Here is a 286,888-nt window from a genome sequence, read left to right on the forward strand (position 1 = left end):
CACTGCACTCCAGCCTGGGCAACAGAGTGAGACACTGTCTCAAAAAAAAAAAAAAAGAATGATAGAGGTCAGTTCTCTAAGAAGACAGAGCAATCCTAAATGTATATGCACCTCAAACAACTGAGGCAAAAATAATCTATCGGAAAAGAAAAGAAAATACATTACTCTGCAATTATATTTGAGGATGTCAACATTCCTCTGTCAGTAATTAATAAAGCAAGCAGGCAGAAAATTGGTAAGGCACAGATGACCTGAGCAACATCACTATCAACTAAAGTGACCTAACTGACATTCAGAATACTCCACCCAATAATGGCAGATTGTACTTTTTTTTCCTTTTTTTTTTTTCCTTTTTTGAGACAGAGTCTTGCTCTGTCACCCAGGCTGCAGTGCAAGTGCAGTGGTATGATCTCAGCTCACTGCAGCCTCCACCTGCTAGGTTCAAGTGATTCTCCTGCTTCAGCATCCCAAGTAGCTGGACTACAGGCACACACCACCATCCCTGTCTAATTTTTATATTTTTAGTAGAGATGAGGTTTCACCATGTTGGCCAGGCTGGTCTTGAACTCCTGACCTCAGGTGATTCACCAGCCTTGGCTTCTCAAAGGTCCAGGATTATAGGCATGAGCCACCACACCTAGCCTTTGTTTTTTTATTTTATTTTATTTTTTGTATTTTTGTAGAGACAGGGTTTCACCATGTTGGCCAGGCTGGTCTCAAGTAATCCACCTGCCTCAGCCTCCCAAAATGCTGGGATTACAGGCATGAGCCACCATGCCCGGCTTCTACAAAAAATTTTTTAAATTAGCAAGATGTGGTGGCATGTACCTGTAGTCCTAGCTACTCAGGAAGCTGAGGCAAGAGGATTGCTTGAGACAAGAAGTTTGAGGCTGTAATGAACCATGACGGCACCACTGCAATCCTGCCTAGGTGACAGCGCAAGACCCTGTCTCAAACAAAACCCAAACACAGGGCTGGGCGTGGTGGCTCACGCCTGTAATCCTAATTCCTTGAGAGCCCAAGGCAGGTAGATTGCCTGAGCTCAAGAGTTGAAGACCAACCTGGGCAACACGGTGAAACCTGTCTACTAAAATACGAAAAATTAGCTGTGCATGGCAGCATGCATCTGTAATCTTAGCTACTCGGGAGGCTGAGGCAGGAGGATTACTTGAATCCGGGGGGCAGAGGTTGTACTGAGTGAAAATCACGCCACTGCCCTCCAGCCTGGGCAACAGAACGAGACTCCGTCTCCAAAAAATAAAAATAAAAAACCAAACAGAGCCAGTCAACATAGTGAGTGAAGAACTGTCTCTACCAAAAAATACAAAAAAAAAAAAAAAAAAAATTAGCTGGATGTGGTGTTGTGTCCCAAGTAGTCCCAGCTACTTGGGAGGCTGACGCCGGAGAAATCACTGGAACCCTGGAGGCAGAGGCTGCAGTGAGCCACTGCTCCTGGCCTTTTTACAAATATTTTTGAGACGGAGTTTCGCTCTGTTGTCCAAGCTGGAGAGCAGTGAGGTGATCTTGGCTCAAACCTATAATCCTGCACTTTGAGAGGCTGAGGCAGGAGGATCACGAGATCCAGAGATCAAGATCATTCTGGCCAAAATGATGAAACCCCGTCTCCACTAATAATACAAAAATTAGCTGGATGTAGTGGCATGTGCCTGTAGTCCCAGCTATTTAGGAGGCTGAGGCAGGAGAATCGCTTGAACCCGGGAGGCGGAGGTTGCAGTGAGCCGAAATCACGACACTGCACTCCAGACTGTAGCGAGACTCCATCTCAAAAAAAAAGAAAAAGGAAAGAAAAGAAAACCATAATTAGTCTCCTAGGCATTGGTAAAGTGGTAACATTTTCATAGGTCTTATCCATATGGATAAGACTATACCCACTATCCCTACATGGAACGTTGCGGGTCTTCCTTAAATCTTGTCAGGACAGAAATAAAGTTGGAGAATAAATTTACAGGGGTTTTTTTGTTTTTGTTTTTGTTTTTTTGAGACGGAGTTTTGTTCTTGTTACCCAGATTGGAGTGCAATGGCGCAATCTCTGCTCACCGCAACCTCCGCCTCCTGGGTTCAGGCAATTCTCCTGCCTCAGCCTCCTGAGCAGCTGGGATTACCGGCGCGTGCCACCATGCCCAGCTAATTTTTTGTATTTTTAGTAGAGACGGGGTTTCACCATGTTGACCAGGATGGTCTCGATCTCTTGACCTCGTGATCCACCCGCCTCGGCCTCTCAAAGTGCTGGGATTACAGGCGTGAGCCACCGCACCCGGCGAGTTTTTTTTTTCTTCAGTGATTATTTTAAAATTTTCTGGCCGGGCGGAGTGGCTCACGCCTATAATCCCAGCACTTTGGGAGGCCGAGGCGGGTGGATCACGAGGCCAAGAGATCGAGACCTTCCTGGTCAACAAGGTGAAACCCCGTTTCTACTAAAAAATACAAAAATTAGCTGTGCATGGTGGCGCGCGCCTGTAGTCCCAGCTACTCGGGAGTTTGAGGCAGGAGAATTGCTTGAACCCAGAAGGCGGAGATTTCGGTGAGCTGAGATCATGCCATTGTACTTCAGTCTGGGTAACAACGGCGAAACTCCATCTCAAAAAAAAAAAAAAAAAAAAAAAAAAGAAAGAGGCCGGGCGCGGTGGCTCAAGCCTGTAATCCCAGCACTTAGGGAGGCCAAGGCGGGTGGATCACGAGGTCAAGAGTTCGAGACCATCCTGGTCAACATGGTGAAACCCGTCTCTACTAAAAATACAAAAAATTAGCTGGGCATGGTGGCGTGTGCCTGTAATCCCAGCTACTCAGGAGGCTGAGGCAGGAGAATTGCCTGAACCCAGGAGGCGGAGGTTGCGGTGAGCCGAGATCGCGCCATTGCACTCCAGCCTGGGTAACAAAAGCGAAACTCCGTCTCAAAAAAAAAAAAAAAAAAAAAAATTTCTAACAGCTCTTATTTTCTTAAAGTTTTTTTTTATAGCATTCTGTTTTTGCATGGGTGCAATAACTTCTTCGATGTCAATAACTAGATTTTTAAAAAAATTATTCTGCTCCCTAGATTGTTTCATCCAGGTTATTTTTCATCTTGGTTTTAAAAATCAAATATTGTTAAAAGATTATTTTAAAAACCAAAAACATGACTGCTAAGGGGTGTTGGGTTTCTTTTTCCTAGCAATGAAAATTTCTAAAGTGGATAGTGGTGATAGACACCAACTTTGCGAATATACTAAAAGTCATTGAATTAAACACTTTTTTCCTCCACCTTCATTGAAGTATATAATTGGCAAAAAATGATGTATATAGTGTATAATATGTCCCGATGTACTGTACACTGTATTGTAAAAATTTTAATTTTGTAGAGTCTCACTTTGTTGCCCAGTCTGGTCTCAGACTTCTGGCCTCAAGAGATCCTTAAGCCTTGGCCTCCCATAGTGCTGAGATTACAGGCATGAGCCCCCATGCCTGGCCTGTATTGTACTTTATATTTTGAGACTGGCTCTCCCAGGCTGAAGTGCAGTGGTGTGATCAGAACGCATTGCAGCCTGGTCCACTCAGGCTCAGGTGGTCCTTCCACATCAGCCTCCTGAGTAACAGGGATTACAGGTGCGCACTACCACACCCCGCTAATTTTTGTATTTTTTGTAGAGATTAGGTTTCGCCATGTGCCCAGGCTGGCCTTGAACTCCTGGGCTCAAGCGATCCTCCTGCCTCAGCCTCCCAAAGTGCTGGGATTACAGGCATAAGCCACTGCCCCATGCCCTACTTTTATTCACTGGATTTAAAACATACTTCTTGAAGGAAGTTGAGTACTTACTCAACTACCACCCCTACTTCCTTCATCTTACATTATGACTAATTGTTGGTTGCTTAATGAACATACTAAAAATTGTTTTTTACATCTTTTTCTATTTGATTAGCTTTCTGTTTCTATTAAGTCTTCCTATTTGTGCTAATTTCTTCTTTGCACTTTGATTCATCACGATGTAATTACACACATTAGATGTGTATGTAATAACCTGTTACTTTCTTTTGTTGATCTCCATTCTGAAACAGCTCACACTTCTGGTCCCATGGATGGGAATGGCTGCATGTAAGGCTGCTGCACGGCTGGCATTCTGGACTTCACTCATCCCAGGAATAACCAGCTCTTGTGTTATATCTCATTTCATTTGCATGATTTACTCTTTTCCATTTTGGTGGAACATAGCATTCAGGTGCTTGCTGGGAAAATGCAAATGGAAGGCAAAATTTGATATTTTGAGTATCTGACAATATCTAACTTTTCAGTCAGAAGTTAAAATTTGTATATATATATATATATACACACACACACACACACAATATACATATTATATATATATATATATATATATATTTTTTTTTTTTTTTTTTTTTTAAGAGAATGTCTCACTCTGTTATCCAGGCTGGGGTTCAGTAGTGTGATCATGGCTCACTGCAGCCTTGCCCTCCTGGTCTCAAGAGATCCTCTTGTCCTCTTGCCTGAGCAACACCACAAGTGGTTTTTTTTTTTTTGGCAGGGATGGGGTCTCACTATGTTGCCCAAGCTGATCTTGAACTCCTGGCCTCTAATACTCCTCCTGCCTCAGCCTCCTAAAGTGCTGGAATTACAGGTGTGAGCCACCAGCTTGGCTTTACTCAGCAGAGCTTAGAGGTCATTGCTTCCTTGTCTTGTAGCTTCCCATGTTGTTGAGAATGTTGATGCCGTTCTTATTCCCAATTTATCTTTTATCTTTTTTTTTTTTTTTTTGAGATGGAGTCTTGCTCAGTCACCCAGGCTGGAGTGCAGTGGCGCAATCCACCTCCTGGGTTCAAGCAATTCTCCTGCCTCAGGCTCCTGAGTAGCTGGGATTACAGGTATGTGCCACTATGCCCAGCTAATTTTTTTCGTATGTTTAGTAGTATTTAGTATTTTTGTATTTTCACCATGTTGGCCAGGCTGGCCTTGAACTCCTGACCTCAAGTGATCCACCCGCCTGAGCCTACTAAAATGTTGGCATTACAGGTGTGAGCCATTGCACTTGGCCCATTTTAGCTCTTTATACTCTCAATTCCCAAAAGTTTTTGGATTCTTCTCATTTTTTCTAATGTTGTGAAGCAAAAATGTCTTACTATGAAACTTCCTATATTCAGTGTGTTGGGTGCTTGATGTGCTCTTGATGAGTGGAGTGCCCGTCAGTTCTCATGTTTGTTTTTTTTCTATTATTTCTTTGATACTTTCCTTCATTCCATTTCCTTTAAGAAATTTCTATTAGGCAAATGTTGGATCTTCTGGAATAGTACTCTAATATCCTTTATTAAATTTTCCACCGTTTTACACTTAAAAAAATCTCGGGCCGGGAGCAGTGGCTCACACCTATAATCCCAGCACTTTGGGAGGCCGAGGCGGGTGGATCACGAGGTCAAGAGATCGAGACCATCCTGGTCAACATGGTGAAACCCCGTCTCTACTAAAAATACAAAAAATTAGCTGGGCATGGTGGCGCGTGCCTGTAATCCCAGCTACTCAGGAGGCTGAGGCAGGAGAATTGCCTGAACCCAGGAGGTGGAGGTTGTGGTGAGCCGAGATCGTGCCATTGCACTCCAGCCTGGGTAACAAGAGAGAAACTCTGTCTCAAAAAACAAAAAAATCTCATAGTCCTTAAAATTCAAACCTTTAATCTTTAATATGAGCTATAGTTTTCAGTATACAAACTATTTTCTAAAGTATTCTGTACTTTTTTCATATATGTAGTATTTTACCTTTGAAGACGGTTGTATTTTCAGGTTTTCTTCTGCCTGTAGTTGATACTATTTAGATCTTGGTCATTAGTGTTGGGGAGCAATCTTTTTTTTTTTTTTTTTTTTTGAGACAGAGTTTCACTCTTGTTATCCAGGCTGGAGTGCAATGGCATGATCTCGGCTCACTGCAACCTCCACCTCCTGGGTTCAGGCAATTCTGCCTCAGCCTCCTGAGTAGCTGGGATTACAGGCACGCGCCACCATGCCCAGCTAATTTTTTGTATTTTTAGTAGAGACGGGGTTTCACCATGTTGACCAGGATTGATCTCGATCTCTTGACCTCATGATCCACCTGCCTCAGCCTCCCAAAGTTCTGGGATTACAGGCGTGAGCCACCGCACCTGGCCCCGGGGAACAATCTTTACAAATCTAGTGACACTTAAACTTGCTCATGTTTTGGAATTCACTGGTCGAAAACTCAGCTTTCTCATTGGAAAATCTTCACGTCTAAAGTCTGAATTCCTTTGAAGTTATTTTCTCTGGGAACATCGAATTCCTGCAGAAAAGTTCCTTTCCTCCTCCTCTCTGAGACTTAACTGCAAGCACTGTAGAAACTAAGAATCTACCATCCTGTATAATTCGTTAATCTTCATTTTCAGTTTATGCCTGTCATTTCTGTCTGAAGATTTCTGTTTCAAATTCCCAAAAGGGCAAATTTCCTTGCATGTTAAGAGCACAGTAGTAACCTAATTACCTACCTCACTGGGTAGAAAGAAGACAAGCTTTTGATCTGACTCCATTCCCAGTCATTCTGTAGGGGCTGTTTTCTCCAGTGTGTTGTTCTGAGCTGTAAGGAGTAAACTGGCTTGCTTCTAATCAGTACTCCTACAGATGACAAGGTTTGAACTTCCTCTGCTGTACTACTTCAGTACCTATTTTCCATCTATTTCCATCTTCCAAAAGTATTTTGACCTTTTATCTACCATTCTTTGTCCCTAGAGCTTTGTACCTCTAAATGTCGTTTTGGTGAAGTCTCAAGACACAGCTATAGTATTAAAACATTTGTGCTATACACCATGTTTAATTAGAAGTCCATGCACCAAAACGGTAATACAGAAAAATCAGAAACAATCTAGATAATAGGTTAACTGCCATAAAATATGGCAGCCCTACTCAATGGTCTCCTTATAGCCATTCAAATGTATATGTAAAGAAACTTTAAAGAACGATAATTTCCATGTATTTAAAATATGAATATTAACAAGTATACAGTATTAGCTCACTTGTACTGAGCTAAAAATAGTACCCTGAAAGAATACTTGAAAATACAAAGTAAATTCAAGGAGGTATGGGTAAAGCTTATGATTTCTGAAATGAGTACTTTTTTTTTTTTTTTTTGAGATAGAGTTTCGCTGTTGTTACCCAGACTGGAGTGCAATGGCATGATCTCGGCTCACTGCAACCTCTGCCTTCTGAGTTCAAGCAATTCTCCTGCCTCAGCCTCCCGAGTAGCTGGGACTACAGGTGCGCACCACCATGCCCAGCTAATTTTTGTATTTTTAGTAGAGACGGGGTTTCACCTCGTTGACCAGGATGGTCTCGATCTCTTGACCTCGTGATCCACCCAACTTGGCCTCCCAAAGTGCTGGGATTACAGGCATGAGCCACCGCGCCCGGCCTATGAGTACATTTTTATTACTAAAATTGCTTTGAAAAATAAAAGCAAAGGAAGCAGTATAATAGAGAGAAAACCTGAGTGGTGTTATGATGACAACACCAGTCATCATAATCTGGAAGGGCAGCACGGTTTTCAGACCAATTTTAGTATCATGTGCAGGCCAGGCCCAAATTGTAAGACATAAAGAATAAGAAAAGGGGGCTGGGTGAGGTGGCTCACACCTGTAATCTTAGCACGTTGGGAGGCCAAGGTGGGCGGATCCCCTGAGGTCGGGAGTTCAAGACCAGTCTGACCAACATGGAGAAACCCCATCTCTAATAAAAGTACAAAATTAGCTGGGTGTGATGGCACATGCCTCGGGAGGCTGAGGCAGGAGAATTGGTTGTGGTGAGTGGAGATTGCGCCATTGCACTCCAAACTGGGCAACAAGAGAAAAACTCTTTCTCAAAAACAAAACAAAGCAAAAAAAAAAAGAAGAAGAAGAAGAAAAGAGTAAGGAAGCAATCTATTCAGGATGCAGTATTTTTCAAATGTAATGAGAAACAGAGTAGGGAAAAAAAGAGGAAATACACAAAGATATTTAAACAGTTTAGGGGATGAGGTACTGGAGGGAACATCTAGATGAAGAAAAGAAAAAATAAGACAATGGAAGGTAGTAAAGAGTACAATAAGTGACCCTTGGGAAAAGCGGAAGCTTCCCAAAGAGAAAAGGCCCAATTTTGCTTTGTACTTCGTCCAGGCTGGAGTGAGTGATGCAATCACGGCTCATTGCAGTCACGACCTCCTGGGCTCAGGTGATCCTCCCATCTCAGTCTCCTGAGTACCTGGGACTACAGTCGCCCATTACCCTGCCCAGTTAATTTCTGGCTAATTTTTGTAGAGACAGAATCTCACCATGTTACCCAGGCTGGTCTTAACTCCTGGGTGCAAGCAATCCACCTGCCTCAGCCTACCAAAGTGCTAGGATTACAGGCATGAGCCCGAAGAGAGTTTTACTTCATTGAATAAAGATAAATTGGGGATAGAAAGCAGGACTGGCAACATTTTAATCAACTGGACTTGAACAATTTTTAACAAAAGGATTAACAAAGCATTTGGGGTCAAGATTTTTAGTTATACTCCCTACACAGAATCTTCCCACATAGGCACTTTTATCCTTCCTACGCTGCCCTTCGATAGGTTCATAACCTTGATTTTCTTTTCTTTTTTTTTTTTTTTTGAGACAGAGTCTTGCTCTGTCGCCAGGTGCCAGGCTGGAGTGTAGTGGCACAATCTCGGGTCACTGCAATCTCCACCTCCTGCGTTCAAGCAATTCTCCTGCCTCAGCCTCCCAAGTAGCTGGAACTACAGGTGCACGCCATCACGCCCAGCTAATTTTTGTATGTTTTAGTAGAGACCATGTTGGCCAGGATGGTCTCGATCTCTTGACCTCATGATCCACCTGACTCAGCCTCCCAAAGTGCTGGGATTACAGGTGTGAGCCACAGTGCCCGACCAACTTTGATTTTCTTTTACCACACCGTGCCTTTTTGTTCCTTTTATAATCTCTCGCCTATCTCTTAATCTTTTTTTTTTTTTTTTTTTTTGAGACAGAGTCTCGCTCTGTTGCCCCAGCTGGAGTGCAGTGGCACGAACTCAGTGCACTGCAACCTCCACCTCCCAGGTTCGATTCTCCTGCCTCAGCTTTCCAAGTAGCTGGGACTACAGATGCGCACCACCATGCCTAGCTAATTTTGTATTTTTTGCAGAGACAGGGTTTCACCATGTTGGCTAGGCTGGTCTCAAATTCTTTTTTTTTTTAATTTTAATTTAATTTTATTATATATATTTTTTAAAGACGGGGTTTCACCATGTTGGTCAGGCTGGTGTTGAATTCCCGACCTCAGGTGATCTGCCCACCTTGGCCTCCAAAGTGTTTGGATTACAGGCGTGAGCCACCACACCTGGCCTTGGTCTCAAATTCTTGATCTTAAGTGATCTACATGTCTTGGTCTCCCAAAGTGTGGGCATTACTGGCGTGAGGCACAGCATCCAGTCCATCTCTTCATCTTTTAATTACTACCTTTATCCAGGGGCCACAGTGCCCTTGGTGCAGATCACTCATTTTCTTTCCCAAAGCAATTTTACTTCAGTGAGTAGGGGCCCCTTACCTACATATACTTGCCACCAGAGCCCTCAAGGTTTTCCTGTATATGACAGCCCTCCTTTAACCCAAACTCCATTGTTGAGTGAAGATAACGTTGGGGATGAAAACATGGAGTTGAGATAACTAGGTATTAACTATCAGAACAGAAATGAGTTACTTAAACAGGAATAAGTATATTATTTAGTGACCTGGAGGTATGTCTGTTATTTAAAAACTGTTCTCTCTATGGACCAGTACTAGAGTTTGGAAGAAAATTATAGTTTTTTCACTATGAACTCTTACTACTGACTTTTAAAAAGTAATTAGTTTATTTGGAATAATAATAATTTATTTTGAGATGGAGTTTTGCTCTTGTTGCCCAGGCTGGAATGCAATGGCATGATCTCTGCTCACCACAACCTCCGTCTCCCAGGTTCAAGCGACTCTCCTGCTCAGCCTCCTGAGTAACTGGGATTACAGGCGTGTGCCACCACGCCCAGTTAATTTTGTATTTTTAGTAGAGATGGGGTTTCACCATGTTGGTCAGGGTGGTCACGAACTCCCCATCTCAGGTGATCCGCCTGCCGTGGCCTCCCAAAGTACTGGAATTACAGGTGTGGGCACTGAACCTAGCCTGAAATAATTATTTTTAAATTTTTTCTTTTTCTTTTAAGATGGAGTTTCACTCGTTGCCCAGGCTGGAGTGCAATGGTGTGATCTTAGCTCACCACAACCTCTGCCTCCTGAGTTTAAGCAATTCTTCTGTGTCAGCCTCCTAATTTTGTATTTTTAGTAAAGATGGGAGTTTCTCCATGTTGGTCAGGCTGGTCTCGAACTCCCAATCTCAGATGATCCACCTGCTTCGGCCTCCCAAAGTGCTGGGATTACAGGCATGAGCCACCACGGCTGGCCTAAATTTTCCATGATTTATTTATTTATTTGGAGGCAGAGTCTTGTTCTGTTGCCCATGCTGAAGTGCAGAGGCTTAGATCATGGCTCACTGCAGCCTTCAATTTGGGCTTAAGTGATCCTCACACCTCAGCCTCCTAATGTGCTAGGATTACAGGCGTGAGCCACACCAGCAAAGAAAAGCATGCAAATGTTAATAATCACTTCAGCAGACAATTATTCTGAATTTGTGTCATTATGCAAATTTTGCCATTTGATTTTGATACTTTAAGTTATCCTTAATAACTTTTATTTTCTTGAGATGGAGTTTTGCTCTCGTGGCCCAAGCTGGAGCGCAATGGCATGATCTCGGCTCACCGCAACCTCTGCCTCCCAGGTTCAAGTGATTCTCCTGCCTCTACAGACATGTGCCACCATGCCCTGCTAATTTTGTATTTTTAGTAGACAGGGTTTCTCCATGTTGGTCAGGCTGGTCTCGAACTCCCTTGGGTAATCCACCCACCTTGGCCTACCAAAGTGCTGGGATTACAGGTGTGAATCACCATGGATGGTCTCCTTAATAACTTTCATATTATTCACTGAAAAACGAATTCACTGTTGATCAAAACAGTGAATTTAAGAGTAAGAAATGTTGGATGCTCTTTAGTTTTGACTATCCGTTGCCAGGGCATGAAAGCTCCTTAAATTCCTTTTTTTTTTTTTTTTTGAGACAGAAACTCACTCTGTCACCCAGGCTGGAGTGCAGTGGCTTGATCTTGCCCCACTGCAACCTCTTCCTCCCGGGTTCACCCAATTCTCCTGCCTCAGCCTCCCGAGTAGCTGGGATTACAGACATGAGCCACTATGCCTGGCTAAATCTTGTATATTTAGTAGAAATGGAATTTCACCATGTTGGCCAGAGTGGTCTTGAACTCCTGACCTCATGATCTGTCTGCCTCGGCCTCCCAAAGTACTGAGCTTATAGGTGTGAGTCACCTCACCCAGCCCTTTTTTTTTTTTTTTTTTTTGAGATGGAATTTCGCTCGTTACCCAGGCTGGAGTGCAATGGCACAATCTCAGCTCACTGCAACCTCCGCCTCCTAGGTTCAGGCAATTCTCTTGCCTCAGCCTCCCGAGTAGCTGGGATTACAGGCACGCGCCACCATACCCAGCTAATTTTTTGTGTTTTTAGTAGAGACAGGATTTCACCATGTTGACCAGGATGGTCTCCATCTCTTGATCTCGTGATCCATCCGCCTCAGCCTCCCAAAGTGTTGGGATTACAGGTGTGAGACACCGCGCCCGGCCTTTTTTTTTTTTTAAGACAGAGTCTTGCTGTGTCACCCAGGCTGGAGCGCAGTAGCACAATCTGGGCTCACTGCAACCTCTGCCTCCTGGGTTAAAGCAATTCTCTTGCCTCAGCCTTCTGAGTAGCTGGGACTACAGACATCACCACCATGGCCTGCTAATTTTTGTATTTTTAGTAAAGATGGGGTTTCACTATATTGGTCAGGCTGGTCTCAAATTCAAATTCCTGACCTTGTGATCCACCTGTCTTGGCCTCCCAAAGTGCTGGATTACAGGCATGAGCCACTGTGCCTGTTTTTTTTTTTTTTTTTTTTAAAAGACGTAGTCTCACTCTGTTGCCCAGGCTGGAGTGCAGTGGTGCAATTTCAGCTCACTGCAACCTCTGCTTCCCAGGTTTAAGCAATTCTCCGGCTTCAGCTTCCAGAGTAGTTGGGAATACAAGCACGTGCCACCACGTCCAGCTATTTTTATGCATTTAATAGAAACAGGATTTAACCATGTTGGCCAGGCTGGTCTCCAACTCCCGACCTAAGATGACCCACAGGACTCTGCCTCCCAAAGTGCTCGGTGTGTGAGCCACCACACCTGGCCTTGAATTCTATTTTATCCTAGATTTTTAGTACCTAAAGACTCAGTCTTGCTTCAAAAAAGAACACTTCATGTTGCTATTCCAGGTTAAGGGGAATTCCATTTCTTAGCAAAGAAACTTAAAGTTTGCTGTGAGTTGGTTACAAATACAATAAAGTTTTGCCATGTAAAATAATTTGTACAAATCCTGGCAAAGTCTCTTCCAATTATCAGCATTTATGGAGGAAGGGCAATCTACAGATAATGAATGGACCTCTGAAATAGACTTAACAAAAAACAGATACTTTGCCAAACCAGAACAATTTTTTTTTTTTTTTTTGAGACAGAGCGTCACTCTGTTGCCAGGCTAGAGTGTAATGGCATGATCTTGGCTCACTGCAACCTCTGACTCCCGAGTTCAAGTGATTCTTGTGTCTCAGCCTCCCGAGCCGCCCAGCTAATTTTTATATTTTAAGTAGATACGGGGTTTCACCATGTTGGCCAGGATGGTCTTGATCACTTGACCTTGTGATCTGCCCGCTTTGGCCTCCCAAAGTGCAGGGATTATAGGTGTGAGCCACCGCGCCCAGCCTTTTTACTTATTTATTGACAGAAATTTACTCTGTCGCCAGGCTGGAGTGCAGTGGCATCACCTTGGCTTACTGCAACCTCCAACTCCCGGACTCAAGTGATTCTCCAGCGTCAGCCTCCCGAGTAGCTGGGATTGTAGGTGCATGCCACAATGCCCAGCTAATTTTTGTATTTTTAATACTGAGAGGGTTTCACCATGTTAGCCAGGATGGTCTCCATCTCCTGATCTCGTGATCTGCCCACATTGGCCTCCCAAAATGCTGGGATTACAGGTGTGAGCCACCGTACCCGGCCAGCCTGAACCATTTTCAAACAAGGTATTTTGTTGGTGGTTTCAGATTATGAACAGAGCAATCCTTCCATAGTTCAGCCAAAATTTAGTTAGAATTATAGTAACATCTATACAAATATATTAAGTACTTTTACAGCTACATCAATTACTTAATTTTATTTTCACAAACATGCTACAAAGTACTGGGCAAATATCTTACCTAGATGAAGAAACTGAGGCTCAGAAAGTCCAGCTCTCTGCTCTGGAGTAAAAAGCTGGGATTAAACCCTGGACTTTCGGAAACAATTCAGTCTTTCTGACATTACCATGCAACATTTCCAGAAAGCATATATGGAAACAGAATACGAAGTATTACTTTTTTTGACATGGAGTCTTGCTTTGTAGCCCAGGCTGGGGTGGGGTGCAGTGGGGCAATCTTGGCTCACTGCAACCTCTGTCCCCAGTTCAAGAAATTCTCCTGCCTCTGACTCCTGAGTAGCTGGGATTACAGGAACATGCCACCATACCCAGCTAATTTTTGTATTTTTAATAGAGATGGGGTTTCACCTGCTGGTCAGGTTGGTCTTGAACTCCTGACCTCATGATCTGCCTGCCTTGGCTTCCGAAAGTGCTGAGATTACAGGGGTGAGCCAACCGCACCTGGCCAACTGACTCTTAATTACTCTAAATTTTGCATTAGAACATAAGCAAATAATGTTCTAGTTTTAATAAGTTTAATTAGAACTAAATTTCAATGTTTTTAAATTTAAAAATCTGATACAATTTACTGCATTCATCATGTCAATCACTATGAAATTTGTCAAGGGGAAATACCTGCCTAGTTCTTATTTAGATTAAGACTTAATTGCTTGTTCACAGATGAGTACCCAGAAATAAGATATAAACCATTTTCAGGGGAAAACATGCATGCATTTATTTTTAAGAATTCCCAATAAGGGGGGAAAAATTCAACATCTTTAAAAATGTGTTTATTTTTAAAAAAATCAGTTGTGTACAAAAGTGTTTCGTAGTTTTTTAATTCTCAAGACAAATACCCAACCCTCCACCCACAGCCCACCCTATTTCAATGGTATTTCTGGTAACCCACCCATTTTCCCCTTACAGGAAGTTAACGGCTCAGAATAGACCCTCCTACAGAATTTATCATCACTAACAGATTGTTTAGAATAGAGATCTAGAGAAGCTAACAAGCAAGGTTCCCTATAATGGCAGTAGACTTCCAGCAGACACCACAACAAAGCACCATCAATTGCTGAAAGCTAAAAAATAGATATTATTTTCAATAATATTTCATTTTCTATTGGAAAAGTTTTTAAATTACATTAAATAAGTCTCTTTCCCCCCAAAGAAATAGTCTAGCTTTTATTATGATGCCTGTAAAAAGTAGGTAACAGCAAGCAGACAAGGATCGTTAACAGCACAGTGTAATGATTTCTATCCACTCACACCTAGAATCAAACTGAGAAACTGTGCCACACCTGATTATATATAGCAGCATGGTTGAAATAACCAAGCAAAAGGTGACACATTCAAACCTTCCATTTAGGTAATTGCAAGTTCATGAGGGTAGATCAGTCCAATAAAGCAGTAACGTAACAAATGGGACAAGGGAGATACTAACACTCCCCTACCCCCATGCCACAAGATTTTTGATCTATATTGCAGCAGTGCAAATAGAATGTGTGACATAATATGTAGACACTGAAGAAAAGTCACACTTGGGAATAAAGGCCATTTATCAGCAAATACTTCAAGTTGCCTTCTTCCCAGCGACAGCAACTGGCTGATGGTGCATTTATTTAAAAATGGTACTGAAATAATGGAAATGCAATTTTTAAAATCAATGGTTTGTACCCTGGAATTGAAATTCCTCAAACTAGAAAAAGTGATTAATACAACATCATTTTGTAGAAGTCCATGAAATAAAGTTAACTGTAAACAGACGGCTTCCTTTTTCATGTCTAAACATTGTTTCCCTCTACATACTAGAAGGTGTATAGCTGGCTCCAGCTGTTCCCTACCCCAATCCATCTTAAATCTTTAAAACAACAGCAACAAAAATTCTTAATTTCCTACATAGGATTGTAAAACATTATCATACACCTACTGCAGAGTTTTAAAAGCTCAAAACAGGCATACACTTATACCCAAGATCTGCTTTTCACACTGGTAAACTTACTAAGCAGCCTCAACAGTCATACAGTATGCTGCATTCTGTAGTGCATAAATAAGCAAAATCCACTTAAACTGCCAATTCTTTCCTACAGATACTTAAAAAGAATTATTTTGCATAGTTTTATGTGCCACCAACAATCATAAATGTGTATTACTTCTAAAAAAAATCAGTCTTTCATTTTATAGATTACTCTCTTCAAAAGCAAAATACTTAGACTCCAAACATTTATATATCCTTGAAGGTGTTATGTGTTTAAGTGAACCACAGTTTTAATTCCAAACATTTCGGGGTGCCAATTCAGAGCATCTAATTCAGTATCTAGTTCCTTAAATATTTATATACCACGAATACTTACTTGGGTCCACTAAATGCCACTCACTCACTCACTCATTCAGTCATTCATTCATTCATTCAGTAATCAGTACTGAAAAATTATACAGCTAATTATTTCTTCCTTTAAAGAGGCACATACTCCGGAACAGGCCTGATTATAACAAAAGCCTACTGGAGTATCAGTGACTTCTAGCAAATCTGCCTGCCCTAAATGGGATTTCACTGGATTTTTTTTTTAAATATGATTTTTGAGGCTTTTAAAACTGACAAACAGAGCCAACTCAAAAACATTAAGAATTACAAAAATAATTTCCACCAGGGTACTTTTCCCTTAGGCCTGATCTTTTAGTGTCGTTTTTCCACACATATTCAAGACCAGAGGAAAAAAGCAATTGCTTTAGTTTCTATGTTTGGATAACTAAATCTACCTGCAGACAAGAGAAAGACAAAAACCAAATAGTACAGTGGGAAATATAACAGAAAGGACAAAAAAAAGATCATCACATTAAATGTAAATGAGGTAAATTTTTATAATAAAGAATCTATTATGAAGAACGTCTCAAACCAAATATTGTACTCTCCAATTTTGTGGGCACTGGGGATACTGAAGTATAGTTAGATGAGTATATACCCTATAGGGCTCATGTCCATAAAAATCAAAGCAGGATATAGCTGCCTCCAAGAGTATGTATGCATGTATGTATGTATGTATGTATGTACGGATGTAATGCTTGACCTTTAGTAACCTCTGAGCTCTCACCTTTGTCTAACCACAGGACAATTAAATATACCCTGATAATACAGGCAAAAAATAAACCGGGTAGATGTGTCTGATATTTTTAAACCCAAATTCTATTAATACTACCAAGTTGCTCTCCTCTTAAAAAAACTAATTCTAACCAATAATGGAGAAAAACCATCCACATTTTCACACAATCCCACCTTACTTCAAAATATAAAGTACAAGGTTTCAGATATTTAAAATAAATAAAGAAAAATCCTGTTTCCTTTGGCATCTTTAGAAAATAAACTACAGCAATAAAAGGAGGTGATTGTAAAAAGACATGCTTAAGCAAACATACGGGAAAAACAGCAACTTGTGTTTAGAATGCAATAATATCAACTACAAGAGTTTACTGTTAATTAGGAAAGCCTTACAAGTTTTTGGAAGAACCTTCACATCTTTAACATTACAATATATTTAATAATGGTTCTTTTATTGCTTCTAGTATCAAGATTATTGAGAAGTCAAATGAAGTTATGCTGACTTTATGATTCCAAAATTATCTTCCAAACACTTAAGGATTATAATTTAAGATAAATAACACTTAAAGAAAGCAAACCTTTTATAATATGACTTTCAATATACAGCCTTACTTTAATTCAGTCTGATTCCATTACATTTTTGTTATTTTGTATTGGTCCTAAAAATTTAGAAAGAATTGCATTTCTATATATAGAACTGCCTGCATAAATCTACTTCAACCTTCATAAAATGGTCACATTAGTGTTTGATCTTGCAAAACTAATAATTTTCTAACTTTTGAACTTAGAATGAAATGTAAATTTAATACAAACAGTCTGACTATGTACAAGAGAAGGTAAAGTTTTAAATTCTCATATTATCAGAAACATCATAAAGAAAGCTAGATTTATAACACACTTCTATTCCTATGTGCATCTGAAGTATGTACAATAAAACACCAACACAGCTTTCATGTGTCAATACGGGAAGTACAAGCAAGAATGACTTGAAGTTATCCAATAAAGCAATCTCTATAGACCCCAAAATCAGGCTAAAAACTACTGGAAACAGTCGACTGCATCCTTGCCAGTTCTCAAAGAAAAGTGTCATCATTTTAAAAATAAGTGTCAAATTCATTGAAAAACTAAGTTGGGTTCTTTCATTAAACCTGGGAATAATGTAACATCAAGTATTTACTATTTTTACAAGAGAAATAAAATTGGCAGTTCCATTTTTACATTACTTAGGAAAAATTTAAGAGTGTTTGAGGAATTGGGACAAAACATTCCAAACCTATGACCTAAAAATTAAGCAAGGGATATACACTGTCCCTCAGCACATTTCCTCACCAAATACACAGAAATTTACCATTAGAATATTAGCTGTGTGTGTTAAGGGGGGAGGGGAAAGACATTAGGTCCCAGTCTGTTGACAAGGACAAAAAGGCTCTGAATAGGTCACCATCTTCAATTCTGAGTAAATCTCCTATTTAAGAATTCTCAAATGCTTAAAATGGTGGTCTTTTCAGCTACCCATCCTAAGAAGTCAAGTACAAGCATGCAAGTAAATTCACAGGCACAGAGGATCCGTGTTAAAACAGTTAAGGTAGCTGTGATGCAACACCAACAATTTGAATGGCCCTGACACACTCAAAATATTATCTTAATTATTCAACAAAATCTTGAAGCAAACTCTTGCTAGTCTTGGTACACTGCTAAACACTAAAGTAGCATGTTTCTTCCATGGTTTTAGCTTAGCTCAAGGAATTTTTACACTATTAAGAAAAAAAATTAAAGTATTTCCCCTTTTTAAATTTACACAGACGTTTAATTAGCTTTATTTACAGAGCAGGGATTTTTTTTCAGTCTCCAATGGTGCCTAGATAACATCATTAGGCAAGAATGCCAGTTTAAAAGAAATCTATGCAGAATCCTAAAAATAACAGGTGTTGGTGCTCCTCAAGAAGAGGCAAGCTTGACTATATATCAGCAGCTCTTTATGCCTCAGTTACTCAGAAGCAATTCTGTTGCAGTCTCTACATCCCATGATTTTGAAGACAAGGCCACTATTACTGCATTCTGTAGAGAAGAAAAGGGGACAAGAAATTAAATTTCAAGGAAACATTTAAACAGTACTGAATCACTCACTCTCTTTATATTGAGAATTAACACCTTGTTTCTTTGCTGTAAGTTGCTTTACACTTGCAGTGCATGAAAAGCTTCTAAAATCAATGACTGTAATCAGTAAAAAGAAAAAAAAAGCACTGATTTCGAAAACAGAAAATTTGTTAATCAACAAGAGCTTGTTATGTTGCGCAGGTTGGCCTTGAACTCATAGCCTCGCCTCCTCAAGTGCCAGGACAACTGGCCGGAGCCACTGCGGCTTCCGAAAACAGAAAATTTGTTTACTAAAACTAGATTTTCTCTTATTTTCCTCTTTTTTTGAGACAGGGTGTTCCTCTATCACCCAGGCTAGAGTGCAGTGGCATGATCATTGCTTACTGCAGCCTCGACCTCCTGGGCCCAAGGGATTCTCTCACCTCAGCCTTCATAGTAGCTGGGATTGCAGGCACTCACTACCACGTCCAGCTTATTTTTGTAGAGATGGGTTTGACCATGTTGCCCAGGCTAATAATTTCTCTTACTTTCTAAACCATTTTTGTCAGCCAAGAATTTGCAATAATTTAAAATCAATCAATAGATCAAAGTCAACATGCCCTTATGTACTTACCCTATCAAAGCCCATAGCACATAGGTTTTCTATTTTTTTGGTGTATTCTGGACTAGAAACTGGTGCTCCAGCATACACATTTGCCCAAAGTCGAGCTGTCTGTTTGAACATTTCGGGATTTTGTTTGTACTATATGGGGGGAAAAAATTGATTGAGATGGCATTACAGTTATAATATTTAATATGGTATTTCAGCTCTTAATTGCCTACAACCCTACTTTTGCAAATAAAACAAATCTACATTTAAAATGTGATTCACTCTGCATTATAGACAAACTATGGCACTTGAGAAAAGACCGCTTAATCTGAAGCTTTGACTCACAATTTGTGTTGACAACAATAAAAACAAATAAAATTAATCTACTTTGCTCTCCAAATTCAACAAATATAACTAGCAAAAAAACTAATATTAGGTGAAGTGAGGTATTACAGATGTTCAGTACAGCAGCAAATCTTATACAACTAAACACAGAATTACTAGCTTATAAAAATATGTAAATATGTGGACATTAGAATAATTTTTTACAATGTGACTAGCTTTTGTATTAAAAACAGCTCAGGCTAGAATATAACTAGATTCTCCTGTTTTCTTACAGTCGCATTAACATACAGAGATTTATGGAAACCCCACATGGAAAGTCCTAACTTATTAAGTATCTTGAGCTGATTATAAACTCACAATAGAGTACTTTTATTAAAAGACTTCCCATATGCTTTGGAAGAGGTAAATGTATCAAATACTTTGGAAACACCGTTACTTAGTAAAGCAAAGTATAAATTACTATTCAATTCACTTTACTATTTCTTTTAAAAGCACTTTATATATTTAAATATAGTACATATTAAAATGATAAATCTTGTTTATATCACTGCTTCATAAGGAAATAAGTTAAATTACTGAACTACTTTAGGGGCTAAGAAACTCTCAGTCCAACCTCAACCTCTAAGGCTTAGAGCACAACAGGAAAGCAAAGCTGGAACTCAAGCCATGATTTTAACAACCAAATATGAATAAATAGCACATAAATAAAACATGGAAAACCCTAAGTGGAAGGACTCTGAGGCAAATAACAGAACATGTTTACAAGGATATATACATAAAGCAAGGAGTAAACAGATCTTGAAGGGAAAAGAAGGTAATATATAAATTAAAACCTTACAGGTTAAAGAAGTATGCCAAGAGGAAGTTTCCTCAGGCAGAGGAAATATGGAAGAGATTGGATACAGTATGTAAAAATAAATGCAATGCTTGAAAAAGCCTGAGTTTGAAGAAAACAATTCAGGAAATAAAGCTAGGTCTGCAGAGAGTTCAGATCTGCAAGCTAAAGAATTTGGACTTGAGTAGGTGATAGAGCTACAAACAAGTTTTTGTTAACGAAGTAAAGTAGGATTTGCACTTTATAAAGCTACCTGATAGCAATGTAGAAGACAGAGAAAGGAAGAAAGAGGTTGAGAAAGAGAGATCTATCAGAGCAGTCGAAATGAAACAATTTTTTAAAAGTGACCTATGGGCCAGGCGCGGTGGCTCAAGCCTGTAATCCCAGCACTTTGGGAGGCCGAGGCGGGTGGATCATGAGGTCAAGAGATCGAGACCATCCTGGTCAACATGGTGAAACCCTGTCTCTACTAAAAATTAGCTGGGTGTGGTGGCGCGTGCCTGTAATCCCAGCTACTCATGAGGCTGTGGAAGGAGAATTGCCTGAACCCAGGAGGTGGAAGTTGCCGTGAGCCGAGATCATGCCATTGCATTCCAGCCCGGGTAACAAGAGCGAAACTCCGTCTCATATTAAAAAAAAAAAAAAAAAAAAAAAAAAGTGACCTACGGCAATCAGAGTAATTACGTAAATAGAGTAACAGAGCGATATAGGGAATGGTTATCAGGATAAAAGGAGACACAGAGAAAAACTCCAAAGGCTGTGACTTGGTGGTTAACTATATGAATGTTCCTTGGATGTCTCAGTGTAACACCATCGTTTTATGAACCTATCATTCTATGATACCATCACCAATTTAGTTAAACACCAGGCTTTCATGCTTAGCAGAAAGGGCAAGCCTAAACATTTTATCAATGTACAGGTGGTAACATCAGTATGGATATGATCATCCAAGTGTTAGTGTGTACAGAAAATAAAGGTAACAAGGTCAGAACTGAGGAACTACATTTAAAAAAGAAGAAGAAAAATAATTGTGGGAACGAACAAAGAACAGCTATAAAGTTAGGAAGAAAAGAGGGTAATATCTTAGAAGTAAAGAGAAGAAAAACTTTCTAAGTTAAATAAATTAAAAAAAAAAAAAGAATGCTCATTATATTCCAATGGCTTAGAATAGGTATCAACAAACTTTTTTTTTTTTTTTGAGACAGGGTTTCATTCTGTCATACTGGCTGGAGTGCAATGGCACGATCTCAGCTTGCTGCAACCTCTGCCTCCCAGGTTCAAGTGATTCTCCCACCTCAGCCTCCCAGGTAGCTGGAACTACAGGTGTGTGTCACCACACTGGGCTAATTTTTGCGTTTTCAGTAGAGACAGGGTTTCACCACACTGGCCAGGCTGGTCTACAACTCCTGACCTCAAGTGATCTGCCTACCTCAGCTTCCCAGAGTGCTGGGATTACAGGTATGAGCCACCGCACCTGGCTGGCAAACTGTTTCTTAAAGGGTCAGATACTAATAACTTCAGTCCAGTCTCTGTTGTAACTATTAAACTCAGCCACTGTAGCTGGAAAGCGAAATGAAAAATATTTATTCCATTCAACAATTACAAGGTCATCGGCAACTCTGCCATGCCACATCAGTGCCATGATAGGTGATTAAAATTATTAGCAGTGAGGGATCATCAATGAATGGAAGGATAAATAGAAGGATACATACATGAGCATTAATCATAGAATCTAGATGGTAGGAATATGAGTGTTCACTGTGTAATTATTTTGACTTTATGCGTTTAAAAATATTCATGTCAGGAAAACAGCATCTATATATTCAATTAAACTAGGATATTAACATTCTATTAATTCAGTTTTCACTATTACATCTGACAAAATAATCCTACCACAAGGAAGAAAACCATTTCAAAATTTAGTTTCAAGAGAGTATGCTCATGTGTTAACGTTGCAAAACCACTAAAATGGTTAGGGACTCATACGTAACAAAGTCTTTCAAAAGCAGCCATCTTACCTGATTTGCTACTACGGCATCCTGTGGATCATCTGGTTCTGCAGCTGCCAATAGTGCTTGCAATGACAATAGTACCGTGCGGAGAGTCATTGCAGCTGCCCTAAAACCCAAAATATAAAAATATCCCAATTAAGAAAGCTCTGCAGGCAAAAGCATTTTCTTAATAAAAAAATCAGTAGAGCTAAAAGTTACTTAGATCTTTATCGTAATTATATAGTCAAATCACAGAAATCTGTAATTATGTATCTGCCAATCATATATTTTCTTCCTTAACAATCTGCTATTTCCTTTTTTTTTTAAAAGACAGGGTCTTTGTTGCTTAGGCTGGAGTGGAGTGACACCATCTTGTCTCACTGCAACCTCCACCTCCAGAGCTCATGCAATTCTCCTGCCTTAGCCTCCTGAGTAGCTGGACTGGAAGCACACACTGCCACACCCAGCTAATTTTTTTTTTTTTTTTGGGGTAAAGACAGGATTTTGCTATGTTGCCTAGGCTGGTGTCAAACTTCTCAGGTGATCCGCCCACCTTGGCCTCCCAAAGTTCAGGAATTACAGGTGTGAGCCACTATACTCAGCCGGCTTTTCTAAGACAACTCAAATAATCTCATCCTGAACTGTCTTATTTTTGTTTTCTCTTATTGTTGCCAATATCCTTCTTGTTAATTTTATCCACTAATTTTCTATCCATTTCTCTAAACATAAAGTGATAAAAAATTAGTGCTAATAGCCTGTGAGATTTTCTTTCAATGGCACTCTAAAAACAAATACTATGAAGCAAATATATTTTCAAGAAAACAAGAAATTATTTCACAACATTCTGAAATAGGCAGTTTTTTCTGCTTAAACTACATCACTTAATTTATGCTTCTAAATGTATTTATAAAGAAAATATCTTTATAAAGCTAATATTTATCTAAAAAATATTATCTACCTATCTAGCAAGAATTCTTGGCATTTCTGTTAAAAAGCTGTTTCACTGGCTGGGTGCAGTGCCTCATGTCTATGTAATCCCAGCACTTTGGGAGGCCGAGGCGAGCACATCATCTGAGGTCAGGAGTTCAAGAGCAGTCTGGCCAACATGGTGAAACCCCATCTCTACTAAAAATACAAAAATTAGCTGGTTGTGGTGGCATCCGCCTGTAATCCCAGCTACTTAGGAGGTTGAAGCAGGAGAATCGCTTGACCCTAGGAGGAAGAGGTTGCAGTGAGCTGAGATTGCACCACTGCACTCTAGCCTAGGCAACAGAGCGAGACTCTTGTCTCGGAAAAAAAAGTTTCACTAGTTAACAGAGATATGTATAAATATAATGTGGACATATGAAAAATATTGCAAAACGTGAAGATAATGCCCATTTTTACCACGCAAATTAGAGCATTCTTTTTTGTTTTTTGTTTTTTTTTTAGACACAGGGTCTCACACTGACTAGGCTAAAGCGCAGTGGCACAATCACAGCCCACCACAGCCTTGACCTCTTTGGCTCAGGTGATTGTCATACCTCAGCCTTCTGAGTAGCTGGAACTACAGGTGCATGCCACCATGCTCAGCTAATTAAATTTTGTTTTGTTTTGTTTTTTTTGGTAGAAACAGGGTTTCACCATGTTGCTCAGGCTGGTCTCCAACTCCTGAGCTCCATCAATACTCCCACTTCAGCCCCCGAAAGTGCTGGGATCATAGGTGTGAGCCACCACAACTGGTCAATTACTCTAAATCATCCTTTTTCAACTTGATTCCTGATTTGAACCACAGAATAGAGAAAATTTGTGATTGTTTTCTCACTTTTCCCAAGTTTGGTGCATAAATAGTACTTCCCTAGATGCCTATAATAAAAGTTAATTTAGACTGGGTGCAGTGGTTCATGCCTGAAATCCCAGCACTTTGGAAGGTTGAGGAGGGCAGATCACTTGAGGCCAGAAGTTTGAGACCAGCCTGGGCAACATGGTGAAACCCTGTCTCTGCTAAAAATATAAAAATTAGCCAGATGTGGTGGCACATGCCTGTAATCCCAGTTACTTGAGGGGCCTGAGGCAGGAATCGCTTGAACCTGGGAGGTGAACACCAGATGGCGCCACTGCACTTTACCTGGGGGACGGAGCCAGACTCTTGTCTTCCACACCTCCAACCCTAGCCAAAAAGTTATTACCAACAACCAACAATGGAGGTCTTAAGGCAATGAGCTCACAGTGTTGTTCATGGAACCAGCAGCAGCAGCATCCCTTGGGAACTTCTTTTTTTTGTTTGTTTGAGATAGAGTTGTGCTCTGTCCCCCGGCTGGAGTGCAGGGGTGAAATCTCGGCTCACTGCAACCTCTGCCTCCCAGGTTCAAGCAATTCTCCTGCCTCAGCCTCCCAGATGACTGGGATTACAGGTGCACGCCACCGGGCCTAGCTGATTTTTGTATTTTTTTTTTTTTAGTAGAGACAGCGTTTCACCGTGTTGGTCAGGCTGGTCTCGAACTCCTGACCTCAGGTGATCCTCCCGCCTCCGCCTCCACCTCCGCCTCCCAAAGTGCTAGGATTACAGGTGTGAGCCACCCTGCTGGCCTGTCTTACTGTTCTCACAATAACAAAGGAAAATGCTTTCTCTAATTTCATTTGATAATTGGGGTAATTTCAAAGAGAACATTTAAAGGCACATACACATCAACAGCCACCTAGATGTACTCAGCATAAAGCTGACCTAAACCACCAAAAATAACATAAAGATCAAAAAGGCGACATATAAACAATGAAATATACAACACTTAAGTGTGCTACTTCATTTTCCAATGGACTTTCTAAACAACCTAATTTTAAAATTCATGGTGTCACTTGAAACAAGATCTTATATAATTTGTAATAAAATTATTTATTTTAAAGGAAATTCACCTGAATAGCAAAGACAAGTTTCCACTCAAAGAAAGTATTTAATACTAAGGCAATTATTAAACTCACAATACTTATTTTAATTTGAAATAAAAACATAAAGGCATGTAAAATAAAAGCATCTTAATCTTATAAATCCTCCAAGTCCCTCGTACTATCACATAATTACATGCCTATCCCATAGGTAGTTTTACATATATCTCAACAAGGCAATAAACACTTTTCTTAAAAACTGATAATCTCGTTTTTTTTCTTTTTCCTCGAGTATGGAAGTATAATCTCTCAAATTAATGAAGTTGGACCCTTACCTTATTATATCCTATATAACAGTTAACTCAAGACTGGGCTTGGTGGCTTACGCCTGTAATCCCAGCACTTTGGGAGGCTGAGGCAGGTGGATCATCTCAGGTCAGGAGTTCGAGACTAGCCTGACCAACATGGAGAACCCAATCTCTACTAAAAATACAAAAAATTAGCTGGGCATGGTGGTGCTTGCCTGTAATCCCAGCTACTCGGGAGGCTGAGGCAGGAGAATCACTTGAACCTGGGAAGCAGAGGCTGTGGTGAGCTGAGATTGCACCATTGTACTCCAGCCTGGGCAATAAGAGCAAAACTCCATCTCAAAAAGACAAAACCCCAAAACGGATCAAAGACCTAAACGTTACGAGCCAGAAAGCAAAAATGGGGAAAACTTGAGAACACTGAATTTGGCAATTATTCCTTGGATATGACATTGAGAGCACAGGAAACCAAATGGAAAATAAGGGAAAATGTATGACAACTTTATCAAAGTTAAAAACTCCTAGCCAGGTGCGGTGGGGCTCACGCCTGTAATCCCTGCACTTTGGGAGGCTGAAGTGGATCACGTGAGGTCAGAAGTTCAAGACCAGCCTGGCCAACATGCTGAAACACCACTTCTTCTAAAAACACAAAATTAGCCAGGTGTGTTGGTGCATGTCTGTAATCCCAGCTACCTGGGAGACTAAGGCAGGAGAATTGCTTGAATCCAGGAGGCAGAGGCTGCAGTAAGCCAAGATCACGCCACTGCACTATCCAGCCTGGGCAAGAGAGCAAAACACAATCAATCAATCAATCCTCCTGTGAAGCTGGTGTGGTGGCATACACCTGCAGTCCCAGCTACTTGGGAGGCTGAGGTGGGACGATCACTTGAGCCCAAGAGTTAGAGGATAGCTTGGGCAACAAAGCAAGACCCCCACTACTTGAAACAAAAAACCTGTGTTGCAAAGGACACAATCAATACAATGAAAATGCAACTCACAGAAGAGGAGAAAATATCTGCAAATCATTTATCTGGTTATGGCTTAATATTCATAGAATATAAAGAACTCCTATAACTCAATAACAACAACAAAACACCCGGGTAAAAAATCAACAAGGAACATGAACAGACATTTCTCCAAAGAAGATATATAAAGTGTCAATAAACACATGAAAAGATGCTCAGCACCACTATCATTAGGAAAATGCAAATCGAAATCACAGTGAGCTATCACTTCATATCCATTAGGATGGCTACTATAAAAAAATAGTAATTGTTAACTAGGTTGTGGAGAAATGGAACTCTTGTGCACTGTTTGTAGGAATGTAAAATGGTGAAAACTCTTATCGAAAACCATATGACGGTCCCTCAAAAAAACAAAACAAAACAAAACAAAAACGAACACAGAGTTACTAGATAATCCAGTGATTCCACTTATGGGTATACACCCAAAAGAAATGAAAGTAGGAATTGGAGTAGGTATTCATATATGCATGTTTATAACAATATTATTCACAGTAGCCAAAAGGCAGAAGTAACTTAAGTTTCCATGGATGGATAAACAGATCAACAAAATGCTTGGCTTGTGTGTGTGTGTGTGCGCGTGCGCACGCAGTGAATTATTTTTGCCTTAAAAGGAAGGAAATTTTGACATATGCTACCACATGCCATACATGTTTCAGAATAATATAGACATTATTCCAAGTGAAATAAGCCAGAAACAAAAGGACAAATATTGTATGCTGCCATTAATGTACCTAGAGTAGTCAAATTCAGAGAAAGAAAGTAGAATGGTGACTGCTAAGGGCTGGGGCAGGGGGAGGCTAAAGGTAGGGGATGGGATTGTGAAGTTGTTTAATCTGTATAGTTTCAGTTCTGCCAGAGAAAGACTTCTGGAGACAGGATGCACAATAACCATTCTTTTTTTTTAATTTTCTTTTGTTGCTCTGTTTGCTTAAATTTAACCATTGTTAACACTACTCAACTGTGTACTTAAAAACAATTAACATGGTAGTTGTTTTTTTTTCTTTTTTTAAAGACAGAGTCTCACCCTGTTGCCCAGGCCAGAGTGCACTGGTGTAATCAGGATTCACTGCAGCCTCAACTCCTGATCCTAAGCAGGAGCACCAATTCATTAATGTATTTATTTATTTATTTTTGAGAGAAAGTCTCCCTCTGTCACCCAGGGTGGAATGCAGTGGTGTGATCTCAGCTCCTAGAGCCTCCTCCTCCTAGGTTCAAGGGATTCTCCTGCCTCAGCCTCCCAAGTAGCTAGGATTACAGGCATGAGCCACCCAGCCTGCAAATTTTTATATTTTTAGTAAGAGACAGGGTTTCACCATGTTAGCCAGGCTGGTCTTGAACTCCTGACCTCAGGTGGTCTGCCCCCCTTGCCTCCCAAAGTGCTGGGATTACTGGTGTGAGCCATCACGCCCAGTTTACTTACTTATTTGAGACAGTCCCCCTCTGTCGCCCAGGCTGGAGTGCAGTGGCATGTCGAAATCCCGGCTCACTGCAACGTCTGCCTCCCTGGTTCAAGCAATTCTCCTGTCTCAACTTCCTTAGTCGCTGGGACTACAGTCGCATGCTACTATGCCTGGTTAATGTTTTTTGTATTTTTAGTAGAGATGGGATTTCACCATGTTAGTCAGGCTGGTCTGGAACTCCTGACTTCAGGTGATCCACCTGCCTCCGACTCCCAAAGTGCTGGGATTACAGGTGTGAGCCACCATGCCTGGATCTACTTATTTATTTTTGAGACAGCATCTCACTGTCACTTAGACTGGAGGTACAGTGGTGTGATCACAGGTCACTGCAGCCTCGCCCTCAACCTCCTGAGCTTAAGCGATCCTCCAACCTCAGCCTCCTGAGTAGCTGAGACTACAGACTCATGCCACCACACCTGGCTAATTTTTCTATTTTTTTTGCAGAGACGGAGTTTCACCATGTTGCCCAGGCTGGTCTTGAACTTCTGGGCTCAAACGATCCACTTCCTTGACCTCCCAAAGTGTTGGGATTATAGGTGTGAGCCACCATGCCTGGCCAGTAAATTTTATGCTCTTGTTGCCCAGGCTGGAGTGCAATGGCACTATCTCGGCTCACTGCAACCTCTGTCTTCTGGGTTCAAGCGATTCTCCTGACTCAGCCTCCAATGTAGGTGGGATTACAGGTGTCTGCCACCATGTCTGGCTAATTTTTGTAGTTTTAGTAGAGATGGGCCTTCACCATGTTGCCCAGGGTGGTCTTGAACTCTTGACCTGGTGATCCACCTGTTCTGGCCTCCCAAAGAGCTGGGATTACAGGTGTGAGCCATGGCGTCTGGTCCAAATTTTTAAAAATTTAAGTAGTAAGCTCTTATCTTAAAGATTGAAAAAATCCTTTTTATAAATTCTATTTCCTCTATTTGCTCTGTCTTCCTATTGTAAAGACACAATTTACTATAGACCTAAAGATTACCATTTCAAGAATCAGAAACCTGAATGAAGGGGACATTAAAGAAAAAGAATCAGACCAGTGCGGTGGCTCACGCCTGTAATCCCAGCACTTTGGGAGGCCAAGGCAGGTAGATTACCTGAGGTCAGGAGTTTGAGATCAGCCTGACCAACATGGTGAAACCTTGTCTCTACCAAAAATACAAAAGTTGGGCCAGGTGCAGTGGCTCACGCCTGTAATCCCACCATTTTGGGAGGCCAAGGCAGGTGAATCACGAGGTCAAGAGATCGAGACCATCCTGGCCAACATGGTGAAACACCGTCTCTACTAAAAATATAAAAATTAGCTGGGTATGGTGGTGTGCGCCTGTAGTCCCAGCTATTCAGGAGGCTGAAGCAGGAGAATTGCTTGAACCCAGGAGGCAGAGGTTGCAGTGAGCTGAGATCTCGCCACTGTACTCTAGCCTGGCACCTGGCGAAAGAACAAGACTCTGCCTCAAAAAAAAAAAAAATTAGCCAGGCCTAGTGGTTGGTACCTGTAATCACAGCTACTAAGGAGGCTGAGGGAGAATCACTTGAACCCAACAGGCAGAGGTTGCAGTGAGCTGAGATCACGCCACTGCATTCTAGCCTGGGCGACAGAGCAAGACTCTCAACAACGACAACAACAAAAACAAAAAAGCTGAGTGCAGTGGCTCATGCCTGTAATCCTAATACTTTGGGAAACCAACACAGGAGAACTGCTTGAGCACAGGAGCTCAACACCAGCATGGGCAACATGGTGATATCCATGTGCATAAAAATAATTTTAAAAAATTAGCCAGGCATGGTGGTGTGCACCTGGGACAGGCTAAGGTGGGAAGAATGCTTGGCCCTGGAAGGTCAAGGCTGCAGTGAGCCATGATCACGTCACTGCACTCCAGCCTGGGCGACAGAGTAAAACTGTGTCTGGCAGGGGCAAAAAAAAAGGGGAGGGGGTGGGTGGCAGTTTACCCTCAAAATTGAAAAAAAAAAAAAATCTAGAGCTATAAATTTAGATTCAATTCTAAACAATGTAAGAGAAAAAGTTGTCATTTTTCTGCATGATTGAAATTTTCATACAATGTGTGAACAAGGCTCACTGCAGCCCTGACTTTCAAAGCTTAAGTGATTTTCTCATGTTAGACTACAGGCACGCACCACCACACCCAGCTAATCAAACATTTTTTTGTAAAGACAGGGTCTTGTCATATTGCCAGTGCTTGTCTCAAACACTTGGGCTCAAGCAATCCTCCCGCCTTGGCCTCCCCCAAAATGCTAGGATTACAGGTTTGAGTCATTGTGCATAGCTAGTTTTAATAATTAATTGCAAGAAAATTAGTTCAACAGGTCAGGCATGATGGCTCACGAACTTTGGGAGGCCAAAGTGGGTGGACTGCTTGAGTCCAGGAGTTCAAGACCAGCCAGGCAATGAGGTGAAACTGTCTCTACAAAAAAATTAGCCAGGTGTGGTAGCATGTGCCTGTAGCTACAGTTACTTGGGAGGCGGAGGTGGGAAATCACTTGAGCCTCAAAGGTTGAGGCTGTGGTGAGCCACAGCACTCTAGCTGGGCGGCAGAGTGAGATTCCATCTCAAAAACAAATAAATAATAAACATACACACACAAAAAAGAAAATTAATATCAAAACAAAAACTATTGATATAGTTTGGATATTTGTCCACTCCAAATCTCATGCTGAAATGCAATCCTCAGTGCTAGAGGTATGGCCCGGGGAGAGGTGTTGGCATCATTGGTACAGATCCCTCATGAATGGCTTAGTGCCATCCCATTGAGGATAAATGAGTTTCTGTGAGAGCTAATTGTTTAAAAGGGTTTTAAGGCTGAGTGTGATGGCTCACTCCTGTAACCCCAGCACATTTGAGAGGCCAAGGCGAGTGGATCACTTGAGCTCAGGAATTCCAGACCAGCCTGGCCAACATGGCAAGAGCCCATTTCTGCTAAAAATACAAATATTAGCTGGGCATGGTGGCAAACGCCTATAATCCCAGCTACTCAGGAGGCTGAGGCATAGGGACACAAGAAGTGCATATAGTCAGAAGGTGGAGGTTACAGCGAGCTGAGATTGCGCTACCACACTTCAGCTTGGGCGACAGAGGAGGACTCAGTTAAAAAAAAAGTGTTTTTGAAGTGTGTGGCAACTTTCCCCTGTTGCTTCCACTCTGCTCTCACCATGTGAAACAGGCTTCCCTTTCACCTTCCACTGTGATCATAAGCTCCCTGAGGTCTCACCAGAAATTGAGCAGATGTTGACACCATGCTTCCCATACAGGCTGCAGAACCATAAGCCAAATGAACCTCTTTATAAACTATTCAGTTTCAGGTATTCCTTTATGGCAATGCAAAAACAGCCCACCATACTTATTTTTCTAACCCTGAATACTACAGGCCAGGCGTGGGGGCCCATGCCTGTAATATTAGCACTTCAGGAGGCCAAGGTGGAAGGATCATTTGAGGCCAGGCATTTGAGACCAGCTTGGTTAACAGAGCAAGATCCTATCTCTACAAAATAAATTAATAAATAAATATTCATTTTTTACTGAGATGGAGTCTCGCTCTGTCACCCATGCTGGAGTGCAGTGGCACAATCTCGGCTCACTGCAACCTCTGCCACCCAGGTTCAAGTGATTCTCATGCCTAAACCTCCCAAGTAGCTGGGACTACAGGTGCACACCACCACACCCAGCTAATTCTTTTGTATTTTTAGTAGATTGAGGGTTTCACCATGTTGACCAGGCTGTTCTCGAACTCCTGACCTCAGGTGATCCACCCGCCTCAGTCTCCCAAAGTGCTGGGATTACAGGTATGAGCCATTGCGCCCAGCTTAAAACTTTAAAAAAATAAATGAATACTACATAAACTGTATCTTTGGCTGGGCACTCACACCTGTAATCCCAGCACTTTGGGAGGCCGATGTGCGTGGATCACGAGGTCAAGGGATAGAAACCATTCTGGTCAATATAATGAAATGCTGTCTCTACTAAAAATACAAAAATCCGCTGGGCGTGGTAGCACGTGCCTGTTACCCCAGCTACTTGGGAGGCTGATGCAGAATTGCTTGAACCCAGAAGGCAGAAGTTGCAGTGAGCTGAGATTGCGCCACCACACTCCAGCCTGGCAAGAGTGAGATTTCAAAAGAAAAAAACAAAGAAACTGTATCTTCAATGATATAAAGAAATGTGTGCAATTTTGGACTGCTTTACATTAATTTTAAAATCTAAATTTAGTAATATGAAAAAGTATACAACTGACAACATTCTTTTATTCCATTTCTTCTTCTATTTACAAGGTAGTAAGCAAATCCATATTGTATTAAGACCTTTAGGATCACTATCTATACACATGAGCTTAAATTTATTATAACAAATCCTAACAGGCAAGCAGAATTACGAAATTTCAAAATGTGTTCATCTTTATAATTCAGTAGATAATGTGAATAAACTAGCACCTTACAAATTTATCTCCACTAAATTAATTTTGCTCAAGTTTCAAATTGTTCATGTGGTTATGTAACTTTTCATATACTCATATATTCATTCATAAGGACTCGGTAGGGGTTTTACTATGTAGAATAATCCCATGAATTATTGATACTGTTAACTGACTTTTCCACTATGGATCTTCCAACAGATCATCAATAATTAAATCATGCTCATTCAAAACACTAAATGCTACTTAAAGAGAATGGCAGCATTTTTACTACAGAATTTCTTTTTTAAAGAGATTGGGTTTTACTATGTTGTCCAGGCTGGAGTGCAGTGGCTATTCACAGGTGTTGTCTCACTATTAATGAGCAAAAGAGTTTTTTTTGTTTGTCTTTTTGTTTTTCTGAGATAGAGTCTTGCTCTGTCGACAGCACCAGGTTGGAGTTCAGTGGCACGATCTCAGCTCACTGCAATCTCCGCCTCCTGGGTTCAAGCACCTCTCCTGCCTACGCCTCCCTAGTAGCTAGGACTATGGGCACACGCCCAGCTAATTTTTGTATTTTTCAGTAGAGATGGGGTTTCACCATGTTGGCTAGGATGATCTTGATCTCTTGACCTTGTGATCTGCCTGCCTCGGCCTCCCAAAGTGCTGGGATTACAGATGTCAGCCACTACGCCCGGCCGAGCAAAGGAGTTTTGGCTTGCTCTGTTTCCAACCTTTTCTGGTCCACCCCTCCTTAGGCAATCTGGTGGTCCTCTGTTCCTAAGAGGCCACCAATACTCATGCCCAACATAGTGTGGACACCTGACTGGCAAAGCACACTACAGCCCAAACTTGCTGGGCTTAAGCACTCCTCTTGCCTCAGCTTCCTAAGTGGCTGGGACTCCAGGTGCACACCACTGCAGCCAGCTACTATAATTTTGTTGTTAAAGCATAACCAAAGTTAAGATACTATGCAGCTGGATAAATTTTTACATATGTATATAACCATGTAACCACCAACTGGATCAAAATAAAGTTGCTTATTTTTTTGTTTTTTTTTTTTTTTGAGACGGAGTTTCGCTCTTGTTACCCAGACTGGAGTACAATGGTGCGATCTCGGCTGACCGCAACCTCCGCCTCCTGGGTTCAGGCAATTCTCCCGCCTCAGCCTCCCAAGTAGCTGGGACTACAGGTGCGCGCCACCATGCCCAGCTAATTTTTTGTATTTTTAGTAGAGATGGGGTTTCACCATGTTGACCAGGATGGTCTCGATCTCTTGACCTCGTGATCCACCCGTCTCAGCCTCCCAAAGTGCTGGGATTATAGGCGTGAGCCACTGCGCCAGGCCAAAATAAAGTATTTTTTAGCATTATAATGCCTCACTTCTGTTCCTCCCACCTACAACTCTTGCCCAACCTCACCACTATCATATTTTTTTATCACCATAAATTCTGGTTCATCTTGAATTTCACAAAAATTGAATCACACAGTATGTATTCTTTTGTGTCTGGCTTTTGTCACTCAACATGTCTGAGTCTCATCCATGTTGAACATGTCACTGACATTGAGCATAACAATGATATGCTCTTTTTTTACTGTTATGTAGTGCTCCAATGTGTGATCACAATATATCAATTCTCTTGTTGATAAGACACCTAAATTATTTCCCATTTTGGGCTATTAATAAATCTGCCATAAATATTCTTTTATAATGTCTTTTAAAAAGTGGGCATAGGGCCAGGCGCAGTGGCTCACGCCTGTAATCCCAAAACTTTGGGAGGCCAAGGCCGGTGGATCACAAGGTCAAGAGATCAAGACCATCCTAGCCAACATAGTGAAATACCGTCTCTACCAAAAATATAAAAATTAGCTGGGCATGGTGGCGTGCCCCTGTAGTCCCAGCTACTCAGGAGGCTGAGGCAGGGGCATTACTTGAACCTAGGAGGCAGAGGCTGCAGTGAGCCGAGATTACACCACTGCACTCCAGCTTGGCAACAAAGCGAGTTCGCCTCAAAAAAAAAAAAAAAAGGTTGGCATAGGTACTAATTTCTTTCTTTCTTTTTTTTTTTTTTGAGACGGAGTTTCACTCTTGTTACGCAGGCTGGAGTGCAATGGCGTGATCTCGGCTCACCGCAACCTCCACCTCCTGGGTTCAGGCAATTCTCCTGCCTCAGCCTCCTGAGTAGCTGGGATTACAGGCACACACCACCACGCCCAGCTAATTTTTTGTGTTTTTAGTAGAGACGGGGTTTCACCATGTTAACCAGGATGGTCTCGATCTCTTGACCTCGTGATCCACCCCCCTCGGCCTGCCAAAGTGCTGGGATTACAGGCGTGAGCCACCGCACCCAGCTGGTACTAATTTTTCTTTCTTTTCCTTTTTTTTTTTTTTTTGAGACGGAGTTTTGCTGTTGTTATCCAGACTGGAGTGCAATGGCACGATCTTGGCTCACTGCAACCTCCGCCTCCTGGGTTCAAGCAATTCTCCTGCCTCAGCCTCCCAAGTATCTGGGACTACAGGCGCCAACCACCATGCCCAGCTAATTTTTGTATTTTTAGTAGAGACGGGGTTTCACCTTGTTGACGAGGATGGTCTCGATCTCTTGACCTCATGATCCACCCGCCTAAGCCTCCCAAAGTGCTGGGATTATAGGCGTGAGGCCCTGCGCCCGGCCATTTCTTTTAGAAATTTTAGAAATTAATACCTTCCTAGGTATTAATGAAGCTGATAGGCCACAATGAAGGTGTACGTTTAGCTTTGGAAGATATTACCGGCTTTAAGTGGTTAAACCACATTCTTATCAGCAATGCATGAGGTATTTATATTTACAGGCATGCAGTGGTATCTAATTGTGATTTTAATTTGCATTTCCCTGATAAATAATGATGCTAAGCATACCTTACTGACCAAGTAGATATTCTGTGCCTGTTTGTGTCTTTTAGAAGGGCAGCATCACTGAGTAAAATTTTTATGTGTTGTCATTTTCTTCCCCAGGTAAGTAGATACCCTTAGTCATAGTGTTAGTGAAAAAACATTAGAAAATAGTTTCCACGTAGCATAGGTGAATAAATAAACCATACTAAAATCCTTGTTAAAAAAAATATATATATATATAACAAGAGTGAGACAGAGTTTCACTCTTGTTACCCAGGCTGGAGTGCAATGGCGCGATCTCGGCTCACCGCAACCTCCATCTCCTGGGTTCAAGCAATTCTCCTGCCTCAGCCTCCCGAGTAGCTGGGACTACAGGGATGCACCACCATGCCCGGCTAATTTTTGTGTTTTTAGTAGAGACGGGGTTTCACCATGTTGACCAGGATGGTCTCGATCTCTTGACCTCGTGATCCACCTGCCTCAGCCTCCCAAAGTGCTGGGATTACAGGCGTGAGCCACCTCGCCCTGCTAGTTGTTAAATATTAATTAAAGTAAATCACCACCCCTACATGCATTAATAAAAGACCAAGATTAACCAATTATTTTCTAGTATGCCTGCCAAAAATTATTTAATGTTTATGTAATTTTTCCTATGATTAAGATCCTTTATTTTCCTCTATCAGATTCCAGTTCTGAAACCTAAACATTCACATTTAAATATGGATATGCACTAAATGTCAATTATACCTCAGTAAAGCTCAGAGAAGAGAGTAATGACTTCATGAATATCTAGTCTCACCTATTTTACCTACTGTGTCTTTGGTATCTTTTAATATTTCAATTGTACAGATACAAAACCAATTATTCACCTGCCTTAGGAAAAGGGAATAGTTGATGTAAAAAATGTTTTATTCCTGCACAGCATATTAGGAGAAAATGTTTTGGTATAAAAATTCAACTTCTCTCCCTATATACACACAACATAATCTTTCAACTAGCTATATAGGGAGATAATTGCAAGTAATAGTACTGTTGGCTTAATTTAGGCAAAAAGAGAAGTCAGTGGGAAGTTTTCAACTGCAAGCTTTGTTTTTAAGGTTGTCATTCTGGGTGCTGAGAATAGCCTGAGTAGGGAAAAGCCAGAAGCAGGGAGGCAGACTAATGCAATTATCCAGGCTAGAGGTAACATGTTTGAAAAGGCGTACTAGTAAAGCTCCAGTTAAAATTTTGGAAGTTTTGCCAATAGATCCACAGACAGGGCATAGGGTACCAGAGAAAGAAACACCAAGGATCATGATGTGATTTTGGCCTGAGCAAATGCAAGGATGTATTTGCCAATAACTTAGTTGGGGAAGACTACAGAAACAGGTTTCAGGTTAGGAGACTATCACTTCAGTTTTTCACATGTTCAATATGTTCATTATATATTCAAGTAAAGACAATAAGCAGGCAGCAGGATAGGAGTCTCAAGTTCAGGGAAGATAATTTGCGAGTTTGTAGTATGTAAAGATGAAGTTATGATAATCAGATGAGCTTAGCAAGAAAGTGAGTACAGCTAGAAAGGAGCAGAAATCCAAGACTTATCCCTAAGGCATTCTAATACACAAAGATCCAGGAGATATGAGAGGAACTGGTTAAGGAGTCTGGGAGTGAGCACTGGAAAGGGAGAATAGGAAAACTAATGTACCTGAAGCCAAATGAAAAAAGTACAGTGTCTCTAATACTGCAAATATATACTCCTATCACTGAATCTTAGCGCTTTCAGGAGCCTTGGGGATAAAGTAATGGATTATTTTATTTTCTATTTCTCTTTCTCTCTCTTTTTTTTTTTTTTTTTGCTACTTCTCGAGAGCGTCTACTTACAGGAACCTAATGGATTAAAAACACTGACGCTTAAGTTCAATAAATTGGCAAAAGTCACAAATCAAAAAAGAGTAACAGAGAAGATAAAAAGTATGTTTATTCCACACTGTTTTTTTTTAAAGGCAAGAATCTCACTCTGTCACCCAGGCTGGAGTGCAGTGGTGCAATCTCAGCTCACTGCAACCTCCGCCTCCTGGGTCTAAGCAATTCTGCCTCAGCCTCCCGAGTAGCTGGGACTACAGGCGCATGCCACCATGCCTGGCTAATTTTTTATATTTTTAGTAGAGACGGGGTTTCACTGTGTTAGCCAGGATGATCATAATCTCCTGACCTTGTGATCCACTGCGCCCAGCCTATTTCACATTGTTTTATGTTTGAAAGTCTTGATCGATGTGGAATATAGAATATATGGGAATATAGATAAAGAAACTAGATCCCAGGTGAGGTGCAGTGGCTCAAGCCTGTAATCCCAGCACTTTAAGAGGCTGAGGCGGGTGGATCACAAGGTCAAGAGATCGAGACCATCCTGGTCAACACGGTGAAACCCTGTCTCTACTAAAAATACAAAAAATTAGCTGGGCATGGTGGCGTGTGCCTGTAATCCCAGCTACTCAGGAGGCTGAGGCAGGAGAATTGCCTGAACCCAGGAGGCGGAGGTTGCGGTGAGCTGAGATCACGCCATTGCACTCCAGCCTGGGTAACAAGAGCGAAACTCCATCTCAAAAAAAAAAGGAACTAGATCCCAAGAGATGATCTACTGAGGGACGTGTTTACTCTGATGTGCTACTGGAATAGAAAAAGAAAACAAAACCTGCAACTCTAGTCTGTTCATCCAGTTACTAAGTAAACCAAATTGGCCATACACTAAATGATGTCATTCCTATTTCATTTTCTTTCAGGTACCATTTTTTCCCCCTTTCTTATCAGGAGGCTAAGGCAGGAGAACCACTTGAACCCCGGATGGCAGAGGTTACAGTGAGCTAAGATTGTGCCACTGCACTCCAGCCTAGGCAACAAGAGTGAAACTCTGTCTCCAAAAAAAAACCAACCATAGCTTAAAAATTCTAGTACCAGCAATAATACAGAATCTTTAGAAGATTAGGTAGCCAGGTAGGGCCCATTAAACACAGTTTTGGCTCCAAGTCTTTCTACCAATTGCTGTTTATTTTGTTCTGTTATACATTCTCTTGCAAAAGAGTAAAATCAGAAGAAAAGGTCATAATAACACAATTGATCTTTTCTAATTTTATGGTTTTCTCCCACTCCAATTACTTTTTATACCTTTGGTCTTAGTTTTTCCATCTATAAAGTCATGTGCTAAATAATTCACTATCATCTTTATCATTGTTAGATTATGCAAGTTTCCAGTCTGGGCAACCAGAACCCTATCTCTACAAAACATACAGAAATTAGCCAGGCATGGTGGTTTGCACCTGTATTCCCAGCTACTTCTGAAGCTGAGGTGGTAGGACTACATGGGCTTAAGAGAAGGCTGCAGTGAACTATGACTGCACTATTGCACTACAGCCTGGGCAACAGGGCAAGACCCTGTCTCAACAAAAACAACAAAAAGCAAAGCTCTATTCTAAGAGAATTATATAAAACAACTTATTAAATCCTCTCAGCTCTAGAAGTGGGTGTCAACCCATTTTGCAGACGAGGACACTAAGCCACACAGACTTTAGGCAATTTGCTCATGACCATGCAGCCTGGTAAACTGGAGAGCAAAGATGTGAACCTCATGGCTCCAGAGTAGGAACTCTTAAAATGCTTAAATGCTATACAGAGCAAATGAGACAAACCAAGTGAAAGCACAATACTGCTGTCCAAATGAAGACATCACCTACAAAGGTGGTCCTTGTTAGAATTCATGAACCAAAAACCGTAACTGTGCTCAATTAACACAACTTACAGCAATTCTGTAGCTTACATTCCATCTGAGGGGGAGATGGCTACTTTAATACTTACTTTTTACTTTTTTAGTCTTTCACAAATATCTTCTTAAGATAGCGAAGAATCAAATTTACCAAAACAACAAATAAAAGCCAAGACTTTTCAAAATGTAAAGCTAGCATCTAACATTATCTAACAAGTCTCTATTTAAATATGGATTGTGATCTCAATTATACTGCATTTACAATTACGTACTTAAGAGACTTCATAAAGTTACTGCCCAAACAGAATAAAGTATAATATATGCTTTGAGGCAATTACACATTTAACACTCTTATAGTCTTGGTATTCATATGAGAAAGAGAGAAGGTGAATTCAAAATCTCTTACCATTGATCTTTCAGGATATCCAAACAAATAGCCCCTGTGACGGAACTAATATTAGGATGCCATATTTTAGTGATAAACCGGACCTAGAATATAAAGCACACTTGAGTTTTTAAGTAACAGAAATAAAACAGTTTAAGTAGAACTACAAGAAAATGAAATCTTCAATCTAAAAAAAGAAAGGTCCCTATATCTATTAAGTCATTTTGCCTAGGTGTAAGAAGGGGTACAGATGTCAAAGGATTCAGTAAGCTGAATGTTGTCACTAACATATATTGTTTTTAAACTTTAATAAATGTCCCACCTTTAAACAAACTCAACAATTACTATGAGCTTACATTTTACCTAGCATAATGGCAGATGATAGGAGAATACAACAGAGACTAAAATCCATTTTGGTAAACAAAGTAGTACACAAAATAAAAACATAAATAGTAAATGGCACTTTTCTTCATGTGAGGCAGGGTGCAGAATAGGTTTGAGGAAAAAAGCAAGTAAAATCAGTGAATGGAACCACAAATAGTAAGTGGCTGTGCTTTTCTTAATCTTTCTGTAGAATTTTTTCTCAAATTCTTTTTATTGGAGGGCCTATATGATGTAGCAGGCATTGAAAAGACTCTAAGGCTTAGAGTTTAAGAAATCTACCCAAAATCAAATAGGTAGTTAAACAGAGACTAATGTAAACTCCTACAATCTGTTTCCAGATTCGAGTCTAATCATCTCATTATTTGTCTCAGTATGTAAGAATAATAAACCAACAAGTGAAAATGCTAAAACATGAGGATCGCTTGAATCTGAAAGGTTGAGGCTGCAGCAAGCTGTGATTGTGCCATGGTACTACAGCCTGAGCAAGAGAGCGTGACCAAATGAAAAACAATTAACTCTTTAATATATGCTCCTAAGCTATTCATGGAAAGAAGCTAAGATTTTCCACTTCTCTCAACTCTTTGTCACTTCTTGAGTTTTCTACACTACCTGTTTCTTCCTCATATCTTGCTTGCTAACTCATATTCAATCTAAAAAAAAAAAGCACTTTAATTCGCCAACAACTTTAAAATACAGAAAACCAATAGACACTTTCCATTCCTTCATTCTTGCTATGCCTGATTCTTTTTAGTCTTAATAATTTTACTACTTTCAATGATACCTAATTCTCTCCAACCACCTTCCCATTAAAGGAGACAATGATTTGTCACCTAGGTTACTACAGTTTCCTGCCTTTATTGCATACCTGTCTGTTCCCTCCAATTATTTTCCACACCAAAATTAAAGAGAGCCGTTTAAAACAAATCTGATTTGCATCACTGTGCTGCTTAAGGACCATTAATGACCTCTCATTCCCTTCAGGTAAGCCCACTCTCTCTCTCTCTCTTTTTTTTTTTTTTGAGAAGGAGTCTTGCTCTGTCACCCAGGCTAGAGTCTAGAGTACAATAGTGCAATCTCGGCTCACTGCAACATCCACCTCCCGGGTTCAAGCAATTCTCCCTGACTCAGCCTCCCAAGTAGTTTAGATTTTAGGTGCCCACCATCACACCTGGCTAATCTTTGTATTTTTAGCTGAGATGGGGTTTTGCCATGTTGACCAGGCTGGTCTCGAACTCCTGACCTCAGGTGATCCTCCCACCTTGGCCTTCCAAAGTGCTGGGATAACAAGCATGAGCCACCGCAGTAGGCCAAACACTCTTTAACTGGCCCTAGATTACCCCTGAAATCTCAAGTTTTACTGCAATCCCATACTCCACTCTCCTGCTCAAAAAGTCATATTCAACTTTTCCCCTGCTCTGGGCCTTCATACATATTTGTTTTCTCAATAACATGCCTCTATCCCCTCTTCTCTCAAAGAATTCCTAGTTATTCTTCAAGTCTGTTTCTGTATCACTTCTTCCTGATCTGTTCCACACAGCTGTAGTTTCCTTTGCTATAGTATTAATTACACTTCTATGATTTCTGCCTTATTTGTCTGGTTTTCCCTAAAAGACACTGTATCCATCCTACTTAAAGTATCCATAGTATGTAAGTGACTCACACTGAAGGAATGTACACTTAACATTATGGCAAACATGTTATTATAGGGTTAAATAAAATAAAATACAATGCAAATTAAGTAAGACAGTAATGTAGGGCTTATGAATAATACATTTCTCTCCCTCTCTCTAAGACAGGGTCTCACTCCTGTAGCCCAAGCTTGAGTGCAATGGTACAATCTTGGCTCACTGCAACCTCAGCCTCCCAAGTAGCTGTGACTACAGGCACACACCATCACATCCAGCTAATTTTTTAATTTCCAGCAGTGATGGGGTTTTACCATATTACCCAGGCTGGTCTTGAACTCCTCGGATCACAAGATCTGCCCGTCTTAGGCTCCCAAAATACTAGGATTACATGCGTGAGCCACTGAGCCTGAATCAAACACTGTTTTGTAACAAGTATAACCACAAATTACACGAGGAAGAGGAGGAGAAAAAGAATAATTTTGAATTTGCAGATGAGAATTTAATCTTCAAGGGCCGGATGTGGTGGCTCACACCTGTAATCCCAGCACTTCAGGAGGTCGAGGTGGGTGAAATCACTTAGGCCCAGGAGTTCAAGAGAAGCCTGGGCAATCCCCATCTCTACAAAATATAAAAAACTGAGCCAGGCATGGTGGTGTATGCCTGTAGTCCCAGCTACTTGAAGGCTGAGGTGAGAGGATCACTTGAGCCCAGGGGGCAGAGGCTGCAGTGAGCTATGATCGTGCCACTGCACTCCAGCCTGGGCAACTGAGCAAGACCTTGTCTCAGAAACTAAACTGAAATAAAAATTTTGTAAAAAAGAATTTAATCTTCAAGATTATCTCCATGGCCGAGTACAGTGAATAAAGTCTGTAATCCCAACAATTTGGGATGCCAAGGTGGGAAGACTGTTTAAGGCTATGAGTTTGAGACCAGCCTGGGCAACATAATAAGACCCTGTCTCTGTTAAAAAATAATAATCATAGCCTGTAATCCCAGCACTTTGGAAGGCGGAGGTGGGCGGATCACCTGAGGTTGGGAGTTTGAGACCAGCCTGACCAACATGGAGAAACCCTGTCTCTACTAAAAATACAAAACTAGCCAGGTGTGGTAGCACGTGCCTGTAATCCCAGCTATTTGGGAGGCTGAGGCAGGAGAATCACTTGAACCCAGAAGGTGGAGGCTGCATTGAGCCAAGATGTACCATTGCATTCCAGGCTGGGCAACAAGAGAGAAACTCCGTCTAAATAATAATAACAACAACAACAATAATAAAGTCTTTTTATTTTCATATACAAAACTAATACTAGCATTGTCTGGGAACTTCAGAACACTCACTAGCTTTGGGAAGCACTCAATGACTAAAAACAGAAATCCGAACACTGTAACAATGGATACTAAATGATCCCAGATAGAAACTAAGGAAACTATTCTTAATTGTCAATATTGGCATAGCATCAATGGTTCTTATCTCCTCCTAACAAGATGCACTGTACATTTGATTCACTTTTTAGTTTAACAAACACTTCAGCTCCTACTTTATGGTAGATGTGAGTTCATATTTCCATCTTTAACTTTCAGTTTTAAGATCTGAAAATATTTGAAGTGTATCTTTTTTTTTTTTTTTTTTTTTTTTTGAGATGGAGTCTCACTCTGTTGACCAGGCTAGAGTACAGTAGTACAATCTTGGCTCACCGCAACCTTCACCTCCTGGGTTCAAGCAATTCTCCTGCCTCAGCCTCCTGAGTAGCTGGGATTACAGGTGTGTGCCACCACACCCAGCTACTTTTTATATTTTTAGTAGAGATGGGGTTTTGCCACATTGGCCAGGCTCGACTTGAACTCCTAATCTGAGGTGATCCACTGACCTCGGCCTCCCAAAGTGCTGGGATTACAGATGTGAGCCATTGTGCCTGGCCATATCTTGCTTTTTATTTATTTATTTTTGACAGAGGGTCTCAAAGCATATTACATTATTAAACCAGCTTAAACTCCCTTATCATACAAAAGAAATGCTTTTACTTGAATATGCATGTACAGATAAGTATATGCTCATTAAAGATTATCAGCATTGGTATGTATATGTAATACATCAACATGTAAAAAGTATGTTGACGACACCAAGGAAAAAGAGCAAAATTCACAACTTAAACTTTTTTTTGAGAGAGTCTTGCTCTGTTGTGCCAGGCTGCAGTGCGGTGGCACGATCTCAGCTCACCGCAACCTCTGCCTCCCAGGTTCATGCAATTCTTCTGCCTTAGCCTCCTGAGTAGCTGGGACTACAGGCCCATGCCACCACACCCAACTAATTTTTTGGCATTGTTAGCAGAGACCGGTTTTAGCCATTTTGGCCAAGCTGGTCTTGAACTCCTGAGCTTAAGCCATTCACCCGCCCCTGCCTCCCTAAATGCTGGGATTACAAGTATGCAAACTACCACACCCAGCCTACAACTTAATCTCTGTTAGAGCAGGACATACCGTTGGGCTAGAATTTTACTAATCTAATGATTTTTTTCACTAACACAATATACACTGCAATTTAATGCTAGAAATCATATTGGTTGTATGCATTTAATCAAATTCCTTCTAAACTGTTTTTCACCTGATTCAAAGATTTTTTTTCTCTGTTTAGAAGTAAACCTATGCCTCTGGTCAATAATTTATTCCATAATAATAGAAAATATTCTGTGACCATGGTAAGACAAATGTGAATTTTTAATCTTTTTTTCAAATTCTAGCCACACAGTAGTAACAAGAATATAACCAGCTACTTTGATACTTTTACCTCATTAAGACTTAAAATTAAGCCTGAGTCCCAACACATGTGAACACATAATTCAGCAAGGAATTTACATAAATAATTCCCATTCTTCCCATTTATTTACCAACCAGTAAAAATTCAAATCAATGTAGTATACATCTAGAACATATTCATCATGTTTATTAACATTTACTGTAAGAGTGTAACATCATAAGTGAGGTATATACCATTATTTATTTTGTTAGTTCTTTTTTATTTTTTAAAAATTTTATTACATATATGCCATATTTAAAGAACACTAAACTGCAACTATGACTAATTGGTTGAAGCCACAGTAAGATAAATTGGGGTTGAACTGAAGAAGATGTTTCTAAATGTCAAAGCTACCTTCAAAAGGAACAGCTGGAATTAGAAATGTAGAGGCCTTTTTCTCTCTCTTTTTTTATTTAATATGAATAATGCAAGCACTGTGGTTTGTATCTTTTTCTTTTTTATTGTGACTAGACACTTAATATGATGTCCAGGCTGAACTCAAACTCCTGAGTTCAAATGCTTCTCCTGCCTTGACTTCCCAAAGTGCTGGGATTATATAGGTGTGAGCCACCATGCCTGGTCAGATAATAGTGGCTAAACAGCAATATAAGCTAGTAGCAAAAACATCAGATATACTTCAGTTCTTATGTTTTGAGTCTATTTTTCTCATTTCAATGAAACAGGTGGGTGGGTGTGGCAGCTCATACCTGTAATCCCAGCACTTTGGGAGGCCAAGGTGGAGGGATCACTTGAGCCCAGGAGTTAAAGGCTGCATTAAGCTTTGATTGTGCATGCCACTACACTCCAGACTGAGCAACAGAGCCAGATACCGTCTCTAAAAAAAACTGGGAATGAGGTGGAAGAGATTTAATAAAACAGTTACTATTTATTTCAAGAATTAAAGTAACAGGTCAAAGTGCCTAAAATAAAGCCATAACTATGCAATTACTTTGAAGCTATTACATACTCTAAAGACTACACCTTTACTGAGACATAATTCACCCACTTACAGTGTACAACTTTCTTTTCTTTTTTTTTGAGATGGAGTGTCGCTCTGCCACCCAGGCTAGAGTGCAATGGCACGGGGTCTCAGCTTACTGCAACCTCCGCCTCCCAGGTTCAAGCAGTTCTCCTGCCTCAGCCTCCCAAGTAACTGGAATTACAGGTGCGTGCGACCTCACCCAGCTAATTTTTAAATTTTTAGCAGAGACAAGGTTTCACCATGTTGGCCAGGCTGGTCTTGAACTCCTGACCTCGGGTGATCCACCCACCCCAGCCTTCCAAAGTGGTGGGTTACAGGCATGAGCCACTTCGCCTGGCAAGTGTACAACTTTCTAACTTTTAGTATATTCACAGACTTGTGCAATTATCACCACGATCTAATTTTTTACTATTTTATCACCTTAAAAAGAAACCCTGCAACCATCAGCAGTTACTTTCCCATTCTTCTATCTCTAAACCACCACCAATCTCCTTTCTGTCTCTAGGATTTGCCTTTTCCAATGTTTCATATAAATAAAACAATACAACGTAAAGTTTTGTGTCTGGTTTCTTTCATTTAGCATACTGTTTTCAAGGTTCATGTACGTTGTAGCATTTATCAGTACTTCATTCTTCTTTATAACCAAATAGTATTCCACAGTATGGATATACGACGTTTTATTTATCCACTCACCAGTCGATGGGCATTTTTGGTTGCTTCCATTTTTTGGCTATAATGAACAGTGCTGGTATAAACATCTGTGTACAAGTTACTGTGTGAATAAATGTTATACCTAGAAGTAGAAATGCTTAGAACTCTAAGTTTGCCATTTTGATCAAACTGTTTCCCAATGAGGCTGCGATAACATCTTACATTTCCTCAAGCAATGTATGAAAATTTCAATTTATAGAGAAAATTTAAGTGTCAATGCGACTGTATTTTAAAATGTTATAGAGGAAAGCCAACAAGCTATTTTGGAAAGGGCCTCCCTCTCTTGGGGTGGCAGTCACTGGTTAATGCCATATAACATTTACCAAGTGCTTACTACTATTCCAGGTAACTATTACATTTCATCAAATCTCAGGCACCATCAACTATTTAAGACACCACTGTTTTATGTACCCTTGTGTAATATGGTTTGAATTTGTGTCCCCGCTCAAATCCCATGTCAAATGATAATCCCCGATGTTGGAAGGTGGGGCCTGGTGGGAGGTGACTGGCTCATGGGGCTGGTTTCTCATGGTTTGACACCATTCCCCTTGGTGCTATGGTGGTGTGAGTTCTCATGAGAACTAGTAAGATCCTGCCATGTAAGATGTGTCTGCTTACCCTTGGTCTTCTGCCGTGATTCTAAGTTTCCTGAGGCCTCCCCAGAAGCAGAAGCCACTGTGCTTCCTGCACAGTCTACATAACCATGAGCCAATTAAATCGCTTTTTTTTTTTTGAGATGGGGTCTCGGTTTATCAGAGCCACATGTAATCTGGGCTCCATTTAACATCTAAGCCTCAGCTCACTCATTTATTAGGTCGGTTATAAAAACTTTTGGGAAAGGTATATAAAATTCCTAGCACAGGCTAGGTGCTGTGGCACACGCCTGTAATCCCAGCACTTTGGGAAGCCAAGGCAGGTGGATTATCTGAGGTCAGGAGCTCAAGAGCAACCTGGCTAACATGGTAAAACCCCGTCTCTACTAAAAATACAAAAAATTAGCCAGGAGTGGTGGTGGGTGCCTATAATCCCAGCTACTCGGGAGGCTAGGGCAGGAGAATCGCTTGAACCCAGGAGGAGGAGGTTGTGGTGAACCGAGATTGCGCCATTGCACTCCAGCCTGGGCAAGAAGAGTAGGACTCTGTCTCAAAAAAAAAAATTCCTAGCACAAAACAAGTGACAGCTGCTACCCTCATTATTAAATAGTAAAAATACAGCGGTTGAGAACAGTCCTTCTAAGAGCTCTTTTCTTTCTTCCTTTCTCATTTCCATGAAAAAAAAAACTAAGTAAAACAAAACCCAAATGCCCATCAACAGCAGAATGAAAAAACAAAATTTGGTCTACACTTATAATGGAAAATTATTCAGCCTTAAAAACAAAGAAATTCTGACACATGCTATAACATGAATGAAACTTGATTACATTATGCTAGATGATATAAGCCAGACACAAAACAGCGTTATAGAATTCCACTTACATGAGGTTCCTGAAGTAGTCAAATTCAGAGAAACAGAAACAGTGGTTACCAGAAGCTGGGAGTAGGGAATAATGGGTATAAAGTTTCAGTTTGGTAAGGTGAGAAAGTTCTACAGACAGATGATGGTAAAGGTTAAACAACAAGGTAAATATACTGCCACTGAACTGTTCACATAAAAATGATTACAATGGGCGGTGGCTCACGGCCAAGGTAGCTCACATCCCAGTAGTTTGGGAGGCCGAGGCGGGTGGAACACAGAGTCAGGAGTTAAAGATAAACCTGGCCAACTTTGGGAGGCTGAGGCGGGTGGATCTCAAGGTCAAGAGATCGAGACTATCCTGGTCAACATGGTGAAACCTCGTCTCTACTAAAAATATAAAAAATTAGCTGGGCATGGTGGCGCATGCCTGTAATCCCAGCTACTCAGGAGGCTGAGGCAGGGGAATTGCCTGAACCCAGGAGGCGGAGGTTGCGGTGAGCCGAGATCACGTCATTGCACTCCAGCCTGGGTTAACAAGAGCGAAACTCCGTCTCAAAAAAAAAAAAAAAAAAAAAACCTGGCCAAGAGGTAAAACCCCATCTGTAGTAAAAATACAAAAATTAGCCAGGCATGGTGGCAGAAGTCTGCAATCCCAGCTACTCGGGAGGCTGAGGCAGAAAACTACTTGAACCCGAGAGGCAGAGGTTTGCAGTGAGCCAAGATCACGCTACTGCACTCCTGCACTTCAGCCTAGGCGACAGAGTAAGACTTTGCCTCAAAAAAAAAAAAAAAAGAAAAGAAAATGATTACACTGGTAAATTTTATGTTATGTATATTTTATCATAATAAAAAAAATCCACCTGGCTTAGCAGAAAATCGATGTACGTAAACAACAGACTAATAGGCAGCCCATACTGCTAGGTGAGCCAAAATTACCCTAGAACTTCTATTATCTTATCTATTCTTAAATTGGAACAACCAATAGGTTGAATGAACAAATTCTAGAACATTCTGAGTGACTGCTATTATTTGCTCAAGGGACACTATACTATTGGGAACTACTGATAATATATAGGTATATAAGAAATGGTCCTTGACTCAGGAGCATAAAAGCTAGTAAAAGATAAATACCAAAACAATACATGAGTTGGAGCTGTATCTGTGTTGCCACTACATAAATTGTATAAAACGCTATTGAGAGGGTAGAGGGAGAAACATTTGATTAAGTCAGCTTAATGGAGAAAGTGATACTTGGGCCTCAGAGAAAACTAGAATTTTAAATAATAGGGAAAAGATTTAAGTGAAAATGATAGAAAGCTGTGGAAGAATAAGCATCAGCTACAAATAAACAATCTAAGATAGAAAATGAGACCCGCATTGCAGGTGGAAGTGGTAAAAGATCAGAGTAAAAAAGAAGATTGGGGTCAGTTTCTAGGAGGTTTTAAGTGCCAATCTATGAAGTTTAGACTTTATTCAGGGAAAGAAAAGAGGCATGATCAAAACTGCACTCTAGGAAGATTTCTAGACCAACAGCGCAGAGAATGAGTAGAAATGGCAAAGATGAAAGGATGATTCAACAATAGACAAAATAGGGAATAAAGTTGAATGCCTAAATTCAAGTGCTGATGACAGTAAAAGCAGAGACATAAAGGAAGTGGTTCAATCAAAAAATAAGTTTAGGTTGGGTCCCCCTGTTATACATGATCATAGAGTATTGCATTTCCCCTTTCAATATTTATCACAGTTGCAATTCAATTTCAATATTGCTCACAGTTGCAATCTCCATTTCTGAGCTCTATGAAGGTAGTAACAGTGTCTTAGTTACTGCTATATTCCTTGGCACACAGTACTCAAATAATGGCTGAATGAAGGTAGAATGTACTCTCCTAAAACACGTACTTCTTTGAGTCAAGTAAGAAGCTCTGTTTATATGTAAAAGGGCTCTCTAAATTTGGGAACACTGCAAGTATTTCTAGATCTAGTATATAAGCCATTGTCAGATGTACATCCTATTCCAGTTTGAGCCATTACTGGCTGCCTTTGGGTAAGTTTGCTTTTCAATCTAATTTCAGAGGCAAGCCATCTGCCATTACCTAAAATCCTGCCCACATCAAGTTTACACAGTAAACAACTCAAAAAGCTGTGACTTAATAAGCCCTAAAATATATATTAATAAAATGAGGTCAGAAATATAAAATATTTTATAAGTTCATGCACAAAAATAGGCTTACAATACCTTAGGGGGATTAAATGGGTATGTTTCTGGTATTTTTATCTCTAGTTGATATCTTCCTCCTAAAAAAACGGGGAAAACAAAGTTAAGAATGCTGCTCACTTCAAGTATGTAAAGACAAATATATTGATGACCTTTTCAAAGCAGCTATTATTTTATATTCAATTATAAACATTCATTTTAAAGTTGAAACCCAGAAAGTAATCAAAAGCACTAGTTTTTAATTTAAAGACTATTTAAAGCATACAGATCCTGAAGCCATCTAGGGACAATTAAAAAAAAAAGAGAAAAAAAATAAAGCATACAGAATATCCATTTCATATAACTGTATTTGTTTATCAGTGAGTAACAGAGCTAGAGATAAATACATTAAATCCAAACAATCCAACACCAACATTTCATTAGGGCAATTAACTATTATAGTTTTTTTTTAAGATGGGGGTGTCACCATGTTGGTCAGGCTGGTCTTGAACTCCTGACCTCAGGTGATCCGCCCGCCCGCCTTGGCCTCCAAAGTGCTTGGATTACAGGTGTGAGCCACCACGCCCGGCCTAACTATTATAGCTTTAATCGCCTACTGTTTTCTCTAATCCACCTTGTTTACAGTTGCTAAATAACAAAAAATAAAAAATAAAAACCAAAAAAAAAGAAAAGAAAGAAGGCAAGGAGGTATAAAAATATAGATGATACAAAGGATAGAGATTATGCCATAAACAAAATTCTACTTTTAACTGGTTCTCACAAACGAAATAAGGTCCCAATCTTTTCATTTGTGCCCTAAACGTTCATACTCATTTGTTAATTTTATTTTAATTAACTAAATTAAATGTTCATACTTATTTGTTAATTTTAATTGCACCATTTTATTGGTGCAATTAAACTGCAATTATTTTTGCACCAACATAATAAAAACAAGCTGGTTCCACGGCTAATGCGTGTAATCTCAACACTTTGGGAGGCCAAGGTGGGAGGTCTGCTTAAAGCTAGGCCAGGAGTTTGAGTACAGCCTGGTCAATATAGCAAGACCTTGTCTCTATTTTAATATAAAAAACCTTATATCCTTAAAGTTTTAAACAAAATTCAACGAGAGAGAGACAAAAAGACAAAAAGCCATTTCTTTAAATGGGTATATAAAATGTAAAATTTTACCAAGGAGCTTTTCTAATGAGTAATATACAAATAGAAGGCACCTTTTTGTTTTGACATTATCTTGAGCAACTAGCAGATAAACAAGCATTTTTTAAAAGCTGATCTAGCTTCTCACAGCTGGGGTACTCAAGGAGAGGATAACTGCCTCTTAAGAAACTCTAAGCAGGGCACAATGGCTCACACCTGTAATCCCAGCACTTTGGGAAGCTGAGGTGGGCCCATCACTTGAGGTCAGGAGTTCAAGACGAGCCTGGCAAACATGGCAAAACCCATCTCTACTAAAAATACAAAAATTATCCGGGTGTTGTGGCTCGTGCCTGTAATCCCAGCTACTTGGGGGCTGAGGCACAAGAATTGCTTGAACCCAGGAGGAGGATAATGCACTGAGCCAATACTGTGCCACTGCACTCCAGTCTGGGTGACAGAGCAAGAATCTGTCTCAACAAAAAATGAAAGAAAGAAAGAAAGAAAAGAAAAGAAGGAAGGAAGGAAGGAGAGAGAGAAAGAAAGAAAAGAAACTCTGAAGGGAGAAGTCCTGCACTGGATGAGAGGCTGGATTCAACTCCTAACTCTAATGCACCTTCTAAGATTTTATGACAAATTATTAATAACATGGAATATTATAAAATATAGTCAATAAAACTGTGCTATTGCAATACTTATATATAAGGCTATGAGATTTTGTTTCAAGATAATCAAAGAATAGATTAGATCAAAGATGGCTAGGCCAGGCGTGGTGGCTCGAGCCTGTAATCCCAGCACTTTGGGAGGCCAATGCGGGTGGATCACGAGGTCAAGAGATCGAGACCATCTTGGTCAATATGGTGAAACCCCGTCTCTACTAAAAATACAAAAAATTAGCTGGGCATGGTGGCGTGTCTGTAATCCCAGCTACTCAGGAGGCTGAGGCAGGAGAATTGCCTGAACCCAGGAGGCGGAGGTTGCAGTGAGCCAAGATCTCACCATTGCACTCCAGCCTGGGTAACAAGAGCGAAACTCGGTCTCAAAAAAAAAAAAAAAAAAAGATGGCCATGAGCTGATAAGTTATTAAAGCTGACTGGACAGGCTTCATTATATTCTTCTTTTTTATGTATCTGAAACTTCTGGTAATAAAAAGTAAATAAAAAAATGTGTGTTCATGGGGAGAAATGCCAGATATAGGTGATAAGGGAGGAAGGCAGCATATCACACTGCCATGTGTGTACCTATCCAACAATCCTGCATGTTCTTCACATGTACCCCAAAACCTAAAATGCAAAAAAAAAAAAAAAAAAGGGGAAAAAACTGTCTTAGGAGCATTATTATCTTCAAAATTTTATACACTCAGTTCTCTAAAAAGTCAAACAGGAGCCTTTCTTTAGTATATTCTAGACTGTAAAATATACCTCCTCACTCCCCCATTGTTATGAATGGATCGATAACTGTGAATTTGAGGGGGAAAAAAGCGGCACTATTTTCTTCAAGTCGTTTTTGGTTCTAATCCTTCTCTCTCTCTCTTTTTTTTTTGTGACAGGATCTTGCTGTTGTCTAGGATGGAGTGCAGTGGCTAGACCCTGGTTTGGTTCCAGCGATTTTTGTACCTCAGTCTCCTGAGTAGCTAAGATTATAGGTGTCTGCCACCCCCAAATCTAGCTTTTGTTTTTTGAGACTGAATCTTGCTTGTCACCCATGCTGGAATGCAATGGCACTATCTTGGCTCACTGCAACCTCTACCTCCTGGGTTCAAGCAGTTCTCCTGCCCCAGCCTCCCAAATAGCTGGGATTATAGGCACCTGCCACCATCTCCAGCTAATTTTTGTATTTTTAGTAGAGATAAGGTTTCACCCTGTTGGCCAGACTGGTCTCAAACTCCTGACCTCAGGTAATTCCCTCACTTTGGCCTCCCAAAGTGCTAGGATTACAGGCATGAGCCACTGAGCCCAGCCAATTTTTGTATTTTTAGTAGAGATGGGGTTTACCATGTTGGTCAGGCTAGTCTTGAACTCCTGCCTCAGGCTCCCAAAGTGCTGAGATTATACACATGAGCCATCACACTTGACCTCTTCCTGCTATTTTTTTTTTTTTTTGATATGGAGAGTCAGTTGCCCAGGCTAGAGTGCAGTGGGGCAATCTTGGCTCACTGCAACCTCCACCTCCTGGTTCAAGTGATTCTCCTACCTCAGCCTCCTGAGTAGCTGGGACTAAAGGCACATACCACCAGCCCAGCTAATTTTTGTACTTTTTAAGTAGAGATGGGGTCTCACTATTTTGGCTAAGCTGTTCTTGAACTCCTGACCTCAAATGATCCACCCAGCTTGGCCTCCCTAAATGCTGGGATTACAGGCATAAGCCACCTCGCTCGGCCACTAGGTCTTTTTAATAGAATCCCATAGTGACTAATGCATGAGTTGAACTAAATGCCTCAATCCCAGAATGTATAATAATAATGAAATTAAAAGAAAAGTAGCGGAAAGAAAAAAAGGACAGGTAAAAGAAAGGTACCTGAAGAAACTGTCTATACCCAGAATTATAAATGCTAGCTTCAAATATAGTTATAATAAATTTGGCTTCAGCACTACATAGGCTTTTCTTTTTTCTTCCTAAGAATACTTTTTTTCTTCTTGTTAAACTCCAAATTACCATCTCTATAACCCATCAAAGTTCTTCTTGAATGGCCAAAATAATCTCTTAGGAGCAATGTGAGAGCTGGGAGATATTATATAAATAATGCTGGACTCCAGAGTCTCCAAAATCTTATAACTATCCCATATGTTACATGCTCTAACAACTTTCAATATATAACCACTTAGCATTAATCACAGTATTATTTGATCAGGGTAATACAACTAATAATACTAATACTAATTTATGATAACTACATTATTCATACTATAAGAGCTTTTACTATAAAAGATTAACTTTTGAAGAATAGCTTTTAATATTAAAAATTAATGAGCTTGGCCAGGCGTGGTGGCTCACGCCTGTAATCCCAGCACTTTGGGATGCCGAGGCAGGTGGATCATGAGGTCAAGAGATCAAAACCATCCTGGCCAACATGATAAAACCCCGTCTCTATTAAAAATACAAAAATTAGTTGAGTGTGGTGGTGCATGCCTGTAGTCCCAGCTACTCGGGAGGCTGAGGCAGGAGAATTGCTTGAACCTGGGAGGCGGAAGCTGCAGTGAGCCGAGATGGCGCCACTGCACTCCAGCATGGCACCTGGCAACGGAGTGAGACTCTGTCTCAAAAAGAAAAAAAAAAGATTAATGATCTTTAATTTAACTTAACCCAAAGAGGATGAGATGGAAAAGAAATGAGAATTTTTAAATTGTCAACAATGACTAGAAGAACTTTTAGGAAGAAAAGCTCAAGAACTAAACTGTCCCTTTGTCATTGAATTATTAAGGTAAAAGAAGATAAGAAAATTGAGTTAAATAACATGCACAATATGGCATTTTCCTATAAGTATTCTACTTCACAATCTGATTCTTTTAATACTAAAAACACAGCTGCCTCATTACTTAATAACGGTTATAAATATCTTAACATTCCACATGTAAACTTTTGACTTAGCATTTTAGATTTCTAAAAACTCAAAAATTGCAACATCCTTGCAATAAATATTTAATATTTTACCTATCATATTTCAAAGAAAAAGCATTAAAGTGTATGCCCTTAGTGCTTTTCCTTAATAAAATGAATAACTTCTCTTAACAGTTTTACAAAAAAATAATAGAATTCAAGTCACTCTATCTCAGATATATGCCAAAAAGTATATTAAATCTAATCTTATCAAAATATTGTCTCACTTAGCAGCAGCAGCTGAAATAAGCACTTTTTTTTTTTTTTTTTTTGAGAGGGAATCTCCCTTTGTTGCCCAGGTTGGAGTACAGTGGAGCGATCTTGGCTCACTGTAACCTCCACCTCCAGGGTTCAAGCAATTCTCCTGCCTCAGCCTCCTGAGTAGCTGGGATTACAGGCATATGCCACTACACCCAGTGTATTTTTTGTATTTTTAGTAGAGACAGGGTTTCACCGTGTTGGTCAGGCTGTTCTTGAACTCCTGACCTTGTGAACCACCTGCCTTGGCCTCCCAAAGTGCTGGGATTACAGGCATGAGCCACCACACCCAGCCAGAAATAAGTACTTTTCAATGACCAAACTTTTGGCCTGATTCTCAGTATCGAGGAAAAAGAAAAAAAAAAAAAAAAGATCAAACTTGTTTCAAACAAATAAAGAATATATCTTAATTGTTCTGTAAGTATACATTATGCGATTTTTAAAAAGCATGCATTAAATATTGCTTCTAGGCCGGGCGCGGTGGCTCAAGCCTTTAATCCCAGCACTTTGGGAGGCTGAGGCGGGTGGATCACAAGGTCAAGAGATCGAGACCATCCTAGTCAACATGGTGAAACCCCGTCTCTACTAAAAATACAAAAAATTAGCTGGGCATGGTGGCGTGTGCCTTTAATCCCAGCTACTCAGGAGGCTGAGGCAGGAGAATTGCCTGAAGGAGGCGGAGGTTGCGGTGAGCTGAGATCACACCACTGCACTCCAGCCTGGGTAACAAGAGCGAAACTTCGTCTCAAAAAAAAAATATTGCTTCTACCTACCTAATTTAGCTCAGAAAGTGCTGTTTATAAAAATCAATTAAAAAATTTAGAACTTTGCTGGCTGACCTCTAGAGTAATGTCATTGTCCTACTATCTTCCAAAAATACTTCAAAACAATCTAAAAAAAATTTCAAGAATAACTATAAAGCCCGACTTCAAAAAGAAGCCAGTATATTATTATATAAAAACATCTGCCAAAAAACAAAAAATGGCTGGGCACGGTGGCTCATGCCTGTAGTCCCAGCACTTTGGGAGGCCGAGGCGGGCGGATTGCCTGAGGTCAGGAGTTCAAGACCACCCTGGCCAACTTGGTGAAACCCCGTCTATACAAAAAAAAATAATAATAATAATAATCTGTGGCTGGGCTCAGTGGCTCACGCCTGTAATCTCAGCACTTTCAGAGGCCTACAAGGGCGGATCACCTGACATCAGGAGTTTGTCACCAGCCTGGCCAACATGGTCAAATGCTGTCTCTACTAAAAATACAAAATTTAGCCAGGCGTGATTGTAGACACCTGTAATTCCAACTACTCGGGAGGCTGAGGAAGGAGAATTGCTTGAACCCGGAATGTGGAGGTTGCAATGAGCCAAGATCGCGCCACTGCACTCCAGCTTGGGTGACAAGAGCGAGACACCACCTCAGAAAAAAAAAAGAAAAAAAATCTGCTATTAGGACAAGCACCTGGTTTTTCTAAGTTTAAGTAAAGGTCTCCTCTACATGTAATGACTGTGAAAAGGACTAAATGAAATAGCATCCATGAAAACAGCCAGACCAAGCTAGGCAGATAGGAAGCACTCAATAAACAGTATAAAAAATTAAATGATATCTAGAAATGGTTCATATAAACTATAAAACAAAAAGTAAAATTTTATGACTTAAGAATTGCTACAAGGTTAGGCCCAGTGGCTCACGCCTAGAATCCCAACACTTTGGATTGGGATTGCTTGAGTCCAGGATTGCTTGAGTCCAGGAGTTTGAGACCAGCCTGGATAAAATAGCAAGATGCCATCTCTCCAATAAAAAAATAAAAAATGGGTCAGGCATGGTGGCTCACACCTGTAATCCCAACATTTTGGGAAGCCTAGGTGGGCAGATCACAAGGTCAGGAGTTCCAGACCAGACTGGCCAATATGGTAAAACCCTGTCTCTATTCAAATACAAAAATTAGCTGATCGTGTTGTTAGGTGCCGGTAATCTCAGCTACTCGGGAGGCTGAGGCAGAAGAATCACTTGAATGGGAGGCGAAAACTGCAGTGAGCCAAGATAGTGCCATTGCACTCCAGCCTGGGCAACAGAACAAGACTTCGTCTCAAAAAAAGGGGAACAAATAAAATTGGTATAATATGCTAAAGACATTGTAGGGTCTTTAAAAATCTGGATTAAAAACAGAAAAATATTCAAGAATATTAGATTTTTAGCACTTTGGGAGGCACAGGCAGGGGGAATCACCTGAGGTCAGGAGTTCAAGACTAGCCTGGACAACATGGTGAAACCCCATCTCTACTAAATATACAAAAATTAGCTGGCGTGGTGATATGCGCTTGTAATCCTAGTGACTCGGGAGGCTGAAGCAGTAGAGTCACTTGATCCTGGAAGGCAGAGGTTGCAGTGAGCCAAGACCGTGCACTGTACTCCAGCCTGGGCGAGAAAGAGACTCTGTTTCAAAAAACAAAAAATGAACAACAAAAAAACACACGCAAAATATTTAACTGGATGTGGTGGCATGCACCTGTAGTACTAGCTACTGAGGAAGCTGGAGGATTACTTGAGCCCAGGAATTCAAGTTTATAATGAGCTATGACCATGCCACTGCTCTGCAGCCTGGGTAACAGTAAAACTTTGCATCTAAAAGAACAGATAACAAAAGAAAACAAAATAGACATTGCCACCACTTCCATATTAAGTCAGTTCTGATTTACATAAAGTGATTAAAAGCATAGGCTTTGGCTCACACCTGTATTCCCAGTACTTTGGGAGGCTGAGGCAGGGGGATTACCTGAGGTCAGGGTCCAGAATGGCCTGACCAACATGGAGAACCCTGTTTCTACTAAAAATACAAAATTAGCCAGGCCTGGTGGCACATGCCTGTAATTTCAGCTACTTGGAAGGCTGAGGCAGGAGAATCACTTGAACCCAGGAGGAGGAGATTGCGGTGAACTGAGATCTCACCACTACGCTCCAGCCTGGGCAACAAGGGCAAAACTGCATCTCAAAAAAAAAGCACAGGCTCTGAAGGCAAAGGCTATTAGCTGTGCTACTTAGATGTTTGACCTTAGATGAGTTACTTCGTTGAGCTTGCTTCATCTATGAAACAGCGATCTCTGTATCTACCTCATAAGATTTGCTGAAAGGATTAAATGAGAAAATACATGTAAAGATTATACAATTAGGAATTACCATACTTTTATATGTTTTCTAGTAAACAAACACTTGAATACCTATTAACGCAAGAGCCTTGGTTATTTGCTATATAATCTAAATTTACAATATTAATTAATGAGGATTCATCTCATGAGAAAGTAAAATGCTCTAAGGCTTATTTCTCTATCTTACCACCCAATGGTCTAAAGTAGCTACAGACTTAATTTGTGAACACCAAATTCAGCAAAGCCACGTCTTTTCTATATGTCTTGAAATGATCACTAAAAGCTTTCCTGAATAAAGAAAATAAACATTTGGACTACAGCCTGTATGAAGACATATGAGTGAATGAAATGCTAAATACAAAAAGAAGAACTTTAAAAACAACAGCAACATTTACCAGTGAGATATTTAAGGCAAGGTCTGTTTTAGTTACCATATAAAGGGTAACTGAGGGTCTATAGTCCATATAATTTAGAAGTTTAACATGCCAGATGTTTTATTCTATTACATTCTAACCTATAACTGTAACAAAGCTCTGCTAAAACTGTTTTGTGGAAAGAAAAAAATTGGCTAAAATTCAGTAAGAAACACCGGTTTATATTAAGTATCTAAATTTAGTATTTTTTAAATTGCTATATATCTAAGCCAAATGAAGTTACTCTCCATATAATTTATAGGTGTTTAAGATTATTTTGATTTAATGTTTCAGACAAGTTCTAATATGCACAATATTTTGATACAGAAAAAAGTACTTGCCTTCATATGGTGTGTCTGGAGGTCCTGCTATTTCTCCTCTTAATTCTGTAAAATTCTCATCTACAAGATCTACTTTAATTTGATTTTTGCTCGTCTTAAAAATAAACAGAAAATAAATGTTAGTTATGTCAGCAAGAAAAACGCCTAATGTATTACCTATAAAAAATTTCACCCCCTCTTTCATAAGCTTGATTATTTGCTCTAGTAAAATAAGTCTGGGTTTTTCTAGGACTTAATTAGCCAGTTTTAAGAATATTTAAAACTAAGAAATTTTAACTTCGATGCTCTAAATGAAGTAACACCACTTTGAACAATACAATTGCTTCTTGACTTTCTAGGAATATTATTAGAGAAAAATAGTATAAAACCTATTTTATGTTTGCCAATTCCATGTTTGTTAGGTCCAAAGTGATAAATCTAATCATCCACAGATGAATGCTAAGATACTATATTCTGCACTATCCCCCACAGGATACATGGGTTCTGCTCATACAAACAGAAAATTCAGGGTCATTAAAACGCATTTAGGCCATAAACTCTCACTTGAACTAACAATAACAACTCTAGATGTTTAGTTTAACTGACTGAAATAGTATACCATCCACCAGAATGGTGAAAGCTCTAGCCATCTAATTGATTTTCCTTTCCATGAAAATTCCAGAGGCCTAAATGCCTCCAAAGAATCTAAGACCTTCTTTGTTTTTCTGCTTAGTTTACTAAAATGGCAACTACCTACTTCCAAAACCAGACTCCTACTTTAAATTTATCTACACTGACTTATTTTGCACTTTATACTACTCCAAGTACTTTCCTATCTATACAGCATTACTGAGTCTCTTAATCTTATGGACAGTCCATTCTCAGAGCCAGGATAACATCAAATGATTGAGAAAACCATCCAGTGGGATTCACATTAACATTCATAAGTGCCTGCCTGTAAATGAGCTCCGCACTTATGTTCTCAAACCTATCTTAAAAATTCAGTAAATCTTCTCCTTTTAATTTTTTAAACCAAAATCCCTAAAGTACAAGTTCTATCTTCTTCTTCTTTTTTTTTTTTTTGAGACGGAGTCTTGCTCTTGTCATCCGGGCTGGAGTGCAATGGTGCTACCTTGGCTCACTGCAACCTCTGCCTCCCAGGTTCAAGTGATTCTTCTGCCTCAGTCTCCCAAGTAGCTGGGATTACAGGACTGTGCCACCATGACTGGCTAATTTTTGTATTTTTAATAGAGGCAGGGTTTCACCATGTTGGCCAGGCTGGTTTGGAACTCCTGACCTTATGATCCACCCACCTCGCCCTCCCAAAGTGCTGGAATTACAGGCACGAGCCACCACGCTCAGCCTATATCTTCATTTTTTTGGTTAGGATTCCATATTGTTACCTAGTTGACACAACATATCTACTCTTATGAAAGAAAGCCTCACTCAAGATTTCAAAAGTGAAGTTTTTTGCTTTTAGACGCATTTTCTTAAACGTATTAGATAAAACAGTGTAAGAATTACTGTTTTAGAGGTCTTTGGCTTCCTCCTACAACCCCAAAAGAGACACAATTTTTACTTTCTTCTCTATATTAAATATTTTTAGTATAGAACGTTTAGTTCAGAAAAAATATATAACTTAAAACCTAAATTTTTTAAAGTTCACATCACTCCTAATTAATCCTTTTAATAAAAACACAGGATTTAAAAATGTACTTTCTAATTAGTACTGGTTTTTTTACATTTTTCTGAAAATACTGTTTATCCAAAAACTAAATTTAACTATAAATATGTACAGTAAGAAGGTACTACTTATGCCCTAAAAAATTATTAACAACCTTGGTATTTGTGGCAGAGGTGAAAATGTACATTTTAGCAACAGAAAATAATATATATATTTTTTGAGCTGGAGTCTCGCTCTGTCTCCCAGGCTGGAATGCAGTTGCCTGCCTTGGCCTCCCAAAGTGCTGGGATTACTGTCTACTGAAAATACAAGGCTCTCTGCTCCTCCTGTTCAACAGACAGCCGCATCTTGTCTCCCATTGCCAGCCATATCCCTGAGACACCGTGGGGAAGGTGAAGGTCAGAGTCAATGGATTTGGTCATATTGGGAGCCTGGTCACCAGGGCTGCTTTTAACTCTGGTAAAGTAGATATCATCGCCATCAATGATCCCTTCATTAACCTCAACTACATGGTCTACATGTTCCAGTATGATTCCACCCATGGCAAATTCCATGGCACTGTCAAGGCTGAGAATGGGAAGCTTGTAATCAATGGAAATCCCATCACCATCTTCCAGGAGCGAGATCCCTCCAAAATCAAGTGGGGCGATGCTGGCGCTGAGTATGTGGTGGAGTCCACTGACATCTTCACCACCATGGAGAAGGCTGGGGCTCACTTGCAGTGGGGAGCCAAAAGGGTCATCATATCTGCTCCCTCTGCTGATGCCCCCATGTTCGTGATGGGCGTGAACCATGAGAAGTATGACAACAGCCTCAAGATTATCAGCAATGCCTCCTGCACCACCAACTGCTTAGCGCCCCTGGCCAAGGTCATCCATGACAACTTTCGTATTGTGGAAGGACTCATGACCACCGTCCACGCCATCACTGCCACCCAGAAGACCATGGATGGCCCCTCCGGGAAACTGTGGCGTGATGGCCATGGGGCTCTCCAGAACATCATCCCTGCCTCTACTGGTGCTGCCAAGGCCGTGGGCAAGGTCATCCCTGAGCTGAACGGGAAGCTCACTGGCATGGCCTTCCGTGTCCCCACTGCCAAATATGATGACATCAAGAAGGTGGTGAAGCAGGCGTCGGAGGGCCCCCTCAAGGGCATCCTGGGCTACACTGAGCACCAGGTGGTGTCCTCTGACTTCAACAGCGACACCCATTCTTCCACCTTCGATGCTGGGGCTGGCATTACCCACAACAACCACTTCGTCAAGCTCATTTCCTAATGTGATGATAAATTTGGCTACAGCAACAGGGTGGTGGACCTCATGTCACATGGCCTCCAAGGAGTAAGACCCCTGGACCACCAGCCCCAGCGAGAGCACGAGAGGAAGAGAGGCCCTCACTGCTGGGGAGTCCCTGCCACACTGAGTCCCTCACCACACCGAACTGCCCTCCTCACAGTTTCCATGCAGACCCCTTGAAGAGGGAGGAACCTAGGGAGCCCCACCTTGTCATGTACCATCAATAAAGTCCCCTGTGCTCAGCCAAAAAAAAAAAAAGAAAGAAAATACAAACAAAAATAATAATCTAGCTAATCATGCTTTCAAAGACCTCGACAGCTTTCCACAATCCCACTTCCAAAAAGTAGTATGTAAATAACCCTAAGATGTCAGGATACTAAAGAACCTGATTAAAGTTTTTGGGAGAGGAGGAGAGAGAAATTGAAAAGCTGCTTTTGGAAACTGCCCAACTCTCTGGTTAATAAATGCTAATAATTATTCATTTTCATACCTCTGTCCTTATTTGTCTATATCATCCCCAAATTATTATTTAAGACAGGGTCTCACTCCCATCAGCCAGGCTGGAATACAGTGGCGCAATCACAGCTCACTGTACCTCAACTTACCAGGCTCAGGTGATTCTCCACCTCAGCCTTCCCAGTCGATGGGACTACAGGTGCGCAACACCATGCCTGGCTAAATTTTTTTATTTTTAGTAGAGATGGGGTTTTGGCATGTTGTTCAGGCTGGTCTTAAACTCCTGGGCCCAATCGATCTACCAGCTTCAGTTTCCTGCCTCGGCCTCAAAAAGAGCCATGGTGTCCAGCCCCCAAATTATAAATCAGAGAAAATTTGCCTTTTTTTTTTATTCACTTTAGAGAAAGAACACTATTACTTTATTAAAAATGTACCACATCAGCTCAAGAAAATACCATTACCATGATGAATTCCATTACAAAAAGCATTCTGATCAGGTGCAGTGGCTTACGCCTATAACCCCAACACTTTGGGAGGCTGAGGCAGATCACTGAGTCAGGAGTTCAAGACCAACATGGTGAAATCCCATCTTTCCTAAAAATACAAAAAATTAGCTGGGCATCATGGTATGTGACTGTAGTCCCAGCTCCTTGGGAGGCTGAGGCACAAAAATCATTTGAACCCAGGGAGTTGAGGTTGGAGTGAGCCAAGATTTTGCCACTGCTCTTCAGCCTGGGCAACAGAGCAAGATTATTTCAAAAGGACAAAAAAAAAAAAAGCATTTTATAGGGTTTAGAGTAGGAAACGGAAAGTTTAGCCAAAAATTTTTCACAGCTCAATTTTCCATCAAGCAACTACTATTCTTTATACCACCACAGTTTAATTCAAACATCCAGTTATTTCACAATGTAAAACTCCAATCCCACTGCTCCCACAAACAAACTTAAAGTCTCACTTTAAGAGTCAGGAACTGTAAGTAAGACACGGAGAATGATGAAAGATGACAGTATTACAAAAGGTATGCCCTTTGGAGTAAGACGTACATGTGCTGAATCCTAGTTCTGTCACTTACTCGTGGTATTCATTCAGGTATGTCACTTAACACCTAATTCTCAATTTTATTCCTGTAAAATGAGAATACTTTCAGAATTAAGTTCTTGGGTAGAAGTAAGCAGCATAGTTCCCCTTTCCCAAACAATATTAACTATAAAACCTTTAATTTGGCTGGGTGCAGTGGCTAACGACAGTAATCCCAGCACTTTGGAAGGCTGAGGCTGGCCAATCACTTGAGGTCAGGAGTTCAAGACCAGCCCAATCAACATGATGAAACCCCATCTCTACTAAAAATACAAAAATTAGCTGGGTGTGGTGATAGGCACCTGTAGTTCCAGTTACTCAGAAGGTTGAGGCAGGAGAATCACTTGAACTTGGGAGGCAGAAGTTGCAGTGAGCCGAGACTGCGCCACCACACTCCAGCCTTGGTAATAAGAGTGAGATTCCGTCTCAAAAAAAAAACTTTAATTTTAAAGCTCTGTTTTATAAAATTAATTCACAATTGTGTTTCTATAGTCTAAGAATAAAATATAGTATCTAAAAATAAATATCAAAATAATGTGTTATTCACTTTAATGACTACAACAACCAAGACAGCTGAAGCTTTTGGGTGAAATTCTGAAGAACTGTGTTGTTATCACTGTAAATCTTTCAAGAGGATGGCTGAAAGATTGCTTTTATAAACTTTCTTCTCCCAACTCAGCTAAACACACAGTGGGACCTCTAGTAGCCTTGTTTTTTTCTGATGTTCCCTTGGGGCTTCAAGGCAATCCTAAGGTATGAAAGGAATAGAGATACATAGAACCTATGTCTCACCCCTGTAACTCCAGAGCTTGGGAGGCCAAGGCAGGTGAATCATTTGAGGCAAGAAATTTGAGACGAGCCTGGCCAACATGGTGAAACCCTGTCTCTTCTAAAAATACAAAAATTAGCTGGGCATGGTAGCACACGTCTGTAATCCCAGCTACTCAGGAGGCTGAGGCGTAAGAATTACTTGAACTCAGGAGGCAGAGGCTGCTGCATTTCAGCCTACACTACAAAGCAAGACTGTCACAAAAATTTTAAAAAATAAAAATAAAAAAAGAAAGAAGCTATAGAAGTTAGCAATTTTAAGACACACGGAAAGCATGCATAACTGCACATAATATTGAAGCTAATCTGAATAAGGTTAAGAAAGAGAACATTATTGTCAACAACCAATAGCAAAGAACTCAAAGCAGTTCTAATATATTTCCAAGGCCACATCTCTCAGTAAAACGATATTGTCATTGTTACCATCATCACTATAAAAGTTCATTCAAATAATGACTAGGGTCTTTATATGCTATCTCAAACGTTAGTGAACAAAACCTAAGTCCCACTTGGAGCTGACATTCTAGTGGAAAAACTAAACACTGGAAGATTTTATCACATAAGGACTAAATACAAAGTATATTGTTGTTAAACCTGTTTAAAACTTACTAGCTATGAACAAGTTAATTAACCACTTTGTACTCCAGTTTCATCCTCTGGGATCTAAGGATAAGATAGTTCCTCATAGGGTTCACTGGTGAATTTAACAAATACAGTATATAGAACAATGCCTGCCACACAGTAAATGCTGAATTTATCACTGTTAACACGCTGACTCTTGATAATGATGTTGGAGCAGAAAATTAACCCAAAGCAAATACTGCATGTTTTTAAAAGAATAACTAACCACCTTAGCCTCACTTCTATTTATTATAAAAAAAAGTGCTTGAAAATAAAATTTAACTCCAAATTTCAAATAAGACAAATTCTAAATGCCCCCTAAAGTTATAAGTAATTCTCATTAATATAAAAAAATTATTAATTTGTTTCCTAGTCAAGCCACAACTATTTTAGAAACCCTGCTCATCATTATCATGCATACAAAAGTGAAATTTAGGCAGGGCACAGTGGTTCAAACCTGTAATCTCAACACTTTGGGAGGCCAAGGCAGGTGGATCACCTGAGGTCAGAAGTTCCTTCACCTCGGATTGGGTAAAACTCCATCTCTACTAAAAAATACAAAAATTAGCCAGGCGTGGTGGCAAGTGCCTGTAATCCCAGCTACTCAGGAGACTGAGGCAGGAGAACCACTTGAACCTGAGAGGTGGAAGTTGCAGTGAACCCAGACAGCGTCATCACACTCCAGCCTGGGGACAGAGCAAGACTCCATCTGAAATTCAGTTCTTCCTAAGTTGTTGGAAATGACACCTTAAAAGCTTAACAGTTGCCGTTATTTTTTCATAATTTAATATCCCCTATTATTCAAAGGCCCAAGAAATAAACACAATTTCTGCCTTCTGGGCAGTTAAATTTATTTTATTTTATTTCTTATTTTTTTGAGATGGAGTCTTGCTGTGTCACCCAGGCTGGAGCACAGTGGCATAATCTCAGCTCACTGCAAATTTTGCCTCTTGAGTTCAAACAATTCTCCTGCCTCAGCCTCCCGAGTAACTGGGATTAAAGGCGCCCACCACCACACCTGGCTAATTTTTTTGTAGTAGAGACAAGGTTTGCTATGTTGACCAGAGTGGTCTTGAACTCCTGACCTCCAGTGATCTGTACACTTTGGCCTCCCAAAACGCTGGGATTACACACACGAGCAACCGTGCCTGGCATAGGCAGTTAAATTTTTAAAAATTCTGAAGCTTATGGCACATAACATTCCCAAAGCAGAAGTGATATGAAAACAAAGGGATTGGGAGAATGAAAAACTGAGGCCATGGAGACGCACATATGATCCTTACTAAAAACAAGCTCTAGACCAGCAGTATTCCATGTAACATAAGCCACATATGTAATGTAAAATTTTCTGGTATCCACGTTAAAAAGAGTACAAAATGGCCAAGCGCAGTGGCTCATGCCTGTAATCCCAGCGCTTTGGGAGGCCGAGGTGGGCAGATCACCTGAGGTCAGAAGTTCAAGACAAGCTTAGGCAGGAGAATGACTTGAACCCATGAGGCAGAGGTTGCAGTTAGGTGGAGACTGCACCAATGCACTCCAGCCTGGGCAACGAAGTGAGACTCCGTCTCAAAAAAAAAAAAATTAGAAGAAACAAAAAATGATAAAGAAGCTATAGCAACTAGCTTTTTTTTTTTTTGAGATGGAGTCTGGCTCTGTCGCACAGGCTGGAATGCAGTGGTGCAACTGGAACCTCCCCCTCAGGGGTTCAAGTGATTCTTGTGCCTCAGCCTCCAAAGCAGCTGCGATTACAGCCGCCTGCCACTATGTCTGGCTAATTTTTGTATTTTTAGTAGAAATGGAGTTTTGCCACATTGGCCAGGATGGTCTTGAACTCCTGACCTCAAGTGATCCACCCAACTCAATCTCCCAAAGTGCTGCAATTACAGGCGTGAGACACCATGCTCAGCCACAGCAAGCAATTTTTAAATCACACCTGTAATCCCAACACTTTGGGAGGCCAAGGAAGAAGGATCACCTGAGCCCAGGAGTTTGAAACCAGCCTGGGCCACATAGTGAAACTCCCATCTGTATAGGGGGAAAAAAAAAAAAAAAGCATGTGCCTGTAATCCCAGCTAGTCAGGAGGCTGAGGTGGGAGAATCACTTGAGCCCAAGAGGTCAAGGGTTCAGTGAGCTCTGATTGTGCCATTGCACACCAGCCTGTGTGACAGTGAGCCCCTATCTCTTAAAAAAAAAAAAAAGTTAAGTTCTGGACTTCTGTCAAACTTTACACAATCTACAATGAAGAGTAATTCAAGCTCCAGATTTATCAATCCACGAATATTTACTGAGTACTTGCTATTTGCAAGGCATTATAACAGATACTGGTTGTATAATGATCAACTAGAAATTTTTTCTACCCTAAATCGATGGTTTTTCATACTAAGGTACTGAACAACTAATTATATAATTTTTTAATGAAGTACAGGATACTATGAAGAACATTTAGCAAAGAGAAAATCTAGAAAGAGGAAGCTTCCTTGAGGAAACTACTTTTAAAAGACTTAATGTTAGGTAAAGCCAACACTTAAGAGTACATACTGTGCAAAATAGAAGCCAACGAGGACTTGGCAAGTTTAGGAATTGAAAAGCCACCAATGTGACTACAATACAAAGAATAAAAAAAGTAGAAATGAGGCCAGAGAAGTAGTCAAGAGCCAGATTATTCAGGGTCATGAAGAATAATAAAAATCTGAAGTGTTAATAACAATCAGATCTGGGTTTTTTAGAGATCACCTAGCTGTATTACGGGGAAATGCCTGGAGTAGGATTAGAAAGAATACTTAAGAATCCTGTGAGAGATGCCAATAAGGTCCAGTGCAATGTAAAGAAGTAGATGAATTAAGACAGACAGGAAGTAAAACCTGAAGGACTTAGTTACTGCTAACTAAAAGTGTATGATCTTAAAGGAGGGGATTTTTTGATGGGTAGATGACAGTAAAACTAAGATAAGGAAACAAATAATTGAGGAGTCAGGATTTGAGGAGGAGGTGAAAAATCCGTTTGAGACATGCTGGATACAAGGTAGCTGTGAAAATCCAAAGAACCAAGTAGACAAATGAAAATTCAGGTCTCTGGTTCAGGAGTGATCTGGTCTGAAGATATTTTAGGAAGATAGGAAAGGCTAGGCACTGTGGCTCATGTCTGCAATCCCAGCACTTTGGGAGGCCAAGGTGGGCAAATCATGTAAGGTCAGGAGTTCAAGATCAGCCTGGCCAACATGGTGAAACCCCATCTCTACTAAAAATACAAAGATTAGCTGGGGACATGGTGGTGCCAGCCGGTAACCCCAGCTACTCTGCAGGCTAAGGCAGGAGAATCACTTGATCCTGGAAGGCTGGGACCACAGGCACATGCCATCACACTGACTGATTTTTTTCCATTTTTTGTAGAGATGGGCTTTCACCATGTTGTCCAGACTGGTCTCAAACTCCTGGGCTCAACTTATCCTCCTGCCTCAGCCTCCTAAAGACCTAGGATTGCAAGAGTAAGCCACCATGCCCAACCAAAAGAATATTATTTTTAAGAAATGCATGCTCAAGATTTTGGTAGTAAATTATATTCATGAGAGCAACATGATCTTAGCTAGTGAGGATACAAAGTATACTGTTCTCCCGACTTTTTCACTTGAAAATAATCCCAGCACTTTGGGAGGCCGAGGCGGGTGGATCACGAGGTCAAGAGATCGAGATCCTGGTCAACATGGTGAAACCCCATCTCTACTAAAAATACAAAAAATTAGCTGGGCATGATGGCGCGTGCCTGTAATCCCAGCTACTCAGGAGGCTGAGGCAGGAGAATTGCCTGAACCCAGGAGGCGGAGGTTGCGTTGAGCCGAGATCATGCCATTGCCTGGGTAACAAGAGCGAAACTCTGTCTCAAAAAAAAAAAAGAAAACTTTCTTAGTAAAAAGTGGTAGCTGGGTGTGGTAGCATGTGCCTGGAGTCCCATCCCAGCTACTCAGGAGGCTGAGGCAGGAAGATCACTGAAGACCAAGAGTTTGAGCCTGCACTTAAGCTATGACTGAGCCACTGTACTCCAGCGTGGGTGACAGAAGGTCTTCCAAATACTTCTAACTTCTCTTCAGTTCCCTATTCAACTCTAGCCCCACACTACAATAATCTCTTGCCTAGGGTACCTAAAAAGGTTTCCTAAATTATCTTGAGTTCATTCTTGCCCCTTTATCCTCTACATGGCTATTGTGTATCAATTTTCTTTTTTCCTTCTTCCCTACGAAAGAAACTCTTGGCCAGGCACAGTGGCTCACTCTTGTAATCCCAGCACTTTGGGAGGCCGAGGTGGGTGGATCACCTGAGGTCAGGAGTTTGAGACCAGCCTGGCCAACATGGTGAAACCTCATCTCTACTAAAAATACACAATTTAGCTGGGTGTGGTGGCACGTGCCTGTAATCCCAGCTACTTGGGAGACTGAAGCAGGAGATTTGCTTGAACCAGAGAGTTGGAGGTTGCAGTGAGCCAAGATCCCGCCACTACACTCCAGCCTGGCAACAGAATAAGACTCTGTCTCAAACAAAACAAAAACAACCAAAAAAAGAGAAACTCTCATTTTAATTGAGGAGCACTGTACTTATCTAAAGATTTTCTAGCTTCCCTTAAACCAAGAAGAGGTTATGATGTAGTTTGGTTAAAAAAATAAAAACAGGGCTGGGCGTGGTGACTCATGCCTGTAATCCCAGCACTTTGGGAAGCCGAGGTGAGAGGATCACCTGAGGTCAGGAGTTCAAGACTAGCTTGGCCAACATGATTAAACCATGTCTGAACAAAAAATAAAAAAATTAGCTGAGTGTGGTGGCAGGAACCTATATTCTAAGCTAATTGGGAGGCTGAGGCAGGAGAATTGCTTGAACACAGGAGGCAGAAGTTGAAGTGAGCTGAGATCGCGCCACTGCACTCCACCCTGGGTGACGAGAGCAAAACTCCATCTCAAAAATAAATGTATAATAATAAATAAAAACAGTTGTGCAGCCGGGCACGGTGGCTCATGCCTATAATCCCAACTCTTTGGGAGGCCGAGGCGGGTGGATCACGAGGTCAAGAGATCAAGACCATCCTGGTCAACAAGGTGAAACCCCGTCTCTACTAAAAATGCAAAAATTAGCTGGGCATGATGGCACGCACCTGTAGTCCCAGCTACTTGGGAGGCTGCTTGAATTTGAGGAGAACTGCTTGAACCCAGGAGGTGGAGGTTGCGGTGAGCCGAGATCATGCCATTGCACTCCAGCCTGGGTAACAAGAGCAAAAACTCCGTCTCAAAAAAAAAAAAAAAAAAAACAGTTGTAAGACAATCCGTCAGGAAAACAAAAACAAAAACAGAAGTTGGCCAGGCGGGGGCTCATGCCTATAATCTTGGCACTTTGGGAAGCCAAGGCAGGAGAATCATTTGAGGCCAGGAGTTCAAGACCAGCCTGAGCAACATGGCAAAATCCAGTCTCTACAAATAATTTAAAAATAATTGGCCGGGTGTGGTGGCTCATGCCTGTAATCCCAGCACTTTGAGAGGTGGAGGTGGGCGGATCACCTGAGGTTGGGAGTTCGAGACCAACATGACCAACATGAAGAAACCCCATCTCTTCTAAAAATACAAAATTAGCTGGGCATGGTGGTGCGGCAGGCACCTGTAATCCCAGCTACCCGGAGGCTGAGGCAGGTAATCACTTGAAGCCGGGAGGCAGAGGTTGTGGTGAGCCAAGATTGTGCCATTGCACTTCCGCCTGGGCAACAAGAGCAAAACTCCATCTCCAAAATAAATAAATAAATAACTGGGCACAGTGGTGGCTACTTGGAAGTCTGAGGCAGGACAATCACTTGAGCCCTGGGTTACAGTGAGCTATGATCATATCACTGCACTCCAGGCTGGGCAACAAAGTGAGACCTAGTCTCTAATAAATACAAACAATACATACATAGGAAAAAACAATAAAATGGTCTTCCATTATTCATTGTACAATGATTATCAGCTACCTATACCTATATAGAGTTGGTCATCCTATCGTATGACTAATTTAACTCTAATTTATCCTCTACATATCAGTCAGTGGTTCCCAAGGAACTCTTTCCCTGAGGCTAGAACACCCAATTTCCATAGGTCCCCTCACTTAAAGTCAACAAACATACTTATTAGCTATTCAGTTTCTCACTGCCCTACTGAGCCATAATTTACTCCATAATAGCAAGGATCGTGTTCATTTTATTAGCATAGATGGCATTCAGTAAATATGTTCTGAATAAATGAAAAAAATATAGTTACACTAAAGAACTGAACCACAGATGATATCATATATACTAAACAGATGCCCCGTGGTATCTTCAAAGGGGAAAACTACAAAATAAAGGAAAAAAGATTCCCTTCCCACTATGTTGTTTCCCAGTTTTGGGCTCGGACATTCCCTCATCCTAATTCAAGACCTGACTACATTAACAACACTTCCATGGAACTGAAATCCATCTTTACCTGGAGGCTCCGTTACTGACACATTCAACTCTTTCTAGTCCCAGAAGCAGGATGAAACATTCACAGTGGTTGGGGATGAGCTCCACAGAGTTTAGGAATATCCTTAAACTCATTCAGGAAAACAAGTACCTCCTGCTTAGCAGGCAATGTGCTAAGCAATGTGGAATAGAAGATCACTAAGAAAGAACTCTGTGGCCAGGCGTGGTGGCTCACACCTGTAATCCCAGTCATGCTGGGAGGCTGAGGTGGACGGATCATGAGGTCAGGAGTTCGAGACCAGCCTGACCAACATGGTGACACACCATCTCTACTAAAAACACAAAAAATTAGCCAGGTGTGGTGGCACACACCTATAATCCCAGCTACTCGGGAGGCTGAGGCAGGAGAATTGTTTGAATCTGGGAGGCAGAGGTTGCAGTGAGCTGAGATCGTGCCACTGAACTCCAGCCCGGTGACAGAGCGAGACTCTATCTCAAAAACAAACAAACAAAAAACAAGAAAGTACTCTGCTCTCAATGACTCACATTCACAGTTCCTATGGACAGACAGAAAGAAAGCACTTAACAAAATAGACACCTAAAATTTCATCCAAGACTCAATGACCACTCAGTATGTATCACTTTCAGATATACACACCCCAAATTCTTGCACGTGTACCATCAAAAAATTGAAAATAACTGAATGTCTAATAGACAAGATGCAAAAACTGTGCTATAGTCTATGAAATCTAAGTCACTACAGTGATTTAAGAAAAAGCAGGAAGTCCAGGCTCAGGATCACCTGAGGTCAGGAGTTCCAGACCAGCCTGGCCAACATGTCTCTACTAAAAATAAAAATATTAGCTGCATGTGGTGGCACATGCCTTGTAGTCCCAGCTACTCGGGAGGCTGAGGCAGGAGAACTGCCTGAACCCAGGAGGCAGACGTTACAGGGAGCCAAGATCGTACCACTGCACTCCAGTCTGGGCAACAGAGTAAATTTATCTCAAAAAAAAAAAGAAAAAGCAGAAAGTGTTTTATTATCAGCTCACTGAAAAGAAATAGCATCAATCAACCCATCATTGAGTATGACAAGACCAAATAAGATGGTTCATTTGAAACAAAGAAGCCTAAAAGAAAAGCACCCATAGTTAATTGAGAGAAAACAGTACATAGGCCTACATTTCTAATCACTAGAAAAATCCATAATCACACATTTGGTAAAAGTAACAGAGGCCTGCCCTAAACCTATGCTAAGAGTACTTTCAGCAGCAGCTCCTCAAAATTAGATACCTATCAAAGACCTTTTTGATGTACTTAAATTACTAAGCCTTCTACATTCTAGGTACCCTACAAAATGCTAAAGAGAAAACAATGAATATGAGTCCTCAAGGAGGTTAATCAGGAGTAGAAGGACCTATGTACAAATATCAGTAATAAGGTAACTGCTCTCATGAAGTCTGACAACGAAAAACAGAAGGAAATTTTGGCTTTAAGAAAGGCTTATTGGGGTGGTATTTTAGGGTAAGTAGGTTTTGGAAGGCAAAAAAAAAAAGGTAAGGGCTTATTCCAGACAAATGAAATGACAAAGCAAGCAATTTTGTATTGCTGAAGGTTTGACAGAGAGTGAAAGTCTGAGGTATCTGTAGGAATGCAAGTGTGTGTCTGTGACTTGAAACAGGTCAGCAAAGGCAGGTCAGAACAATAGCATAAAGGTTTTGACTTTATTCAACAGGCAGTAGAGAACGTCACAGAGAATGACATAAGATCATATTTTTGCCGGGTGCGGTGGCTCACGCCTGTAATCCCAGCACTTTGGGAGGCCAAGGTGGGTGGATCACGAGGTCAAGAGATCGAGACCATCCTGGTCAACAAGACGAAACCCCGTCTCTACTAAAAATACAAAAATTAGCTAGGCATGGTGGCGCGCGCCTGTAGTCCCAGCTACTCGGGAGGCTGAGGCAGGAGAACTGCTTGAACCCAGGAGGCAGAGGTTGCAGTGAGCCAAGATCGTGCCATTGCACTCCAGCCTGGGTAACAAGAGCGAAACTTTATCTCAAAAAAAAAAAAAAAAGGATCATATTTTTAAAATTAAATCCAGTGGTATGGCACCATTAGGGTTGAATAGAGAGGCTGGGAGAGCCTGAAGGCAGAAAGATAAGTGTAAATAAGCAAACTTTTATTCTATTTTATTTAAAGACAGGGTCTTACTCTGAAGTGCAGTGGCAAAGCCAAGGTTCACTGCAACCTCAATCTCCCAAGCTTAAGGGATCCTCCCACCTCACCATCCAGAGTAGTCAGGACTACCGCACCACCACCCCAGGCTAATTTTTTTTTTTTTTGGAGACTGAGTTTTGCTCTGTTGCCTAGGCTGGAGTGCAGTAGCATGATCTCAGCTCACTGTAACCTCCACCTCCCGGGTTCAAGTGATTCTCCTGCCTCAGCTCAAGTAGCTGGATTGTAGGTACACACCTCCACACCCAGCTAATTTTTTGTATTTTAGTAGAGACGAAGTTTCACCGTGTTGCTGACGCTGATCTCAAACTCCTGAGATCAGGCAACCCACCCACCTCGGCCTTCCAAAATGCTAAGAGTACAGGAATGAGCCAATGCACCCTGCCTAATTTTGTGAGTTTTCCGTAGAAACAAGATCTCACTATGTTGCCCAGACTGGTCTCTAACTCCTGGGCTCAAGCAACCCTCCTGCCTCGGCCGCCCAAAATGCTGGGATTACGGGCTTAAACCACTGAGAGCAACCAGGAAACATTTAACACACAGTCCATCTGGGCTGGGCGAAGTGGTTCGCACCTGTAATCCCAGCACTCTGGGTGGCTAAGGAGCATGGATCACTTGAGCCTAGGAGTTCGAGACCAGCCTGGGCAACATGGCAACTTTTACAAAAAGTAAAAAAAAAAAAAAAAAAAATCAGCAAGGCATGGTAGTACATGCCTATAATGCCAGCTACTTGGGAGGCTGCGGTGAGGATCGCTTAAGCTCAACAGGTTGAGGCTGTGGTGAGCTGTGATCACACCACTGCACTCCAGCCTGGGTGACAGAATAATACTCTGTTTCAAATATATAAATAGTCCATCTGAGATATAAAAACCTGACCTACGGGATTAACAAAAGGAATAAAAAAGAGAAAAACAAACATTACAGAGACAAGTGGAGGATGAATGGTAAATCAGTGACAATATTTTATAAAGGATAGTAACAGAGGTTGAAGAAAAATCAGAAAGGAGCAGTACAAGAGCAACCAAAGGAGGAAAGTTCTAAGATAGAAATGGAAATGTTGAAGGAACATGTACAAAACAGATGATCACAAGAACTTACTCTGTATTCGCTAACTGGGAAGGTACTGCCTGAGAAGCAGTTTTAATAGCATATGGTAAAGAGAGAAACTAAAGTACAGAAGTTAAGAAAATGAATTAACTTTTAAGAACCAAATATAGAAGAATATCTTTTCTTTTTTTTTAAATGGGTCCTCCAGCACAGTGCCTCCAGAGCAGGAGGGCAGGCCGACCAGTGACCTGGGTCTGAGAATGTCTTTATTAATATCAAAGTAGGAAAAGACTAGCCTGGGCAACAAAGCAAAACTCTGGCTCAAGAAAAAAAAAAAGTAGTCTTTTTTTTTGTAAGACTAAGTAGTCTATCTTTTGTAAGACTATCTCAGGAAACAAAAGAAGAAAAAAAGAGAGATAGTTACTAGAACCCCCTTTCTTTTGAGACGGAGTCTCACTCTGTCACCCAGGTTGGAGTGCAGTGGCGTGATCCTGGCTTACTGCAATCTCTGCTTTCTGAGTTCAAGTGATTCTCCTGCCTCAGCCTTCTGAGCAGCTGGGAGTATAGACACCCACCACCACACACAGCTGGAGTTTTGTATTTTTAGTAGAGATGGGGTTTCACTATGTTGGTCAGGCTGGTTTCAAATTTTCACCTCAGGTGATCCATCTGCCTCAGCCTCCAAAGTGCTGGGATTACAGGCGTGAGTCACCTGCACTGGCCTAGCTAACTTTTGTAGTTTTAGTAGAGATGGGGTTTCACCATGTTGGCCAGGCAGTTCTCAAACTCCTGACCTCATGATCCGCCTGCCTCGACCTCCCAAAGTGCTGGGACTACAAGCATGAGTGTTCATGCCCAGCCTAGAACTCTTATAAACTGATAGTAGGAATGTAAATTGATACAATCATCTGGAGAACAATGAAGCAATATCCAGCCAGGCAGAAGCTGAAAATATGCTCAGATCTTCCAATTCTACTTTCTAGAAAAACTCTTATATGTCCCCCCAAAATTATAAAAATGTTCAGTACATCCTTTTATCTAAAAGTTGGAATTAAATGCTATCAATAGAAAAATAAATTTTAAAAACTAACATGGAATACAATATAGTTTATATTAAAGAACTAGCACAAAATACAGTATCACAGATACATCTCTAAAAAATGCTAAGAGAAGGCCGGGCAAGGTGGCTCACGCCTATAATCCCAGCACTTTGGGAGGCCGAGGCGGGTAGATCACAAGGTCAAGAGATCGAGACCATCCTGGTCAACAAGGTGAAACCCCGTCTCTTCTAAAAATACAAAAATTAGCTGGGCACGGTGGCACGCGCCTGTAGTCCCAGCTACTCGGGAGGCTGAGGCAGGAGAATTGCTCGAACCCAGGAGGCGGAGGTTGCAGTGAGCTGAGATTGCGCAACTGCACTCCAGCCTAGGCAACAAGAGCAAAATTCCGTCTCGAAAAAAGCTAAGAGAAAAAGTTTCCAAAAGAGATGTACATTACAATCGCCTATGAAAACTGTTTTTAAAAAAACTTTTAAAAAAGCAAAAAGTATTTTATTTTTAAATTCAAGAGATACTATGTTTAACAGTAAAAACAAAATATGAAGGGGAAAGATATACACTAACTTCACATAGCAGATACTCCTAGAAAGAAAAAAAAAAATGGAATAAGAAAAAAGTTATCTAGTGAGCTTTACCTCCATGTTTTACTTTATTTGGGTGGAAGCAGTTTAGCCCAAATACAGTATGAGAAGACTATAATTTGTTAAATATGGACCACAAGATGTTCATGTATTACTTTTAAAACTTCTAAGTATAAAGTATTTCAAAGTTTTAAAAAAATCTTCAAAAATGTAGGGAGCAAGCAGCAGATATGAGTGTAACTCTTTCCACCATAACCACCAATATTTGAGATGCAGAGACCTGATTTCGAACCTCTGTTCCACCACAAATTTATTGATACTGTTAAAGTTACTTAATTTCTTCACAGCTGCAACTTTTGGATCTGTGAAACAAGAATAATATCAATCTCATAAAGCCGCCATATATTAAAAAATGTCGGATAGGGAGGGTGCAGCAGCTCATGCCTGTAATCCCAGGACTCTGGGAGGCTGAGGCAGGAGGACTGCTTGAGTCTAGGAGTCTGACACCAGCTTGGGCAACACAGTGAAACCTCCAACTCCACAAAAAATTTAAAAAAGAAAATTTAGCCAGGTGTGGTGGCCACCAGGAAGGCTAAGGCAGGAGATCACTTGAGCCCAGGAGTTCAACGTTACAGTGAGATGTAAGGTCTTGTTCTGTTGCCACTGCACTCCAGCCTGGGCAACAGAGCAAGACCTTGTGTGTGTCTGTCTGTCCGTCTGTCTGTAAATAAATAAATAAATAAATAGACATTCAACAGTCACTCTAAATTTGCAGTAAAAGCAAATAACTAAAGGGAGAAGAAAGGAAAAAAGGGTTTTGCAGTGGTGTTTACAATTAATTGATTATAACCAATTACAGAATTTTTCCCTCTCCATTTCCACTGCTTCACTTGACCAGCCTTAAAAAAATTTAAAAAGCACTTTCAATGAAATATAGTTCTCCCAACTTTCAGATTTATGTAAGAGAATAACGTGGATGACAGATGAATAAGACTAGCTATTTTATGGCTTCCAAAGCCCACTGAAGAAGGGGTTTGCAAAGGGATCCAAGATTACATACTATAGGACTAGAATCTGGATTCTTTGGTCTAGTTTCAGCAAACCAGAGCCATGTCAGGAAATCCAAAATAATCCCATTATCTCTATATTATTTGAGAGTTTCCCAAATGAACTTTTTCATTCAGGAAGGTAACATTTTAACACAAACTTTTCTCTAATTTATAACTGTCTCCTAAAGAAAGATTAAATAACATCTGGCAAATAGAGCCCACATATATTCCTTTGTATTAATATATCCCCTCTCATCCAAAAAGGATACATTCCAAGATCCCTAGAGGATGCTTGAAACCACAGATAGTACCAAACCCTATGTTTTTTCCCATATTTACGTACCTATGTTAAAGTTTAATTTATAAATTAAACACAGTAAGGGATTAACAATAATTGTAACAATACAGTATAATAAAAGTTATATGAATGTGATCTCTAAAAATACCTTATTGTACTATACTCACTTATCTTTGGACGATTGTTGACAGAGAGTAATTGAAACTGCAGAAAATGAAACTGCAGATAAGGGTGGACTTGGCCACCAGCCCCATGGATAATTGGCAAACAGACGACAAAGAAACACTATCAGAAGTACCATAGCCCTCATCTTGAGCTTTTCTTGAGGCATATTTACATCCAGCAATCACTAAACCATTGAACAATACCTTTATAATCCAAGAACAATAAGCAGAACAGAATATGAAAACATAGCTAATTCTGACATCTAACAGCTATCAGGTTACTGAATGCTTCATTATGTCCCAAGCATTGTTCTAAGCCCTGTGAAGATTCTCCTAATCTTCCCAAATTTTTACAGATTAAAAAAAATTAGAGATACAGAGCTAGTACTTCAGGTTTTAAGAAGAAAAGCCAGGACTCAAAGCAAAGCTAATTCTAAAGCCCACGCTCTTAATTACTAAGCTAACTTCAGTAAAATATGCTTCAAGAGTTAAATCTCTCTACCTCCTGGAAAGTTTAAGTTCTCATACTAAGAGGAAAAAAAAGATATACACTGAAATAATATTGCATTGTTACCCCTTCTGTAAAGTTGTATTAATAGTCAGCTTTTATATTATAATTTACGAAACGGATATTCCCACAAACCAACTACTTATTATGGCTAAATTGGTATGCAAAAACCCTGGTTCACCATTAACCAGCTCTGTTTCTCTGAGCAACTTAATCAACCTCCTTGGGCCTCAGTTTCTTGGTTTTATAGATGAGGAGTTTGGCCAAGGTCTCTTTCAGCTCTGAAATTCAATATGTTTTAGCACTTTTTCTAAGATGTTTTATTTATATATGTATATACACACACACACACACACACACACACACACATATATTTAAGAGACGGGGTCTCTCTATGTTGCCCAGGTTGGAGTGCAGTGGCTATTCACAGGCACAATCCCACTACTGATCAGCACTGGAGTTTTGACCTGCTCCGTTTCTGACCTAGGCCGGTTCACCCCTCTTTAGGCAACCTGGTGGTCCCCTGCTCCAGGGAGGTCACCATATTGATGCTGAACTTAGTGCGGACACCTGATTGGCATAGTGCACTACAGCCCAGAACTCCTGGATTCAAGAGATCCTCCAGCCTCAGCTTCCCAAATAGCTGGGACTACAGGCACACGCCACCACGCCCAGCAGATGTTATATTTTTCTTAACAAAGGTTTAGAAAATTACCTTTTGAAAAACCTTCAAACTTAAAATATCCACATAATATATACTCTTACATCTATTCTTTTACTCAAACATACTCAAAACTAATCTGTGTTATTAGAAGTCAGAAAAGTAACTAAAAAGGAAGGGGGATTCCTATGGTGCTGGGAAGGGTCTGTTTCTTGATTTGGGTGCCAGTCACACTTTATTATGTAAATGTTTTACTTTGATATGAAAAAGGGTATTTTCCCCCAAAAAAGTAACCATGAAGAAAGTAAAAAACATGATCGAACTCTACAACTAGGTTTGAGTATATGAGATGTGCAACCTTTCTGTTCTAAATATGTAAATGTGTTTCTTGAATAATTTTATCAATAATCTCTTTGTTCTACAGTTCTAATTCACGTGCCTACAGAAAAGCTCATTTACTTAAGAATCTCTGCCAGGCACGGTGGCCCACACCTGTAATCTCAGCACTTTGGGAGGCTGAGGTGGGCGAATTACCTGAGGTCAGGAGTTCAAGACCAGCCTGACTAACATGGAGAAACTCCACCTCTACTAAAAATACAAAATTAGGCAGCGGGCGTGGTGACCTGCGCCTGTAATCCCAGCTACTCAGGAGGCTGAAGCAGGAGAATTGGAGATAGAGGTTTCGGTGAGCCAAGATCTCACCATTGTACTCCAGCCTGGGCAACAAGAGCAAAACTCCATCTCAAAAAAAAAAAAAAAAAAAAAAAAAAAAAAAAAAAAAAAAAAAGAAAAAAACTCTATAGGCCAGGCATGGTGGCTCATGCTTGTAATCCCAGCACTTTGGGAGGCCAAGGAATGCATATCACGAGGTCAGGAATTCCAGATCAGATCAGCCCGACCAACACTGTGAAACCCCATCTCTACTAAAAACACAAAAACACAGGCATGGTGGCACGTGCCTGTAATCCCAGCTACTCAGGAGGGTGAGGCAGAAGAATCACTTCAACCCGGGAGGTGAAGGCTGCAGTGAACCAAGATTGTGCCACTGCCCTCCAGTTTGGGCAACACAGTGAGACTCTGTCTCAAAAAAAAAAAAAAAAAATATCGCAATATTACCAAATTCCTCTGGAACTATCTCCTGAAATTTGAAGTGTCTTAACTTTCCTCTAGAACTCAGCTCAAGAAGGCTGGGTGAGGTGGCTAACACCTGTAATCCTAGCACTTTAGGAGGCTGAGGCAGGAGGATTGCATGAGGCCAGGAGTTCAAGACTAGCCCGGGCAACATAGTGAGACCCCCCCCCCCATCTCTACAAAAAATAAAAGTTAGCTGGGTGTGGTGGCACACACCTGTAGTCCCAGCTACTCCAGAGGCTGAGGTGGAAGGCTTGCTAGATCCCAGGAGTTCAAGGCTGCAGTGAGCTACGACTGTGCCCCTGGGTGGCAGAGTAAGACCCCGTCTCAAAAACGAAAAACAAAAACCACAAAAAAACTACCCAGCTCAAGAACCTAACTCATACAGTCACACAGGACAGTCACAACGGCTCACTCACGCCTGTAATTCCAACACTCTGGGAGGCCAAGGTGGGCAGATCACCTGAAGTCAGGAGTTCGAGACCAGCCTGGCTAGAAACCCCATCTCTACCAAAAATAGGAAAATTAACTGGGTGTGGTGGCACATGCCTATAATCCCAGCTACTTAGGACGCTGAGGCAGCAGAACTGCTTGACCTGGGAGAAGGAGACTGCAGTGAGCCGAGATCACGCCACTGCATTCCAGCCTGGGAGAGAGAACAAGATTTCATCTCAAAATAAATAAATAAATAAGTAAAGTTCAGGCGGGTGGCTCACACCTGTAGGCCCAGCACTTTGAGAGGCCAAGACAGGCAGATCACCTGAGGTCAGGAGTTTGAGACCAGCTGGCCAACATGGTGAAATCCTGTCTCTACTAAAAACACAAAAATTAGCCAGGTATGGTGGCACATGCCTGTAATTCTGGCCATTCAGGAGCCTAAGGCATGAGAATCGCTTGAACCTGGGAGGCAGAGGTTGTAGTGAGCCTAGAGTGAGCCACTGCACTCCAGGCTGCGCGACAGAGACTCTGACTAAAAACAAAACAGCCAGGCGCAGTGGCTCACGCCTGTAATCCCAGCACTTTGGGAGGTTGAGGCAGGTGGATCACAAGGTCAGGAGTTCGAGACCAACCTGACCAACATGGTGAAACGCTATTTCTGCTAAAAATACAAAAATTAGCTGGGCGTGGTGGCACACACCTGTAATCCCAGCTACTTAGAGGAGGCTGAGGCAGGAGAATCACTTGAACCCAGGAGGTGGAGGCTGCAGTGAGCCAAGATCGTCCCACTGCACTCCAGCCTGGGCAACAGAGCAAGACTCCATCTCAAAAAAACAAAACAAAACAAAAACAAAAAAGAACTTCCCTCATACAAATACCCTCAGAATCCCATGGCATTTACTCTTCACCTCTATCATTTTTATCCATCCTTTGCCCGCCCTATCTCTCCAACCAATTAAGCCTTTTGGGGCTGTAGTCAGCATGTTCAATAACCGTCACTAATATATTCACTGGGAAATAAGAGTATATAGTCTTGGCCGGGCACGGTGGTTTACAGTTGTAATCCCAGCACTTCAGGAGGCCAAGGCGGGCGGATTACTTGAAGTCAGGAGTTCAAGACCATCCTGGTCAACGTGGTAAAATCCTGTCTCTACTAACAATACAAAAAATTAGCTAGGTATGGTGGGGTGTACCTGTAATCCCAGCTACTAGGGAGGCTGAGACAGGAGAACCACCCGACCTGGGAGGCAGAGGCTACAGTGAGCTGAGATCACACCACTGCAATCCAGTCTGGTCAATAGAGCAAGATTCCATCCATCTCAAAAAAATTAAAAAGTCCAGGCATGGTGGCTCATGCCTATAAACCCAGCACTTTGGGAAGCCAAAGCAGGCAGATCATCTGAGGTCAGGAGTTTGAGACCAGCCTGGCCAACATGGTGAAACCCTGTCTCTACAAAAATAACAAAAATTAGCCAGGCATGGTGGCACGTGCCTGTCATCTTGGCATCCAGGCCATTTTAGAGGCTCAGCCAGGAGAATTACTTGAACCTGGGAGGCAGAGGTTGCAGTGAGCCAATATCAAGCCACTGCCCTCCAGGCTGGGCAACAAAGCAGAGACTCAGTTTCAAAAACAAAACAAAACAACAAAAAAGAATCTCCCTCATACAAATACCCTCAGAATTCCATAGCATTTACTCTTTGCACCTACTATTTTTATCTATCCTCTGTCTGCCCTATCTTTCCAACCAGTTAAGCCTTTTTGGGGCTGTAGTCAATATTTCCAGTAACTGTCAATAATGTATTCACTGGGAAAAAACAAGAGTATATAGTCTTAGCTGGGCATGGTGGCTCACATCTGTAATCCCAGCACTTTGGGAGGCCAAGGTGGGTGAATCACTTGAGGTCAGGAGTTTGAGACCAGCCTGGCCAACATGGTAAAACCCTGTCTCTACTAACAGTACAAAAAATTAGCTGGGCATGGTGGGGTAGCCTGGAATCCCAGCTACCCAGGAGGCTGAGGCATGAGAGTTGCTTGAACCTGGGAGGCAGAAGCTGTGGTGAGCTGAGATCATGCCACTGCACTCCAGTCTGGGTGACAGAGTGAGACTCTGTCTCAAAAAAAAAAAAGAATGTATAGTCTTTAAGAAGGGGTGATAGAAGGCCAAGTGCAGTGGCTCACTCCTGTAATCCCAGCACTTTGGGAGGCCGAAGGAGGTGGATTACCTGAGGTCAGGAGTTCAAGACTAGCCTAACCAACATGGTGAAACCCTGTCTCTACTTAAAAAAAATATACAAAAAATTAGACGGGCGTGGTGTTGGGTGCCCAGCTACTCAGGAGGCTGAGGCAAGATAATCACTTGAACCCAGGAGGTGGAGGCTGCAGTGAGCCGAGATCGCACCACTGCATTCCAGTCTGGGGGACAAGAACAATACTCGGTCTCAAAAGAAAAAAAAAATGAAGTGGTGACAGGCCAAGCATGGTGGCTCACACATCTGTAATCCCCGCACTTTAGGAGGCCAAGGTGGGAGAATCACTTGCACCCAAGAGTTCATACCAGCCTGGGCAACATAGTGAGACCCCGCTGCACAAAAAATACAAAAATTAGTTGGGCATGATGGCAGACACCTTTAGTCACTGCTATTTGGGAGAATCACCTAAGCCTGGGGAATTCAAGGCTGCAGTGAGCTGTGATCATGCCACAGCATTCTAGCTTTGGTAACAGTGAGACTCTGTCTCAAAAATAAATAAAAAGGAAAGAAGATAGGGGAGCCCAGATGTTTCTAAACCTATGCCCAATGGACAGAGCTCAAAGTCTTTGTAATAGTATATACAAGGAATTCACGCCAAACAGTATTACCTGCAGAGACTTTGTTTTTTTTTTTTTTTTTGAGACGGAGTTTCGCTCGTTACCCAGGCTGGAGTGCAATGGCACAATCTCTGATCACTGCAACCTCCGCCTCCTGGGTTCAGGCAATTCTCCTCTCTCAGCCTCCTGAGTAGCTGGGACTACAGGCACGCGCCACCATGCCCAGCTAATTTTTTGTATTTTTAGTAGAGACGGGGTTTCACCATGTTGACCAGGATGGTCTCGATCTCTTGACCTCGTGATCCACCCACCTCAGCCTCCCAAAGTGCTGGGATTACAGGCGTGAGCCACCATGCCCAGCCCAACTTTGATTTTTTTTTAACCCAATCTATAGGTTTTCCTTGCTCAACCTATTCCAGAACCCATAAGAAACATTAAATATTACATAAAACTGTAACTTACATAACTTTTGAAAAATAAAATAAAAATAAATAAAAACTTTAAAAGCCATTTTTCTACTGTTTATTTGGAGAGAGTGTGTTGCTCTGTCACCCAGGTTGGAGTGCAGTGGCAGAGTCACCGCTCACTGCAGCCTCAACCTCCCAGACTCAAATGATTCTCTCCTGCCTCAGCCTCCCAAAGTGCTGGGATTACAGATGTGAGCCACCATACCTGCCTCTAGTCTTAAACAACTGTTCAAATTCTGGTTACATTCATTTTTGGTAGATAATTCTACCTTTTTATTTAAATCAAAAGGGAGATATTTGAAAAGAAAAACATTAAAAAGGGGAAACAAAGTCTTAAAACATTCAAAGCCAGTATGTATTTTTTGTGCCTTTACTGTTCATGCCCATTTATTCTTTAAATTATCTTACACATCTGATACAGTTAAGTCTCAAAGTGTTCTTTTTTTTTTCTTTTGAGATGAAGTTTCACTCTGTCACTGGGCTGGAGTGCAGTGGCACAATCTCAGCTCACTGCAACCTCCACCAGGAATCATCTTCTTTTTTCATTTTTGAGACAGGATCTTGCTGTCGCCCAGGCTGGAGTGTGGTCACATAATCACAATTCACTGCAGCCTTGACCTCCCGAGTAGCTGGAACTACAGGCACACACTACCATGCCTGGTTGATTTTTTTTAAATTTTAGTAGTAACAAAGTCTCCCTATGTTGCCCAGGCTGGTCTTGAACTCCTGGCTTCAATCTAGCCTCAGCCTCCTAAAATGCTGGAACACAGGCATAAGCCACCACACCTGGCCCATAAATACTCTTTTTAAAGAGTTTTGTCAGACCAGCCTGGCCAACATGATGAAACCCCATCTCTACTAAAGACACAAAAATTACCCAGGAACGGTGGTGGGCGCCTGTAATCCCAGCTACTCGGAGGCTGAGGTAGGAGAATGGCTTGAGCTCAGGAGGTGGAGGATGCAGTGGGCTGACATCATGCCACTGCACTCTAGCCTGGGTGACTGAGCAAGAGACTGTCTCAAAAAAAAGAGTTTTGTCTACTTGGTTCTCAGCACATAGCAGTCTGAAGATATTTTTAGTTGATGCATCCACCAAGAAGAGATACTGGGGAGGTGGGATAGGGAATATATGGTGCTAACGGCATATACTAGTAGAGGTCAGGGATGTTGTTAAACATCTCACAATGCAGGCTGGGCGCGGTGGCTCAAGCCTGTAATCCCAGCACTTTGGGAGGCCGAGGCAGGTGGATCACGAGGTCAAGAGATCGAGACCATCCTGGTCAACATGGTGAAACCCCATCTCTTCTAAAAATACAAAAAATTAGCTGGGCATGGTGGTGTGTGCCTGTAATCCCAGCTACTCAGGAGGCTGAGGCAGGAGAATTGCCTGAACCCAGGAGGCAGAGGTTGCGGTGAGCCGAGATCATGCCATTGCACTCCAGCCTGGGTAACAAGAGCGAAACTCCGTCTCAAAAAAAAAAAACCTCACAATGCACAGGAGAGTCACTCAACAAAGAACTATCTGCCCAAAATGTCAATACTGCCAAGTTTAAGAAACCCATGGTCTACAGAAATCAAAGACTTACTTTTAGAGATTTGCAACTACTTCTGGTATAGAATAATCTAGATCAAGCGACATCAAATATATTACAATTTTAAAGGAAGGCCAGGCGCGGTGGCTCACGCCTGTAATCCCAGCACTTTGGGATGCCAAGGTGAGCAGATCATGAGGTCAAGAAATCGAGACCATCCTGGCCAACATGGTAAAACCTCGTCTCTACTAAAAATACAAAAATTAGCTGGGCATAGTGGCGTGTGCCTGTAGTCCCAGCTACTCAGGAGGCTGAAGCAGGAGAACTGCTTGAACCCAGGAGGCGGAAGTTATAGTGAGCCAAGATCATGCCACTGCACTTCAGCCTAGAACCTGGTGACAGAGCAACCCTGTCTCAAAAAAACAATTTTTTTAAAGGAAAATATTATATAAATCTATTTAAATGATGACAGAAAACTTAATGTTCTACAGTAATTTTCATGAAACCAATTTGTTTATGCAACAGATTTAAACATGCTCTATGAGAATACTAGAAAATAATACCAAAGTGCAATTACAACCTGAAAAACCAACAAGTGCCCTACAGCATAAGACCAAGCAAGAGTAAATGCACTGATTTAAGGGTGTTTTATTTCATTAGTTTCAAATTTTAAAATATTTTACATGTTGAAATTCAAGTAAATCTGGCTGGATGTGGTAGCTCATGCCTATAATCCTAGCACTTTGGGAGGCTGAGGCGGGCAGATCACTTAAGGTTAGAATTTGAGACCAGCCTGCCCAACATGGTGTAACCCCATCTCTACCCAAAATGCAAAAATTAGCTGGGCATGGTGGTGGGCACCTGTAATCCCAGCTCCTGGGGAGGCTGAGGCAGAAAAATCACTGGAACCTGAGAGGCAGAGGTTGCAGTCAGCTGAGATCCCGCCATTGCACTCCAGCCTGAGCGAGAGAGTGAGATTCCTTCTCAAAAAAAAGAAAGAAAAAAAAAAAAGAAAGAAAGAAATTCAATTAAATCTTGGGTTTTTTTCTCATATATATATATTTTAAAGATGAGGTTTCACCATGTTGGTCAGGCTGATCTTAAACTCCCAACCTCAGTTGATCTGCCCACCTTGGCCTCCAAAGTGCTTAGATTACAGGCATGAGCCACTGCGCCCGGCCTCAGAAATTCAACTAAATCTTAAATTATAGGGAACACTATTTCAATGAGATTGAACTGTGTTTAAATCCTTTAACCAGTAATACAAACCAAGCTCGATTTTTTTTAAATAAATAAAAGCATGCCTATCCTTGGAAAGTCATGACAGCATGGTATAATATGAACACAAGCAGACCTAGATCCAAATCCCAAGTTCCATGTTTGCAGACAAATAATTTAGCTTGCCTGAATCTCTATATTCTCACCTAGGAAATAGGAAATCTAAAGAACTGTTCTTGAGAATTAGCAATAATGTATAAACAAATGATACTAAGAACAACCAGCCATTCTACAAATGGCAGCTAGTTACTAATAGCAGCATTAATAGTAAAAAATACAACCTATGAATAATTATCCTTTTTTTTAGATGTGCCTCTTCAGAGGGTTTTATATCCTCATAATCAACAATTTACTTATGTAATCCAACTCATAAAATAATTATAAAATGTACTTTATATCAATATTCCATGCCTAACAACTTTGGAATATTATTTAAAACGACTTAAAATTCATACTCATATTTAAAAATAAACATCTAAAACAAAGAAAATAAATATTAATAAATTAAAAAGAAACATCTGACAAATTTCCAAACACTGTCTTAAGGGAAAGAGGCCAAATGGTGCCTTTTTTGAGTAAATCACGTTCATATGACACATAATTCAAAAAATATCTACTCCCCATGCCCCAGAGACCCAATTCCCCTACACAGAAAGCAGTCAATTTTTCCAATTTCTCATGAAACCTTTTACCTGCACAGGCAAATACACATATTCCCCTCCATTTGAAACAAATGGTGGCCTCTCCCACACTATTCTGTATCTTGCTTTTCACATTTATCTTGTTGGCTGTATTTTAATTAACACACTCTAAGAATGGCCACCACAATCCAACAAGCGTCAGCTATCTCTACAAAGACACTTAAAAGGCCACCCCAAAAAGTCCTTAAATCAACCAGTGTTCTTACTAAACACAAGCACACAAGCATATGAAATAAACTTTGGTAAAGTGCAGATTTACCAAAAAAGTGACATGATGAAATAGTTATTTGATCAGCCATTCAAAAGACTGGATTTACACCCTTAAAAAGGAAACACATGGACTGTACTACAAGTCCTTCAATGAGTTGAAAATAACAATCTACTTATAGATCTGGGACACTAAAATGTCAAAAAATAATGGTGAAAATAAGCTATTTATTGGTTATATTTATTCCAAGATTAAGTGATGTGAACTTTTCCTAAATGTTCTTTGCAACTTATTTTCCTAGAAGAAGTTTCTTTCCATATTTCTATAGGTACTGTTCTCAAAAAAAAAAAAAGTTTGTCGTCCCTATTTTCTTCTTCTGAAACGCTTATGATACTTATTTGAAGTAAACCATCATCCCTTATGTATAATGAGCAGTGTTATTTTAACAATATGCATTACTAGAGAGCAATACAAGTATTTCTGGTAATCTTCAAGTTAAGTACTAAGAATACCACGGTGAAGTCAGCTCATAAAAAGCAGAGACCATATAAATTACTAGAGTAGTAACTTACCACTTTTCAGTAATAGAAAATAAAGCATTAAAAGTCTATTAAGTTTCAAGCTTCTACAACCTTATTAAACAAGAAATGTTTTAGGTTGTTGGCAACAATATTAGCTGCTATCTTCCATTAGAAGTATATATGTCAAATATCCTGGAATACATTTTCATATTAAGTTAAAATTGCTGTTTCACTGTTATCAATACAAACACTTATGACTCTGTTTCTGCACTGTACCACAAAATACAAAGTCATCCTTCCATTCAGAGTTTTGGCATATGAACAGAGGTCAGAGTTCATACACATGCTCTGTAAAACTGATCATGACTTACATACTACTACTTTCAAGAAGCCTATTTGTCATTTTTGAATTTTAAACAATTTTTTCTTCATGTCTACTCATCACATACTTAGAATGCTGAATTTCACTAATCACTATCGACATTATCGAAGTACTAACCGTAAAAGAAAAAACACAAAAGCAACGATATATTCAATAATGGTACGTGAATCTTGAAAATAACCATTTTCTGTATTACTTTTTGTTTAATCCTTGTGGGGAAGGCAATCTGGTATTCTTGTTGATTTTTGGTATGAAAAACTGTACTAATACTTATGTAATTCTGAGTCAAATTACTAGAGCATTGTGAATATCTTACTTAAACGTACTAATATATCTAAATTCTGCAGGATTTAAGAGCAACGGGAGGCAATTTTTTTGAAAATCTGCTATATCGTGATAAATCTACTCAATAAAGAGATAAAACAGTGTATTAATCTGGTAAAAGCACACGTTTTTAATAGGTCTACTTTTCAAAAGTAAGAATCAAGTTAACTATGAGGGACATCATAATGAAGTTTCGTGGCACAACACTAGTCACAGAGGTACTGTATTAGGACAGTCTCTCTGATCTGTAACTTGTAAACAATATTTTGAAATAAGCTACTCTTACATTCCATTTTTTTTCTAACTAAAAATATTTAAATGTCTTTAATACACCAAACACCTTGCCTTTGCCCACTCAAAGACTGAGATGTCGATAAAGACGAGGCCTAGGAATTTGGGGGTAAAGTGGAAAAGACATAACGATCTCATTTGGAATTAACTTGCTAACAGAGGTGAAAATTCCCTTATCCCTGCCACCGAATAAGACAGTATTCTATTATTCTCCCCTTGACTCCTAACACCCAACTAAGAAGGACTAACTCTGAATGTCCTTCCTTTTTAATCGATACCTAAGGACTCACCGCTCCTTCCCTAAGAAAAGGACGGTGACGGCCTGACAGGCAATAACCCAGAATATCCTCAAAAGTGTGGGCCTTAGAGCAGCACCGGCTCCTCCGGATACAGTTACCACCTTTCCCCTTCCCCCAACCCACTTCCCGGGTTTTCTCGGGCTCGGCCTGCTCCCTCCCCACCCCAGAGCCACACTTCCAGCTGTGGCCACCGCCTCGGGTTCTCTCGTGAGCTTCCATCCCGCCGAGGAGTTCCCCCCTGTCCATCAGTTCCCCAAACTGTGTTCCACCCCAGACCCCCCGCCCGCCGAGACCGTCCATCCTAGCGCTGTGGGAGGGGAGGGGAAGGCGGCGGAAGGAGGAGGGGAGCACTACTGCTTCCCCACAGGCAGAAGGGCGGCCGCAAGGAGGGCCACCCAGGGACTACCGGGGATATCGGGGTCACGCTGGGAGGACCCTCCCGCCCGGGCAGAGGTGGGGGATGTCCGGGAGTTCATTTCTGACCTCCTCGCTCTTCAGCACCTCCTTGAACTCCCGCTTGATTCGCTGCACCGCGATGTTGGCCATGTCTCCGCCCGCAGCTGATTCGTACCCGCCTCCTCCGCCACCGCTACGACCACCGCCACCGCCGCCACCTCTTCCTCCACCGCCTCCTCCCTCAGCGATTCAGACCCGAGCACACGAACACTGCCACTACCACCCCGGCCACCGCGCTCTCCTCAGTGTGGAATCACCTCCGCGCCCGGCCACCAAAATGGCGCCGGGTCCGCGCATGCGCATGATGCTGACCCGGCCGGGCGGCGCAGCCGCTCCCGTTGTAGCCCCCATTCGCCCGAGCCACGAGCGCGCGTCTCGACTGGGGCTGCGGCCGCTTGACTCCGCCCTGCCGGCGTCTGGAGCCGGGAGGGTGCGCCTTCCAAACTGGCCGGGACCGCCGGTCCTCCCCGGCGCCTCCACTTCTGTTTAAACCCGGGTGCTGTGGTCCGGGCTGCCAACCCCTGGACTCTGACCGAAGGTTCGGGTGCAACCGAACGGTTCCCGAGGCCGCAATCGGCTGGAGCGCCTTCCTGACTCAGCTAGACCCGGAACCCGGTGGCTGAACGCCGGGTGCGGGAAAACGTCTAGTGCAGGAAAACGCTCTCCCGGAACTCGATCCGGCCCATTTTCAGTTGGTGTAGCCCCAGAAAATCCGCTGCAGTCGTTTTTGTTCTGCAACATTTATAGTACCAAGATTATTCCCACCATCTCAGGTAGCACAGATTATTGAATTAAGGCTGGTTATTGTTGAATCAGATCCGGTTTGAGACAGGTATTACGTGGAGAGGCCTGATGATGGATCTAGAAGCCAGATGTTGATCTTTGACCTATTTAGATAATACAGAGCTTGATACACACACACACACACACACACACTCGCGCGCGCGAGCACATACTCCCACTCCTATACACACTCACTCCTGTGCCCATCCCTAGAGTGTAGGATGGCCCCAAGACACACTCTCTCTCTCACTCATTCTTGTGCCCATGTCTGAACTAAAGCATGTGAAAATTCATATAAAAGTGAAAATTGGAGAAATAGAAACAATTATAGTGCTTTTCAGGGCACTGGGGGTGGGGGAGGGGAGCTTTACTTCTGTAAACCTAGGCCTACAAAGGTGCCTGGTGCTAGTAGGCACTCAATAAATATTGAATGAATAAATGAGTACACGTAAGAGTAAAATGTTTTGGCTGCCACGGCGGATCGCTTGAGGTCAGGAGTTCGAGACCAAGACTGGCCAACATGGTAAAACCCCGTCTCTACTAAAAATACAAAAATCAGCCAGACATGGTGGCGGGCGCCTGCAATCCCAGCTACTCTGGAGGCTGAGGCAGGAGAATCGCTTGAACCCCGGGGACAGAGGTTGCAGTGAGCGATATCGGGCCACTGCACTCCAGCCTGGGCGACAGATCTGTCTCAAACAAAACAGAACAAAAAGTGCAAAATACTTTAAGTGGAAAGTCAGTTTGAAAGTGGTTTCTGGTCGGGCACGGTGGCTCAGTGCTGTAATCCCAGCACTTTGGGCGGCCGATGGTGGCAGATCGCTTGAGCCCAGGAGTTGGACACCAGCCTGGGCCCCATGGTGAAGTTCCATCTCTAAAGATAATAATAATTTTTTTTTTTTAGAGTGGTTTCTAAGGCTCATAGTAATAATGATATGGTACTGAGAAACACTTTGAATAGAACATTTTAGAATGAGTAATAAAGATGTTATTTTAGAAGTTTATACTTCATGTACTGCCTTCACCTAGCCAACCAATAAAATATCTTATTTTAAAAATATCACAAACACATGGTCTTAGCAAAAGTAATTATAATTGTGGCACCAAATACGGAAATAGCCAATGGAGGTGAATCAGTGGCGGCATAAGGCAAAAGAGAATTTCTTAAACTCCTGCCCCAGGTACCAAGAGGAGAATTTTAAATTCCAGTTTACTCCCATGCCAGCTCTCTTGCCAGCTTTGATTTCCTCATCTGCGAAATGAGAAAACTGGATTGGATTATCTCTTCCAAGTTTTAAGAGTTCAGAACTCTATAAAATATCTCAAAACATTCCCCCTAAGTGGACTGACATAAATTATATAAACCCTTCTAACAGAGCCCCCTAGTGGTCCTAAGAGGACTCAACCATATACATAGGTCATGGTACAAGTAATTATTGGCTTAATGTAAATCACCCAATGCTATATGTATTTGTGCCAGTAGACTTAAAAAAAAAACTATTTTGAAGAGTGCAAAAACTTTTTGAGCACTTTACATTATCACTATTCAATCCTAATCTTGGAATGTAAAGAAACTTGGAATACTCAAAGGGGGACCAGGTAGAAGTTTCCAGGCCAGGGCTGTGGCTCACGCCTGTAATCCCAGCACTTTGGGAGGCCAAGGTAGGTGGATGATGAAGTCAGGAGTTTGAGACCAGCCTAGCCAGCATGGTGAAATCCCGTGTCTACTAAAAATCCAAATAATTAACTGGACATGATGGTGCATGCCTGGAATCCCAGCTACTGGGGAGGCTGAGGGAGGAGAATCATTTGAACCCAGGAGGCAGAGGTTGCAATGAGCCGAGATCATGCCACTGCACTCCAGCCTGGGTGATAGAGTGAGACTCTGTCTCAAAAAAAAAAAAAAAAGAAAAGAAAAAGAAAGAAAAACAAATAGCTCTACAAAGAAATATTAAAAAACTAGCCAGGGGTGGTGGCACATTCCTGTAGTCCTAGCTGCTTGGGAGGCTGAAGTGAGGCTGGCTTGAGCACAGGAGTTTCAGGCTGTGTGAGCTATGATTGTATCACTGCATTCTAACCTGGTGTCAGAGTGAGACCCTGCCTCTAAAATGATAAATAAAATAAAATAATTCCAAAAGAAAAAGTTTATTTATTAAAGGGTATGACACAGCATATATTTGTGAGGAGAGAAAGGAATATGCTTGTATATATGATGCTTGTGAACCATAAAATATCACTGGAAAAATGTAGAAGAAACTGATAACAGTGGTTACCTCTCAGTATGGAATTTAACAACCAGGCACGGTCGTTCATGCCTGTAATCCCAACACTTTGAGTGGTCAAGGCGGGGCGGATCACCTGAAGTCAGGAGTTCAAGACCAGCCTGACCAATATGGAGAAACCACATCTCTACTAAAAATACAAAATCAGCGCCAGGCGTGGTGGCTCACACCTGTAATCCCAGCACTTAGGGAGGCCAAAGCAGGCATATCATCTGAAGTCAGGAGTTCAAGACCAACCTGGCCAGCATGGTGAAACCCTGTCTCTATTAAAAATACAAAAATTAGCCAGTCGTGGTGGCAGGCACCTGTAATCCCAGCTACTCAGGAGGCTGAGGCAAGAGAATTGCTTGAACCTGGGAGGCGGAGGTTGCAGTGAGCCAAGATCGCACCATTGCACTCCAGCGTAGGTGACAAGAGCCAGACTTTGTCTCAAAAAAACAAAAAAATTAGCTGGGAGTGGTGGTGCATGCCTGTAATCCTAGCTCCTCAGGAGTCTGCGGCAGGAGAATCGCTTGGACCCAGGAAGCGGAGGTTGCGGTGAGCTGAGATCATGCCATTGCACTCCAGCCTGAGCAACAGGAGCAAAGCTTCATCAAAAAAAAAAAAGAAGAAGAAGAAAAGAAAGAAACTTAAGTAATTTGGGGGAAGCAAAGTAGGAGAATTTTCATCATATCTCCTGTTGTATATTTCACCCACCTAAAAATAAATTTTAAAAAATGTGTTTCTAGTAATGCAGAACATAAGCTCTTCACTATTATGATCTAATTCTGATTAACTTCATTAACTAAATAATTAAATAAATATTTATTGAATGCCTACTATGTGCTAGGCCCTGGAGGCATATCAATGAACAAGAGGTTAAAATATCTGCAATTGAAGAATTTACATTTTAGCAGGGATGGAGAGAATTAACCTCAAACTATAGTATACAGACATCTGAGGGATCACTGAGACAGTTACAGGCATTCAATCTACCGTGCTTAAACTGTGGTTGGTTTGCTTGCTTTTTAATTTATTTTATTTTATTTATTTATTTTATTTTTGAGACGGAGTTTCGCTCTTGTTACCCAGGCTGGAGTGCAATGGCGCAATCTCGGCTCACTGCAACCTCCGCCTCCTGGGTTCAGGCAATTCTCCTGCCTCAGCCACCAGAGTAGCCGGGATTACAGTCACACGCCACCATGCCCAGCTAATTTCTTTGTATTTTTAGTAGAGACGGGGTTTCACCATGTTGATCAGGATGGTCTCGATCTCTTGACCTCGTGATCCACCCTCCTCGGCCTCCCAAAGTGCTGGGATTATAGGCTTGAGCCACCGCACCCGGCCCTATTTTATTTTTTGAGACAGAGTCTCGTTCTGTCACTCACTGCAACCTCCGCCTCCTGGGTTCAAGCAATTCTCCTGCCTCAGCCTCTGAAGTAGCTGGGATTACAGGCTCATGTCACCACACCTGGCTAATTTTTTGTATTTTTAGTAGAGATGGGGTTTCACCGTGTTAGCCAGAATGGTCTCGATCTCCTTACCTCATGATCCACATGCCTCAGCCTCCCAAAGTGCTGGGATTACAGGCGTGAACCACCTCGCCCAGCCCCATCCCAAGTTTTTAACACAGAAAGTTATTGTAATCTTTTCTTCCCGAAGCTTTATATTGAAGAAAGCAGCTGTAATTATCAACGTTTAGGCCGGGCACGGTGGCTCAAGCCTGTAATCCCAGCACTTTGGGAGGCCGAGGCGGGTGGATCACGAGGTCAAGAAATTGAGACCACCCTGGTAAACATGGTGAAACCCTGTCTCTACTAAAAATACAAAAAATTAGCTGGGCATGGTGGCGCGTGCCTGTAATCCCAGCCACTCAGGAGGCTGAGGCAGGAGAATTGCCTGAACCCAGGAGGCGGAAGTTGTGGTGAGCCGAGATCGCGCCATTGCACTCCAGCCTGGGTAACAAGAGCAAAACTCCGTCTCAAAAAAAAAAAAAAATTATCAACGTTTATGGAAGTTTAAATCACTTTGTTAGATGCCAGGAATGCACAGAGAAATAAGATACATACTTCGCTCATGAAATTAAGAATGTATTGGGGCCGGGCACAGTGGCTCAACCCTGTAATCCCAGCATTTTGAGAGGCCAAGGTGGGAGGATCACTTGAGGCTAGGAGTTTGAGACCAGCCAGGGCAATACACTGAACCTTATCTCTACAGAAAATTTAAAAATTAGCCAGGTGTGGTGGTGTACACATGTAGTACTAGCTACTCTGGAGGCTGAAGTAGGAGAATCACTTGAGCCCAGAAGTTTAAAGCTGCAGTAAGCCATGATTACATTACTGCACTCCAGCCTGGGCTATTGCTCTGTCTCAAAAAAAAAAAGCAACAAAAATGAATTCATTGGCTAGGCACACTGGCTCACACCTGTAATCCCAGCACTTTGGGAGGCCAAGGTGGGTGGATCACGAGGTCTGGAGTTGAAGACCAGCCAAGCCAAGATGGTGGAACCCTGCCTCTACTAAAAATACAAAAAGTAGCTGGGCATGGTGGCAGGCATCTTTAATCCCAGATACTCAGGAGGCTGAGGCAGGAGAAAAGCTTGAACCCAGGGGGCAGAGGTTGTAGTGAGCTGAGATGGCACCACTGCACTCGAGCCTGGGCAACAGAGTGAGACTCCATCTCAAAAAAGAATTTGTTATAGAAGGCTGGGCCCGGTGACTCATGCTGTAATCTCAGCACTTTGGGAGGCCAAAGCAGGAGGATTGCTTGAGCCTAGGAGCTCAAGAGCAGCCTGGGCAACATAAGCAAGCCCCCATGCCAGGCATGATGGTGTGTGCCTGTAGTCTCTGCTACTGGGGAGTCTCAGGCAAGAGAATAACTTGAGCCCAAGGAGCTTGAAGCTGCAGTGAGCTATGATCATACCACTGCACTCCAGCCTGAGCAACAGAGTGAGATCCTATCCCCCACCCCCTCAAAAAAATAAGAAGGTAAAACACCTAGTTTAGAAAATTTCATTGTAAGACAAATACGGGAGAGCATATGACAATTTTTAAATAAGTGGCAGAGAAATTGTGTGTCTTGGGAGTTCAGAGGTTGTGATTTTAATAATGGATTTTGTGTATATGTATATAGTTTTTTGTTTTGTTTTGTTTTGTTTTGAGACAGACTCTTGCTCTGTCGCCCAGGCTGGAGTGCAGTGGCACAGTCTTGGCTCACTACAGCTTCTGCCTCCCAGGTTCCAGTGATTCTCCTGGCTCAGCCTCCTAGGTAGCTGGGATTACAGGCTCACACCACCATATCTGGCTAATATTTGAATTTTTAGTAGAGACAGGGTTTCACCACATTGGTCAGGCTGGTCTTGAACTCCTAACCTCAAGTGATCCACCCACCTTGGCCTCCCAAAGTGCTGGGATTACAAGCATGAGTCACCGTGCCCGGCTGATTTTATGTATTAAGATACCAATCAGCTGAGCACAGTGGCTCATGCCTGTAATCCCAGCAGTTTGGGAGGCTAAGCAGAGGATCACTTGAGGCCAGGAGTTGAAGACCAGGCTCGGCAATATAGCAAGACTCTGTCTCTACCAAAAAAAAAAAAAGAGAGAGAGAGAGTTAGCCAGGTGTGGTGGTGTGCACCTATAGTCTCAGTTACTTGGGAGCTGAGGTGGGAGGATTGCTTGAGCCCAGGAGGTCAAGGCCACAGTGAGCCAGGATAGTGCCTATCTCAAAAAAAAAAAAAAAATCAGTATGTACATAAATATTCATAGCAACATTACCCATATGATGGAACATTATTCAGCAATTAAAGGAAATGAAATAATTTCTATAATATGAATGAACCTTGAAAATATTATCTTAAGTGAAAGAAGCCATCACAAAGGGCCACATATTATATTATTCCATTTATATGAAATATCCAGAATAGGAAAATCCATACAAACAGAACATAGGTTACTGGTTGCCTAGGCTGTGGGTAGGAATGAAAAAAGATATGACTGCTAATGGGTACAGGGTTTCTTTTTGGAGTATTAAAAAGGTTTTGAAATTGATTTTGGGGATTGTTGCACAACTCTGCAAATATAATGCAAACCATAGAACTGTACACTTTTTTTTTTTTTATATGGAGTCTTGCTCTATCGCCCAGGCTGGAGTGTAGTAGCACAATTTTGGCTGACCGCAACCTCTGCCTCTCAGGTTCAAGTGATTCTCCTGCCTCAGCCACCGAAGTAGGCTGGATTACAGGCATGCACCAGCTAATTTTTGTATTTTTGGTAGAGATGGGGTTTTGCTGCTTTGGCCAGGCTGATCTCGAACCCTAGTCCTCAGGCGATCTGCCCACCTCGCCTCCCAAAGTGCTGGGATTACAAGCGTAAGCCACCATGCCTGGCAGAAATTGAACACTTTAAATAGGTGGCTTGTATAAAATGTAAATTGTATCTCAATGAAGGTGTTATTAAAAATAAAAATAAAAAGCTTCACCCAGCCCCATCACTCCTTTAAAAAAAATGTGAATTTTATTGCATGTGAACTACATCTCAATAAAGTAGTTGAGAGAGAGAGAGAGAAAAGAAAATATAATACCAACCAGTAATCCATAAACAACTATTGTCTCGGCCAAATGAGCTATTTCCCTCAGCTTTACAGAATCCCCAAGTTTTTGATCAATGTAATTATGTTTTTGTTTTTTTGTTTTTTGCAACGGAGTTTCGCTGTTGTTACTCAGACCGTAGGGCAATGGCACGATCTCGGCTCACTGCAACCTCCGCCTCCTGGGTTCAGGCAATTCTCCTGCCTCAGCCTCCCGAGTAGCTGGGACTACAGGTGCACACCACCATGCCCAGCTAATTTTTGTATTTTTAGTAGAGACAGGGTTTCACCATGTTGACCAGGATGGTCTCGATCTCTTGACCTCGTGATCCACCCGTCTCGGCCTCCCGAAGTGCTGGGATTATAGGCGTGAGCCCCGCACCCGGCGTAATTAGGTATTGAAACTCTGCTTTAGGAAGATTCATACTGACAGCTCTCAGTAGGCTAGACTGAAATGGAGAAGAGCTAGAGGAAGAAAGCCTGCCTAGGTATCTGTTAAAACATTCTAGAACAGCACCAGCGTCAACTAGGAAATTGTTAGAAATGCAAATTATTGGTTCTCACTCCAGTAATTTCTGGGATCCAGCAATCTGCATTTTTATTCTCCAGGTGATTCTGATGCAAAGAAACATTTAGAAAGGACTGCTCCAGGAGACAAGTTATGAGTACCTGAAAGAGGGTGGTAATAAAGTGAATAGAGGAAAGCTTATGATGTGTAGGCAGATTATTTCCAGTATGTCTTGCCAACTATTTGGATTTAAAGGGCAAGGGTAAGGAAGGAAGCAAAGAAAATGCACAGGTTTCCTTTGGTATCATTAACAGAAATAGGAAAAATAAGAGGTGCAGGTGTAAGAGGAAAGACAAAGAATTCAAATTTGTATACATTCAGAACTGATACATGAAGCAGATCTTGATAATTGCCTACCCAAATCCACTTCCACCGCCTGCCCATCCTCCTTCTTTGCAGAGTCCCAGTTTGTTCAGGTGTTCATTCTCCATGTGACCCCCTCCCAAGATCCAAAGGTGAATGTTGATTGACCAAAGAATCATGGGTGTCTTAAGTATTTTTGTGGGTAATTAAATTAGGCATGAGCATATGCCATAATTCTGGCCAGGGAGCCATGAAAAGAAATCTGATGGGGGACCCAAATAAGAGAAGAAGGCTTCCAGGACACAAAATAGTCATTGCCTTTTCCCTGCCTCTGGATATCAAGTTGAAAATGCAACGGCCATCTCATGACCATGAGAACACTATTTAACAATGTTGAAGTTCTAGACAGTTCACAATTCCAAGAAAAAAAGTAACATTTGTTGAGTGTTCACTTGATGTCAAATATGCTTCCAAGTGCTGTGTATATGTAATTAAGTTACAAAATGTAAATTAACTCATTTAATCTCACAATAGGGCCGGGTGCGGTGGCTCACGCCTGTAATCCCAGCACTTTGGGAGGCCGAGGCGGGTGGATCACGAGGTCAAGAGATCGAGACCATCCTGGTCAACATGGTGAAACCCCGTCTCTACTAAAAATACAAAAAAAAATTAGCTGGGCATGGTGGCGTGTGCCTATAATCCCAGCTACTCAGGAGGCTGAGGCAGGAGAATTGCCTGAACACAGGAGGCGGAGGTTGCGGTGAGCCGAGATAGTGCCATTGCACTCCAGCCTGGGTAACAAGAGCGAAACTCCATCTCAAAAAAAAAAAACAAAAAACAAACAAATCTCACAATAACCTCATTTTGCCATTAGGAAACTGAAACAAGGCAAGTTAAGTAACTTATCCAACCCCAAGTTAAACACTAGGAACTGAAAGAATTCTCACAGATCTTTTGACTACAGAGCCTACACCCTTAACTGCAGTGCTCCAAATTACAATGATCAGGAAACGGGACAAAATTACAGTTTTTTTCTTTTCTCTCTCTCTCTCTTTTTTTTTTTGGACAGGGTCTTGTTCTTTTATCCAGGCTGGAGTTCAGGGTGCCATCACAGCTCACTCCAGCCTCGACCTCCCAGGCTCAAATTATCCTCCTGCCTCAGCCTCCTAAGTACCTGTGACTACAGGTGTGAGTCACCACACCTGGCTAATTTGGGGTTGTTTTCTTATTGCTCAGTTCTAAAAGTTGTTTGTGTATTTTAGATACAAGATACCAGATATATACAATATATCAATATATCTATTATATCAGATATATGTTTTGTGAATTTTTCTTCCAGTTTATGACTTTTCATTCGCTTAATGGTGTCTTGTACAGGGCAAAACATTTTAATTTTTTTTTTTTTGAGACGGAATCATGCTCTATCACCCAGGCTAGAGTGCAGTGGTGGGATCTCAGCTCACTGCAACCTCTACCTACCAGGTTCAAGCAATTCTCCTACCTCCGCCTCCCAAGAAGTAGATGGCTAAGTCTGCTCTCTCTAACCAAGGGCCAAATGATCAGGAAAGGAGTAGCCTAGCAAGAGAAAACCTTTAAATCAAGTTTGTCCAACCCACAGCCCACAGGCCACATGCAGGCCAGGATGGCTTTGAGTGCAGCCCAACACAAATTTGCAGACTTTCTTAAAATATTATATTTTTGGCTGGGCATGGTGGCTCATGCCTGTAATCCCAGCACTCTGGGAGGCTGAGGTGGATGGATCACCTGAGGTTAGCAGTTCAAGACCAGCTTGGCCAACATGGCGAAATCCTGTCTCTACTAAAAATACAAAAATTAGCTGGGCATGGTGGTGGCCAACTATAATCCAGCTACTTGGGAGGCTGAGGCAGGAGAATCACTTGACCTTGGGAGGCTGAGGCTGCAGTGAGCCGAAATCACGCCGCCATTGCACTCCAGCCTGGGCAACAAGACTGAAACTCCATCTCAAAAAAAAATTATATTTTTGTGCAATTCTTTTTTTTAAGCTCATCAGCTATCATTAGTACTATTGTATTTTATGTGTGGCCCAAAACAATTATTATTCTTCCAGTATGGCCCAGGAAAGCCAAAAGTTGGATACTAGTGCTTTAGATAATAGTTGTTCTACTCTAGTCAAGCATAACAGAAAGAAACAAAACAAAAAAACCCAAACTGTGGCCACCTACATGATTAGCAGGAAACGCCCACTGGAAAGCCTAGACTTCCATTCTTTGCAAGCTATGGTGTGTCAGCCCAACTCTCCTGTAGGGTAGTGTTAGCCAAATGGAAAGCCTAGACTTTCATCTCTGCCTGGTGGTAAAGAATACTGAATGCCCCATGGTGTCAATGGAGACCACATGGGGAGCCTGGACTTCCCCACTTCCTAGGCACCTTTCTTCCTTGTAAGTGATATCAGAGGAAGCCTAGTGCAAAGTCAGGACCACTAGGTCTTTTCCCAACCTCTCAGTGGTAACAAGTCTACACATATCCTCCTGTCTCAGTGGAGATCAATGTAGAGAGCCAGCACTCCCACCACCACTCAGTAGTAATGAAATGTCCCTTCCACCCACAGTATCAACAGAGGAGAATCTAGACTTTTACCTGGTTCTCCTCTGTTGATACTGTGGATGGAAGAAGGGAAATTCTTCCACCCACCTCTTCCACCCACCTTTACCCACCAGAACAGTGTCAGAGTTAGGCTGATGAAACACAACATTTAAATAATTAAATAAATAAGATCTACCCCAAAGGTCCAGGTCTCAATTAAAAAGTCACTCAGCATACCAAAACCCAAGAGGATTTCAGACTGAATGAGAAAAAGACAATTAATAGATGCCAACACCAGCATGTCATAGATGTTGAATTATTTGACAAGAATTTTAAAGTAGCCATCATAAAAATACTCCAACAAGCAATTATGAGCATGCTTAAAGCAAATGAAAAAAATGGAAAGTCTTAGCAAAGAAATAGGAAATGGTAGAAAAGAAACAGAGTATATAAAAGAAAACCAAATGGGAATTTAGCACTAAAAATATGAGGCCAGATGCAGTGGCTCATGCCTGTAATCCCAGCACTTTGGGAGGCCGAGGTGGGTGGATCATTTGAGGCCAGGACTTCAAGACCAGCCTGGCCAACATGGTGAAACCCCATCTCTATCAAACATACAAAAAATTAACCAGGTGTGGTGGCAGGTGCCTGTAATCCCAGCTACGCAGGAGGCTGAGGCAGGAGAATGGCTTGAACCTGGGAGGCAGAGGTTGCCGCCAACCAAGATTGTGTCACTGCACTGTAATCCCAGCACTTTGGGAGGCCAAGGTGGGCGGATCACAAGGTCAGGAGTTCGAGACCAGCCTGACCACATGGTGAAACCCTTTCTCTACTAAAAATACAAAATATTAGCTGGGTGTGGTGGTGTGCGCCTGGAATCCCAGCTAGTCAGGAAGCTGACGGAGGAGAACCTGGGAGTGGGAGGTAGCAGTGAGCCCAGATTGCGCCACTGCACTCCAGCCTGGGCAAAAGAGCGAGACTCTATCTCAAAAAAAAAAAGAACTCCCCTAAACAAAAAGGAAATAATAAAAGAAAAAATTTTGAAACATCAGGAAGGAGGATAAAACATGAAAAGAGGAGGCTGGGCGCAGTGGCTCAAGCCTGTAATCCCAGCACTTTGGGAGGCCAAGGCGGGTGGATCACGAGGTCAAGAGATCGAGACCATCCTAGTCAACATGGTGAAACCCCGTCTCTACTAAAAATACAAAAAATTAGCTGGGCATGGTGGTGTGTGCCTGTAATCCCAGCTACTCAGGAGGTTGAGGCAGGAGAATTGCCTGAACCCAGGAGGTGGAGGTTGCGGTGAGCCGAGATTGCGCCATTGCACTCCAGCCTGGGTAACAAGAGCGAAACTCCGTCTCAAAAAAAAAAAAGGAAGAAAACATGGAAAGAGGAAAACTGTAGATACATACAGTAGTCTTTCCTTCTCTTGCATTTTCTAAGTTATGTTTGGCAGTTAAAGCAAAAATGATAACCCTGTCTAATGTGGTTCTCAATGTACTTAAAGGAAATACTTAAGACAATTAAATGATAAATGAGAGAGGGTAAAGGGATGTAAAGGGAGGTAAGGTAAAATTTCAGAACCAGTGACTTGATTGTAGTGGTGGTTGCACAAATCTACATATGTGATAAAATGGCATAGAACTATGTACACACATTGCAACAATGTCAAATTCCTGGTTTTGATATTGTACTGTATTTATGTAAGAGGTACCCACTGGGGGAAACTGGGTGAAGGGCACACATGGAACCTCGAAACTTCCTGTGAACCTATAATTATAAAATCAAAAATTGTAATCCCAGCACTTTGGGAGGCCAATGTGGGCAGATCATTGAGCTCAGGAGTTCAACACTAGCCTGAGCAACATGGTGAAATCCTGTATCTACTAAAAATACAAAGATTAGCTGGGCGTGGTGGTTTGTAATTCCAGCTATTCAGGAGGCTGAGGAGGGAAGTGCTTGAACCCAGGGAGTGGAGGTGGCAGTGAGCCAAGATCATGCCATTGCACTCCAGCCTGGGCAACAGAGTAAGACTCTGTATATTAAAAAAAAAAATAGCCAGGTGTGGTGGTGCATACTTATAGTCCTAGCTACTCAGAAGGCTGAGGTGGGAGGATTACTTAAGCCCAGGAGTTCAAGGCTGCAGTGCAGTGAGTTATGATTGCACCACTGCATTCCAGTGTGGATAATGGAGTGAGACCCTCCGTCATTATCTCTTTCTCCCTTTCTTTCTCTCTCTCTCTCTCTCTCTCTCTCTCTCTCTCACACACACACACACACACACACACACACAAACACACACAGAGTAATAAATTAGTCCAAGGTTAGGACCCAGAAAGATTCACTAACATGCCCTAAGTTATGCAGCTATTAAATGCGGGAGCCAAGAACCTGGGATCTTCAGGCTATGACACCACTACTTGATCCTGTAGGGAAATAAGAACATAGGTGGCTCACATGTGTAGTTCATGCACTGTGGGGAGGCCGAGGCAGAAGGATTGCTTAAGCACAGGAGTTCCAGACCAGCCTCAGCAACATAAGGACACCCCATCTGTATTTTTTTATTAATTATTTTAGAAAAGAAAGGAAATATTCTGTGTGTAGGGCCATCATTGTTGCAATTACTATTCAGCTTTTATACAACAATGACTGATGGTTCATTTCTGAGCTTGTAGTCAACAAGATGTTCCAGTATTTTTTCACTTGAAATACTAGTAAATTCAAGTCTCATCATTCTGTTTTTACATAGCAGTTATGTTTTTCAAGTCAGTTTTACATTATATTATTTCCTGGCTCAGCCTTTTTGGATCTCCTGAAATATGCATTCTGTCATTCAGCCTTTCACCCATCGATCACTCCCTATTTTGTATTATCTGCAGATTTGACAAGCATGCTTCCGCCATGCTTGTCCATGCAAAGTCATTTATAAAAGCTTTAACAAGGCTGATTACGGTGGCTCATGCCTGTAATCCCAGCACTTTAGGAGGCTGAGGCAGGCGAATCACCTGAAGTTGGGAATTTGAGACCAGCCTGACCAACATGGAGAAACCCTGTCTCTACTAAAGATACAAAATTAGCCAGGCATGGTGGTGCATGACTGTAATTCCAGCTACTCAGGAGGCTAAGGCAGGAGATCGCTTGAACCTGGGAGGCAGAGGTTGCAGTGAGCTAAGATCGTGCCACTGGACTCTAGCCTGGCTGACAAAGCAAGACCCCATATCAAAAAAAAATTTTTTTGTTGTTGAAATGTTGCTCAGGCTGCTCTTGAACACCTGGCCTCAATCCATTCTACAGCCTTGGCCTCCCAAAGTGGTGGGATCACAGGTGTGAGCCACCACACCTATCCTTGATAGATTATTTTTAACTTAGTCCTCTCAAAAACTTTCTGAGGTAGAATTGTGTGTGTGTGTGTGTGTGTGTCGGAGTCTCGCTCTGTCACCCAGGCTGGAGTGCAGTGGCGCAATCTTGGCTCACTGCAACCTCTGCCTCCTGGGTTCAAGCAATTCTCCTGCCTCAGCCTCCTGAGTAGCTGGGACTACAGGTGCGTGCCACCATGCCCAGCTAATTTTTTGTATTTTTAGTAGATATGTGTTAGCCAGGATGGTCTCAATCTCCTGACCTCGTGATTTGCCCACCTCGGCCTCCCAAACTGCTGGGATTATAGGTGTAAGCCACCGTGCCTGGCCTATTGTTTTAATTTTTATTATGGGAGTATAATTAAGGCCTTGTAATGTATACATGAGCATGGTCTGGTTTCTGGTTTTAGCTAACCACATGTTCATTTTCCCAAATATTGTTGGCTGCCTTTCTTATCCTTTATTTTTTTGAGACAAAGTCTTGTTCTGTCACCCAGGCTGCAGTGCAGTGGCGCCCTCTTGCTTACTGCAATCTCTCCCTCCCGGGTTCAAGAGATTCTCCTGCCTCAACCCCCTGAGTAGCTGGGATTACAGGCTCTGGCCACCATGCCCAGCTAATTTTGTATTTTTAGTAGAGATGGGTTTTCACCATGTTGTCCAGGTTGCAGCCTTCAACTCCTGACCTCAGGTGATGCACCCAGCTAGGCCTCCCAAAGTGCTGGGATTACAGGCGTGAGCTACTGTGCCTGGCTTAATTTCTGTGTTTTTTTTTTTTTGTAGAGACAGGGCCTCCCTATGTTACCATGCTGGTCTTAAACTCCTGGGCTCAAGTGATCCTCCTGCCTCAGCCTCCCTAGTGTGGGAACAAGTGCCCACCACCATGCCGGCTAATTTTTGTATTTCTTGTAGAGATGGGGTTTTCCTATGTTGCCCAGGCTGGTCTCAAACTTCTGGGCTTGAGATCTGTCCACTTCGGCCTCCCAAAGTGCTGGGATTACAGGAGTGAGCAACTGCACCCGGCCAGACTCAGGTTATAGAAGGTGATTTTTATGAAGATTTTGCTTTGTTATGTGTAATATAATCCCCATTATTTACCAATGCCTTCAAAGTTGGGATTTTTGTTATAAGACCATGTGTGAAATTGGTCTCAATGAAGGCCCTGGGGGAGGGCAAGCTAACCCAAAGTAGCTCCACTACATTTGCATTACAGTGGGGGATCAGAGAATTTGGTGTCCAAGTGACACTTTTGGAGTGGTGGAGCTGGAATTGGAATTCAGCCTTAGCTGACTCCAAGGCCCATACTTCACCCTGCAGGTGTCAGATCAAGGAAAGCAGGATTCCTATCAGGAAGAAAGAAAGCTTAGTTTAAGTCCACTTATTTCTTAGTGAATTCATGCTGTGCCTTGTTTTTGCCACTTTTCTAAAGATTCACAAACCATTTGTCTAATTATACATTCCAGAATTTTGCCAAGGAAAAATGTGCTCAGAGACTTATAGGTTCTTCTTTGAGAAAATGAAGACATTAGCCCATTTTCTTTCTTTCTTTTTTTTTTTTTTTGAGATGGAGTTTCACTATTGTTATCGAGATTGGAGTGCAGTGGCACGATCTCGGCTCACAGCAACCTCCGCCTCCTGGGTTCAAGCAATTCTCCTGCCTCAGCCTCCCAAGTAGCTGGGACTACAGGCGCGCACCACCATGCCCAGCTAATTTTTGTATTTTTAGTAGAGACGGGGTTTCACCTTGTTGACCAGGATGGTCTCGATCTCTTGACCTTGTGATCCACCCGCCTCGGCCTCCCAAAGTGCTGGGATTATAGGCGTGAGCCACCGCACCTGGCCACATTAGCCCATTTTCAAACTTCTAGCACCTTCCTGTCCCCAGTAAAGTAACCACTACATTTCAAGTTCTTTCAGTAAGATAGAGAATGAAGTTGTGTGAAGTAGCTGGATGCTCTCTTATTTCCTCATCTGCCTTGCACATAAATTTCTTCTTTACCAGGTAGGTCGTACTCCTTCTAATTTGAGGATAATTCTCTGTAATGGAAAAATGATGGCAAAGTAGGAATTGATTGAGTCTGCTTTTTCCTCTGTCATCTGTTACCATTATACCTTCTGTTCCCTGTTCTTCTTGCTCAGAACATTGACTTTCCTGAAATTGCCATCACATATTAGTGCTACTGAACACTTTTATCACAAGTTAATATTTTTATGTCAGGTTCTTTGAGCTAAAAAAAAAAAAAAGAGAGAGAGAAAAGAAAGAAAAAGAAAAAGAAAACTAAGCTAATATTTTTGGACTAACCTATTACAATGCATCACAAAATCTTGCTTTTCAAAATGTCTTACCTATTTCATTGTGTTTTATATCTGTTCTTTTATGTAACAATAACTGCAATTCACAATATCCTATTTATAATATTTCATCTAAAATGTAGAGTTTCAGGCAGTAATTCAACAAATTTACTGCTAAAATAGAGGCCTTTTAAAATGATAGGAACAGAAAGTGAGTTCCATCTCTTAGAAAATACAAAACGATCAGCCAGGCATGGTGGCTCACACCTATAATCCCAGCATTTTGGGAGGCCAAGGCAGGTGGATCACGAGGTCAAGAGATCGAGACCATCCTGGTCAACAAGGTGAAACCCCGTCTCTACTAAAAATACAAACATTAGCTGGGCATGGTGGCACGCGCCTGTAGTCCCAGCTACTTGGGAGGCTGAGGCAGGAGAATTGCTTCAACCCAGGAAGCGGAGGTTGTGGTGAGCCGAGATTGCGCCATTGCACTCCAGCCTGGGTAACAAGAGCGAAACTCAGTCTCAAAACAAAAAACAAACAACAACAAAAAAAAGAAAATACAAAATGATAATGCAAGAAAAATAAGAAATACTATACTAATAGAAATTTTTAGAACTTTTTTCCTCTTCAAAGTATTCATTCTCTCTGAAGAGGTAAACTTGCCTGACATTTTAATACTTGATTTGAATTTCTATGTATTTTTTATTTAAAAATATAATTGCATCATTTTGTATTTTCCTGAATGGCTAGCAAGAAACCATCTTCAAATCAAGTGGTTAAATTTGATGTTCAGTTGCTTCATTTATCTGATTTTGAACCTCAATAGAGGTAACTCAGACCTGACTCTTTGGGTGAACTTCTTATAATTCAGCCACTGCAAAGTTTATGCTTGGCATTTTCAGCACGCTGTCTCCTCTCTGCTCTCCATAAGCTCTCTTCACGTGGCAGCATTTTCAGTTCAGTTCAATAAACATTTCCAGAACACCACTGTCCTTTGCATTAGACTGTGACTGTGAGTCAGTCCCTGCCTTTAAGGTGCTCAGACCTTGGTTGCACAGACAGCCATGTCGATACATAAAATAACAGTGTGTGATGCATGAAACAACTGAACTATGTGAAAGGTCGTGAAATAGCGCAGAGGAGGATATTCTCACTGTGAGGTACAGCAAAGTGTCATAGAACACCAGTAAGTGCTGCAGGCACCAGATTTGAAAGGATGAATAGGTATGCAGCAAGAAGTCAAGGTGGAAAGGACATTCCAGGCAGCAGAAACACCATGTACAAGAGCATGATATGTGCAGGAAACAAAGAGATGCATAGTGTTCTAGTACAATGCATAAGGTGGAGAATGAGATTCAGATGTAAAGGAATTTGAACTTTGTCCTGTACTGCAGAGGGTTTTAAATGGGGAAATGAAATAGTTACAGAAAGATCTTAAAAAGAACACCCTGGCAACAACACAGAGGATGGATTTGTTAAGAGCTGTCTCTAGAAGGAATGACCAATTAAGATATTAGTTTTTTTAGTCTAGAAACTGATCTAACAATTGGTACTGAAAACAAGAGAATGCCAAAACTTAAGCTGACTTAGAAGTTACATTAACTGGCTGGGAGCAATGGCTCACGCCTGTAATCCCAGGATTTTGGAAGGCTAAGGCGAGCGAATCACTTGAGGTCAGGAGTTCAAGACCAGTCTGACTAACATGGAGAAACCCTGTCTGTACTAAAAATACAAAATTGGCCAGGCACGGTGGCTCATGCCTATAATCCCAGCACTTTGGGAGGCCAAGGTGGGTGGATCACAAGGTCAAGAGATTGAGACCATCCTGGTCAACATGGTGAAACCCCGTCTCTACTAAAAGAACAAAAATTAGCTGGGCATGGTGGCGCATGCCTGTAGTCCCAGCTATTCGGTAGCTGAGGCAGGAGAATTGCTTGAACCCAGGAGGCAGAGGTTGCAGTGAGCCGAGATTGAGCCACTTCACTCCAGCCTGGGTAACAAGAGCGAAACTCTGTCTCAAAAAAAAGAAATTTTAAAAAATAATAATAATACAAATACAAAATTAACCAGTCGTAGTGATGCATGCCTGTAATCCCAGCTACTTGGGAGGCTGAGACAGGAGAATCACTTAAACCTGGGAGGCGGAGGTTTTGGTGAGCCAAGATTGTGCCATTGCACTCTAGCCTAGGCAACAAGAGTGAAACTCCATCTCAAAAAAAAAAAGAAGTTAGAAGTTACACCCCTCTGTATTCCAGCCTGGCAGCAGAGTGAGACTCTGTCTCAAAAAAAAAAAAAATTTGTCGAATGTTGGGCTGGGTATGCTGGCTCACACCTGTAGTCCCAACACTTTGGGAGGCTGAGGTGGGAGGATTGCTTGAGCCCAGGAGTTCCAGACCAACCTGGAGTAATTAGAGAGACCCCCACCTCTCTCTCTAAAAAAAAAAAAAGCCAGGTGCATTGGCTCACCCCTGTAATCCCAATACTTTGAAAAGCTGAGGCAGGTGGATCACTTGAAGTCAGGAGTTTGAGACCAGACTCACCAACGTGGTGAAACCTGGCTCTACTAAAAGTACAAAAAATTAGCCAGGCATGGTGATGGGCGGCTGTAATCCCAGCTACTCAGGAGGCTTAGGCAGGAGAATCGCTTGAACCTGGGAGGTAGAGGTTGCAGTGAGCCAAGATTATGTCACTACACTCTAGCCTGGGCAACATAGCGAGTGACTCTCAAAAAAAAAAAAAAAAAAAAAAAAAAAAAGCCTCTGTGTAGTGTGGGGGAAAAAATGAAAAAAAGAAATTTTGTCAAATGCTTTTTCTGTGTTGATAGATAAGGACCTTCCTGCATAGCTTGGTTGCTCTCTAATGCTTTGCCTCAGAGATTTTAGTTAGCTCAGAGGTCCCAGACTCTCATATCTGCCACCTCAGTCAGCAGGACCGCTATATTCTGCTCAAAATCAAGCCCTCTGCACTATAGTTAGTGAGTTGTCCCCAGGCAAACAGCTGATCAGTCATGGGGCTCACCTCATGAGTTTCCTTTCTCTCAGAAATCGCAGTCTTCTGCTGTTTACTTTATACTGCCTGAATATAGTGGCTGCATATGTTTTGTCCAGTGTTACAGTTAATTCCAGTGGGAGAGCTAATCCAATATCAATAGTTCCACCATGGTCAGAAGTATAAGGCAAACACAGCAAAATTTCTTTTTGAGACAGGGTCTCACTCTTTCACCTAGACTGGAGTGCAATGGCATGATCATAACTCACTGCAGCCTTGACCTTCTGGGCACCGCCAGGCCCAGCTAATTTAAAAAAAAAAATGGTTGGGCACGGTGGCTCATGCCTGTAATCCTAGCACTTTGGGAGGCCGAAGCAGGCAGATCACCTGAGCTCAGGAGTTCAAGACCAGCCTGGCCAACATGATGAAACCCTGTTTCTATGAAAATACAAAAAAAAAAAAAAATTAGCTGGTCATGATGGAGGGTACCTATAATCCCAGCTACTCAGGAAGCTAGATAGGAGAATCGCTTGAACCTGGGAGACAGTCGTTGCAGTGAGCCAAGATCATGCCACTGCACTCCAGCCTAGGTGGCTGAGCAGGACTCTTATCTCAAAAAAAAAAAAAAAAATTGTAGAGATGAGGTCTTGCTATAATGCCCAGGTTGGTCTCAAACTCTTGGGCTCAAGCAATCCTTCCAGGTTGGTCTCCCAAAATGCAGAGATAACAGGCATGAACCACCATGCCCATCCCAAGCAGAGCAAAATTTCAAATATATGGTTTTCTCCTTCTTCAATTATGGAATGACAACTTCTTTTTTTTTCTTTTTTTAGACGGAGTCTTACCCTGTTGGCCAGGCTAAAGTGCAATCGTGCGATCTCAGCTCATTGCAATCTCCACCTCCTGGGTTCAAGCAATTCTCCTGCCTCAGCCTCCTGAGCAGCTGGGATTACAGGCACACACCATCATAACTGGCTAATTTTTTTTCTTTTTTGAGATGGAGTCTAACTCTGTCACCAGGCTGGAGTGCAGTGGTGTGATCTCGGCTCACTCTAACCTCCGCCTCCAGGGTTCAAGTGATTCTCTAGCCTTAGCCTCCCAAATAGCTGGGACTACAGGCATGTGCCACCATGTCCAGCTAATTTTTGTACTTTTTAGTAGAGATGGCGTTTTACCATGTTGGCCAGGATGGTCTTGATCTCTTGACCTCATGATCCACCAATGTCAGCCTCCCAAAGTGCTAGGATTACAGGTGTGCACCACCGTACCTGGCCACATTTTTTTAAACCTTTTCATATGTTTGGTGTAAGTGCTATCATCAACTCACTATTAAATAAATTTGTTTTTTGATTGAAACTGGGTCAAAGGCCGGGCACGGTGGCTCAAGCCTGTAATCCCAGCACTTTGGGAGGCCGAGGCAGGTGGATCATGAGGTCAAGAGATTGAGACCATCCTGGTCAACATGGTGAAACCCCATCTCTACTAAAGATACAAAAAATTAGCTGGGCATGGTGGCGCATGCCTGTAATCCTAGCTACTCAGGAGGCTGAGCCTGGAGAATTGCCTGAACCCAGGAGGCGGAGGTTGTGGTGAGCCGAGATTGCGCCATTGCACTCCAGCCTGCGTAACAAGAGTGAAACTCCGTCTCAAAAAAAAAAAAAGAAAGAAAGAAACCGGGTCTTTCTCTGTTGCCCGGCTGGAGTGTAGTGGCACGATCGTGGCCCATTTCAACCTCAAACTCCTGGGTTCAAGCAATCTTCCACCTCAGCCTCCTGTAGCTGAAACTACAGGTGTGTGCCACCACACTAAGCTGATGTTTTAATGTTTTTGTAAAGACGGTATCTCCCTATGTTGCCAAGGCTGGTGTCGAAATCCTGAGCTCAAGCAATCCTCCTGCCTTGGCCTTCCAAAATGCTGCGATTACAGTAGTGAGCCATTGTGCCCAGCCCCTAAATAAATGTTTTATGATTCTAGAGTTTTATCTCTAGGTGGATATAATAATGGTATGCATATATTTAATAAATATGGCAAGAGAACTTCAAAAAGTATAAATTTTTTTTCTAAAAAATATTATTTTACTTTTCAGATAAATTGAAATGGTACAAATACAAATGTTATTGCAATAGTTGGGTGCAGTGGCTCACACCTGTAATCCCAGCACTTAGGGAGGCTGAGGAGGGCGGATCATATAAGGTCAGGACTTCAAGACCAGCCTGGCCAACATGGTTTAACCCTGTCTCTACTACTAAAAATATAAAAATTACCCAGGCATGGTGGCAGGCACCTGTAATCCCAGCTTCTAGAGAGGCTGAGGCAGAAGAATCGCTTGAACCCAGGAGTCAGGGGTTGTGGTGAGCTGAGATCGTGCCATTGCACTCCAGCCTGGGCGACAAGAGCAAAACTCGGTCTCAAAAAAGAACAAAGAAAAAAAATCCCTAAATATTATTGCAAACACTAGAAGGCACTATTTCTCTACAGAGGCAGAAAATGAATCGAACACACATTTCTTTTTTTTTTTGAGATGGAGTCTCGCTGTTGTTACCCAGGCTGGAGTGAATGGCACGATCTCGGCTCACCGCAACCTCCGCCTCCTGGGTTCAAGCAATTCTCCTGCCTCAGCCTCCCAAGTAGCTGGGACTGCAGGTGCGCACCACAATGCCCAGCTAATTTTTGTATTTTTAGTAGAGATGGGGTTTCACCTTGTTGACCAGGATGATCTCGATCTCTTGACCTTGTGATCCACCCGCCTCGGCCTCCCAAAGTGCTGGGATTATAGGCGTGAGCCACTGCGCCCGGCCTCTTTTTTTTTTTTTTTTTAAGACAGGGTTTCACCACGTTGGTCAGGCTGGTCTTGAACTCCTGACCTCAGGTGATCTGCCTGCCTTTGCCTCCAAAATGCTTGGATTACAGGCGTGAGCCACCACGCCTGGCCCTAACACACATTTCTTATATCTTAAACTTCTCCTTCTGCCCAATTTCTATTCAAGACACAGAACAAAAAGTGCAATGTGGCAAATTTTAAAATATAAATTTCTACAACGTAATAAGCAGTGGAAAGAAAAATGAAAAGGAGGACCAGTGAGATAAAGGACATATTAAAAAATGTAAATCCAATAAAAAGACTTTTGCAACTTTTTTTTGTTTCTAAAAAAAAAAGTTGCAAAAGACGATAAAGGAAAAAAAGGATAATGAGAAGAAATCGAAGTAGAAGCAAATTTCTTCTATACAATATAATCTGTGGAAACTGTTTTCCAAGTCCTAGCACTATGTCATATATTGAAAATGTTAATTTATGATTAATTAGTGGTTTTCTAGGTCTGCATTGCCTCCCCTTTCCAATCTTGTCACCCATCCTATTTCTCTCAATCAGACCTTTCAAGAAGGTTACTGGAAGTACATCAGGACCCATAATGAAGTAAGACAAGGATGAGGGATTTGGTGTTACCATGGAAATGCAAAAGTTGTTTTGAAAGTACTGTCTAGCAGAAAGCAGAAAAATGTCCTGCTTATTCTTCCCTACATGGTCATGTCTGAAGACTTACTTGGGTGAGACTTACAAAGCAATTAAAGAGATGCTGAGTGATGGAAAACTAGACTATTTGGTTAGAGACTTTTTTTTTAATTTATGGAACTTTAGGTTTCACAGTAGCTTGACATTCGTTTCCTTTCTCCCTCTCTCCCTCTCCCCTTCTCTCACTGAAGAAATGCCTTCTACACCTTTTAATTCTTGACAATTAAAGAAAACCAGGAGGAGGCAGCAAAGAACTGGCTGTTTAGGATTTGATCTGGGTTTAAAGAGGGATCCTGAGATTGACCTCTATTATTCTCTTTGTTAATCAATTTAGGAAAAACAAAAACGAAAACAGAACTTGAAAATCACAGATATACCCAAATCGAATATTTGGCTTGTAGCTTTACCTAAGAATAGTGAGAATTCCAAGAGCCCAGGCAATCATGGTTTAAGATTCCAATAAAATTTTGCTGGTTGAGTGCGGTGGCTCACACCAATAATCTCAGCACTTTGGGAGGCCAAGACAGGCGGATCCCTTGAGGTCAGGAATTTGAGACCAGCCTGGCCAATGTGGTGAAACCCCGTCTCCAGTGAGCATTACTGCCTGAGTTTCACCTCCCGTCAGATCAGTGGCAGCATTAGATTTTCATAGGAACACCAACCCTTTTGTGAACTGTGCATGTGAGGGATCTAGGTTTCGTGCTCTTATGAGAATCTAATGCCTGATGATCTAAGGTTGAATAGTTTCATCCTGAAACCATCCCCACCCCTCAACCCTTCCCCTCAGTCAGTGGAAAAACTGTCTCACATGAAACCAGTTCCCGGTGCCAAAAAGGTTGGAGACTGCTGATCTATAGCATTATTGGGAGAATTATATACTATGCCCAATACATAGCACAAGACCTGACACATCAAAATTGCTCAACATGGCTGGGCACAGTGGCTCACATCCTAGCACTTTGGGAGGCCAAGGTGGGCAGATGGGCAACATGGTGAAACCCCATCTTTACTAAAATTACAAAAAATTAGCCAGGTATGGTGGTGCATGCCTGTAATCCCAGCTACTCAAGAGGCTGAGGCTCGAGAATCACTTGAACTCAGGAGGCGGAGGTTGGAGTGAGCTGAGACTATGCCACTGCACTCCAGTCTAGGTGACAGAGTGAGATTGCCTCAAAAAAAAAAAAAGACCAGGCATGGTGGCTCACACCTGTAATCTCAGCACCTTGGAAGGCCGAGGTAGGTGGATCACTTGAGGTCAGGAGTTCGAGACCAGCCTGGACAACATGGTGAAACCCCATCTCTACTAAAAATACAAAAAAAAATTTAGGTGGGTGTGGTGGCAGATGCCTGTAATCCTAGCTACTTGGGAGGCAAAGGCAGGAGTACCGCTTGAACTCAGGAGGTGGAGGTTGCAGTGAGCCAAGACCACACCACTGCACTCCATCCTGGACAACAGGATGAGACTCCATCTCAAAAAAAAAAAAAAATTGCTCAACTATTGCTGCCTAATGACTGTTAAGTTTCACTTTACCCTGTCCCTGATGACCTATCTACTCTGCTTGCAAATAATTGGCAGGCATGATCATCCATAATTTAATGACAGTCATTGTGTATGATTTCCAGCATTTGGGTGGAGAACTATTTGTCAAAGCCAAGTACTGTGTGTTCTGTTTCTATGTCATGTTTATTCAATCACTAAATAATCACAGTGTCTGTCCTTGGCCTTCTATTACTCAGTAGTTCTATGATTTAATCATCAAAATGGTATCTAATCTTAAATTATGTTTGTAAGTAAAGTCAGTCTTCCAATAGGCAAGCAGGCCTCCCCACTGATTACAGATCATTTGCCTAGAAATATTTGTTATAGATTTTGTCCCCAGTCAAAATACAAATATTAAAATCATTTTCTATAATTTGAAAGACTGCTTATGTTTTCAAAATATTGCCAAATATCATCTTTTTCATTTTCTGCTGGATTCAACTGATCTTATGCTCTCTCAAAACTTTTGCCCTGGCCCTAGTTAATTTATATTCAAGAAATAAAGATTATTTCTTGGGAGGTTTCTGTTTCTAAATTCTTCCCATTTCAATTTTCATGTTGGATGCTACAAAATATTTCACAAAACAGCTGGGTGTGGTGTCTCACGCCTCCCAATCCCAGCACTTTGGGAGGCCAAGTTGGGTGGGTCATGAGGTCAAGAGATTGAGACCATCCTGGCCAACATGGTAAAACCCGCAACTCTATTAAAAATACAAAAATTTGCTGGGTGTAGTGGTGTGTGCCTGTAGTCCAAGCTATTCAGGAGGCTGAGGCAGGAGAATTGCTTGAACTTGGGAGGTAGAATTTGCAGTGACCCGAGATTGCACTGCTGCACTCCAGCCTGGAGACAGAGTAAGACTCTGTCTCAAAAAAAAAAATTTTTTTCACAAAATATACCAATTTATCCATGAACACCTTTTCTTTCTTTTTTTTTTTTTTTTTTGAGACGGAGTTTTGCTGTTGTTACCCAGGCTGGAGTGCAATGGTATGATCTCAGCTCACTGCAACCTCCGCCTTCTGGGTTCAAGCAATTCTCCTGCCTCAGCCTCCCGAGTAGCTGGGATTATAGGCGCGCACCACCATGCCCAGCTAATTTTTGTATTTTTAGTAGAGACAGGGTTTCACCTTGTTGACCAGGATGGTCTCGATCTCTTGACCTCGTGATCCACCCGCCTCGGCCTCCCAAAGTGCTGGGATTATAGGCGTGAGCCACCGCACCCAGCCCCATGAACACCTTTTCTTACACTTTCTCATACTCTCAGTTTAGATATGAACCATGATGCCCTTAGCCTGGAGTTAGAGAAGACTCTAGATTACATTTAAACTAGATTATATGTTTGACATTCATAACATCATTTTTTGGAATCTGACCATACTCTTGGCCAACCACACCCTGATATCATAGCAACTGAAAGGGTAGCCAAGTATTTTAATGTCAAATAAACTGCTATTTGTTGAGGATGGTTGGAATTGGAATTGGACCAACCAGTTTTGACTTCCCTGTTAAGTAGTGAAGTTCTGAAGTCAAAATATTCTGCTTATTAGTTTTTCTCCAATTTTCCCCTAAATTAGGTAATATTATATCCTTAATATCTTTTATTTATCTTTTTTTAAAAAAATAATAATAATACTAGAGACAATGTTGCCCAGGCTCATCTCAGACTCCTGGGCTCAAGTGATCCTCCTGTCTATGCCTCCCAAAGCGCTGGGATTATAGGCATGAGCCTAGCCTATTTTTAATCTTTTAAACAGGGCACTGATGATAATCTAACTGCATGCCCTAATTGTCTTATAATATTTTTAGTTAGTATTAATATCTGGTTTGGCATAGTGGCTCACACCTGTAACCCCAGTACTTTGAGAGGCTGAGGCATGCGGATCACCTGAGGTCAGAAGTTCAAGATCAGCATGGCCAACATTGCAAAACCCCGTCTCTACTAAAAATACAAAAATTATCCAGATGTGATGGCGGGTACCTGTAATTCCAGCTACTCAGGAGGCTGAGGCAGGAGAATCACTTGAACCCAGGAGGGGGAGGTTGCAGTGAGCCCAGACTGCAACATTACACTCCAGCAGACTGGGTGGCAACAACAAGACTCTATCCCCCTGCCCCCACCAAAAAAAGAAGGGGGAAGGTGTGGTGGTTCATGCCTGTAATCCCAACACTTTGGGAGGCTAAGGTGGTCAGATCATGAGGTCAGGAGATCGAGACCATCGTGACCAACATGGTGAAACCCACTCTCTACTAAAAATACAAAAATTAGCTGGGTGTGCTTGGTATACGCCTGTAATCGCAGCTACTGGGGAGGCTAAGGCAGGAGAATCGCTTGAACCCAGGAGGTGTAGGTTGCAGTGAGCTGAGATCCTACCACTGCACTATAGCCTGGCAACAGAGCGAGATTCTGTCTCAAAAACAAACAAACAAAAAAAAAGAATAATAATCAACCTACTATTAACCAAGTCTATATATTCCTTAGGCAAATTCTCCTCACAGCGATAACGTCCTGTGAAACAAAAACCAAAAGACATAACCCACATTAGCATTTTCTATAGTGATAGTTGGAGCTCCCCTTTTTTCATTCATCTTGAAAATATAGACCACTCCTGGTAAGTTTTGCTGTTGTTGTTTTCATTCAGCTTACTTCTTGGCTCTTCAAAAAAGTTGTTTTGCTAGAGTTCTCCCCAACAAACATCCGAGTCCAAGCTAAGACTATTCTCTTGTTCTAAGCCTCTCTTTACGCCTCAACAAAACTGTTAGGTTTTCCCTTTTATACAACTCATTTATTGATTTTCCCTTCAGCAACAATTTCACCTTTCTTTCCTTAATCATTAATTTTAATCTGAACATTTTCCCCTAAGTAGGACCCTCTGGTTCAGCCAGTGGACTAGTCCATACGTCTGGTAGTAAGATGAGACATACACTGACTTGCCTGCAAGTCCATTCTTAATTACAGAGGGCAAATTGGGTGAATAGAGAAAATGCAGCTATCCTCTCCACTAGGCAACAAAACATTTGCACAGTTAGCTCCAACTGTGCAAGACTGGAGAAGGAATAATCTGTCTCACCAATCCCTTTAGGATTTTTGCAGTTAGGTTCAAACAAATAGACATGGTATATTGTCTTAGAATACTATCAAACCTCTAGGACCCTTAATTATTGACCCAGTCCAGAGACTGCTGAATTGGTATTGAAAAATAAACTTGTAGTAAACTAGGAAAGACTTGTATTCAAGTTCCTATATCATCCTAGTCAAAGGACAAAATTACAACAAATGCAAAGATCTCAACTGACTTTATCATGGTTCTAGAATTGGGCAGGCCGGGTGTGGCTCATATCTGTAATCCCAACACTTTGAGAGACTGACCCAGGAAGATCTCTTGAGCTCACGAGTTCCAGACCAGCATGGGCAACATGGCAAACTCTGTCTCTACAAAAAAAATAAAAATAAAAATTAACCGGGTGTGTTGGTGAGCACCTGTGGTCCTAGCTACTCAGGGGGCTGAGGTGAGAGAATTGCTTGGGCCTGGGAGGTGGAGATTGCAATGAGTCAAGATGGTACCACTGCACTCCAGTCTGGGTGACAGAGCCAGAATCTGTCTCAAAAAAATAAAAAAAACATCTAGGCACGTTGGTTCACATCTGTAATCCCAGCACTTTGGAAGACCCAGGTGGGTAGATGGTTTGAGACCAGGAGTTTGAGACCAAACTGAGGGAATCTGTACTCTTTCTGGGTCCACAAGAGGGCATAGTTTTAAGGGCAAGAACTTCCCAGCGCCATGACCTGCTCCCATCTATCTCCATCTGGGAGATTTAACGGTTTCTGTTTTAATTTTTGTGGGCACGGAAAAGGGTCAAAAGTCAAATCACTCCAGCGGAAGTTCTAAGGAACTCCTTTCATTGGCCAGGGATCTTGGAGAAGGTGAGGGTTCCTCCCAGGTTACAAGTCCCCTTCTTCTTCTTCTTTTTTTTTTTTTTTTTTTTGAGGCGGAGTTTCGCTATTGTTACCCAGGCTGGAGCGCAATGGGCAATCGCGGCTCACCGCAACCTCCGCCTCCTGGGTTCAGGCAATTCTCCTGCCTCAGTCTCCTGGGTAGCTGGGATTACAGGCATGCGCCACCATGCCCAGCTAATTTTTTGTATCTTTAGTAGAGACAGGGTTTCACCATGTTGACCAGGATGGTCTCGATCTCTTGACCTCGTAATCCACCCGCCTCGGCCTCCCAAAGTGCTGGGATTACAGGCTTGAGCCACCGTGCCCGGCCCAAAAGTCCCCTGCTTCCACACTCCTTTGGACTTCGTGTTTGGATCCCCTTCCAGGAACACTCGTGGAAGCCGTCTTTCTCTCTCCTGGATTTCCCCTCTGGAGTCCCTTTCCACACTCTTTGTGGAAGTTTTCTCCCTTCTCCTTTTTTCTTCTTTCTCTACCTAAATTAATTCAGTTTTTGCAAAAACTCTGTTTGGGATCCGGTATTTACTCGGTGAGCACACCTGTTCCCCTCTCTCATTCTTGAGAGAGCAGGAGACCAAGAACCTTGAAAAAACATCCTCCTAGGGGAGCTAAGGGCTCTCCTGAATCCCAACAAAACTAGCCTAGGCAACATGGCAAAACCCCATCTCTACAAAAAAAAAAAAATACAAAAATTAGCTGGATGTGGTGGCACACACCTGTGGCCCCAGCTACTCAGAAGGCTGAGGTGGGAAGATCACTTCAGCCTGGGAGGTGGAGGTTGCAGTGACCCAAGATCGTGCCACTTCACTCCAGCCTGAGCAACAGTGCAAGACCCTGTCTCAAAAAAACAAAAACAAAAACAAAAAACAAAAAACAGAATTGGGCAACACTTCATTCCACAAAACAGAATAAGTGGGCCAGGTGTGGTGGCCTGGGCATGGTGGCACGGGCACACTTATTCTATCCCAGCACTTTGGCAGGCCAAGGCAGAAGGATCCCTTGAGGCCAGGAGTTTGAGACCAGCCTGGGCAATATAGCAAGACCCTGTCTCTACAAAAAATAATTTAAAAATCAGCTAGGTGTGGTGGTGCATGCCTGTGGTCCTGGCTGCTGGGGAAGTTGAGGCGGGAAGATTGCTTGAGCTGAGAAGGTTGAAGCTGCAGGGGGCCATGATTGCATTACTACTCTCCACTCTCCAGCCTGGGTGACAGAGTGAGACACTGTTTCAAAAATAAATAAATAAATAAATAAATAAAAATAAGTGTTCCAGTGAGCTGTGCAAGAGAGGTTGGCTTTACAGACAGAGGACTGAAGAAAGCAAAAGCAAAACACAAAGACAGTATTAGTCCTTTCAAAGTTATTTTTCTTGTAAAGTGGGGACAGGAAGACAAAATGAGAAAAATAACTGATGAGTTAATATCAGGTTATTTAAAACTACTTTTTCGTGTGTAAGGATTAAATCAGAGGGAACATCATTATTATGCTTCCATGAAGGTTTAAACTGTCCTGTTTGGGAAACTGGCAGTTGTCTATCTCTCCTCATTTCCAGAAGGACAAATAACAACATAGTTTAGGTTTGGTTACTTAAAGGTATGAACCACTGTGTGGATCCATTTGAGTTTTTGTTGTTCCAGCTGCAGAGAGACCATTTGAACTTTGGCATAGATGGCAGTACAGAAAAATGTAAAACTTTTTGGCTGGGCATCATGGCTCACACCTGTAATCCCAGCACTTTAGGAGGCCAAGGCAGGTGGATCGCTTGAGGTCAGGAGCTCAAGATCAGCCTGACCAACATGGCAAAACCCCATCTCTACTAAAAATACAAAAATTAGCTGGGTATGGTGGGTGATGGGCACCTGTAATCCCAGCTACTTGGGAGGCGGACGCAGGAGAATCACTTGAACCTGGGAGTTGGAGGCTGCAGTGAGCAGAGAGCATACCACTGTACTCCAGCCTACATGACAGAGCAAGACTCATCTCAAAAATAAACAAACAAATAAAATAACAACACAAAAATTAGGCCGGGCACAGTGGTTTATGCCTGCAATCCCAGCACTTCGGGAGGCCAAGGCGGGCGGATCATGAGGTCAGGAAATCGAGACCATTCTGGCCAAAATAGTGAAACCTTGTCTCTCCTAAAAATGTTTTTAAAAATTAGCTGGGCATGGTGGCACACACCTGTAGTCCCAGCTACTCGGGAGCCTGAGGCAGAGGAATTGCTTGAACCCATGAGGTGGAGATTGCAGTGAGCCAAGATTGTGCCACTGCACTCCAGCCTGGGTGACAGTGTGAGGCTCCATCTCAAAATAATAATAATAAAATAATAATAATAATAATACAAAAATTAGCTGGGCATCATGGCACACGCCTGTAATCACAGCTACATGGGAGGCTGAGGCAGGCGAATTGCTTGAACCAGGCAGTCAGAGGTTGCAGTGAGCTGAGATCATGCCACTGCACTCCAGCCTGGGCAACAGAGCAAGACATGGTCTTTAAAAAAAAAAAAAGTAAAAAAGAAAAGTTTACAAAATCACAAAGCTATTATCTTATCTTTAAAAAAAAACTTAAATATTTCTTATTTCTTTATTATCAGTAAATGTTTGGTCAGTGTTTATATTTCCCCAACTTTCTCAAAAAATTTTTAGCAGTTCATTTATACTCTCTTACAAATTTTTGACTATTTTCATCTTTCCCCAACTTTTAAATCTACTTAGTTTTATATTTTCTTTTAATTTTAAAACAACTTTTAAAAACCTCTAAACTGGTTGGGCGCAGTAGCTTGCACCTGTAATCGCAGCTCTTTGGGAGGCTGAGGTGGGCGGATCACTTGAGGTCAGAAGTTAGAGACCAGCCTGACCAACATGGTAAAAGCCTCTGTCTACTAAACTGGCCGTGGTGGCATGTGTGTATAAACCCAGTTACTTGGGAGGCTGAGACAGAGAATCACTTGAACTTGGGAGGCAGGGTTGTAGTGAGCTGAGATCACACCACTGCACTCCAGCCTGGGTGACAGAGTGAGACTCCATCAAAAAAAAAAAAAAAGAAACCTCTCAACTATACAAAATTACTTTCCCTTTAACAAAAACCACATTTTCATGTCTTCATAAGCAAGTATCAAAAATATAAGAGAAACAACAGTTTTATGACATTAAAACATCTAGCAGTGGCTGGGTGCAATGGCTCATGCCTGCAATCCCAGCACTTTGGGAGGCTGAGGCAGGTGGATCAGAAGGTCAAGAGATTGAGACTATCCTGGCCAATGTGGTGAAACCCTGTCTGTAGTAAAAAATACAAAAATTAGCCAGGTGTGGTGGCACGTGCCTGTAGTCCTAGCTACTTGGGAGGCTGAGGCAGGAGAATCACTTGAGCCCGGGAGGCAGAGGTTACAGTGAGCCGAGATTGCACCACTGCATTCCAGCCTGGTGACAGAGTGAGACTCCGTTTCAAAAAAAAGAAAAGCAAATAAATAAAAATGTTTTAAACATGAAAAGAAAATAAAACTATATTTATTTACCAAAGATTGCTAAAATCACACTTGAAAAGCATTTTGGCTTATTTGCTTATTTTATGAACACTTCTTTATTTATGAGCCCATTTGGTACTATAGACAACATACAGACAGACATATAAAAATGTACACATAAAGTACAGACAGTGTGTCCTGCATGAGAGGGGAAAAAAGGATACAGACCGATACAAACAAAGACTCTACAGCCTTGATTTCAAAACTCTAGCCATGAGACTAGCAAAACTCACGTCCAAAAGGACAGTTGGATTCAAATTATGCCCCTACAAACAGAACAAGTCAAAGTCCACTTGTCCTACACAGCCCAAGTCCTCATTGAGACCCAGAGAAATCAGACCTGCAATCCACATCTCTTCTTTTTATTGTTATTATTATTTTGTAGTGACAAGGTCTCACTCTGTTGCCCAGTCCAGTCTTGAATTCCTGGCCTCAAGTGATCCTTCCACCTCAGCCTCCCAGAGTGCTGGATTTACAGGCATGAGCCATCATGCTCAGCCACAATCCACATTTCAAAAAGCACAGAGAGAGAGAGAGAGACAGAGAAAGAATCCAAGTGTCTTGAAGAAGGAGTCTGGGTGTGCTAGTGGAAGACTAAGAAAAGACGCCAAGGCAACATAGATCACAGAAATTCATCACAGGATTCTATAAGGAGACCAGTTTCATTTAGATAAATAGCTTTTAATTTAGCCTGCTTCTCCAACTGGACCACTGAGCTCCAGACAGAGCCCATTAAGGAACGGGGCCAACAGAGTACTTGCAGTTTTTAGGGCCCAACAATCCAAATATGTGAAAAAACAGTCACATGTAAAAGGCAGAACATCTAGGACTTTAAAAAGCAAGGACTTTATGCCTATACTGAATCCCAAGTCCCCCAAAAGAGAGAAACACCATGACACTGGGCTGCACAGTGCCTCCACAGCATACCTGCCATAAAGACATATAAGTGTTCAGATTGTGCTCTTCTTAAACAAATGCACAAAGAAAGGGGCAGCCCCCTGTGGCAGTATCCATCTGCCATAAACAGTGGTTGTCAGCCATCTCTAAAACTGCAGTTTTATCAGCAACAGTAACCTCCAGCTCTCCCCATGGACCAGCACCAAGTACAAGAAATGTCCACAGAATTTCCCCAGAGCAGCTCCACAGCCACTCTAAAGGTCCAGGTGGATAAGCCTTGTCAGTATTCAATCACGGCCATCGCTGACATCCATAGCAGTCCTTTTTGATTTGCCCGGGGTGCCCACAAAAGAAGCAGACACACTCTTCACCCAGAGCCAAAGAACCAGTTGGCATCTGAGGAGCCTGGAGGCCCACTGAAACTGCTGCAACAGTAGTGCCACAGGTGGGCTCTGCACTCCTGGTGCTCCCACTCCATGGTTCCTGCCACGTAGCCAGCCAAACCAGCAACCTGACAAGGGGTTCCTGTGGCCCAGTTGGGGCCATGCTGCCCGAGGGTACAGCTTCATGTAATCCTGAGTGATAGAGATCTGGACATCCACGTTAAACTATAAATAAATTCCTCCCAGGGTTAGCTTGGTCTATGCCCAGGAATGAGCAAAGATAGACAATAAGGCTAGCAGCAAGATGGCGTCAAACCAAGTTAGATTTCTCTGTCATAATATTTGCAAAGGCAGTTTCACTAAGGTTACTGAGTGTTTAAAAACTATAATATATGAAAAGAAAAAAATATGTAATTAAAACTACTATAACTAGGGCTGGATGTAGTGGCTCATGCCAGTAATCCCAGCACTTTGGGAACTCAAGGTAGGAGGATCACTTGAGACCAGGAGTTCAAGACCAGTCTGAGCAACACAGTGAGACCTGCTCCCTAAAAAAAATTTTTTTTAGTCAGCTGGGCATAGTGGCACATGCCTGTAGTCCTAGCTACTTGGAAAGCTGAGGTGGGAGGATCATTTGAGCCCAGGAGTTCAAGGTTACAGTGAGGTATGATTGCACCACTGCACTCCAGCCCAGGTCACAGAGCAAGACTGTCCCAATAAAACAAACTAAAAATGAGGAAAACAATAGTGTACACAAAGTGTACAAGAAAAGTAAGATGTTGTTTTAAATTTTTATTTTTATTTTTAGAGATGGGGATCTTGCTATGCTGCCCAGATTGGTCTCAAACTCCTGGGCTCATGCTACCATGCCTGGTGTAAGATATCTATTTTTTTTTTTTTTTTTGAGATGGAGTCAAATGATCCTAAAATGATCCTCCTGCCTCATGCTGCAGTTACAGGTGTGAGCCACTGCACCTGGCCCAGAATCCTATTTAAAGTGAAGCCCAGCATGGTGGCTTATGCCTGTAATCCCAGCACTTTGGAAGGTTGAGGTGGGCAGATCACCTGAGATCAGGAATTCGAGACCAGCCTGGCTGACATGGTGAGACCCTGTCTCTACTAAAAATATAAAATTTTGCCAGGTATGGTGGTGCACGTCTGTAATCCCAGCTACTCGGGTGGCTGAGGCAGGAAAATCCCTTGAACCCGAGAGGCAGAGGTTGCAGTGAGCCAAGATCTTGCCGTTGCACTCCAGTCTGCGCAACAGCGAGGCTCTGTCTCAATAAATAAATAAATAAAATAAAGTGAAACAATCCCTGACATAGAAAATGATATGAGCTGAATTTATCCATTATTTCATATAATTAGAAGCATAAGTAAATGTTTTGTGGTAGAGACCTGCAAATATGTGTATCAGACAAATTTTACAAATAGTTCAGAATTGGTTGTGTTCTTTCTAGTTCATTATTGTTTGCAGAGCATTTTCATACTGTGCCACTTAACTGAATGTCTGGGCTGTTGCTGAACCATGAACCTATCCAGAGGGTACACTAAAACCTTCTAGAGCATCACTTTCCAATTAAGTTTCCTTTTCAAGATGCATGGTTTCTTTTGAGAGCCAAAGTACCTCTATTCAGAGTTAATCCTAGATTATAGCCCATTGAGGAAAGGAATATCTCTTCATCTATTTCCATCTTCCATTAATTTGTCATTTAGATTCTTTTTAACAGTTGCATTTGGAATCTACTACAGGATTTTGTACCATCTGCATCCCTACCTTTATCTTTGTTACATAATTTTGTAAAAAGTGTGTCAGCTGTGGGTAAGCTTCAGAAAAAAAAAAAAAAGTGTGTGTCTTAGAATTTATAGCTGGTTTCCAAATCATAGAGCTGGTTTCCACTACTAAGAGTAAAACAGATAGGCAATCGATAGAAGGGGCCCAGTGGAATTACTGCACTTCTCAGTTCCTCCCTGACTCTATTTCCTTCTCTTTTTAACTTCAAAACCTTTGCTAGTATAATATTTTGGATTCTGGATGAAGCTATAAGGTCTATGGATTTAATCAGATGAAGACATACTATAACAGCTAGGAACAGAAGAGGAGCACTTAAAGTCCTTCTATAATGCTTGGGGCACCTTCAAGATTTACAATCCTAAATACCACATTAGAAAAGAGAATATTCCAATAGCTGAAGTGACATCTTTTAAACTTTAGAGAAAGAGATAGAAATATCTCTGTGGAGTGTTAAGTGGGAATTGGAAAAACTTATATATCTTAGTGAATTCCAGAACTCAACGATCCCAAATTGAGTGTGTGTGTGTGTGTGTGTGTGTGTGAAAAGAAAGAAATGCTGAAGAGCAAATGGGAACTATACTGAAGCTATCATACCTACTTCTCCACACTTACGTATTAAACATGATCTCCAAGGTCAGAGGACAAATAGTTTGCCTTTTATTTTTCTCATCCTAAATGTCTTTTTCAAATTTTCTTCCCATAAAACTACTGGCGTGTCTTCCCTATTTGCCCTCATTAGGCCCTGTCTCCTTCAATTCTCTCCCTCCTTCCTTCCTTCTCTCTTTCCTTCCTTCCTTCTTTTGAGACAAGAGTCTCGCTTTTGCCTAGACTGGAGTATAGTGGTGCTATCTCAGCTCACTGAAACCTCTGCCTTCCAGTTTCAATCAATTCTCATGCCTCAGCCTCCCGAGTAGCTGGGATTACAGGCATGCGCCACCGTGCCCATCTAATTTTTGGTAGAGAGGAGGCTTCACCAGAGGCCAGGCTGGTCTTGAATTCCTGATCTCAAGTGATCCACCCACCTAGGCCCCGCAAAGTGCAGGGATTATAGGCGTGAACTACCGCACCAGGCCCTTCAATTTTTATTACACAAAAGCTTGAAAAATCATTCTATTCCTGGTTTAGCTTAATTTTATTACTTTCTAAAAAGTTGGTAAATAATATTGTCTATTATTATACAGCAAAAAAATGAATATATAAAGTCTTGTGGCCAGGTGCAGTGGATTACGCCTGTAATCACAGCACTTTGGGAAGCCAAGGTGGGCAGATCACGAGGTCAGGAGTTCGAGATCAGCCTGACCAACATGATGAAACCCTGTCTCTACTACAAATACAAAAATTAGCTGGTTGTGGTGGTATGTGCCTGTAATCCCAGCTACTCAGGAGGCTGAGACAGGAGAATCGCTTGAACCCGGGAGGCGGAGGTTGCAGTGAGCCAAGATTGTGCTACTGTATTCCAGCCTGTGACAGAGTGAGATTCCATCTCAAAAAAAAAAAAACAAAAACAGTAATTCTTGATATGTTAAGTTCCAACTATAGTTCCGCAGCTGAAATATTTTTAAAATTCCAAGGGGAGGGTGGGAGGAGGAAGAGGAGCAGAAAAGATAAGTATTGGGTATTGGACTTAATACCCTTGTGCACGGTAGCTCGCACCTGTAACCCAGTACTTTGGGAGGCTGAGGCAGGTGGATCACCTGAGGTCAGGAGATTGAGACCAGCCTGGCAAAACTTTGTCTCCAAAAAAAATACAAAAATTGGTCGGGCGTGGTGGCGTGTGCTTGTAATCCCAGCTACTAAGGAGGTTGAGGCAGGAGAATCATTGAACCCAGGAGGCAGAGGTTGCAACAGGCCAAGATTGTGTCACCACACTCCAGCCTGGGTGACAGACTGAGACTCCATCTCAAAAAAGAAAAACAAAAATACATCTGGGTGCTGAAACAATATGTACAACAAATCCCTGTAACAGGTGTTTACCTATGTAAAAAACCTTCACATGTACTCCCAAAGCTAAAAGTTAAAAAAAAAATCTAAAACATGGTAAAATGAGGGTTTATCCCATTGCCTATTTTCACTTACCTTCTTTAGCATTTATCCATCTGCAAAATATTTTTTACCCAGATATAATCATACTGTACAAGTTGTATCATTTTTCCCTTTAACAATATGCCCATAACATTTCTTCATATGCTGTAGGGTATTTGTAATTTCAAATTAATTAATGATTTTTCTGTTTTTTTGAGACGAAGTTTCGCTCTTGTTGCCATGCCCAGGCTGGAGTACAATGGTGCAATCTTGGCTCACTGCAACTTCCACCTCCTGGTTCAAGTGGTTCTCCTGCTTTAGCCTCCCAAGTAGCTGGGATTACAGGCATGTGCCACCACGTCTAGCTAATTTTTTATTTTTAGTAGAGATGGAGTTTCTCCATGTTGGTCAGGCTGGTCTTGAACTCCCAACCTCAGGTCATCCGACTGCCTCGGTCTCTGAAAGTGCTGGAATTATAGGCATGAGCCACCATGCCTAGCCAATGGTTTTTTTTTTTTTTTTTTTGAGACAGAGTCTCACTGTGTTGCCAGGCGCCAGGCTGGAGTGCAGTAGTGCAATCTTGGCTCACTGCAACCTCGCCTCCCAGGTTCAAGCAATTCCCCTGCCTCAGCCTCCCGAGTAGCTGGGACTACAGTAATGTGCCACCATGCACAGCTAATTTTTGTATTTTTTAGTAAATCCGGGGTTTCACCTTGGTCTTGATCTCTTGACCTCATGATCTGCCTGCCTTGGCCTCTCAAAGTATTGGGATTACAGGTGTGAGCCACCGCAAGGTGTTGCTATGTTGCCTAGGCTGGAGTGCAGTGGCTATTCATTGGTGTGATCCTACTACTAATCAACCCAGGAATAGTTAATTATTATTTCTATTCAACATATTGATGGAATTCCTAGCCAGAGAAATTAGGCAGGAAGGAAGGAAAGAAAAGTAAAAAAGGGAGTCAGGGAGGGAGGAAAGGAGGCAGGGAGGCAGGAAGGGAGGAAGAGGGAGGAAGGGAGGGAGATAAAGAAGGAAAGAAAGAGAAAAAGAAAGAAGAAAAAAGCATTCAAATTGGAAGGGAAGAACTAAAGTTATCTCTTCAGATCACATGATTTTTTTTTTTTTTGGAGACAAGTCTTGCTCTGTAGCCCAGGGTAGAATGCAGTGGCGCCATCTCAGCTCACTGCAACCTCCACCCCCCAGGTTTAAATGATTCTCCTGCCTCAGCGTTCCATGTAGCTGGGATTACAGGCACCTGCCACTGTGCCTGGCTAATTTTTGTATTTTTGTAGTAGAGACGGGGTTTTACCATCTTGGCCAGGCTGATCTTGAACTCCTGACCTCATGATCCACCCACCTCGGCTTTCCAAAGCGCTGGGATTACAGGTGTGAGCCACTTTGCCCGACTACATGATCTTATATGTAGAAAACTCTAAAGATCCACCAAAAAAAATATTTAGAACTAATAAATTCAGCAAAGTTGCAGGCTACAAAAGCAACACTCAAAAATCACCTGCATTTCTACATACCAACAATGAACAATCTGAAAAGGAAATTAAGAAAGTTACCAGGCGTTGTGGCTCAATGCCTGCAATCCCAGCACGTTGGGAGGTCAAGGTGGACAGATCACTTGAGGCCAGGAGTTTAAGACCCTGGTATTCAAGACCCAGGAGTTCAAGCCTACCGTGAAACCCTGTCTCCACTAAAAATACAAAAATTAGCTGGGGTGGTGGTGTGTACTTGTAGTCCCAGGTACTAGGGAGGCTGAGGCATGAGAATTGACTGAACCTGGGAGGTAGAGGTTGCAGTGAGCTGAGATTGTGCCACAGCACTCCATCCTGGGTGACACAGCAAGATTCTGTCTCAAAAAAAAAAAGCAATTCCATTTATAATATCAAAAAGAATAAAATGGGCTGGGTGTGGTGGCTCATGCCTATAATCCTAGCACTTTGAGAGGCCAAGATGGAAGGTCACCTGACCCCAGGAGTTTGAGACCAGCCTAGGCAATATAGTGAGATCCTATCTCTATTTTCAAATATGAAAAAAAGAAATTTTTATTTTGAGACAAGGTCTGGCTCTATTGCCCACGCTGGAATACAGTAGCACAATCTTGACTCACTGCAACCTCTACTTCCTGGGCTCAAGCCATTCCCTCCCACCTCAGTCTCCTGAGTAGCTGGGACTACTGGCACCACCATCATGTCTGGCTATTTTTATTTTTTTTTTTTTTTTGTAGAGACAGAGTTTTGCCATGTTGCTCAGGCTGGGTGCAGTAGTTTGCACTTCCCTTGAGGCCAGTTGTTGGAGACCAGCCTGGCCAACATAGTGAGACTTCTGTCTTTTAAAAGAAAAACAAGCTGGTGCATGCCAGTAGTCCCAGCTACTCAGGAGGCTGAGAAAGACTCCATTGTTAAAATAAATAAATAAATTTCCTTAAGTAGCCAAAAAAGAAAATCATTTTAATTTGTGTTTTTGATTACTAGTGAGACTGAAGATTTTCAAATATCAAACATTTGTATTTCCTTTGTGGGTGTGAACTGTTGAAAAACGTGCCCTTTGAATGAAGAGACCTTCCAAACAAGCTTTGTGTGAGCAACATGGCTGTTTATTCATCTGAGTGCAGGTGGGCTAAAGCCTAAAAGGGCATTAGCAAAGGGCAGTGGGATTGGAGTTGGTTTTATAGGTTCCGGTAGTTTTTTGGGGGGCGGGGGCGCTACAGAGTAAGATCACAAGTTCAGTTACAATGGCAGGGTTGGGTGAGAGGTATTTACATTACCATAAGAACAGTTAAGATGGCAGGGTTGGGTGAGGGGCTCATCCAAGGAAGCTCTGCTGGGTGATCAGGGACAATGGTGAACGCAGGTAGGGGGTAGGAGACATCAGCCGGGGCAGAAAGGACTTCAGATTTTCGGGCTCCAGGCTTGCACATGAGACCTGACATGAACCATCAGTTCATACTTTATACCTATGCATGTATGGCAGGCGTTAATCTTCCCTATTGATTTATATGAGCCCTTCATATATTATGGTATTTTTCCTTTATCTATCAGTATTTGTTCCAAATTTTCCAATTGGTGTTTCTCTTTTAATTCTGTGTCCATTCAACAAATATTTATTCAATGTTTACTATGTTCTCAGTTCTATGGTAGGAACTCTGTTGTTCTTTACATATAGAATTACACAATTTTTAGTTCTTCCATTGTTTAAAGTTTAGAAAAAGTACACTTAGGGGTGGACACAGTGGCTCATGCCTGTAATACCAGCACTTAGGGAGGCTAAGGCAGGTGGATCACCTGAGGTCAAGAGTTCGAGACCAGCCTGGCCAACATGGTGAAACCCCATGTCTACTAAAAACACAAAAATTAGCCAGGCATGGTGGTGTGCGCCTGTAATATCCCAGCTACTAGGGAGGCTGAAGTAGGAAATCACTTGAACCTGGGAGGCGGAGGTTGCAGTGAGTGGAGATTGCACTACTGTACTCCCAGCCTGGGCAACAGAGCAAGACTCAGTCTCAAAACAAAAAGAAAGAAAGAATAAAGAAAGAAAAACTGCACTTAAAGATCAGGACAAGTGCTTGCTTTGGCACATATACTAAAATTGGAAAGATACAGAGAAGATTAGCATGGCCCCTGCACAAGGATGACATGCAAATTCACGAAGCGTTACATTTTTTTTAAAAAAGATTTAAACATAAGAACTAAAACCATAAAAACCCTAGAAGAAAACCTAGGCAATACCATTCAGGACATAGGCATGGGCAGAGAATTCATGACTAAAACACCTAAAGCAATAGCAACAAAAGCCAAAATAGACAAATGGGATCTAATTAAACTGAAGAACTGCACAGCAAAAGAAACTATCATCAGAGCGAACAGGCAACCTACAGAATGGGAGAAAATTTTTGCAGTCTGCCCATCTGACAAAGGGCTAATATCCAGAACCTACAATGAACCTAAACGAATTCACAAGAAAAAAAAAACAACTCCACCAAAAAGTGGGCGAAGGATATGAACAGGTGTTGTAACCAAGCAAGCGTGAAATCACCACTGAGACAAAGACTAGGCCAAATTACAGGGTCTTTATTGCTGGCGGCCACAGAATACTCGAGTCTCTCTAACTGTGGCCCTGAAAGGAAGGTGTCAAGACCATTTATGCCCGTGAACCACCTCCTGGGTGGAGGCGAGGGCGAGGGGCTTTGGACATTCCGAGGGCCAGGGGACTTCAGACATTCCGACTATTACTTAAGTGGTTCACAGAAGTCAAGATAAGTGTTAGTTTACACATTGGGTAGGGTGGAAAATTACAGATCTTAGTTACTTATTACAAGTCTTAGTTTTTCTTAATGGCGCAGGGGCCAAAATGATGTTGGTTTGGACTGCTTGCCTGTCACATTAGGGTTACAGAGAAAGTTTCAATGGAAAGCCGAGGTATGGTTGAGGTATGGTCGAGGTATGCAGTTTATGGGGCAATTACCATGTCACACAGGCCCTTCTCAAAAGGAGACATTTATGCAGCCAACAAACATGAAAAAAAGCTCATCATCACTGGTCATTAGAAAAATGCAAATTAAAACCACATTGAGGTACCATATCATGCCAGTTAGAATGGCAATCATTAAAAAGTCAGGAGACAACAGATGCTGGAGAGGATGTGGAGAAAGAGGAATGCTTTTACACTGTTGGTGGGAGTGTACATTAGTTCAACCATTGTGGAAGACAGTGTGATAATTCCTCTAGGATCTAGAACTAGAAACACCATTTGACTCAGCAATCCCATTATTGGGTACACACCCAAAGAATTATAAATCATTCTGTTATAAAGACACAAGTAAGTTTATTACAGCACTGTTCACAATAGCAAAGACTTGGAACCAACCCAAATGCCCATCAATGATAGACTGGATAATGAAAATGTAGTATACATATACCATGGAATACCATGCACCCATAAAAAAGGGTGAGTTCATGTCACCCTTTTTTATGGGTGAAGCTGGAAACCATCATTCTCAGCAAACTAACACAGGAACAGAAAACCAAACACCCCATGTTCTCACTCATAAGTGGGATTTGAACAATGAGAACACATGGACACAGGGAGGGGAACATCACACACCGGGGACTATTGGGGTGGCGGGATAGAGGAGGGATAGCATTAGGAGAAATACCTATGTAGACAACGGGGTGATGGATGCAGCCAATCACCATGGCACATGTATATCTATACACAGAACAACCTTGCATGTTCTGCACATGTACCCCAGAACTGAAGTACAATTAAAAAAAAAAAAGATCAGGACAAAAAAGCATATAATAATACCCCATATCAGTGTCTGTGGCTAAGAGCTAGCCTCTTCTAGCTCTTAGGAACTTGCAGTCAGATACTGGGCAGGGATACAGTCATCTGAACGCTTGATTAGGGTTGCAGGATCAATCAAGTTAGTTCACTTACATGGCTGGCAAGTTGGCGGAGGCTTTTTCTCTTCCCCATGTAGGCCTCTTCATAGGGCTGTTTAAGTGGAGTAGTGTTGAGACTGGTTTCCCCCAAAGCAAGCAATCAAAGAGAATCAGAAGGAAAGCTGCAATCAGTGCCTTTGTGATCTAGCCTCAGAAGTCACACACATTTGGCTGTATTCTTTTGGTAAAACACAGTAGCCCTGATTCAAAGGGCTGGTGTAGGCCACCAGAGGTGAGAATCTTTGGGGGTCATCTTAGAGTCTGACTACCAAGGATCCCAACATCTTTTTTTTTTTCCTGTGAGACAAGGTCTTGCTATGTTGCCCAGGCTGGAGTGCAGTGGCTATTCAAAGCCTCCAACTCTTGGGTTCAAGCAAGTCTCCTGCCTCTGCCTCCTGAACAGCTGGGACTACAGGCATACACAACCTTGCCAGGCTAATCCTAACACCTTGGTTACTTTATAAAGCAAGTAGTGGGTGGGCACAGTGACCCATGCCTGTAATCCCAACACTTTGAGAGGCTGAAACAGGAGAATCACTTGAGACCAGGAGTTCAAGACCAGCCTTAACAATATAGCAAGACCCCATCTCTATAACAGCAACAACAAAAAAATTAGTTCAGTGTGGTGGCATGAGTCTGTAGTTCTAGCTACTCGGGAGGCTGAGACGGGAGGATCACTTTGACCCAGGAGTTCAAAGCTGTAAATGGTACCACTACATTCCTACATTCCAGCCTGGGCAACAGAGCAAGACCCTTGCCGGGTGCGGTGGCTCACGCCTATAATCCTAGCACTTTGGGAGGCCAAGGCGGGTGGATCACGAGGTCAAGAGATCGAGACCATCCTGGTCAACGAGGTGAAACCCTGTCTCTACTAAAAATACAAAAATTAGCTGGGCATGGTGGCGCGTGCCTGTAATCCCAGCTACTCGGGAGGGTGAGGCAGGAGAATTGCTTGAACCCAGAAGGCGGGGCTGCAGTGAGCCAAGATCGTGCCATTGCACTCCAGTCTGAGTAACAACAGCGAAACTCCGTCTCAAAAAAAAAAAAAAAAAAAAAGCTTTTGTAAATTATACTAATTTGGGGAAAGTGGATTCAACTTCTTGAGGGGTAATTAAACAAATAGCTGAGGTGGAAGTCTGCGCAGGTGAAAAGGTCATCAAATCAGAGTAAGAAAGCTTGCAGCTTTCACCTCTCCGTCAAGACTGGCAAAGAGGCACTTTTGTGAAATCGTTGAGACTCACTTTTACTTCGCCACTTATCCCATTTTAATTAACGCTTGCTAATTCAAGGCTCTAAGAAAACAATACAGTTTTACATTTTGCCAAATTGGGAAATTTCCGGGGCCCCAAAAGTTTAGCAGGGAGACTCAGAGGCTAGAATGGGAGAGAAGGCAGCACCAATTTGGTCTAAAAAGAAGATTGTTCGGCCACACACAGCACCCTTATTCCAGTTCTACAACCAAAGCAACAAAGACTTGGGCCGGCTGGGTGCCTAGCCACAGCATTCCCTCCTACTTCCCCACTATCTCCTAACCAACAAGTCATCTTTGGTAACATTCACTTTATTTAGTTTGAGGCAAGGTCTTACTATCACCCAGGCTGGAGTGCAGTGGCGCGATCTCAGCTCACTGCAACCTTCGCCTCAGCCTGCAGAGCATCTGGGACTACAGGCAGGCACCACTACGCCCGGCTAATTTTTGCGTTTTTAGAAGAGAGGAGGTTTCACCCCGTTGGCCAAGATGGTCTCGCACTCCTGACCTCAAGTGATAGGCCCACCTCGGCCTCCCAAAGTGCTGGGATTACAGGCGTGAGCCACCAAGCCTGGCCACATAATCACTTTAATGTTCCTGTTGAACTTAATTTTGGTCAACCTTCCGGTGCAAAAACGTTAGGGTAAAGGGAATCAATAACTGCCACATTTGACATATTTTTGTAATCCTCATCTCCAATTTCCATCCGGGCCTGAGTGACCAAAAACACTCTACAGGGGTATCCTGTCTCAACAGACATCAATTTCTAACCACGTCTACCTCTACCAAGGTATTCTAAAGATTCTTAAGCTCAGGCAAAGGGAGACACATTAGAGAACACTCTCCGCCGCCAACGAAACAGAGGCTACGGAACATTTCCACCAACACCCGGCCTCTCCCCGTTTCCTTCTCAGCTCTCAGCCACGCCCCTCCCAACCGGAACTACATCCCCCGCGCTCCGCGCCCCCACGCAAAGCGTGGCGTAGGCGCCCGAAGTCGCTGGTGCCTGCCAGGCCTCCCGGGACGCACAGGACAGGTGCTAGTCGTGCGCATGCTCGGCAGGCGGGGCCGCTGGAGTCTCCAGGCGTGGCAATCTGTTGCGCTGCCGCCCTTGGGAGCCGGCAGATCCGGGTCTCGTGGCTAAGAGTGACGTGGTCACTCGAATCAAAACAGAGGAGGGGGAGGAAGCTGGCGGCCAGGAGCGGCAGCGGCAGCGAAGTCCGGAGCCGCCGCAGCCTTCCGGAAGCTCCAGGCGGTCTTTCTGCCGAGCCTCGGTCCCGGCCCCCATCCTCCCCGCCCCATCGATTGTTGTCTGGGCGGGTGAGTGTCTCCCCCTCTCCCACCAGCGTTTGCTGGCCCACCCTCCCCTCGCCCCAGTTTTAACTAGGGGCTCCTCAGGCTCTCGGGGACTGCGGCGGTTGCGGCGGAACCGGGCTGTTTCTCCGGCTTGGCCGTTCCTGGGCCGGGCTGGCGATTCTGCACCTGGAGAAGCCTTGCTGCTGCCCAGCCCGCAACCACCCCCCCCCCGCCCCCGCGAAAAGCCTGCAATTGAGCTTTCTCTGGAGGAAGTCTGAGTCGGGGCTTGGCAGGAAAGGGCACGGTAGCCCCGGGTGGTTTTATTTTTAGTATCAGATAGTCGACACGGGTGGAGGCGTATCATGGAGTAAAAGAGTCGGAGCTAGAAGGAAAAACTCACAGATCCCGAAATCCACAATATCTTGTTTTCCCGGCTTCCTAGCCCTTTCTGGGTACGGTGAAGTCACTGGGATGCGTCCTTTGTTGTGATAAATGAGATGAAAACGCTGCCACCCGGAAAGCGAGAGCTTTTAAGCCCCTATTGTGTCGCGAATTTAAAGGATCCCCTTTTTCTGTTTGTTCAGTAAGTGTAACCAAGGCTGACAGAACAGAGGTAGCAGCACCCTTTATTGGAACTAATAGTGTATGATAAACTGGTTACCGGCTGTATCCATGTTGCTGTTTAAAGGCAGACTTCCCCAAAGTGGCTGTTTATATGTGCTGGGATTTTAGCCGAGATGGTTTGTTGGCTGTAGAGTCAGTAGGATGTTTTCAGTTGCCCCAGTTGGCAAAACCGAGGCTGTGGCCTTAACAGAATGTCTTAGTTTTGCATCGAGAGAGTCGGATGAGCTCTATGCAAGTAATAGCTACATTTGCAGAAGAGATCTTCCAGTTTTTGTATGTTATTGTCAGAAACAGTTGGCAACTGTACATACTGTAACTTGGGAAGCGTAAGACCTCCCATGTGTTGGAGTCTTGAGACTCTTAGGAGGCATCCTCGCTGCCTAGCGCTGTGGAGGTTGTAGGAAGCTTGCATTCCCTTCCACCCAGGGTGACTGGCCGCGCAGATTCCTTTAGAGTAGCCTGCCTCCGAACTTGCCGCTCTCCGCGGCCCTCGACAGCACTGCGACCGACCAGAAAACTAAACCCTTTTGTCCTTTTTTAACATGGTTTTTAAAAAGATCACCCCCGCTCCCAGAACTCATTAATTGAGGTGTTTCTGTGGTCAACAGCAAATCCAGGAAGAGTTAGGAATTTAGATTATTTCCTTGAAGGGTATGTCCTTGTGGCATAGCATGGACCTCTTAATGAATCTTTTCTCCAGTGTTTGCCAGTGAGATCCTTATTCTTACTATCGCAGTTGGAATTCTGATTTAGAAGGAAAAAGTTTTTGAAGTTCTCTTTTTTTTCAGCTTTTTGCTTTTTATGCTAGCCTATAATATTTTTGGCTATACGAAATACTTTGTAATAGAGAAAACGTTGATAAAAGCAGATAGGATAAAGAAAAATCAATAATCGTGCCACCCAAAGTTCACCAAAATGTTAGTTTATACCCTTCTAAACTACTTTTTTGAATTTGTATATTTTATACAAATATGGTATCATACCACGTATGCTTTTCAGTACGTAAGTTGCTTTTTTTCACATTCTGTTTTTTGAGTAATAATTTGAAGTTTTGCAGATAGGGACTTTAGACCTTAAATTTCAGGGAGTATTCACTTTACAGTAGTGCCCCCTTATCCGTGGTTTCACTTTCAGGGGTTTCCGTTTCTATGGTCAACCGCCGTTTGAAAATAGAGTATTTTGAGAGACCACATTTACATAAATTTTATGATAGTATATTGTTATAAATGTTGTATTGTTAACTGTTATCAATCTCTTACTGTGCCTAATTTATAAATTTTATAGGTATGTATAGGAAAAAAGCATAGTCTCTATATATAGGGTTCTGTACTATATGAGCTTCAGGCATCCACTGGAGAGGTATTTGTTTTATAATTTTTTAATTTAATAGAGATGAGATCTCACTGTGTTGCCCAGGCTTGTCTCATACTTTGAGCTCAAGTGATCTTCTGGCCTTGGCCTCCCAAAATGCTAGAATTACAGGCATGACGAGCCACCAGGCCCAGCCCACTGGGGTTTCTTTGAATGTATACTTTGTGGATAATGGGGCACCACTCTATGTTTGCCAAACCATAATGATTAAAAGGATGGTTTTAAAAGGTTTCCTCACAAATCTCTATGATAATGTAAACTTTAAGAAATTAGACCATTCGTGGTGGCTATTGCCTGTAATCCCAGCACTTTGGGAGGCCGAGGCAGGTGGATCATGCACGTGAGGTTGGGAGTTTTCGAGACCAGCCTGACCAATGTGGAGAAACGCTGTCTCTACTAAAAATACAAAATTAGCTGGGCATGCTGGTATATATCTGTAATCCCAGCTACTTGGGAGGCTGAGGCAGGAGAATCATTTGAACCTGGGAGGCAGATATTGCAGTGAGCCGAGATCATGCCATTGCACTCCAGCATGGGCAACAAGAACAAAACTCTGTCTCAAAAAAAGAAGAACAAGGAAAAAAGCAATTAATATGCATTGCATGGCAAAGTAAGGCCTCACTTGTTTGGCTCTTGGGAAAGAAAGCACAGCCGGAATTGATGATTTCAAAGTTTAAGTTGTTTTTGCTAACTCAGTGGTTTGATTCAGGTAAGATTTAGTTCTATGCCATAGTTATACTCTGTTCCAAATGCTGATCTGCTGTTCAGGCGCCCGGCAGTAAGGTCCCAGAAGATTTTAACTTTACATATCACGCCTTTTTTTTTTTTGGAGATGGGCGTCTTGCTCTATTGTGTAGGCTGGAGTGCTGTGGTGGATCTCAGCTCACTGCAGCCTCCGCCTCCCAGGTTCAAACGATTCTCCAACCTCAGCCTCCTGAGTAGCTGGGATTACAGGCACAAACCATCACGCCCAATTAATTTTTGTATTTTTAGTAGAGATGGGGTTTCACCATGTTGGCCAGGCTGATGTCAAACGCCTGACCTCAAGTGGTCTGCCCACCTCGGCCTCCCACAGTGCTGGGATTATAGGTGTGAGCCACTTTGCGCAGCCCACATCACACTTAATATGCATTGAGTCTTGGTGTGTGCCCATTTGGTCCAGTGCTTTACCAGTTGGCACCGAAAGAGCCTGCTATGGAAGGAAATGTCTGCTTCCTCTCAACTTCAAAGGATAAGTACATGCCATGAACTATCTTAAGTCTGCTAATAACCTATTTTGAGTTTGAATCTCATAAACTTACCTAAAACCTTTAAATCTGTTTTCATTTTACGTCTCTTATATGATTAGTCCTAGATGTTTACTAATTATACAGCTTAGTTTCTTTTCCTTCAATTTGGCTTCAATTATAGTGTTCAGTATGTGTTCTAGATTTGTCCACTTCTTCCCATCCCTACTACCATCCCTTTGCCAGGCTATCTTCATCTCTAATCTATTACAGTAACTCCTGGTCTCCCTGCTTCCTCTTTGACTTTTATTGTGCATTTCCCTTACCAGCTTAAATCCTTTACAATGTAAATTACCTTGACACTCCCTTGTTGAAAGTCTCCCATCCATATTCAGAATAAAATCCAAACTCTTCCAAAGCTTGCCAGGCACTACAGGTTTGCCACTGCCTTCCTCTCTTATCTTACCTTGTATCCTTCTACTTAGTTCGGTACCCTAGAGCCTGGCCACGTGAGTTTCTTTCTGTATTCCAACCGCACTTACGTTGTTGTCCCTGGAACTTGCCAAGCTGGTTCTTGCTGTAGGGCCTTTGCACTTGCTTTACCCTGGGGCTTCTGTACTCTTCTCCTAGATCTTGCTGTGGTTGATTCCATTGTGTCATTCAGGTGTTAGTTCAGACGTTGCCTCTTCAAGGAGGCTGACCAATCTCTCCATTGTATTTTATTTTCTTCACAGCATTTATCAATATATGGAATAACTTTTTAAAAAAAGTTCTGTCTCCTACACTAGAAATTAAGCTCTGTGAATATGGGACCTTTCTGTCTTTTTCACTGCCTATTAGGTACTCAGTGAATGTTGATTAAAATAAATGAACTTAGTAAACATGTCTGTATTCCTCTTGAACATACTGTCTATTGTAGGCTGGTTTTTTTTTTCCCCCATAGAAAAACTCTAATTTTCAGCCTCTTTTTATAGGGCAGCGCCTTTTTTCTCTTTGATATTGGGGCCAGAGTACACTTAGATTCTACTTAGACCTGTGGAATTAATATCTAGGAGAAATGCGTTCAGAGAATCTGTATTTTTAATAAATCTGTCAGGTGATTTTAGTGCATATCAAACTTTGAGAATCTCTCAATATTTTAATGGCTTTTCCTTAGAAGATTGCTTCTTCCTTGATAGTAATGATAGCTACCATTTTTTTGGAACACTACTTTACATGTCAAGTATTATGCTAAAAAATATTATTACATGTTTTCATTTAACTCAAAGCACCTCAGATGTGTAGGTATCCTACAAATGAAGGCAATGAGACACAGTAAGCGGCAGAAACTTGAATTTGAGCCCAAGTCTTTTTTTATCACTGTACCCTACTGCTTATGAACTACGGAGTTTAGAATTGTGTTCAGTACTTTAATATAGGCCATGTTTTTGTTCAGGAAAGGATAGTGTTTTCTGTCCCTTTTGCAGTCCTGTCCTTAATGAAGTCCATTGTTTTGTTGGTCTTTTTGCTTGAAGTTGCACAGACAGGAGATGACCTTAAAAAACATTCTGCAGATGGGCGCAGTGGCTCATGCCTGTAATCCCAGCATTTTGGGAGGCCGAGGTGGGTGGATCACAAGGTCAGGAAATGGAGACCATCTTAGCCAACATGGTGAAACCCTGTCTCTACGAAAAATACAAAAATTAGCTGGGCGTGGTGGCACATACCTGTAGTCCCAGCAACTTGGGAGGCTGAGGTAGGAGGAACGTTTGAAACCGGGAGGTGAAGGTTGCAGTGAACCAAGATTGCACCACTGCACTCCAGCCTGGCAACAGAGCCAGATTCTGTCTCAAAAAAAAAAAAAATCTGCAAAGACTCCTAGGTCTTGCATTGTTGTATTGAGTGCTGAGAGCCTACCAGGCTTTGAGTAAATTTAGAGCGCGTTTTCTTCTTCCTTGTGTATTATATAACCTGCTCTTTCCCCACACCCAAAACCTATTACTTTGTATCTGTTGATAACAGTCATCTGAATTCTTCCTACATTTTCTCCATTGATTTGTGTTTTACTGTTTGCAGTGGTGCAGTCATGGCTCAATGCAGCCTCAGTCTTCTGGCTCAAGCTCTTTTGGCCATGCTACCACACTCAGCTAATTTTTTTTTTTAAAGTTTTTGTAGAGACAGTGTCTCACTCTGTTGCTCAGGTTTATCTGGAACTCCTGGGCTCAAATGATCCTTCTGCCTTGACCTCCCAAAGTGCTGGGAATCTCACCCCCCCCCCCGCCCGGTTATTTTGTTTTAAAATACACAGAGGAAAATATTGTGGAAGGACCTCTTTGTCTCTTCTAAGTTCTCTTCTTCTTCTTCTTCTTTGGTCCTTATGTGAAATAAGGACTCTAAAACAAATTTTTATACTATAAGCCAGAGATGTGGATGGCAGTCGAACCAAGTCATGCGGCTTTCAGATCAGGTGTTCTGCACATTCATTCCAAGGTCATAGATTTCTAAAAGGACCTGATTTGAAGAGATGGCAAATGATGAGCCATCTGAAGACTCAATGTGGAAAACATGTATGTAGCCAGTGTGGATATTGTGGCCTCTCTTAAGACACATTGACACTGTAGACTTCATTCAGTGCAGTGTGAGTATTTTGGATTAGGTTGGATGTAGATATTGTTTAAAGGTGTGAACCACTGCATCCAAAGATATTTTGAATAAACAAATTTACTTGAAGTTTTTCTTTAATATTGAAAATGAATGTAGTTTCCACTTTTTCACAATTATAAATAATAATATAGTGAACCATGGCTTTAAATAACCTAAGAACTGAATAATTACAACAGCCAGTCTAATTATAAATAGAAGCTATATTAAATACTTACTAATTTTTTTTTTTTTTGAGACAGTCTGACTTTGTTGCTGAGGCTGGATTGAAGTGGGGTGATCTCAGCTCACTGTGACCTCTGCCTCCTAGGTTCAAGCAATTCTCCTGCCTCAGCCTTCTGAGTAACTGGGATTACAGCCGTGCACCACCATGCCTGGCTAATTTTTGTGTATTTAGTAGAGACGAGGTTTCACCGTGTTGGCCAGCCTAATCTTGAACTCCTGACCTTAGGTGATCTGCCCACCTTGGCCTCCCAAAGTGCTGCAATTACAGGTGTGAGCCACTGTGCCCAGCTGAGACTTCTTAAATGATTTTAATCATAATTCAATAAGTATATACACAAGTGTATAATGTTATGTGAAGTTTTAAAAAATATTTTTTATTTCTTTTTGGTCTTTTTTGAATTCTAAAATCCTTCTGAGACATGGAAGTTTTTCTTTTCTTTTTATTGGTGAGACGGAGGGTCTCACTCTTACCACCCAGGTTGGAGTGCACTGGGGCCATGTCAGCTCATTGCACCCTCCACCTCCCAAACTCAAGCCACCCTCATACCTCAGCCTTCCTACTAGCTGGGAACCACGCCTGGTTAATTTTTGTATTTTTTTGTAGAGATGAGGTTTTGCCATGTTGCCCAGGCTAGTCTTGAACTCCTGAGCTCATGCAATCAGCTGGCTCAGCCTCCCAAAGTGCTGGGATTACAGGTGTGAGCCATTGTGCCCAGCCAACATGAAGGTTTTTTAATAAGAAGCTATCTCTGAGGAGAGTACCTGTGTCTGTCTTTCTTCCTTTTTTTAAACTTTTGGCATTTGACGTTTTAAATTATAAATGTATATTTTATTTTTTAAAAATTAACTCTTTGGAAAGGTATATTTTTCTAAATCAATTTTTATGTGTACAGTAGGGCTTGTATATGTATTTTATAACAGTTAAGACTTCTGTGCTTTTGTTTTGGGGAAAGTTACCTTCTTATTGCTTATTTTCATTTCCTTTTTTTTCTTTTTAAATTTAGGCCAAAGCACAGATGTGTCTTAGCTTTGTAAAAATACAGAATGACATAATGAAGCCGATTTATGGTTGACTGCACTCATTGACAAGTATTACAAGTGCAGAGCTCTCAAAATTTAACAGCTAATAAAGGTGTTACAAATAGAATTACAGGGATGCAGTAAACATCTTCCTGGTGTATGCACCAGACTTAGAGGTCAGTGTTGTGGCTGCTATCATGTTTTATCTTGCAATATAGTTTTTAAAAACAAGTTTATTTATTTATTTTTTTTGTGACAGAGTCTTGCTCTGTCACCCAGGCTGGAGTGCAGTGGCAACGATCTCAGCTCACTGCAACCTCCACCTCCCGGGTTCAAGTAGTTGGGATTACAGGCACCAGGCACTTGCCACCATGCCCAGCTAATTTTTTTTTTTTGTTAATAGAGATGAGGTTTCACTATGTTAGCCAGGCTGGTGTCAAACTCCTGGCCTTAAGTGATCTGCCTGGCCACCACCACACCCTGGCAAAACAAGTTTGCTTTTTTTTTTTTTGAGTTGGAGTCTCACTCTTACTGCTCAGGCTGGAGTGCAATGGTGCAATCTTGGCTCACTGCAGCCTCCACCTCCTGGGTTCATTCGATTCTCCTGCCTCAACCTCCTGAGCAGCTGGGATTTCAGGCATGTGCTACCACGCTCGGCTAATTTTGTATTTTTAGTAGAGACAGTGTTTCTCCATGTTGGTCTCGAACTCCTGACCTCAGGTGATATGCCTGCCTTGGCCTCCCAAAGTGCTGGGATTATAGGCGTGAGCCACTGCACCTGGCCACAAGTTTGCTTTTTATACAATATATAGTTTCCTGCTTTGTTACTCTTAGGAAAAGTAATGTAGAAGAAACTGACTTGCTTGAAATTTTGAACAGACTTTAAAAAATTTTATTCTTTTATTAGTTAATAATTGCTTCCTTTCCTTTCCTTTCCTTTTCCTTTTCCCTTTTCTTTTCTTTTCTTTTCTTTTCTTTTTTTTTTTTTTTGAGACAGGGTTTTGTTCTTGTTGCCCAGGCTGCAGTGCAGTGGCACAGAGCACAGTTTCAGCTCACTGCAACCTCCATCTCCCAGATTCAAATGATTCTCCTGCCTCTGCTTCCCAAGGATCTGGGACTACAGGCACCCAACACCATGCCGGCTAATCTTTGTTTTTTTAGTAGAGATTGGGTTTCACCATGTTGGCCAGGCTGGTCTCGAACTCCTGGCCTCAGGTGATCTGCATGCCTCTGCTTCCCAAAGTGCTGGGATTATAGGTGTAAGCCACTGTGCCTGGCCCAATAATTGCTATCTTTATCACAGTAGTTCTAAGCATTTTTCCTAATAATGACTAATGATGTTTATGTGCATCTTTGTACACATATAATCTCAGCTGTAATATGGAAGAAAGAGGCTGTGAGTTACATAGTTTGGAGAGCAGTAGCTGTACTGTTTCTTGCTTTTTTATTTTAATTAGAGATGGGGTCTCTGTCACATCGGCTGGAGTGCAGTGGTGTGATCATAGCTCACAGTAGCCTTGAACTTCTGGGCTCAAATGATCCTCCTCCTCAGCCTCCTGAGTAGCTGGGACTGCAGGCACAAGCCAGCATGCCTGGCTAGTTTTTAAAGTTTTCTGTAGAGATGGTCTCACCACCTTGGCAGGCTGGTCTCAAACTCCTAGGCTCAAGCAGTTCTCCTGCCTCAGCCTCCCAGAGTGCTGGTTTTATAGTTGTGAGCCACTGTGACAGCACTCTACTACTTTCTGCTAAAAAAATCATGTAGACAAGCATGTGAATGAAATACTAAGGAAAAGTCTTGATTCTGTTGTAATCTATTTAGATAACATATGCATCATGAACAAACTAGTACCATTGCTTGTAATAAACCTCACAAGTTTAGACCACGCCAGCATTTTGTAATATAGCTGTTAAAAACTGCTTTCTGGCCAGGCATGGTGGCTCATGACCGTAATCCCAGCGCTTTGGGAGGTCAGCGTGGGGAGATCACTTGAGCCCAGGAGTTCAAGACCCACCTGGGCAACACATTGAGACCCTGTCTCTACAAAAAATAAAAATAAAAAAATTGGCTGAGTGTGATGGCACACACCTGTAATCTTAGCACCTCTAGAGGCTGAGGTAGAAGGATCGCTTGGGCTGGGAAAGTTGAAGCTGCAGGGAGCTGTGATCATGCCACTGCACTCCAGCCTGGGTGATAGAGACCCCATCTCAAAACAACAAAACATACTGCTTTCTTAACATTTATAAGTGGGGCTATTATGCCTCATGCCTGTAGTCCCAGCTACTCGTGGGGCTGAGGTGGGAAGATGGCTTGAGCTCAGAAGGTCAAGTTTGCAGTGAGCCATGATTATGCCACTGCACTACAGCCTGGACAGTAGAGACCCTGTCTCAAAAAAAAAAAAAATCATTTATAAGTAACTTGTATCCACTATGATGTAGGATCAACATAGTATGGATTTTTTTTTTTTTTTTTAAGAGACAGAGTCTTGCTTGCGACCTCAGGTGATCACCCACCTCTGCCTCCCAAAGTGCTAGGGTTGCCCTGTCTTGCGCTATCTCTTAGAAAAGAATTTACTTGGGAGGCTGAGAAGGGAGGATCCATCACTTGAACCAGGAGTTCAAGGCTACTGTGAGCTATGATCACACCACTGTACTCTAGCCTGTGTAACAGAGACTCCATCCCCAGGAAGCAGAGGTTGCAGTCAGCTGAGATCGCCCCACTGCACTCCAGCCTGCATTTCCAGACCTGGCTTGGAATTTTTATATTTTCTGTTGAAGTTTTTTGTTTCTCGTTTATGAAAAAGACTTTTCTGGCCAGAACAGTAACTCATGCCTGTAATCCCAGCACTTTGGAAGGTTGGGACAGGCCGATCACCTGAGGTCAGGAGTTCGAGACCAGCCTGCCTAACATAGTGAAACCCTGTCTGTACTAAAAATCCAAAAACTAGCCGGACGTGATGGCTTGTGCCTGTAATCCCAGATACTCAGGAGGTTGAGGCAGGAGACTCGCTTGGACCCAGGAGGCAGAGGTTGCATTGAGCAGAGAATGTGCCACTGCACTCCAGCCTGGGTGAAAGAGAAATGTTTTCTGTTTTCTGGTGGTGGTTTTTTTTTTTTTTTTTGAACAGTATTACTCTGTCACCAAGGCTGGAGTGTAATAGTGCAATCTTGTCTCACTGCAACCTCCGCCTCCTGGGTTCAAGCAATTCTACTACCTCAGCCTCCCGAGAAGCTGGGATTACAGGCGTGTGCCACTATGCCCAGATAATTTTTTTTTGTATTTTTAATAGACACAGGGTTTCACCTGTTGGCCAGGCTGGTCTCTGTCTTCTGACCTTGTGATCCACCTGCCTTGAGCTCCCAAAGTGCTGGGATTACAGGCGTAAGCCGCCATGCTGGCTCTATTTTCCTGAGTTTAAAATGTTAAAATGTAGGATATGACTAGTAAATACTTTTGGGTAGATTTTTTTATATTTTTTAGGATTTTAAAACTTTCTCTCCATGATACAGCCTCAGGAGGTTCTGATGATGTGCTCTTGGGTAAAAATTGTAGAAAACATTTTCAAATTATGAAACTTATGGTTGAATATAAACAAAGATGATTTAATTGAAAAGCTTTCCTTTGTTTGACTCTTTATGATCAGTGTTACCCCTGGACTTTGACCAGGCACAGAGAGAATTCTTAGGATTGTACAAGAGTTAACTGCAGCCTGGACAGGACAGGAAATTAGTAGGTAAGGGACCAAGTCTTTCTTCTTTTTCCCTTTTATGCAGATGAGTGATAGCTGTGGCCCCGTGGAACACACACACTTCAGAGCACTCTACAGAGAACTTGGGCTAAGAGTTAAGTTTTGGTCTTCAACGGACCCTAAGTTTTAAAACTTTTTCAGTTTATTAAGTACACTTACAAATTCTCACTTGATCTTTGCACAATGTTTTGAAATGCATAGTTTCACTTATCACTCCTGTTTTATGGATAAACTGAAGTCACAACGAGGCTAAGTGATTTATTAATATTTCTCAGTACTGCCTTAAGTTTTTTTGTCTAAGGATGTTCTTTCTGCTATCCCAAGATGTTTTGGCAAGTGTTGTCTAAAGTGATTCTAGAATAGGAGTCAGATATAGGTAAAGAAAAAAGGGTCATCAAGGAAAGAGAAGGTAATGTTGAAGACATAGTGCTATAGTCTGAATGCTGTGTTCCCCACAGTTCATATTTGAAATCCTAACCCCCAGTGTGATCATTTTAGGAGGAGGTGGGCCTTTGGGTAGTAATTAAGTAATGAGGGTGGAGCCCTCATGATGAGGAGTAGTGCCCTTATAAAAGAGGGCTCAGAAAACTGCTTGCCCTCTTCTACCATAGTAGGACACAGTGAGAAGGCACCACCTACCAACCAGAGAGTGGGTCCTCAGCAGACACTCAGTCTACCAATGCCTTGATCTTGGACTTCCTACCCTCCGGAAGCTTGAGAAGCAAATTTCTGTTGTTTGTAAGCTACTCTGTCTGTATTATTTTGTTTAAGCAACCCAGTAGACTAAGGCACCTGGGAAAATAGGGTCACATTTAATGAGAATTTCTAGAAAAGTGGTGGCAGACTGGCGGGGTGGGGGGGGGCGGTGCCAGGGGCGGTGGGGGGGGGTGCCGGGGGTGGGGGCGGGGGTGTCCTGTGGTGAATCTTTAACAGAATCATCTGTTGCAGAGAAATGGAAACATTAAGGAGGTAAGGAAATTCTCACTGACCTTGAAAAGTTAAGCCTAGTAGCCATGGAATTATAGAAGGTTAAGGAGAAAAGTGTTATCCTTTTTTTGAGTTTTGTTTGAGCTTTCTCCAGAGTAATCACAAATATAATTTGTAACATTTATTTAGTTGTTAATTATATATTGGTATGCAGATATTATTTAAATTAAATTAACTGTTAACTTGATAGCAAGCCCTTGATGGTTAAAGCTACATTTGTTTCTTCTGTATCCTCCTCTGAACTGTTTTTGCTGATTATTTAGTCCCCTGAGAACTTGAAAGATACCTCCTTTTCAAGAAAGGAGAAGTGAGAGAAGACATGAAATTTGAATCCCACCTCCTGAGCCATGTGACTTTGGGCAAATTACTGAAGCTTTCAGAGCCTCAGTTCTTTCCTCTTTAATTGAGTGGGTAAAAACTGATGTATCTCTAATGTTGTAAAAGTGCCACTTGTGAAGGGGTGTGTGTGTGTTTTGAGATGGAGTTTCACTCTTGTTACCCAGGCTGGAGTGCAATGGCACGATCTCAGCTCACCACAACCTCCGCCTCCTGGGTTCAAGCAATTCTCCTGCCTCAGCCTCCCGAGTAGCTGGGACTACAGGCACGCACCACCATGCCCAGCTAATTTTTGTATTTTTAGTAGAGACGGGGGTTTCACCTTGTTGACGAGGATGGTCTCGATCTCTTGACCTCGTGATCCACCCTCCTCGGCCTCCCAAAGTGCTGGGATTATAGGCGTGAGCCACCGCGCCCGGCATGTGTTTTTTTTTTTTTTTTATAGAGACGGGGTTTCACCATCTTGGCCAGGCTGGTCTGGAACTCCTGACCTCGTGATCCACCCGCCTCAGCCTCCCAAAGTGCTGGGATTACAGGCGTGAGCCACCGCGCTCGGCCAAAGGTGTGATTTTTTGAATTTGAATAAATGAAGACTTGGTATACTGTAATCCAGCAGTCCCCAACCTTACTTGCACCAGGGACTGTTTTCATAGAAGACAATTTTTTCACAGACAGTGGGCCAGGACAGGGGTGACTGGGAGGAGTGGGAAGAATGGTTTTGGGTTGAAACTGTCCCACCTCAGATCATTAGACATTCGATTCTCATAAGGAGCATGCAGCCTAGATCCCTCAAAAGCAGTTGCTCCAGTGAGAATCTAATGCCACTGCTGATCTGACAGGAGGTGGAGCTCAGGTGGTATTGCTCCCTGGCCTGCACCTCACCTCCTTCTGCTGTGCTGCCCAGTTCTGAACAGGCCACAGACCAGTACCAGCCCATGGCCTGAGGGTTGGGAACCCCTGCAATAAACTATTTCTATCTATACCTGAGCTATACAGCAGTGCCTTGCACAGGCCTCTGGCCATGCTGACCTCATTGCTTCTATATATTCTTATTGTACTCTGGACAATAAACTTCTGTTGTCCCTTCTCGCGTACTCTAGTCTCTTCCTTTTGAATAGTGTGCCCTCTGAAAAGGGTGTCTTTAAGCATTTACTTTCTTGTAAAAATATTTTATAAGAATTTCAGAGGTAGGCTGGGCACAGTGGCTCATGCTTGTCATCCAGCACTCTGGGAGGCTCACTGCAACCACCACCTCCTGGATTCAAGCGATTCACCTGCCTTAGCCTCCCAAGTAGCTGGGATTATAGGTGTGCACTATCACACCCTGCTAATTTTTGTATTTTTAATAGAGATGAGATTTTACCATGTTAGCCAGGCTGGTCTTTAAAATGCTGAACTCAGGTGATCTGCCTGCCTCAGCCTCTCAAAGTGCTGGGATTACAGGTGTAAGCCACTTTGCCCAGCTGAAGTAATAGGAAGTTAATTGATATTTATCTAATATCTGCACTGCCCTAAAGTTGTCTTTGTAAGGGTGAAACAAATATAACTAGCATGATTGGTCATATCTGGCAGATAAGGAATGAGTCCTGGTCAGGAATTTACAATGTGACTTCCTGTATGAGATCTGTCATATACTAGATGTGTGATCATGGTCAGATTACTACCTTAGGTAGGCCTATGATCCTCATTTTAAAAATGGAAAATTTTCCTGCTTTGATTTTTATCAGAAGGGCTCTTGTTAAGATGTGAAAATAGGAAAGCTACATTAGAACCTAAACAAGGTCTGGCAATATTTGAGAGCCATTTGTGATAAAAGAATAATTCGTTTCGAATATTTTGTAAAAAAGTATTGTGTATGAGTATGTTTGAACACCTCATTATACTGAGACTTTGGGTAATCTGATAAAAGTCATCCCAACTACTTACTGATGCTTTTTAAGATGAAAATGCTTAGAGTGCTTTCTCTGGCCTCCCATTTCATTGACACAGTATTTCTGTTTTCTGTCATATAAAAACTAATTGTATATGTTCTACTTTTTTAATGTTTTGTTTTTTTTTAACTGACCAGGCAATGGTTATGAATAATTGCATACATTCTTTTTTTATATATTTATTTTATTGCATTTTAGGTTTTGGGGTACATGTAAGATTGTTGCATAGGTACATACATGGTAATGTGGTTTGCTGCCTTCCTCCCCATCACCTTTATCTGGCATTTCTCCCCATGTTATCCCTCCCCAACTCCCCACTCCCTGCTGTCCCTCCCCTAGTTCCCCCGCACAGACCCCAGTGTGTGATGCTCCGCTCCCTGTGTCCATGTGTTCTCATTGTTCAGCACCCACCTATGAGTGAGAACATGTGGTGTTTGATTTTCTGTTCTTGTGTCAGTTTGCTGAGAATGATGGTTTCCAGGTTCATCCATGTCCCTACAAAGGACACGAACCATCATTTTTTTATGGCTGCATAATATTCCATGGTGTATATGTGCCACATTTTCCCTGTCCTCTCTATCATCGATGGGCATTTGGGTTGGTTCCACGTCTTTTCTATTGTAAATAATTGCATACATTCTAAATTGTTACTATGCATTTTCTTCTTGCTGAGGGTTTTTGTTTTTGTTTTTTCTTTCCTTTTTTTTTTTGAGTCTCACTGTTGCCAGGCTGGAGTGCAGTGACATGATCTCAGCTCACTTCAACCTCTCCCTCACAGGTTCAAGCAATTCTCCTGCCTCAGCCTCCCAAGTAGCTGGGACTGTAGGCACCACCACACCTGGCTAATTTTTGTATTTTTAATAGAGATGGGGTTTCACCAGGTTGGCCAGGATCGTCTTGACCTAGTGATCCGTCCGCCTCGGCCTCCCAAAGTGCTGGGATTACAGGCGTGAGCCACCGTGCCTAGCCTATTTTTTCATTTTTTCAGATGAAGTCTTCCTCTGTTGCCCAGGCTGGAGGGCAGTGACGCAATCTCTGATCATTGCAACGTCTGCCTCCTGGGTTCAAGTGATTCTCCTGCCTCACCCTCCGCAGTATCTGAGAATGCAGGTGTGCATCACCACACCGAGCTATTTTTTAAAATGTGTATTTAGTAGCGATGGGGTTTCACCATGTTGGCCAGGCTGGTCCTGAACTCTTGGCCTCAAGTGATCCTCCTGCCTCAGCCTCCCAAAGTGCTGGGATTATAGGTGTGAGCCACTGTGCCCTACATATTTTTAACATGGAAAGAATTGTGATATTGTTGTTCCTTACTGTGAAGATTTAGCTGGCTATATGAAAAGTAATTTGATCATAAATAACATTCTTTAAAATTACCATAAAAAGAGTTTTCATATTCTGGCCTTGAATCAGCCAGTGTTATCTCTGCCTTCTCAAGAAGAGCTCTGTTTGCATGGAGTGGGAAAGAAGGGAGAGGAGATAATTGTCTTTTTTTTTTTTCCTGTAAAATGTATTTTTAAAAAACCTTTTATGTATTAATAGTTCAAAATCTTTAGCACTAAAAGGTAGAATGGTGTAATGAATCTCTGTGGACCCATCACCCGCCTTCAACAGTTAAACTCATGGTGGTTTTGTTTCATCCATGCCTCTCCTCGCTTTTCAGGTTTATTTTAAACTAGATCCCAGGTATTGTATCACTTTAACTGAAATACTTAGTGAGTTACCTAAGAGATAAGGACTCTTAGATGTGATCATTGACATTGTACTTACATAACAATTCATTTAAACAGTATTCAAAGTTCCTGATAGTTCATAAGTGTCCTTTTACTAGGTTGGTTTGAGTCAAGATTGGTATCTCTTAATTTTTTTTTTTTTGCCGTTTGTTGGTTGAAGAAACGGAGTCACTTTCCCCGGATTTAGCTGCTGCGTCCAATTTTTTTTTCCTGTTTATGAAAGTTAATATGTAATCATTATATGGTATTTGAAAAACGTGCAAAGCGAAAAGTAAACTCCTGCCACCCAGAGATAACAGATATTGAGGTTTTTATGTTTTTGTTCAGCTTTTGTATTTATATGTATTTTCCTATGCCTTTAAAAATATGTACATTTGCAGGCCAGGCACAGTGGCTTACGCCTGTAATCCCAGTACTTTGGGAGGCTGAGGCGGGCAGATCACTTGAAGTCAGGAGTTCAAGACCAGCCTGGCCAACATGGTGAGACCCTGTCTCTACTAAAAATACAGAAAATTAACCAGGTGTTGTGCCACACCCCTGTAATCCCAGATACTTGGGAGGCTGAGACAGGAGAATCACTTGAACCTGGGAGGTGGAGGTTGCGTTGAGCTGAGACCATGCCACTGCACTCTAGCCTGGGCAAAAAAGTGAGACTCAGTCTCAAAAGAAAGAAAGAAAATTAAATTAAAACATGCATTTGCTATGTTTATTTTTATGTCCTTTTTTTTTTTTTTTTTTTTTTTGAGACAGAGTCTTGCTCTGTTGCCAGGTGCCAGGCTGGAGTGCAGTGGCACAATCTCGGCTCACTACAACCTTCACCTCCCAGATTCAAGCAATTCTCCTGCCTCAGCCTCCTGAATAGCTGGGACCACAGATGCACACCACCACGCCCAGCTAATTTTTGTATTTTTTAGTAGAGATGGGGTTTCACCATAGTCTCGATCTCTTGACCTCGTGATCTGCCCACCTCAGCCTCCCAAAGTGCTGGGATTACAGGTGTGAGCCACCGTGCCCGGCCTATTTTTATGTTCTTTTTATTATGCTTTTAACATTAGGTTGTGATCATTTCTCTACGTTATTCAGAAAGAAAATGAGTCTAGGTGTGGTGGCTCTTTCCTGTAATCCCAGCACTTTTTTGCGAGGCTGAGGCAGGAAGATGGCTTGAGCCTGGGAATTCAAGACTAGCCTGAGAAACATAAGGAGACCCCGTCTTTTCTTAAAAAAAAAAAAAAAAAAAAAAAAAAAAAAAAGCCGGCCTGGCACGGTGGCTCAAGCCTGTAATCCCAGCACTTTGGGAGGCCGAGGCGGGTGGATCACGAGGTCAAGAGATGGAGACCATCCTGGTCAACATGGTGAAACCCCGTCTCTACTAAAAATACAAAAAATTAGCTTGGCATGGTGGTGCGTGCCTGTAATCCCAGCTACTCAGGAGGCCGAGGCAGGAGAATTGCCTGAACCCAGGAGGCGGAGGTTGCGGTGAGCCGAGATGGCGCCATTGCACTCCAGCCTGGGTAACAAGAGCGAAACTTCATCTCAAAACAAAACAAAAAAAACACAAAAAGCCAAGCGTGGTAACATGCATCCCCATAGTCCCAGCCACTTGGGATCACTTGAGCCTGGGAGGTCAAGATGCAGTGAGCTGTGATTGCTCTACTGCACACCAGCCTGGGCGACAATGGAGTGAGAGCTTGTCTCCAAAAAAAAAAAGGAAACATTTGGTTGTATAATACTTTGCAGTGTATGTCACAATTTAAATATTCCCTTTCCCTTTTACTGTATATTTAGATTGTCCCCATTTTTCACTGCTTTAAAGCTATGATAACCATCTTTGTGTATAAATCTGTGTTTCAGACTATTTTTCTTAATAGTCTTAGAAGTGGAATTATTCAGAGGGAATGAACATTTTTTAACATCTGGATTTGCATTGCCAGAATAGTTATCATAGTTTATAATTTCAAATGCAGTGTTTAAATGACTCCATCTTACTAAAGAATCGGTTTGCATATGCTCTGTGTTTTTAAAAGTCTTTGCCAGCCATATTGGTGGAGTGTTTGGAGTTTTTTTCCCCTAATTTTTTACTCTTTTAATTTTACTTGGGATTTTTAAAATGCACAGTCTTATGTCTTAAATTTGATGTTTTTCATTGTATTTATCTTTTTTGTTTTTTCTCTGTACTTTAATGGATATAAAGCTTTGTATATATCTGTAGGAAGTCCTTCCGTAAAGAACAAATAAATGTTAACCTTACTTCTAGAATTGCTGATTCTATTCCTCCTTAGCTGCTAGTAGATTTTCTTTTTCTTTTTGGAATTTTTTTTGGCGGGGGGGGGGCTTTCCAGCAAAAACCAGAAAGCCTGCTAGACAAATTCTAAAAGAGCTGTATGCTGTAGGTTTTCCTAGCACTGAATTTATTGAAATTGCAATTCCTTCCCCATTTATTTGTGATTCCAATTTTGATATATAAATATACATAAATATACTTTAAGGTAAATTTGTTCAGAAAATTATATAAATCTGATTTGCTGGTTGTAATTGTGTGTGTGTGTGTGTGTGTACACCATTTTTTAAAAACTTGTTTATTCGGCCGGGTGCAGTGGCTCACACCTTTAATCCTAGCACTTTGGGAGACTGAGGTAGGTGGATCACCTGAGGTCAGGAGTTCAAGACCAGCCTGGCCATCATGGTGAAACCCCATCTTAAACAAACAAATAAAAAAAAACTTGTTTATTCTTACCAGGACCAGATAAATAAGACGTTTGGCCTTCAAGATTTAACACAGGGTCATCAGGACTCACTCATCACTTCCCACATAAAAGTGGATTGTTGCAGAAATAGTAATAGTAAAATATCGTTATTCATTATATTCCTGCAGTACATAGCAGCTCACCAGCTCTTCTATATTCAGTATATTCCAGGCTGGGTACAATGGGTCATGCCTATAATCCCAAGAGTTTGGGAGGTTGAGGCCAGAGGATCAGCCTGGCTTTGCTATGTCGACCAACCTGGGCAACATAGCAAGACCTCCATCTTCAAAAAAAATTTATTTATTTATTTATTATTATTATTTTTTGAGACAGAGTTTCGCTCTTGTTACCCAGGCTGGAGTGCAATGGCGTGATCTTGGCTCACCGCAACCTCCGCCTCCTGGGTTCAGGCAATACAGGGTTCAGCCTCCTGAGTAGCTGGGATTACAGGCACAGTCCACCATGCCCAGCTAATTTTTTGTATTTTTAGTAGAGACGGGGTTTCACCATGTTGACCAGGATGGTCTCCATCTCTTGACCTCGTGATCCACCTGCCTCGGCCTCCCAAAGTGCTGGGATTACAGGCTTGAGCCACCGCACCCGGCCTGTTTTTATTTTTAAATAACTTTTTTTTTAATAGAGATGGGGGGTCTGGATGTTTTTCAGGCCAGTCTTGAACTCCTGGGCTCAAGCAATCCTCAGCCTCCCGAAGTGCTGGGGTTACAGGCATGAGCTGCAATGCTCAGCGAAACATTTTTTTTAAACTAGCTAGGTGTGGCGGCCTGTGCTTGTAGTCCTAGCTCCTCAGGAAGCTGATATGGGAGGATCACTTGAGCCCCCATGAGTTTGAGGCCACAGTGAGCTATGATTGCCATTGCACTCCAGCCTGGGCAACAGAGCCTGAGTCTCTATCTCTCTCTCTCAAAAAAATATATATACACACACATACTTAAATATATCCCAATTTTCTTTTTCTCTTGAACTGAATATGCTAAATTGTCTAAACTCTGTCTTACCCTCTTTCATCACTTAATTCGTTAGTTAGAGATAATATATCACATATTATATAGTCCAGAGAGAGGCTTGTGGAATATAAAGAATCTAACAGCCAGGAGAGGTGAATACATGGTGTATATGCATCCCTGCTGCCATTTTATGCCCAAATCTCTACTCAGTTATGCTGCTTCCCACTGAGTCTGTTCACACTCACTTTGTTCTCAACAGGGGGCTTGACAGCCCTGCAAAGTCCAACATGCAGGCTGAAAAAAGTGTGCAGTCCTTTCCGTAAATTACCAGACCTAAAAAATATAAAAGCTATTATGCGATGATACGTGTTGCTTGGGAAGTGTAATCAGAGAGAGTGGGTAAAAGAGAATGAGAATGAGTGCGTTTTATTACTTGGGGCTTTTTTTTTTTTGAGATGGAGTAGTCTCCCTTTGTTGCCCAGGCTGAAGTGCAGTGGTATGATCTTGACTCACTGCAACCTCCGCCTCTTGGGTTCAAGCAGTTCTCTGCCTCAGCCTCCCTAGTAGCTGGGATTACAGGCACCCACCACTATGCCCAGCTAATTTTTATAATTTCAGTAGAGATGGGGTTTTACCATCTTGGCCAGGCTGGTCTCGAACTTCTGACCTCGCGATCCACCCGGCTCAGCCTCCCAAAACTCTGGGGCTTTTAAGTGCAGTTCCTGGAGCCCCATTTTTATTAGATTGACGTTATCTTGAGGGTGGTGATTTGCTGGTTATAATTGTGTGTGTGTGTGTTTGTACACCATTTTTTAAAAACTTGTTTATTCTCACCAGGACCAGATAAGGATCCAGATAAGGATCACATCTTGCTCCTCATTGGTTTTCCCATGCCAGTATCAGTATCAAGTATTGCAGTGTTCAGTATCAAGGTGTTCAAATGAGTTGGGCATGATTGAATTAATTTTCCTTTTTCTTGATTGGTGTCAGTTCTCCCCAGCAGCAGAGCTGACAGTTCCTCCCTTGATGTTTTGGGGGCCTTTTCTGTATTTCCCAAGACTTGAGTAGTCATGGATTTGATGTCACTGATATTTTTAAGTTTCTATGCTGGCTCCACTTGTTATTTCTGAATAAGTGGGCTTGCTTTGGCAGGAGTAATCTCTCTCTACCCTTTTTTCTGTGTGTCATCTCAACTATAGTAAGCATCCAGATGTCTTTGATTGCAGATGTCTGTTGAGGAAAGATTAAAAAAAAAAACAAAATTAGTTGAGGCATTGTTATTTTCCTGACGTTTTTCTACACGTGTTTTTAAAATTAAATGAATATCCATTTGCTTTTATTTTAAACTTAATTTAACAAAAACACTATACCAGCATTAATAGTTTATGGTAGATACACTGTTTCAGTGTTTAGATTCTCTTCTGCAGTTAAAGCTTCCACCAGAGAGTGAGTAGGGAAGGGAAAAGTAAACTTCGAAAACTAATTTTGTAAACAATGATTGCCTCAGATTTAGGTCGGTCATAGGCTGACTTTAGAAGTATCTATGGTAGGGCCTATTTATATGCCTTTTTTTTTTTTTTTTTTTTTTTTTTTTTGAGACGGAGTTTTGCTCTTGTTACCCAGGCTGGAGTGCAATGGCGCGATCTCGGCTCACAGCAATCTCCACCTCCTGGGTTCAGGCAATTCTCCTGCCGCAGCCTCCCGAGCAGCTGGGATTACAGGCACGCGCCACCATGCCCAGCTAATTTTTTGTATCTTTAGTAGAGACGGGGTCTCACCATGTTGACCAGGATGGTCTCGGTCTCTTGACCTCGTGATCCACCCGCCTCGGCCTCCCAAAGTGCTGGGATTACAGGCTTGAGCCACCGCACCCGGCCTTTTATCTGCTTTTTAATATCTTCACTGATGATGGGATTTGGTTCATTTTGTGACTTTTTTTTTTTTTTTTTTTTTTTTGAGACAGAGTTTTGCTCGCTCTTGTTGCCTAGGCCGGAGTGCAATGGTGCGATCTCGGTTCACCGAAACCTCCGCCTCCTGGGGTCAAGCAGTTCTCCTGCCTCAGCCGCCTGAGTAGCTGGGACTACAGGCATGTGCCATCATGCCCAGCTAATTTTTTTTGTATTTTTAGTTGAGACGGGGTTTTACCATGTTGACGAGGATGGTCTCGATCTCTTTACCTCGTGATCTACCTGCCTCGGCCTCCCAAAGTGCTGGGATTATAGGTGTGAGCCACCACACGCTGCCTCATTTCGTAACATTTACCTGCAGAGTTATCCCTTTTACGATATATTATCTCTAACCAACAAATTCAGTGATAATAGACAGGGTTGAAACAATTTAGCATATTCAATTTGAGTCAATTGAGGTATAATTATTTGTCCCTAGAGCTAATGGTTATAGTCAGAAGAACAAGAAACTTACTGTTAAGAGTATTCTTTTACAGAGTTAATGCTCTTCAAGTAGTTTAAATATTCAAATGGTGTAATTTCGGAAAACACATTTATATACAGTGAAAAGTCTCCTTACTACTTCTGTCCCCAGGCCACTTAGGTCCTCTCTCAGTAGTCAAATCTGAAGGTTTGGGACTGTTTGCAAACATTTCTCTGCAGATGAAAACTTAGCCTTAAGTTACTGTTACTCGTGTTTTGACATCAGCATTTTATTCTTATTCTGGGTAGTATCTGTTGTTTGCACATGTATGTAAATTTGTACATATATGTAAATATATAATTTGGTTCAAAAAGTATAGAAACATAGGAAAATGAAAAAAATCAATATCTAGTCATCTTAATAACAAGCATAATGAGAATATACAATAATTCCTCTCCAAGTTTAAATTCTAGGTAGGTAGTAATTCTACATACTTAAAAACCTTAACCACAGGAATTTCACACTGAGCATACTGGAATTCTGACTCATTTCTTAGGAGGTAAATGAATCTCTTAGTATTGTTGCTCTTGGAAGAAGGAGTGGAGAACTAACCTCTATTGAAGGAGAGAGGAAAGCAGGGATTGGCAAAAGAGTAGAGAGGTTTAATAAGGATACATATTTTTATGCTACAGCTTTGAGAAAAATAAAGAAAAAATCCAGTTGCAGTAATTTTGGGTCTTTAGAATACTGCTTTTCTTTTTTCTTCTCTCTTTTTTTTTTCAATGTAAGGAATGGATCAGAAGATGTATAGAAAAGATAAGGTCACAGTCAGGTTACACTATTCTGTTATGTTCTGATGTGGGTACCAGGGAGGATTAACTTAAAAAGGAAAGAAAAAGAATTTTCCAAGTCACACGTTTAGTTTGTCTGTTAGCACAATGGAGTCAGAGCAGCAAGAGTCAGAAATTCCCAAGTTATAAAATGTGACTGCGTGCAGTGGCTCACTCCTGTAACCTTAGTACTTTGGGAGGCTAAGCCAGGCAGATCACTTGAGGCCAGGAGTTTGAGTCCAGCCTGGCCAACATGGTGAAGCCCTGTCTCTACTGAAAATACAGAAATTTGCCAGGCATGGGTGGCACATGCCTGCGTTCCCAGCTACTTGGGAGGCTGAGGCAGGAGAATCACTTGAACCTGGGGGGTGGAGGTTGCAGTGAGCAGAGATCATGCCACTGCACTCCAGCCTGGGCAACAGGAGACTCCATTTAAAAAAAAAAGTAAAGGAATTAAATGCTTGGATGGAAGAACCAAAATGCCTAATATACAGTCTTCTGTCTCAAATAAAAATTATTTTACTTGGTATGTTCTCAGGAAAATAAAAACATTTTTAAGCCTCTTAGTAGAATTATAGGAAGGGTGATTCCAAAAGTAACACCAATAGATAATGGTGTTATTACATTAACCATTATTACTAATTTAAGATAAGCAGAATGTCAGTAATTATTTCTCTTTGTCACTCATAAGACTTCCCTTAGGATCACCTAGAGCTGGTGTTCTAACCCTATTTCCCCATAAATTTTTTAGTTCTTCATCCACCAGAGTTTCATACATGCAATTTTTCATTTTCTTTCCAGCTTTTTTTAATGCTGTGTTTTCAAATTTAGTTATATGTATGCCATTTTGTAGTCTGTTTTAATAGGCTTTCTTTTTTTTTTTAAGACGGAGTCTTGCTCTGTCACCAGGCTGCAGTGCAGTGGCACAATCTTGGCTCACTGCAACCTCCACCTCCTGGGTTCAGGCAATTCTTCCGCCTCAGTCTCCTGAGTAGCTGGGACCACAGGCGTGTGCCACCATGCCCGACTAATTTTTTTGTATTAGTAGAGACAGGGTTTCACCATGTTGGCCAAGATGGTCTTCATGTCTTGACCTCGTGATCTACCCACCTCGGCCTCCCAAAGTGCTGGCATTGCAGGCGTGAGCCACCACACCCAACCTTAATAGGTTTTTTTTCACTTAATACATAAACCTTTTTTTCTTACTGCAATGTTTATCTTTTCATTCTAAAAGCAATACATATCATTCAGAAAAAACTGAAGACAGTAATTACAAAGCAAATGGTTCAGTTTTATGATCACAAAAACAACAGTTTATAGCTTAGGGCAGATATATTTTGTGAGAATTAGTGTTGTATACTTTAGCTTTTCATTCAGAGATCTGGCAGGAGCAGAGTATGTTTTGTCTTCTGTGCTGCATTCAGCTTCATTGTCATCTGTTCCTCCTCTTTGCCTAGTTGTTTGGTTCTCATAAAGGACTGATTGAAAACGTGTAATGGGAGACAGGTAGAGGTATGCAGAGACTCTATCTGTTTCATTGCCACACCTAGACTCAACCCAGAGTCTTGTCTTTCAAGGTCCTTTATGGAACCTTCCAAGTCTAGTTTTCTGGGGATTAGAACTGGGACTCTCTGGCCAGGCATAGTAGCTCACGCCTGTAATCTCAGCACTTTGGGAGGCTGAGGCAGGCAGATCACCTGAGGTCAGGAGTTTGAGACCAGTCTGGCCAACATGGTGAAACCCTGTCTCTACTAAAAATACAAAAATTAGCCAGGTCTGGTGGCCACCTGTGTTCCCAGCTACTTGGGAGGCTGAGTCAGGAGAATCGCCGGAACCCAGAGGCAGAGGTTGCAGTTAGCCAAGATGGTGCCACTGCACTCCAGCCTGGGCGACATCTCAAACAAACAAACAAAAAAAAAGACCTGGGAATATTTAACCCTTTTCAGGGATGTCCTTTCCTTGTTTTCAGCGGAATAGCCTAGCAGAATAAGCCAAATCAATTGTAGAGATACTGTTAGCAAGAGAGCAGTTTTGCTAGCTATACATAACCTTTTCTTACATTGCAGTAAGAAGAAAGGTTTATGTATAAAATTCATAATTTTTTGAATTTTCAGTAATCCACAATTCAGATAGTCCTTTAGGACAGATTGATAGAAATGTAATTCTTAAAGATATAAGCTTTGTAAAAAACACTTTTTATTATAAGTTTTAAAAATGTACACAAAAGTAGGCTCAATAATTTTCAGTTACCCATGGTCCTGAATGGTCTTTAACTCCTATCCAGTCTTGTTTCATTTGTCCACATCCAGTGTTTTAGTTTATATTTTAAAAATATCATTTTTTAAGAGCAGTTTTAGGTTCACAGGATAACTGAGCAGAAAGTATAGAGTTCTCATATATCCCCTGCCCCACATATACATAGCTTCCCTACTACCAGACACCAGAGCGTTAACCTTCGTTACAGTCAATGGACCTAACACTGAAAAGTCATTGTTACTAAAGTCCATAGTTTACGTTAGAGTTCACTCTTGGTATTGTACATCCTATGCGTTTCGACAAATGTATAATGACATGTATCTACCATTACAATATTATGCAGAATTGTTCCACTGCCCTAAAAATTCCCCCATCCATTTATTTATTTTTATTTATTTATTTAGAGACAGAGTCTTGCTCTGTCATCAGGCACCAGGCTGGAGTGCAGTGGCGCGATCTTGGCTCACTGTAACCTCCGCCTCCCAGGTTCAAGCAGTTCTCCTGCCTCAGCCTCTCGAGTATCTGGGACTACAGGCATGCGCCACCACACCCAGCTAATTTTTGTATTTTAGTAGAGATGGGGTTTCACTATGATGGCCAGAATGGTCTTGATCTTTTGACCTCATGATCTGCCCACCTTGACCTCCCAAAGTGCTGGGATTACAGGCATGAGCCACTGCACCCAGACCATTTATTTATTTTTTAAAGGTCTGTTGGACTTGACATTTTTAATTTTTAAGTAAATATTTTTATTTCGGGATACATTTAGACACAGAAAAGTTGCAAAGGTAATACAAAATTACTGTATACTCCTCACCTAACTTCCCCTAATATTAACTTCTTACATTCAGGCTGGAGGTCGTGGCACATGCCTGTAAATCCAACATTTTGGGAGGCCAAGGTGGGAGGATCACTTGAGCCCAGGAGGTCAAGATTAGCCTGGGCAAGATAGTGAGACCCTGTCTCTAAAAATAAATTAAAAAAAAAATTTTAGAGACTATCAGTTATTTTTTTTTTCTGTTGGCTATTTTAACTCCTCTGTCTCTTAGAGAATTTGCATGAGCTGGATTGTTTAAGGTTCTAATAGCAATGATAAATTGGTTAACAGCACTGGAAAATTTCCTTACCACATATAGCAACAGTATGACTCAACTGAGTTATTACTGCCAAACTCTACCAGGAAAGGTTGTGTTAGTTGTAGAGGAGAGAAAATGATCTGGGCCTGCAGAATAAGGGGAATTGCTTTTCGCCTCCTCAGCATTTGTATTATTTCACTGCTTTTCTGTGCCAAGAATTGTTTGAGAGCTTCAGAAGTGTTTATTTTGCCCTTAATGCTACATAAAAAGTCACTTATAAACCATGTTGTTTAATGTATATGTGAGTTAGATTGCTATCACAAAAATGGGAAAATGCTGACATATAAATTAAATGTCTATTATGAAAATATAATATTTTTAAAAAGTAGCATAGAAGCTAGGTGTGATGGCTCACATCTATAATCCCAGCACTTTGGGAGGCCAAGGCGGGCAGATCACCTGAGGTCAGGAGTTCGAGACCAGCCTGGCTAACATGGTGAAATCCTGTTTCTACTAAAAATACAAAAAATTAGCTTGGCATGGTGATGTGCGCCTGTAATACTGTATAATCCTAGCTGCTTGGGAGGCTGAGGCAGGAGAATCGCTTGAAGCTAGGAGGTGGAGTTTCTTTCGCTCTTGTTGCCCAGGCTGGAGTGCAATGGCACCATCTCGGCTCACTGCAACCCTCCCGGGTTCAAGCAGTTCTCCTGCTTCAGCTTCCCAAGCAGCTGGAATTACAGGCGTGTACCATGCCCAGCACATTTTTATATTTTTAGTAGAGACCAGGTTTCACTATGTTGGCCATGCAGGTCTCAAACTCCCGATCTCAGGTAATCCTGCCTTGGCCTCCCAAAGTGCTAGGATTGTAAGTGTGAGCCACTGTGCCCGGCTATTTTGAATTCTCTTAGTTAACTAGTCATGTTTTCATGACTTAGACCTTTGCAACTTGTTGCACATTTTTGAGAAACAAGTCTTGAAGCTGCTTGTCAAGGGTTAAGCCCGTGACTTTGGTATTAGCATTGTTCTCTAACATTAGCGATATGTATTGGGGAGATGAACAAGTCTATGAAACATGAAAGGCGGAAGCATTGTTTTAAATTGCTTTCTATCAAAAACCTCATTGAGGCAGATTTACTAAAATTCGGATTCAGTAACCCCGTTCTGTCTTGCTTAGGGTAGAGCAGCTTCTTTTTTTTTTTTTTTGAGACGGAGTTTCGCTCTTGTTACCCAGGCTGGAGTGCAATGGCGAGATCTCGGCTCACCGCAACCTCCGCCTCCTGGGTTCAGGCAATTCTCCTGCCTCAGCCTCCTGAGTAGCTGGAATTACAGGTACACGCCACCATGCCCAACTAGTTTTTTTGTATTTTTTTTAGTAGAGACGGGGCTTTACCATGTTGACCAGGATGGTCTCCATCTCTTGACCTCATGATCCACCCGCCTCGGCCTCCTAAAGTCCTGGGATTACAGGCTTGAGCCACCGCGCCCGGCCTAGAGCAGCTCCTTAATGTCTCTGGAGACCGAGGGATTTAAATGTGCGGTGGTACTGGTTACGTTTTTTGTTTTTGTTTTTTTTTTTTGAGATGGAGTTTCGCTCTTGTTACCCAGGCTGGAGTGCAATGGCGCGATCTCGGCTCACGGCAACCTCCGCCTCCTGGGTTCAGGCAATTCTCCTGCCTCAGCCTCCCGAGTAGCTGGGATTACAGGCACGTGCCACCGTGCCCAGCTATTTTTTTTTTTTTTTTTTTTGTATTTTTAGTAGAGACAGGGTTTCACCATGTTGACCAGGATGATCTCGATCTCTTGATCTCGTGATCCACCCGCCTCGGCCTTCCGATAGGCGTAAGCCACCGCACCCAGCCTGTTTTTTTTCTTCTAGTGCCTAGCTGCTGGTTTGTGTTGACACTTGTTCTTGGGTCCTCACCAAAAGAGAACTCTGTTCATTCTATTTTCAAAAAAACCTCAGTGATTTTAAAAATGGAAACTTAACTGAAAACTGACTAGTACTTAAAACAGCTCAAGTTTGTAGGAAGAAAGTTCCACAGCAGTGTAGCACACTATTGAGGGATAACATCCTATTTATAAATATACTTGCTCATTTTACATGGAGGCTAAGACTAAAGTAGAATTTAAAATTCTAGTTGATTTACTTGTTCTTGGCACATATAGATATAGAGAAAATAAACATTGTCAAGAATTCAGTAAATATTTATTCTGGGAGTGCTGTGGCTAAGCAGCATAGGCGGTGTTCAGAGATGATGATGACTAAGATTTCTGTCCTCCAGAAGGTCTGTTTTTTAAGCGGTGGTGGTGGCATCTGATTTTGTTAATTTAATGAATTAAAAAAAGACTTTAAAATAGCCGTGTTTTACAATTTTGATAGCTAATACAGTGATAAAAACAAGTCTCCCTTTCTTTAGAAAAGCCAGTGTGCTAGTGCTTTCTTTGTGTTCAGAGGCTACAGTGGTGGTAATTTCTGTATTTGAATTTCTTTTATAAAAATCTTAGTAAGACCAGGCGCTGTGGCTCACGCCTGTAATCCTAGCATTTTGGGAGGCCAAGGTGGGCAGATCACCTGAGGTCAGGAGTTCCTGACCAGCCTGACCAACGTAGAGAAACCCTGTCTCTACTAAAAATACAAAATTAGCCGGGCGTAGTGGCTCATGCCTGTTAATCCCAGCTACTTTGGAGGCTGAAGCAGCAGAATTACTTGAACTTGGGAGGTGGAGGTTGTGGTGAGCTGAGATTGCACCATTGCACTCCAGCCTGGGCAACAAGAGCGAAACTGTCTCAAAAAATAAAAATAAAATAAACTTAGTAAAAGGCCACACTTGTTGGCTCATGCCAATAATTCCGGCACTTTGGGAGGCCAAGGCAAGTGGATTGCTTGAGCTCAGGAGTTCAGGACCAACCTGGCAACATGGCAAAACCCCATCTTTACCAAAAATACAAAAATTAGCCAGGTATGGTGGCAGGTGCCTGCAGTCTCAGCTATTAGGGAGGCTGAAGTGGAAGGATTGCTGGAGCCTGGGAAGTTGAGGCTGCAGTGAGTGGTGATTGCGCCACTGCACTCCAGCCTCGGTGACACAGTGAGACCTTGTCTCAAATTTTTTTTAATTAAAAACACTTAGTAAAATATGTTTTCATTTTAACCAACACAGTATTGGCCTGGGGGGGTACACAGTGGGAATATGGAAGGATGGACCAATATTTGTGGTTGACACTTGATTATATCCAGGCCAGCATAATCTGAACCTTTTCGCAGAGTTTGAAAAGACAGTTGAGGCTGGATGCAGTGGCTCATGCTTGTAATCCCAGCACTTTGGGAGGCCAAGGCAGGCGGATCAGCTGAGTTCAGGAGTTCAAGACCAACCTGACCAACATGGTGAAACCTTGTCTCTACTAAAAATAAAAAATGAGCCAGGTGTGGTGGTACACGTCTGTAATCCCAACTACTTGGGAGGCTGAGGCAGGAGAATCGCTTCAACCCAGGAGATGGAGGTTGTGGTGAGCCGAGATCACCATTGTACTCCAGGCTGGGCAACAAGAGCTGACTCCATCTCAAGAAGAAAAAGACGGTTGAGAAACAGGAATTCACCAGTGAACTTTATCTACATAGAAGCACAGGTTATATTTACTTTCAGGTTTTCTGTGTTGGATATGTACAATCAGTTCTCTAATGTGAAAGCTAATCACCTTTTTTTAAAAGGTGTGGACAGGGTGACCTCAGACAAAAATGTGAAGTAGAGTTTGCATACGGTATTGCATACCTTCTGGAAAGTGGGGCTCTCCAGCTTAGGCTGCATCTCCATCTCCCCTTCCAATCCTCACCTCCCCTTCTCCCCTTAGCTCAGGCAAGCAGATCTAGAAGGATATTAGATGGAAAGGTTTGCCCTGTTTGTGGCTTGATTTCATCTCAATATATGTTGGTGGTTTCACCAAATTTCCATGTAGAAATCTACCTTATTCTAATAGCTGTATAGGATCTCATGTACTCATTGCATCATTTAATAGGAACACTGACATATTCTTTGCATTACTTTTGTTTTTGCTGTTATGGCATTCCAATAAACATGCTGTACAAAAATTTTGCATACTTGTTTGAATTTGGACATTCAAATTAACTAGGATGTATTATTATTATTGTTATTTCTTGAGATGGAGTCTTGCTCTGTTGCCCAGGCTGGAGTGCAGTGGTGCAATCTCAGCTCACTGTAACCTCTGCCTCCTCGGTTCGAGCAATTCTTCTGTCTCAACCTCCTGAGTAGCTGGTATTACAGGTGCACACCACCACGCACAGCTAATTTTTGTCCTTTTTTTTTAGAAGGAGTCTTCCTCTGTTGCTCAGGCTGGAGTGAATTGGCAATTGGCATGATCTCAGCTTACCGTAACCTCTACTACCTACTACCCAGGTTCAAGCAATTGTCCTGCCTTAGCCTCCTGAGTAGCTGGAATTACCAGCATGTACCCACCACCTTGCCCAGCTGATTTTTGTATTTTTAGTAGAGACAGGGTTTGGCCATGTTGACCAGGCTGGTCTCAAATTGCTGCTCAGGTGATCTGCCTGCCTTGGCCTCCCACAGTCCTGGGGTTACAGGCTTGAACTATATTGCACCCAGCTGGATGAATTAATTTTACCAACCTTCTGATAGGTGTAAGTAAGATGGTTTTGATTTACGCTTTCATTTTGTATTTGCTTGTTGACTCTGTATTTTCCTTTGAATGTAATCTTTGCCCAATTTTCTACTAGGTTGTCATTTTCATGCTGATTTTTTTCAGAGTTCTCTGTAAATTAAGGAAACTAGCCCTGATATTACACATGGTTTTTCAAGTTTGTTGTCTTTTCATTTTATGGTGTATTTTTTGTTTCATAGAAACTTTTATTGGTTTTGGTTGTTAAAATTATTGGTGCTTTCCTTTATGGGTTCTTGGACTTATATTCTACATGTATTCTGGTCATCTTATATGTGTGGCTTTTTAAAATTAAAATTTATATTTTAGAAGTCTTAATACATAAATACATAGTCATAAGAAATGTAAAAATGCCATGCGTGGTGGCTCACGCCTGTAATCCCAGCACTTTGGGAGGCCGAGGCGGGTGGATCACGAGGTCAAGAGATTGAGACCATCCTGGTCAACATGGTGAAACCCTGTCTCTACTAAAAAATACAGAAAATTAGCTGGGCATGGTGGCATGTGCGTGTAATCCCAGCTACTCAGGAGGCTGAGGCAGGAGAATTGCCTGAACCCAGGAGGCGGAGGTTGCGGTGAGCCGAGATCGCGCCATTGCACTCCAGCCTGGGTAACGAGCGAAATTCCGTCTCAAAAAAAAAAAAAAAAGTAAAAATGGTGGGAGGGAACAGCAACAAAAAAAGAAATGTAAAAATTGACAATCAAACTCTATTTCCCCAAGTTATATTCTGTTCCCCAGAGCTATTCACATATTGAATCTGATGTATGTTCTTCCAGTTTTTTTTTTTTTTGAGATGGAGTCTCGCTGTCTTGCCAGGCTGGAGTGCAGTGGCACTGTCTCGGCTCACTGGAACCTCCTCCTCCCAGGTTCTCTCCTGCCTCAGCCTCCCGAGTAGCTGGGACTACAGGTGCCTGCCACCATGCCCAGCTTTTTTGTATTTTTAGTAGAGATGGGGTTTTAGCTTGTTTGCCAGGATGGTCTCGATTTCTTAACCTTGTGATCTGCCTGCCTTGTCCTCCGAAAGTGTTGCGATTACAGGTGTGAGCCACCGAGCCCAGCATTTTTTTTTTTTTTTTTAAGAGAACCAGATCTAGTCCTGTTACTCAGGCTGTAGTGCAGTGGTGTGATCATAGCTCACTGTGGTCTCAAACTCTTGGGCTCAACCGATCCTCCCACTTCAGCCTCCAGAGTAGCTAGACCTACAGGTATACACCACCACACTCAGCCAATTAAAAAACATGTTTATTTTTTTGTGGAGATGGGGTCTCCCTGTATTGGTCAGTCTTCCAGGGCTTTATGTATGTGTCACAGTTTAATTAAAACAAATAGACAGTTACCCTGCCATTTTATTAAATAAACTGTGTTTTGAAATGGCATCTTTTGCATATTCTAAATTTTAGTAAAATCATGGGACAATTTGTGGCTACTATAATCTATTGCTGTATTTGACTAATTTTATGTGTGACTTCATTTTTAAAAGTTAGACTGGGCCAGGTACTGTGGCTCACATCTGTAATTTCAGCACTTTGGGAGGCTGAGGTGGGAGGATCACTTGAGCTCCAGAGTTCAAGACCAGCCTGGGCAACATAGGGAGACCCCCCCCCCGTCTTTACAGAAAATTAAAAATTAGCAAGGCGTGTTGTGTACCAGTGGTCCTAGCTACTTGGGAGGCTGAGGGGGAAGGATTGCTTGAGCCTCGGAGGTTGAGGCTGTGGTGAGGTGTGTTTGTGCCATTGAACTTCAGCCTGGGTGACAGAGCCAGACCCTGTCTCAAAATAAAAAGTTAAATCACTCATGTCTAGAATTTATTTTGGCATAAGGAATGAGGAAAGGGAAGGAGCTAATACTATTTATGAAATAATTTGTCTTCCTTCCAGTGATTCAGTATGCTGTCATTAAAACCTATATACTTCTCCAAGGAGCCCCACTATTGTCACTGATCTGTTGAAAGAGAATTGTAACTAGGTTCCCTCTACCTGCTGTGGCTTCCGTCTTCTCAGATTTCCTGACCTCAAGTGGTCCGCTCGCCTCAGCCTCCCAAAGTGTTGGGATTACAGGTGTGAGCCACTGAGCCTGGCCATCACCATCATTTTCAAAACTTTTTAGTCCCACAGATACAAACTACTGGTTAAGCAGTAACTCCCCATTCTCTTCTTCCCTAAGTCCCTTCTTTCTCTAAGAATGGAAATCACCATTTTACTTCCTGTCTCCATGAATTTGCCTATTCTAACTAGATATTTTATATAAATGGTATCATACCATATTTTTTTTTTGGTCTGGCTAATATCAGTTTGATGATTATTTTCAAAGTTCATTCATGTTGTAACATACATCAGAACTTCATTCCTTTTTACAGCTGGATATCCTCATTGTATGTGTGTACCACATTTGGTTTATCCATTTATCAGTTAATGGACACATGGGTTGTTTGTGTCTCTTGGCTATTGCAAACAATGCTACTGTGAATATTTGGTAAATAGGTATCTGTTGGAATTCATGTGTTTTTTTTTGTTGTTGTTGTTTATAAGTAGAGACAGAGTCTTGAGTACCATGTCGCCTGGGCTCAGGTGATCCTCCCACCTCAGCCTTTAAAAGTACTGGGATTGTAGGTGTGAGCCACCATGCCCAATCTTGAGTTCATGTTTTCATATCTTTTAGGTATATACTTATGAGTGGAATTGTTGAGTCTTATGATAATCTGTGTCTAACTTTTGAAGAACTGTCAAAATTATTTTCCACAGCAGCCACACCACCATTTTACATTCCTGCCAGTGATAGATGAGAGTTCTAATTTTTCCACATCACTTATTTTCCATTTGGATTATAGCCATACTAGTAGGTATGAAGTGGTATCTAATAGTGGTTTTGATTTGCATCTTTATAATGATTACTGACTTTAAGCACTTTTAATTATTGGCCATTTATGTATTTTATTTGGATAAATATCTGTTCAAGTTCTTCGCCATTTTAAAATTGCTTATCTTTTGTTATTGAGTTATAGGAATTCTTTATGTATTCTGGATATTAAACCCTTAACAGACATATGATTTGCAAATATTTTATTTTTTCCATTCTGGAAGTTGTCTTTTCACTCTCTGTTTTTTTTTTTTTTTTTTTTTTGAGATGGAGTCTTGCTCTGTCCCCCAGGCTGGAGTGCAATGGCTCAATCTCAGCTCACTGCAACTTCTGCCTCCCAGGTTCAAGCGATTCTCCTGCCTCAGTCTCCCGAGTAGCTGGGATTACAGATGTGTGCCACCATACCTGGCTAATTTTTGTATTTTTAGTAGAGATGGGGTTTCACCATGTTAGTCAGGCTGGTATTGAACTCCTGACCTCAGGTGATCTGCCCGCCTCGGCCTCCGAAAGTGCTGGGATTACAGGTGTGAGCCACCACACCCAGCTCTTTTCATTCTTTTATTTATCTTTTATAGCATCTATCAGTTTGTATTTATAATTCAAAAAATATTTAGATTAGTATCTGACTCTACTATTAGAATGTGAACACCATTAGGGTAAGAACTATCAGTTTTTGCTTACTTTCAAATTTTTTATTTTTTTATTTTTATAGAGACAAGGTCTCACTATGTGCCCAGGCTGATCTTGAACTGAGCTCAAGTGATCCTCTTGCTTTAAGCCTCCCAAAGTGCTAGGATTACAGGTGTGAGCCACTGTGCTCAACCTACTTTTAAATTTCTAATAGGCATAGCACAAGCACTAAATATTTTTGAATGAATGAACGAACTAAGTTCTTTTAAGTTAATTTATGAATTGTTTGCTGATCTGCCTATTCCACCTTTTAACCAAAATGGTTTTCCATGACTAATGCTGTATATAATTGTTAATTTTACTTGTTATTGAGGTATAATTGATAGACAACAAACAATGCACGTTTAAATTTGATAAGCTTTGACAGATGTGTCCACAGTTCACATTTAGTAGACCATCTGAATTTGTCCCACAGTTCACTAATGGCCTATGTATGTATTTGTTTATTTTTTTAGAGATAGGTTCTCACTATGTTGCTCAGGCTGGCCTTGAACTGGGCTCAAATGGTCCTCCTGCCCTACCCACCCAAGTAACTGGGACTACTGATCCACCCTTTTTTCTGTGATTTCATTTTTGATAGCTACTGTTACTATGTCTTCAAGTTCAGTAATCTTTTCTTCTGTAATGTCTAATTGCTGTAAAACTCATCTGGTGTATGTTTCCTCTCAGACACTATTGTTTTTATCTCTACAAGTCCATTGGGATGATTTTACTATCTTTAATGTTTCTCCTTAATATAGTCATTCTTCTAGCTGCTTCTTCCCAACTTAGCGATACCACTAGGCTCTTGTCTGGGCTTTCTTTTTCTTTTTTATTGTACTTTAGGTTCTGGGGTACATGTGCAGATCATGCAGGATTGTTGCATAGGTACATACATGGCAAGGTGGTTTCCTGGCTTCCTCCCCCCATCACCTGTATCTGGTACCTCTCCCCACATTATCCCTCCCCACCCTCCCCACCCCCTGCTTTCCCTCCCCTAGTGCCCCCCAACTAACCACAGTGTGTGATGTTCCCCTTCCTGTGTCCACGTGTTCTAATTGTTCAACACCCGCCTATGAGTCATACCATGCCGTGTTTGATTTTCTGTTATTGTGTCAGCTTGCTGAGAATGATGGTTTCCAGATTCATCCATGTTCCTATGAAGGACACGAACTCATCATTTTTTTGTGGCTGTGTAGTATTCCATGGCGTGTATGTGCCACATTTTTTTTTTTTTTTTTGAGACAGAGTTTCACTCTTGTTACCCAGGCTGGAGTGCAATGGTGCGATCTCGGCTCACTGCAACCTCCGCCTCCTGGGTTCAGGCAATTCTCCTGCTTCAGCCTCCTGAGTAGCTAGGATTACAGGCACGCACCACCATGCCCAGCTAATTTTTTGTATTTTTAGTAGAGACGGGGTTTCACCATTTTGACCAGGATGGTCTCAATCTGTTGACCTCGTGATCCACCCACCTCGGCCTCCCAAAGTGCTGGGATTACAGGCTTGAGCCACCGCGCCTGGCTGTGCCACATTTTCTTTATCCAGTCTGTTGTTGATGGACATTTGGGTTGGTTCCAGGTCTTTGCTATTGTAAACAGTGTCGCAATGAACATATGTGTGCATGTGTCTTTATAATAGAATAATTTATAATTCTTTGGGTAGGTACCCAGTAGTGGGATTGCTGGGTCAAATGGTATTTCTGTTTCTACGTCCTTGAGGAATTGCCACACTGTCTTCCACAATGGTTGCACTAATTTGCACTCCCACCAACAGTGTAAAAGTGTTCCTATTTCTCCACATCCTCTCCAGCATCTGTTATCTCCAGACTTTTTAATGATTGCCATTCTAACAGGTGTGAGATGGTATCTCAATGTGGTTTTGATTTGCATTTCTCTAGTGACCAGTGATGATGAGCATTTTTTCATATGTTTGTTGACCACATAGATGTCTTCTTTTGTAAAGTGTCTGTTCATAACCTTTGCCCACTTTTGAATAGGCTTGTTAGTTTTTTTTCTTGTAAATCTGTTTTAGTTCTTTGTAGATTCTGGATATTCGCCCTTTGTCAGATGGGTAGATTGCAAAGAAAATTTTTCCTATTCTGTTGGTTGCTGGTTCTCTCTAATGATTGTTTCCTTTGCTGTACAGAAGCTCTGGAGTTTAATTAGATCCCATTTGTCTATTTTGGCTTTTGTTGCCATTACTTTTGGTGTTTTAGTCCTGAAGTCCTTGCCTATGCTTATGTCCTGAATGCTTTTGCCTAAGTTTTCTTGTAGGATTTTTATGCTCTTAGGTCTTATGTTTAGATCTTTAATCCATCTGGAGTTAATTTTAGTGTAAGGTATCAGGAAGGGGTCCAGTTTCTGCTTTCTGCACATTGCTAGCCAGTTTTCCCAACACCATTTATTAAACAGGGAATCCTTTCCCCATTGCTTGTTTTTCTCAGGTTTGTCAAAGATCAGATGATTGTAGACGTGGGGTGTAGTTTCTGAGGCCTCTGTTCTGTTCCATTGGTCTATGTCTCTGTTTTGGTACCAGTACCATGCTGTTTTGATTACTATGGCCTTGTAGTATAGTTTGAAGTCAGGCAGCATGATGCCTCCAGTTTGTTCTTTTTGCTTATGATTGTTTTGGCTATGCAGGCTCTCTTTTGGTTCCATATGAAGTTTGAAGTGATTTTTTCCAGTTCTGTGAAGGAGGTCATTGGAAGCTTGATGGGGATAGCATTGAATCTATAAATTACTTTGGGCAATATCGCCATTTTCATGATGTTGATTCTTCCCAACCATGAGCATGGAATGTTTTTCTGTCTGTCTGTGTTGTCTCTTCATTGAGCAGTGGTTTATAGTTCTTCTTGAAGAGGTCCTTTACATTGTTAGTTGTATTCCTAGGTATTTTATTCTCTTTGTAGCAATTGTGAATGGGAGTTCACTTTTGATTTGGCTCTCTGTTATTGTTGTCTCGAAATGCTTGTGATTTCTGCACGTTAATTTTGTATCCTGAGACTGCTGAATTTGCTTATCAGTTTCAGGAGATTTGGGGCTGATATGATGGGGTCTTCTAAATATACAATCATGTCGGCTGGGCGTAGTGGCTCACACCTGTAATCCAAGCACTTTGGAGGCCAAGGCGGGTGGATCACCCGAGGGCGGGAGTTTAAGACCTGCCTGACCAACATGGTGAAACCCCGTCTTCTTTAAAAAAAAAAAAAAATATATATATATATATATTCCTCTTTTCCTAATTGAATATGCTTTATTTCTTTTTCTTGCCTGATTGCTCTGGCTAGAACTTCCAGTACTATATTGAATAGGAATGGTGAGAGAGGGCATCCTTGTCTTGTGCTGGTCTGGGTTTTCTCACCCCGCACTTGGGCTTAGAATCTCCTCAAGGCAGTAAACTGAGCCAGTGATAGGACTCAGGACTCACCTCATTTGTTTTTCCATCTTTCTGGTATGTCTGGTATCACTGTTCTTTGTAACCTCATGTTCAATATCTTTTTTTTTTTTTTTTTTAAGACAGAGTCTTCCTCTGTAGCCCAGGCTGGAGTGCGGTGGGACGATCTCAGCTCACTGCAACCTCTGCCTTCCAGGTTCAAGTGATTCTCCTGTCTCAGCCTCCCAAGTAACTGGGACTACAGGTGTCTACCACCACACCCAGCTAATTTTTGCATTTTTAGTAGAGACAGGGTTTCACCATGTTTTCAAGGATGGTCTCTATCTCCTGACCTTGTGATCCACCCACCTTGGCCTCCCAAAGTGCTGAGATTACAGGCGTGAGCCACCGCACCCAGTGTTTTGTTTGTTTTTTAATGTGAACTCACTATGTTGCCCAGGCTGGAATACAGAGGCATGATGGCTTATTGCCGCCTTGACTGCCTGGGCTTAAGCAATCCTTCCACCTCAGTCTTCTAAGTAGCTGGGACCATAGGCTGAATGCCACCATGCCTGGCTATTTTTTTTTTCTTTTTTGTTTGAGATGGAGTCTTACTCTTTGACCCAGACTATAGTGCAATGGTGTAATCTTGGGTCACTGGAACCTCTGCCTCCTGGGTTCAAGTGATTCTCCTGCCTCAGCCTCCCAAAGTGCTGCGACTATAGGCGTGATCCACTGTGGCTGGCCTTGATGTCTTAAAAACAATTGTTTCTGGCTAGGCGTAGTGGCTCACACCTATAATCCTAGCACTTTGGGAGGCTGAGACAGTCAGATCATCCGAGGTCAGGAGTTTGAGACCAGCCTAGCTAACATGGCAAAACCTCATCTCTACTAAAAATACAAAAATTAGCCAGGTGTGGTGCATGCCTGTAATCCAGGCTACTTGGGAGGCTGAGGCGGGAGAATCACTTGAACCCAGGAGTGGAGGTTGCAGTGAGCCGGGATTACACCACTGCACTCCAGCCTGGGCAACAAAGTGAGACGCAATCTAAAAAATAATAATAATACAGTTGTTTCATGTATTTTGTCTAGTTTTTAAAAGATTGTTTTAGGCAGAACAGGAAATACGGTTGCCAATACTCCATCTTGACCTCTCATTTGTTTCTCTTTATTTTTCAGAATCTACCTAGCTATTTCTTAGCTATGTCATTAATTTCCCCCCATAAACCTTGGTATCATTTTAGATACTTTTTCAGATGTCTGTCTTGGTGGGGGTGAAGGCTGGTTGAAATTGTTTGCATACTGGAACTAATCAAGTTAAATAAGTAATTAAGCAGAGTAGGTTCTAGCATCATCAGCATCACAGGTGGGGCCAGTTTAGAGCATCTGAAGACATTCATATTTTTAGGAGATTGGGCTGATGGCAGAAGGGGTAGCTAATTCACCTGTATAGATTAATAATTCATGTGGGATTAATAATAAATTCATAGATACAGGCAATAAATATGAATTATACTTAGTTTAATAAAACTGTTGTGAATGTGTATACAATATCTGAATTTTTCATAGCTCAAGAGAAGGAATAATTCTGAATAGTAGACTTATAGTATTGTTTCCTTCTTCATAGATTTAAACAGTCAAGTAAAATCAAGCTGGGTAATCATGGCAGAAGGTGGATTCGATCCCTGTGAATGTGTTTGCTCTCATGAACACGCGATGAGAAGACTGATCAATCTGGTGAGATGAACAGGATAATCCTTTTCTGAATTGATCTCTATCCCTTGTAGCCTCTTTTCATGAAAATACTAGTTATTGGAGGGTTTTCATCTGATGGTCACTAAAAAGTACTTCATAATTGAAACTGAAATTCCACATTTGCTTATGTCATAATGATTAAAATGTGGCTGGGTACAGTGGCTCACACCTGTAATCCCAGCATTTTGGGAGGCCGAGGTTGGCAGATCACTTGAGCTCAGGAGTTTGAGACCAGTTTGGCCAACATGGCAAAATTCTATCTCTAAGGTTATAAAAAGTAAGAATATAAAAATTAGCCAGGCATGGTGGCACACGCTTGTAGTCCCAGTTACTCAGGAGGCTGAGGCGCGAGAATCGCTTGAACTTGGGAGGCGGAGGTTGCAGTGAGCTGAGATCATGTCACTGCACTCCAGCCTAAGGGACAGAACAAGACTCCATCTAAAGAAAAAAAGTTTGCTAGCAGTTACTTCATTAGAGATGAAAACAGACTACTGTCTTTATTATTATTATTATTTGAGATGGAGTCTCGCTCTGTTGCCCAGGATGGAATGTAGGTATGCCATCTCAGCTCATCATAGCCTCCACCTCCCGAGTTCAAGCGATTCCCCTGTCTCAGCCTCCCAAGTAGCTGGGACTGTGGGCACCTGCCACCACACCTGGCTAATTTTTGCATTTTTAGTAGAGACTGGGTTTCCCTATGTTGTCCAGACTGGTCTCAAACTCCTGACCTCAAGTGTTCTGTCTGCCTTGGCACCCCGAAGAGTAATTCTCTTTCTGCCTTTTCTACTTTATATCAATACAAATAAAATTGTTCTTAGCTGTGTGGAGCTTGTTTGCCTGCTAAGCTGCTATTGACAGTTCCTATTATGATACAGTTCAAATCCTACACCAGTATATGGCATGACAATACAAATCTCTATGTAAAGGTTTTTTTTTTGAGACAGAGTCTCACTCTGTCTCCCAGGCTAGAATGCAGTAGCATGATCTTGGCTCACTACAACCTCTGCCTCCTGGGTTCAAGCGATTCTCCTGCCGCCTCAGCCTCCTGAGTAGCTAAGATTATAGGCATGCACCACCACGCCCAGCGTATTTTTGTATTTTTAGTAGAGACCGGGTTTTGCCTTGTTGGTCAGGCTGGTCCAAACTCCTGACTTCAGGTGATCCTGATCCGCCCATCTCAGCCTCCCAAAATGCTGCTGGGATTACAGGCGTGAGACACTGTGCCCAGCCTATGTAAAGCATTTCTGAAAACAAATCAGTTATTTGACAGAGGTAGATTTCTGAACAACAGGATCTGAATAGTCTCTTTGAGTTGATTGTACTTAGTCTATAAGCTTAAATACAGGGCTATTTATGTTATACATTTTATGTGCAAAAGGAAAAATTGGACCGTTATTAACAGTGAAGTATATTCTTTTTTTTTAAATTTTTTTTTGCATTTTAGGTTTTGGGGTACATGTGAAGAACATTCAAGATTACTGCATAGGTATACACATGGCAATGTGGTTTGCTGCCTCAGTGAAATATATTCTTTTTTTTTTTTTGAGACGGAGTTTCGCTCTTGTTACCCAGGCTGGAGTGCAATGGCGCGATCTCGGCTCACCGCAACCTCCGCCTCCTAGGTTCAGGCAATTCTCCTGCCTCAGCCTCCTGAGTAGCTGGGATTACAGGCACGCGCCACCATGCCCAGCTAATTTTTTGTATTTTAGTAGAGACGGGGTTTCACCATGTTGACCAGGTTGGTCTCGATCTCTCGACCTTGTGATCCACCCGCCTCGGCCTCCCAAAGTGCTGGGATTACAGGCTTGAGCCACCGCGCCCGGCCCTTATGAAATATATTCTTATATTATACATTATACTGGTTGAGTATCGCTTATCTGAAATCTTTGAGACCAGAAGTATTTTGGATTTTTTTTGCATTTTGGAGTATTTGCATCATACTTAGTGGTTCAACATCCATAATCAGAAAATCCAAAATGCTCCAAAGAGCATTTCCTTTAGCCTCATGTTGATGCTCAAAAATTTCAGATTTGGAAGCATTTTATGTTTTAGATTAGGGATACTCAACCTGTAACATTTTATTGTTTAAAAATACTCTTGTATGTCAGTTAATAAATGTAGGTACAAACAATTGCTCAAATGTTTGAGTTGTCAATATCAAGCAGGTTTTCTGTTGGCTCAGTGTTGCTACATGTAGTGATCAGAAATGTGTTTCTTTTCAATGATGTACTTTTTTAGAGTCAGCGTGCACTAGGACTTTGATCCTTAAGAATGCCTCAGAAGGAAATGAATAAAATAAGAACTTAGACATTAAATCAGACTCTTGAGGGTATAGGAATATAGTGGTAATGTGATGTCTCTGATACCTTGATGTGAAAATAGGTGAGTCTAAGGAGAGAATATTTGTTTATGAAGCAAAGAGCTGACAGTTTTTGTTTGTTTGTTTTTTGAGATGGAGTCGCACTCTATTGCCCAGGCTGGAGTGAAATGGGACAGTCTGGGCTCACTGCAACCTCTGCCTCCCGGGTTCAAATGATTCTCATGCCTCAGCCTCCAGAGCAGCCGGGATTACAGGTGCCTGCCACCACGCCCAACTAATTTTTGTATTTTTAGTAGAGATGGGGTTTCACCATGTTGGACAGGCTGGTCTTGAACTCCTCACCTCAGATGATCTGCCTGCCTTGTCCTCTCAAAGTGCTGGGATTAAGGTGTGAGCCACTGCGCCTGGCCAGTATTGTTTTCCGAAAGGCTTTTCTACCTCTTATGCATCCATTATCATCATGTTTTTTTCTTTTTTTTAAGACGTGATCTTGCTGTCACCCAGGCTGGAGGGCAGTGGCAGGATATCTGCTCACTGCAACATCCATCTCCCAGGCTCAAGCGGTCCTCCTGCATCAGCCTCCTTTGTAGCTGGGACCACAAGCACCAGCCACCACGCCTGGCTAATTTTTGTTGTTTTGTAGAGGTGGGGTTCCACCATGTTGCCCATGCTGTCTTGCACTCCTGAGCTCAAGTGATCTGCCTGTCTCCCCTTTCCAAAGCACTGGGATTGCAGGCATGAGTCAACCACACTGGCTGTGGTTTTTCTGAGACAGGATCTTGTTTTTTCCCCCAAGCTGGAGTACAGTGGTATGGTCATAGTTCACTGCAACCTTGAACTCCTGGGTTCAAGCAATCCTCCCACTTTAGCCTCCCAGGTAGCTAGGATTACAGGTGTGCACCAATATGCCCAACTAATTTTTTACATTTTGGTAGAGATGGGATCTCAACACGTTGCCCAGGCTGGTCTCGAACTTCTGGCCTCCAATGATCCTCCATCTTAGCCTCCCAAAGTGCTAGAATTACAGGCGTGAATCACTGCACCCCACCTGCATCCATTATCTTCTACTTTTATACTTCAGAGGACCTTTTCTCTTAGTACCTGTTACCTGACAGCTTTATAGAACTCTAAGCTAACTCTCAGCTTGTATTTGAAAAGCAGATAATCTGAGGGTATAGTTTTTTGCCGTTAGTTATAACTACCAGAATTTAAATTGCTATGTGCTTAGGAAACTCACAGATGTACTTAGTGATACAGTATGATGGCAGAACAGATTTATTCTCATTTTCTAAAAATGAGCATTTAATTCATCCTTGCAATAGAGTAACATCTTATTTTAAGTACCAATTTGGAATTTTGGGTTTTTTCGATCTTATGTAATGTAATTGGGTTTTCTTGAAGACCAGAATATCATCAATTTTTAAGAATTTAAAGTTCTTTTTTTTTTTTTTTTTTTGCCAATCAGTTTGAGCTTATAAGGTTGCTCAGGTTAGCCTTGAACTCATGACCTCGCCTTCACAAGCACCACAACCTCCGGCCGGACCCACTTTGGACCCCTAAAGTTCTTATAGCAAGCAGAAACATGGAGAAACTTGAAGATCTAATTTACAGGGTAGCTCATTAATTATATGATGGGCTGTGGTTTAGTTTTGCCTATTCTGTGGAAATAGATGGGCTTTGCCAAGGAATATATACAATTTAGGAGCAGTTAGGATTTTATTATTACTTTTTCTTCATAAAAAAGTACAGTATGTACTTTATAAATAATGCTTGGCCAGGCGTGGTGGCTCATGCCTGTAATCCCAGCACTTTGGGAGGCCGAGGTGGGTGGATCACAAGGTCAAGAGATTGAGACCATCCTGGCCAGGATGCTGAAACTCTGTCTCTACTAAAAATATAAAAATTAGCTGGGCGTGGTGACACATGCCTGTAGTCCCAGCTACTCAAGAGGCTGAGGCAGGAGAATTGTTTAAACCTGGGGCACGGAGGTTGCAGTGAGCTGAGATCACACCACTGCATTCTGCCTGGCAACACAGCAAGACTCCATCTCAAAAAATATATAAAAACATAAAAAAAATAATAATGCTCAAGTAAATTGTATGATACATAAATCTCCTATGTTAAATTATTTAAAATAATATTTTTTTGTTTTCTAGGAGCGTACATTCAAGTTGCCCTGAATATACACTCCCTATTTTTAATTTTTAAAATAAAATTGTATTTATTCACAGTTTAAGACTTCTTTTTCTAATTTATTTATTTGTATTGTACCATTACACTCCAGTCTCGCTTTATTGCCCAGGCTGGAGTGTAATGGTACAATCTTGGTTCACTGCAACCTCTGCCTCACCAGTTCAAGTGATTCTCCTGCCTCAGCCTCCTAAGTAGGTTAGAGGCACACACCACTACACCCGGCTAGTTTTTGTATTTTTAGTAGAGACAGGGTTTCACCATGTTAGATAGGCTGGTCTTGAACTCCTGACCTCAGGCGATCCACCCACCTTAGCCTCCCAAAGTGCTGGGATTAAAGGTGTGAGCCACCATGCCTGGCCCTTTCCCTGATTTTATAGTGATATCATTTAAGGTTCTTCATTATGAGTAACAGAAGTTCTGGATGAATAGGCTGGGCACAGTAGATCACTTGAGGTCAGGAGCTTGAGACCATCCTGGCCAACGTGGTAAAACCCTGTCTTTACTAAAATATAAAACTCAGCCAGTTGTGGTGGGGCACACCAGCTACTGAGGAGGCTGAGGCATGAGAATCACTTGAACTCAGGAGGCAGAGATTGCAGTGAGCTGAGGTCACACCACTGCCCTCCAGCCTGGGTGACAGAGCAAGACTCTGCCTTAAAAAAAAAAAAAGTCTTACTGATTAAAGAGAAAACGACTTTTTTTTTTTTTTTGAGATGGAGTTTTGCTCTTGTTGCCCTCGCTGGAGTGCAGTGGCACCATCTTGGCTCACTGTAATCGCCACTTCCTAGGTTCAAGCAGTTCTGCCTCAGCCTCCCGAGTAGGTGGGAATACAGGTGGCCACCACCACACCCAGCTAATTTTTATATTTTTTGTAGAGATGGGGTTTTGCCATGTTGGCTAGGCTGGTCTTGAACTCCTGACCTCAGGTGATTCACCTGCCTCAGCCTCCCAAAGTGCTGGGATTACTGGTGTGAGCCACTGCACCTGGCCAAGAAAAGGAGTTATTAAAAGGATATTTTGTAGCTCACATTGGAGAGCCTGGTAAGGGAAATAGGATCAAAGGGAGGATAAATGGTCAAAACAAGAGCCAAAGTCATGCCCCAGTGCCAGCTGGGCTAAGATGCTTCTGCTTCTGGATTCCCGATTTTTGTATATCCAAATGTTGACACATCTTTTCCATTTAGAAACTAATAGGCATTTTAAATTTGACATGTATGTAACCAAACTTATCTCGCCCCTAAGCTTACATTTCTGTCTTCCTTAGTTATTTCATTATTCTGAATGTTCAGGTAACAATTTCAGATCAGTTGTCTTTTACCCTGTTCTTTCAACCCACATCTGATGCAGAAACATCCTTTTGGGTCAACCTTAAAAATGCATCCAGGATCCAGCCATTTTTCATACCTCCAGTACAACACCGTGGTCTAATCTACCATCATCTCTTGCCTGGATTACTGTATTTAGCCCTTTTATGGATCACCTTGTTTCTGCCCTCTTGCCACCCCCAAACTCCTTCAAGTTTAATCTCATTACAGCAGTTGAAGTGATCCATTTTAGTTAAGTCAGTCATGTTTCTCCTTTGCTCAGAATCCTCCCCTAGCTTCCATGAGACTCAGAGTAAAAAAAAAAAGAAAGAAAGAAATTGACATGGCCCTGTGTGTTCTGTCCCCTTACAGCCTGCTCTTCTCCTTTGCCCACTTTGTTCTAACAATTCTGGCCCCCTTGCTTTTCCTGAAAAACAGGTCACATACTAAGGATCAAGAATCTAAATGATTTTAGACTTTTCAACAGCAAAACTAGAAACTAGAAGGCACTGGCACAGTGGCTTCAAAATTCCAAAGGGAAATCATTACCAATCCATCATTCTGTATCCAGCCAATCTCTCAATCAAATCGGGGGAGTATGCTTTTGTAGGAAGTTCCTAGAGGATGAATTGTTTTTCACCCAAATGAAGGCATAAACCAAGAAAGAAGAGTAGGATTTAGAGTATAGAAAACAGATCTAGCACATAAGAGAAACAAAGTACCTTCCAGGGTAATTAATGGTGAGGGGACATTCCAGGGTGACAGCTGTGTATCAGGACTACAGGGAGCTGGCTTAGTTGGGTGGAGGGAGGTCACCTGGCTCTGGGAGAGACTCTTTTAGAAAGATGAATTGGTAGAATACCCGGTCAGTCTAAAATCTTGTGATCTAGATAACTGCAAACAAGTTTGAAAAGTCATAGAAAAATGGAAAAAAAAATATTAACTTTAAAGAAACATATTAAGTAGCACAGAAAAGAAAAAGTAATTATAGTATGGTTTACATAGTTTTCTATGTGGCTCAACTGTGAAGAACATTTATATAGTCAGAATAATGTGAAAATTGAGTACTCAACTAAACAACTTTATGATTCAGCTATTACTAGGGGATGGAAAGAGTATACACGAGGTCAGGAGGAGAGGTAGCTCTTCATATTCTATATTGGTACATCTATGGATAGTGTTTAAAATGGAAAAATCAAGTAGCAATCATGCCTATTTAGATGTAAAAGACATGGAGGTAAGCAGTAAAACAATCAGCTAAAAGTTCAAAATGGTTGTCTCTGGAGGAAGAAATGGGTAGGAGGAGGAAGAGTTACTATTTTTCAGAACAAACAGAAAGCCAAACCTTTCAGTGAGTGCAAAAGGGAGGAATAGGTCTATTGAGTGGCTGGATCTGTTGTGCATCTTTTCCCTTCCATGCAATATAAAGTAACTGGCTTAGGCCTTTGCTACCAGGCTAAAACCACAAGAGTTGCTGTCTAAGAAAAGTAGGAAACTTTTCTGGGGGAGGACTCTTAGTTGTATGTTACAGACCAAGAGAGAAACCAAGAAAACCCTGAACTCGTCTGGGTGCGGTGGCTCACACCTGTAATCCCAGCACTTTGGGAGGCCGAGGCGGGCGGATCAGAGGTCTGGAGATCAAGACCATCCTGGCCAACATAGTGAAACCCCATCTCTACTAAAATACAAAAAATTAGCTGGGCGTAGTGGTGTGTGCTTGTATCCCAGCTACTTGGGAGGCTGAGGCAGGGGAATTGCTTGAACCGGGAGGCAGAGGTTTCAGTGAGCTGAGATCATGCCACTGCACTCCAGCCTAGCGACAGAGCAAGGCTCTGTCTCAAAAACAAAAACAAAAACAAAAACAAAAAAAAATGAAATAAAACCCCGAACTCTCTATAGTGTTTGTAAATAAAGTAGGAAGGAAGAGAAAAAATGCTTGGTTTTGGAATGAAATGTACTGCAAAGTTTCGTAATGAAGTTTTTCCTACTTTGAGAGTTAAGAGGCTCTTTGGCCTGCCTGCATACTTCCATGATTAGGGAAGCTGTTTGTGTACCCTGACTGTTCATTGACCTAGTCCTTCATTAATATGAGCAGAAAAACAGGCAAAGCAGTTGAAGAAAATAAAAAGGACCATGATGTAGTCAAGTACAGCCACATTAGAAGACAAGATGAAGTAATACTTCTAACAGGAAAAATCATGAACATCATAGTTATAAATGCAGACTTATACGTGTTTGTTTTGTTGGGCTCAAATACCACCAGTGACAACCAGGTGTGATGGTGTGTGCCTACAGTCCCAGCTACTCAGGAGGCTAAGGTGAGAGAATCGCTTGAGCCCAGGAGGCAGAGCCAAGATTGTGCCGTTGCTCTCTAGCCTAGTGAACAGAGTGAGACTCTGTCTAAATGTAAAAAATCCTAATTACAGAAAACTTTCACTGAAAAAGAAAATTTTAAATGCACCATAATTATATGATTTGAAAAGAAAATGTACACTGTGATGTAGCTGTTCAATAATTCTTATAAGACTTCTTATTACCTTGATTTGTAAACCAGTAGGATTTGTTCTCATGAGAGTGTTTAAAAAAATCTATAAAAATAGAAAAAAGTATCCTCTCATAAAGCTTTATGGGCAGTAACAGCAGTTGAAACCCCTCTTACTACTGCCTCATCACTATATATAATTTTTAGTACAAAGAATATAAATCTGGCTGGGCTCACGCTCATAATCTCAGCACTTTGGGAGGCAGAGGCGGGAGGATTGTTTGAAGGCAGGATTTAGAAACCAACCTGGGTAACAAAGTGAGTCCCTGTCTCGGGGGAAAAAAAAAGAGAGAGGCAAAAATGACTATCTCTCTATCTATATTTTTCCTTTATTTTAAGAGACACGGCCTCATTGTGTCACCCAGGCTGGAGTGGAGTGGTGTGATAATAGATTGCTGCAGCCTTTAACTCCTGGGCTCAAGTGATCCTCCCACCTCAGCCTCCAGAGTAGTTGGTTCTACAGGTACACACCATTGTGGATGGCTAATTTTTGTATTTTTTTATAGAGATGGGGTCTCACTGTAGCCTAGGCTGGTCTCATACCCCTAGCCTCAAGCCATTCTCCTGTTCCACCCTCAAGTGCTAAGATTACAGTGCTGACCTACCTCATTAAGCTTCTCTGACTACGTTATTATAGGGGTATTTTAATGTACACATAGGGCCGAGCAAGGTGGCTCATGCCTGTAATCCGAGCACTTTGGGAGGCTAAGGCAGGCAGATCACCTGAGATCAGGAGTTTGAGACCAGCCTGGCTAACATGGTGAAATCCTGTTGTTAGTAGTCTCTACTAAAAATACAGAAATCGCTGGGCGTGGTGGTAAGTGCCTGTAATCCCAGCTACTTGAGATACTGGACATGAAAATTGCTTGAGTCTGGGAGGTAGAAGTTGCAGTGATCTGATATCGTGCCACTGCATTCCAGTCTGGGTGACAGAGGGAGACTGTCAAAAAAAACAAGTGCATATTATGAACTAACAAGTGTTTTAAGTTCAAGGCCGATGTGACTGCAGTACAAAGAATGCCCATTTTGGGGTGCTGGTGCCAAAGTTTTACTTACTCTCTCGGCATGTGTCCTTCCTATGATTTATTTACATCGTTACGTTACATTGAGTGTTAGACTATTCTTAATGGAATTGTATTTTGCCAGGTGTGTGTATGCTTCTGTTTGTCTCAGGAATGTTCAGAAACTTTTAAAAATTTGAGGTATTATCTCGTATCACGAACATTTTTCTTTCCTAATCCAGTAACAGTTGGCCCTTTGTACCTGTGCTCTTTGCATTTGTGGATTTAGCCAACTGTAAATAAAAAATATTAAAAAATAATACAAATAATTAAACAATAGCATAACTGCTGTTTATATAGCCTGTACATTGTATAAAGTATTATAAGTAACCTAGAGACAATTTGTCTATGGGAGGATGTTCGTAGATTGTATGTAAATACTATACCATTTTATATGAGGGATTCAAGTGTCTGGATTTGGAATCTGAGGGGGATTCCTGGAAGCAAGCCCCTGCAGGTACTGAGGGACGACTCTACTTTGAGTTTTAGTGCTTTATAATACTGGCTAAAAGCACTCAAAAAGGTAGATAAGAATGGACGGTGAATCACTTTCAGTTACATAAATTCTGTGTTATTTAATATGGGAATATGCCTCTTGATAACTATGGATGATAACTAATGGATTTTCTTTTTCTTTTTGAGACAGTCTTACTCTGTCACCCAGGCTAGAGTGCAAGGGCATGATCTGGGCTCACTGCAACCTCCACCTCCTGGGTCAAGCAATTCTCCTGCCTCAGCCTTCCAAATAGCTGGGATTACACGTGCCCACTACCATGCCTGGCTAATTTTTGTATTTTTAGTAGAGACAGGGTTTCGCCATATTAGCCATGCTGGTTTCAAATGCCTGACCTCAGGTGATCTGCCTGCCTCAGCCTCCCAAAGTGCGGGGATTACAGGTGCAAGCCACCATGCCCAGCTGATAACTATGGATTTTTAGTGATGTATTAGTAGAATATATTCCATACAACATATTTATAGAAAGTTGCCTACCCAAAACCCTCGCCTAATAATAAATCATTCAAGTTGTCTAGTATTCTTTATAAAACAAGAAAAAGAAAAATCAGGTATTTCCTTGTAACTACTTTAGTATTCTTTTTATTTTGAGATGGAGTATCATACTGTCACCCAAACTGAAGTGCCTTGCCACAATCTCAGCTCACTGCAACCTCTGCCTCCAGGGTTCACGCAGTTCTCTTGCCTCAGCCTCTCAAGTAGCTGGGATAACAGGCGCATACCACCACACTTGGCTATTTTTTTGTATTTTTAGTAGAGATGGGGTTTTGGTATGTTGACCAGACTGGTCTCAAACTCCTCATCTAGTGATCCACCTGCCTCAGCCTCCCAAAGTGCTGGTATTATAGGCATGAGCCACCGCACCTGGCCACCTAGTATTCTTTTATAAAGAGTAACTCATTTGTATATAAATTTTATTTATATACATAAATATGTGTGTGTGTATATATATATATATATATATATATAAAGTAACTCATTTCCTTATACCCGTGAAAACAACCTGGAGAGAGGATTTTTCTTCCACTGAAATAATTTGCTTCTGGCTTTACCCTATCCTGTTGTTGTTTTTCGCTGGCTGTCACTTGGTATATAGATTCTTATATTAATGATGGGAATTCTAGAAAGAGCAGATGGATTTAGAAATGTGAACTTGGATTATGCTCATGTGTTTTTTCTGTTCTGTTGGAACCTAAGATTTTGGAATGCAGGTAATCCTCTTTATTTTTATGTTTTAATTGTTGAGCTCTATATTTCAGCTCTTAATCTAAACAGCATAACTACAACTTCTACATCTTTATTGAAATTTGTTGCTGGGCCAGGCGCCTACAATCCCAGCACTTTGGGAGGCTGAGGCAGGTGAATCATTTGAGATCAGGAGTTTGAAACCAGCCTTGTCAACATGGTGAAAACCCATCTCTACAAAAAATACAAAAATTTGCCAGATGTGGTGGTGGGCACCTGTAATTCTAGCTACTTAGGAGGCTGAGGCAGGAGAATTGCTTGAGCCTGGGAGGCAGAGGTTACCGTGAGCAGAGATCACACCATTGCACTCCAGCCTGGGTGACATAGTGAGACTACATCTCAAAATAAATAAATAAATTTGTTTTTATATGAAAGTACTGTAAAAGCATGTGATTTGGGAGACCCTTGGTTGGATTTCTTTTTATAGGCCTGAATGCCATGTAAATTGTGATGTCTACTGTACTTAGATAAATCACTTCAAGGCCCATTGGACCTTTCCTAGAAGAAAAATGTCTGTGTCTGGAAATTTTTTTTTTTGAGATACTTCTCTATGCAGCAAATGTATTTTTGCTAGGTATGTTAAAACTTTTGTAAAACATTAACTTGTAATTTCTTTTTTGTTATTTTAAAAATATTTATATAAGTAATATATGGATATGTGCTTTCAAAAAATACTAATACGTTAAAACTAAGGCCGAACTCCCTTCTCCATACTTAGTTTTTATTTCCTACTTTGCCAGATGAATTTGGTTTGTGCCTTCCCAGGTCTTTTTAAGAAATATGTTTTTAGATGCTGTGGAATATGTATATTTTCCTCAATTTAATTATTTTTTGAGACAAAGTCTCACTCTATAACAGGCTGGAGTGCGGTGGCATGATCTCCGCTCACTGCAACCTCCATCTCTTGGGTTCAAGCAATTCTCCTGCCTCAGCCTCCCTAGTAGCTGGGATTACAGGCGCCTGCCACCATGCCCAGATAATTTTTGAATTTTAGTAGAAACAGGGTTTCACCATGTTGGCCAGGCTGGTCTCAAACTCCTGATCTCAGGTGATCCACCCATCTCGGCTTCCTAAAGTGCTGGGATTATAGAAATGAGCCACCTTGTTCGGCCTCAATTTAATAATATTTTACATTTTTCATGTTGCTATGAAAGCCTTTTTAATCATGTGATGAACTTTTGAGTTTTATTTTAGTCAGTAAGGAAATTTCAGTGGACTACTTTGTTTCAAACCTTAATCCTTTTTTTAAATCAATATCCAGGCACTGGATAGTCCTTCTATGGTTAGTGATACAATTGGTCCTACCAACTTTGAATTGTGTATTTAGGCTGTAAAGTTATGTTTTATTTATTTATTTAGAATAAAGATGGGGTCTCTCTGTGTCACTCAGGCTGGTCTTAAACTCGTGGCCTCAAGCAATCTTCCCTTCTTGACCTCCCAAAGTGCTGAGATGGACAGACATGAGTCACTACCCCCAGTTGACAGTTTCTTGTATATTGTTCGCATTATTATTATTGTATAACAGACTGCCCCAAAACTTCGTGGCATAGAACAACCATTGATTAAGCTGACAGTGTGTGGAATTCACATGGCTTGTCTGCTGATCATTATTTTCTTTCTTAGCTGGAAGACACAGAAGCTGAGGGCAGGAAGTTATCTGGAAGCTTGGTTATTCGCTGTCTGATAGTTGATACTGGTGGGTGGCTAGAACCTTAGCCAGTATTGTCAATTAGAATGCCTACATGTGGTTGGCTTCCTCGAAGCATGGTGGCTTGATTCCAAGGGAGAGCATTTCTCCTAAGAGAAGATGGGGGAGGGAGAGAACTTAGTCTAAGAAGTCGCAACATGTTTCTTATATTCTTGGGTGTAGCAGTCACAAGCGTGTCCAGGTTCAAGGAGGGCAGATAGATTTCCCTCTCCCTCCCTTCCTTCTTTCTTTTTCCTTCTTCCTCCTTCTTTGTTTTTGAAAGGGTTTTTTTGCTCTGTCACCCAGGATAGGGTACAGTGGCTTGACCATAACCTGGGCTCAAGCGATCCTCCTGCCTTGACCTCCCAAAGTGTTGGGATTACAGGCGTGAACCACAGAGTCTGACCAGATTTCACTTCTCAATGGGGACTGGCAAAATTCTAGGAGAGCATGTTTGACTTTGAAATAATGCTGTGGCTGTTTTTGGAAAATGGAGATAGACACATATATCTTTCTAGAAATTTAATATGCATATATGTATATAGTTTATATTTTTGTTTCACATAGAAGGGATCATAGTATATATACATGCCTTGGACTAAATGTTTGTGTACCTCCCAAAATTCATATGTTGAATCCCTAATCAACAATGTGCTGGTATTTGGAGGAGGGACCTTTGGAAGGTAATAAGTTCATGAGGGTAGAGCCCTTGTGATAGGATTAGTGCCCATGTTAGAAGAGACGTAAAAGAGATGATCCTCTTCTGTACCATGTGAAGATGTAGCAAGAAGACCTCTATATGCAACCCAGGTAGAGCACCCATACCAGGAACCAAATCAGCTAGAACTTTGGTCTTGGATTTCCTAGCCTTCATAATTGTCAGAAATAAATTGTTACGGAAGGTACCTGGCACATAGTATTTGTTATTGCAGCCTGAGCTGAGACAAAAAAGTGTTGCTAAGAAGTGGGACGCTGCTAGAACAAATACCTAAAAATGGAGATGTGACTTTGCAACTGTGTAATGGATATAGGCTGGAAGCGTTTTTAAGTGCATACTAGAACAAGCTAATAGCTGCTGTGAGGGACTATTGGTAGAAATAAGGGCATTAAAGGTGATTTTGGAAAGATCTCAGCAAGAAGAGAGGAGAATGGTGGAGCAAGCTTCCATCTTTTAGAATACATAAATAATCACGTACAGAATTTTAGTAGAAAATAAAGGCCATTCTGATAAATGAAGAACATTACTGGGCAGTGGAGAAAGGCAGTCTTTGTTACAAAGTAGCAAAGAACTCAGCTGAATTATGTTTGTGTTCTAGTGTTTTCTAGATGAGAGGTAGAATTTGTGAGTGATGAAATTGGATATTTAGTTGAGGAGATTTCTAAGCAAAATGTTGAAGGAGTGGCTTGGTTCCTCCTGACTGTTTATAGTAAAAATCGAAAAGAGAAAAACCAACTGAAGATGGAATTATTAAGCAAAAAGGAACCACAACTTAAGGATTTGGAAAATGTTCTGCCTGTTCATATCACAAAAGTAAGAAGTTCACAAGAGAACACTAAAGGTATGGTAAACTAACCACTTGACTAGATTTGTATGGGTGTGAACTGCAGAATCAATCACCAACCCCCAGCAGGAAACTGCCAGTTTGAACTAAACGGAAAGGAGAATGGATAGAATGAAGGAGAACAGATGTTGGAGTTCTTTTATTTTACAGGACAAGACCATAGAGCTATGTGTATATTTTTCTTCAAGGCTGCAAGTGTACATTATTCTTCAAGACAAGGGAAGAATGATCTGGACATTATTCTTCATGACAAGGGAAGAGTGACCTTTACAGTGATTGAGAGATCATCAGGGCTGCCTCTTTGGTTTCAAAAGAGGCAGAGTGTCCCTTCTGTATCAGCATGCCAGTTGGCCTCTGCCCAAAGCTTTTTGGTCATGAAAGCCTTGGGGTTGGTGCCACCTGGAGCCTTGCAGAACAAAACATTTCTGCAACTTTTTTTTCCCACTTCGTACATCTTCACTTCAGTCTTTTGATGTTAGCAAATCAAAGGCTTCTTTATAGCGGTGTCACAGTATCAGAATTCTGTCTTTTCTTTTAATGGTAGAAGTAATATGTGAATAGCTAGACCATGAAAGCTTGAAATATTGTAGAAATATGGAGCAAAATGTAAACATTTCCTTTTCTGTTGTCCCCCACTCATCCATCCCACATCATGGCCACTATTACTTGTTTTGCCAGAGGTCACATGAAATGTGTCAACTTTGCAGTCACATTTTTAGGCATTTATATACTTTTATATATAATTGAAATAAACTTTCATAAGAGTATGGCTATACATTACCCATAATCTCTGTTACCCTTTTTTGTTTGTTTGTTTTTGAGACCGAGTTTCACTCTTGTTGCAGTGGTGCAATCTTGGCTCACCACCACCTCTGCTTCCTGGGTTCAAACGATGCTCCTGCCTCAGTCTCCTGAGTAGTTGAGATTACAGGCATGTGCCACCACATGTGGCTAATTTTTTGTACTTTTAGTAGAGACGAGGTTTCTCTGTGTTGGTCAGGCTAGTCTTGAACTCCCAACCTCAGATAATCTGCCCACCTTGGCCTCCCAAAGTTCTAGGATTATAGGCATGAGCCATCGGGCCCAGCTGTTACCTCTTTAATGACACTGAATTGCATCATTTGTGGCTCAATAAAGTAAACTCAAATTCAGAATGAGAAAATCTGGAGTGGTTGCTCCACTTGCATATTATTTAGGCAAAGTAGCCCAACCTATTAATGTTAGACTGTCAAACAATATTTAGCCTTTAACCTGCTTAGTTGTAGTCTTAAAAACTTTTTTGTCTTTTTTCTTTTTTTTTTTTTCTTTTTTTCGAGACAAGCCCTTGCTCCGTTGCCCCGGCTGGAGTGCAGTTGCATGATCTTGGTTTATTGCAACCTCTGCCTCCTGGGTTCAAGGCATTCTCCCACCTCAACCTCCCAAGTATCTGTGACTATAGACATGTGCTACCACACCCAGCTAATTTTTGTATTTTTTGTAGAGACAGAGTCTCCCTATGTTGCCCAGGCTGGTCTTGAACTCGTGGACTCAAGCAATTTGCCCACCTAGGCCTCCCAAAGTGTTGGGGATTACTGGTGTGAGCCACTGCTCCTAGCCTCCTATTTATTGTCATTTTTTTTTTTTTTCTGAGACAGTGTCTTACTCTGTCACTCAGGCTGGAATGCAGTGGCGAGATCTTGGCTCACTGCAAACTCTACCTCCTGGGATCAAGCAATTCTCCTGCCTCAGCTTCCTGAGTAGCAGGAATTAGAGCTAATTTTTATATTTTTAGTCGAGACAGGGTTTCACCATGTTGGCCAGGCTGGTCTGGAACTCCTGATCTCAAGTGATCCACCTGCCTTGGTTTTCCAAAGTGCTGGGATTACAGTGTAAGCTACTGTGCCTGGCCAAGACCTTTTCATATTAAAAAAGAATCCACTTCCTCTGTTTTCTCTTATGAACTATTTGCTGCAAAGAAAAGAGCCAGTTAAATACAAGTTACAGGGGAAGCAAGAGCAATGCAGATACTGTAGGCAAAGTGATAATGAACTTTAGGTCTCAGAGGGTACTGTTCTTCCAGTATGTTGGTTATATAGTTTATCTAAGAAAAGACACTTGCTGGCATAGTGGCTCATGCCTGTAATCTTAACACTTTGGGAGGCCCAGGCAGGTAGATTGCTTGAGACCAGCAAGGACCAAAAATGGTGAAGCTCTCTCTACTAAAAATACAAAAACAGCCAGGTGTGATGGTGCACACCTGTGGCCCCAGCTGCTTGGGAGGCTGAGGATTGTCACTTGAGCTTGGAGTGGGTGTCGGGGTGGGTGGGGGTGCAAAGTTTCAGTGAGCCCAGATTGCACCACTGCCCTCCAGCCTGGGTGACAAGAGCAAGACCCTGTCTCGAAAAAAAAGAAATGAAAAAAAGAAGACACCTACTGACTTAAAGTTAACCAGTGGAAATCTCTCTCTCTCTCTGTGTGTGTGTGTGTGTGTGTGTGTGTGTGTGTGTGTGTGTATTTTAATTCTGGTGATTGTAAGAAGTTATGATAATGAAGTAGCCTGCAAAAACAAAAATGCTAATTCAGGTTCTGGTTAAAGTGAAGAGACAAATTGTATAAAACTCCATTGTTAAGTGAGCAATTCTGCTCATTAATAGAGGAGGAACTTAAACATTTGAATTTTAGAGGCAGAATATAAAATATTTAGGCATAAACTATTTAAAAAACATTTTGTCAGACAGTGTAGAGAAAAATGTACAATATAAACAATATTAAAATCCAAAATATCAAAGACTAAGGTCTTTTTAAGGCTTTTTTCTTCTTAAGCAGAAAGTCCAAATTGAAGATTAAAGATAAGTTCTAGAATGATGTACAATAAGTTATGCTCATTAGGAAGCACTAGAGTTCTGTTAAGATGTTTTCTTAATTAAGCAAATGATATTAGCTATAATATTGCAATGAAGTGAAAACATCTGATGGACCATGAGCTGAGTTCTTTATGTACATTAATATTTTATTTATATATTTATATCACTTAATCCTCACAGTGAATTTAAGGCTTGTAATAGGTTATATTTATCTTTTTCATAGTTTGAAACCTTGCCTTAGAAACAGACAGGATTTGAACCCAGATACCTCTGACTTTCTTTTTTCTTTTCTTCTCTTTTTTTTGTTTTGGTCAACCTCTGACTTTAAATGTTCTTTTTGGCTGGGTGCGATGTTTTATACCTGTAATCCCAGCACTTTGGGAGGCCAAGGTGAGAGTATCCGTTGAGCCTAGAAGTTTGAGAACAGCCTGGACAACATAGGGAGACTTTTTCTACAAAAATAAAAATTTAAAAACTGGGTGTGGTGGCATGCATCTGTAGTCCCAGTTACTCAGGAGGCTTGAGACGGGAGGATCATGTCAGCCTGCGAAGTCAAGGCTGAGGTGAGTTGTAATCACGCTGCTGCACTCTAGCCTAGGTGACAGAGTGAAACCCTGTCTCAAATAATAATAAAGCCACATACAAAATCTTTTTTTAACCACGTTTCTGTACCTCACTGTTTGCCAGTTCACTGGCAGCTCTGGTGAATGAGAAAAAAGGACATCTCGAAAGGATTTTTTTGTTCCTTGTAATTTTTTTTCAACTAATTTCCCCATTTAAGTTTCCTTATGGAAGCTACATCTGTCCACTTGTCATTAGAATCTTCTTTGATCTACATTTCTCCCTAAGTCCATGACTGCCAAGGCTTTTTTTTTTTTTTTTGAGACGGAGTTTTGCTCTGTTGCCCAGGCTGGAGTACAGTGACACAATCTTGGCTCACTGCAACCTCCATCTCCTGGGTTCAGGTGATTCTCCTGCCTCAGCCTCCCAAGCATCTGGGATTATGGCTACCTGAGCACCAGCGTACTCAGATGGTATAAAATTTTGTACACTGTAAAGTAGGAGGGGGTTATGGTTAAGAATTTAGAATTTGGAGGTAGTACTGGATTTAAGTTATTTAACCTCCCTCAAAACACAGTTTCTAGATTGGTAGAGGAGGAAAAATACCCTCCCGAAGTGGTTGTGAGGACCAAATAAGATAATAAATTAAAGTTTTCAGTATAGTATTTAGCATATAGCAAGTTGCCGAAATATTTGTTACAATTGCATGGCACACACACCCTGTGTTCTGTTACTTCATGAGGCTAAAGCAGTAGAATCACTTGAGTCCAGGAATTTGAGACCAGCTGGGGCAACATAGTGAGACCCTGTATCTAAAAAAAATAAAAATAAAAAAATTTTTTAATTGTTACAACAATTGCAATTATGTGGAAGTCTGCCTATTTGAAGAATAGAAAATAATACATAGTAATGACAATTGTATTAAGTCTGTGAGTAAATCCACATTAATTTCTTTTTTTTTGTTTTGTTTTTGAGACAGAGTCTCGCTCTGTTGCCCAGGCTGGAGTGCAGTGGCGCAGTCTCGGCTCATTGCAACCTCCACCTCTCAGGTTCAAGCAATTTTCCTGCCTCAGGCTCCCAAATAGCGGGGACTACAGGCGCCTGCCACCATGCCCAGCTAATTTTTGTATTTTTAGTAAAAGACAGGGTTTTACCATGTGGGCCAGGATGGTCTCAGTCTCTTGACCTCATTATCTGGCTGCCATGGCAGCACAAAGTGCTGGGATTATAGGCGTGAGCCACCTGCTCAGCCATCCACATTAATTTCTAAGTGTTCTGTAATATATTATATAATATAAATGATACATTATTTATAATAAGTGTTTTTAAAAATATGTAAGTTTTAACATTTTTGTTAAAATGTTTGTATTCAAATAGCTCAAATATTATATAATAAAAAAAATTCCTATTAGTATATCTTAGAGTTAGAGACAGTCAGAGAAATTACAACATCAAATTGTGACGATTTGAGCATTTATAGAGAGCATTTGGTTCTGAGGTTAACTAAATGCAGCAGCTAAGTAACATGTCTCAGATACCTCAACCACAGTGGTCTTTTGGTTCCTCAATACTGACTCACAGGCAGGGCACCTTGTCACCTAGGGCCCTCTTAGTCATGAAATGTGTCTACCCTTGATCTTTACTATCTTGTAAATAGCCCTTAAGTGTCACTGCCTCTGTCTACCTAATTTAAAGTGGATACTCAACTGCCCTTCTGTCATACCAAGCTATTTTCATTCTCTACATGGGTCTCTGACGTTTAAAAAGTATATGTGTTCATTCCAGAAGCTTTGTAGAAAGTGTTCGAGACCAGCCCAACATGGTGAAACCCCATCTCTTTTGAAAATACAAAAATTAGCCAGGCATGGTGGGGCATGCCTATAATCCCAACTACTCTTCGGGAGGCTGAGGCAGGAGAATCACTTGAACCTAGGAGCTGGAGGTTGCAGTGAGCTGACATTGTGCCACTGCACTCCAGCCTGGGTGACAGAATAAGACTCCATCTCAAAAAAAAAAAAAAAAAGTAGGCCAGGTATGGTGGCTCATGCCTATAATCCCAACATTTTGGGAGGCTGAGGCTGGTGGATCCCTTGAGCCCAGGAGTTCAAGACCAGCCTGGGTAACATAGCAAAACCCTGTCTCTACAAAAATACAAACAAACAAACAAACTAATTAATTAATTTAAAAAAAAATTGCCGATCTGGTGATGTGCACCTGTAGTTCAGCTACTCAGGAGGCTGAGGTAAGAGGATCACTTGAGTCAAGGAGGCAGAGATTGCAGTGAACCAAGATCAGGCTAGTGCATTCTACCCTGGGCAACAGAGCAAGACCCTATCTTAAATAAATAATAATAATGTGTAATTTTAGTAAGAGTTTTTGGCTTGACTCCTTAGAAGGGGTTAAGATATACCCCATATTTGTAAATTAAGATCTGGCTAGGCACAGTGAGTCATGCCTATATGTAATTCCAGCATTTTGGGAGGCTGAGGTGGGCAGACTGCTAGAGCTTAGGAGTTCAAGACCAGCCTGGGGAACATAGAGAGACCCAATCTCTATTTCATTAAAATTAATTTAAAAAAATACCTGTTTTCTTCACTGGGCTTAGTGGGCTTAGTGGCACATGCCTGTAATCTCAGCACTTTGGGAGGCAGAGGCCAGCAAATCGTTTGAGCACAGGAGTTCAGTACCAGCCTAGGCAATATGATAAAATCCCATTTCTACAAAAAATAAAAAAATATGGCAGGCACCTTTTGTCCCAGCTACTTGGGAGGCCGAGGCGGGAGGATTGCTTTGAGCTGTGATTGTGCCACTCATCTCCAGCCTGAGTAATAAAGTGAGACTCTGTCTCACAAAAAAAAAAAAAAAAAATCTGTTTTCTCATTTTAATTCAAACAAGACTTTTTTTGTTGTGTTTTTGTTTTGAGACAAGGTCCAGCCCCACCAGGCCTAGCTAATTTTCTATTTTTTTGTAGTGATGAGAGTTTCGCCATGTTGCTCAGGCTGGTCTCAAACTCCTAGGCTCAAGCAATCCTCCTACCTTGGCTTCCCAAACTGCTGGGATTACAGCCATGAGCCACTGTGCCCGGCTCCAAACAGGACTACTTTTAGTGGTATACACCAAAGCAAACCTGATCATCTTAGAGAATAATTTACAAAATGATTCATTTAGTTGTTACTTCTAATAATTGTTTAGTTGAGGTCATAATTTGTATGGCACAGTAATAAAAGCTAACATTTCTTGAGTAGTTACTGCATTTCCCATCTGTTATCCATATTAATTCTCACTAGTACTCTTAGATATATGTGATACTATCTCCCCTTTTACTAGAGGAGGAAACTGAAGCTTAGAGGTGTTCAATTACTTGCCCAAGGTCTTGAAACTCAGAAAGTTGCAGAACCAGACTTTAAATCTAGGCCCGTCACTCTGCAGAGCCATGCTGAACCAGCTAAAGACTACTGCACAATAGTTGCCATCCCAAACAATTGCAAGTTTGTGTTACTACTTTAATGGACAGGGTGTAGTTAGTAATGAGACTAAACTGGCAAGTTATATGCCCCGCATTCTCTTTACTGTTTATTCATCTCTATTTTAAAGTTTATGAGATTTTCATTTTTAAACATCCTTAAAGGCTTCAGTATGGGCTATATGCTCCTAAAAGGATGGCTTATAATATAGATAGATGGGCCTTTTCTTTTTTAATTTTCTCTTTAAAATTGATAATCACATGATTCTAAAATTATATAGAAAAACATTGACAAATTTAGCTCCTATTTGTGTCACTCTTCTCTACTCCCCCATCATAACTTCACTCCTTCTGGTAACTCCTTTTATTAGTTTTTTTTTAAAACAGAGACGGGGTTTCTCCATGTTGGTCAGGCTGGTCTCAAACTCCTGACCTCAGGTGATTCTCCCGCCTCGGCCTCTCAAAGTGCTGGGATTACAGGCGTTAGCCACTACATTTGGCCATTAGTTTCTTATCTAGCCAGTGACTGATTCTTTCTGCTCCCTTTCAGAGATGCATTTTCTACAAATAGAATCTTTTTTTTTTCTTTATCTGCTTCTGATTTTCAATGAGAAGAAAAATCTCTTTGACAAAGGTTTACTCTTAGTTCTCTACAATTTAGCACTTTTCCTTTGGGATGCCTAATTATATACTGGCAGCAAGAATTTGTGTCACAGGTGACTTTTTTTTAATTATTGAAATGGGTGGGCCAGGTGCAGTGGCTCATGCCTGTAATCCTAGGACTTTGGGAGGACGAGGCGGGCAGATCACAAGGTCAGGAGATCAAGACTATCCTGGCCAGCATGGTGAAACCCTGTCTCTACTAAAAATACAAAAAAATGTGCTGGCCGTGGTGGAGCACACATGTAGTCCCAGCTACTCGGGAGGCTGAGGCAGGAGAATTGCTTGAACCCAGGAGGCAGAGATTGCAGTGAGCCAGGGTTACACCACTACACTATAGCCTGGGCAACAGTGCGAGACTCCGTCTCAAAAAAAAAAAAAAAGAAAAGAAAAAGAAAAAAAGAAATGGGTGAATTGCAACAGATCACAATATATTTGAAAATTATTTGGGGTAGAGAAAAAAGTAGACAGCCTCTCAGTGTATTGTGTGTTTGTGTATGATGATTTTGAAGATACATTTTGTGACAGCATTCATTAAAAACCAAAACATGGGGCTGGGCGCAGTGGCTCATGCCTGTAATCTCAGCACTTTGGGAGGCCGAAGCGAGTAGGTTACCTGAGGCCAGGCGTTCAAGACCAGCCTGGCCAACATGGTGAAACCCTGTCTCTACTAAAAATGCATAAAATTAGCTGGGTGTGGTGGTGGGTGCCTGTAATCCCAGCTACTTGGGAGGCTGAGGCAGGAAAATCACTCGAACCCAGGAGGCAGAGGTTGCAGTGAGCTGAGATTGTGCCATTGCCCTCCAGCCTGGGCAACAAGAGTGAAACTCAAATGATAGTAATAATACTACAATAAAAATAACCAAAACATGGTTCATGACTAGACTGGTCAACATAGCAGGATCCCATCTCTACAAAATAATCTTTAAAAAATTACCCAGGCATGGTGGCACACACCTGTAATACCAGCTACTCAAGAGGCTTAGGCAGGAGGATTGCTTGAGCACAGGAATTTGAAGCTGCAGTGAGCTAGGGTTGCACCACTGCACTCCAGCCTAGGCAACATAGTGAGACCCTGTCTCAAAAAACAAAACAAAACTTTTTTTTTTTTTTAAGACAAGGTTTTACTGTGTCATCCAAGTTGGAGTCTGGTGGTTTTATCTTGGCTTACTGAAACCTCTGCCTCCTAGACTCAAGCGATCCTCTTGCCTCAGCCTCCCTAATAGCTGGGACTACAGACACACACCACCACACCTGGCTAATTTTTGCATTTTTTATAGACACAGATTCTTGCTCTGTTGCCCAGGCTAGTCTCGAATGCCTGAGCTCAAGCAATCTACCTGCCTCAGTTTCCAAAAGTGCTGGATCACAGGTGTGAGCCACCTCGCCTGGCCAAAACATGATCTTTCTAGTAATTGTTGTCCACTTTTGTTTAAGTCTAATAGCTAACTTTCCTTTGTTTTTCATTGCAGTTACGGCAGTCCCAGTCCTACTGCACAGACACAGAATGTCTTCAGGAATGTAAGTACCACTGGGACAGGAAGAGGGATGACTTTGGGGGTGGAATTAGAGGCCAGATGCCTGTGAATATTTGTCAGAAATTATTCTTAACATTGCCTGTTCTGGTGGTTACAACAACAAAAAAGAATAACAAATACGCACAAAAGAAAGAAATTATTCTCATAGTTTGCTCTTTAATAAGGAAATGGTTCTCAGTATGTATTTGCTACTTGACTATTTTATTTTTTAAGTTAAAAATTTTTTTCATGCCTCAAAAACCCTGTTTATTGCAAAAATTATAAAATAAGGAAAAAAAAAAAAGGACTGGGTGCAGTGGCTCACACCTATAATCCCAGCACTTTGGGAAACTGAGGTTGGCAGATCACTTGAGTCCAGGAGTTCGAGATCACCCTGGGCAATGTGGGGAAACCCTGTCTCTACAAAAAATACAAAAATTAGGGGAGCGTGGCTGTGCATGCCTACAGCCCCAGCTATTCTAGAGGCTGAGGGGGGAGAATCACCTGAATGGGGGGAGGTTGAGGCTGCGTTGAACTGTGATCACACCATTGCACTCAGAGTAAGACCCTGTCTCAAAAAAAAAAAAAAAGGAAAAAGAAGAACTTCCAGAATACTTAAAGATTACCACTGTTGAGAAATTCGAGTATATCCTAGTCTTTTTTCTTGGCAAATATTTCTGTAATAGGGCACTTTGGGCAGGTGTAACTGGAACATCAAAGCTCCTTGCACAAACCATTCACCCTCTTCCTAGGATCTATTTGCATCTGGTAGAAAGCTTGAGAATTTTTTTTTTTTTTTTTTTAAGAGACAGTATCTTGCTTTGTACCCCATGCTGAGTGCAGTGGTGCAATCATGGCTCACTGCAGCCTTGACCTCCCAGGCTCAAGTGATCCAGTACAACAGGCATATACCACCATGCACGGATAATTTTTTAGAATTTTTTGTAGACTCAAGGTCTTCCCATGTCACTTACCCGGGTCTCAAACTCCTGGGGTCAAGTGATCCTCCTGCCGTGGCCTCCCAAAGTGCTGGAATTACAGGCGTGAGCCACCATGCCCAGCCACTTGAGAACTTCTTAGTGGAGGAGGCCATTCTTTCCCATGTGTGGAAACTTTGGGTGCCTGTGGAGTTCATTCCTTTGGTTCTGACATTCACATGCCCATCAGGGAATCTGGAAGCAGAGAAGCTTCTCCACATGGCTTTGTGGGCAGTAGCAATGGTAAAGTGAGAAGTAGTAGGAAGATGGATCCTGCATGGTGTATGTAGGTGACAGACTTGGTGGCCATTATGTGACACATCTTTTTTCAGGATTCTCAAATATTTTGAGAGATGCTTTAAGGGGAACTAGTAGAATAGTATTTAAACCATTCCTGTCTTGTACCAGAAGAAGAAGGAAAGTATGACATTCATAGGATGGTGAGGCCTGGCATAATTAGATGTCATATAAACTTACAGAAATGGGATCACACGGCATGTGTTACTTTTCACTACTTATCAAATATCAACATATATTTATCTTACTATTTATTGAGCCAGGCATGGTGGCATGCTCCTGTAGACCCAGCTACTTGGGAGACTGAAGCAGAAGGATCACTTGAGCCCAGAAGTTTGAGGCTGCAGTGAGCTGTGATCATGCCACTGCACTCCAGCCTGGATGACAAAGTGAGATGCAGTCTCAAAAAAAAAAATTATTGATGAAATGATTCATTGTGGGGGAGTACCAGTGTGTAAATGGTTTCCTTTTACTGGAATCACGTTGCGGATAAATTTTTTGCTATTATAAACAACACTTGAACAAACTTTCTTTGTGTGCATGTGTTGGGGAGGACAAATAATTTTTTCTTCAACCTCAGAGTTCTTTGCTGAGACCCCCTATAATCAAGGACAGATTGTGGGGCGCAGTGGCTCATGCCTGTAATCCCAGCACTTTGGGAGGCCAAGGCAGGCAGTCACCTGAGGTTGGGAGTTCCAGACCAGCCTGACCAACATGGAGAAACGCCATCTCTACTAAAAATACAAAATTAGCAGGGTGTGGTGGTTCATGCCTATAATCCCAGCTGTGTGGGAGGCTGAGGCAGAAGAATTGCTTGAACCCGGGAGGCGAGGTTGTGGTGAGCCAAGATCATGCCATTGCACTCCAGCCTGGGCAACAAGAGTGAAACTCCATCTCAAAAAAAAAAAAAAACCAAAACAAAAAAACAAAAGACAGATTGACAAGGGAAAAGCAAGTTTATTAATGTGTGTGGCATACATCACATGGGAGAAACTTCAATGCAAAGTAACTCAAAGCAATGGCTCACATGCTACATATGGCTTATGTAGCATTTTCGACAAGGAACAATACATTTGTGGAAAAAGGGCAGAACACAGAAAAGAGATTTTAGGCTTCCAAGGATAGGAAACTGGGAAGGTAAATATTTGGGAGGAAACTAATGGAGTAAGATTTGTTTGTAGACTCCTCTGGTGCTGTCTCTGGGTCATTAAGTCTATAGAGTTGTGTGTAAAGGAGAAGCTGTATTTTACATTTAGGCAAAAAGGAGCGGGGAATAGAAAGAGCTTTTCTTCTGTTTGCTACTTACTAATTGTCTACGGCTCAAAAATAATTTCTTTTTTCTTTTTTTTTTTTTTTTTTGAGACAGATTCTTGCTCTGTCTCCCAGGCTAGAGTGCAGTGGCGCAATCTCAGCTCACTGCAACCTCTGCCTCCCGGGTTCAAGCAATTCTAATGCCTCAAACCTCCCAAGTAGCTGGGATTACAGGCATGAGTCACCATGTCTGGTCTCTCAGAAATAATTTATATGTCAAAGATGCATATTGTGGAGTGATATGTTCTGGTTTTCTTCACACATTTTAAGGCTATTTACATATTGCCAAATTGCATTTATTAGTAGGATAGTTGCTGATATGTAACATCTCTGAAGCAGAACTGCCTGTTTATTATGTATATGAAATTAAAACAATACACAGTAAGGTAATTATAAAGAGGTTTATTATACATTATGATTTTTATTACTTTGTGAACTGGGTGTCCCATCAAATTCTGCAGATGTAACAACTTAGAGAAGTAGGAGCTAGTACAGTGTCTAGGTTAAAGTAGAAATTTTGTTGGAATCTAGTCTATTTGGGCAATATATATGCCTTCAAGACAAGAAAGGAATAGAAATGTGCATGTGTTAGGACAATGGGTGGTGGTTCCCTCACTCCAGACTTCCTTATGTTACTTCTCCAGTAGAATTCCTCAATCTACAGTGTACAGTTCAAATATTTGCTTCAACAGGTAAAGCTAAAACGTGTTTTCCTATTGCACCTCCCCATGGGAAAACAAGTGCTTATTACATGTGTGGCATTTGTGACTCTTGAACCAGCCCCACCTATATCCAAATATACTCTTATTCCTGTGGGTAAAATGAAAGGTGAAAGAAAGAGTTTGAACATTCATTTAGGAATATTGCCAAGTTTTTCTTTCCTCTCAGTTCTTTTAGAAGTTGGTAAAAATCCTTTCTGAGAGCTAGGCTTTAAAATGGTTGAACAATAGTTTCCAATGGGGGATAGAATTATTTTTCTTATATTCTAAATTTTCTCTAGTGAGTTTATACTTTTCTCTTAAAATAATAAAACAGGCTGGGCACAGTGACTCACCCCTGTAATCCCATCACTTTGGGAGGCCAAGGTGGGTGGATCATGAGGTCAAGAGATGGAGAATATCCTGGCCAACATGGTGAAAATCCTTCTGTATAAAAAAAAATACAATAATTAGCTGAGCATGGCGGTGTGCGCCTGTAATCCCAGCTACTCAGGAGGCTGAGGCAGGAGAATCTCTTGAACCTGTGAGGCAGAGTTTGCAGTGAGCGGAGCATGCCACTGCCCTCCAGCCTGGCGACAGAGACTCAGTCTCAAAAAAAAAAAATAATAAAATACATATTTTGTAGCTGTCTTTATATTTAGATACACGTGTTACTGTTCAGTTGGAAAAAAAATATTTTTTTCTTTTTTTTTCCCACTGAAACAAATGTGTCATTTTTAAAAATTGGTTTTTTATTTAAATATGTGTTTTAGGATTGTGGGAATTTGAGGTTTCATAAAAATCGACGTAGGCCTTGAGGCTGGGCGCGGTGGCTCATGCCTGTAATCCCAGCACTTTGGGAGGCCAAGGCAGGTGGATCACAAGGCCAGGAGATGGAGACCAGCCTGGCTAACATAGTGAAACCCTATCTCTACTAAAAATACAAAACATTAGCCAGGCATGGTGGCCTATAGTCCCAGCTATTCAGGAGGCTGAGGCAGGAGAATTGCTTGAACCTCCGAGGTGGAGGTTGCAGTGAACTGAGATCACTGGGCAACAGAGCAAGACTCTGTCTCAATAAATAAATAGCCTTGAAGAAATAATATGTTTTATTCTCCTCTCCTGACTTGATTTTTAAACTGGTTGCTTTCGTTCATTTCTGCCTTTTATTTCTGTAGTTCTATTTTGTATATATTCCATTGTTTTATTGTTTTACACTTCCCCTTTTAACAGTTGTTACCCCATCTATGCAACAATCTTGCATGTTCTTCACATGTACTCCAAAACCTAAAATGCAATAAAAAATAAATAAATAAAACAGTTGTTACCCCATTATTTTAGAACAATGTGTAATCATTATGGTATCAGAAAGATCATTTATTCATTTAGTCATAGAAGCAGCTGCTAGGTAGATTCAATATTGTTAAACCACAGACCAAAGAGTAAATGATGGAGAAATATGTTTGTGTTCTTTTTTGAGTTGGAGTGTTGCTCTGTCACCGAGGCTGGAAAATAGTGGCGCAATCTCAGCCCACTGCAACTTCCGTCTCTTGGGCTCAAGCAATTCTTCTGCCTCAGCCTCCCAAGTAGCCAGATTGCATTACCACACCTGGCACATTTTTTGTATTTTTAGTAGAGATGGGGTTTCACCACGTTGGCCAGGCTGGTCTTGAACTCCTGACCTCAAGTGATCCATGCACCTCCGCCTCCCAAAGTACTGGGATTACAGGCATGAGCTATCATGCCCAGCCTATATGTTCTTATTTATGGAATCTATTTGGGCTTTGGCATTTGGAACTGAATAGGGTTTGGGGTGTTTTTGTTTGTTTCTGTTTTGAGACAGGGTCTCACTTTGTCACCCAGGCTTGAGTGCTCACTGAAGCCTTGACCTTCCAGGCTCAAGCAATCCTCCCACCTCAGCCTCCTGAGTAGCTGGGACTACAGGAGTGCACCACCATGCCCGGTTAATTTTTGTATTTTTTTGTAGAGATGGGGTTTCACGTGTTGCCCAGGCTGGTCTCGAACTCCTGAACTCAAGTAGTCCACTGACCTTGGCCTCCCAAAGTGCTGACATTATAGGCACGAGCTGCCACACCTGGCCTATTTTTAGTACTTAGGATACAATTCTTAGCCTTTTGCTTATTCCTGATAAAGTTATAATCAGAGAAATTATCTAGTTTCAACCTTTAATAATTCAATCTTTTCCATATTTATTCCATCTTCATTATTTTTCCTCATGTTGCATTGCAGCTTTCTATCTGCCGTCTTCTTTCTCAGTGCCTCTGTACCCTGACCTCTTACTTTTTAACCTTGGACTGCTCCAGTACTCAGCCCCTGGATCATTTCCCTTTCTATACACTCACTCGCTTGGTGATCTCATCTGGTCTCATGGCTCATTGTGTGTATGCTGATGACTGTTTTTTGGGCATTTCCACTAGGATATTGCATAAGGTGCATGAGATATCATCTCAAACTCAACATCTTCAGAATTCCTGCTCCTCTCAGATCCTTCCTGTAACAGTTCATGGCAGTTCTGTCCTGAGATTCATCCTTGGCTTCTCTTTTTCTCACACTGTCATCTATTCTCTACCCTTCTTACAATCCCACTGCCTCCTTCTGTTCTAGGCCACCATCGTCTTGTATGTTAATAGATTATTGCAGTAGGTTCTTTTTGTTTTTGTTTTTGCTTTTTTTGAGATGGAGTCTCACTCTGTTGCCAGGCTGGAGTGCAGTGGCGCTATCTTGGCTCACTGCAACCTCTGCCTTCTGGGTTCAAGTGATCCTCCTGCCTCAGCCTCCTGAGTAGCTGGGACTACAGGTGCATGCTGCCACACCTAGTTAATTTTTTGTATTTTTAGTAGAGATGGGGTTTTACCATGTTGGCTAGGATGGTCTCTATCTGTTGACCTCTTGATCTGCCCGCCTCGGCCTCTCAAAGTGCTGGGATTACAGGTGTGGGTCACTGCGCCCGACCATGCAATAGATTCTTAGCAGTCAATATTAGTTGGTTTTCATCTGCTGATAAAAACATACCTGAGACAGGGCAATTTACAAAAGAAAAGGGTTTATTGGACTTACAGTTCCACATGTCTGAGGAGGCATCACAATCGGCAGAAGGTGAAAGGCACATCTTACGTGGTGGCAGATGAGAGAGCTTGTACAGGGAAACTCCCCTTTTAAAAACCAACAGATCTCATGAGATTTATTCATTATCATGAGAACAGTTCAGGAAAGACCCACCCTCATAATTCAATCACTTCCCACCAGGTTCCTTCCACAACACATGGGAATTGTGGGAGTTACGATTCAAGATGAAATTTGGGTGGGACACAGCCAAACCATATCACTGTCTTTCTGTTTCTCCATTTTCAAAACAACAGCTAGAGTGGTTCTGTCAAAATGAGAGTTCAATATTATCTCCATTTTGCTCAAAACTCTTCAGTGGTGGCTGGGTGCAGTGGCTAACATTTGTAATCCCATTTTAGGAGCCAAAGCAGGCAGATCACTTGGGCTCAGGAATTTAAGATCAGTGCGGACAACATGTTGAAATCCTGTCTTTACAAAAAATACAAAACTTAGCTAGGTGTGGTGGCCTCTGCCCCATGCCCCAGCTATTCTAGATGCTGAGTTGTAAGGATCACTTGAGACTAGGAGGTTGAGGCTGCAGTGAGTTGTTATCAAGCCACTGTACACCAACCGGGGTGACAGAGTAAGACCCTGTCTTAAAAAAAAAAAAAAAAACCCTCTTTAGTGGTTTTTAAATTTAATATGTAATAGAAGCCAAGGTCTTTATTATGACCTATAAAGCCAACACGATCTGAATCCTGTTACTCTTCTGATTTAATATTTTTCTTTTCTTTTTTTGGAGACAAAATCTTGCTCTGTTGCCCAGGCTGGAGTGAAGTGGTAGTCATGATTCACTGCAACCTCAATCCCTAGGGCTCAAGCGATCCTCCCACCTCAGCCTCCTGAGTAGCTGGGACTACAGATGTGTGCCACCACCACACCTGCTGATTTTTTTTGTAGAGCTAGGATCTCACTATGTTACCCAGGCTGGTCTTGAACTCCTGGCCTCAAATGATTCTCCCACCTCAGCTTCCCAAAATGCTGAGATTATAGGTGTGAGCCACCGCACCCAGCCTAATCTTTTTCTTGCATCCGACGTCACTATACCACCAATCCCAGGTCACTCCACTTCAGCCACATTGGCCTCCGTGAACATCCCACAGGAATACTCACTGTTCCTTCTGCCTGAAATGTGCTTCTTTCAGATAACCTCACAACTCACACCCTCACTTTCTTTACATCTTGACTACAGAGTGGTTTCTTAGTGAGGCCTCCCTTAGCCCCCTGATGAAAATGTCATTTATTTCTCTTTTTAATAGAATCCTTTAAACAAAAGAGAGGATACTTTCCATTCAGGTTATATTTCTCTAGAGAACACTAATCTGAAATTATGCCATGGTGCACCCTCGCAGAACACAGTAAGAAAGTATAGGTTGGGCCGGGGGCAGTGTCTCAGGCCTGTAATCCCAGCACTTTGGGAGGCTGAGGTGGGTGGATCACGAGGTCAGGAGATTGAGACCATACTGGCCAACAAGGTGAAACCCTGTCTCTATTAAAATACAAAAAATTAGTCAGGCGTGGTGGCGTGCACCTATAGTCCCAGCTACTGGGGAGGCTGAGGCAGGCAAATCGCTTGAACCTGGGAGGCGGAGGTTGCAGTGAGTCAAGATCACGCCACTGCACTCCAGCCTGGCGACAGAACAAGATTCCATCTTAAAAGTAAGTATAGGTTGAATATCCCTTATTTGAAATGCTTGGAGCCAGAAGTGTATTCAGTTTCAGACTTTTTGAGATTCATCTACCAGTTGACTGTCCCTAACCTGAAAATGTGAAATGTTCTGATAAGCATTTCTTTTTTTTTTTCTCATTATTATTTTTTAAACACCACCTCTCAGCAGGAGCAATAAGCATTTCTTTTGAGCATGATATCAGCTCTCAAAGAGTTTTGGATTTTGGAGCATTCCGAATTTTTAGATTAGGAATACTTAGCCTGTAGTAGAGTAACAGATCTACATTAGGGAATGATAGAGATCACCCTTGACTAAGCTTGAAAACTGGTAGCTCTGCTTAGGATAATGTAATGACTGAATAGGACCAAAGCTTACAGGGTCAGAATGTACTGGCGTATTGTGCACTTTCACTGCTTTCTATTTTCACTTTCCCCAGTAGAAACCTATGTAAGTTTATACAAATAATCTCTCAGGATCTGCCAGCTCTTAGAGCATCTGTCTTCTTGGTGTCCAGCTAAGTTAATGGCTTCATTGTGAATATTCCATTTGGCATTTTATTTGTGATATCCCTTACCATCAACTCTACGCATGTTTGCTTGTAACCAAAAACTTAATGCATAAGCAAAATAGGAAATGCTGTATTTTGGTGTACAAAGTCCCTCTACATTGTTATGATTTGATATATTTCCAGGCCATAAAGTAGAAAATACTTAACTTCTTAAGGTAAATAATATACAGGGAGTTCCTAGAGAGGGAACAGATTTTATGTTCCCTGTGTGATTGTGCTCCTTAAACATTATCACATTGAAAACCGTGGTAGCCAGTCCATTTAAAGGCCCATTCACCTCCTTACACTGCTCCTATGCCAGGCACGGTGGCTCACACCTGTAATCCCAAGTGCTTTGGGAGGCTGAGGTGAAAAGATCACTTGAGGCCAGGAGTTGAGACCAGCCTGGGGAACATCTGAGATCCCATCTTTACAAAAAATTATAAAACTAGCTAGACATGGTGGGTGCATACCTGTGGTCCCAGCTACTCAGGAGGCTGAGGCAAAAGGATCCCGTGAGCCCAGGAGTTCAAGGTTGCAGTGAGCTGCGATCACACCCCTGCACTCTAACCTAGGTACAGACTGAGACCCCGTCTCAGAAGGAAAAAAGCTGCTCCTGATGTTTCTGTTTACCAGCTGCACGCAGTGTCAGGGAGTGTGAGTAGGCCAGTCTAACTCTGGTTTTCCTGTGCTCTGAGACTTTCTAAAGAGTGAGTCTTGTCATAAGATATGTAAATAATCACAGAAAGCCTGTAGTGACCCCCTTCATTCTCTGTCCCTAAATATTTCAAGGACTCTAAGTTCAGATACCTAGTGTTTTCAAACCCAAGATATTTTAGGCTAACTTTTTTGTTTAATTCTATTTACTTTTTACATATGGTTCAAAAATCAAGAAGTTAATTAGCGTACAGTGAAGAGTTGTCTTGCCTCATATTCTCCCAACTTCCCAGATCCTTGGCCTTCTCTGTATCTTTCCAGAGTTTCTTTTTACATGTACAAGCAAATATAAATATCAATTATTTGTCTTCCTTTTTTTTTTTTTTTTTTTTTTTTGAGCTGGTGTCTTGCCGTGTCACCCAGGCTGGAGTACAGTGGTGCCATCTTGGCTCACTGCAACCTCTGCCTCCCAAATTCAAGGGATTCTCCTGTCTCAGCCTCCCGAGTAGCTGGGCTTACAGGCACGAGCATGACACCTGGCAAATTCCTGGCTAATTTTTGTATTTTTAATAGAGATGGGATTTTACCATGTGACCAAGCTGGTCTCAAACTCCTGACCTCAAGTGATCTGCCTGCCTTGGCCTCCCAAAGTGCTGGGATAACAGGTATGAGCCACCATGCCGGGCCTCCTTGTCTTGCCTTTTTTAGACACCATTCTTCACCTGCTTTTTTTTTTTTTTTTAATCAAAAAAAGCATACCTCATAGACACTTCTCTCACAAATGTTTTACAGCTTTATGTTATTCCATTGTATAGAATGGAATGTTATAATTTATGTATTAATCAGGCACTGTTGGCAGACATTTAGGTTTGTTTCTAATTTTTTGTTAATAATCTTGCATGCTATGCCCATGTGATAGTACATTCCAAAGCCCATCTTAATTTCATGGGACTACTGTAAACACAAAACGACTGGCTATGACCAAGAGGTTCTACTTTAATTGGTTCATCTAGTATCCTATTCTGAGATGGGCGTTGAGTTACTGGAGAATAAGAGAAAATAATGTTATCAAACCTTGGAGGTCAGGAAAACTGTTTCCATTTAGCTTTTTAAGTAGAGCAATTCTCCTACATACTGTTATCCTTCAGAAATTTTAGAGGCATCCTTCACTAATTGTTTTTCCTCCTCCTCCCCCACCAGTCCAGTTAGTCACCACGTGTTGTGATCCTTCCATCCTGTTACCAGTTGTATTTGTCTGTTTTCTGTTCCTACTTCTGTATCGTATTCAGCCTAGTTATTCACACCAGGATCTGTCTGCACTCCATCTTTTCTGTGCTCTAATTGATCCTAACACTGGTAATGGATAATGGTAATGGGTTTTTGTTTTGTTTTTTTGAGGTAGAGTCTTGCTTTGTCACCCAGGCTAAAGTGCAGTGGTGCGATCTCGGCTTACTGCAACCTCCGCCTCCCAGATTTAAGTGATTCTCCTGCCTCCACCTCCTGAGTAGCTGGGATTACAGGTCTGTGCCACCACACTGGCTGATTTTTGTATTTTTAGTAGAGGTGGGGTTCATTATGTTGGCCAGGCCGGTCTTGAACTCCTGACCTCAGGTGATCCACCTACCTCAGCCTCCCAAAGTTAATGGATAATGTTTATTGACTGCCTGCTGTGTTCTAGGCACTTTGCCATTTGTCATGTATTGACCATTTCAATCCTCATAACTGCTCTGAGATAATGGAACTATTTCCACTTCACTGGTAAAGAAACAGAGGCTCAGGGATTTTATATCTAAGAGGTGGTACAGTCAAAGAGAGATGGGAATGCGTTCCTTCAAACTAGAAACGCCGCACTGGTCAAGAGAAGGCAGAGGAAAAAGTGGGTGGAGGAGATGGAGATTTTTATGGAAGAGGGATATAGGATATAGGTGAATAAACGAAGTTAATTGTAAGAACATGCCAGACAGGGAAATAATGAGTAAGCCGTGCTCGCTTCAGCAGCACATATACTAAAATGGGACCGATACAGAGAAGATTAGCATGGCCCCTGTGCAAGGATGATATGCAAATTTGTGCAGTGTTCCATATTTAAATATATATACATATATATATGGAAAAAAGATAAAAATAAAAAAATAATGAGTAACCCAAGAAGACTGAATTTTGCATAGTTGGCAAATGCTGCCAGACAAGTTCACATTGAAATGTTGCATCAGTTCATTTGGAAAGCTTTTAAAAAATATTGTTGGTTCCTAATCCCACCCCAAAGCTGCTTCTGAATCAAATGGTCTTATTCTGATGCATATCCAGACCAGGGAATCATTGACTGAAGAAAGAGGAGGGGCTGGGAGTGGTGGCTCACACCTGTAATCCCACACTTTGGGAGGCCGAGGCGGGTGGATCACCTGAGGTCAGGAGTTCAAGACCAGCCTGGTCAACATGGTGAAACCCCATCTCTACTAAAAATACAAAAAATTAGCCGGGCATGGTGGTAGGCACCTGTAATCCCAGCTACCCAGAAGGCTGAGGCACAAGAATCACTTGAACCAGGGAGGCAGAGGTTGCAGTGAGCAGAGGTCATGCTGTTGCACTCCAGACTGGGCAGCAAGAGTAAAACTTGATCTCATAAAAAAATGAATAAAAGGCCGGGCGCGGTAGCTCAAACCTGTGATCCCAGCACTCTGGGAGACCGAGGCGGGTGGATCACGAGGTCAAGAATTCGAGACCATCCTGGTCAACATGGTGAAACCCCGTCTCTACTAAAAATACAAAAAATTAGCTGGGCATGGTGGCGTGTGCCTGTAATCCCAGCTACTCAGGAGGCTGAGGCAGGAGAATTGCCTGAACCCAGGAGGCAGAGATTGTGGTGACCCGAGATTGTGCCATTGGACTCCAGCCTGGGTAACAAGAGCGAAACTCTGCCTCAAAAAAAAAAAAAGAATAAAAATAAAGAAGAGGTTTGAGGGTGACCACAGCAGAGGATGCATTTTCTGACAAGTGACAAGAGATAAGATTAGATAAAGAACTGAGTTGGCAGGGCGCAGCGGCAGCTCAAGCCTGTAATCCCAGCACTTTGGGAGGCCGAGGCGGGTGGATCACGAGGTCAACAAATCGAGACCATCCTGGTCAACATGGTGAAACCCCGTCTCTACTAAAAATTACAAAAGATTAGCTGGGCACGGTGGCGCGTGCCTGTAATCCCAGCTACTCAGGAGGCTGAGGCAGGAGAATTGCCTGAACCCAGGGGGCAGAGGTTGCGGTGAGCCGAGATCGCGCCATTGCACTTCAGCCTGGGTAACAAGAGCGAAACTCCGTCTCAAAAAAAAAAAAAAGAACTCAGAGTTGCTGGGCACAGTGGCTCATGCCTATAATCCTTGCACTTTGGGAGGCTGAGGTGGGTGGATTGCTTAAGCTCAGGAATTTGAGACAAGCCTCGGCAACATGGCAAAACCTCGTCTCTAGTGCTAAAAATAAGGGCCAGGCAGGGTGGCTCAAGCCTGTAATCCCAGAACTTTGGGAAGGCAAGTTGGGCAGATCACTTGAGCTCAGGAATTTGAGACCAGCCTGGGGAACATAGCAAGACCCTGTCTCTAAAAAAATTAATTTTTAAAAAAATATGCAAAAATTAGTCGGGCATAGCGGTATATGCCTGTGGTCCCAACTACTCAGGAGGCTGAAGTGAGAAGATAGCTTGAGCCTGGGAGGCAGAGGTTGTAGTGAGCTATGATTGTGCCACTGCACTCCAGCCTGAGAGACAGAGTAAGACACTGACTCAAACAACAACAACAACAAAAAAAAAGCCAGAGTTGAAGCAGTAGGCAGTGGAAACTGAGTTACCAGGTTCATCAGCAGAGATGTGTTAAGAACAGAGGGGATTTTTTGTTTGTTTTGGGATTATTTGAGACAGGGTCTACCTCTGCCACCCAGGCTGGAGTACAATTGTGTGATTACAATTCACTATAGCCTTGACCACCCGGGATTAAGTGATCCTCCCACCTCAGCCTCCCAAGTAGCTGGGATTACAGGCCTGTACCACAATACTCAGCTAATTTAAAAAATTTTTTATAGAGACAGGGGTCTCACTATGTTACTCAGGCTGGTCTCAAATGCCTGGGCTCCAGCAATCCTCCTCCCTCAGCCTCCCAGTGTGCTGAGATCCCTGGCATGAGCCACTGTACCCAGCCAAGAACAGTCTTACACAGACTTTTCTGGCAGCAATATGCAGGTAGGAAAGGCTGCAATAGGAACCAAGCTAGGAGATAGTTAAGGGAACTAAGAGTCATATTACTATTGTGATATTCTAAAAAATAAGTGGGCATTGCTATTTTTTTTTTTTTTGAGACAGAGTGTCACTATGTTGCCCAGGCTAGAATGCAATGGCATGATCTTGGCTCACTGCAACCTCTGTCTCCTGGGTTCAAGTGATTCTTCTGCCTCAGCCCCCACAAATAGCTGAGGTTACAGGCACGCACCATCACGCCCGGCTAATTTTTGTATTTTTAGTAGAGACTGGATTTTACTATGTTTGCCAGGCTGGTCTCCAACTCCTGACCTCAGGTGAGCCACCACGCTCAGCGTGGTCATTACTATTGTGATTCTAAAAAAGGATCAGGAACCCTTTGTCTAGAAATATGAATTAGTAAACTTGGAATCTGAGGTTTAACTCTGAAGCTTGAAAATTTTTTACTTGCAAAGAATATTAAAAAGTCATGTCTGGGTATGATTACTGATTCACGCCTGTAATCTCAGCTCTTTGGGAGACCAAGGCAGGATGATTGCATGAGGCCGGAAGTTCAGCACCAGCCATTTTGCCCAGGCTGGTCTCGAGCTCCTGAGCTCAAGGGACCCTCCTGCCTTGGCCTCCCAAAGTGCTGGGTTTACAGGCGTAAGCCCCATCAGGCCTGGTCTTAACTATTATTTAAAGTAAAAACAATAGTACAGGTTGAATATCCCTAACCTGAAAATCTGAAATGCTCTAAAATCTGTAGCTTATTCAGTGCTGACATGATGCTCAAAGGAAATGCTCATGGGAGCATTTCAGATTTTGGAAGTTAGGATTAAGGGTGCTAAACCAATAAGTATATTCCACATATCCCTAAATCTGAAAAAAGATCTGAAATCTGAAACACTTGTGTTCTTAAGCATTTCACATAGGGATACTCAACATGTGTTTGCTTTTAAAAAAAGAAAAAAAATCACTCTGGAAAGAGGACGTAGGAAGCAGTAGCAGATATGGGGAGATCCCTTAGGAGGCCACTGTGATAGACTAGCTAAGAGGTGATGGTAGCTTGAGTAGGTAGGGACACGGAGCTAAAAGTGGACAGATACAAATGATATTTAGGTGGAAAAATTGCCAGGAACCTCATGATGGATTAAATACAGGGTCGTTGAGAAAGAATAAAAGGTGTCTTCTTAGGTTTCTGCCCTGGGCAACTGGATGAATGGAGATCCAGTTTGGTAGGAGTGAAAAGGGGTAGGGCAGGGGGAGATGCTCATGATTTTGTATGTAATCAATTGAAACCCAACTCTACTAAAAATATAAAAATTAGTTGGACATAGTGGTGCATGCCTGTAATCTCAGCTACTCGAGAGGCTGAGGCAGGAGAATCACCTGAACTTGGGAGTCGGAGGTTGCATTGAGCCACTCCAGCCTGGGGAACAGAGCAAGACTTTGTCTCGAAAAAAAAAGAACTGTTGATATAAAGAAAAAGAAATAGAGAATTATTGATGAAGGAGTGTCCAAGCATTAGATCAAACAATGGTAATGACACAGAAGACAAAGGAAGAAAGTGATTTATTTTTGTTTTAGTTTTGAGACAGGGTCTGGCTCTGTTGCCCAGGCTAGAGCACAGTGTTGCAATTACAGCTCACTGCAACCTCTGCCTCCTGGGCTCAAGCCATCCTCCCACCTCAGCCTCCTGAGTTGCTGGGACCTCAGGCACACACCACCACACACAGTTAATTTTTTTTAGAGATGGGATTTTGCCATGTTGCCCAGGTTGGTCTTGAACTCCTGAATTAAAGGGATGTGTCCTCCTTGGACTCTCAAAGTGCTGGAATTACAGACATGAGCTGCCACACCCCACCTGCATTAGCTGTTTCTAGGGAAGTGACGGGTTGGAACAGAGGCTATATTCCTATCCATCCTGCTCTTGGGCCAGCTCAACTCTTTTTTTATATTTATTTTGTACTGATTTGTTTGCCATAAGACTTCTTTGCAACAGGGCTAGCACAACTCTTGACTTTGTCTGCTTTTATCACTAGCCCTTTGGCCTCAGGACTGCCACCAATTCCTTCCCTTTTGTGGAATTGAGCCCTGGACCCACTGACCCCAATGCAGTGTATCAGATTAGTTTCAGCATCTTATCTGGATTTCTTTTACTTTTTCCTGAGGCAATGAGATCAAAACCAAACAGGTGTAGTCTTGACAAGCTACTTTAGTAATCACCTAGGTATACTATATTTTCCTCTAGAAATCCCTGTCTCTCTCTATATATATACATATATATAAATATGTATATAGACATATATAAACGGAGAGAGGGAGAGGGATTTCTAGAGGAAAATATAAGTATTTATATATTTTTTTGAGACAGAGTCTCACTCCGTCACCAGGCACCAGGCTGGAGTGCAGTGGCATGATCTCAGCTCACTGCAACTTCTACCTCCCGGGTTCAAGCAATTCTCCTGCCTCAGCCTCCCGAGTAGCTGGGCTACAGGCATGTATCACCAAGCCCAGCTAATTTTTGTATTTTTAGTAGAGACGGGGGTTTCACCATGTTGGCGAGGATGGTCTCGATCTCTTGACCTTGTGATCCGCCTCAGCCTCCCAAAGTGCTGGGATTACAGGCATGAGGCACCGAGTCCGGCCTATATATATTTTTCATTTATTTTATTTTTTGAGACAGGGTCTTGGTCTGTTACCCAGGCTTACTGCAACCTCAGCATCCCAGTAGCTGGGACTACAGGCACACGCTATCACACCCAGCTAATTTGAGTAGAAATGTTGCAGTCTTACCAATGCACCTTAATATTAACAGTTTAACTTGTGAGGTATCACCCTGAGTTCTTTGTCTCACCTCCAACATGATATAGGAGCGTGCTCACAAGGATGAATTTGGAGCGAAAGTTTAATAAGCAAAAGGAGAAAGCTCTGTGGATTGCTTGGTTACATACAGCTGAATGCAAAATACTTCTGTAAGAAATTGCTCTCCTCCTTGTAATTGTTTCAATAACTTTTCTTACCAGTATAAAGCTGTCTTTGAAACTCCCTTTTTCCAACTGTGGGATTGTTTCTAAGCACAAAGTGCAGCTTCTCGTGTTTGTGTAACTGTGTGTTTGTTTTAGGTAAGTCCCCCTTCTTCCTGTGCAATTTCCCACGGAGCCCACTGTGTATATGCCTGAAAAGGGGAGGAAACTATACACAGGTTAGAGAGCTCCTGGAAGCTCACTAATTATACGAAGATCAGAAAGGCTTCTTTTTTTGTTTGTTTGTTTTTTGAGACAGTCTGGCTCTGTTGTCCGGCTGGAGTGCAGTGGTGCAATCTCGGTTCACTTCAACCTCCGACTCTTGGGTTCAGGCAGTTCTCCTGCCTCATCCTCTGGAGTAGCTGGGACTACAGACCCATGCCACCATGCCCAGCAAATTTTTGTGTTTTTAGTAGAGATGGAATATCACCATGTTAACCAGGATAGTCTCAATCTCCTGACCTTGTGATTTGCCTGCCTCAGCCTCCCAAAGTGCTGGGATTACAGGCATGAGCCACCACACCCAGCCATTTTTATTTCTGAAAATTGAATTCTCTAATATACTTCAATTTAAAAATCTGTGTTTCATTTATTAGAAATTTGTTAACCTCATATCATGGGTCAGGCACTGTGCTAGGCACTTGTTATTTCAAATTAAATAAGACATGGCTATGTCAAGAAGCTGGGAAAAAACTGGTACCTGTATATGCACACACATCCCTGTCTAGCTTTTTTCTCTTGATAAATGCATATACTTGTAAAATATCTAAATCTGAATGCAACTTCTTTGTGTGAAAAAGAAGGCCAAATCAATCTCTCTGGCTCAGACTATAATTAACAAGGTCTTTTAATGTATACTTTATGCAGCCTACCTGTTCCCTTTCTTTTTCACAATGCCTCTATAATTAAGAGGCAGATTTCCCCCCCAAAGAAGAGTGTTTTTTTCTGTGGTCCTAATCTGGATTCATAGATCTCAGCAAATCTGTGGATTTGTGTCTTTGTGTGTCCTTAAACATTCCATAATTATATGCAAAAGTGTGGAATTTGGTATACATGAGTGCTTTTCATATTTATTTTTAATCCAGAATGGATCAAAAAGAATAGTCGTGAAGGATGTAGGTGCCAGACACAGGGCAGAAGGTAGCAGAAAAGTAGATCTTAGGGAATTTAGGGCCCCCTAGCCTCATTAATCTACAAACATGGCACAGGTGGCTTACCTTGCAAGGCCTCAGTGAAGGACGCCATCAATTCTTAAAATAGAAAGAGTTCTTAGTTTTTATTGAATTCTCAAAGGATTCTGTTACCCCAAAATATTAAGAATTATTGTACTATCAAAAAATTTGTTAGAGACAAGTACAGGCAACATAGGGAGACATTATCGGTACTAAAAATTAAAAAAAAAAAAAATAGGGGTGTGGGGCTGGGCACAGTGGCTCACAACTGAAATCGCAGCACTTTGGGAGGCCAAGGTGAGTAGATCACCTGCGGTTGGAGTTTGAGACCAACCTGGCCAACATGGGAAACCATGCCTTTACTAAAAATGCAAAAATTAGCTGGGCGTGGTGGTACATACCTGTAATCCCATCTACTAGAGAGGCTGAGGCAGAATGGGTTGAACCTGGGAGTCAGAGGTTGCGGTGAGCCAAGATTGTGCCACTGCACTCCAGCCTTGGCCACAGAGCGAGACTCCTTCTCAAAAAAAAAAAAAATGTTGGAGACCAGCCCAGGCAACATAGTGCCTCTACTAAAAATAAATATTAAAAAGTAGGGGTGTGGTGGCACACACCTGTAGTTGCAGCTAGCTACTCAGGAGGCTGAGGTTAGAGGATCCCTTGAGGCTGGAAGGTTGAGGCTGCAGTGAACTATGATTTTGCCACCACACTCCAGCCTAGGTGATAGAGCAAGACCCTGTCTCAAAAAACAAAAACAGGCCGGGCACGGTGGCTCACCCCTATAATCCCAGCACTTTGGGAGGCTGAGGCAGGTGGATCACGAGGTCAAGAGATCGAGACCATCCTGGTCAACAAGGTGAAACCCCATCTCTACTAAAAATACAAAAATTAGGTGGGCATGGTGGTGTGCGCCTGTAGTGCCAGCGACTGGGGAGGCTGAGGCAGGAGAATTGCTTGAACCCAGGAGGCGGAGGTTGCGGTGAGCCGAGATCGTGCCATTGCACTCCAGTCTGGGTAACAAGAGCGAAATGCCATCTCAAAAAAAAAAAAACACAAACTGATTAGGTTTTGGTTTATGACTATTTAACATCATTTACTTTTTAGATGTTTTCACTAAAGGAAAGGGAAATTAAAGATACAATATGTACTTCTCTAATTTTAATCAATACGGTTTTTTTAAGAGACCTGCAAATCAATATCAATACAATTTTTATATGAATACAATATTTGAAGCTGACACTTAAACATTAAAATTTGTTTTTACTTAACAGTATTGTGATCATGCTATGTTTTTTGTTTGTCTTTAGTACCAGGACCCTCTGGTGATAATGGCATCAGTGTTAATATGATCTTAGTGGCCTGGATGGTTATTGCATTGATCTTGTTCTTACTGAGACCTCCTAATCTAAGAGGATCAAACCTACCTGGAAAGCCAACCAGTCCTCATAATGTAAGTGTTGCCGATTTTAAATGGTTTTTGGGTAAGGGAATGTATGTGGCCTAAGGCAGGGAAGCACTTTGTTTTGACTAAAATGTCTAAATTGGCACAAGGAACATTTAACTCATAGAGTATTCTACCTGTGTAGTTCTATTAAATCTTGCAGTTTAGAGCTGGGCGCAGTAGCTCATGCCTGCAGTCCCAGCACTTTGGGAGGCCAAGGCAAGTGGATCACCTGAGGTCAGGAGTTTGAGACCAGCCTGGCCAACATGGCGAAACCCCATCTCTACCAAAAATACAAAAATCAGCTGGGTGTGGTGGTGCGTCCCTGTAATCCCAGCTACTTGGGAGGCTGAGACGGGAGCATCGCTTGAACCCAGGAGGTGGAGGTTGCAGTGAGCTAAGATCACGCCACTGCACTCCAGCCTGGGTGACAGAGCAAAACTCTGTCACAAAAAAAAAAAAAAAAAATGTTGTGGTTCCAAGATTTAATTGATGGCTTAATTTTTGTGGAGTTAAATATAGAAAGAAGCAGACTAGACGCCCAAAAATAATTTTAAAATGAATTCCAATTTTTTTTTTTTTTGAGACAGGGTCTTGTTTTGCCTCTCAGGCTCAAGTTATCCTCCCACCTCAGCCTCCCAAGTAGCTGGGACCACAGACATGCAGTAGCATGCCTGGCTAGTTTTTTGTGGTTTTTTTTTTTTTGTAGAGACGGGGTTTTGCCAGGTTGACCAGGCTTGAATTCCAATCTTTACTCACATGAGAAGCATGAAAAATAATCCATTTCATAACCCACAGCAGTATTGCTTAAATCTGAACTCTCCACTGCCCAGTTCTGTCTGCCTCACAGTTGACCCCTTGCCTCTCATACTCAGCCCCTAAACTTTCAGTAGCTTCAGTTCAAATGTTTGACCCCCTTCTGTCCTACCTATTCAGTAGAGACACTGAGCCTATTTTATTTTATTTTCCTCATTTTCCCATCCTATTTCTCTCAAACCTGTTTTCCATTTCTGCATCATGGTAAATCAGCTGACTGGCAAAAGGAGAGTTCGAAATCATTCATGTTGATAAATCTTGACAGTCACGATTACAACCATTTTTAGAACCTTCTAAGTTAAAACTATGATAAAGTGACCCAACAGGGAGTTTTCAGTACTATCTTTAATAGAACCTCTGTTGGCCAGGTATGGTGGCTCACGCCTATAATCCCAGCCCTTTGGGAGGCCAAGGCAGAAGGATCACCTGAGCTCAGGAGTTCAAGACCACCCTGGCCAACATGATTTTAGTAGAGACAAAAACTCTGTCTCTACTAAAATACAAAAAATTAGCTGTATGTGGTGGCATGCACATGTAGTCCCAGCTACTCGGGAGGCTGAGGCATGAGAATTGCTTGAGGTTGGGAGGCAGAGGTTGCAGTGGGCCAAAAAAAAAAAAAAAAAAAAGAACCTCTGATAAAGGAAAGGATTCCTTTTAGTCCTTTTCAGAACCAGTATTTATGTGTTTTTTTTTTTAACACTGGATTTTAATATTATCTCTTTAAAAATATTTCCATACATAGGTGAATTACCTCATTTTAGCGATTCTACAAATGTATACATATTTCAAAACCTGTTGTACTTGACAAATATATACAATTTTTGTCAGTATAAATGTTAAAATTTATAATAAAAAACTATAAGATGACAGCATCAAAAAATAAAGGAAATTTTTGATAGATTTGCTTTTTTTTTTTTTTTTTTTTTTTGAGAGTCTCATTCTGTTGCCCAGGCAGAGTGTAGTGGTACAATCTCGACTCACTGCAGCCTCTGCCTCCCAGTTTCAAGCGATTCTCCTGCCTCAGCCTCCCAAGTAGCCAGGATTATAGGGACATACCATCATGTCTGGCTAATGTTTATATTTTTAGTAGAGATGATATTTCACCATGTTGGCCTGGCTGGTCTCGAACTCCTGACCTCAGGCACTCCGGTGTTGGCCTCCCAAAGTGTTGGGATTACAGGCGTGAGCCACCGCGCCTGGCCAGATTAACTTGTTGAATACCAACCAGATTATCCCCCTAATTCTCTTCTCCAAATTTTACCATGTGGAATTCCTAAAATAATTGTTTCTTTTCTCCAATGTTGTGGTGTTGATATTAGAAACTCAGCTAGACTCATTTTTTTTATATAAGAGAAAGCAAATGTGCAGTGTTAATTGGTCAATGTTTTGTTTTTTTTTTTTTAAGTACATTTAGAAATGTAGCACAGAATGAAAAAATATCAAAAAGAAAAACACGACGGTTCTGGGCGGGGGTCTGGGGAGGGCAGCAACAATGGTGGGCCACCTCGTGCTCTACAACGGCGCCAAGATGCCCATCCTCGGGCTGGGCACCTGGAAGTCCCCTCCAGGCCAAGTGACCGAGGCTGTGAAGGTGGCCATCGACGTTGGGTACCGCCACATCGACTGTGCCCATGTGTACCACAGTGAGAATGAGGTGGGGGTAGCCATTCAGGAGAAGCTCAAGGAGCAGGTGGTGAAGCGTGAGGAGCTGTTCATCGTCAGCAAGCTGTGGTGCACGTACCATGAGAAGGGCCTGGTGAAAGGAGCCTGCCTGAAGATGCTCAGCGACCTGAAGCTGGACTACCTGGACCTCTACCTTATTCACTGGCCAACTGGCTTTAAGCCTGGGAAGGAATTTTTCCCATTGGATGAGTCAGGCAACGTGATTCCCAGTGACACCAACATTCTGGACACGTGGGCGGCCATGGAAGAACTGGTGGATGAAGGGCTGGTGAAAGCTATTGGCATCTCCAACTTCAACCATCTCCAGGTGGAGAGGATCTTAAACAAACCTGGCTTAAAGTATAAGCCTGCAGTTAACCAGATTGAGTGCCACCCATACCTCACTCAGGAGAAGTTAATCCAGTACTGCCAGTCCAAAGGCATTGTGGTGACCGCCTACAGCCCCCTAGGCTCTCCCGACAGGCCCTGGGCCAAGCCCGAGGACCCTTCCCTCCTGGAGGATCCCAGGATCAAGGCGATCGCAGACAAGCACAATAAAACCACAGCTCAGTTGCTGATCCGGTTCCCCATGCAGAGGAACTTGGTGGTGATCCCCAAGTCTGTGACACCAGAACGCATTGCTGAGAACTTTAAGGTCTTTGACTTTGAACTGAGCAGCGAGGATATGACCACCTTACTCGGCTACAACAGGAACTGGAGGGTCTGTGCCTTGGTGAGCGCTGTCTCCCACAAGGATTACCCCTTCCATGAAGAGTTTTGAAGCTGTGGATGCCTGCTCATCCCTGAGTGACCTATACCTGTGTTTCCTGCCTCATTTTTTTCCTTGTAAATGTAGTATAGCCTGTGTCATTCAGCAGTGGGACAGCAGCTTATAGAGTGGCCAGCGAGAGCGTGTCTGGCTTGATGTTGGATCTCACGAAGCCTGCCCATAGAGTAGAAGTCTCTTCCAGTTTGCTTTGCCCTTCTCTTTGCCCCACTGGGGAAAGTACAACCTGAATACCCTTTCTGACCAAAGAGAAGCAAAATCTGACAAGTCAAAATGGTGCCACTAACAGCTGAGTTTTGACTGCTTGGACTGTAATCCTTTCAGCAAGACTTCTCTTTGCCTCAAATAAAAAGTGCTTTTGTGAGTTAAAAAAAAAAAAAAAGAAAAACACATACACATACAAGATATGTAGCATGCTAATTTAAAGAAGGCATTATTAGCACTACATACATAAATAAAAGCCTTACATTTATTTTTGTTTTTTCTTGGAGAAAAGAGTATTTACAAAACAGCTTGCATATTGTCTTGATAAAGTGTTTATTCCTTACCCTTTTCCCCTTTTTTCTTACTTTCTTTGTATAGCTTTGTTACTCCCACACCACCCCCACCCCCACCGGAGTTGTTCAGGTCCATCTTAGAGCATAGCTTTGTTACTTTCATATCAAAGAATAACTTCCTCAATGTTTGGAGCTAAAGAAACAGAACTCTTGGCCAGGCGCAGTGGCTCAGGCCTGTAATCCCAGCACTTTGGGAGGCCAAGGCAGACAGATCATGTCTGGTGATCGAGACCATCCTGGCTAACGTGGCGAAGCCTCATCTCTACTAAAAATGCAAAAAATTAGCCGGGGGTGGTGGCACGTACCTGTAAGTCCCAGCTACTCGGGAGGCTGAGGCAGGAGAATTGCTTTAACCCAGGAGGCAGAGGTTGCAGTGAGCCGAGGTTACACCACCGCACTCCAGCCTGGATGACAGAGTGAGACCATCTCAAAAAAAAAAAAACCCACTAAAATGACAAATGCAAGATTACACTATCCTGGACCTTAATTCATTGTAGGCCCATGTTTCTAGAAATAGTAGTTCCAACATCTTCGGAATAAGTGAGAAAATGTATTGAGACTAATTCCAAGTAGAAATATTGATCACCCCCAACTTGGACCTCATATGTCATGTCAGGGTAAATAAATAAAATCTTGAAGAATCTTAAAAACTCTGATTTTTCCTTTACCATTCACTTGCTGTCTATTACAAGTTAACAAAAGTCAATTCGAAGTTGCTTAAAACAAGTGGCTTCATTTGTTTACACATCAAAAAAATTCAGAGATAGGGTCAGTGTTAAGAAAGTTTAACAGTGTATCAAAGACCTAGTTTCTTTCCTCATACCATCAGCTTCATTCCAAGACGGGCTCTTCTTAGGGTCATAGGGTGACTGCCGGAAGCAACTGCAGCCACATGCTTTCTTGTGGATATCAGTATTGAGAAACAGAAGTTCCTAGCTTCATTTTAAATATATAGTACTTTGCTTAGCCAATCACTTTAGCAAGAGGGATGAAGATACTTTTGTTGGTTTGAAGACCACTCCTCAGGCTAGCAGGAGTGATCACGTCACTCTTACACAAATTCTTGCTCTCTTCCATACTACAGGGAAAAAGGAGACAAATGTTGGAGAATCACAGTGTTATTTAATCTAGTGTTCCCTCATGTAAAACATAGGAAAAGTCCAAATAAGCATGTAACTGGGATGGGAGGGTGGGGGCATTGCTGCTCAGTTCTTTCTTACATGTTAGGTTGGTTGCACTGGGAATTAATAAGTCAACTTTTAAAAAAGTAACAAAAATTTAAAATTTTTAAAAAGTCAATTACATAATTTATTTCTTTCTCATGCCAGGGACAAGATCCACCAGCTCCTCCTGTGGACTAACTTTGTGATATGGGAAGTGAAAATGGTGAACACCTTGCACGACCAAACGAATGAAGATGACCAGAGTACTCTTAACCCCATTAGAACTATTTTTCCTTTTGCATCTGCAATATGGGATGGTGTGTTTTCATGAGCTTCTAGAAATTTCACTTGCAAGCTTATTTTTGCTTCCTGTGTTATCACCATTCCTATTTACAGTATATTTGAGTGAATGATTATATTTTTAAAAAGTTAATGGCTTTTTGTTTGTCTTAAACTTAAACATTCCTCTCACTCTGTTTATAACTGTGATTATAATTTTTGTGGTAATTTCTGGCCTGATTGAAGGAAATCTGAGAGCTCTGCATTTATATATTTTAAATAGTTTTGATAGGTTTTTAAATTGCTTTTTTTCATAAGGTATTTATAAAGTTATTTGGGGTTGTCTGGGATTATATGAAAGAAAATTAGAACCACAGTGTATTTACATTTACCTTGGTAGTTTATTTGTGGATGGCAGTTTTCTCTAATTTCTGGGACTGTGGTAGCTCTTGGATTGTTTTGCAAATTACAGCTGAAATCTGTATCATCCATTAAACTGGCTTATGTGGCTAGAATAGGAAAACAGAAAAAATATATAAAATGGTTGTTTACTAATTTTATACTCCCATTAAAAATCTCTAATGTTAACAAAACTTTAAATAAACATGATTGATCAGTATGGCACATGATTTACAGTCCATTATATAACATTTGTAAACCACTCAACACTAGCCTTACAAGGTTCATGAAAGGAGGAAAACATTAATTCTTTCTGCCTTTGCTGTGATATAATCTATACAGTAATAATTGAAGCTGTAATTTATTTTTAAAATGAGTGCCTCTTGGGAAGCTTCTTTTCTGTTGTAGGCTGGATGTGGTGGCTCATTACTGTAATCCCAGCACTTTGGGAGGCCAAGGCAGGCAGATCACTTGAGGTCAGGAGTTCGAGACCATCCTGGCCAACATGGTGAAATCCTGTCTCTACTAAAAATACAAAAATTAGCCAGGGGTGGTGTGTATGCCTGTTACCCAGCTACTTGGGAGGCCGAAGCAGGAGAATCACTTGAACCCAGGGGGCAGAGGTTGAGGTGAGCTGAGATCATGCCACTGCTCCAGCCTGGGTGACCAGTCACGACTCCCTCTCAAAAAAAATTTTTTTTAATCTTAAAGCTATATTAGGGCCTGTTAGGTTACTGACATTTGAATGCCTCTTTGCTTATTTACTCCATTGAGTCTTTTGTTACCCTCTGACCTATAAAAAATTTTAATAAATTACTGGTTTACTCCAAGGGAAAAGGAGGAAAATGAGAAACAAGCATCTTTTCTTCACCCCTTATCTCATTCCTGTTTGCTAATAGGATGGATTCAGTGGGAATTAATATTAATATGAGAGAAATTTTGAAATATATAAAAAAGTAAAAGGTTGTATTGTTTTGTTCAGTTTGAAATAAAGTGAATACCAAAAGCACTTACAAATGTCTGCATGGGCCTGGCATGGTGGCTTATGCCTGTAATCCCAGCACTTTGAGGCCAAGGCAGGTGAGCCACCGGAGGTAGGAGTTTGAGATCAGCCTGGCCAACATGGTGAAACCCCATCTCTACTAAAAATACAAGAATTAGCCAGGTGTGCTGGTGTGTGCCTGTAATCCCAGCTACTAGGGAGGCTGAGGCAGGAAATCGCTTGAACCCAGGAGGTGGTTGCAGTGAGCTGAAATCTCACTGCTGCACTCCAGCCTGGGTGACAGAGTGAGACTCCGTCTCAATAAAAAAAATAAAAATGTCTGTATGACCCATGTAGTTATGAAATTTTGTTCTAGCAAATGATTGCAGATGATTTATGGGGGCTAGAAGATACTTTGCTGTCAAGGTAAAGTTTTTTTTCCTTAGGTCAGTCTATTCACTGTATAGATCTGGTAAATTACTTGTATGAATTGAATAAATTCTCTGTATCATTGTATTGTTTAATAGTCTCTCATACAATTGTGATACTCATAAGGTATTTTCCCCCTTTATTATGATTACATTCTAGACCATAAACATTGTAAGGGCATTTTTTCATTATAGAATCTAATATCGATTGCCTGAATTCCTCCTTATACATCTTGGCTTTGTGCTCAATTTCTTGAAATGATATAACCAACTCTAAATTACTTGTGTTAATAGATGGGTAAGTTAAATCCTGGATAAATGAACCCCACAGAATAAAGGTTTTTCCTCTTGCTGGGGCCTACTGGAAGCCTTCCTAACTTTATAGCTGGTAAAGTAGAGTAGAAAGAGCCAGAGTGGCTTAAGATAGAGCTAAATCCCTATAGGATTCCATTTTCTGCCTTTGCCTCTTGAACTTTGAAGGCTTGCCCATATATCCTAACAATCTGTTCTCTGAGCTGCTAGAAGGCCAATCCCTGATAAGAGATACTGATGTATTGATGTAGTCACTGAATCTGTGGCTCACAAATCATTGATAATTGGCTTTGGGGGCTGGGTGCAGTGACTCATGCCTGTAATCCCAACACTTTTGGAAGGCTGAGGCGAGTGGATCACTTGAGGTCAGGAGTTTGAGACCAGCCTGGCCAACATGGTGAAAACTTATCTCTACAAAAAATACAAAAATTAGCTGGGTTTGATGGCAGCTGCCTGTAGTCTCTGCTACTTGGGAGGCCGAAGCAGTAGAATCACTTAAGCCCGGGAGGCAGAGGTTGCAGTGAGCCAAGATCACGCCACTGCACTCCAGCCTTAGTGACAGAATGAGACCCTGTCTTAAAAAATAAGAATTGGCTTTAGTCGAAGAAGTGGCTGAAACTTGAATACAGAATGTCTCGTATTAGACACCTGAAAATCTGAATTCTTTGTTGTTGTTTTGAGATGAAGTTTTGCTCTTTCACCCAGGCTGGAGTGAAGTGCTACGATATTGGCTCACTGCAACCTCCACCTCCTGGTTCAAGTGATTTTCCTTCCTCAGCCTCCTGAGTAGCTGGGATTATAGGTGCCCACCACCATGCCTGGCCAATTTTTGTATTTTTAGTAGAGATGGGGTTTTGTCATGTAGGCCAGCCTGGTCTTGAACTCCTGACCTCAGGTGATCCACTCACCTTGACCTCCCAAAGTGCTAGAATTACAGACATGAGCCACTGCGCCCAGCTGGAAAGTCTGGCTTCTTATTCCTAGTTCTTCATTTCTGTCACATGCACTTAATTGACATTATGTCTACATATATTAGCCTTTTCCTACATGAACCACGTATTTACTTAGTAACCAGTGTTCTTAATGAAGTATTTAGTCTTGGATTTCTTGTAAAATTTCTCTGCATTCCTGAGACAGTGTACTATATATAAAATATTCTTGTTGACCTAGTAATTTATATCGTTCAAGCTTCTACCTGTGGCCTTTTTATTGAGCACACTCTTAATCATCATTTGGCTTGTAAACATTCACCTGAACTGTGACTACAATTGTTTTTAAATAATCTGGGAAAAAGGAAAGATAAAGCTTACATTTTCACAGTTTTGGCTCTTAAACACATTCCACAAATGTCATTAAAAATTTGTTTTAGGTCAGTCATGGTGGTTTATGCCTATAATCCCAGCAGTTTGGAGGCTGAGGCAGGAGAATTGCTTGAGCCCAAGAGTTTGAGACTAGCCTGGGCAATATAGCAAGACTCTGTCTCTACTAAAAAAAAAAAAAAAAAATTTTGTTTTAGAGTCATTTAATGTATTTTTATGCACAAAAATTGTGGGAGGTTTTGTTTTTGTTTTTTGCTTTCCATGTGGGAAGGTTAACTTTGGAACTGTTTCTAGTAAAAGATTTTTTTCAGATTGGGTGTGGTGGCTCATGCCTGTAATCCCAGCACTTTGGGAAGCCAAGGCAGTTGGATTACCTGAGGTTAGGAGTTCAAGACCAGCCTGGCCAACATGGAAAAACGCCATCTCTACTAAAAATACAAAAGCAGCCAGCTGTGCTGGTACATGCCTGTAATCCCAGCTACTTGGGAGGCTGAGGCAAGAGAATCACTTGAACCTGGGAGGCCTGGAGGTTGCAGTGAGCCAAGATCATGCCATTGCATTCCATCCTGGGCAACAAGAGTGAAACTTTGTCTCAAAAAAGAAAAAGAAAAAAAAAGAATTTTCTTCATGTTATCTATCCAAGCACTGTCCCATGGTCAGCAAGTCATATTTTACAATGTGGATTTTCCAAAATAATTATTGAGTACAGCTATTGTATGGCTTCTTTTAGTGTCTCTCTGTTATGTGGTAGTGTTTATGGAATTACCAATATCTTAAATTTTCAAAGGAACCTTGGAAGTCTATCACTCTAAATGAAAGTCTGTCACTCTACATAAATATGTGCTCAAATTTGACCAATTCAGTTTAAGACACAAAATGGTAATTTGAAGAACAAAAAATGAAGAGTTTACAATTAATGGGTTAAATTTTTGTTGTTGCAATAGTAAGTTTAGTCTTCTTTTAATATTTCTAAATGAAAAACGATAGGTATTTGTTACCATGTGTGAAGATTACTTTGTTAAAAGCAAAGTGTGATGTGCTAAATGTTAATTACTGTTTTTATATGTTTAAATCATGCCAAACAAATCATGTCTGTGCCATCCAGGGTCTATTGTTAGTCTTTTTCTGAGTACTTGGATTGGGGTAAAGGGCTTGTACTATGCACTTTTTATTAATGAATAAATAGAAAACGTTAGTAACACTTTTTGTTTTCTGTTTGCCTTTTGTGGGAAGAGAAGCGTCTTTTGCTTCGTAGATGTTAACATCCTGCATTAATGTCTTTGTAAGACCTAATTAAAGACATTCCTAAGAGAACTTAAGTTTTAAGAAAAGTTGGGAGAAAAATACTTATAAAATATGCAGTATGGGGCCAGTATTCAGAAGTAGAGCTTCTCTCTTGGAAATTAGATTGCAGTCACATTTCTTTGGTTATTTTCTTTCTCTCTCTCTTCCTAGAATACCAGGTAAAATAGACATTTGCTTTGAGGGGCTGATAGCCAATACTGTTAATTATTTGAGCAGACATACCTTCCTCAAAAGGAGCTAGACATGTCACTGTACTGAAAACACAAGAGAAAATTTACTTCTGTGACCTGGAATGTGTCCAGACATTAAATATCACTGATACTCATACATGTAAAAATAGTAACATTGCTCTGGCATGATTTTGATGTCAGTGTGTATGTGATAACTTAAGTGTTATTTAAAATAGATACATTTGTGAAATAACGATTTCCAGGAGACAGTCAACTTTTTATGATTCAATCTGAAGATAGGTACATGTCAATGGATATCTGAATCCTCAGTAAAACTGTATAACTTTTTATTAAATGACTCTGCTGCAGTACTAGTTTTCCTCTCATAAAATGGAATTCAAGTAAGTTTCTTGCTTTCTGGCATTTCTCCTGATGATTTTCTCCGTTCTACATCTCAATCTGTAGAGTTGTTGGGGTCTTTCCCCCCCCAAAAGATGCTCCATAAACACCAACTGCGATTCTCTTTCATGATCGTATTTTTAAAAATTGGAGTTACCAGTATGATCATCTCGCATTAGTTGCTTGTCAGTGACTTTAGTGTGGATGTATCTTCCTAAACAAATGTATTATGTTCATTCAGTAAAGATTTCAACAAATTTTTATATTTGTTGCTTAACTTTCTATAAATGGATTTTATTCAGGATTAGATTATGGAAACCATTTAAAACCATCACATGCCAAATTAAGATGTCTACTGAAGTTAGTGGGGAGATGTTTGGGAGGCAAGGATTATGTAGGGGTGAAAACAATATATGTAGTTTTAAGGCTAAAACAACTTTTTTTTTTTGAGACAGGGTCTTCCTCTTGTCACCCAGTCTGGAGTACACTGGCACAATCTCTGCTCACTACAGCCTCTGCCCCCCAGGTTCAAGTGATTCTTCTGCCTCAGCCTCCTAAGTAGCTGAGATTACAGGCATGCACTGCCACGCCCAGCTGAGTTTTGTATTTTCAGTAGAGATGGGGTTTTACCATCTTGGCCAGGCTGGTCTTGAACTCCCACCCTTGTGATCCACCCACCTCAGCCTCCCAAAGTGCTGGGATAACAGGCGTGAGCCACCACACCTGGCCAGGATAAAGTAACTTTCATATCAATACATGTTTTATTGGGAGGTGGGAGGATCATTTGATGCCAGGATTTCAGGACCAGCCTGAGCAACATAGACTCTGTCTCTACAAAAATAAAATAAAACAGCAGAGCCAGGCTTTCTGGCTCATGCCTGTAATCCCAGCACTTTGGGAAGCTGAGGTGGGTGGATCACAAGGTCAGGAGATCAAGACCAACCTGGCCGACATGGTGAAACCTCGTCTCTACTAAAAAAAAAATAGAAAAATTCGTTGGGTGTGGTAGCACACATCTGTAGTCCCAGCTGCTTGGGAGGCTAAGGTAGGAGGATGGCTTAAGCCCAGTAGTTCCAGGCTACTGTGAGCTGTGATTGCACCACTGCACTCTAGCCAGGGCAACAGAGCCAGACTCTGAGTCAAAAAGAGAACTTCTTTTTTCTTTTTTTTTTCCCCAAGTTTTTGTGAAAGAAAAAATAAAAAATTTTAAGAGTACTATTTGCTTAAACAAATCTCTACTTATTTATAGGAAGTTTAGGAATTAGAAAAGTATTGTTTGTAATGCCTGGAATGCAAGACATGTGCTCATAACCTCAGATACTCAGTCTATACTTGATGATTAATGGTTTTGAATTGCAGTATGTATTAGCTTTGAAAATTTGACCAGAATTAAACACAAATACCACACAGCAGATTCAACATTATACAAAAAGCCTCTTACATTGTTTTTAAATAAATGAATCTGTTATGTATGTAATTCAGTCAGTGTCAAAGGGAGAGGCACTTTATATGAAAAGGCATCTCAGACCCTGAGTCGAATGCAGCATTTCATGACAATTAATTAGTATGTAAACAAATATTGGAAATTTAGTTGTGCTTAAAGGGGCTTCCTTACAATTAATCCAGCCAGGACAATTTTGTGGTTACAAAATATAGGACAGATGGAAATCTGACACCAGACCCTATACCCCCAACAAATGGGTTAAGATTTATATCCTTGCAAATGTTGTTAGTCTTCATTTTTATCTAACAGCTTTTTTTTGAGATAGAGTCTCACTTTGTCACCCAAGCTGGAATGCAGCAGCACCATTAAGGCTCACTGCAGCCTGGACCTCTGGGGCCCAAGCTATTCTCTGCCTCAGCCCCACAAGCAGCTGGGACTACAGGTGCACCCCACCACACCAGGCTAATTTTTGCAGAGATGGGGTTTTATCATGCTGCCCAGGCTGGTCTCCAGCTCCTGCGCTCAAGTGATCCTCTTGCCTCAGCCTCCCAAAATGCTGACATTACAGGGCGTAAGCAACCTGGCAACATTTTCTTAGAAATTACATTTTACTTTGCTTTATTTCACATTACACTTACATCCACATCTTCTCATCTTTCCAAAGAGTTTCACTAGTAACTGCCTGTTGAAAGCTCATAGTCTCAAACTTCAAGCATGATACTGCAAGCCAAAGCTAAATTAGAAAATCCACAGCTTAAGAAAACCTTGGGCTAAATAAGGTAATATTGTAAATTTTAGTTTCTCCATTGAAGAATGGATAGGACTTACTATTTTCTTCCTTCATAACATCCAAGGAATTTTTTCTTTCTTTTTCTTTTTTTTTTTAAGACGTAGTTTTGCTCTTGTTACCCAGGCTGGAGTGCAGTGGCGCGATCTCAGCTCACCGCAACCTCCGACTCCTGGGTTCAGGCAATTCTCCTGCCTCAGCCTCCCGAGTAGCTGAGATTACAGGCAAGCGCCACCATGCCCAGCTAATTTTTTGTATTCTTAGTAGAGACGGGGTTTCCCCATGTTGACCATGATGGTCTGTATCTCTCGACCTCGTGATCCACCGGCCTCGGCCTCCCAAAGTGCTGGGATTACAGGCTTGAGCCACCGCACCTGGCCGATTTTTTTCATTGTGTCACAATATTTTAAAAGCTGAGGCCGGGCCCAGTGGCTCACTCCTATAATCACAGCACTTTGGGAGGCCGAGGCAGGTGAATCACGAGGTCAATAGATCGAGACCATCCTGGTCAACAAGGTGAAACCCCGTCTCTACTAAAAATACAAAAATTAGCTGGGCATGGTGGCGCGCGCCTGTAATCCCAGCTACCCGGGAGGCTGAGGCAGGAGAATTGCTTGAACCCAGGAGGCGGAGGTTGCGGTGAGCCGAGATCGTGCCATTGCACTCCAGTCTGGGTAACAACAGCGAAACTCCCGTCTTAAAAAAAAAAACAAAAAACTGAATCACAGTTACACCTATCTAAGTGTCCACTGGCAGTGGCTAATTCCTTGTGCCCTCTTGTATTAATAATTCCCTGATGCTAATCTCTAATAGCATTAAAGATATTCAAAGAGGGCCAGGCACTGTGGCTTCCGCCTGTAATCCGAGCATTTGTGAGGCTGAGGCAAGAGGATCCCTTGAGCCCAGGAATTAGGAGACCAACCTGGGCAACATAGTGAGACCCTGTCTCTATTTGTAAAAAAAAAAAAAAATTTATAAAATTAAAAAAAAGATATTCAAAGAGTTTTGAGTAAAGAAAGATAGCTAACAGTTGTAACCCTTTATCACTTCTGCTATAATTTTCATTACATAAATGCCCTAACACAGTGACTCATAGTTCCCTTAATCAACTGTTCATCAAATTCTTAACTTCTGTTTTCATTGTAGCAGTTTTATCATTTGCATTACAAACATTTAGTATTCTGTCAATTTTTTTTTTTTTTTTGAGATGGAGTCTCTATCTGTCGCCCAGGCTGGAGTTCAGTGACACGATCTCAGCTCACTGCAACTTCGGCCCCCCACCCCGGGTTCAAGCACTTCTCCTGCCTCAGCCCCCTGAGTAGCTGGGACTACAGGCACCTACCACCACACCTGGCTAATATTTTTTTAGTTTTAGTAGAGATGGGGTTTCACTGTGTTAGCCAGGATGGTCTCTATCTCTTGACCTCGTGATCTGCCTGTCTCGGCCTCCCAAAGTGCTGGGATTACAGGCGTGAGCCACCATGCCCACCAACCTATTTTTTATTTTAAAAAATTGGGCTGGGCATGGTGGCTCACGCCTGTAATCCCAGCACTTTGGGAGGGTGAACAGATCACTTGAGACTAGAAGTTTGAGACCAGCCTGGCCAACATGATGAAACCCTGTCTCTACAAAAAATACAAAAATAAGCTGGGTGTGGTGCATGCTTGTAATCTCAGCTGCTAGGGAGGCTGAGGCACGATAATCACTTGAATCCAGGAGGCAGGGGTTGCAACAAGCTGAGATCATGCCTGCTGCACTCTAGCCTGGGCAACAGAGGGAGACTCCCTGGGCAACAGAGCAAGACTCTGTCTCAAAAAAAAAAAAAAAGGCTGGGCACAGTGGAGGCTGGGGCAATTGTTTCTCTTGAACCCGGAAGTTTGAGACCAGCCTGGACAACGTGGCAAAACTCTGTCTCTACAAAAATATTTTTAAAATTATCCAGGCATGTTGGAGCATGCCTGTAGTCCCAGCTACTCAGAAGGCTGAGGTGGGAGGATCACATGAATTCGGGGACGTTATTAAGGCTTCAGTGAACAGTGATGATTCACTGCACTACAGCATGGGTGACACAGTGAGACCTTGTCTCAAAAATAAGTAAAATAATTTTAAAATATATTTAGTATTGTCAATAGTATTGTCAGTAGTTCCCAATTTATCCTTGGGAAAAAAATGCTAAGTAAAATACCTTTGTGGGCCTGTAGTGGCTCAGGCCTGTAATCCCAGCACTTTGGGAGGCCAAGGTGGGTGAATTACTTGAGGTCAGGAATTTGAGACAAGCCTGGCCAATATGGCAAAACCCCACCTCTACTACAAATACAAAAATTAGCCTGGTGTGGTGACAGGCGCCTGTAATCCCAGTACTCGGGAGGCTGAGGCAGGAGAATCACTTGAACCCAGGAGGCAGAGGTTGAAGTAAACTGAGATCATACCACTGCACTCAGTCTCAAAAAATTTTTGGAGTCTTGCTCTGTTGCCCATTCTGGAGTGTAGTGACATGATCTCGGCTCACTGCAACCTCCGCCTCCCGGGTTCAAGCAATTCTCCAACCTCAGCCTCCCAAGTAGCTGGGATTACAGGTGCAAAACTGCCACAATGCCCAGCTAATTTTTGTATTTTCAGTAGAGATGGGATTTCACCATGTTGGCCAGGCTGGTCTCAAATTCCTGACCTCAAGTGATTCACCCACCTCAGCCTCCCAAAGTGCTGGGATTACAGGCAGGAGCCACCGCTCCTGGCCACATTTTTTTTTTTTTTTAATAAAACAAGATTCAGAGAGTTTCTTGTGGGTATAAAAAAACTTCCATATTTCAAAAGTTATTCTATGCATTTAAACACAAAATTATATTTCACACCCAAATAAGTGATATTGGGCTTGGGTGTTTAGACCAATAGGTCACTAAAACAATGATAGTAACAATAAACAGAGTAGTAAATGGAGGCAAAGGCAGAAGTGTCTTTTTTTCATACAAAGCACCCTGTATTTCAGAGAAATGTACAGGTAGCCATCATCCATAAACTTTCTGAGTTCATATTTTTTCCTTTCTCCCCAGATTGCAGACAACACTGTTTTCAGTGGTGGTGAAAGTTCTCGTGGGTCTTCCCACCAGCATGAGACTCCAAGTCTGACTTCTGTAACCTCTTCCCCTTGATAGGAGAGCTGCTGATTTTCTTTGGCTCTCAAACAATGTGGTGTAGAGAACTGTCCTACAGTCAAGTCATAAGTTTGACCCTTATTAGGTGACCTTGGAAAAGATACTTAACTGCTGGGTCTTAGATCAGGAGCCAGTTTGGTCAATTACTGGTTCACTTATTCATTTGTTCACTGTGCTGAGAATTAGAGATACAAAAATTACATAACATATGGTACCAACTCTCAATGCTTTTTTTGAGACACGGTCTCACTCTGTTGTCCAGGCTAGAGTGCATTAATCCATTCACGAAGGCAGTGCCTCCATGACCCCCACCCCTCCATTAGTCTCCACCTCCCAACATTGCTACACTGGAGATCCAGTTTTTAACACAGGAACTTTGGGGGACATATTCAATCCGTAGCAGCAAATACATTTTGATTAATAGGTGAATAAATCCATTGCAAGAGAAGATGAACAACAAACTATCAGATCAGCAATTCTCAACTCTGGTTGCACATTGTACTCACCAGGAGAGCTTTAAAAACTACTAATGCATTGGCCCCACACCTGAGAGATTCTGATTTATTTGGCTTGGGATTTGGCCTAAGTGTCTACAGGTGATTCTAATAGTAGCTGACAGTCAGAACCACTAACAATAATGACTACTAAACTGGTCGGGCACGGTGGCCAAAGCCTATAATCCCAGCACTTTGGAGGTAGAGGTGGGAGGATTGTTTGAGCTTACGAGTTTGAGACCAGCCTGGGCAACATAGTGAGACCCTGTCTCTACCAAAAAAAAAAAAAAAAAAGGAGGCTGAGGCAGGATAATTGCCTGAACCCAGGAGGCGGAGGTTGCGGTGAGCCGAGATCGCGCCATTGCACTCCAGCCTGGGTAACAAGAGCGAACCTCCGTCTCAAAAAAAAAAAAGCCAGGTGTGATGGTATGTGCTTATAGTCCCAGCTACTTAGGAGGCTAAGGTGGGAGGACTTCTTGAGCTGGGGCAGTGAGATACGATCCTGCTACTGTGCTCCAGCTCTGGGCAATAGAGTAAGACCCTGTCTCATAAAAAAAAAGAAAAAAAACCTGAACCCTGCATTTAGTTCTAGTGATGAAAAACAAAACATGGCCAGGCACAGTGGCTCACACGTGTAATCCCAGCACTTTGGGAGGCCGAGGCGGGTAGATCACTTGAGGTCAGCAGTTTGAGACCAGGCTGGCCAACATAGTGAAAACCCCGTCTCTACTAAAAATACAAAACTTAGCCATGGCATGGTGGCGGGCACTTGTAATCCCAGTTAGGAGGCTGAGTATATTAGTCAGGGTTCTCTAAAGGGACAGAACTAATAGGATAGATTTATATATAAAGAGGAGTTTATCAAAGAGTATTGACTCAAACAATCACAAGGTAAAGTCCCACAATAGGCTGTCTGCAAGCTGAGGAGCAAGGAAGCCAGTCTGAGTCCCAAAACCTCAAGGGTAGGGAGGCCGACAGTGCAGACTTCAGTCTGTGGTCAAAGGCCCAAGAGTCCAAAAGCTGAAGAACTTGGAGTCCAAAGTTCAAGGGCAGGAAGCATCCAGCAAAGCTAATCTAGTCTTTCCATATTCTTCTGCCTGATTTTATTCTACCCTGGCTGGCAGCTGATTAGCTAGATCCCACCCACATTGACAGTAGATCTGCCTTTCCCAGCCCACTGACTCGAATGTTAACCTCCTTTGGCAACACCCTCACATACACACTCAGGAACAGTACTTTGCATCCTTCAATCCAATCAAGTTGACAGTCAATATTAACCATCACACTGAGGTAGGAGATTCACTTGAACATGGTAGGCAGAGGTTGCAGTGAGCCAAGATTGCACCACTGCACTCCAGCCTGGGCTATGGAGTGAGACTCCGTCTTAAACAAATGAAACGCACCACTGTCATAAAAAAGAAAAGGGTGGTGATTATTTTGTAATAGATTGGATCAAAATTATGTTAATAGGGTGAATATTCATTCTTCACATAACTAGATTTTGTAGTCTTCGAAAAGGAATGGGCTGGCTGTGGTGGCTCACACCTGTAATCCCAGCATTTTGGGAGGCTGAGAAGGGCAGATCACTTAAGGCTAGAAGTTTGAAACCAGACTGGCCAGCATGGTGAAAACCCATCACTACTCAAACTACCAAAATTAGCCTTGAGTGGTGGCGCATGCCTATAATCCCAGTTAGGCATGAGAGTTGCTTGAACCCAGGAGGCAGATAATTACAGTGAGCTGACTGCACCACTGCACTTCAGACTGGGTAACTCTGTCTCAAAAAAAAAAAAGGAATTCTTATAGTGGCAAGGTCATTTCTTTTTAGTGCTGGTCCTCAAGAAGTTTATATTCTAGTAATGGGGTAAAGATAATAAACATAAATACCAATGAACAAATAAGGTAAATTAATTTCAGGGACTTCTAATTGCTAAAATAAAATTAAAATATAATCATGGTGAAATAACTTTTTCTTTTGACAGATCTCACTATGTTGCCCAGGCTAGCCTCAGACTTCTGCGCTCAAGAGATCCATTAGCCTCAACCACCACCTGAGAAGCTGAGATTACAGACATGCACCACCACACCTGGCTCTGAAAGATTATATTTGAGTTGAGATCTGAATAATGCAGCTAAGCAAAGATCTGGGCAGTTTTCTAAGAGAAAAAACAATAGTGACAAGCACAAAGGCCCTGAAATGGAAACAGGCTTGGCATTTTCAAGCGACTGAAGATCAAATGACGGGTACAAGATAAGATCAGAAGCAAGGTTTATATCTTGTAGGATCTTGGAAGCCAAATAAAGATTGTGGGCTTTATTCTGAGTATAAAAGATAGCCATTGGTACAGGGGGTGGAGGTTATATGACCTGATTTATGATTTTATCTCACTCTGGCTGCTATGTAGGAAGATGAATTATATCAAGAAGGGAGGCAGAAAACTAGTAAACCACTGGAGTTCAGAGATGTTAGTGGCTTTGACTAAGGTTGTGGCAGTACAAATTGTAAGAGATTAGATCTGGAATATATTTTGGAGGTACAGCCAGTGCATTACAATCAAGGCCTGGCTATGAAAGGGAAGAAGAGAAAGCAAGTGACGTCTGGTTTGGGGGCTGACCAACTAGTGATACAAATTGAGATAGAAAAGCTTTATAGTAAGGGAATGAGGGGTGAGAAAGAGCAAATTGAGAGTAAATATTTGTTGGATATAGATTCACTTGCTGCAATAAAGAGATCCAGTGGTTTAAACCAGATTAAAATTCTCTTTCATGTAACAGTACAATACAAGCAGTCTAGAGCTAAAATGCCTGCATCAGGTATTCAGAACTTACACTCTCTATTGTTGCTCCCCCAACCCCTAGGGCAGTGCTTCTCAAATTGCTTGTGTATGTGTGCACTTCTCTGCATGGTCAAAGATAGTTCATCACAACATCCATTGGGTCAGTGTTCCAGCTAGAGGGGAGTGAGGAGAGGAAGGAGATATGGAGGGTCTGCTTCATTATATGTTTGTCATCGAAGTTGTTCATATTCCTGACATTTCTTTGCTAAAACATAGCAAGACTCACCTTTGCTCCAGTTCTCAACAAGTTCCTGATCTCCATCTGAGACCACCTCAGCCTGGACCTTATTATTCATATCACTATCAGCAAGTCTCTAGGAAGTTTCAAACTTTCCCACATTTTTATGTCTTCTTCTGAGCCCTCCAAACTGTTCCAAAGTCTGACTGTTACCCAGTTCCAAAGTTACTTCCACATTTTCAGGTATCTTTTCAGCAACACCCAACTCTACTGGTACCAGTTTACTGAATTGGTCCATTTCCATACTGTTGATAAAGACATACCCAAGACTGGGCAATTTATAAAAGAAAGAGGTTTATTTGGATTCACAGTTCCACACGGCTGGGGAAGACTAACATTCATATTGAAGGCAAGGAAGAGCAAGTCATGTCTTACATGGATGCCAGAAGGCAGAGAGAGAGAGCTTGTGCAGAGTGACTCCCTTTTTTTTTTTTTTTTTTTGAGACAAGAGTGCAGTGATGCAATCTCGGCTCACTGCAACCTCTGCCTCCCATGTTCAAGTAATTCTCCCTACCTCAGCCTCCTTAGTAGTTCTGATTACAAGTGCCCACCACCATGTCCAACCAGAACTCTTCTTTTTAAAACCATCAGATCTCATGAGACTTATTCACTATCACCAGAACAAGACTTGCCCCATGATTCAATTACCTCCTACTGGGTTTCAAGATGAGATGTGGGTGGGGACACAGCCAAATCATATCACAGCTACTCTGAAAGCTGAGGTGGATCACTTCAGCCTGGGAGGTCAAGGCTGTGGTGAGCTGTGTTCGTGCCAATGCACTCCAGCATGGGTGACAAAGTGAGACCCTGTCTCAAAAAAAAAAGAAAAGAAATGAAAGGCTTATGTTTTACCCAAACAAAACCTTACTGTGAGTGATATGGTTTGGCCCTGTGTCCCCACCCAAATCTCATCTTGTATGTCCCATAATTCCCACATGTTGAGGGAGGGACCTGGTGGGTGATAATTGAATTATGGGGGCAGGTTTCCCCATGCTGTTCTTGTGATAGTGAATAAGTCTCATGAGATCTGATGATTTTAAAAACTGGAGTTTCCCTGCACAAGTTTTCTCTTCTCTTGTCTGCTGCTGTGTGAGATGTGCCTTTCACCTTCTGCCATGATTTTGAGGGCTCCCCAGCCATCTAGAACTGTAAGTCCAATAAACCTCTTTCTTTTATAAATTTCCTAGTTTTGGGTATGTCTTTATCAGCAGCATGAAAAAGAACTAATACAGTAAATTGGTACCAGTAAAGTGGGGCACTGCTAAAAAGATACCCAAGAATGTGGAAGCAACTTTGGAACTGGGTAACAGGCAGACGTTGGAACAGTTTGGAGGGCTCAGAAGAAGAGAGGAAAATCTGCGAAAGTTTGGAACTCCCTAGAGACTTGTTGAATGGCTTTGACAAAAATGCTGATAATGATATGGACAATGAAATCTACTCAGGTGGTCTCAGATGGAGATGAGGAACTTGCTGGGAACTGAAGCAAAGGTGACTCTTGTTATGTTTTAGCAAAGAGACTGGCAGCACTTTGCCCCTGCCCTAGGGCAAACCTGTTCAAAGGTTTGTGAAACTTTGAACTTGAGAGAGAAGATTTAGGATATCTGGCAAAATAATGTCTAAGCAGCAAAGCATTCAAGAGGTGACTTGGGTGCTGTTAAAGACATTCAGTTTTATAAGGGAAATACAGCATAAAAGTTTGGAAAATTTTCAGCCTGACAACATGACAGAAAAGAAAATCCCATTTTCTGAGGAGAAATTCAAGCTAGCTGTAGAAATTTGCATAAGTGATGAAGATCCAAATGATAATCAGCAAGACAATGGGGGAAACGGGCATGTCAGAGATCTTAAGGGCATGTTAGAGATCTTCATGGCAGCCCCTCCCATCACAGGCCTGGAGGTTTAGGAAGAAAAAATGGTTTCATGGGCTAGGCCCAGGATCCCTCTGCTGTGTGCAGTCTAGGGACTTGGTGCCCTGTGTCCCAGATGCCCAGATATAACTAACAGGGGCTTAGGTACAGCTCAGGTTATTGCTTCAGAGGGCAAAAGCCCCAAACCTTGGCAGCTTCCACATGATGTTGAGCCTGTGGGTACACAGAAGTCAAAAACTGAAGTTTGAGAGTCTCCACCTAATTGATATAAAAAGCAGATAAAGGCCAGGGACGGTGGCTCATGCCTATAATCCCAGCACTTTGGGAAGCCAAGGCAGGCAAATCACCTGAGGTCAGGAGTTTGAGACCATCCTGACCAACATGGAGAAAACATGTCTCCACTAAAAATACAAAATTAGCCGGGCATGGTGGCACATGTCTGTAATATCAACTACTTGGGAGGCTGAGGCAGAAGAATTGTTTGAACCCAGGAGGTGGAGGTTGTGGTGAACTGAGATTGTACCTCTGCACTCCAGACTGGGCAACAAGAGTGAAACTCCGTCTCAAAAAAAAAAAAAAATTGAAGAGTCAAGTAAGTTGTTTTCATGTGGATTATAACCATTGGTATTTACCATATTAGAAATGAAAACTGACAAATTATATATAAAAGATTAATTCCTTAAAATTGACAATAAGCCCATTACATGCTAACATGCTAGCATATTTTATTGAAAAATTACATTTTAAAAATAAAAAGAGATTGACACTGTTTTACATTTTGTAAATCTCTAATATCCAATTTAAAAGACAGCTTAATTCTATCTGCTTTGATATCACATTATAGTTTCCACAAAACTTCACTGTACACTTTTGAGAGAACAAGAGTGAAAAAAGCAAGTAACACATGAAAACCATAGATCCCAGAAAGAACCTCGGAGATAGTTGACAGCCCCCAGCTCACATCTGGAGAACTGCTGTCATAAATCCAAAGGTCCATTCTAGCTGGCACTGATAATTGACTTAATTTCTGAGAGCCTATTAACCGTGTTGAAGATTCTGATTCTACCAAAGTACTAAAAAAGAATGTGAGGGGAATACTAAACAGAAAAGTGTTGAATTCAAAATGAAGGGACTAATCATACATAAGTGGTTTTTTTTTTTTTTTTTTTTTGAGACGGAGTTTCGCTCTTGTTACCCAGGCTGGAGTGCAATGGCGCGATCTCGGCTCACCGCAACCTCTGCCTCCTGGGTTCAGGCAATTCTCCTGCCTCAGCCTCCTGAGTAGCTGGGATTATAGGCACGCGCCACCATGCCCAGCTAATTTTTTGTATTTTTAGTAGAGGCGGGGTTTCACCATGTTGACCAGGATGGTCTCGATCTCTTGACCTCGTGATCCACCCACCTCAGCCTCCCAAAGTGCTGGGATTACAGGCGTGAGCCACCGCGCCCGGCCCTACATAAGTGGTTTTTATTACAAAGCAAATTGTATTAGGTAACTTAAATCTATGTATGTGCCAAGTTCAAAAACATGCCCTACTATAGTACTTGTCATATGTACTGCAATTACTTGTTTATATAACTCTTCTACCCAACCTGTGAGCTTTCCAAGAAGGAATTGAGTCTTGTTTATTTGTTTGTTTGAGATGAAGTCTCGCTCTATCACCCAGGCTGGAGGCATGTTGTCACCCAGGCTGGAGGGCAGTGGCTCGATCACGGCTCACTGCAAACTCTGGCTCCCGGGTTCAAGCAATTCTCAAGCCTTAGCCTCCTGAGTAGCTGGGATTACGGGTGCCCACCACCTCATCCAGCTAACTTTTGTATTTGGTAGAGAAGGGGTTTCACCATGTTGGCCAGGCTGGTCTGGAACTCCTGACCTCAGGGGACCCATCTGCTCTGTCCTCCCAAAGTGTTGGGATTACAAGTATAAGCCATTGTGCCCAGCCAAAGGAATTGAGTTTTGACCCCTTTTGCATCTTCAGCCTTTAGGGTAATGTCTGACACACAACAGGCATTAAAATTTGTTGTCTGAATGAAATGAACTGCACAGAATGTAGGAAGCCTATATATACTGGCCAGGCATGGTGGCTCACACCTATAATCCCGACACTTTGGGAGGCTGAGGCAGGCAGATTGCCTGAGCTCAGGAGTTCGAGACCAGCCTAAGCAACATGGTGAAAACCCATCTCTACTAAAAAAAAAAAAATACAAAAAAGTAGCCAGGTGTAGTAGCATGAACCTGTAGTCCCAGCTACTCGGGAGGCTGAGGCAGAAGAATTGCTTGAACCTGAGAGGCGAAGGCTCCAGTGAGCCAAGATTGCGCCACTGCACTCCAGCCTGGGCAATAGAACAAGACTCCATTTCAAAAAAAAAAAAAAATTAGTCGGACTTTGTTGTGGTAGCCTATAATTCCGGCTACTTGGGAGGCTGAGACAGGAGAATTGCTTGAACCTGGGAGGAGGAGGTTGCGGTGAGCTGAGACCACATCACTGCACTCCAGCTTGGGGGACAAGAGCGAGACTGTCTCAAAACAAAACAAAACAAAAACAAAAAGCCTACATATCCTGCCACGTGTGCTACAATCCATAGCAAACTATGTTTCATCCACATTCAACGACTTTCTTAAAGTTGCCATCATGATCGTATCCAGAAAACTGTGATTTATATGGTATTTTAATGTTATGCCCACGCGAGTTAGAAGGAAAGCACCACACTCTGAGTTTTAACTGAGAGGCCTTTATTGCCGGCAACTGAGATGGATCTCACGCCCAAAAATCTCTTGGCCCTGACTAAGGGGATGTGATTTCTTTTTATAACCATTCTAGGGGAAAGGGGGCGGGGGGAGTCTAGCTGAAGAGGAATTTTACAGAAGTAGAACAAGCAGGTTAGAAGTGGAAAGCTGGTAACCAGGAGGCAGGAGCATTCCCATAATTGTTGGTTACCAAAGGGGGGTATTCACAATAGCCGGCGGACTTGCCAAGCAGGATGTGGTTACAATGGTTACAAGGTGCTGGGTACAGCGTGACTCAGTGTGCACCCGAAGGAGAAATGGCGGGGAGGGAGAGGCTAAGATGGGGTTTGTCAGGCTCATATCTAAGATGGAGTCTCTTAGGCTCACATCATTCCCACTTGTGTTTTTGGGGAGTCAAAGTGTTGACTCCACAGTGAAAGAGGATTATACTGAGTTCTAAGATACATAAGTTTGACAGCAGTTATGTGCTGTCTTATGAAATTAAGGAGCCAATCAGTACGCATGGTTCAAAGATTAAGCCTAATAAGAGGAGAAGAAGGGGACCTTCTAATCCAGTTATTACGGTGGTTAACCATGGACTCCAGTTAAACATGCTTTGATACTAGGGAGTATTATTTTCTCGATCCTGCTGGTGTTTATCTAGGTTTTCTCTGACTTTCTGGAGAGTGTCTTTAATGACACCTGTTTTATTGGCATAGAAACAGCAACTTTCCCCCAAAGCAGCACATAACCCACCTTGGGAGAAAAATAAAAGATCTAGTCCTTGGTGATTTTGAAGGGCTACCTCAGCCAAAGACTCGACCTCGCTATGTAACAAATCAATAGCCACCTGGAGCCTTCGTAGGTTGGCATCTATTCGTTGGGATGGTGGCTAACCCAAGTACCAATGGCTGCTGACTCAGCCACACTTAGTCCCACTAGGAGAGGCACTAGAAGTGGAGCTACTCGGTCCGGGTGGTGTGAGGTGATGTTGTCCTTCTGGTCCACTGTACACATATACTTAGGGAAGCACATGGATGGTGACACACAGGCTAGGGCTGGGGGTTGAGCCATTGAGGCAATGAGTTAAGCCTGAGGTGCATGCCAGCCAGGTGCTGTTGAGTGCCTAGTAGGAAACTGAGGAGTTTATTTATTTATTTATTTATTTATTTATTTATTTGAGATGGAGTTTTGCTGTTGTTACCCAGACTGGAGTGCAATGACACGATCTTGGCTCACCGCAACCTCCGCCTTCTGGGTTCAAGCAATTCTCCTGCCTCAGCCTCCCAAGTAGCTGGGACTACAGGCGTGCACCACCATGCCCAGCTAATTTTTTGTATTTTTAGTAGAGAAGGGGTTTCACCATGTTGACCAGGATGGTCTCGATCTCTTGACCTCGTGATCCACCCGCCTCGGCCTCCCAAAGTGCTGGGATTATACACGTGAGCCAACGCGCCCGGCCGTATTTTTTATTTTTTGAGACGGAGTTTCGCTCTTGTTTACCCAAGCTAGAGTGCAATGGCGTGATCACCGCAACCTCCGCCTCCTGGGTTCAGGCAATTCTCCTGCCTCAGCCTCCCGAGTAGCTGGGATTACAGGCACGCGCCACTATGCCCAGCTAATTTTTTTTGTATTTTTAGTAGAGGTGGGGTTTCACCATGTTGACCAGGATGGTCTCGATCTCTTGACCTCGTGATCCACCCACCTCGGCCTCCCAAAGTGCTGGGATTACAGGAGTGAGCCACTGCGCCCGGCCCGGAAACTGAGGAGTTTATAACAGTGAGTAAAGACCGGTTGTAGGTAGTCTGAAAGGGATAAATGGACATGTTATAAGCAGGACTAATTAAGCAAGAGGAATTTCCAGGGGGAGAGGCTTGACAGGACAGGTCCTTTCCAGGCAGGAGTGAGTCCTTTTTTTGAAACTTTTTGACATATACCAGGTCACCAGGACAGAAAGAGTGGCAGGGCCCGGCATGGTCAGAAACTGGATTAGGGTGTGCTTCCTGGATGAGTGGCTGGATGATGTCTTGAACCTGTTGGAGAGACTGAAGGTACTGTAACAAATTAGTCTGGGTTATTTCTGCTATTAGGGTATTCTTTAACCTAGGTAGTATAGGGGGGTGACCTTTCATACATAATTTCGAAAGGAGAAAAACCAGCCCTGTAGGGGTGCACTAACACTCAGGAAGGAGGGCCATGGACGGGCGCGGTGGCTCATGCCTATAATCCCAGCACTTTGGGAGGCCGAGGCGGGTGGATTACGAGGTCAAGAGATCGAGACCATGCTGGTCAACAAGGTGAAACCCCTTCTCTACTAAAAATACAAAAATTAGCTGGGCATGGTGGTGCATGCCTGTAGTCCCAGCTACTCGGGAGGCTGAGGCAGAATTGCTTGAACCCAGGAGGCAGAGGTTGCGGTGAGCTGAGATCCTGCCATTGCACTTCAGTCTGGTAACAACAGCGAAAATCCATCTCAGAAAAAAAAAGGAGGGAGGGCCATCCAACTTTCACTGGTTTCTAGAATTAGCTTTGTAAGAGTGTTTTTTAAGGTTCGGTTCATGCGTCCAACCTGTCCCAAGCTCTGAGGTCGGTATGCACAGTGAAGTTTTCATTCAATGTTTAGGGCTTTGCTGATGGACTGAGCTATGGATGAGGTGAAGGCTGGCTCATTATCTGATCCTACGGCAAAAGGGAGTCCATGTCGATGGATGATTTCATTGAGTAGGCATTTTACCACCGTAGAAGCGGTTTCTCTTTTGGTGGCAAACGCTTCAGTCCATCCTGAGAAAGTGTCAATTAATACTAGGAGATATTTGTAGCTGGCTCGGGGAGGTTTTATTTCAGTGAAGTCTATTTCCCACCTCTCTCCCAGGCTATATCCACGGAGACGGCAGCCTAGTTTAGGCTTGGGAACTTGCTTGCCATTTACCGGTGCACAGGCTGCACAGCTGCTGGCCGCCTGGTTAGTTAAGTCCTGGAGGAGAGGAATTTTGAACTGGCCCTGTAAGAGTTGAGTCAATTTGGTCCCTCCCAGTTGGGTAATGGAATGGAGTCTGCTGACTAAGGCTGGTCTTAGAGACCCAGGAAGGAAGATTCTTGGGTCTGGGAGGATCTACCATCTATTTTTATCTTTGTTGGCCTGGAGGTTTGTTGCTTGCTCTTCTTTCTCTGGGGAGTAGACAGGGCAGGCTGGCAGGCTGGGAGGTGGGAAAGAGATGGCTGGCAACAGAATGAATGGGGTAACCGGGACTGTAGCAGCTTTGTGGGCTGTAGAATCTGCCTTTTGGTTTCCCCAGGCAACAGCGTGTTTTCTTTCTGGTGTCCCTTGTAATGGATTACAGCCACCTGGCATGGAAGCCATATAGCATCCAGTAGAGCCAGGATTTCTTCCTTGTTTTTGATAGTTTTTCCAGCCAACATGAGTAGCCCTCTCAGTAGATGGCACCATGGACATGTATGGTAGCAAAAGAGTATCGACTGTCAGTGTAGATGTTGATATTTTTGTTCTTTTCCCCATCTGAAGGCTTGGATGAGGGCTATTTCTAAAAGCTGAATAATATTTATTCCAGCAAATCCTTTATGTTTTTGTAACTTTTTTGCCATGTCCGGAGCTGTCTGGGCCACAAATGCCAAATTAACAGCATGGCTATTTTCAGGGGCCACCAGGTCAAATGGGGTGTAAACTCGGAATGCTTCCCGGAGGCATTCCAAGAATGCTCCAGGAGATTTATCAGTCCCCTTGACGACCTTGGTAGTTTTAGACAAATTCATGAGCTTCCGTGGAGCCCCTTTAATACCTGTGAGAAGATATTGGTGGAAGTTGTTCAGAGTCCCCCTCCCAGCTGAGGTATTGGGGTCCCAGTCAGGCCGGGTGGAAGGAAAGATTTCCTCTAAGAGGTTTTGGGCCTCGTCTTCTGGCCTGTTTAATGAGGCCAACAAGGACTTTTTGGCCTCCCTTCTAATTCGGTCCCTTTCCTCAGCCCTAAAGGGTCAGGAGAAGCTGCTGACAGTTATCCCAGGTGGGCCGGTGAGTCCAGAGTATGGACTCAACCAGTGAGGTTAAAACTTGTGGTTTCAAAAAAAAAAAAAAACCTGAGGTTTCTCAGAAAAGGGTGGGTTCTGAGCCTTCCAGTTATACAGGTCAGAAGTAGAAAAGGGAACACAGACTAGAAATGGGCTGAGCGTTCACCACCTGACGTGGGTGATGCCTCCCTTAAGGGGAGAAGTGGTGCAGCGGCCTCCGGCCAAGGCCGTAGTTGGGAGGTGACAGGTGGGGAGGCAACAGGAGACGAGGACAAGGAGACAGGGGGACCCTAGGAGATCAGGAGGATCACAGGGTGGGGGTAAGGGGTGAAGAGAGTTCTCCTCCTCCTCAGAAGGGAGCGGAACAGGAGGAACAGAGGGAGCAGGGGGTCAGGGCAAAGGAGAGGTCCGGCTCAGAAGGACCTTGGATGAAGGGCTGTGAACGCCACAAGATCACAGCCAACGGGGAGGGTTCTGGACTAAGTCCAGCCACCTACATTTGGTCAACCTAGGGAAATTGATCAGGGTGTCCGGGCGATCCGGTAACGACCAGCCAAACAGCTCGGACCGTCAGGGATCTAAGGACCCCGACGGTGGCCATCTGGTTCCAAAATTTTGCCATTTCACTTTACAGAGAGTCCAGTCTACCTTTTGTAAGGCAAACTCCGTAGTCATCTGAAAAACCTGAGGATAAATTTTTTAACATACATTGAAGAGGAGTGGAGGGATGAGTCTCCTGAAGGAGAAATGGCTGGGAGGGAGAGGCTAAGATGGGGTTTGTCAGGCTCACATCTATGGTCTATAAGGCTCACATCATTTAATGTGCCTTTATAAATTACTAACCACTTTCTTCATGACGCATGTTAAAATGGCTTATGTCACCTGATGTAATCCTTAATGAGAAAAATAAAAAGCTATGACTGTGCCTGGCTTTTTTTCTTTATCAGAGGCTTAAAATGACCCCGAAGCGGCAAAAGAAATGAGCAGAACTGCACTCCACATTAAAAACGAGCAGGTTCCATAGGTCCATTTTACTCTTTCTCACACACGGCACTTACATGTTGCATACTCTCTGCTCCATGGCATACACAGACATCCCAAATCCCGGAATGGGCCTGAGGAACATCTCTGGAAAGTGCGCCCGGAGGGAGTGGGGGTCCTGCCTCTCCGCCAGGGACCAGGGCGTGGACACCCGCTGGTCCAGTCATGAGAAACTCAGCATCCTCCAGACAGGAGGCGCCTCTTTCCCAGAAGCGGCGGCTCGGGAGGGATCTGACTAATCCTTGGATGGCCGGCCCGGAGGGCGCGGTTGATCCTGGGGCCCCGAGGTTGTGGGCGAGGAGTAATCCGCCAGCTGGGACTGACCGGCAGAGTCTAGGGAGCCGAAACTCAGAGGCGGCGCTCCAGGATGCTGAGGAGACCGGAAAGGTGGCCAGGACCTTCCGGTCCCTTCGGCCCGCCACCTGCCCAGGACCCCGGCAGCCCTAAAAAGCCTGGCGGACAAGGAGCGCACGCGGCCTTCGCCTCGGCCAGGACAGGGCTTCGAAAAGACAGCTGCTAGACTACAAGGTCTGACCACTCCGCGACCCACGACCGCCGAGTAGGTGAGCAAACGGCATGCACCCACGGCGCGCCCCAGTCTCCGGGTCCAGGGAATACGCCACGCACGCAGCCCCGCCCAGCGTCGCTCGCGGTAGGGGCGGAACCGCTGAGCTGGCCCGAGCGGATTCGCTCAGCTTGGCCAGGGGCGGGGAAGGTCCGCCCCTCCAGGACCAGCCCCACCCCCGTCACCCCGCCCCAGGCCCTGAAGGAAATAGGGATCCGGCCTAGAGTCTTGTGTAGCGGAAGGGGGAGCTAGGAAGAGGCAGAGGGCAAAATCCAGGAGGGCCTGGCTGCGGGGGAATGAAGCCTCCGCCTTCTTGGGCCGAAGCCTTTAAATACGGGCTCAGGCCCTGGACTCGGGGTGCAGCGCGTGGCAGCCTGAGGGAGAGGCGTCCGACGAGAGGGAGCACGGACAGAGCGGGGCGCGGGTGGAGAAGCTGCGGCAGCCCGGCGCGTAGGAAGGTGCTGTCCGAACGATCGGGATAGGAGCGGTCCCCGCGCTTGCTGCTGGTAAGTGGGTAAGCGCCGCTGCTGGGCTGGCCCCGCCGCCGGGGCGGGATGCTCCTGGGTGTGCGCGCTGCGCCCAGTCGCTCGCTGCGCTCGGTCTCGGGCTTCCAGTCTCACGACCTGCGTCTTTTTGAGGCTCTGGGCAGGAACCGCATTTTGGAACTGCTGTCCTTGGGACGGGGTAGCCTGGGCTTCTTATTCAAGACTCGTGAATCCTAGAGCTCCTTCTCTTTCTGCTTCTACCCACTTTCTGACTTGGATGAGATTTCCCTGCCGCCTCCAAAGCCGAACGCCCACTATAGGAAGCGGTTCTCTGGTTGGGGACCTCATTTTGGCTGCAGAGTCGTAGTCTTTTGTTTGTGTTTAAACATATGCTCACCTGAGAGGCTGCTGCTTTTTTCAGGCCGCCTCTCTTAAGAAACCAAATAGAAACGAAGCCAGAAAATCCTTTTGAGAGCAAAATCCTAAGACTATCGTGATATCTGTCTGGGATGTGCTAGAATCCGTTCTTGGCCCCGACACCCTAGAATTGCTCTGTTTGATGTCGGGGAAGGCCTTTCTTGGGTGCCTCGGGAGACCATGTTTTTGGGAGATCTTGAAAAAAATTATAAGTCCTATAAATATTTGGGAAGATAACTTAGTAAGGTTGGGAATTCTAGTATAGAGAAAAGAGGGGTTTGCTGGTAGGAATCTATTCATGGGCATACACAGCAGTAGCTGTCTATCCACAGACCTCAAAGACACAGTGAGCCTTTGAGTTTCTTCAAATCCCCTAAGAAATGGAGAACAGTAGTCTTTCTTCAGGGGAGTTCTGGAAATGAAAGAGCTGACTGTCTGCTCTGAGATGTGCTTGTTAGTGGCCAGGATCCAGTTTAAGGTAAAGGGTAGGCATCCCTTACCTTAAGGATTAAAAGGATTTCATTTCTTCTCCAGTTGCTGTACTCCTTTTTCTAACAAAATCTGTAACTGGATAAGCATAATCCATCTTCCTTCATGTTTACTTCCACAGCTTTACATGATAACCCTTAGATATAAAGTTTACCGACTTTCTTACTGATTAAATATTTTTCTCTGGTCAGGCATCTTTTACTGTTTAATTTCCGGAAATGATTAAAGTGATGTGTGGAACTGATGTATCCAACTATAATGCCCATTGTTAGCTCCTGGGTACCTATGCAAAGTATGCTGTAGAGAGCTGGGGCTAGAAGAATTGTATTCTGTTTAGACTGTAGTAAGGCATATATTATTTGTTAGTGACCCCTTCTGGGTTGGAATGTTTATTTGAATTTAAGACATTTTACATGAAACTTCAGAATGGTTTGGTTTGTTGTGACTCTCCCAACATACAGAGGTAAAAACTCATTTCAAAATAACCCATTTAACAAGGAAACACTCCCATGTCTCTGACAGAACAATAGAGGGCCAGAGGGTACTTAAAAGTAGAAATAAAAAATGGAATTGGAAGACATCTGTGTCATGCAAAGTGTATCACTAGCACTATGTCAAACTCCATGTTAAGGTTTATTGAAGATTTTCCTGAGACTTCTAAGTGACCATTTAACTGGACTTGCACAGATTGTACATCAGCTTCTTTAGTAATTTTCCCATTGTCATCTATAAGCCATGTTTCATGGGAAATAGCAAGGCAAGAATACCCAAAATAAAGCTTGTGTAAAACACATCCAGTTCTATAACGCAAGTCCACGTGCCATCAGTAGTCTACCCCAGCTGATGTATGTAAAGCAAGTTGAAATATGGTCTTACAATCAAGGCAGATAAGAAGTAACTCTGGGGGGCCAGGTGCAGTGGCTCACACCTGTAATCCCAGCATTTTGGGAGGCTGAAGCAGGCAGATCACCTGAGGTCGGGAGTTTGAGACTAGCCTGACCAACATGGAGAAACGTGGCCTCTACTAAAAATACAAAATTAGCCAAATGTGATGGCACATGCCTGTAATCCAAGCTACTCAGGAGGCTGAGGCAGGAGAGTCGCTTGAACCCAGGAGGCAGAGGTTGCAGTGAATCAAGATCAAGTCATTGTACTCCAGCCTGGGAGTGCAAGAGCCAAAACTCCATTTAAAAAAAAAAAAAAAAAAAAAAAAGGTAGTAACTCTGGGGAAACATGCTGACTCAAGAAAATAACTTGGCCAGGTACGATGACTCATGCCTGTAATCCTAGCACTTTGAGAGGCCCAGGCAGGTGGATCACTTGAGGTCAGGAGTTTGAGACCAGCCTGGCCAACCTGGTGAAACCCTGTCTCTACCAAAAAATACAAAAATTAGCTGGGAATGGTGGTGGGTGCCTGTAGTCCTAGCTACTTGGGAGGCTGAGGTGGAAGAATCGCTTGAACCGGGGGGGTGGAGGCTGCAGTGAGCCCAGATTGTGCCACTACACTTCAGCTTGGGCAACAGAGTGAGACCTTGTGTCAAAAAAAAAAAAAAAGAACTTGATGGTATTCTGGTCAATTACTGCAAAAATTCTATGATCAGCAATCTGAACTAAAGCTACTTACATAGAAGTCTCCATCTGAAAAAGAGAGACCCTTGTGGAGAGTTACTCATTCATTCAGTTAATAATCATTGAGAGGCTGCTGTTCTAGGAGTCAAGGATACAGCAGGGAGCAGCAGCAAATAAGAACTGTTAGCCTGGCTGTGCCTTATTAAACTATGAACTCCTTGAACCCAGGAGCTGCAACAAGTAGACATTGATTCTACATTTAATATATATGTTAGCAGAATCTGTCCTGATTGAGACTGAAGGTAAAGGTTGCCCTAATAACATTTTGGCTATGAACTAATAATATTTTGGCTATTTTAAGTGGTAACTCTAAAAGATCCTTTGGTCCAACATTACTTTGAGATTCTACTTTTTAGGTATTCTAAATATACTGGGTTTAATTAAGTGAAAAAAGCCAGGTGTTAATAGTATATATAGTATTCTAGGGAATTTAGAAAGACAAGATTATTAGAATATATATGTGTGTTATACAAGAAAGCAAAGGTTGCTTGTGTGGAAGCAAAATAGACGATAGCAAAGTAGATACAGAAGGGGTTGGAGTGAGACTTCTCATGTATATCTTGTTACAACAGATTTAATTTTTGAATCTTAATTTTTTTAATATCTTAATTTAATTTTAATATCTACTCAGAATAATTTTTTTTTTTTAGATGGAGTTTTGCTCTTGTTGCCCAGGCTGGAGTGCAATGGTGTGATCTTGGCTCACTGCAACCTCTGCCTCCTAGGTTCAAGCGATTCTCCTGCCTTCGCTTCCCGAGTAACCGGGATTACAGGCATGCACCACTATGCCTGGTTAATTTTGTATTTTTAGTAGAAATGGGGTTTTGCCATGATGGTCAGGCTGGTCTCAAACTCCTGACCTCAGGTGATCCACCCGCCTTGGCCTCACAAAGTGCTGGGATTACAGGTATGAGCCACCACGCCTGGCCAGAATAAATAATTTTAAAAATTTTATTTCATATGGTTAAGAATACTGCTTTATTTAATTGAATCATATGATTCAAAATTCTGCCCATTTTTACTATTTTACCAAAATTCTATTTCTTTTTTTTTTTTGAGAGAGAGTCTTGCTCTGTCACCATGCTGGAGTACAGTGGTGTGATCTCAGCTCACTGCAACCTCTGCCTCCTGGGTTCAAGCAGTTCTCCTGCCTCAGCCTCCCAAGTAGCTGGGACTACAGGCGCATGTCACCACGCTCAGCTAATTTTTGTATTTTTAGTAGAGATGGGGTTTTACCATGTTGGCCAGGATGGTCTTGATCTCTGGACCTCGTGATCTGCCCACGTTGGCCTCCCAAAGTGCTGGGATTACAGGTGTGAGCCACCTCGCCTGGCCAAAATTCTATTTCTTTTAATCGTTTTTTAAAAGTCATGAGGGGCCTGGCATGGTGGCTCATGCCTGTAATCCTAGCACTTTGGGAGGCTGAAGTGGGTGGATTGCTTGAGTTCAGGAGTTTGAGACCAGCCTGGACAACATGGCAATGCCCTGTCTCTACTAAAAATACAAAAATTAGCCCAGCGTGGTGGTGTGCAGCACCTGTTGTCACGGCTACTTGGCTGACTGAGGCACGAGAATCACTTGAACCCAGGAGGCAGAGGCTGAAATAAGCTGAGATGGTGCCACTGAACTCCAGCCTGGGTGACAAAGTGAGACTCGCCTGTCTCAAAAAGAATAAATAAATAAAAATAAAAGTCAGGAGGGATCAGACTCCATGAGTTGATATCTGCAGCACTAAAAGATCAATGTATAAGCCAGATTAGTAGTTTATAAACACAGGCTACAAACAGTCCAGAGTACTTACATGGATGAGTCAGCTCATTTTCTTATATTAGGAAAATCTATCCAGAGAACCAAATGAAAAGTTATAACATTGTTTAATACAGACTCAAGCCAAAGTTGGAAAATCTTAATTATATGCTTTGTCTTTTTTCATAATAGGGATATTCTTCTTGCCAGGCATCCAAATTAGGCCAGCCTTCCAGAATGTGTTCTCTGATTCATACAGGGGTATACTAACAAATTCTTAAACTCTCTGATTACCATTTTCCTTCTCTTTGCAATCTGTGAATGGGTTAGATTAGATGATATCTGAGGTCTTGGCAAGGCAAAATCATTTCTTTGCTTCTAAGAATATGATCAGTTTGATAGTTCTCATTACAACAGATAAATGGGCATACTTTTGTATAAATCAGTTCCTTATTTGATTAGTGTGAATCAATCTACCTAATGCTTTTGAAACCTGTCAAAATCTGTGTAACCCACTTTTCTGCTGGCATTGGGAAGAAAAAAATCTGTGTAACAGCTTTGGTAATTACAGAAATTATATTTTCTTTTTTATTTTATTTATTTATTTATTTTAAAGGCGGGGTTTCACCATGTTTGTCAGGCTGGTCTTGAACTCCAGACCTCAGGTGATCCGCCTGCCTTGGCCTCCAAAGTGCTTGGATTACAGGCGTGAGCCACTATGCCCGGCCAGAAATTACATTTTCTTTAACCTTCTTATGGTTTCTGATTATAGTTGAAATGGAGTTTAAGATGATTCATTTGCTAGTACCTAAAAATAAACTTCGAAAGCCAAATTTGTGTGTAGGGCATATAATCTCAGAGGCCAATTCTGGACTGTGGAACCAATCTTATTCTATATAATCGTAATCTAAACCTGTTATAAACTCATCTTTGGCCGGTACAGTGGCTCATGTCTATAATCCCAGCACTTTGGGAGGCTGAGGTGGGTAGATCACTTCAGGTCAAGAGTTTGAAATCAGCCTGGCCAGCATGATGAAACCACATCTCTACTGAAAATACAAAAAAAAAAAAGTTAGCCAGGTGTGGTGGCTCACGCCCGTAGTCCCAGCTACCTGGGAGTCTAAGGCAGGAGAATGGCTTGAACCTGGGAGGCAGAGGTTGCAGTGAGCCAAGATCACACCATTGCACTCCAGCCTGGGCGACAGAGTAAGACTTTGTCTCAAAACAAAACAAAAAAACCTTTATCTTTGTATACTAGCATTTATTTAAGCAAGAATTGTACAAGTATGTTCATCCTGGAACCTTCCGCAATCAAAATTGTCCTAGTGTATTATAGGCCTAAAAAATAATCTTTGTGGCTCCCCTTCAATAATATCAGTTACTGTAGTTTTTTTCCATATGTTTTATGCTAGTGCAGCTGAGAACAGGCTAGGTCATCCAATTGGAAGGTTATATTTTAAATCTCTATTTTCATATTTCCTCAGAGTGAATGTAGGAAATCTTTCCAGATATCTGTCATCTTGACAATTTTTATCAAGTGTAATGAATGTACAATATGATCTCTTTGAATTTTCTGTTTTCAATATTAGAACAATCTTACTGTTTTCCTTCTAGTACAATCATGTTTGAAATTAAGAAGATCTGTTGCATTGGTGCAGGCTATGTTGGAGGACCCACATGTAGTGTCATTGCTCATATGTGTCCTGAAATCAGGGTAACGGTTGTTGATGTCAATGAATCAAGAATCCATGCGTGGAATTCTCCTACACTTCCTATTTATGAGGTAAATATATTAAACAACTCTGTTTTTATGCTCTTTGTTTTCTGTTTTATTAAATAATTTATATGCACTATCAATGTAAAAATCTATAAGTGCAACTGGTAAGAAATTAAATTTTAAAAATCTGGATATAAAACATTATGGACATTGGCTGGGTGCAGTGGCTCACACCTATAATCCCAACACTTTGGGAGGCTGAGGCAGGAGATCACGAAGTCAGGAGATGGAGACCATCCTGGCTAACACAGTGAAAACCCATCCCTACTAAAATAGAAAAAATTAGCCAGGCATGGTGGCACATGCCTGTAGTCCCAGTTACTTGAGAGGCTGAAGCAGGAGAATCGCTTGAATTTGGGAGGTGGAGGTTGCAGTGAGCCGAGATTGCACCACTGTGCTCCAGCCTGGGCAACAGAGCAAGACTCTATTTCAAAAACAAAACAAAACAAAACAAAAAAACATTATGGACATTAAAACACATTACTTTGGGTAATGTGGGTGGGAAAAATGACCAGAAAGAAGTCTATCAGAATGGTAGTGTTAGTGCAGTGAGATTATGGGAAATTTTTTCTCTTCCCTGTTTTCTTTTTTTTTCTTTCTTTCTTTTTTTTTTTTGAGACAGAGTTTCGCTCTTGTTACCCAGGCTGGAGTGCAATGGCGCGATCTCTGCTCACTGCAACCTCCGCCTCCTGCCTCAGCCTCCTGAGTAGCTGGGATTACAGGCATGCGCCACCATGCCCAGCTAATTTTTTGTATTTTTAGTAGAGACGGGGTTTCACCATGTTGACCAGGATGGTCTCGATCTCTTGACCTTGTGATCCACCTGCCTCGGCCTCCCAAAGTGCTGGGATTACAGGCTTGAGCCACTGCACCCGGCCTATCATGTATCTCTAAAAGATAATTTTGTTTTTCTTTGAGACAGGGCCTTGCTCTATTGCCCAGGCTGGAGTGCAGTGGCCCAATCTTGGCTCACTGCAACCTCTGCCTCCTGGGGAGGCTCAAGTGATCCTCCCACCTCAGCCTCCTGAATAGTTGGGACTACAGGCACACATTTAAAAAAATTTTTGTGGTAGAAATAGGGTTTTGCCATGTTGCTGAGTCTGGAGCCCATAATAGTTTAATCCTCACAGTTTCCTCTCCCTTTTTTCTCTTCTATCTATTGGTTGAAGAAACTGGTTTGTTTATTGCCTAGAGATTTTCACAGTCTAGACCAGGCACAGTGGCTCATCCCTGTAATCTGAGCAATTTTGTATGCTGAGGCAGGTGGATTGCTTAAGGCCAGGAGTTTGAGAGCAGCCTGGCTGACATGGAGAAACCCCATCTCTACTAAAAATACAAAAATTAGCCAGGTATGGTGGTGTGCGCCTGTAATCCCAGCTGCCTGGGAGTAGAAGCACAAGAATTGCTTGAACCTGGAAGGTGGATGTTGCAGTAAGACGAGATGTCGCCACTGCACTCCAGCCAGGGTGACAGAGTAAGACTCTGTCTCAAAAAAAAAGAAAAAGAAATTTTTCAGTCTGGATTTTGCTGGTTGAGTTCCCTTGGAGTTTTTCAACTTATTCTTTATTTTATGTAAGTTGGTAGTTAGATCTACAGGGACAGGTCCAATCAGATTTAGGCTTGATTTTCTTTTTGTAAGGATATTTGTTAAGTGGTTTTATACTCCACCATATTTTTAAAATAAATATATCTCTTGTTAAACTAGGAATTTTTTTAAATAAAAAGGTTTCTTGTAATAGGATTTAGAAAAATATACATTTATTTAAGTATAAAGAATAAATTGACTTTCACAGCCAGTTGTATGGCCTGAATTATTGGGAGTAAAAAATGTGCAGTCATAATGACAATGCAAAGTCAAAGTATATTTGCTTGAAATCAAAGAGGACCTTGAATTTTCTGAAAATTGTGTTGATACTCAGAGTTAATAGTTAACTCTTATGAGTGAGGCACATGGTAAACATTAAATGAGCTGCTCTTCTGACCGTAGCAGGTTCAATGGCAATTTCCATTTTGTTTATTTAGTATACTTCTGAAGCAGGGCGTGGTAGCCTACTACTACAATCCTAGCACTTTAGGAGGAGGAGGCGGGAGGATTGTCTGGGCCTGGGAGGTCAAGGCTGCAGTGAGCTGTTGTCATGCAATTGCACTCCAGCCTGGGGAAAGAGCAAAACCCTGTATCAAAAAATAAAATAACATAGACCAGGTGTGGTAGCTCATGAATGTAATCCCAGCACTTTGGGAGGCTGAGGCGGATGGATCACCTGAGGTCAGTTTAAGACTAGCCCGGCCAAGTGGTGAAACCCCATCTCTACTAAAAATACAAAATTAGCCCAATGTGATGGCGCATGCCTGTAATCCCAGCTGCTTGGGAGGCTGAGGCAGGAGAATTGCTCAAACCCGGGAGATGGAAGTTGCAGTGAGCTGAGATCATGCCACTGCACTCCAGCCTGGGTGACAGAGAGACTGTCTCAAAAATAAGTAAGTAAAATAAATGGGCTGGGCATGGTGGCTCACTCCTATAATCCCAGCATTTTGGGAAGCTGAGGCAGGAGGATTGTCTGAGCTCAGGAATTTGATATCAGCTTGGGCAATACAGTGAAATTTTGAAACCCCATCCCTACCAAAAAAAGATACAAAAATTAGCCAGGCGTGGTGGCACCTATGGTCCCAGCTTCTTGGGAGGCTGAGATGGGAGGATTGTTTGAGCCTAGGAGGCAGAGGCTGCAGTGAACTGAGATTGCACCACTACACTCCAACCTGAGTGACAGAGACCCTGTCTCTATTAAAAAAAATTAGATGTGCACTTGTGGCCTTTGGTATATGATCCTTAACTTTTCTACAAAGGTAATTTGAGAGCAACCTACACATTTAAATTACCATATTACTGTCCCCTTTAACAAAAGTAATTCTATATGATTAGGTTATCTCATATAACCAGCAAGTTATATGTACAGTTCCTTTTCTTTTTTCTTTCTAGCCAGGACTAAAAGAAGTGGTAGAATCCTGTCGAGGAAAAAATCTATTTTTTTCTACCAATATTGATGATGCCATCAAAGAAGCTGATCTTGTATTTATTTCTGTAAGTATTTTCCTTTGCTATGTGAATTTTAATGTATTCTTGTCTATATAAAAGTTTTATCATATTTTAATAGTAAATCCATTGGTATTAAGCCTCAACATTGCTCAGTATAGAGTTGTCCAGTTGCATTTTGGTTGTCACTTTGTCTAACAGTTCACAAAAGCCCGTAATCATCTGGTCAAAAATGTCATTTCAAGTCATTGAACAAATAAACTCAAAGAAAGTTCTAATCTGAGATTTAGAACTAGGAAATGCTGGTAACATTGATAGCGCATGTGATGATAGTATATTTCATATTTATTTCATCATTTCTTGTTTCCAGTGGTTGGCAGCGGTGAGATGAAGAAAATCAGTTTGCAAACTTAGAGGCATCTCCTATCTAAATGAATTTTACATTAATTGTTTATAACTTGGCATATGTTGGTTAGATTATCAGGTTAACCAATAGACACCTTTGCCTGATAATGTGGCTGAACTGTCCTACCTTTATACTGAAAAAAACCAGAACCAACCCTTGAGATTAAACTACAGTAATTCAATATTTGAACCAAAGCAACTTATATCTTGCTGTCCTAGTAACCATCTACTCAAATATTCTGTATGTAATGATATAGCTATCACCAGCTGGAAGCTGAGGAGGGTGTTATATGACTTAAGATCTTTACAAACTGGACATGATGGCTCATGCTTGTAATTCCAGCAGTTTGGGAGGCCAAGGCAGGCAGACTGCTTGAGCCTAGGAGTTTGAGACCAGCAAGGACAACATGGTGAAATCCTGTCTCTAATTAGCTGGGCATGGTGTTGTGTGTCTGTGGTCCTGACTACTGGGGAGACTGAGGTGGGAGGATTGATTGAACCCTGGAGGTTGAGGCTGCAGTGAACCATCATTGCACCTTGCACTCCAGCCTAGGTTACAGAAGGAGACCCTGTCTCAAAAAATAAAAAAAAAAAAAGAGGAAGAATTCAGCCTCCTCTTTTTGAGCTCCTTAATCACTTCAGATAAACTGATGCAGCTTCTATGACTTACCTTCCCATCTCCTATTTAAACTTGCAGAAAGTTAGAGTAGAGGCATAAAAAAATAAGAAAATATTTTGGAGTAGGTACCTGGAAAAATGAGTTACTTAGTCTAATTTTTAGGTGACCAGAGCCTGGAATGGTAATAGGAGAATTTTTTGCAGAAAGGACATCTAAAAATAATATGTTTTCAAATGCCAGACAGGAATCACTTTGTAGCAAAATCAGTTTTCAACGGTTTGATCAGACAGCTTCCCCTGGTAAAGGAGAGTTGAAAACAATAGTTTTCAAAAACTGTTGTTTTCACGCTCCTTTACCAGGGGAAGCTGTCTGATCATCTCCCATCTCCAGCCAGTTTCACCCTACATCATGAGCTGCCTTTGCCTTTCTGTACTCCATTACATCTAACTCTTGCCCTAAGTTGTTCCATGCATATAAACAACTTTTTCTTCCTGCTTTTCACACCTCAACTCAATCTTCAAGTTTTGATTTATTTTCACTTGGTTCCTTTATTTAGTCTCCCATTAGGTTATAATCTTACCAAGAGAAGAGAGTGATTACTCCTTTCTGTTACTTCAAAAATAATTCCTATTCCCGTTAGGTTTTAGACTTTCAGAGCACTTTCATTTTGTCAGAGCACACTCATGTGTTAGTTTTTAGAGAGCCCGCTATCCTCATTTTCCAATGAGATCATTGAGGCAGAGGCAGCCACACTTCTCCAAGGTTACTATAATCCAAAACTAAATGCCTAGGCTCTGGGCTCATGATTTTTTTTTTTCCTATAGGAAAGTCTTTGTTCATTGGCCAGGTGTGGTGGCTCATGCCTGTAATCCCAATACTTTGGGAGGCTGAGGTGGGCAGAACACTGGAGTTCAAGAGATTGAGACCACCTTGGCCAACATGGTGAAACCCAGTCAAACATACAAAAATTAGCTGGGTTTGGTGGCATGCCTATAATCCCAGCTACTCAGTAGGCTGAGTCAGGAGATTCGCTTGAACCTGGGAAGCGGAGTTTGCATTGAGCCAAGATTTCACCACTGCACTCCAGCCTGGGTGACAGAGCAAGACCCTGTCTCAAAAAAAAAAAAGTCTTTGTCCACATAGTATTCAATATGCTGAAGATGATAGATAATGTTTAGCTTTAATGAGTTCAGAAAGCATTTGTGAATGATACTGTAGATATTTTAAAAGGCTGTCAATATAGGACTGTAAAAATAGAGGAATAAAAAAGGAGGTCAGGTCCAGCAGGGCTAAACTCCATCTCTACTAAAAATACAAAAATTAGTTGGGCATTATGGCATGCGCCTGTAGCCCTAGCTACTCAGGAGGCTGAGGCAGGAGAATTGCTTGAACTTGGGAGGCAGAGGTTGCAGTGAGCCAAGATCACTCCACTGCACTCCAGCTTGGGTGACAAAGTAAGACTCCATCACAAAAGAAAAAAAAAAAAAGAAGGCCAGGTGCGGTGGCTCACCTCTATAATCCCAGTACTTCGGGAGGCCAAGGTGATAGATATCTCGGGTTAGGAGTTCGAGACCAGCCTGCATGACTTATGAAACCCTGTCTCTACCAAAAATACAAAAAAATCAGTGGGGCATGGTGGCACGTGTCTATAGTCCCAGCTACTTGGGAGGCTGAGGCAGGAGAATCGCTTGAACCCGGGAGGTGGAGGTTACAGTGAGCTGAGATTGTGCCAGTGCACTCCAGCCTGTGCAACAGAGCAAGACTCCATCTCAAAAAAACAAAAAACAAAACAAACAAAAAAATGCATTTGAAAGCTCATTTTTAAGGACTATAGTAATATATACAATAAAGGGAATAAGAGAAGCCTTCTGTTTCATTTCAGATTGTGAAATCCTTTAGGATAACTGACTCATTCATTTGTATATTTTTAGGGCTTAACTGGAATCTGCCTGCCCTGGTTATCTGGCACACAGATAGTAGCTTCCCAGCAAAAATTTACTGAATGAATTCTCTAGATGCCTCAAGCTATTTCTTCTGATGATTATATTTATAAAATGTATTATTTCTGTGAATCTAATGGAGGATTAAATCGAGGCTACTGATGATTATTAACTCTGCACTTGAATCAATAGTTCAGGGTATATCTCGAAATCACTATCTCACAGGTACTCTGTTATTTATCCCATATACTTTCATCAGGTGAATACTCCAACAAAAACCTATGGAATGGGGAAAGGCCGGGCAGCAGATCTGAAGTATATTGAAGCTTGTGCTAGACGCATTGTGCAAAACTCAAATGGGTACAAAATTGTCACTGAGAAAAGCACGGTTCCAGTGCGGGCAGCAGAAAGTATTCGTCGCATATTTGATGCAAACACAAAACCCAACTTGAATTTACAGGTATGAAAAATGAAGCATCAGATACTGGTTATTCTTATGTAAATACTGATGTGTTACAGTTGCCCATAATTAATTCTAGCTTAAAACTTTCCAGGCACCTGAGGTCAGGAGTTTGAAACCGGACTGACCAATGTGGTGAAACCCCATCTCTACTAAAAATACAAAACTTAGCTGGGTGGGGTGCCACGTGCCTATAGTCCCAGCTACTCAGGAGACTGAGGCAGGAGAATCGCTTGAACCTGGGAGGCGGAGGTCGCAGTGAGCCGAGATTGCACCGTTGCACTCCAGCCTGGGTGACAAAAGAGAGACTTCATCTCAAAAAAACAAAACAAAACAAAAAAACCTTTCCTTTATATTGGGATTCTAGGTGCTGTCCAACCCTGAGTTTCTGGCAGAGGGAACGGCCATCAAGGACCTAAAGAACCCAGACAGAGTACTAATTGGAGGGGATGAAACTCCAGAGGGCCAGAGAGCTGTGCAGGCCCTTTGTGCTGTATATGAGCACTGGGTTCCCAGAGAAAAGATCCTCACCACTAATACTTGGTCTTCAGAGCTTTCCAAACTGGTTAGTATATAGCATTCAATTCTCCATTAAATTAAAGCCAAGCATTTATTTATTTTAAGCCTGATAAGCTACACAGATACTTTTTAAATAGTAGTAAGAGGTTATGCTTGCACATTCAAATTATGAAATAATTTTCACAAGAGGGATCAAATATCAGGGTATAAAATAGTCTGAAAAATTCTGAAATCTTAAAATAGTAATTTGGTTTTTGTCACCGTTTCCCTCCCTTTACCCTTTTTCTTAATCATCTGTCCTCTCTAATGTAAAACATTTTCCCTTACATCCATTGTCTTCTCAAATTGAGCCCATGAGTATCTTATATATCTCCCTCAGTAATCTGCATCAACTAATTGAAATATAAACTAGATGTATAAAATCGCTCTTTTAGTTTATCTTACTCTTCTCTATTTTTTTTTAAGGCGGCAAATGCTTTTCTTGCCCAGAGAATAAGCAGCATTAACTCCATAAGTGCTCTGTGTGAAGCCACAGGAGCTGATGTAGAAGAGGTAGCAACAGCCATTGGAATGGACCAGAGAATTGGAAACAAGTTTCTAAAAGCCAGTGTTGGTAAATTAAAAATTTTCTCTAATAAAAAGAGCTACTATTTACTGAAAGCATATTATTTGCCACGTTCAGTATCAGCACTTTATATATCTCATTTATTCCTTATAACCTGTTAGGAAGGTGCTGTTATTTTCTTTTTTGAGATGATTCACACTCAGGGAAATGTGTGCAACTTGCTCAAGTCATGCAACTAATGAGTAACCACATGTTTCTGATGCCAAAGCCATATTATTCCTTAAAGCATATTGGATTGCACTCGAGCAAGGGTGGAAAAACCATGGCCTATGGATCAAATCCAGCCCACAGCTTGTTTTGTAAATAAATTTTATTGGAACATAGCCATGACTATTAGATTACATATTGTCTATGGCTGCTTTTGAGCTACAATGGCAGAGTTTAATAGTCTCAACAGAAACTGAATGGCCCACAAAGGCTGAAATATTTACTGTCTGGCCCTTTACCATGAAAGTTTGCTGACCCAGGCCAAGCACAGAAGTTCATGCCTATTATCCCAGCACTTTGGGAAGCCAAGGCCAAGGCAGGCGAATTGCTTGAGCCCAGGAGTTTGAGACCAGCCTGGGCAACATGGTGAAGCCCCACCTCTACAAAAAAAATACAAAAAATTAGTCAGACATGGTGTTGCACACCTGTAGCCCAGCTACCTGGGAGGCTAAGGTAGGAGAATCACCTGAGCCCGGGAGGTCAAGGCTGCAGTGAGCCATGTTTGCACCACTACGCTTCAGCCTGGGTTACAGAGTGAGGCCCTGTCTCAAAAAAAGAAAAAGTTTGCTGACCTTGTGCTAAAGTAAAGGATGTGGGGCAGTCATACTAGATGAATGAGAAAAAAATAGGGGATAAAAGGAAACAAAATGTTCAAGGTAGCCATTATGAAACTTTAGTTAGAAAATTATTTGGAAGTTGCTTGTGGAGTTGTTAAGTTGCCTGCAAATTTTATACAATTTATAAGCCCATTAATTATCCATCTGAATTTTATTATTTAAAAATCTTAATATAAGCTTTCTTATTTAGTATAAAGAAATTTGTCACATGATCAAGTTGTCTTATTCTTACATTAAAATATTGTTGGGACCCTTTGATCATTTTCACAGCTTGCAGTGCTTCCTTTTGAAAAAAAAAAAAATATTGTTCATTTTTTTTATTTCTGCAGGGTTTGGTGGGAGCTGCTTCCAAAAGGATGTTCTGAATTTGGTTTATCTCTGTGAGGCTCTGAATTTGCCAGAAGTCGCTCGTTATTGGCAGCAGGTATTCATCTTTATAGTTGATTTCCGTTTAACCAAGCATGGTGGTTCACACCTGTAATCACAGCACTTTAGGAAGCCAAGGCAGGAGCATCACTTGAGGCCAGGAATTCAGGACTGGCCTGGGCAGCATAGTGAGACCCCATTTCTACAAAAAATTTAAAAATTAGCTAGGCATGGTGTTGCACCCCTGCTGTCTTAGCTACTCCAGAGGCTGAGATGGAAGGATCACTTGAGCCTAAGAGTTGGAGACTCCAATGACTTATGATCTCTCCACTGCACAGTAGCCTAGACAACAGAGTGAGACCCTGTCGCTAACATAATAATAGTAGTAATTTCTTTTCTTTTTTTTTTAAAATTTTTTATTGCATTTTAGGTTTTGGGGTACATGTGCAGAACATGCAAGACAGTTGCATAGGTACACACATGGCAGTGTGTTTTGCTTCCTTTCTCCCCTTCACCCACATTTGGCATTTCTCCCCAGGCTATCCCTTCCCAGCTCCCCCACCCCCCGCTGGCCCTCCCCTTTTTTCCCCAATAGACCCCAGTGTTTAGTACTCCCCTCCCTGTGTCCATGTGTTCTCATTTTTATTACCCGCCTATGAGTGAGAATATGCGGTATTTCATTTTCTGTTCTTGTGTCAGTTTGCTGAGAATGATGTTCTCCAGATTCATCCATGTTCCTACAAACGACACGAACTCATCATTTATGATTGCTGCATAATATTCCATGGTGTATATGTGCCACATTTTCCCAGTCCAGTCTATCATCAGTGGGCATTTGGGTTGGTTCCAGGTCTTTGCTATTGTAAACAGTGCTGCAGTGAATATTCGTGTGCATGTGTCCTTATAGTAGAACAGTTTATACTCCTTTGGATATATACCCAGTAATGGGATTGCTGGGTCAAATGGAATTTCTATTTCTAAGGCCTTGAGGAATCACCACACTGTCTTCCACAATGGTTGAACTAATTTACACTCCCATCAACAGTGTAAAAGTGTTCCTTTTTCTCCACATCCTCTCCAGCATCTGTTGTCTCCAGATTTTTTAGTGATCACCATTCTAACTGGCGTGAGATGGTATCTCAATGTGGTTTTGATTTGCATCTCTCTAATGACTAGTGATGATGAGCATTTTTTCATATGATTATTGGCCTCATATATGTCTTCTTTTGTAAAGTGTCTGTTCATATCCTTTGCCTATTTTTGAATGGGCTTGTTTGTTTTTTTCCTGTAAATCTGTTTGAGTTCTTTGTAAATTCTGGATATCAGCCCTTTGTCAGATGGGTAAACTGCAAAAATTTTTTCCCATTCTGTTGGTTGCCGATTCACTCTAGTGACTGTTTCTTTTGCCGTGCAGAAACTGTGGAGTTTCATTAGGTCCCATTTGTCTATTTTGGCTTTTGTTGCCAGTGCTTTTGGTGTTTTGTTCATGAAGTCCTTCCCTACTCTTATGTCCTGTATGGTTTTACCTAGATTTTCTTCTAGGGTTTTTATGGTGCCAGGTCTTATGTTTAAGTCTTTAATCCATCTGGAGTTAATTTTAGTGTAAGGTGTCAGGAAGGGGTCCAGTTTCTGCTTTCTGCACATGGCTAGCCAGTTTTCCCAACACCATTTATTAAACAGGGAATCCTTTCCCCATTGCTTGTTTTTGTCAGGTTTATCAAAGATTGTATGGTTGTAGATACGTTGTGTTGCCTCCGGTGCCTCTGTTTTGTTCCATTGGTCTATATCTCTGTTTTGGTACCAGTACCATGCTGTTTTGATTACTGTAGCCTTGTAGTATAGTTTGAAATCCGGTAGTGTGATCCCCCCCGCTGTGTTCTTTTTGCTTAGAATTGACTTGGCTATGCGGGCTCTCTTTTGGTTCCATATGAAGTTCATGGTGGTTTTTTCCAGTTCTGTGAAGAAAGTCAATAGTAGCTTGATGGGGATAGCGTTGATTCTGTAAATTACTTTGGGCAGTATAGCCATTTTCACGATATTAATTCTTCCTAACCATGAACATGGAATGTTTCTCCATCTGTTTGTGTCCTCTCTTAGTTCATTGAGCCGTGGTTTGTAGTTTTCCTTGAAGAGGTCCCTTACGTTCCTTGTGAGTTGTATTCGTAGGTATTTTATTCTTTTTGTAGCAATTGTGAATGGCAGTTCGTTCTTGATTTGGCTTTCTTTAAGTCTGTTATTGGTGTAGAGGAATGCTTGTGATTTTTGCACATTGATTTTTATATCCTGAGACTTTGCTGAAGTTGCTTATCAGTTTCAGGAGTTTTTGGGCTGAGGCGATGGGGTCTTCTAAGTATACTATCATGTCGCCTGCAAATAGAGACAATTTGGCTTCCACCTTTCCTATTTGAATACCCTTTATTTCTTTTTCTTGCCTGATTGCTCTGGCTAGAACTTCCAGTACTATACTGAATAGGAGTGGTGAAAGAGGGTATCCTTGTCTAGTGCCGGATTTCAAAGGGAATGCTTCCCGTTTTTGCCCATTCAGTATGATATTGGCTGTTGGTTTGTCGTAAGTAGCTTTTATTACTTTGAAATACATTCCATCGATACCGAGTTTATTGAGGGTTTTTAGCATAAAGGGCTGTTGAATTTTGTCGAATGCCTTCTCTGCGTCAATTGAGATAATCATGTGGTTTTTGTTTTTGGTTCTGTTTATGTGGTGAATTACGTTTATAGACTTGCATATGTTGAACCAGCCTTGCATCCCCGGGATGAATCCTACTTGATCATGATGGATAATTTTTTTGATTTGCTGTTGCAATCAGCTTGCCAATATTTTATTGAAGATTTTTGCATCTATGTTCATCATGGATATTGGCCTGAAGTTTTCTTTTCTTGTTGGGTCTCTGCCAGGTTTTGGTATCAGGATGATGTTGGTCTCATAAAATGATTTGGGAAGGATTCCCTCTTTTTGGATTATTTGGAATAGTTTTAGAAGGAATGGTACCAGCTCCTCTTTGTGTGTCTGGTAGAATTCGGTTGTGAACCCATCTGGACCTGGGCTTTTTTGGGTGGTAGGCTCTTAATTGCTGCCTCAACTTCTGACCTTGTTATTGGTCTATTCATAGTTTCAGCTTCCTCCTGGTTTAGGCTTGGGAGGACACAGGAGTCCAGGAATTTATCCATTTCTTCCAGGTTTACTAGTTTATGTGCATAGAGTTGTTTGTAATATTCTCTGATGATGGTTTGAATTTTGTGGAATCTGTGGTGATTTCCCCTTTATCATTTTTTATTGCATCTATTTGATTGTTCTCTCTTTTCTTTTTTATCAATCTGGCTGGTGGCTTGTCTATTTTGTTGATCTTTTAAAAAAACCAGCTCTTGGATTTATTGATTTTTTTGAAGGGTTTTTCATGTCTCTATCTCCTTCAGTTCAGCTCCGATCTTAGTTATTTCTTGTCTTCTGCTAGGTTTTGAGTTTTTTTGATCTTGCTCCTCTAGCTCTTTCAATTTTGACAATAGGGTGTCAATTTTGGATCTCTCCATTCTCCTCATATGGGCACTTATCGCTATATATTTTCCTCTAGAGACTGCATTAAATGTGTCCCAGAGATTCTGGCATGTTGTGTCTTTGTTCTCATTTGTTTCGAAGAACTTCTTTATTTCTGTCTTCATTTCATTGTTTATCGAGTCAACATTCAAGAGCCAGTTGTTCAGTTTCCATGAAGCTGTGTGGTTCTGGGTTGGTTACTGAATTCTGAGTTCTAACTTGGTTGCACTATGGTCTGAGAGACTGTTTGTTATGATGTCAGTTGTTTTGCATTTGCTGAGGAGTGCTTTACTTCCAATTATGTAGTCAATTTTAGAGTAGGTGTGATGTGGTGCTGAGAAGAATGTATATTCTGTGGATTTGGGGTGGAGAGTTCTGTAGATGTCTATCAGGTTTGTTTGTTCCACGTCTGAGTTCAAGCCCTGGATATCCTTGTTAATTTTTTGTCTGGTTGATCTGTCTAATATTGACAGTGGAATGGTAAAGTCTCCCACTATTATTGTGTGGGAGTCTAAGTCTCTTTGTAAGTCATTAAGAACTTGCCTTCTGTATCTGGGTGCTCCTTTATTGGGTCCGTATATGTTTAGGATCGTTAGCTCTTCTTGTTGTATCAATTTTTTTTACCATTATTTAATGGCCTTCTTTGTCTCTTTTGATCTTTGTTGCTTTAAAGTCTATTTTATCAGAGATGAGAATTGCAACTCCTGCTTTTTTTTGCTCTCCATTTGCTTGGTAAATCTTCCTCCATCCCTTTATTTTGAGCCTTTGTGTATCCTTGCATGTGAGATGGGTTTCCTGGATACAGCACACTGATGGGTTTTGGTTTTTTATCCAATTTGCCAGTCTGTGTCTTTTGATTGGTGCATTTAGTCCGTTTACATTTAGGGTTAATATTGTTATGTGTGAATTTGATACTGCCATTTTGATGCTAGCTGGCTGTTTTGCCCATTAGTTGATGTAGATTCTTCATTATGTTGATGCTCTTTAGCATTTAGTGTGATTTTTGGAATGGCTGGTACTGGTTGTTCCTTTCTATGTGTAGTGCCTCTTTCAAGAGCTCTTGTAAAGTAGGCCTGGTGGTGACAAAATCTCTGAGTACTTGCTTGTTTGCAAAGGATTTTATTTTTCCTTCACTTCTGAAGCTCAGTTTGGCTGGATATGAAATTCTGGGTTGAAAGTTCTTTCCTTTAAGGATGTTGAATATTGGACCCCGCTCTCTTCTGGCTTGTAGAGTTTCTGCCAAGAGATCTGCTGTGAGTCTGATGGGCTTCCCTTTGTGGGTGACCCGACCTTTCTCTCTGGCTGCCCTTAGTATTCTCTCCTTTATTTCAACCCTGTTGAATCTGACGATTATGTGCCTTGGGGTTGCTCTTCTTGCGGAATATCTTTGTGGTGTTCTCTGTATTTCCTGCATTTGAGTGTTGGCCTGTCTTGCTAGGTGGGGAAAACTTTCCTGGATAATATCCTGAAGAGTATTTTCCAGCTTGGATTCATTCTCTTTGTCACATTCTGGTACACCTATCAAACATAGCTTAGGTCTCTTCACATAGTCCCACATTTCTTGAAGACTTTGTTCATTCCTTTTTGTGCTCTTTTCTCTAATCTTGGTTTCTTGTTTTATTTCATTGAGTTGATCTTCAACTTCTGATATTCTTTCTTCTGCTTGGTCAGTTCGGCTGTTGAAACTTGTGCATGCTTCGCGAAGTTCTTGTATTGTGTTTTTCAGCTCCTTCAATTCATTTATATTCCTCTCTAAGTTATCCATTCTTGTTATCATTTCCTCGAATCTTTTTTCAAGGTTCTTAGTTTCTTTGCATTGATTTAAAACATGTTATTTTAGCTCACAAAAGTTTCTCATTATCCACCTTCTGACAGTCTAATTCTGTCATTTCGTCACAGTCATTCTCTGTCCAGCTTTGTTCCCTTGCTGGTGAGGAGTTTTTGTCCATTGTAGGAGGCGAGGTGTTCTGGTTTCGGGTGTTTTCCTCCTTATTGCGCTGGTTTCTTCCCATCTTTGTGGATTTATCCACCTGTCGTCTGAGTAGTTGCTGACTTTTCGATTGGGTCTCTGAGTGGACGCCCAGATTGTTGATGATGAAGTATTTCTGTTACTTGGTTTTCCTTCTACCAGTCTAGCCCCTCCACTGTACGACTGCTGAGGTCCACTCCAGGCTCTGCTAGTCTGGGGTGCACCTATAGCAGCTGCGGAACAGTGAGGGATGCTACCAGTTTCTTTTTCTGCTATCTTTGTCCCAGAATGATGCCTGCCAAATGTCAGTCTTCTGGATATAGAGGGGTCAGGGAGCTGCTTGAGGAGACAGTCTGTACTTTATAGGAGCTCAAGTGCTGAGCTGTGCGCTCTGTTGTTCATTCAGGGCTGTTAGGCTGCTACGTTTAATTCTGCTGCAGCAGAACTCATAAAAAAAACCCTTTTTTTCTCAGATGCTCTGTCTCAGGGGGGTTGGGGCTTTCTTTATGAGTGTCCGTTGCACTGTCCTGCTCAGCTAGGAGGCAGTCTAGTCACTATTTGCCTGCCAAGGCTCCGCCCTGCTGGTTTGAGGTCCACCCTGTTGCTGCAGGCTCTGCCCTGCTGCTGTGGTCTCCGCCCTGCTGCCACGGGCTACGCCCTGCGGTGGAGTCTCTCTGTTGTGGCGGGTTGCCTCGGCAATGGCAGGCTGCGTCAGCAATGGGAGTGTACCTCAGTAGGGGCGGATTGCCTCAGTAATGGTGGACGCCCCTCCCCCACCAAGCTGCACCGTCCTGGGTTCAGCTGTGCCCGCAGTGAAACTCCACCCGGAGTCTTTGGAATCGCCGTTTTGTTTGTCCCACTGCGCTGGCCCAAACGCCGTTTCCCTGGAATCTCCTAGCCTGGCTCACTATCCAAGTCCCGTTCAATCAGATGGATATGCCAATCTGCCCTCTCAAGTCTCAGATTGCCAGTTCAACAGGGCACCCGGACCCGTGCGCTTTGTGCGGAGCACTGTGGAGCACTGCTGTGCTGCAACGCTGGCCGCCGGCTGCACCGGCCGCTGGCCGCACCAGCCAAAACCGCTGCACTGGCGCCCCGCGTCTCTTTTATACCTGGGAATTTCCCCGTTCTGTGGGCAACAAAGATCCGTCTGGAAATGCGGCCCTGACTCACCCTCCACGCGTTCACCGAGAGCTTCAATCCTGGGTTGTTCTCACTGCGCCATCTTGAGTTGGTCCCAAATTTCTGTTTAGCTTCTCATTAAGCATGTCACTTTTTGTCCATGAAATTTTTTTAATTGAATTTATTTATTCCAGGAACTCAACAATTAGTATATTTAATTTGCTTATTTTATGTTTATTTGTTGGATATCTGCATTTTTATTTATCTTTCCTGCTAATCATGGTAATGGAAATTTTTGAGAAACCAGTATTCTTTTTTTTTTTTTTTGAGACGGAGTTTCACTCTTGTTACCCAAGCTGGAGTGCAATGGCACGATCTCGGCTCACTGCAACCTCTGCCTCCTGGGTTCAGGCAATTCTCCTGCCTCAGCCTCCTGAGTAGCTAGGATTACAGGCACACGCCACCATGCCCAGCTAATTTTTTGTATTTTTAGTAGAGACAGGGTTTCACCATGTTGACCAGGATGGTCTCGATCTCTTGACCTCGTGATCTGCCCGCCTTGGCCTCCCAAAGTGCTGGGATTATAGGCATGAGCCACCATGCCCGGCCAGAAATGGACATTTTTAAGGGAAAATAGATACAATTAGTATTATCCCACCCAATCCATCATGATGGCTTTATCTCACTGTTCATTGTGTGAAAAATGCAGATAAACCCTTGATTTTCCAACACTTTGGGCTAATTGCTTAAGCTCTTAAGGTTTGATTGAGATGGTCCTGGAAGCTTAAAGACTTAAAAAAAGAAGTTTCTTTTGCTGTGCCCACCTGGTCACCAATGTAAATTTAACAGATTAAGTGATCAGAAACTCTAATAACATTTAGTTAGTGAAAAACCTTGTCAAATGTTTGTGGTGTTATGCTTCACCCAGAGGCAGCTAGAACTCTGCATGTTGTTTGTTCCCTGTCCACTTTCCACTGGAACTTTGGTGAACAGTAGGCACAAGCAAATGAAGGTATTTGTTTGCTTATAGCTTTTTTTCCAGAGTTTAGAGACATGGGCTAAGGAGAATATGGTTTCCTATGTGCCTTATTTAGGCTGGTCTAATAGCTGAACCTCAAAAACTTGGGGGCCGGGCGCAGTGGCTCATGCCTGTAATCCCAGCACTTTGGGAGGCTGAGGCACACAGATCATGAAGTCAACAGATTGAGACCATCCTGGCCAATATGGTGAAACCCCATCTCTACTAAAAATATAAAAAATTAGCTGGACATAGTGGCACATGCGTATAGTCCCAGATACTTGGGAGGCTGAGGCAGGAGAATCACTTGAACTTGGGAGGCAGAGGTTGCAGTGAGCCGAGATCATGCCACTGCACTCTTGCCTGGTGACATAGTGAGAGTCCGTCTCAAAAAACAAAGCAAAACAAAAAAAACTTGGTTGTGTTCTCCATTTTTTGTATCCATCTCAGCCTTATGCATGGAAAATCAAGCCAAATGAAATTAAAAATTTTTAGGATGGCTTTTTTTTTCTTTTTTGTTAAGACAGAGTCTGGCTCTGTTGTCCAGACTGGAGTGCAGTGGCACAATCTTGGCTCACTGCCACCTCTGCCTCCTGTGCTCAAGCCATCTCACGTCAGCCTCCCAAGTAGCTGGGACTACAGGCACACACCACCATACCTGGCTAATTTTTGTATTTTCTGTAGAGATAGGGTCTTCCCATGGTGCCCAGGCTGGTCTTGAACTCCTGAACTCAAGCAATCCTCCTACCTCAGCCTCCCAAAGTGCTGGGATTACAGTTGTGAGCTACCACAGCTGGCCTTGGATGGCTTTAAGGAAGGGGATGAGTGGTTCTTTTTTTATTATTTTTAAATCCATAGTTCTTTTTTTATTTTTTTTAAAACCAAACTAAAAAGTTTGGTTAATTTTTGCTTCCTGTTAATATGTAAGCACTGTATTTGTATAATAGCACTCACCATAAAACTCTGAGTAATGTATGTCACAGGCTATGCCTCTTTTAACTAATCATTGCACAATTGTACATGTAATTTCAGGTGATAGACATGAATGACTACCAGAGGAGGAGGTTTGCTTCCCGGATCATAGATAGTCTGTTTAATACAGTAACTGATAAGAAGATAGCTATTTTGGGGTTTGCATTCAAAAAGGACACTGGTGATACAAGGTATCAGTTTTTAAAAATATTTCAACCCTTTTGGGAGTGCATTAACTCATCTTAATTTTTTGATTGGTGGATGTGTACATAAAATACATGTATATATATAAAGAATAAAAATAAACATCCATATCTTTACCACTCAACCAGCTTAAGAAATAGAATCTTACCTGTATCTTAAACTCCCTCTTATTAGAATATAATGCCATGTAAAGCTTAGCAATACTGATTTTTTTTTCCTTTAGAGAATCTTCAAGTATATATATTAGCAAATATTTGATGGATGAAGGCGCACACCTCCATATATATGATCCAAAAGTACCTAGGGAACAAATAGTTGTGGATCTTTCTCATCCAGGTGTTTCAGAGGATGACCAAGGTATGCCTTTGAGTCTCAGAAATCATTTTGAGTACAGACTTTAAAACTTTGCTATCATCTGGGAACTTTAAGTTGTTCAGTTTTATCATTTATATCATTGGTATGCCCTCTTTTAAACCTCATTTCTCTGAAATGAAAGTCTTAGGCATAATGTCATCAACATTGATTTGAAGTGATCAGCTTTGGACTGATTGGGCCAGTGATTTTGCCAACATATTCCACAAAGCCCCAGCATTCCAAGGAGATCTTCCAGAGCAGGGTTTGGGGCCTCTCACCGTCATTCCCATTGATACTACAATCAGATGATTCCCAACTCCTCCTGCAGTCCTAGTGTTAGAATATCTATAGTACTATCCCCTTATGTGTGGTTTTGCTTTCCACAGGTTCAGTTATCTGTGGTCAATTGCAGTCTGAAAGTACTAAATGGAAAATTCCAGAAATAAACAATTCATAAGTTTTAAATTGTATGCTGCTTCATCTTGCTGAAGACATTTATCATGACTTTGTCCAGCATATCCACACTTTATATGCTACTCGCCCATTAGTCTCTTAGTGACTTTTGGCTGTCAGATTAAAAAAAAACAAGTATGTGTATAAGTATATATAGTGTTCAGTACTCTCCACAGTTGGGGATCTTAGAATGTATCCCTTCAGATAAGGGGGGAACTACTGTAATGTCAAATAACTCCTTTCTTATTTCTATTTTATTTGTTGCTGTTGTTGCTGTTGTTACAGTGTCCCGGCTTGTGACTATTTCCAAGGATCCATATGAAGCATGTGATGGTGCCCATGCTGTTGTTATTTGCACTGAGTGGGACATGTTTAAGGTAAGGTAACAGAAATGATACTAAGGAAAATTCTAGAAGTACTCCACTATCAGCTGGGGTTGAGTATATGTGTTCATGTATGTGTTTTAATTGTTCCTGTGGTATGTCTTTACAGGAATTGGATTATGAACGTATTCATAAAAAAATGCTGAAGCCAGCCTTTATCTTTGATGGACGGCGTGTCCTGGATGGACTCCACAATGAACTGCAGACCATTGGCTTCCAGGTAATCATGATCCTGGACTGGATTTTTTTTTTTTTTTTTTTTGGTTTGGTCTTTAGTGTTTGATTCAGCAACTGGAGACTATAATCTAGTCAAGTGACATATCAAAAGACCGTCATAGAAGATCAGAATATGATTAGCTGATTAAGATGATACCTTTCTAGGGAAATTCTTTTGGGAAACAAAATCAATATCAGAAATTTATTTCAACAATTAGGACAAGGGCTCATTTGCTTTTTAAACTCATTGTTTAGATTATAGAATTTTCTTTTCTTTTTTTTTGAGATGGAGTCTCACTCTGTCACCCAGGCTGGAGTACCATGGTATAGTCTTGGCTCACTGCAACCTCCACCTCCCAGTTTCAAGCAATTCTCCTGTCTCAGATGCCTAAGTAGCTGGGATTACAGGTGCGTGTCACCACGCCCAGCTAATTTTTGTATTTTTAGTAGAGACGAGGTTTTACTGTATTGGTTAGGCTGGTCTCAAACACCTGAGCTCGTGATCCACCTGCCTTGGCCTCCCAAAGTGCTGGGATTACAGGCATGAGCCACTGCGCCTGACCTAGAATTTTCTTACTTTAGCAGTAACGTAACTCTGGGGCAACATGTCAGTTCTCTAGGAAGTCCCTGTGGGATTTTTCTGACTACTCTGTTTCCTCCCTAAATTTGTGATCTAAAGATACAGGAAGAAAGAAGTGCTGGTCAATCAGCAGGCGTTCATCCTATATCTTCTGAGTACTCTGAATGGTATTCATTCTGTCCCAGTGCCATGAGGGGTCTGAATGGAACACATGGGAGTTTCAATGGTGCTGGCCCTCTTCTGATTAAAAGTTTGTCAACTGGCCAGGTATCTTGGTTCACACCTGTAATCCTAGCACTTTGGGAGGCTGTGGAGATGGATCGCTTGAGGCCAGGAGTTCAAGGCCAGCCTAGCCTACATGGCAAAACCCCATCTCTAAAAAAATACAAAAATTAGCTAGGTGTAGTGGTCTGCGCCTGTAATAGCAGCCACTCAGGAAGCTGACGTGGAAGAACTGCTTGAGCCTGGGAGGCAGAGGTTGTAGTAAGGTGAGATCATGCCATTGCATGCCAGCCTGGGTGACCCTGTCTCAAAAAACAAAAAACAGTTTGTCAATTATGGAGCATTTGGAAAGCTGACAGAAGCCTCCACCCAGAACAGTGTATTTGTATGTTAACATCTATTTCATTTCTCCAAGGAGTCCCAAAAGTATTAAAAAGGAGGTACTTTTCATTTCCTCAGAGCAGTGTGTATATGGGGATGGGAGGATGAGGAGGTGGAGTAAGTTAGGGAGAATTAAAAAGTATGCCAGGGGGTTGCTGTCAATATAGTGCCCAAGCAGAGCAGAAAAGCAGTATTTGAAAGCTTGCTATGTACGTCTCAGCACCAGCTATCTTGGAGAGGTACCAATAAGGCCTGATCTGCTATTCAAAAATATCTGATCTGGTTCTCTTAACCTCTCACCAACTTGTTGAAGGTCCTTCTTACTTACAAAAACTCGGTGCCTATTTCTCATTCGTGAGAGATTTGCTTGTGGAAAGAAATTGTATCCTTGTTTGTGAACTCTTCCATCATAGACCGTGGGGACTCTTCTATTTCCACCACTCCTTAGTGAGTAACAACATGACTGTTTTTCCCAGTCATGACTAAACTCAGGAATGTTATTTTTTTCATTTATTTATTTATTTTTTTTGAGACGGAGTCTTGCTCTGTAGCCCAGGCGGGAGTGCAGTGGCGCGATCTCGGCTCACTGCAACCTCCGCCTCCTGGGTCCCGATTCAAGCAATTCTCCTGGCCACTGCGCCTGGCCTGGAATGTTATTTTTAAAAGGTTATTTGCAAGGCATAGACACATTTTCTCTCATTCCTGTTTTACTCATCTAAGGGAAAAGTTCTGTAGAGAAATACATATTTTAAATGATTCTGAGTTATTATAAAAGTTAACTTTCCTTGTGAGGATTAGAAAAACAATTAGAAATGGAATCACTAAGTAAGGAGAATTTGTAAGTCACTAAGACAACTGGTTAATATAAAGCAGAAGCCCTTTGTGGTATGAGTCAGAATTAAATATTACTTTTTAATTCAAAAGACTTAAGAAAATTAAGTAGTATATTTTTCTCTGCCGGGGAGGGGAGATAAATTCATGACTATTGAAGTCGTGGTATTTTTAATGGTAAGATGATGATTTTGAATATATGGAATAAATAAAAAATGTAATAGCCAAAACAAAATTATCATTTAATGAAGGCTGGCTTGTTATAGGCTAAGCTCTTTACGTAACTTAATACTTAACCACAACCCTTTGAGGTAAGTGGTGGTAACACAATTTACCAAGTGAGGAAGAAAGACTTGGAGAATTTAGATAACACAGCAAGTGCCAGTCAAGATTTTAGCTGGGGCCTTTCAGACTCTGAAGTGTGAACTCGTAATAATTATGCTGTTATACACCGGGAATGGTGGCTCACATCCATAATCTCTGCACTTTGGGAAGCCGAGGTGAGTGGATAACCTGAGGTCAGGAGTTCGAGACCAGCTTGGCACATGGCAAAACCTCGCCCTTATGAAAAAATACAAAAATTAGCTGGGTGTGGTGGCAGGCGCCTGTAATCCCAGCTACTTGGGAGGCTGAGGCAGGAGAATCACTTGAACCAAGAGGTGGAGGTTGCAGTGAACCGAGGTTGCAGTGAGCTGAGATTGCGCCACTGCACTCCAGCCTGAGAGACAGAGCAAGAAAGAATTATGCTGTTACAAACTGGGCACAGTGGCTAACACCAGTAATCCCAACACTTTGGGAGGCCAAGGTGGGTGGATCACATGAGGCCAGGAGTTCAAGACAAATAAGCCTGGCCAGCATGGCAAAACCCCGTCTCTACTAAAAGTACAAAAATTAGCCAGGTGTGGTGGTGCACATCTGTAATCCCAGCTACTCAGGAGGCAGAAACAGAAGAATTGCTTGAACCTAGGAGGAGGAGGTTGCAGTGAGCCAAGATCATCCCACTGCACTCCAGCCCGGGCAATAGAGCAAGATTCCATCTCAAAAAAAAAAAAAAACAAAGAATTATGCTGTTAGCTTTTGAAGGTTTTTTACTATAAGAGAAATTGAAATGAGAATAAGGTTTGAGATAAAATATGAACTCACTGGAATCTGGTCTGTTAATTTTCATACATGTTTCTAAGGACAGTGGTAGTACATGACTTACTACTTTGAGGGAGTCAGATGTGGGGAGTGGCAGGAATGAGAAAATCTAGGTATGAATATTAAAATGAAGTGTAGATTAATTCTAGAAACAAAAAATAGGGAAGAAACCAAAGATCTCTCATAGCAACCCAGACAACTTGAGAATCCTTTTCTGATTAAAAAAAAATTATAGATTCCCCCTGCCCCCATTTCAGTACATTATAAATTCTTACACTTATATAATTATTAATAGTTCTCTTTAAAAACATTTTTTTTTTCAGATTGAAACAATTGGCAAAAAGGTGTCTTCCAAGAGAATTCCATATGCTCCTTCTGGTGAAATTCCGAAGTTTAGTCTTCAGGATCCACCTAACAAGAAACCTAAAGTGTAGACATTGCCATTTTTATTTGTGATTTTTTTGGTACTTCAGGATAGCAAATATCTATCTGATATTAAATGGTAAATGAACCAAGTGTTTTTAAGGAAACAAAATTATTTTTTTAATCATCAGATTTATACTAGCTATATGGGTATTCGCATATCTGGTAACTGAATCTAGAATTTTTTTACATATTTTTATAATACTGTTAGCTCAGTTATTGGATGAGTGAAAGATAATCATGTTGGTTTTAATAGTGTCAATTTTTGTAATAAAAATTAAACTTCAAACACTTTACTTTATAAATTGTCCAGAGGCAGCACTTTAATATCACATTATAAAGGGAAGGACAGTCTTCATTTTTTCTGGTTATTGGTTTGCTTGTCATTAAATATGTACTTTGAATCCATGAAAATGCTAAGCTAAACAGCCTTTACATGTATGGTCTGGTTAAAGTTCCTTTGATCCTTTTGTTTTAATGAAATGTGTCACTGATTTTTTAGCTCAAAAAGATCATCGCTGTTAATTTACAATCACCCCAAATACGGTTAAAAGGTGGGATTTTTTTGTTTTGTTTTTTTGAGGTGGAGTCTTCGCTCTGTTGCCCAGGCTGCAGTGCAATGGCGCCATCTCGGCTCAATACACCCTCTACCTCCTGGGTTCAAGGAATTCTCCTGCCTCAGTCTCCTGAGTGACTGGAACTGCAGGCACCTGCCACCATGCCCTGCCAATTTTTATATTTTTAGTAGAGACAGGGTTTCATATTGGCCAGGCTGATCTCAAACTCCTGACCTGTGATCCACATGCCTCAGCCTCCCAAAGTGCTGGGATTGCAGGCGTGAGCCACCATGCCTTGCCAAAAGGTGTTTTTTTTTTTTTTTTTAATCATGAAGAGAAAATTAGTAGTATTCTTTCTCTCCCCATTATTTCTTGGTTTTCCTCACTAATCTTTTTTTTAGTCTAAGAGCCAAAAAGATAAATATTTTTTAGATGTCCTCTTGCTTTGTTGCCCACGCTGGAGTGCGGCAGCACGATCTCAGCTCACTGCAACATCCACCTCCCTGGTTCAAGCAATTATCCTGCCTCTACCTTCTGAACAGCTGGGATTACAGGCTCCCACCACCATGCCTGGCTAATTTTTGTATTTTTAGTAGAGACGGGGTTTTACTATGTTGGTCAGGCTGGTCTCAAACTCCTGACCTCATGATCTGCCCACCTCAGCCTCCCCAAAGTCCTGGGGTTACAGGCATGAGCCACCGCACTCAGCTGAGCCAAAAATATTTATCTTGGTTCTGCATTTTAATTTCTATTCTTAATTGTAATTTTTCCTTTTTTCTTTAAATAAGGAAACCAATATAATCTCATGTATGAACTTAAATCTTTTACAAGTTACATATAGCATTATTCTAAAATAAGAATTTTTCTTGTTTTCCATCTGCTGTTTTCTTATGTCTCTTGTTGAGTTTTATATTTTCAGTGGTTATTTTTACTTGTGTTTGATCATTATTAAAGTTTATCAGATGTCCACTTGATGCTTGTGCTCTGCTGAGATTGTACAGATTGCATTAAACAGCCCAGGTCTCATCCTTCAGGAATTTTACAGTTCAGTGAGAAGAGGGAGACAAATATAAATATGAGGACAGAGCATCTGTACAGAAAAAATTACATAAATAAAACATTCTCCATCAACACCTAAATGGGTGTGATTTTTGTCAATGCACAAGTAACTGAGTCATGACAGCCTGACATTAGATGGGAAAAAAATGACTCCTCACTTTTGAGAGATGAGGGTATTACATCATTCTCTCAAATGATGAAACAAAGGGAATCTAGCAAATAAACATTGGCATACTGCAGCCCATGGGTCAAATCTGGCCAGCCACGAGTGAGCTAAGAATGGTTGTTACAGCTGGGCGTAGTGGCTCACACCTGTAATCCCAGCACTTTGGGAGGCCAAGGTGGGTGGATCACCTGTGGTCAAGAGTTCAAGACCAGCCTGGCCAACATGGTGATGCCTGCTAAAAATACAAAAATTAGGCCAGGTGTGGTGGCTCATGCCTATAATCCCAGCACTTTGGGAGGCCGAGGCGGGTGGATCACGAGGTCAAGAGATCAAGACCATCCTGGTGAACAAGGTGAAACCCCATCTACTAAAAATACAAAAATTAGCTGGGCACGGTGGTGCGCACCTGTAGTCCCAGCTACTCGGGAGGCTGAGGCAGGAGAATTGCTTGAACCCAGGAGGCAGAGGTTGCGGTGAGCCGAGATCGTGCCATTACACTCCAGTCTGGGTAACAACAGCGAAACTCCGCCTCAAAAAAAAAAATATTAACTGGGCTTGGTGGTGCACACCTGTCGTTCCAGCTACTTAGGAAGCTGAGACGGAGAATTGCTTGAACCTGGGAGGTGGAGGTTGCAGTGAGCCAAGATCGCACCACTGCACTCCAGCCTGGGCAATAAAGATTCTTGTCTCAAAAAAAATTGTGTGTGTGTGTGTGTATACACATATATTCTCAGATCATTATAACATATATGTAGAATTATCTGCAAAGCTACTATTAAAAAGACAACAAGCAGGATCCCTGGTCTGTATGACATAGGGAGCACACATTTATATCCTCTCCCTTCTGAGGACCCCATTACATTTACAGATAGTAGGTTGGGGGGCATAGCCCAATAAAACAAAGAAGGAGGAGACCATCTGCTTAGGGGATTTCAAGAAATTTCTGGAAAGCATCACGTGGGTGGATGTGCATTGACTGAAGAGTGGAGGAAGCTGCTTCATGGAATACTGGCAATGATAGAGGAGTTTAGCAACGGCAGAGGCTTTACCACCAAGGAGGTGGGAGGGACAGGGCCATACACTGGGACTTAACTGTAGGTCTTTAACTTGGAACAGTCAACCTCATCTCATTCACCCTTAGAGCAGAATGAGCAAGCCCAAGGATTAAACAACAAAGGCAGTGCAGGGGGACGCTTCTCTAAATAAATTAGGTAGGCCGGGCGTGGTGACTCATGCCTTCACTTTGGGAAGCTGAGGCGGGTGGATCACTTGAGGTCAGGAGTTTTGAGACCAGCCTGACCAACACGGTGAAAACCCATCTCTACTGAAAATACAAAAATTAACCGGGTATGGTGGCATGCATCTGTAGTCACAGCTACTTGAGAGGCTGAGGAAGGAGAATTGCTTGAACCCAGGAGGCAGAGGTTGCAGTGAGCTGAGATCACACCACTGTACTCCAGCCTGGGCAACAGAGTAAGGCTCTGTCTCCCCCGCAAAAAAAAGAAAAAGAAAAAAGAAATCAGGTACTGTTTTGGGAGAATTAGAATAAGATTGTTCTGCATGAGATTTTTTTAAAACCATGAGCATTTATCACTTTCATTTTTTTTTTTTTTTTTTTTGAGATGGAGTTTTGCTCTTGTTGCCCATGCTGGAGTGCAGTGGTGTGATCAAGGCTCATTGCAACCTCCACCTCCTGGGTTCAAGTGATTCTCCTGCCTCAGCCTCCCGAGTAGCTGGGATTACAGGTATGTACCACCAAGCCTGGTTAATCTTTTTGTATTTTTAGTAGAGACAGGTTCTCCATGTTGGTCAGGCTGGTCTCGAACTCCTGACCTCAGGTGATCTCCCCACCTTGGCCTCCCAAAGTGCTGGGATAATAGGTGTGAGCCACCATGCCCAGCTAATTTTTTTAAAAAATGCCATTTGTGCTACAGAAAGAAAAAGAGCTTTGGGATGTATTGTTGCCACAGTGAAAAAAATAAAAGATCACACACACTGAAATGACATATACCAAGTTTTCATATGTTGGAAACCACTGATACATTAATTTGTGCTTCAGATTTTTTTAAACTTCCTGCTTTGTCTGTGCACTGTTTTGGTTTTTGTTGTTGTTTTGAGACAGAGTCTTGCTCTGTTGCCCAGGCTAGAGTGCAATGGCGTGATCTCGGCTTACTGCAACCTCTGCTTCCTGGGTTCAAGCAATTCTCCTGCCCCAGCCTCCAAGTAGCTGGGATTATAGGCACGTGCCACCACACCTGGCTAATTTTTGTATTTTTAGTAGAGACAGGTTTCACCTGTTGGCCAGGCTGGTCTTGAACTCCTGACCTCAGGTGATCTGCCCACCTTGGCCTCCCAAAGTGCTGGGATTACAGGCATGAGCTACTGTGCCTGGATTAAATTCACTTCTTCTTTTTTTTTTTTTTGAGATGGAGTCTTGCTTTGTTGCCCAGGCTGGAGTACAGTGGTGCAATCTTGGCTTACTGCAACCCCTGCCTCCCAGGTTCAAGCAATTCTTCTACTTCAGCCTCCTGAGTAGCTGGGATTACAGGCACATGCCACCATGTCCAGCTAATTTTTGTATTTTTAGTAGAGACAGGGTTTTGCCATGTTGGCCAGGCTGGTCTCCAACTCCTGACCTCAGGTGATTCACCTGCCTCAGCCTCCCAAAGTGTTGGGATTACAGGCGTAAGCCACTGCACCCAGCTGAATAAATGCACTTCTTATGAATGCATCATTGTTTTTATATTTTCATTTTTTATTTTTTTAGAAACAGAGTCTCGCTTTATAGCCCAGGCTTGAGTGCAGTGGTGTGATCATAGCTCACTACTTAAAAAATTCAAGTCTGGGCTAGGCACTGTAGCTCACGCCTATAATCCCAGCACTCTGAGAGGCTGAGTCAGGTGGATCACCTGAGATCAGGAGTTTGAGACCAGCCTGGCCAACATGGCAAAACCCCGCCTATGCTAAAAATACAAAAACTAGCTGTGTCTGGTGTGATGGTGGGCGCCTGTAATCCCAGCTACTTGGTAGGCTGAAGCATGAGAATCGCTTGAACCTGGGAGGCGGAAGTTGCAGCAAGCCAACATCACACCACTGCACTCTAGCCTAGGCGATAGAGACTCCATCTTAATAAAAAATAAAATTAGGCCAGGCGCAGTGGTTTATGCCCATAATCTCAGCACTTCGGGAGGCCGAGGCGGGCAGATCATGAAGTCAAGAGATTGAGACCATCCTGGCTAACATGGTGAAATCCCGTCTCTTCTAAAAAAATACAAAAATTAGCTGGGCATGGTGGCACACGCCTGTAATCCCAGCTACTCGGGAGGCTGAGGCAGGAGAATTGCTTGAACCTTGGAGGCAGAGGTGGCAGTGAGCTGAGATCACACCACTGCACTCCAGCCTGGTGACAGAGCGAGACTCTGTCTCAAAGAAAAAAAAATTAAATTAAAAATTCAAGTCTGCCATTTTTTTTTTTTGGAGATGGAGTGTCTTGCTGTTGACCAGGCTGGAATGCAGTGGCACAATTTTGGCTCATTGCAACCTCTGCCTCCTGGTTTCAAGTGATTCTCCTGCCTCAGCCTCCCGAGTATTTGGAATTACAGGCATGCGCCACCATGCCAGGCTGTTTGTATTTTTAGTAGAGATGGGGTTTCACCACATTGGCCAGGCTGGTCTTGAACTCCTGACTTCAGGTGATCTTCCCACCTTGGCTTCCCAAAGTGCTGGGATTACAGGCATGAGCCACCATGCCTGACCCCATTCTTACATAATTGTGTAAGGGAGTACACAATTCTATAGGACATGTTCACCACACTCTAATGTCCAGCATGAACATTAGAAGTATTTGGTTACACACATCTTAGTCATTATATGATGGTCAGGTATGCTATAACAAGTGAATAAATCGCAAATGAAGGCATCTGTGATTCTACTTTGAAACAAACATCTTGTGGCCAGGTGCAGTGGCTCATGCCTGTAATCCCAGCACTTTAGGTGGCTGAGACAGGTGAATTGCTTGAGCCTTGGAGTTCCAGACCAGCCTGGGCAACATGGCGAAACCCTGTAACTACTAAAAACACAAAAATTAGCCGGGCATGGTGGCACATGCTTGTAATCCCAGCTACTCAGGAAGCTGAAGCACGAGAATCGCTTGAGGTGGAGGTTGCAGTGAGCCGACATCCTGTCACTGCAATACAGCCTGGGTGGCAGAAGGAGACTACGTCTCAAAAAAAAAAAAAAAAAAAAAATCCTGCTACTCCTCTTTCTTCTTTCAAGTTTCTGTATTAAATTTAACTGGAAAGTATCCGGAGATTCCAAGATGAGGTGTTTTAATGTTTAAAAGAAATTATTTACTATTATTATTTTTCTTTTTAAGCTACCCTATTAATTGAAATTTACTATTATTTAGCTATATTAGAATTGTTCTCAATACTGTGCAACCAAAACAAATATAAATAGACTCTCGAGGCTGAAGACTGCAACTGTTAGCCATAAATCCCAATTTTGCATGTGTATCAAAATAGCTTCATTTTACTTATTCCGTTTTGATTTACAGAATAAATGTTATAAATCTGAAACTTTAACATACACTGTGCTAATAAAATGCCATTTTAATTATTTTACATTGAAGTTCATTCCATGAGAAATTTATTTAATTATTTATTTTGAGATGAAGTCTCACTCTGTTGCCCAGGCTGGAGTGCAGTGGCACAATCTCAGCTCACTGCAACCTCTGCCTCCTGGGTCCAGGTTCAAGCAATTCTCCTACCTCAGCCTCCCAAGTTGCTGGGATTACAGGCACAAGCCACCATGCCCAGCTACTTTTTGTATTTTTTTTTTTTACTTCTCTGCACTCATGCATTTAACCAACATTATCAAATAAAGGCATGATTGTGAAGAAGCCTAATAGATATCACTGTGATTATTTTTTTTTCTTTTTCTTTTTTGGAATTTGTTCCCACTGATCTTTTTTTTTTTTTTTAAAGAAGAGGGAAAAAAAGAAAAAGAGGGAAAAAGGAATATTACTTCATTCCTAAAATGGGTTTCAATAATGGCTGATCAATATTTTGTGTGTTTAAAGTGGTTAATGCATATTTTATGTGATTAAAATGGAGAGCTCTATTGTGTTTATTTGTTCTGGCTCTGAGTTCAAGTCCCGGATATCGTTATCAATTTTTTGTCTCGTTGAATCTAAATCTCATTATGTGTCTTATGTATCTGGGTGTTAAGATCTCTTATTGTTACATTAATCCTTTTACCCTTATATCCTTGTAGCTTTGAAATCTGTTTTATTAAGTGTGAGAATTTCAACTCCTGCTTTTTATTTATTTATTTTTGCTCTCCATTTGGTTGGTGAGTTTTTTTCCATCCCCTTGTTTTGAGTCTTTGTATATCTTTAGATATATCGTTAGATTTTGTGGATAATGTATATTTTGTGTGTTTAAAATGGAGACCTCTATTGAGTTTATTTGTTCTGGATCTTAGTTCAAGTCCCGGATATCGTTATCAATTTTCTGTCTCGTTGAATCTAAATCTCATTATGGGTCTTATGTATCTGGGTGTTAAGATCTCTTATTATTACATTAATCCTTTTACCCTTGTATCCTTGTAGCTTTGAAATCTATTTTGTCAAATGTGAAAATGGCAACTCCTGCTTTTTATTTATTTATTTTTGCTCTCCATTTGGTTGGTAAGTTTTTTTTTTTCCAACCCTTTATTTTGAGTCTATGTATATCTTTGGATATACCGTTAGATTTTGTCTGTATCTTTTGATTGGGAGATTTGGTCGATTTAAATTTAGGGTTGCTGCCATTTGATATTAACTGGCTATTTTGTCCTTTCGTTGATGTAAATTCTTCTTTAAGTTAATGCTCTTTACTTTTTGGTGTATTTTTAGAAAGGCTCATACTGGTTGTTCCTTTCTGTGTATAATGCTTCTTTTAGAAGTTCTTGTAAAGCAGGTCTGGTGGTAATAAAATCTCTGAGTACTTGCTTGTTCCTAAAAGATTTTATTTTTCCTTCAATTATAAAGCTTAAATTGGCAGGATATGAAATTCTGGGCTGAAAGTTCTGTTTTTTAAGTATATTGAATATTGGCCCCTACTCTCTTCTAGCTTGTAGGGTTTCCGTTGAGAGATCTGCTGTAAGCCTAATAGGCTTCCCTTTATGGGTAAACCTGATCTTTCCCTCTGGCTGCCCTTAATATTTTCTCCTTCGTCTCGATCCTGGTGAATCTAACGATTATGTGCCTTGGGGTTGGTCTTCTTGAGGAATATCTCTGTGGTGTTCTCTGTATTGCCTGGGGTTGAATAGTGTCCTGCTTTGCTAAATTAGGAAAATTTTCCTGGATAATGTCCTGGAGAGTATTTTCCAGCTTGAATTCATTCTCTCCATCACATTCAGGTACACCAATCAAACGTATATTAGGTCTTTTCACATAGTCCCATATTTCTTGGAGACTTTGCTCATTCCTTTTTATCCTTTTTTCTCTATTCTTGTCTTGTTGTTTTGTTTCATTAAGTTGGTCTTCGACCTCTGATACCCTTTCTTCTGCTTGATCCATTCGGCTATTTAAGCTTGTACATATTTCACTAAGTTCTCGTGTTGTATTTTTCAACTCCATAAGTTCATTTGTATGCCTCTCTATATTGTCTATTCTTTTCATCATTTCATCGAACCTTTTTTCCAAGTTCTTAGTTTCTTTACATTGGGTTAGAACAAGTTCCTTTAACTCCCAGAAGTTTCTTATCATCCACCTTTTAAAGCCTACTTCAGATAATGGAACAGTCCTTTTCCATCAAGGCTTGTTCCGCTACTGATGAGTCCTTTTCCCTCAGGGCTTGTTCCATTGCTGATGAGTCCTTTTCCCTCAGGGCTTGTTCGTTGCTGATGGGTTCTGATTTTGAGTATACTCGGCCTTCTTAGGCTGTTTTTTTCCCTTCATTGTAGATGAACCGCCTTTCTAATTAGGTTTCTGAGTCGACGTCCGATTTATTGATTCCCAGTGCTGGGATCCGAGCAACCCACTGTGGCGGCCTAAATAGCAGCGATAAGACTGATGATGCTCTTCTGCCCGGGAATCTCTGGTCTGGCTTCCCTCTTGAGTCCGCAACAAGCGGCTCTGACTTCCCGGAACTCCAAACTCCGGTCAGTAGGGGAAGCAGTCTCGTTGGCTCTGCATGAAGAGCTGCTGCGCCTAGGCGCCAGCAAAACCGCTGCGGCAGCCACAAGAGTCGCGCTGGCGACCCGTGGGGCCCCTCCACTGGGAATCGGCTGATCTGTGAGTGACGAAAATTCGTCTAAAGGTGTGGCGTCGTCTTGTTCTCTGAGCTTTCACTGGGAGCTACAATCCCGAGCTGTTAGTGATCGGCCATCTTGGATCTAATCTAATTTTTGTATTTTTTAGTAGAGTTGGGTTTCACCATGTTGGCAAGCCTGGTCTTGAACTCCTGATCCACCTGCCTCGGGCTCCCAAAGTGTTGGGATTATAGGTGTGAGCCACTGCACCGGCCCATTTATTTTCAAGACAATCTCACTGTGTTGCTTAGGCTGGAGTGCAGTGGCACAATTTCGGCTCACTGCAACCTCTGCCTCCTGGGTTCAAGCGATTCTCATGCCTCAGCCTCCCGAGTAGCTGGGACTATAGGCATGTGCTATCACACCCGGCTAATTTTGCATATTTTTAGTAGAGACTGGGTTGGCCATGTTGGCTAGGCTGATCAAACTCCTGACCTCAGGTGATCTGCCCGCAACGGCCTCCAAAAAGTGTTGAAATTACAGGTGTGGCCACCACGCCTGGCTGAGAATTTTATTTGACCAAATGATTCTCCTGCTAAGAAATGTTTCATTACCATTGGCCTACACTGTGCAAAAGGCCCAAGTATTAGGTAATATCTAGTATGTCATAAAATTAGGCTGAAAAGTAATCAATTTTTTTCCTATAAATTAAGGTAGCTTAGATGTTTCTATTTTAAGTTTGGAGGGTTAGGCCCAGTGGTGGCTCATGCCTGTAATCCTAGCACTTTGGGAGGCCAAGGCAGGCAGGCCATCTGAGACCTGGAGTTTGAGACCAGCCTGACCAACATGGTGAAACCCCGTCTCTATTAAAAATACAAAAAACTAGCGGGGTGTGGTGGTGAGAGCCTGTAATCCCAGGTACTTGGCAGGCTGACACAAGAGGATCACTTGAACCCAGGAGGCGAAGGTTGCAGTGAGATGACATGGCACCACTGCACTCTAGCCCAACAGTGAGACTCTTAACTCAAAAGAAAAGAAAAAAATGTTGGTACGGTTAAATAATTTACATCTCAAAATTACTAGGATCTATAAAGATATACATTACTTAAAAATTTTTTTTTGACACGGTCCCACTCTGTCGCCCAGGTTGGAGTGCAGTGGTATGATCTGGGTTCACTGCAACCTCTGCTTGTCAGGTTTAAGTGATTCTCCTGCTTCAGCTTCCCAAGTAGCTGGGATTACAGGTGTGTGGCACCATACTGGCTAATTTTTTTATTTTTGGTAGAGATGTGGGTCTCACTGTGTTGCCCAGGCTAGTCTCAAACTCCTGAGCTCAACTGATTCACCTGTCTCAAGCTCCCAAAGTGCTGGGATTACAGGCATGAGCCACCACACCTGGCCAGGACATGTATTACTGTTATTCTAAGAATTCAAAACAGAACTTGCTATCCACTTTATTTTAAAACATGGCCACCTAAAAGTGTCCTTTGTGAGATGCAGAGAAAGTAGAAAGTCAGGATTCAGTCGAAAGATTAATCCAAGTTATTAGTATTTTGGAAAGAAATTCCTTTCTCAGGTCTTTATCATCATATAATACAATCAACGTGAGGAATGAAAAGAATAGGGCATGTGGATTTAGCAAGCTACCATAAAATTAGGGTTAAGATTTTTAGGTTATATTTCCAGTCTTTTTTTTTTTTGAGACAGAGTCTCACTGTTGTTACCCAGACTAGAGTGCAATAGCACAATCTCGGCTCACTGCAACCTCCGCCTTCTGGGTTCAAGCAATTCTCCTGCCTCAGCCTCCTGAGTAGCTGGGACTACAGGTGCGCACCACCATGCCCAGCTAATTTCTGTATTTTTAGTAGAGACGGGGTTTCACCTTACTGACCAGGATGGTCTCGATCTCTTGACTTCGTGATCCACTCGCCTCAGCCTCCCAAAGTGCTGGGATTAAAGGCGTGAGCCACCACTCCCGGCCATATTTCCATGTCTTAGGCAGCATTATGGCCTTGAGTTTTTCAGAGGGACTAAAGGTAATCAGCATAAAACTATTTTCCAGGTTCTGAATAGTCATACTAATGTAAAACATTAATGTTTACTCTTTTTTTTGAGAGAGTATCACTCTGTCACCCAGGCTGGAGTGCAGTGGCGTGATCTCAGTTCACTGCAATCTCTGCTTCATAGGCTCAAGCGATTCTTATGCCTCAGCCTCTGGAGTAGCTGAGATTACAGGTATCTGCCAACACGCCTGGCTAATTTTTGTACTTTTTGTAGCAACAGAGTTTCACCAGGTTGGCCAAGCTGGTCTCAAACTCCTGACCTCAGGGGATCCACCTACTTTGGCATCCCAGAATACTGGAATTACAGGCATGAGCCAC

General features: G+C 42.0%; 3 protein-coding genes, 3 non-coding genes and 2 pseudogenes across 16 annotated transcripts; 6 read left to right on the plus strand and 2 right to left on the minus strand.

Annotated features, from left to right (window-relative positions):
* Positions 1-14,131: 14,131 nt before the first annotated feature.
* On the minus strand, positions 14,132-135,053 carry UBE2K (ubiquitin conjugating enzyme E2 K). Of its 7 annotated transcripts, none has more exons than XM_035293864.3 (8): positions 134,949-135,053; positions 131,999-132,080; positions 58,408-58,501; positions 49,549-49,607; positions 39,383-39,465; positions 22,344-22,443; positions 19,170-19,298; positions 14,132-18,517 (listed from the first exon to the last, which is right to left on the minus strand). In XM_035293864.3, exons 2-8 carry the CDS (start codon positions 132,035-132,037, stop codon positions 18,443-18,445), a joined length of 579 nt encoding a protein of 192 aa, XP_035149755.1. In that variant the 5' UTR covers positions 132,038-132,080; positions 134,949-135,053; the 3' UTR covers positions 14,132-18,442. The 7 variants fall into 7 exon arrangements, with proteins under 7 accessions (XP_035149755.1, XP_078223499.1, XP_078223498.1 ...); XM_078367373.1 differs by lacking the exon at positions 134,949-135,053 and adding an exon at positions 134,282-134,381; XM_078367372.1 differs by lacking the exon at positions 134,949-135,053 and adding an exon at positions 134,033-134,171.
* On the plus strand, positions 60,382-65,052 carry LOC108590950 (glyceraldehyde-3-phosphate dehydrogenase pseudogene; annotated as a pseudogene). Its single transcript, XR_013533137.1, has one exon. The product of XR_013533137.1 is annotated as a glyceraldehyde-3-phosphate dehydrogenase pseudogene (transcript).
* LOC118152471 (U6 spliceosomal RNA) lies at positions 130,121-130,224 on the plus strand. The gene has a single exon (XR_004741232.1). It is a non-coding gene; the product is annotated as a U6 spliceosomal RNA (small nuclear RNA).
* On the plus strand, positions 134,349-226,488 carry SMIM14 (small integral membrane protein 14). The gene is made up of 5 exons (XM_035293867.3): positions 134,349-134,572; positions 173,843-173,952; positions 197,398-197,446; positions 216,450-216,592; positions 221,734-226,488. Exons 2-5 carry the CDS (start codon positions 173,878-173,880, stop codon positions 221,764-221,766), a joined length of 300 nt encoding a protein of 99 aa, XP_035149758.1. The 5' UTR covers positions 134,349-134,572; positions 173,843-173,877; the 3' UTR covers positions 221,767-226,488.
* LOC118152569 (U7 small nuclear RNA) lies at positions 152,714-152,776 on the minus strand. The gene has a single exon (XR_004741316.1). It is a non-coding gene; the product is annotated as a U7 small nuclear RNA (small nuclear RNA).
* On the plus strand, positions 208,708-208,814 carry LOC118152501 (U6 spliceosomal RNA). The gene has a single exon (XR_004741262.1). It is a non-coding gene; the product is annotated as a U6 spliceosomal RNA (small nuclear RNA).
* Positions 217,299-220,236, plus strand: LOC100387218 (aldo-keto reductase family 1 member B1 pseudogene; annotated as a pseudogene). The gene has a single exon (XR_013533136.1). The product of XR_013533136.1 is annotated as an aldo-keto reductase family 1 member B1 pseudogene (transcript).
* A 19,472-nt stretch (positions 226,489-245,960) lies between the features above and the next one.
* UGDH (UDP-glucose 6-dehydrogenase) lies at positions 245,961-277,185 on the plus strand. Of its 3 annotated transcripts, none has more exons than XM_035293870.3 (12): positions 245,961-246,337; positions 252,720-252,888; positions 255,860-255,961; positions 259,137-259,337; positions 259,705-259,902; positions 260,322-260,469; positions 261,635-261,729; positions 270,363-270,493; positions 270,730-270,863; positions 271,599-271,690; positions 271,806-271,916; positions 275,390-277,185. In XM_035293870.3, the coding sequence occupies exons 2-12, from the start codon at positions 252,727-252,729 to the stop codon at positions 275,498-275,500; spliced, it is 1,485 nt and encodes a 494-aa protein (XP_035149761.1). In that variant the 5' UTR covers positions 245,961-246,337; positions 252,720-252,726; the 3' UTR covers positions 275,501-277,185. The 3 variants fall into 3 exon arrangements, with proteins under 3 accessions (XP_035149761.1, XP_035149759.1, XP_078223500.1); XM_035293868.3 differs by lacking the exon at positions 245,961-246,337 and adding an exon at positions 246,696-246,853; XM_078367374.1 differs by lacking the exon at positions 245,961-246,337 and adding an exon at positions 246,696-246,845.
* Positions 277,186-286,888: the final 9,703 nt, after the last annotated feature.

The sequence above is a fragment of the Callithrix jacchus genome, chromosome 3 (assembly GCF_049354715.1).
Source record: "Callithrix jacchus isolate 240 chromosome 3, calJac240_pri, whole genome shotgun sequence".
NCBI lineage: Eukaryota > Metazoa > Chordata > Mammalia > Primates > Cebidae > Callithrix > Callithrix jacchus.

What these genes read in the sequence shown, in the direction of transcription:
- UBE2K (XM_002745900.7), bottom strand. Translation starts at nt 89,321, where the DNA reads ATGGCCAACATCGCGGTGCAGCGAATCAAGCGGGAGTTCAAGGAGGTG. An exon ending in TCCAGACACACCATATGAAG is followed by an intron (nt 49,608 to 58,407) that starts GCAAGTACTTTT and finishes CCGTTTTTTTAG; the next exon opens with GAGGAAGATATCAACTAGAG. An exon ending in ATGCCGTAGTAGCAAATCAG is followed by an intron (nt 19,299 to 22,343) that starts GTAAGATGGCTG and finishes CCCCCCATATAG; the next exon opens with TACAAACAAAATCCCGAAAT.
- SMIM14 (XM_035293867.3), top strand. Translation starts at nt 173,878, where the DNA reads ATGGCAGAAGGTGGATTCGATCCCTGTGAATGTGTTTGCTCTCATGAA. An exon ending in TGAGAAGACTGATCAATCTG is followed by an intron (nt 173,953 to 197,397) that starts GTGAGATGAACA and finishes TTTTCATTGCAG; the next exon opens with TTACGGCAGTCCCAGTCCTA. An exon ending in AGCCAACCAGTCCTCATAAT is followed by an intron (nt 216,593 to 221,733) that starts GTAAGTGTTGCC and finishes TTCTCATGCCAG; the next exon opens with GGACAAGATCCACCAGCTCC.
- UGDH (XM_035293870.3), top strand. Translation starts at nt 252,727, where the DNA reads ATGTTTGAAATTAAGAAGATCTGTTGCATTGGTGCAGGCTATGTTGGA. An exon ending in CTGAGTGGGACATGTTTAAG is followed by an intron (nt 271,691 to 271,805) that starts GTAAGGTAACAG and finishes ATGTCTTTACAG; the next exon opens with GAATTGGATTATGAACGTAT. An exon ending in TGCAGACCATTGGCTTCCAG is followed by an intron (nt 271,917 to 275,389) that starts GTAATCATGATC and finishes TTTTTTTTTCAG; the next exon opens with ATTGAAACAATTGGCAAAAA.